The sequence below is a fragment of the Patella vulgata genome, chromosome 2 (genome assembly GCF_932274485.2).
Source record: "Patella vulgata chromosome 2, xgPatVulg1.2, whole genome shotgun sequence".
Lineage (NCBI taxonomy): Eukaryota > Metazoa > Mollusca > Gastropoda > Patellidae > Patella > Patella vulgata.
This window is the reverse complement of record NC_065880.2, coordinates 82,701,576-82,989,933: the sequence shown is the minus strand read 5'-3', so window position 1 is coordinate 82,989,933 and position 288,358 is coordinate 82,701,576. Positions and strand designations below refer to the sequence as shown.

General features: G+C 38.1%; 8 protein-coding genes, 1 non-coding gene and 1 pseudogene across 9 annotated transcripts in view; 3 read left to right on the top strand and 7 right to left on the bottom strand.

The window, feature by feature from the left end:
* The first annotated feature begins 22,721 nt into the window (after positions 1-22,721).
* LOC130010268 (uncharacterized) lies at positions 22,722-39,320 on the top strand. The gene is made up of 10 exons (XM_050534741.2): positions 22,722-22,755; positions 25,144-25,402; positions 26,779-27,076; positions 28,544-29,110; positions 29,895-30,046; positions 30,556-30,805; positions 31,294-31,386; positions 34,281-34,616; positions 35,631-35,723; positions 37,880-39,320. Exons 2-10 carry the CDS (start codon positions 25,154-25,156, stop codon positions 38,065-38,067), a joined length of 2,226 nt encoding a protein of 741 aa, XP_050390698.1. The 5' UTR covers positions 22,722-22,755; positions 25,144-25,153; the 3' UTR covers positions 38,068-39,320.
* A 40,573-nt stretch (positions 39,321-79,893) lies between these two features.
* LOC126811493 (pyrokinin-1 receptor) lies at positions 79,894-196,905 on the top strand. Its single transcript, XM_050537158.2, has 6 exons — positions 79,894-80,006; positions 93,256-93,840; positions 177,914-178,287; positions 179,263-179,464; positions 182,046-182,171; positions 193,299-196,905. The coding sequence occupies exons 2-6, from the start codon at positions 93,492-93,494 to the stop codon at positions 193,787-193,789; spliced, it is 1,542 nt and encodes a 513-aa protein (XP_050393115.1). The 5' UTR covers positions 79,894-80,006; positions 93,256-93,491; the 3' UTR covers positions 193,790-196,905.
* Positions 196,906-202,020: 5,115 nt separating this feature from the next.
* LOC126809958 (serine/threonine-protein phosphatase 6 regulatory ankyrin repeat subunit B-like) lies at positions 202,021-206,132 on the bottom strand. Its single transcript, XM_050534835.2, has one exon. It carries the CDS (start codon positions 206,061-206,063, stop codon positions 203,130-203,132), a length of 2,934 nt encoding a protein of 977 aa, XP_050390792.1. The 5' UTR covers positions 206,064-206,132; the 3' UTR covers positions 202,021-203,129.
* Positions 206,133-210,525: 4,393 nt separating this feature from the next.
* LOC130010641 (putative ankyrin repeat protein RF_0381) lies at positions 210,526-227,176 on the bottom strand. Its single transcript, XM_056098394.1, has 7 exons — positions 227,029-227,176; positions 226,234-226,905; positions 225,896-225,961; positions 218,885-218,974; positions 212,268-212,473; positions 211,217-211,997; positions 210,526-210,542 (listed from the first exon to the last, which is right to left on the bottom strand). The coding sequence occupies exons 1-7, from the start codon at positions 227,174-227,176 to the stop codon at positions 210,526-210,528; spliced, it is 1,980 nt and encodes a 659-aa protein (XP_055954369.1).
* Positions 227,177-232,278: 5,102 nt separating this feature from the next.
* Positions 232,279-236,038, bottom strand: LOC126809959 (putative ankyrin repeat protein RF_0381). Its single transcript, XM_056098699.1, has one exon. It carries the CDS (start codon positions 235,950-235,952, stop codon positions 233,109-233,111), a length of 2,844 nt encoding a protein of 947 aa, XP_055954674.1. The 5' UTR covers positions 235,953-236,038; the 3' UTR covers positions 232,279-233,108.
* An 11,316-nt stretch (positions 236,039-247,354) lies between these two features.
* Positions 247,355-251,126, bottom strand: LOC130010725 (putative ankyrin repeat protein RF_0381; annotated as a pseudogene).
* Positions 251,127-255,313: 4,187 nt separating this feature from the next.
* LOC126809960 (serine/threonine-protein phosphatase 6 regulatory ankyrin repeat subunit B-like) lies at positions 255,314-269,383 on the bottom strand. Its single transcript, XM_050534840.2, has 4 exons — positions 269,322-269,383; positions 266,638-268,317; positions 262,477-262,546; positions 255,314-258,557 (listed from the first exon to the last, which is right to left on the bottom strand). Exons 2-4 carry the CDS (start codon positions 268,222-268,224, stop codon positions 256,360-256,362), a joined length of 3,855 nt encoding a protein of 1,284 aa, XP_050390797.2. The 5' UTR covers positions 268,225-268,317; positions 269,322-269,383; the 3' UTR covers positions 255,314-256,359.
* A 6,829-nt stretch (positions 269,384-276,212) lies between these two features.
* Positions 276,213-279,681, bottom strand: LOC126809957 (serine/threonine-protein phosphatase 6 regulatory ankyrin repeat subunit C-like). The gene has a single exon (XM_050534834.2). It carries the CDS (start codon positions 279,668-279,670, stop codon positions 276,593-276,595), a length of 3,078 nt encoding a protein of 1,025 aa, XP_050390791.1. The 5' UTR covers positions 279,671-279,681; the 3' UTR covers positions 276,213-276,592.
* A 2,674-nt stretch (positions 279,682-282,355) lies between these two features.
* Positions 282,356-282,503, top strand: LOC126813699 (U12 minor spliceosomal RNA). The gene has a single exon (XR_007677025.1). It is a non-coding gene; the product is annotated as a U12 minor spliceosomal RNA (small nuclear RNA).
* A 783-nt stretch (positions 282,504-283,286) lies between these two features.
* LOC126812483 (alpha-mannosidase 2C1) overlaps positions 283,287-288,358 on the bottom strand; it is an 18,223-nt gene continuing 13,151 nt past the window's right edge. Inside the window, exons 13-16 of the mRNA XM_056098393.1 lie at positions 287,783-287,862; positions 286,853-286,995; positions 286,216-286,319; positions 283,287-285,442 (exon numbers count right to left, since the gene is read on the bottom strand). Of these exons, the coding sequence (XP_055954368.1) occupies positions 285,319-285,442; positions 286,216-286,319; positions 286,853-286,995; positions 287,783-287,862 (451 nt within the window). The 3' untranslated portion in view covers positions 283,287-285,318. The remainder of the gene's footprint in view (positions 285,443-286,215; positions 286,320-286,852; positions 286,996-287,782; positions 287,863-288,358) is intronic.

Below are 288,358 nucleotides of genomic sequence, written 5' to 3'. Positions count from 1 at the left end.
CGTCCCATCCGAACGACTAGACAGCTTTCCTTGTCAGACCCTCCGTCCTGCATCACTGACAAGGGAGAACCACGCCGGAAAATCTGGATGAACTTTCTCGGCCAATAGTTAGAAAGGTACGAACAATTAAGGTATTTAAACAAATGGTTACGAACGAACATAACACTATAGACTTCTATGATAAGACATATAATACATGTTTAATATATATATAAATGAAAATGTCCTACGCTAACAAATAATGAAATATGATAGTATCAGTAAATATAAAAAAACAAAGAAGTCGCGAACATCCTGGCTCTTGACTGCTTCAGTTGTTTGATCCTGGACTCTGTCTGTAATTAATAGTAAACTTTTACATGTTAGTGACGTCAAATCTTTAACGTGCACGAAACCAGAAAATTGGCGATATTTAACTTTTGAACCAGTTACATATTTCAGTAGCTGACATGAACGCGATTCCTAAGTCCCGCATACACATTGGTGTGACTGTAAAAGATCTTTTGGCAGTTGGAATTGTATATAAGAGTAGGCTAGCGCCGCTGTACGTTCAAAACATTCCTCATGGTCCATTCCGATCCGAATGGTGTTAAACTCCATTTCATTTTACATTGATATTAATATCTATTGCGACATTGCTTTTCGTCCATTTCGCGAAACTGTTCTTTTTCCATTTCGCGTAGATCAACTTTATTTTTCGATTTCCTTCTATCGTAATGTGCATGCAAAGAACATGTCAATATTTGAGTTATGCAAATGTGTGTTTTTATTTGGTGGGCGGGGAGGTGTGTGTTTGTTTAGGGGGTGAGAGGTGGGGATAGTCTTTTGTCATGGATCTGGCGATCGTGTGACGCCTTGGCACGATGAAAGCCTTCAGTCTTGCAAGCAAGTCTAGTAACTTTAATTGTTTTGTACAAGTTTGGTCCGTTTGTTAAAAGAGAAAGGACATTCATGATTTTTAACATAAATGATTTTCGCTGAATACTGTAAACCCGTGGAGCAATCTAGACACTTAACTTAGGAATGGTTTATATGTCAAAACATCTTCGCCTTTCAGAGGAGTAGTGCACAGGGCAGTGTCTATCCGCAAATGTGATGGCTGTAATAACTTAATACATATACATATCCAAATGCATTAGCACAACCGTAAAGCTGCACGATGAAACGATGAAAGGTATGCCGAAATATGTATACGTATATACATATGTGCATGTATATCCGATATCTGCGCATATTGTGATGGATGCAATAACGTGGTTTATATACAAATGTGCATGTGTATGTTTTTTGAAATAATCTAATCTATTTTACACAAAATTGCTTCGGTTATTTTCAGTTCAGACAAACATCAGTTTAGGGGCTTTTGCGTGGAATTTTGTCACCACAACCGTTCTACAATACATTACACATGATTTTCAACTTAGAATAATTTTGATATAATGTTGTGGTCTGTGGTGTCTGTACCACAAGGGTTACACAAGATATTAGACTCAGAAGATAGTTTTGGTCTGTGTTGTTTTTGCACCACAACAGTTCCACAAATTAAGGGACTTAGAAAAAATCAATTGTTGTGGAGGGGGTCTACAGGCTTCTGCCGATTCTCAAATCCAGTTTCTGGGAATAAATATTGTTTAGAAAAAAAGACCAGAGGTCAAAACATTCTATAATGATTACGTGAGCGGAAGAATTTAGCCCTAACAGCGGTGTTTCCGCGATGCTGTTTTTTGTTCTACCCAAACGACCAGCCATCTCTTCTATGAAATATGGACGTAGTTTTCAGTAGATATATAGTTAGGTGCACACACCACTGACTAAATATAAAAGGAAGTCATGGAACTCGAATGCTTATATTCTGTGAAATTATCAAGTATACTTTTCACTGGTTTCGTTTTAACATAACCCAACATAAGAACACAATGTTAATAATTAAACGCTGGACAGATTTTAACTAGAAAATTACTTTCAACGTTTTTAAATTGAGTTTACCGGATATTGACAATTTCCAAATTGTATTTTTCATACAAGCGACTTTCAATTTTAAGTAAAAACCGTTTCTTATAATTTGTGTTGAGAAAGGTTTATACAGAAGATTTGAGTCAAAAACTTTTCGGGCCATTAGCAATTTCAGCGACGGCCAAATTTGCAGATGCTAGTTTGCTCCTAATCATAGCCTGCGATTGGGGCAAGCAAATGGGACAGAGAGAGAAATTTTGAAAGATACATGGTCTCTAGCGTCAATTTGGCGCTTATCTAGGGTAACTGGAGGTCACTTTGCTAAAACACATTTGTCGGAAATAGGTCTGTCATCGGCTACAATATCGAAAAACATCTAGATTTTTAGCGCCTAACGAAGCGAAGACGATAGCAGTCGGCTTACCTAGAGCAATCGATATCCGCGTACATGATCACCAGCGGCAGAGCGCAACACCCTATCATCGTAGCGTTCTACAGGCCCGGGCTAGGATCCCGTTTACCTGCTGGGGCCCAAATACCCTGACGGTGATGAGAGCCTCAAACGGATCGAGGACAGGCAGCTTGCATATAGTTTTTAATTCACCAATTATTTTTAGACAAAAGTGGACTGACAGAATCAAATGCTAATCCTACCCACGTCACTACTACGTACCAACATTCAGAAAAGTCACTGTTTTTCTTCTAATTTACGACCAAGTAACAATGTATTTTTTAAAAAATTAATCTATATTTAGAAACATTACTTAGTATACCTCTAGGACCCTATAGACTGCGGGCAGCTGGGGCACTTGTCCAGGAGACCGGAGCCTACAGGGACCCGGAGGTATGCCGATTAAAGTTTTTTTAAAACACTGATATAAAATTAATAAAATAGTACACTGTTACTTGATCGTAAAGTAGAAGAAAAGCTTTGTCCCCGCCCACACCTGTAAAACGAGAGAGAGAGAGAGAGAGTATGGTACGTTTTATTTAAACAATTCGCTATTACAGTGGGGAGAAACCTGAGGACTCAGAGTAAATAAATCCACAAGGTTGGACAAGTGGCTTAATCCCTTGTTAAGTATGGGTTTGGAATCGAAGCCACGATATTTGAATGTATAACACATCTTGTAACCTAAAGCGCTCGCGTAAGTCCATTGAACTACACAACCCCTATATTGAATGACAACGGGTGCTTGTGCTCATTTTATTTAAATATTAATTAAATGGTTCTACTTGATTCAGCATCAAGTGTTCCGGGTACTAATTACAGGCGCTTTATAATTGCCATCTTTGAATTATTAAACTTCAGTTCAATAACATATATTGTTTTATGGTGTTGTCATCGGGGTTTATATATATGTATCTATTGTTGGAGAATAACGACATAACTTTGTAATAGTATTTTTTTTTTAATGCAACAGAACATGTCAGTTGAGAGCAAACAAGGTAAGTTTAGTATATTAGCATTCCGTTTATTTATTTATCAAAAAATTCAACTTTAAATATTTTGACTACATGCTTCATAAACCTTAAGGAAATACGATTTATTTTAAGTAATGTAACAATTTGTTAGTGATAACAGAGGTTAGTTTAATAAATATATAGTTTATTTACAACGGGAACAGTGTATCACACATCTACATAAATACATCAACTCAGACAAATTTTATAATCAGTTGATTGCAGTGTATGTAATAAGGCATAGTTGTAATTAAATTGGGGGGGGGGGGGGGGCTTATGTCGATTTTTCAACTCAGAGCAATTAGATCCAGTCATTTGCAAGTGTGCTTATGTCGATCATATCAGTAACTGAGGACAACTGAATTCGGAGCATACATGTCGACTCGCAACTGATAGCGATTACACTTAACACGTGACTATTCATTATTCACCACGTGATCAACAAAATGGCGAATACCTTAGAAATGAAATACGGTTTAACGTCCTAGTAGCATGTTTGGTCTTGCCACAATTCTATTAATTCAACATTTGAAAAGTGGGTGTCTTCGTTTTCTTCCATTTCACTTATTTATAAAGTCACATAAAATGATATTATTTCAATGGAAACAAGTTGACGCCAGTTGTAAGAACGCTCATGTCAATGGCAACAGATCCCACTACACAGTTAAAACAATAGTGTTACTTTACACCTGTACGAGTGGCAACTGAGCTGCCGTTAGTAATAGCGTATATAAGCACTTCATTGAGTGCAATTAATTACACTTATTTTAGGATATGGGAAATCATCTAAAAGTATAAATGTCCTCTTTATACCGTGAAATTATATCTAACGAAAGGGTGTACTTATATCCTCTTAAATTGTAAACCACCGGGTATAGATATATCTTCTGAAAGTGTAATTCAACCCTATTTAAGATATAGATATATCTTCTGAAAGTGTAATTCAACACTTTCTGGGATATTGGTATATCTTCTGAAAGTGAAATTCAACAGTATTTAGAATATAGCTATATCTTCTTAAAGTGTAATGAAAACCATATATAGAATGTAATTGAACACTAAATAAGGTATCAGTACATCTTCTAGAAGTGTAATGGAAACATAGCTCTGGCGTATAATATACACGTGTGTGGGTGGCAACTGAGTTGCCACTTGCTCTGATGTACATAAACACTTTCTTTGGTACCTGGTTTTAGTCCACAGAATTTTTAAAAGTGATCAATGGCTATAACCTCAAAAGTAATTATCGACTTCTTGATCTGATGAACATAAACATTGTATAAATTTAAAGGCACAAAGTGGTCAAAGGCAATAACACTGGAAGTTATTATTGAAATGTTGAAAATCAATATGCTGCCTTGATTAAACTGTTAATAACTGTCAAGTCATTTGGAAGTTAACTTTAGCCTTTAGATGTCCACAAAATCTTTCAAATTGATCATCAGTAACTATCAGAATAGTCGAAAATCAACCAGATTCTTCTTGTCATGAACATCAACACCATGTATAAATTTCAAGCCAATAAGATGATAACTTTAGCTTCTGATGGATGGACAGACGATGTCTGACAATATTATACAACCACATTTCAATGTGAGCGAAAAACAAAACCCATAAAATAACAATAATAGATTAAAGTAATTTACATAATACAAAACTTCAAATGGACATACTATTTCTCCACTTTTACATATTTCAGCCAGACGAAAAATCAACAAAAATAGAAATAGCAATCTCGTTTGTTTACATTATGATCAAATTAAAATTCAATGAGCATACCACTTGTCCACTTTTTTCAGCCAGGAGAAAAAAATCCTAAAAAAAAAAATAATAGCAATATTATGTTTTTTTTAGGTAATAATCAAATTAGAACTTAATGCTTTAAAACCTGTTCCTTTAAGACAACTTAAGGAACAAAAAATAGATGTGTTTTATTATAAGGTTACTCATCAAAAAATCAAGTTCCCATTTGGCGCCTGAAAGATTTACACCATAGCCATTTTAATTATATCATATGTAGCAATTCATAGGGATTATACCAATTTGTATTCTCCCCAACCAAAATTAACCTGTCCCCATATATTTTAGCCACATCTTCAACTGTTAAAGATCCACTTTGGGTTAGGCTTGGTGTAACCTTTAACGGCTTAAAGGTACCACATTTCAAAATATTAACAATGTCCTTAAGCTTTATTGGACTGTAAAAGCTTATATCAATAGAATCAATATTTTTTACGATTCTTAATTCATCTAAAAGCTCAGTTTCTCAAAAACTATAGCAATGTGACATTTGAAGAATTTTTAAGTTTACCATTTGGACAATTATCAATGTGAAAGAAAGCTCATTTGTGGCATATAAGTATGATTAATGATACAATATATTGATTGTAGGATAGTGTTACATGTCTTAGCCCTTCATGGGTTTTGACTACATATTCATCGATTTCATGCAATAACTGAGGTGTTCTACACTGAACCTTTCTACAAACAAATGACAAATTCTAAATTTCAGTCCTAAATTTCCAAATGTTTTGAATAATATTTCAGGTGGCAGACAAGACAAAAAAAAATGTTTTATGAAATTTCATCTCTATCGCATTTAACACATGTATACATGTGCAATGGGGGTAATTCATAGTCGAACCAACAGTGAAAAGTGCAATTAGTCATCATCAAAAAAGAGAAACTGATGTAATGCATAATTATTACAATACAAGATAAACATTTATGATTTAATCATGTACACATGCACATGCAAAAAGTTCAACAAAGAAACACAAAATAATAATATGCTTATTGGTTAGATATCTTTCAATTGGAAATAAAGGGAAATGATTCTAGGCAATGGGATAAGTAACTTTAGTTAATAACATTTCTTTTAATGTTCTTATTTCTCGATAACAATTGTAAAAAGGTGAATCATTGTGAAACAATTTCTTTGGATCCCGAAACCATATGCTGAACTTACACTGTCAAAGCTAGCCTACCACAGTTGTGCAAATAATATCGTAATCTGTGGTCATAGAAGACATTACACACAGTGCACATTTCACTCATATGTCACCGATTTCTTAATACTTTCAAAAACACTGATCAGCCTGGATGCTGGCTTGCGATTTGATTTCATTTCCAGTAGACAACACTCAATGTACTGGTAAAAGTTTGCCCCCTTTCTAGGATACTGAATGTTAAATACATAATATGAAGAAAGTAACTAATATACAGCATCAAGTAAATTGTCAAGGCAGAGTTACATTTATCTTTCCTACTGATGCTATCTATGTGTGTGGTTAGAATTGATTCCATCAAAATATCTTCCTTGGTTGAAATTACCTGAAATATATAAACATGAAATAATTATTGGAATTCTTAGATACCGGCACACATTTAGCAAACCTATTTGGGGAGAGAGGGACTTTTTTTTAGGGTGGGGGGGTATGGGGCATTACCATGTTATCATAGATAACATTGTGAGCACTGATGGTTTTGACTGCGAAATCAGCCTCGGTGGAAGCAGACACTAAGCTCTACGAACAAATTGATGAGTATTATTTAGTTTTCATTTTCTTCCTGCCACCCTTACAGGTTTGCTTTATGTTGACACAAGACAAATTATACACAGGCTTTAGTCATACTACATTAGGCATGTAAATGTACTAATATATACTTACTGGATATTCTGTGACATTGTTTTCACAATCTAATAAAGCTGGAAGAATGCTAGAAGAAGCATCAAGCATCCCCTTCTCTTTTTCTTTACTAGACATTACAATATCTGGAAACTTTTTTTTCATCTGGATAGCAGCATTTAATACACCTTGGGCATATTTCTTTACATTGGTAACAAACATTGTCTTATTGTTACAACTACTTCGAAATTCCATAATTTGTGCAAATTCACTTTCAAATACCTCAGGTAATTGCAAAGAGGGATATTTATCGATGACATCTTTCACGTTACAGGTAGAAGACAAGAAAGCATCTCTACGGGATTTGAATGATTTTTCATGAGACTTTCTATTCGATTTTAGTGTCGTCCATGGGTGTTGCTTCACAAAGGTAAACATCACTGTCAACTTCTATATTCCAGTGCTCTGCTTCGTTGTTTTTCTTTTTTTTTCTTGTTTTCAAAGTCAAGAGAGGAGAGAAATCTTGCATTTTTTAGTCTATTTATTATTGTTTGATGCCACCATCATGACCACTCCCAATTGATTCTGAAAGATGTGGATATTTCCTGATTATATTTATTGCGACTTCCGATATATTATTAAAATTGGATAATATGCATACTTCAAGATCATATCTTCAATGCAGCCCAAGAATTCGCATTTCAGTAACCAGGTCAATTTCTGCTTGTTGAGACACCCCTTTAGTTTTTTTAGAATATAAAGTTTCATCAAGAGTGAATGTACAGGGCCATGGTTCACTAATTCTTCTTGAACTGCTGACTGAATAATATGTGGTGCTACACACAGGAGTCATGCGTAATTGTTCATCTAATCTATGTGTGGTAATACACAGTTTTGAATCTTTTCTCAGGTCAGTGAGATTAGTATTAGCATCAATGTTATCATTCCACTTTGGATCAAGTATTTTATGTTTATTAAGTCGGACTTGGGCAAGTTGAACGCCTCTCTAAATTTCTCATCCAAATGGTCTTTAGAAGAGGACTGCGTAGTTATAACTATTGTAGAGTTTCCATAACTAACCAAAAATACTTTGTTAGGCCTACCTGCAAGCAGAAAAAATAACAGCAGGCTCATTCCGTGTCAATTCATCCCAAGGATTGGATCTGACCGTCTCAGATTTTGATGAAAATTGGTATACATTTTTGTTTAGCACCTTAAAGACGATATTTCAAATTTGAGCTTGATAGGAATTCTACTTTTAGAGATATGGTGCCTCAAAATTTGACATTTCCACAAAAGGGCGCATACAACCCCTTTTGTCTGAGGCTGGTATCAGCCTTGACAGTATTGCGAATACCCCTGTCTTTAGGACTCCACCGTGGGCTATATCTCCCCCAAAGATCGATTTCGATCTAACTCAACATAAAAAGAGAGATACTAGCTCTACGGTGTTCCAATCTCTCTTTAGAGAGTTAAGGTCTAAGTATGGTGATTATGCTCCTATTTACACAGATGGTTCTAAAGATGGTGATCGGGTAGCCTCGTCTACCGTGACGCCATCTGAGACCATTTCTGTGTGTCTTCCACCTGCTGCTTCAATATTTACAGCTGAGCTCCAGGCCTTGGAGTTCATACAATCCTCTTCATCTTTAAAGTATATCATCTTTACTGATTCTCTGTCCTCGCTTCAAGCAATTAACAACAAACAGCTTGAACACCCATTAGTAGCAGATGTTTATCATCTGCTATTATCATACGAGTTCAACAGTAAAGACGTCGTCTTTTGCTGGCTCCCCAGTCACGTAGATATAAGGGGGAATGATCAAGCAGATTTTGCTGCCAAAGCTGCTTTAGATCTTCCCCAATCACCCTTTTTAATACCATATAAAGATTTTAATTCGTGTATAAATCATTTTATTTATGACCGCTGGCAACGGTCTTGGGATTTTGCAGGCACAAATAAACGTCATCACATTAAGCCTCTCCTAGGAGATTGGCCCAACTCCTATAGAACCAACAGGAGGGATGAAGTTGTTTTGTGTCTCTCTCGCATTGGTCATACTTTTTTAACTCATATTTTCATTTTGAAGCGAGAGCCTCAACCGGAATGTGTTCACTGTCATGTTCCTTTGACAGTGAAACACATCTTGATTGAGTGCAAACATCTCAAGAACATTAGATCTAAATATTACCGTTGCCAGTCAGTACGTCAGCTATTTACTCAACCGGAGCTATATGACAAAGTGCTAACATTTTTAAAAGAGACAAACTTTTATAATCAATTTTAATTGTATATATTTAATCATGTATATCGTTTTAAATATTTATATATGTAAAAGATTTGTTATATTTATTTTTAATTAATATATTTTCTGTGATATTTGTTTTTATTTACATATATAAATTCATTTATGTGATATTGTTTTAATTTGTCTCAGATTCACCATATGTTTGGCGCAATATAGCCCGGTTGGAGCTGACGTGCCATAAAACCATATTTCATTCATTCATTCCACAAAAGGGGTGTGGCTACTACACTTCAGACCTATTGAATTCCCTTTCCAGCAGCCCTTCTAGCAGAATATGTTGGATTAAATCCATTGGGTGAATTGACACGAATGACCCACCACTATATGAAGCGGTCATATTTCCGGGCTTGCTACAAGACGCAAGTACAAATGTGCACACTACACTCATGCAAAAAACAATTTACACAAGTGGTTATTTACATAAATAAAGCCACCTAATGTGTGGAAAGCCATAATTCGAAGAAAACATTCCAGATTGTCACCTAACATGGAAATCGATAGGGTTAGTCCTTCCATGGTCCAAGGTGCGACAGCATAATTCCCACCACTTTATATGGGCTGTAAAAAAAGAGATATTTAAGAACTATTATGGGCATGTATCCTCAAATTCATGAACAAGTAAATGTGTGTAAGCAGTCATCTACGTTGCCATTATTCTGTCTGTGGTAAGCCCTGATTATTTGTTCCAAACGCTCAATTCAATGTCATTACACGCGATTGCTGTGAGCAAAGGGACATTGTTTTTTTGTAAAAGACATTTTAGGAAAACCTTACCCAAACTGTGTGAAATGCCCATATCGAAAGATCAAGCAAATAGGTGAGGTTAGTCCTACACACAATACCATGTTTTAACCACTTTTATAAAAATGGCAACTGGCTCATCAGATTGTTCGCAGTTATAGTTTGATTCATCATGCAAACAGATAGGCAGGAAATGTTTTAAATACTTTTTGGCAACCTTTTATACCACACTTCAAGTCAACGTTTCCCCCCCCCCCCCCGACATCATATGTGATTAATAATTAACAGGAGGTTTGGTGAATAAATATTGTTTAGAAAAAAAAAAAGCATTAGCCGCGTGATTTTTTTTGCCATTTGCGAGGGGCGCAAAAATTCAAAACCATGACGCAAATCTCGTCATTGCGTCCCTCTCACACAATCCCTGTGCTGTTCATCCTACAGATGTACAATACTGAATCATACATTTGCTTTACATTTTCCCAGATTTCGTGTTTTGTGAATTTAAGAAAATTATTGTTGTTTTACAAATTTCTAAACTCGCATCTGTCGGCGAAAGCTACCCACTCACTTTCATGTGTCGTTTGCCTTCTCTAAACGCTGGCTCCGCCACTACTTAAATATCATCCAATTATACAATTGTTCACATTAATATATAAAACTGATGTTCATTAATATATTATCATACATGTTGAACATCAACACAGAACAATACAGACGGCATTTTTCGGCGAATGCTACCCACTCACTTTCATGTGTTGTTTGCATTCTCTAAACGCTGGCTCCGCCACTGCTTAAATATCATCCAATTATATATTTGTTCACATTGTGTGCATTAATATTTAAATACTGATGTTCGTCGATATATTATCATACAGGTTGAACATCAACACAGAACAATACAGACAGACAGGGCGTCTCTGTGATTGCTTCATTGTTCTCCAAAAATTGGAATTGACTAATAAGTGTTCAATTAAATAGCTTTCTAGAGCTAATAGAAAACGAAACTTAGCCAAACATGGTCAATCTTCTAGCAGTGTTGATTTTAGTAGTGAGTATGGTCTGGATAGTTTCACCTAACTACATAAAGCTTTATACAGATAAGGTTGTAACATTTGCTGTAACTACCACGTCCCAGTCAAGAAGCACAATAGCGTGTGCTCTAGCATGCAAACTAAATCATCTTTGTATTTCATACGCTTTCCATCCAGGAAGGACTCAGTGCCTTCTTTACGACAGAGTTATTAACCGAGCAGACTCCACAAATGTTGATCTGGGCATCCAAACATTTACTTCTAAATTTGGTAAGTTCCATTTCCTCGTTCTTTAACAATTCTGGCCAATTTGACCACTGTTGCCACCGTACTTCCCAGTGTCATGTGGCTCTACCAATCAAAGATAACTCTAGATTTGTCACTAATTGTTCTGATGTCGCTCTGCTAACTGTTATTTTGTAAAGTTTGTTGTCACGCGGCTCTGATATTTGTTATGCTCTACGGTTTCTTGTTGTGTCGCTATGGTATGTTATACTGTTAGGTTCGTTCTCATGTCACACTGGTTGTTCTCGTGTCGTTATGTTATATTATAAGATTTGTTCTCGTGGTGCGATGGTATGTCATATTGTAAGGTTTGTTCTCATGTTGCTATGTTATACTGCAAGGTTTTTTTCCCAGCTCTAGTAGGTTATACTGTACAGTTTGTTCTCATGTCGCTATGGTATTTTACATTGTAAGGGTAATATTATATTATATAAAAATGCACAATCAACGTAAAACATATATTATAAATGAAATGATATGGGGTTTAACGTCCTACTGTTCTGCTCCTAAACTGGTGGGTGGGCTAATGAAGACGGGGCATATATTATATTATAAAGAAGGACAAAATAAAAAAGTATATTTGTTTATATACCCCCCCCCCCCTGGGGTGTAAGGGGTAATAAGAATATACCCTTCGTATGTCCTGCGTGTCGTAAAAGGCGACTAAAAGGATCCCTGTAATGGGGCAACGTGTTTGCCGTGTCGGTGGAGAGTAGAATCTTGGTAATTGAGTGGGGATTTGGCTTGCGAGCCTTTTCTCTGCAACACATTACTTTGGTCCATGGTTTACCTAGACGGGAGGTCAGAGTGGCCCACTCTGATCAATCGGCTATGGTCGTTTTAGCTCTGTAGAATGTGCCTTTTCCAATTTAATGCTCTGTTGTTTATTCACCTACCAAGCAATTACCTACCTTTGTGACCTTAGTGTCGTCTACAGAGCGGCAGGGAAGTAACCTGGGGGACGACGAGGGGTGAATTTAAATAAATAAGTTCATGGATTTCCCAATCCCCCCCCCCCCCACACCAACAAGTGAACGACAAAAACAGAAACGTCCTAATCCAGAGGACGTTTCTAATATATTTAAAAATAAAATGGCAAAGTCACAAGCACCTATATCCTCACTTTTAATCGTCCCGACATACCGAAGTCAATCAAGGCAGGTTATTTAAATATACCTGTTGATTCTTATATTTCCAACCCTCTTCACTGCTATAAATGTCAGAAATTTAGACACAGCAAGACCATCTGCAGGGGCATAGACATCTGCGCTCGTTGTGGTCATGATGGCCATGAGAGCGCTGTCTGCCAGGCTGAGGTTTGCTGCGTTAATTGCAAGGGGAAGCATTTTGCTCATTCTCGTGAATGTCCGACATGGCAGAAAGAGAAAATAATTTTGATGCTAGGAAGCAAGTAGAATTTACTTCACTCATTCCCATTGCACCACAAGGGAAATCCTTTTCGAGTGCAGTTAAAGTATCTACTAAATCCATATCTGTTCACACAGACATAACCTGGCCTTATAACCAGAAAAAAGCCTACACAATCAGATCATGTAAAAGGGGTCTCGAGCTCCACTAAGTGATCGAGTCGATGCACTAACGATTCCCAATACTCCAACCCAAAATGGCAAGAAGGTTCCTCCCTTGCGCTCCTCTAAAACTGACACGACTGATTCCAGTTCCATCTGCTAAGGAGACAATAGTGCATTCAAAAAAATATCAAAATCTTTTAAAATTTCGACAGAAAGATACAAAGGGTTCAAAAAACCCTATCACTCTCTTTAATAAATATGGGGATGATCTGATGGACGACATTACTGTAGTGGATGTCCATATGAACCCACTCAGTAAGCCGGCAATATTTAAATTTCCCTGACAATGCTTAATTCCATTATTCAATTATTCAATGGAATTGTCGTGGTTTAAAACCCAATTTTAATGAAATTCAATTATTAATTAAAAAGTACAATCCTTTAGCTATTTGTTTACAGGAAACGTTCTTAAAGAATTCTGACACCTTGTCTTTTAGACATTTTGTCGGTTACCATCATCACTCAGTTGGTGATGGTAGAGCTCATGGGGGTGTTTCTATTATTCTAAATGGAGATATCCCTCATGGCTAAGTCACCATCAAGTCGCCTTTACAGGCAGTTGCAGTTAGGGTGACTTTGCATATCCCTATAAAACTCTGCTCTGTATATCTTCCATCAAGTTTACATCCTAATCCCAGAGATCTTGATGACCTTGTTGCAAAACGTCCTCTCCCGTATATTAATACGGGAGACATCAATGGTCATCATTCACTCTGGGGTAGTCCAGATGATCACAACAGAGGTAAACAAATAGCGGACTTCATCGACATTAATAATTTGTGTTTATTAAATGATGACTCGCCTACTTATCAACATCCTGTCACAGCTTTTTTTTTCTTCTCTAGATCTCACCATTGGCTCTCCGGTCCGGTTTCAGGATTTTGCATGGAGAGTAAATGAAGATCTATGTGGTAATGACCACTTTCCTATCTTGATTAATAATAATGGTCCCTCTCCGGTCGAAAGACCCGAGAGGTGGAAGTTGCATAAAGCTGATTGGACTCTCTTTGAATCTCTTCTCTTTTGATACAGAGGAGTTAGAAGATGCAGATAAGCCCATGGCCTTATTCACTTCAATTCGTCAAAATGTAGCTGAGCAGGCGATTCAAAAAACCAGGACTGAACCAAACTGACGATTGCAAATCCGCTTTAAAAGAGCGTGATCGTATCCTAAGACGACTAAAGAACCATCCTTCCATGGAGAATATTGCGGCATACCAGATGGTCCGGGCGAAGGCCCGTAGAACCATAGGTCAAGTAAAGAAGTCTTCATGGCAAGGTTACGTCTCTAGGATCAATTCCCGTACAACATCCAAATCGGTATGGGATAGGATTCGTAGGATTAAAGGTAAAAGTGGTGCATTATCAGTTAATCATCTAAATGTTGATAATTCCACCTTAACAACATTTCCTGATATTGCTAATTCTCTGGCCAGTACATTTTCATTTAATTCATCATCCAATTTCTCCTTCAATGCCTTTCTAGGCATTCGAACAGCAGGAGAAAAGGCGACTTAATTTCAAGTCCTGCAATGATGAATGCTATAATGATACTTTTTCCATTGCAGAACTTCGGGATTCGCTAAAGCGAGCTCGGGACACTCCAACTGACCCAGATGAAATACACTACCAAATTCTAAAACATTTACCCTTTTCCACTCTCTTAATTTTATTGGAGCTTTTTAACCAGATTTGGGTTGATGGGAATTTTCCCCCTTCGTGGCATGAAGCCACAATAATTCCCATCCCTAAACCGGGTAAAGATCATACGAATCCTACCACCTATCGTCCGATCGCTTTAACTAGCTGTATTTGCAAAACCATGGAGAGATTGATCAATGGAAGGCTTGTTTGGTAACTCGAGTCCAACAACCTCATTACTGACCTCCAATGTGGATTTCAGTCCCAAAGGAGCACTCTTGATCATCTCGTTCGATTTGAAACGTTCGTCATGGACGCTTTCATCCAGAAGCAACGGTATCATTCGCGACCTCCATCACCTCGGCCTACCAGGTAGCTTACCTATCTTCATTACAAATTTCCTGGAAGATAGGTCATTTAAGGTACGACTGGGGTCAATATTCTCTGACCCATTTCCTCAGGAAATGGGGGTTCCACAGGGAAGTATTTTATCTCCAACTCTTTTTGCGATAAAAAATTAATACTATCCCAGCGTGGCTTAAACCAGGTACAAACGGTGCTCTTTAGGTTGATAACTTTCAGATGTGCTATGCGGATAATCGAACGTAAGTTGCAGCTTTGTTTGAATTCTCTTCAACAATGGGCAACCGAAAATGGATTTCGTTTTTCGAAATCCAAGACTGTCTGCATGCAGTTTGCATCCTTATCCAGATCTTCTCTTGGATGGCAACCGCCTTCTAGTTGTGGATGAAACCAAATTTCAAGGGCTGATATTTGATAAGAAATTGTCATTTATCCCCATTGAAAACCTAATAAAGAAATGTCTGAAAGCCCTCAACATATAGAGAGTCTTATCAAATACTGACTGGGGAGCAGACCGTTAGGTCTTCTTCGGATTATATCGAGCATTAATAAGATCAAAACTCGATTATGGGTGTATTGTGTATGGGTCTGCCCGCGAGTCTTATCTCAAAGAGCTCGACACTATACACAACCAGAGACTTAGAATCAGTTTAGGAGCATTTCGTACATATCCAGTGGACAGTTTATACGTCGAGGCGCACGAGCCTTCACTGCACAACAGACGTGATCAACTGGCCATGCAGTATGCTACGAAAATAGCATCTTTACCAAACCATATTTCATTTAATACCATATTTGGACCCTATCATGAGCATTTATATATGCTCAAGACTACAGTTATTCCACCATTCGGTATTCGCATACAACCCCTTTTGTCTGAGGCTGGTATCTTTAGGACTCCATCGTGGGCTATATCTCCCCCTAAGATTAATTTCCATCTTACACAACATAAAAAGAGAGATACTAGCTCCACGGTGTTTCAGTCTCTCTTTCGAGAGCTAAGGTCTAAATATGGTGATTATGCTCCTATTTACACAAGATGGTTCTAAGGATGGTGATAGAGTAGCTTCGGCTACAGTGACGCCATCTGAGACCATTTCCGTGCGTCTGCCACCTGCTGCTTCAATATTTACAGCTGAGCTCCATGCCATTCTTCGGGCTTTGGAGTTCATTCAATCATCACATTATTACAGCACATCATCTTTACCGATTCTCTGTCCTCGCTTCAAGTAATTAACAATAAACAGCTTGAACACCCATTAGTAGCAGATGTTTATCGTCTGCTACTATCTTACGAGTTGAGCAGAAAAGACGTTGAGTTTTGCTGGCTCCCCAGTCATGTTGATATAAGGGGGAATGATCAAGCAGATTTTGCTGCCAAAGCTGCTTTAGATCTTCCCCAATCACCCTTTTCAATACCATATAAAGATTTTAAATCATGTATAAATCATTTTATTTATGACCGCTGGCAACGGTCTTGGGATCTTGCAGGCACAAATAAACTTCATCACATTAAGCCTCTCTTAGGAGATTGGCCAAGTTCCTATAGAACCAACAGGAGGAATGAAGTTGTTTTGTATCGCTCTCGTATTGGTCATTCTTTTTGAGCTCACATTTTCATATTAAAGCAGGGGCACAGATTCGTGGTACAAATTCACGGTAAGGATTCGAGGGGAGGTAACACAGGTGACGAATTGGGGATTACTCAGCGCGTGTTACAATATTTTAAATAAAAACAAACTGTTCATATTAGACTCCACATCAAGACAAACTATGCCAGTAGCTAACACGTGGCGGTCAATTGAATACAAACATTCTATAGGGTAAGCTACGGATAAACCGGTAAAATGATTCAACAGACAAGGATTCCATAACAGCTAACCTCCAACTTAATAGATATTAGTCTATCATCATATTCAGTTGTTCAGAAAACAAAAAAGATATTCAGGTCCTGTAATAAATTTAAGACAAAACATACGTTTTGTATTTCAACAAGCGGTTTACATTAATATACTACAATTGATCTATAAGGTATGTAATCTGCCACTAAACAAATACGACGTCAATAGCCAACAGACCGTTTGACATGCTGTAACATGAAATAGACATTCCATTCATAATAATAGAAACAATGATCAACACGTGCCCACAACAGATCAATAAAAAAATAACCACTACAAAAAAACACTTATCATTCAGGACCCACATAAGATCAAAGACCCTTCCAACACTAGAAAACCACTTATCCGAAACTCCCCTCAATAGAAAAGTAAATAAACCCAAACTCCCCTCAATAGAAAAGTAAATAAACCCCTGCCCGGTGCCTTCTATACTACTCAGCTGGCTGTATGAAAAATAATCTTAAGTTTACATAACGAATAACAACCAGCTGGCTGTATGAATAACAATCTTAAGTTTAAACATGCGTTATTCAAGAGCTAAATCTGCCTATTGCAGGTCTTTCTTTAGGCCTGAAATGTTTTCTAAATAATTAGACATTAATTAACTTATCCAGGCCATAATCAACTCTCGATGACATCGGATTTCTCCGATATTAAATAGATTAGAGCAGTTCAGCCATATTTTGATTGAAGCAAAAAATGGAGGAGCGAGACGTAGCTTCGAACCTTCAAAGGCTTATATCTTCGCTCGAAATAGAGTAATTTGAATGAAATCTTCAAATTATTCATTATCGTTTTTCGAACTATTGTAGCACGAATGGCTAGCTCTTTATCTAAATCTTACATAATACATATTTAAATAACGAATAACAACCAGCTACCTGTATGAACAGTAATCTTAAGTTTACATAACGAATAACAACCAGTTAGCTGTATGAATAACAATCTTACGTTTACATAACGAATAACAACCAGCTGTATGAGTAACAATCTTAAGTTTAAATAACATCCTACTGGTTGTATGAATAACAATCTTAAGTTTAAATAACGAATAACAAACAGCTAGCTGTATGAATAACAATCTTAAGTTTAAATAACAAATAACAACCAGCTGGCTGTATGGATAACAATCTGATGGGGCATCCTGAATACCACAATTATGAAAAACACGGCAGTCTATTTTATTTAATACTAGCAGGATACCCGGCTTCGCTCGGGGTTCATAACTCCGAAACCGGAAGTGGTAGACTAACGCCACCTGGCCTATGTTACTCCCCGGTCCGAACTACCCCTATACCCCAAATTTCAGACTCGGGGCAGACCTAGTGTAGCCGCCAACCCCGAACAGACAGACAAACGACAGTCACAAATATTAGTATAGATGAATACCCGAATCTTTTTCTTAAGGTTGACATATTTTTTCATATACAGCCAGAATTTCATTTTACTAACTTTAGTTATTTGAATTGAATTATTAATTCACTGAAGAAGCAAACTGTAAAGATTTATAAAAGCTTTTAGCTAGTTTTTGTATGACACCATTAGTAATTAGTAATGCACCGAAGAAGTAAATTGTAAAAATTTATAAAAGCTTTTATATTTGATATTTATAAATACATGTTGTTTAGTTTGTTTTATTACCTCTAGAATGTTTTAAAATGTTATAAATACATATTGTGGTTAGCTTGTTTTTGTATCACACCAATATAATGTTATATTAATAAATACATATAAATAAATACTTATTATTTATCGTGTTTTGTATCACACCATTATGTATCATTATGTCATTGATTCAACTGGCGTGGTTCCGATTCCCCGGTTGTACGTGACCAGGAGAAGGGTCCTAGGTTTTCTCCGGGTCCTCCAGTTTCCGCCCATTGCTAAATACCTTTACGCTCAAGACAATTATTGAAATAAGATTGAACCATGTGTTAGTCCCTAAAAGACCTAGTTTGTTTCGAGTGAACGTTTTTACACCTCTCTCTCTCTCTCCCACACACCATTATAATGTTATATTTGATATTTCATAAATACATTATTGTTTAGCTTGATTTATTTGATATTTTATGAATACACTATGCTGGAATAATTATATTAGTAATAGCTAATTCACAAACGACTCAATACTAATTTTTAAAAAACGTGTTGAATGGACTGAGAGGCGTTACGACTGTCGTTCAATTTGGAATGTTCACCGAATATAATTGACTAGAGATTACATTGTATATAAATCATGTTATATACATTCCTGTTATATAATATTTTTTTAGACCCGTTTTAGTCTATATTAAGATTCCAAAGAACAGAATCATTCGCCATATAAGGCAATGCGAAATTGTCACTGATTAATATTTCATAATAAAAATTTATTCGTTCTAAGGACATTCTTATTTCCGACATTCCCGATAAAGAGATATAAGAAAAGAAAGAACCCTGAGCGGACCCAGTCAGAAAGTGCAGTTTGTCGCATGTTACATATAAATAGTAAGTTTCTCTTTAATAAAGGGCATGGTAATTGTGCCTTTTCCGATTTTATAACATTTATATATATATATAATATAATGGCATATCGGTAGTAATCTAATTGCATATTTGTTAAGCAAAGTTAGTATATTAAAGACACATGGTATGTTTATATGTATAAACGACCATTATTAAAATGTCAGCAATTTCCGTTAATTACGTCTAGAGTTATGGCGCATGTGGCACTGTGTTGAACCTTGTGAATGCTCTAACGACAACAGTTATAATCCATTCTGTATGGAATTTATAAGCATTATTTAAATGAGAGACACGTAGAAGTCTATTGAATTTCAGCAATTTCCGTAAATTGGTTCTAGAGTTATGGCTCTTATTTCACTTTGTCGGACATTGTGAACGCTCGAACAACAAAAGTCATCATCCGATCTGTACGAAATTTATATGCATTAAGGCCCTTGTTTCAGTTTGTAGCACCTTGTGTACCGTTAAAGAACCGCCAAAATGATTTACATATTGTGGGCGTATGTTTCCCTGCCTGGCAACCTATATTTATACTACATTATCACAACTGTTACATTAATAACAAATATCCAGTATAGTAATGTGTACTGTTGACCTTGTATTCATAAAATTAAAAATAAAAAAATAATAAATATATGTGAGAGTAAGGTACAACACCTTTAATGTATTTTCTAAAATGAAATGGGGTTTAACGTCCTACTGTTCTGCTCCGAACTGGGCTAATGAAGACGGGCATACGCCATACAGTGTGCTATGAGGGAAATTTTGCCCGGACAGCGGCACTACGGTCTACTCTTATATCGAATTCCAACTGTCAAGGGATATTTTACGTGCACGCCAATGTGTACACGGGACCGCGTTTTTTCGTATCATCCGAATGACTAGACAGCTGTCCTTGTCAGGCCCTCCATCCTGCATCACTGACAAGGGGGAACCATGCCGGAAAATCTGGATGAACTTTCTCGGCCAATGTTTAAGACATTCAACCTGTGCTATAAACCCACGATAATACGGGTAGAAGTAATTAGTAAAGGTTGATTCACAAAACTTATAGAATGCACTAAGCAGACGTAAACGACAGCCGTTGAATTAAAGCTGTTCACGTATTTCACCGAACATAATTGATTAGGAATTACAATATGTTTTTCAAAACTTTATATACATTCATATCACACGAGTATGTGCTTTTAAAACCATTTTTGTCTATTTCAAGGTCCCACCCTTTAATTCCGGATATATGGCCTTTAATCCTGTTATGATATCATTGCCAGTTTCCTGACAAAATTAGTACAACTAGATATCATCATGCACACTCAGGGGTGATACTTCCGTAATAAGTTATATAAATGATGAATAACTGTAACCAGGAAGACGGAAAAATACACATAATATACACGATGCACTATGATACATTTCCCTATTCTTCAAGTCCATTGGAGAAAGGGTGTCGATCATGTGACGTGGTTTCATTTCACCGCATCTACGTGACCAGGAGCATATCGCCCATTCAACCTCGTGAGTTTTCAGAAATTCGATCCCAACCACCACCAGGGTTTAACGATGATATATTTAAACGATTCTTAAATCGGATAAAAACTGTGACCTCTAGAGGGTTCACAAGCTAAAATGGCGATTTTTGGTACAATCATTGGCCATAATCCAAGAAGTTGCGTTCCGATATGAGCGAATATTGGAAGGAACTTTGGGATATAAACACACGTTTTAAGTTTCATCAAAATCGTATCGAAATTGTGACTTTTAGATGGTCCACAACCTTGATACTACATACTTTAACACTATCTGCAAACAGGGAGCGGTCATTTTGTCTGGTTATGTCACGGAATTCAAACTCAACTATCAGTATGTTGTAACGGTGATATATTTGAAGGTTTTTTTTTAATCGGATAACAATTGTGTCCGCTAGAGGGACCAAAAGCTAAAAAGGCACTTTCTCTAACAATCGTGGCCCATAATCTAGGGAGTTACGGTCCGATATTGAACGGAACCGAGATCGTTGGGTAATAAACAAAAATTTCAAATTTCATCAAAATCGGATAAAAATTTCGTACAATGCGGGGAAATAATCCATGAAATTACTGTCAGATGCAATCCACGACAATATACGTCCACATGGGACCGCGAACCATCCTTGTTCCGTTTGAGGCTCCCATGACTGTCAGGGTATCCGGGCCAAAGCAGGTGCTCAGTGCCTAGCTAGTCCGGGCCTGTAGAACGCTACAATGATGTCGAGCTTCCAAGTGTGCACAAAAAAAAAAAAAAAAAATAAACGAATAGTGATGAAAAAAATGTCTTTTTGATATTTTGCCGTATAATGGATAAGGGTCAGGATTTTTGTTTATCCATTTGTTTGCTTGCTTAAAATTTTCTGTCAAAATCGTATACATCTGATTATTATCATCAATAGAACTAAAACGTATTTGGTATGTCCTCGGTTTTCGTCCCATCCGAACGAGTAGACAGCTATCCTTGTCAGGTCCTCCGTTCTGCACCACTGACAAGGGGAAACCACGCCGGAAAAAAAACTCGATGAACTTTTCTCGGCCTATGCAGTGATCAAACATGTGAGCTAGCGTCTTACCCACTAAGCCACCGTTGATCCCTATACATAAAGCGATAAATATCAAGTTGAATTGTCTTTCACGATATATCTCATCACGACATGTGCAAGTTATGTTAAACACACCAAGCGTCTACATTTCACATCCTTTATAATAAACATGAAACGTATACTTCGTCTTTCTTATCTTACATTCCTTTGTCGGAAATATTCTGCCTTTGGGAGAAATCATTTTTACACCTATAAATGTGTAACATACAGTAAATTTCACTTTTTAGTGGAGTTTGTCGGGATTTTTTCTTCGGAGATTTATCGCTAGAAAAAATCGAAAAATTATTCAGATCGCTACGCCCGGCTTTGCGCCAAATTGGTCTCATTGAACCAAATACACGGGGTTTTGCATACTCACATACTTGATTTATACTTCAATGACCTGAACTTAATCACGGAATGCTAATTTCCTAAAATAGTACTACTTTAATATTTGTAACGACTAATATATTAGAAACATGAGTTTTCGGACATACATACATTTGCATGAAGTAGGTATAAGTGGCTATAATATGTCTGACAATTGACATGTAATTCATAGTAATATTATTTGTCCAATGGAATCGCTATATACCATTGATCAAACCCATAATGCTAGATTCGTCCAATGGGATCTTTGTACCATTCACCCCTCCCAAATGTTATAGTTTCCTTATAAAAGGGTTAATTGCAATTACGACCATTAATATATTGGTAACGACTGTGAGAATAGGTAAGAAAAAATCTATAATTATTTAAATGCTATGAATAGATCAATTAATTAGGCTAATAACTATAATTATTGAAATGGTTTATGTACAGATCAATTAATTAGACTAATAATTATACTGATTTCAATGTTATACATGATCAATTTATTAGACTAATAACTCGCTCGAGAACTAACTTGTGCTTTTCTAGAGCATATCCGTATTTTTTTAGTCTTACCAATTTATCAAAGACGATCTAAATTCAAGACTAAAAATGACCATTAAGCTATGTAAGCTATGTTTCTTGGGGTCCTCGAGCCTACCACACTCATTGGGTCGGATTAGCACGACGTATTAAACATTTGCTACAGTATTACTAAATTCAGTTAATTTTATTTTAATGGATCTTAATCCCCCTTAATTACCCCCATGTTTATCTACTTCATATTGTCTTATATATTTCATTAATCACCTAGCTGTCTCCGGTATTCTTTGTTTTACACTTTAAATTGAGCTTATAAATTATAATTAACCTCTACGGGCTATAGTGTTTAGTTACCCGGCATCTCCACCATTTGTAAAAGTGTACTTTTGGTGTGTTAGCTGGGGCACTCAGCGCTATACAAAATGATTATTATGATGATTATGTGGAGATGCCGGGTAACTAAACACTATAGCCCGTAGAGGTTAATTATAATTTATAAGCTCAATTTAAAGATACATTATGGGAGATAAGGTAACAAGATGGCAGTTCTCGCTATAATAGTTAAAAACTAGATTGTGTAAAGGTCATTTGCTGAAAATTTCAGTCAAATTGATCCACCATGAGCCGAGATAGAAGCTCGTGAAATTTTGGCATAGTCTCGGTCATCATTACTAAAATGATTAATATTAACAGCAAGTCCCGATTATCCGCTTTTCTTGATTTAATTATCAACGGCCGTTAGCGGCATATAGGAATTTAATCCAGCCAACATCGAAGGCTAGCCTTGACATCGAGAGTTTATTATGGTCTGGATAAGTTAATTGATGTCTAATTGATAATTTAGATAACATTTCAGGCCTAAAGAAAGACTTGTAATAAGCAGATTTTGCTCTTGCACAATGCATGTTTAAAGTTTAAAACAAAGACAGGTGATTAATGAAATATATAAGACAATATGAAGTAGATATAAATGGGGGCTAATTAAGGTGGATTAAGATCAATTAAAATATAATTTACTGAACTGAGTAATACTGTGTTGATTAGCTGGACGTATTAAACATTTACTATTGAGTCCAAATTCACCCTACTATAATACTCACAGATTCCTTCTCATTCCGCCCCTAGCCCCCGAGTCTACCATACTCGCAGGGCCCGTCTCAGTCCACCCCTGCCTATCCCACGCCAGGCCCATGCAGATATTACCGCGCGGAAACTTTAACTCCTATCTCAGCACCAGGATTCGAAATGAAGTTAGCAAACATATTCCTAGCGCCAAAAACAATCTGAGAGAGAGAGAGGAGGTCATTTTACCCCACCATATTCATCCAAATGCGTACTCAGTGGTATCATTATGCTTTCTGGATTGGCTATTAGTGGGTTCATTCGATGGTTTAATTGTTTCATAGGTTTTTCGATATACCCATGACAAATCATTCAATAAATGATATATTTGAATTTGGCAGTTAATTGATTGATTTATTGTAAATATCTCGGTATTAGTTTTATCTTAAATGAGGGCCCTTCAATAATATCATTACATGTAAAACAATCATTGCATTTTGTAACAGTGGGTGTTTGTTAATGAGGGGGAATATTGACGAAGAAAGTAATTTCCTAACATTTGATGGTTGTCTGAGCCTGTTTACAGATCATAATACTCTCAAGGCCATTAAAGAGGCAATGCTTAATTCGTGAAATATTTCTGGTAAAAGTTTTCTTGGCCTTTCCTATCTTATGGCACATAGGCGAAACTTGTGATGGATCTCTTTTTGTGGAGTTCTGGGGTTGAACCCAATATCAGTTCTCGGTAATGAACTTTGTTCGTGCAAACTCAACACTTATCTTTCACAATTTTAAGCAGTCCCATGTCACACGTTTTGCCCGTGCATTCCCTGTACTCTGGCCCTTTAAATACAGATCAAAATTTCAACATTCATCACTTCGGAAAAATGCCACGCCTTACACAAGAAAACAGGAACAGAGCTATTGGCATGCTGGATCAGTGTTTTCACAGGTTGCTGCCGCAAGACACTTTAATGTCCACCCATCGACCATTGCTCGCCTTATACAACGTTTTTTCGCCATTGGAAGAGTTGCCGATCGATCCCCCGACCTGGAGCGCCTAATAAAAAACAGCAGTGCATTTCCGCAGTGTTGTATTGTTTATGAATATTCCCTACTTTTTTAAGACTACAGTATATTTCAGGTGACCGAATATGAAGAAGTACGCGTTGTTTATCCTCATTTTACTGGCGAATGTTGAGGACACTCAGTCACAGGCAGATTTAACCATACAGGAAAATGCAAAGGGTGAACCTGTCGTTCAGGCTGTGGTTGACGCCATTAGAAGCCATTGTATATTTGCCTCGGATCGCTTGTTTTTAAGACGTTTAGCTCTGGTCCAATCAAACGATGGTGAAGATTCTAAAACTTATAGAGATGGTTATCATGGTGGAATCTGGCAGGTATGTTACCTGTATATAATTAAATGGGCACCTGCCTGGTAATTTACTTTGGAGGAAATTAGAGTTCCACACGATGACAGTTATCATTTTGATATTTTAAATGGTTTTTTTTAATTAAAAAGAATAGAACCCTCATAGTACAAACATCACTTCTTACTGGGTAAGAAACTGGGTAAAATGTAAATGTGCACATTCACAGGAAGTAGCAATATTTAGACTGAGTCTATACAATCTTTTTACTTGCGGTATACTCACTTAATTATTGATGCATTACGTAAGAGCTAAATCCACCTATTTTGGACTCGAATGTTATAATTATAAACTATTAATTTATTCACGACAAGCATATAATCATCTCTCTAGACCAACGGATGGCGGAGGTTTAGACTGATTTTAAAAACAATCGCAATTAAATCATTTTATTAAAAACTTCAAACAGTGATAAATTTGCTCAGAATAACGTACTTTGATCGATATTATCAATATGTTAATTTTGCATTACCTATTTCGTACCTTTTTATAACAAGATCGACCAACTCTTTATCTAAATCTTATATAATGCATCTTTAATGCGAAGGCAGGAATGAGCTTCGGTACTTATTTATTTCTACCCACCCCTGTGGTCCGTACTGGGACGGCTTCTTTTTATAATTTTTATTAGCGATATAACAAATGAAGATTATTCGCAGATGTGATTTCGTAGATAATTCCCCAACACCCTGAACGATATTACATGCATGTTTTAATTAACATAACCTCAATCATGTTCGACTGTCTGAGAAGTTTAAAATTTAATCTATCGCGTAAATCATTAAGTATTTTGTATAATTCTTTTATTCTGTCCATATTGGATTATGTTGATATAGTCTGAAATTAAATTCACAAAAGTTAGAAAAACTCAACCTAGACGCGTTCTGGACGATAACTGGCCTGCCTCGTGGAACCTCCCACGGTACAATTTATACAGAATCCGTATTCTTATCTTTATCAGTGCGATGTCAGGCTCATCATTTAATAATCTTTTATGAAATTGTAAATAATATAGCCCCCCTTTATCTTTGTGTTCCCTTGAAATCAAATATTTACGTGACTCAATCAAAGTACCGTGTGTGAAAATATTCGTTCTATTATCATTCCGAAATAATACCCCCTGTTGGAGGTTTTTCGGTTACTCTGGGCGCCTCTTTTATCACATATACAATTTATACCATTTTTTATATTTATACTTCCAAGGTATCTTCCAAACAAAGTTAAGCGTCCTGGACAGAGAATATGAATTTATTCAAGATCCTATTTTTAAAACTCATTTTAGATTGTTGGTTTTGGATACAAAAAAAATCAGTAGGCTTTCATGTATATTAATTTACTTCCTTTAGATTGACGAGGACAAGTACCACCAAACACAGACCTGTCCTGGTATTCTAGAAAATGTTTGTGAAAATATTGAAACCAGGCTGGAAATCAACTGGCAGAGTACCACGTGGAGAGATTTACGTAAACCGTTATATTCCGGCCTGGCTGCTTCACTGTACGTCATGTATAAAAATAACATATCATCGAACACCCCAGACGGAATATCAGGAAGTCGGACTCACCAGTCGCTGATCTGGAAGACTTTGTTTGCTCCGGATGAGGCCACGGCGTCCTTTCTAAATACTATTGAAGCAAATAATGGTAAGTAATGAATTATCTGACAAATAAACTAAAATGGGTTTTACCGCGTGACTTTTCTGCGCTGCAGAAACCGGGTTAATGAAGACGGGCATACGTCATGCAGAGTTCTGGAAAGTGAATGTTGCCTGTATGGAGGCGTTTCATCCTGAGCTGCACTGTCAACGGTTGGTTTTCGTGCATATGAGACATTGACCTTCTCGGCTACCACTGAGTTCTCCTGATTACGGAGTCTTGAGCCTGCGAATTATCTGGCAAAAGCAACAATTTAAACTCTGAACCTACGTGAATTCCGTTTCACACTATTCGGGGTGCTTTTTTTGGAACCCAGGCAGCATTGTCTGATTTAAAGATGATTTAACAACCAAAATTGATTTTAAAACCAATTTGTTTTTAAGCGTGAACCCTACAATAATATTTAACAGTTCTGGCAGGAGATTTTTATTCAAATATACCCAAACAATGAAAGGAAAGTCAGTTTAAAGTGCAATAGAACAGTCCGATCATTTATTGTGTAATAATGGAGATACACGCGGAAAGACAAATACTATTTATAGCAAACGAGAAGGTTCCCCTGACCTAGATCTTATCTTGAATAAATTATGACTTTGTACACACCGCCCACATCTTCCGCAATAAACAATCATGGCCGCCCCCAGCGGTAGTTTCACACAGAATCATTGTCGTCTATCTATATATGACGTCAGAAGGAATTCCCCCTAAGACGCGATTATCCACGTCTACTATCTATCGCGACTGGAACATGCTGAATTTCATTTTTTGATGGTCCAAAACTACCATTTTTGAATGTATAAAATGATTTTGAGAGGGGCAGGGTAGTGAACTGAAGTAAATATTTACCTTTTACACCCTTACTGTTGTATTTTAAAACTTCTTGTGGACGTATTCAAAGAATTTACCGGAAATTCACAAAATTTCGTTTGAAGGTAAATAGATTTTAAAATATTTTGAGTTAATGTTTTATAACGCTTAAAACCTCTACAATCGTTTTACAGAGGAGATAATCGATATCTCTGTGTAGCATGCACTAGTAGAATTTAAAAGAAAACTCGCCTTGTCCATGGATACCAGATAAACCACATTGTTCTGTGACTTGTTTGGAATTGGAATTAGCATTGTTCATGCCAAATTTGATGTAAATCCATGCAGGCATAACTGAGAAAATTCCACTTTTGTTAAACATCAGTACCCTTTATGATCATAGTTGGCAAATGAAATTGGCATATTTTTGGTGATTAATATGTAGTTTATCACCCCAAGTAACACAAATTGGTATATCTTATGAACAATAAATACAGTACTAGCTTTAAAATGTGCATTTTCGGCTGCTTAACAACCTTAAGGCAATACAAGTAGACAGGGCAAACAATATTTTATATTAAACTTTTTTATTTTCATATTAACATTAAAATATATTTTATATAAAGTATGGATTATTTTACCCTGTAGATGTTTGTCAGAAAGCGATAGATTTAGCGTTTCTTATTGATGGCTCCGGCAGCATTGGACCTCTCAACTTCGACATAACTCGGCAATTTATGATAGAAGTCACAAACCGTTTGTTTATCAGTCCGGAGGGAACCCAAGCAGCTGCCGTCCAGTTCAGTTCTAGTGCCCAGATAGAGTTCTATTTGAATGACCATTCTACTGAGGGAAGCTTAAAACGGGCTATTGGTGGAATAGCTTACGGAGGTGGTAGTACCAATACAGCTACCGGACTAAATCTGGCTGCAAATCAGGTATTTGTTGCCGAAAATGGAATGAGAAATCACTCTGCAAAGGTAGCGTTGGTACTAACTGATGGACATTCTAATGATCAAATGGCCACAGAAGAAGCCTCCCAATTATTAAAATCTAAAGGAGTAACAGTCTTCGCTATTGGTGTTGGGGATGGAATAAATGAAAACGAATTACAGGCCATCTCATCCGATCCTGATTGTACCCATGTTTTCATTTTGAAAGATTTTTCTGAAGTCGAGACCATAATTAACGCGATACAGAAACGTGCATGTCAAGGTAAGGTGTTATTAATTTATATAGATTATTAGGCCAGTCAATGATTCAAGTGGCGTGGTTTTTGGATTCCTAATTCGTACCTGACAAGGAGTAGGGTCAGTTGTACAACTTTGTTGGATCTTATCCAGGTTCGCAGACCCCCCCCCCCACTACTCCCAAGCGTTCTACGGGTTAGCGAATTATTTAAATAAAACTGAACATATTAATTGTTAGTTCTGACTAACTCAATTTTGATAAAAAAAAAAGTGAGTTACTAGGTTTTGCCTTTTGACGGGAGATATGGACCTGCATATCGATCCACGGACAGGGCCAACGAGTCCAAGAAAAAGCCATTGAGTCTCGGGAAAAGGACATCTAACTTCAATGCATTGGTCCTCTATCTAGTGCATAGGTAATTAACAGAGAGCATGTGCATACGTTGCAATCTGTTGCAAAGGGAATAATTTAGGAACAGTAGATGTGACACAATCTCGGGATAGATACAGAAAATTAATGGACCATTTTTACTTATTGACGTCGAGGAACGTATTTTTTAATAATATGGGTTTCCGTAATATTTCTCTTTGTTGTGTCATCGACTTTCATTTGATAAAACGGAAAATTTGAAATCTTATTAGTATATCTAAAGATGTGATTATTGACAAATATTGCACATTTTCGACGCTACAATCCCGTCGATGGTTACGTAATCTATCACGTCTCTCCGATTTACAAATATATCTATCATCAACCACATAGTAATATATCATCCCTACTGTATAATATGTAATAAATGTTTTCATAGCTCTACTAGTAGTTGAACGCGAACCTGGAGATGATTCTGGAGAAATAGAAAAGCATATACCTTTTACAGGGAATGAAACAACAGTAAACTTAATCATTCCAGCACCACCCACAAATTCTTCGGCTAATTCCACTAATACTACAACCCTTATTGTAAGTTACAGTCAGTATATTTTGCATCTGCCTTTGCTTGAAATATAAAGGAATAATATCGCCAACACAATATCTTTGGTCATTTTTAGACTAATATATGGTCATGTTTATTACGTGTCCAATGCCGGGAGAGGGTGGTGAACTCAACTTTAAATCCCAACTACCACGAGGTGTTTTACGTGCACCCGATTTGTCGTACTATTGTCCCAATTAAGCACACTTCCCTTGTCAACCGCACAGGCGCCACCCCTGCCATAGCAACCGATGTGGCGTTGTGCATCCATCGATGATGATGATGATGATGAAAGTTGTAGTTATATTGTCAACAATACACATTACTAGATATTAGAATTAATGTATAAGTGTGTGGTGGTTGTATAAAAACTAGCAAAGTTATTACTAGGACAACATTATATTATTATTACTGTTATTATTAAAACTATTATTATTAAAACTGTTAACTGTTATTATTAAAACTGTTATTATTATTATTATTATTATTATTACAGACAGACGTATCGTGTAGTGTGGTGTATATATATGCGTCCTATGACTCGACTCATCCAAGCGCTGCTCTCTATTCTTATAGTGATGTAGCGCTAGCAGGATCACCATCAGTGATGACGATAAAAGATGAAAGTGACCGACCTCTGTATATCACTTACGAGGGTAAAAAATATAACCCGACTGCCACCAAGACTGCTGTAGATTGTGATAATCCTGCTATAAACACAAAGATTATACAGGGTAAAAAACCTGGTAAGTACCAGTATCACAATATTAAAACAAAGGGAGGTAAATACTAGTATCACACTATTAAAACAAAGGGAGGTAAGTACCAGTATTGCACTATTAACACAAAGGCAGGTGTGTACGAATATAACACTATTAAAACAAAGAAAATAAATTGAATGGTTTTTGGCATCCTACTTTCCTGCATCAACAAGGGTAATGAAGACTTGTATATGCCATGCACTGTGCTGTTAGGGAAATGTTGCAGAAAATCCTTAGAAACTCTCTCGCCCAACAACGGGATCGAACCCGATTCCGCTAGAGCAACTGTATGGCTAACAACTTTTAGTATACCTTTTTGTTGCACTCTGTTTATTAAATGTTGTCTACTGGTCCAGGGTGAATATTTTGTCCAAACCAGTGATTGCTTTTCATATAATGGTGCTGTGGTTTTATTGTATTCAATCGCTAAATGCCTTTGCGTGTTGTTTGAAGCGTGTACTTTTCTCTTGTAGGTGCTGATGTAACTTGTAAAGACGGTGACATAGAAAGGGAGTGTACTCCTCTAGATTTCCAATCAAGTCAATTTAGCAAATACACTCCAAAGAGTATGTCAATATATGTTATTTTTAGTTGATTGGGTGGGGTATCTAGAGACTTTGTGCACAAATAAGAATCACAGCAAAAAGTACTGCTTAGTGCATGTTAGTGAGGCAACGACAGCGAGTTTTACGCCATATAGACGTTGCTAGGCTGCAATTCCCGAACTAATAGCTACGTTATATACCTTTAAGGCCGACACGTGCACAATAGCGTCTAATCAGAGGTTGTGACACAAGCATACTTAAATCTAACATGGCGACCACCACGGAAACCCTGACATTGAACGAACCTTGAACATTGCAACTCGTTTATCACGGGTACACATTTTAGCTGGAGATTTGGTATTCGCGATGATCGGATAGGTCACCAGCTGGGTTAATAGAAAGTAGTGCCCAAATGTGCAGGGTATTAAGTGGTCTTGATAAGATGTACAGTGTTAAAGCGAGATTAAGCCTTCTATTAAAGATGTGCTTAGGATTTTGTTGTTTTAGAATACACACACGATATCAAAGCTTATAAAATATTTAGGAATTTACACCAACCAACCTTGACCCTAACCCATGTGGATCCATACAGGTACAAGGAATTGTGTAATGTTGATTATGATTACTACTGTGCATAGAGGGAATGAAATGAAATAGGTTTTAACGTCGTACTGTTCTGCTCCGGTCTACTCTTATGTCGCATTCCACCTGCCAAGGGATCTTTTACGTGCATGCCAATGTGTACACGGGACCTCGGTTTTCCGTCCCATCCGAACGGCGAGACAGCTGTAGTTGTGTGCATAGGGGAAGGGGAGTCACGGTTTTTCAGTAAGTATGGATGTCACTGACTCACTAGCCTGGTGGTCTCGGTTTCCATTCCAGTTTTGGCGGAGACAATCCGGATTTTCCAAGACTAGTTTTCTCTTGTCAGTGCACGTTGGCGTGAACGTAAAATAACGCCGTTCGAGCAATATATCATCCTTGGATATTGCGTGCCGTTTGCTCTTTTAAGTTTGCTCAGTTTGGTTCATTTCTTATCAAACTGAGTAAGTTACTTGTTATATTCTGACCCCGGGACCCGAGGCACATTCATGGCCATTTGACGGCGATATTTTGGTGTTACAATTTGTGTTGATACGCTCCATTTAATTTGTTCCACTAGGTTAAGTAGTGAATGTTCTCTTTTTATCATCTATTTTTGAATTATACTATTCAAAAAAAGTAGGGGATATTTGATTTTTAAGTGTTATTAAAGTCACCTAATGAAACTGACGAAGAAACAAATGACAAAATGAAATGAAGTTCACATTCATCGATTTATTCCAAATGATCGTTAGACTAAGTAAGGCACAGACTGACCATTATAAGGGTAAAATGATACCCGGGGTCAAACAGCAAAGTTACCACAGCATCACAACCAAGTCAGTAACGGGTAAATCCTCCTCTGTTTGCCAAACAAGCATTGATCCGACGTGGCATACTCCTAATGAGACGTCTAAGGTCATTTTGGTCCAGATTGTCCCATTCCTGTTGCAACGCAGCAGCAAGTTCTTGGACATTGGCAGGACGTTGTTGACGTTGACGTAACCTCTGTCCAAGCATGTCCCAGACATGCTCGATGGGGGAGAGGTCGGGACTCAGTGCTGGCCAAGGTAATGTGGTGATGTTCTGTTGTTGGAGGTAACCTGTAACGATCCTGGCCCTGTGACATCTTGCGTTGTCATCCTGGAAGATGAAACGACGTCCATGACGTCGTGCGAACGGCACAACATGGACTGCCAAGATGTTGTCCCGGTAGTACTGGCCTGTAACACGCCCTGCAACAACATGTAAAGCCGTTCTTCCAGCAACAGTGATGCCTCCCCACACCATAACAGAACCACCCCCAAATCGATCATGTCTGATGACGTTAACGTCTTGGAAGCGCTCGTTTCGACGACGCCACACCCTCCTACGTCTGTCCAAAAAATCAACAGTGAACCTTGACTCATCTGAAAACATCACATTGCTCCAGCGTCGATTATCCCAGTGTTGACGATCCCTACACCAACGACGTCTTGCCTGAATGTGATGATCTCTCAAACAAGGGATCACGCGAGGACGTCGGGCGCGAAGGTGACCCCTATGCAGTCGATTCCGAATCGTCTGGCCACTCACTCTCACACCAGTGTCTGTTTGAAGACGAGCGCTGATCTGATTTGCTGTGATGACACGATTTCTCAAGGCCATGGTACGGATAAATCGATCCTGGGCTTGCGTTGTCGCCCTTGGTCGACCTGAGCGTGGTCTATCCTGTACAGATTGTGTATCGTGGTATCTGGACCATAGCCTGCTTATGACAGACTGAGAAACATTCATCGTCCGCGCCACAACCGCCTGTATTGTGCCGATCTGTAGCATGCCAAGGGCACGTAACCTTTCATTTTGGGTAAGCCGACGCATATCAAAATTTGTTTTCTGGTCACTAAAACAATTAAACTGATGTTTCCACCCTGGAATTCAATGCCACAATGACTGTAACATTCAAAGTCAGAGTCGTGCAAATCTTGGGTTGGACCCCCATGATGACCCCAAGCATCACCTGCATTCCATGCGGTAGCTATTGGTGCGTTTGGGCGTCACATGTAACTGGAAATGTTTCTTCTGTTAGGTTCTATAGTGACTTTTTTCGTAGTCATTTGCATATTTTAGTATTATGCCCCCAAAATCAAATATCCCCTACTTTTTTTGAATAGTATATTATAGTAATCATGATCAACTCATTATTAAACTCTTAACTAATGTATCTTTAACTTGTTCCACTAGGTTAAGTAGTGAATGTTCTTTTTTTATCATCTATTTTTGAATTATTATAGTAACCATGATCAACTCGTTATTAAACTCTTAACTAATGTATCTTTAACTTGTTCCACTAGGTGAAGTGGTGGATGTTGTGAATCCTTGTTACAGAGGAGTTGATGTTTCCGATCAGACCAAAGCTATTCATCCAAATCCTCGCGACTCTACCAAATTTCTCAAATGTGATGTTGATGGCAATATGTATGTCATACAATGTCCAAATGGAGAAGAATACCATCACGACAGGTCCACGTGTGGTGATAATAATGTGTTACCCACAGACCTTGGTGTACCTTTGGTATCTGGAACAATCGCCGCCCCTAGATCCAGCCCGCTACCTGAAGAGACGTTGGAGGCGGTCAATAGTTTATATAATGTAGCAAGAGCTTTCCAAAACGCAATGCAGGGCAAGGGTAAGTTGATGTTTGATGATACAAAATATCGAAGGCCATGCTGTCCACCATATGAACGAATTATTTTCATAACAGGAAATTAAATGTAAGCTACTGATCTTCACCGACTGGGCTAATGAAGACGGGCATACGCTATACAGTGTGCTATGGGGCCAATTTTGCCCGGAAAGTGGCACTATAACGACCTACTTTTATTTCGAATTTCAACTGTAAGTGGTCATTTTACATGCACGCTGATATGTTGACGGGACTTCGGTTTTTCATCCCTCCGAACGACTAGACTCAGTCCTTGTCAGGCCTTCCGTCTTGCACCACTGACAATTAGGAACGAACCTTAGACCACCTTGTTAGTGAACCAACATGTTACTCACTGAGCCTCCGTAACAGAAACTCTTTTGTGTTACGTTGTTTGTTGAGAGAGGGGGGTGTAGTGCATTAACACAGTCTGTAATTGAGTCAAGTGGCGTGGTTTCGATTCCCAACTGTTTCTTCCCACAGCTCAAGACCCATACGCGCTCAAGACCAAATATCATGCGATTATCTGCTGTTTCTTCTGCATAAAGAGGGATAACTCTGTTACCGATTATCTGCTGTTTCTTCTGCATAAAGGGGGATAACTCTGTTACCGTCTCACAAATCATTAATCTTCACCAAAACCTGGCAGATAACATAAATTAAAACACGCTCAGTCGTTCCTAGATCAGAATATGAACATACTTGGTCATACTGAAAAAAATGCAAAAAGAGACAATGACTATATTAATGTTACAAATTTACTCTTAGGGGGCTTCTATTACACCATTCTTCAGTTTTGTACTTGTGTTTTTTTAGGACTCGGTCTTATCTTGTATTTCATAGTCGTGTTTTCGTAGGACCCGGTCTTGTCTTGTATTTCGTACTTCTGTTTTTGTACGACCTGTGCTACTCTTGTATACCGTACGTGTGTATTTTCAGGACCGGGACTAGTCGTGTATTTTGTATTTTGTTTAATCACTACCTGGACTTCTATTTCAGGAGCTGAGCTGACTTGTAAAAAGGGCAACAAATTACAGAACTGTACTTTATTTGATGTCCAGACCAGTCAGTATAGCTCGTTCGTGTCAAAAGGTATTATCCTTTACATTATATACAGCACTGTTATCTCATTTCAAACATGGTATTGATGAACAATTCATAAGCTCCAATTGTTGTACAATTCACAGGCTGTTATCATTTAACCAAATGTTTATTTGCGATACGTATATGTATTTAAGACATAATTGATGAACAAGTCATAAGCTCCAATTATTGTACAATTCACAAACTCCAATTGTTGCACAATTCAAAAGTTCCGATTGTTGTACAGTTCCCAAGCTACAATTGTTGTACAATTCCCAAGCTACAATTGTTCCATAGTTCAAAAGCTCCAATTCCCAAGCTTCATTTGTTACACAATTCACACACTCCATTTAAGCAAATTGTATACAACACTACTATCATATTTCAAACATGGTATTGTTGTACAATTCACAAGCTCCAATTGTTGTACAATTTACAAGCTATTGTCATTTAACCAAATTCCGGTAGCAGAATATGAGAACACTATATATAAACCATGTAATATTATTTCTATGTTTATTTGCCATACGTATATTTATATATTAAACATACATTATGCAAGAGCAAAATCGGCCTATTGTAGGTCTTTCTTTAGGCCTGAAATGTTATAAAAACTATTAATTAGACATTAATTAACTTATCCAGACCATAATCAACTCTAGATGGTTATACTAGCCTGCGATATTTGTTGGATTACATTCCGATTTGCTGCAAAAATTTCCTTCGTGATTAACGATTAAATGGATAATCAAGACTATTAGATTTGTCTTATCGTCTTCAGTAATGATGATCGAGGCTAAGCGGAACTTTCATCCGCTCGGTTCTCGGTTCATAGTGGATCAATTTGACTGAAATTTTCAGCAAGTTGCCTTTACATTATGTAGTTTTTAACTATTATAGTGAGAACTGCCAACTCGTTATCTAATCTCCCATAATGTATCTTTAAGAAATAATTGAAATGGGGTTTGATGTCCTACATTTTTCTACCAACCGGGTCGGTGCAAGCGGGCATAAAAAATGGAGTAAACCAAATCGAGGGCCAGGCAGCGACGTTTGCGCCTACTCTTTTTCAAATTCAGGGTGGGGGCGGGTGTTGGATGGCCGAATGGTTAGCGCGTGCGCGTTGTATCACAAGATTTGAAATTGAATCAACTGGCGTGGTTTTGATTCCCTGGTTGTACGTGACAAAGAGATGGGTTGTCTGTCCAACCCTGTCCACTTACGCGCAAGTCTATTCTCTCTTCGAATTCTAATTGACAATGTTTCATTTACATGCAGACCAACGACTAGTGTACATGAAGAACGAAGTGCCTGTCACGTACATGAAGGACGGGATACTTGACACGAACATGAAGGATGGAGTGCCTGGCGCATACATGAAGTACGGACTGCCTGGCACGTACATGAAATACGGACTGCCTCGCACATACACGAAGGACGGAACGCCTGGCACGTACACGAAGGACGGAACGCCTGGCACGTACATGAAGGATGGAGTGCCTGGCACTTACAGCGTCTAGTCGTTCTAGTGGGATGAACAACCGAGGTCCCATCAACATATCGGCGTGCAGGTTAAATAACCATTGACAGCAGGAATTCAAACTAAGAGTTAAGCTCGGTTCATACTACATCCGTATCCATAAACGTATCCGTACCCGCATTCGTATCCGCATCCGTATGCGCGTTTTGCCGTTCAAATAGAAAACGCGAAAACGTCCGGCTTTCAAGGCTGAATTGTCTGTCAGAGATTGAGTTTCTATTTGGGGAGATGATGTAATAAGGGGAAAGTACTCGCTGATTGGCTAAAGCTCGGCTCACTAGCCGAAATGCCGGACGCACTTTATAAAAATACGCTCTGGGAGTAACCAATCCTTTCCCTAAAAATGACTAAAGTATACCAGTACGTATTCACGCACGTATTTACAGATACGGATACGGATGTAGTATGAACGGACCTTAAGCCGTAGCGCCGCAGTCCGTGCAAAATGTTCTTCATAGCACACCGCCATTAACCCGGTTGGGGCACTATAGTAGGGTGTCAAACACTATTCTATTTTGTTGGTTCTTATATCCTTATATCCATATATGTAAATTGTTTAAAACAGCAGTTCACATGTGTACATTAATGTCAGAGTGATACCTTAATATTTAATTCATCTCTTCAGATTCATGGTTGGGTGTTCCGAATCCGTGTGAACCGGGTGTTGATTTGACAGATAACAACAATCGTCTACACATAAACGACCTTGATCCCAAGAAGTTTATAATTTGTGTTGAACCCAATACAATGTATGTTACCCAATGTCCTGGTAACAGAACATACGTCCCTGAATCGTTCCTCTGTAGAGAATAAACTTTGAATCAAGATGGCGAAATATATATTTTACCGGTGGATCTGAATAACATGAGTAATGGACAAGCTTTACGACAACGTCAATCGTTTTGTCTACCCTTGGGTATGCTTAGATACATTAGCTACAATTTATTATTAATAATTTGAAGTCTATTCCTATACTTAGTTACACAAGCTACATTTTTTTTATAAATATTTCAAACTTTATTCCTACCCTAGGTTATGCTTAGTTACGTGAGCTACATTTTATTATTAATATTTTAAAGTTTATTCCTACTCTTGGTTGCCTATTTTCCTGTTCTAGGGTATCTATAGTTACACGGGCTAGGTTTTGTTATGTTCAAGTCACTGGATATAGGAACTTTAATTATACCCACACCATTTCTTGCGTACTTTTTATATACATTTTTGTTTTACCAGTTTTTCTAGTATTTTGTTTTAAATTGGTAACTATTTACGTATTTTATGTGTATTTAGTTTCGAAATGTATACTTATGGTTTTGTATTTAATTGTAAAGCGCTATTGAGCACTATAGTGAAAACAGCGCTATATAAGTGTTCTTATAATAATAATATAATAAATAATTTATATGCCCGTCTTCATTAGCCAGTTCGGAGCAAAACAGTAGGGGGAGAGAGAGAGAGAGAAATGGGATTTAACGTCCACTCGACACAAACTAGGTCATTTCGGGACTAACATGGTTTAATTTTATTTCAATAATTCGCTTGCGCATAGGAGTCTTTAGCAGTGGGAGGAAACCGGAGGACCCGGAGAAAACCCACGAGGTTGGACAAAACCAGTAGGACGTTAAACCCCATTTCATTTCATTTCGTTTACAGTTGTTAACAGTCCACATCTATGTAATTAATTACACTGTAATCTTTAAGATACATCCTGGGAGATATTATTAGATAAAAAAGGTGGCAGTTCTCACTATAATAATCAAAAACTAGATAATGTAAAGTAAATTTGCTGAACATTTCAGTCAAATTGATCCACTCTGAACCGAGAATTTAGCGATTGAATTTTTAGTCTAGCCTCTATCATCATTACTATCGGTACGATAAAAAACATTAATGGAAGTTGAGCAGCAAATCGGATCCTAATCCAATATATATCGCAGGCTAGCGATTATGATCAGGATAAGTTAATTAATATCTAATTAATAATTTAGATAACATTTCAGTTCTAAAGAAAGGCCTGCAATAGGCAGATTTAGTTCTTGCATAATGTATGTTTAATAAAGATATTATATATACTCTTAAAAGTAGGGGATATTCAGAAACAATACACAACTGCGGAAATGGACTGCTGATTTTATTAAAGGTAACCAGTATATGTTTCCCGATCAAATTAAAAGTAACACACTAAAGCAAACATACGCTAAACAGTAAATCTGGATAGGATAAACCAGCAAGCGGCAGTTTTCATCAACCCTTCCTTGAAGTGTCAAATTTGACAATGAACCCCTCCCACGTGTTTGGCCCTATTGCGTGTCGCCTGTGCAGCTCAGTGGTTCTGTTGGGGCGATAAGTTCTTCATCTGTGAACATACTCTCAAAGCATGTCAAGTGTCCATGACTATTTACAATATCACTGCAACCTGCATAGGTATTTGAATTTCAATATATAAAGAATGAGAGTCTACTCAAGACAAACCCGGTATTTCGCATGGCCATATTGGTTGTTGGCAGTTATAGAGGAAACTGGGGGAATCGTGGGCCTGGAGAAAACCAACGAGGTTAGCCAGGCGACCTACTCGTTGTAACGTACAAGTGTGGGATCGATGCCACACCACGTTACTCCTTGTCACGTACCAAGCCACAGGATAAACTGACGAAGTATTAAATCCCATTCGGTTCCTTTTCCTTTATTCCACTGTCCAAAATCGCTGACGTTGGCGTGACCTGTGTTGACGAGGCATTATATTTCATTCGCTGCCCTTTCCTTTATTACCCGTCCTGAGTGACTGATGGGGGGGGGGGGGGGTCTGGACTGGAAATTCCCTAGAAATTTTCTCAAACACCCCGGAGTCGACCCTACTAGTTATTGGACCAGCGCCATTATCACTGAGCAACCGTGGCTCCATGCCTTGCGAAGGATAGAATTCACAATAATTTATATACACAGTGAAGTATATATTTAGAATGCGCAACAGTAGCAGAATGACGATGTAAAAGTCGGATATACACCTGAAGACGGTTCAGTTAAGAGCAGTTAGCTAGCTTATGATTTGATGTCAGAATGAACAAGTAAAAGTGGTTGAATTTTTAACTTGACGTAGCTTTATTTATTTTTATGTAATATATATAGGTCATAAGGAGAGACGTAGGAGCAAGCCTGACGTAGTAGATCGTTTTATCCAGTGTAATGCGGAGCGAGCCTGACGTAGTATATCCCCCAGTGGTTATATTTACTGAACATTATTTTGAATTTAAAAAGAACAATAACGAGTAATATTATTTTACTGGTAGCCTACAGCATCTGAAAGCATAAAAAGAACCTATTAATTTGTTGTGAATTTGATAAAGGAGAAGAAGCGAGAGAAATGTCCGCTTGACACCATCCAGGTCATTTCGAGACTAACATAAGCTACACTTTTTCAACAATTTGCTCATTGGCGGGGATAACACAGAAGTACCCGGCCAACCCCACGTGGGTAGACAGTCAAATCTACTTGTGCGATGCCGGGGGCGAGAAAGGGAGAGGGGCACGACTTTTAGCCTCCTGTTTTGAGTTGTCCAGTTTCCTCTCATCGATTAAGTCATTTCCGGACTAACATATGCTACTCTTTTTTTCAATAATTTGTTATTTGCAGATATGAAATCCGAAAACCTTGCTACAACCCATATGATTGGTACAGAAAACCTTGCTACAACCCATATGATTGGTACAGAAAACCTTGCTACAACCCATATGATTGGTACAGAAAACCTTGCTACAACCCATATGATTGGTACAGATTAAGATGTTAAAACCCATTTCATTTCATTTCGTATCGTTTCGAAATATACTATAAAAGACAATATCTGGAGTAATGAAATAAAATGGAGTTTAACGTCCTACTGTTCTGCTCCGAACTGGGCTAATGAAGACGGGCATGCGCCATACTGTTTGCAATGAGGGAAAATTTGCCTCGACAGCGGCACTACGGCCTACTCTTATATCGAATTCCAACTGTCAAGGGATCTTTTACGTGCACGCCAATTTGTACACGGGACCTCGGTTTTTCGTCCCATCCCAACGCCTAGACACCTGTCCTTGTTAGGCTCACCGTCCTGCATCACTGACAGGGGGGGGGGGGGGCATTATCTGAAGTAAGTTAGTAGTTTCACTGCTGGAAGCCATGGTGGCACAGCAAGGTAAGACATTGGCTCTGTAACCGATCCTAATCTTGACCGAGAAAGTTTTCAGACGTTGTTCCCCCTTGTTAGCGGTGCAAGGCGGAGAGATTGGCAAGGTACAACGTATAATGGTTCGGGTGGGTCGAATCCCCGTTAAGATTTAACGATAAAATTAGTCTCATTTGCCTAGTACCGTTTCTGCGATAATAAACAATTCAACTAAATCTTCTAAAATTCATAACTCCGCTCAGAATAAAGTAATTTGAATAATAATTTTTAATACATTCGTTTTTCATTATCTATTTTTGAACTGTTAGGACTAGAACTGTCAGCTCTTTATCTAAATCTTACATAATAAAACATCTTTAAGAAAGTTAAATCAAGGTAACAACGCTGGATAATCACCGGCTCCGATTAAAACAGACCCGTCAATTTTGTTCACCGTAAGTAAAGATGGCGGTGTGTTTGTTATGTAAGGAGTAACATAGATCGATTGAATTTCCATGATATCTTTTTAAATACTGAACAGAACGGGGCCAATTTTGGATTGATATTCCTATTAAAGATTAGACTTTACAATAGTGTAGCCTGCAAAGGATTCATACAGCACTAAAAAGGCGCATCGGAACTTCAAATATACAATTCTGTAAAAGAGAATGGGTTTAATATCCCGCCTTTTCTCAGAGTCTTTAAGAAATATTTTTTAAATCAATACCTATGTAAGAATAATCCAGGCTAAATCCAGGAGAACACGAAATAACATTGTCGGAATGAAATTTGACAACACCTTTCTTTCCCATGGCCAATGTTATTGGCGGTGGTGCTATTCCACCACAGTACCTGAAAAAAAAAATTAATGATGAGAAAAACATTGCTAGATTATTTAAATGCCATTTACTATTTCTTAATTCGCGACGTATATAACCTTAATTGTCTCCGTAGAATGATAGGTATGATTTTACCTGAATATATATACATTGTAATGCTCAATAAAAATGTATAATGGATAATTGCTTGAAAAGATAGGACAAATCTGATACGTAAGGTAGTCTTTGTAAGGGCAGATGGCCTGGCAGGGGACAGCGTCTAATCGTTCGGAACGTCTAATCGTTGAAGTGCACGAAAAAGTCAAAACCTACAAAACCTATCAACTCACTTTTTTATACTAGGATATGTGCTTCCTGTTGTTGTACTAGATATTCAAATCTTTTGATTTTGTAAGCAGTTACACCCATGAAACAACCTAGCAACTTCCTTCATTTGCCTAGTATGCCACAGAAAATCCTAGTAATTCAATCGTCAAATCAATGGATAGGCTGGGTTTAATATTCATTGATTACGTTTTCCTTTGTTTTCTCAAAATAAGAAAAACGTGAGTTACTAGGTCTGGTGTTACCTTTTGACGGGAGAGTTGGAATTCGATTAAGAGTAGGCGGAAACGTATATGTCCGCGTAAGATTTCTCCCGTATTACACTGCATGACGTATGTTCATTTTCATTAGCCCAGTCGTTTTATTTTTGGAGAAATGATTTGTTTGCTAACCTTGTTCCAGCAACTTCCACATAATCATATCTACAAAAGTCTGTTCCGTTCCTGGACAGGGCTGATGTGCAAACGTCGGAAACGACGAAGTTTGGAGTTGTAGCAATTTCAACTCTAAATCTCGTGTCGAAGGTGAATTGGATGCGTTTGTTTGGAACACCAGGTACAATGAAAACTATAAATTGATTAATGCCAACACTACCCGGGAATCTGGGTGATTCTATACCGGTCGTTACTGAAATGGAAAAGTATATAAAGGATCAAAATAGCAATGAATTGAGTAGGGGGCTGAAGTCTAAGAGCATGCTTAGTGGCGTTTAGGGAGTAGTGCAGGTGTGGTGAGTGCGTCAGGGATGTGAAGGTGGGGGGGGGGCTTGGCAGTATCTTGTTTAAAGATGCCCAGAATAAAGAAATTTGACTGAAATTTTCAACTATTATAACAAGAACGGCCAGCTCGTTGTTATGTAAATCCTACATAATGTATCTTTAAGTCATCATATAGGCCTATTTAACCTACTATATTATAGTAGTTTGTAGGCTAGGATAGGTCCTCATGTACCTTACTACTCAACCACATCTTATAGTAGCCACGGAGAAATCCGGTTAACAGCAAATATTCTCATCACCACTAAGGGAGATTGGGTGGCAGAATGGTTAGCACGTGCGCGCTGTATCATAAGGTCTGTCATTGAACCAACTGGCGTGGTTTCGGATCCCTGGTTGTACGTAACAAGGACTAGGGTAGCCTGCCCAACCTCGTGGGTTTTCTCCGGTTTCCTCCCACTGCTAAAGACCCCTACACGCAAGCGAATTATTGAAATAAAAATAAATTGAACCATGTTAGTCCCGAAATGACCTAGTTTTTGTCGCGTGGACATTAAAACCCATTTCTCTCTCTCATTACCACTATGACTGTTACGCCCATTTGTACCCACCACTCCAATTGTGTTTTTTTAAATATTATATACTGAGAGCAGCTATATATATCTCCAGAAATATTAGCACAACCGTAAAGCTACACTACTTTGTTTCACGGTAAACGATGAAAAGATAAAAGGTATGCCGACACAAACTGATTTCAACACTGGTTTAATAATATTTTAACACTTTAAAGTACTTTTCATCCGTCTTGGGACTATTCATAAATAATGTCATTGTATAAAGATGGACAGTATAGTATATTGTAAACATACTAATAAAAAACATGTACACACGTGTGTTAATCGGTAGAATATGGGTTCAAGTTAGGAATAATGAGTGGGATAGATTTAAGAAAATTAATGAAGTTAAGTCGAGGAACGTATTTTTTAATAAAATGGTTTTCCATTAATTTCCTCTTCGTGGTGTTGGAATTTTACTTGTAGGTGTTGTGCATATCTAAAGATATGTCTATTTACAAATAAGGGCCCATTTTAAATATTACAATCCCGTCGATGGTTAAGTACTCTATCCCGCAGATGCGTGCCCGTCTTCCCTATGTAGAAATTTATACATCCATTGCAAGTCAGGACATATATGAGATTTTATGTGTCACAATTCATATTGCGTTGACACTAAATGTAAACTTATGAACACTATATTTGTTATTTGGCGTAATATGATCACAACATTTACATTGAAGATCCGGGCATTTAGATATATATATATATATATTAACAATTCATAAAAAACTAATAAATTTACCACATTGCGCTGAGTACCTTCGACCGTTGCGGTTTCTTCAGGGCAAATGATAATGGAAGTGACAATACGTCGTCATAGCGACGTCAAAAGTTACAAGGGATAGTAACTATACTCTTCAAAAAAAGTAGGGGATATTCAGAAACAATACAAAACTGCGGAAATGCACTGCTGTTTTTAGTAGAGGTAACCAGTGTATGTTAATTTAATAACAGGCCAATTGCCTACACAATGAACATAAACAGTTGATATTGGCGGCTTATCTGACGGCCCCATTTCACTCGCAAAGAATTACACTGTCAAAAATCAAAATGGACGTTTTTGATTTTTGTCTTACTAATGAGTAATTGCTTCACTAATCCTCAAACATTCAGCAATTCGTCGTAGCATGTTCCTAATTAACGACGTGCAGTGCCACGGCCAATTCTTGCAGTGTTGTCGGTTGACTTTGACGTCGACGAACACGTCTCCCGATCATGTCCCAGACATGCTCTATAGGGGAATGGTCGGGATTCATGGCTGGCAAAGGCATATGGACAATGTGGTGAAGCTGGAAGTAGTCATTTACGACATGAGCGCGGTGGGCACGGGCATTGTCATCTTGAAAGATGAAACATCGACCTGCACGTTAAGCAAAGGGCAGAACTGTCGGTGCCAGGATGCGGTCACGGTGACCCTTCCTTGAAAAATATACAAGTCCGTTCTGCCAGTCATGGTGATTCCTCCCCACACCATAACAGACCCACTCCCGAATCTGTCATGCTGTCTGACGTTAACGTTAGCATGATGCTCATTTACACGCCTCCAAACGCGAGCACGCCTATCGGTGAAATCTAGAGTAAATCTGGACTTATCTGGACTTACACGCGCCCATCGACGGTTACCCCAATTCCTATTCTGCCTACACCAATGACGCCTGTTTGTCATGTGCTGGCGAGTTAATGGAGGCACAACATGCAAATGGGCTGCGTGTAGCAGATTTCTAAACGTTTGGGGTGTAACTCGAATTCCTGTAACTTGGTACAAGTTTACAGAAAGCTGATTGGCCGTTTGACCTCGATTTCGCAGGACCTGTGTACGAATGTATCGACCCTGGGCGTGCGTAGTCGCTCTAGGACGACCTGGACGAGGTCTATCATCAATATTGTGTGTTTGTTGGTACCGTTTCCAGTCTGCTGATCACAGACTGTGGCACATTAAGCATGTTGGCTATTGCTCGCTGTGTAGAACCCATTTGAAGCATGCCAATAGCACGTAGACGTTCGTCATGTTGAAGACGTCTCATTGCAAATTAAACGTAACGCACTAAAGCAAAGATACGCTAAACAGTAAATCTTATGCAAGAACCGATAGGAAAGCAAACATGGATAGGATAAACCAGCACGCGGTAGTTTTCACCAACCCTTCCTTGAAGTGTCAAATTTGACAATGAAGCCCTCCCACGTGTATGGCGCTATTGCGTGTCGCACGTGCATCTCAGTGGTTCTGTTGGGTCGATAAGTTCTTCATCTGTGAACATATCCTCAAAGCATGTCAAGTGTCCCTGACTATTTATCATATCACAACCTGCATAGGTATTTGCATTTCAATATCCCCTAAATTGTTTTGAAGAGTATATTTTTTGCTTGTCAAAATTGTTCATTTTATAAATGGGGGACACTTTAAATTTTCCTTTCCCACATACATCAAAATGTCTACTGACAGGAACTGTACGGTTTTCTGGAATCCTAATGTGCGTGCGATGAAGGTTCATTCTCAGGCATAATATTTGGTTCGTTTTTCCTAAATACCGCCCATTGCAACCCCCACAAGTCATCATATACACAACACCATGTACGCTATATGACAATGTCTTTATACCAAACTACTAAACCAAATGGACTGACACGTAAAAGAATCCTTGGGAATTCTAAATAAAAGAAGGGCACGTCCGGTCAACATTGCCCTCATAGAACACACTATGGCGTATGCCCGTCTTTATTAGCCAAATTCACCCCTCATAATTTGTTCAGATATTATAATGAACAATACCTACCACTACATGTGCCGCTTTCTATTCTAGCGACACAACTGCATCTCGAGCCATCTTCCGCCATTACACACATGTTGCTATTGGCACAACCCGCGGCTGCACACATGTTAACTTAAACAAGAAGGTAATATAGCTTTAAATTTGATAATACTCAATACATTTAATTAAGTAATATCAATTTAAATTTGATAATTCTGAATACATCTAATACAGCTTAAATATGGATAATAAGGAATATATATTTTATGTGAGAAAAAATTCATCAAAAGATAAGTAGCTGTGATTACTGCTGCTCAATTCGCTAAACGGCACAATCTAGTGGCGTTTTTGTGAGTCGATTAGATTAGGTTTTTTTTTGCTAGTACGATTTGGTATGATTTCGATTTGATTAGCTATGGTCCACAAATGTGAAATTTGATAATTACGATTTGGTAAGATGGCTGCCATCACGGACACCGATCAGAAAAAAAAATTGTCTCTGCTAATTATTGATGACTTGTTAAAAACAAATGAAGGTTATCTACGCAAAAAAGGAAAAATGGTTGCCGTTAGAAACAATCTCCTATGTCCAACAAGTCCAAGTATTTTTTGGAAAACTGAAGTGACAAAACATGTAAAAAGTGTCCTGAGAAAACCTAGGATCGAGGAATATATTGAAAAAACTGTAAATGAATAAAATTGCTTAGAGGTGATCTAACATTCTTGTGGACTATAAAGTTAACACTAAACCCGTCACATGCGTTTTAAAAAAAAAACCATTTTTTATGGAGAAAAACAACAATAAGCATTAAAAATTACTTACGACGTTGAACATTCCGCCATTTTGAAAAAGTCAAATCTAATCGCCTAAACACCTCCTGGGACGATTAGGTCGATTTGCCTAATCAGTTGAGTTAAATCGTCTCACAAATGTAACGATTAGCATAATCAACTTGGTTCACAAATGCGTATAATAGCTAATCGGTCAAATCTAATCGGTTCACAAAAACGCCTTAAGTATTCGCTGACTTCACATTACGAGCATTCGTTGGCTGCACAATCTAGTCATTCGTTGACTGCACTATCTGGGAATTCTTTGGCTGAACAGTCTAGGCATTCGTTGACAGAACAATCTGGGAATTCTTTGGCTGCACAATCTAGGCATTTGTTTGCTGCACAATCTAGACATTCGTTGACCACACAGGGGTATACATTCTTTCATTTACGCGAATATTTATCCAGGAAAAAAGATGGTGGCTAAATTGAGACATCAGTTAGGAGAGCAAAGCGGAAGAAAACGACCTAAACACAAAAACCAAATAAATACGTGCTTATTAGCTAAGATTATTCACTCACCTTCACAATAATACCCGCTATACCCCACAGGACAGGTGCATGTCGCTACACCGTCTGTTACAGAACACGTACCATTATGAAAACAGGGGCCGCTGATAGCACACAGATCGACTAGATTTAATAAAACAAACATCACCAGTGAATTTCAAAAAACAATTATTATTATTATTATTAGAATAATGGAATATAAATATATTTATGCAGATAAAAGGGAATTTATTTCAAAATGTTTCGAGTCATGCATGATCCTTTTTTAAAAGATGCATTATGTAAGATTTTAATAAAGAGCTGACCGTTCGTGCTATAATAGTTAAATGGTTGAAAAGTTCTAATCTATTTAAATTCTCGAGAATCCGAGAGTTGATTATGGTCTTGTCATATTAATAAATGTCTAATTAAGATATATTCATAGCAAGGCTTTTGTGAGTTAACAGGTTTGCACAGAGGCTATAGGCCGAGGTGTTAAACCTGTTAACGAATGGAGCATGCTATAAATGACTTGTAACATTGTACCTGCTCAACATGCTTGTTGTTATTGCACAGAAAACCCTCCCCTCTTCTCTATATGATTTCTACTAAAACTAGTGTAACGAAAAGAACCAAGGAAGATTTTCCGTCCATGTTACAATAATCTATATAACATGTATGGCCTAAAACAGACCCACCATAGGCGAATTTAGCTCTTGAATAATGTATTTTTAACCATGTATTACAAATTCGAAACTTAAAAGAATTTAATCTCCCACTTTTATTTACATAGGTTTCTTGTGCTTGTTTCTGTTCAGCCTGGTCTAATTTCATCTTGTATTCGTGTCTACTCTCTCCGCCTTCATCAGACTTTGGTGCCAGTCTGATATTTCATGTAAACTATCAGCTGAGATAGATCTTTTGTGCGTGCATATGTACCTCTAATGTTGGGGAGCCCGGTGGGAATCAAGGGAAGGAAAGGTGAAATTCAAGGTGGTCGTCAATCCAAGTAACTGACCATATATTCACGTTCAAGGGAAATGTTGCTGTTCTTTATTAAAACAAGCCGCTAGATATGACGTCATCGTTAAAACCAAGATACACTGACATAATATGGTAAATGGTTGTAATGTACAGTGAATAGCTCAACCCCTGTTACCTATATATGGAACGTTATGGCAGTTTATACAGATCGGTGGCTATTTGGCGACCATCCTGGATTTCAAGATGACGTAATACGTTTTCTATCTAACGGTTAGTATTTATAGATTGCTTGACCCCTAAGACATAGTTCTTGCCTGCGATATCACCCTAGTAGAAGCAGACGTTACTCACCATCACAGTTTTCTCCGACCACACCTATAGGACAAGTACAATCATAACCATTGTCGGATAAACTACAGGTACCGTTATTTTTACACGGACCAGATTCACAGAGGTTCACTGAAATTATAGTGCAATTATGAGATACAACTAAATTATAATTATGGGTTACACTTATTAGTTACGATTATCAGTTACAAATATGAGAATTTCGAATTACAGTTATGATGCTAGATATTTTTACCGATCGGCTAGTCAGTGCACCTTTAAATCATGGGAAGGGTGAAATGCAAGATGCCGTCCAAGATGGCCGCCATTCCATGGAACTGACCATAATAACTCCAGTTCGGGGACAATTTTGCTGTCCATTAAAACAAACCACTAGATGGAATATGCATGATGGCATCGTTAAATCCAAGATGGCCATAGAACTATATTCACTGACATAATATGGTAAATGGTTGTAGTGAATAGCTCGACCCCTGTAACCTATGGATAGACACAAAAATCACACCTCCACCATATCTATGTGGAAATTTATGACAGTTGTTATAGCTCAGTTTCTATTTGACGTCTATCTTGGATTTCAAAGAGACGTCATAAGTTTTCTATCTAGCGGTTGTTATTTATAGAGGTTGTTATTTATAGATTACATGACCCCCAAGACATAGTTCTTGCCTTCGATATCGATTTAATGGAAGCAGACGTTACAAAACCAAGATAGTAGTTGTCCTAAGCTCTTGGTGTTCAAATGGATTGACTCACCATCACAATTGTCTCCAACCACACCTATAGGACAAGTACATTCATAACCATTATCAATTAAACTACAGGTACCGTTATTTTTACACGGACCAGATTCACAGAGGTTCACTGGAATTATAGTACAGTTATGAGATACAACTGAGTTACAATATTATAAGCCACAGCTATGAGGTTCCATATTATGAGTTACAAATATGAGAATTATGAGTTACAGATATGAGAATAATGAGTTACAGATATAAAATGAAATGAAATGAAATGGTGTTTAACGTCCTACTGTTCTGCTCCGACTTGGCTAATGAAGACGGGAAAAACTTTGGAATAATGAGTTACAAATATGATTATAATTATAATGCAATTATCAGTTACAGCTTTGGATAACGACTTTGGGTTACAATTATGAGAATTTAAGTTACAATAATAATTGTATCATGTGTTCAACCACTCCTCAGTGGATTGTCTTATAAATTTCACGTTACGTTCCTAAGATTTTTACCGATTAATCTGACAGCGCAACCGTAAGTGAAGAATTATTTTGATATCTACTCACCATCACAATTTTTACCCAGGATACCAAAAGGACAAATGCAGTTATAACCGAGTCCTCCGTCAGTGGTGTTACAGGTGCCATTATTTAGACACGGGTTGGTATTACACAGATCGGCTGGAATTAAAAATGGAAGTACACGTAGAAATATACACATACTACGATATTATTCAATCAAGGGGCATTAATGATGAGACAGGTCTCGCTATAATGCTTAAAAAAGATAATGAAAAGAAAATTTGTTGAAAATTTCAGTCAAATTGCTTCACCCTGAACCGATATATACTATTCAAAAAAAGTAGGGGATATTTGATTTTTAAGTGTTATTAAAGTCACCTAATGAAACTGACGAAGAAACAAATGACAAAATGAAATGAAGTTCACATTCATCGATTTATTCCAAATGATCGTTAGACTAAGTAAGGCACAGACTGACCATTATAAGGGTAAAATGATACCCGGGGTCAAACAGCAAAGTTACCACAGCATCACAACCAAGTCAGTAACGGGTAAATCCTCCTCTGTTTGCCAAACAAGCATTGATCCGACGTGGCATACTCCTAATGAGACGTCTAAGGTCATTTTGGTCCAGATTTTCCCATTCCTGTTGCAACGCAGCAGCAAGTTCTTGGACATTGGCAGGACGTTGTTGACGTTGACGTAACCTCTGTCCAAGCATGTCCCAGACATGCTCGATGGGGGAGAGGTCGGGACTCAGTGCTGGCCAAGGTAATGTGGTGATGTTCTGTTGTTGGAGGTAACCTGTAACGATCCTGGCCCTGTGACATCTTGCGTTGTCATCCTGGAAGATGAAACGGCGGTCATGACGTCGTGCGAACGGCACAACATGGACTGCCAAGATGTTGTCCCGGTAGTACTGGCCTGTAACACGCCCTGCAACAACATGTAAAGCCGTTCTTCCAGCAACAGTGATGCCTCCCCACACCATAACAGAACCACCCCCAAATCGATCATGTCTGATGACGTTAACGTCTTGGAAGCGCTCGTTTCGACGACGCCACACCCTCCTACGTCTGTCCAAAAAATCAACAGTGAACCTTGACTCATCTGAAAACATCACATTGCTCCAGCGTCGATTATCCCAGTGTTGACGATCCCTACACCAACGACGTCTTGCCTGAATGTGATGATCTCTCAAACAAGGGATCACGCGAGGACGTCGGGCGCGAAGGTGACCCCTATGCAGTCGATTCCGAATCGTCTGGCCACTCACTCTCACACCAGTGTCTGTTTGAAGACGAGCGCTGATCTGATTTGCTGTGATGACACGATTTCTCAAGGCCAAGGTACGGATAAATCGATCCTGGGCTTGAGTTGTCGCCCTTGGTCGACCTGAGCGTGGTCTGTCCTGTACAGATTGTGTATCACGGTATCTAGACCATAGCCTGCTTATGACAGACTGAGAAACATTCATCGTCCGCGCCACAACCGCCTGTGTTGTGCCGATCTGTAGCATGCCAAGGGCACGTAACCTTTCATTTTGGGTAAGTCGACGCATATCAAAATTTGTTTTCTGGTCACTAAAACAATTAAACTGATGTTTCCACCCTGGAATTCAATGCCACAATGACTGTAACATTCAAAGTCAGAGTCGTGCAAATCTTGGGTTGGACCCCCATGATGATCCCAAGCATCACCTGCATTCCATGCGGTAGCTATTGGTGCGTTTGGGCGTCACATGTAACTGGAAATGTTTCTTCTGTTAGGTGATTTCAATTCCAGAGTTTTAGAATCTTGCAGTAGCGAAAATCAGATTTATAATAAATACAAAGAAACATGAAAAAAACCCGATCAACCAAACATACATAAGTATAACTTACTTAAACAAGCATTAACAGTTTGAATTTCAGCTACCTGTTGAGGACTGTCCAAACTATTAGTAATAGTATTACGCCATCTGGAACTGGACTCATCGGAGCCATCATAGTCAGCGGCAACCACTGGCAGAACTAGAAGAACCAATATCGGAATTAACTCCATCTTGTGCATCAGTGAACAGAATAAGCGTCCCGTATTTAAATGATTTCAAAATACCAGTTGGAAGATCTATCAAAGTTCTGTATTCGTAAAGCAGGAGTAACGTCCGTTATATAAAAAGATACCAGTTGGCTTTGAAGAAACCAGTATTGACGGTCTATCAAAGCACGCCAGTTCTGTATTGGTAAAAGGGGGAGTAACACCCAATATATACAGGGTTTGGATAATACCAGATGGTAGGTCTATTAAACTGGACACCAATAGATATGAAACTTGAGCGATGTGTTTATTAGTCTAAACTGAATCTTCCCCTGGATGATGTCAGCGAGAGAGAGAGAGAGTCCACATGACACAAACCATGTTATTTCGGAAGTAATGTAAGGTTCAATTTTTATTTCAATAATTCGCATGCGCGTATGGTCATTAGCAGTGAGAGGAAACCGGAGGTCTCGGAAAACCCACGAGGTTGGGCAGGCGACCTACTCCTTGTCACGTACAAACGGAGAATCGAAACCACGCTACTATTGACACAATTCCATCTGTTAGGGTTTGATCACACCTGTAATCGAAATGTTGCTCGGGAATTTCCCCATATCAGTAGTGTAGGACAGATGATCTGGCAAGGTATAGCGTCTGGTCGTATACTACTGAACGTAAAAACCTTGACAGAAAAAGTTTTCTGTGGTGCGGCTGTCCCTCATGGCACACTGCCAGGTTCATTCGTTGAGAAAATTTGGACGTTAAACATTGAACCACATGTTAGTCCCTAAATGACCTAGGTTGTATCGAGTGGAAATTAAACCTAATCTCTCTCCACCTCTTAAATTACAGTCACATTAAAATATGGAGTTGAATTATGGCTCTTAAAAAGTTTTATTTGAAATATGATGACAATAAAGATGTATTTATGATACTGTATTACAGAATTAAAATTTATGTTGAGCATAAAAGTATTATTTGCAATCATTTACCAATGTGTTACTAACTATAAAAATTTGATAGGCTAGGTATTGACCGAGACAGTTCATTGGGATTTTTTCCTTTTCCAGAGAGAGATTGAAACTCCGTACCAGTCGGGACATAACGTGGGTCTGAAACCTTCCCTTTCGGGACATCGTGTAACCACGGAGACATTAACCCAGTCCCAATCAGTACTGCGGTCTAAAAATGAACATCATGTCTCAGATTATCGCTTCAAAACCCGGAACTAGTTAAAAATATTAATAAGGATTAAGTCGTGAAAATTTCATCGTCAGATCTATCTACACCAAGTAAATCATTCATCATGTAGGGCTGTCATTATGATGATTATGATAAGAGTTATTCTTATAAACCCAGTTGAACACAACGCAATACCTTTCAATCACCAATTTTAGGGTTGGCATTGTTGAATTACGACTGTATTTTTATGGGCTTGTCCGCCGACCCATTGTCAGTCTATCCCGGTTCAAATGTGACGGCCCACGACGTTAACGTTACGTCAGTGGAGGTCACGTGACCACAATACACTCTAGTCAATATTATTATACAATTAAAAGCTGATACAAATGTACACACTCAATGACAGGTTGCCAAGTGATTACTCGATTAGAACGATTCGGGTAAGGCTGTCAAGGACGTCACGTGAACCGAATTTATGGTGTTGCCTTCGTTTGTTCTTGTTCATCGTTATATATAGGCCTAGAGGCTAACGTAACCTTTGGTTTAACATCTACTCGGCACAGATTAGGTCATTTCGGGACTAACATGGATTAATTTTATTTCATTAATTCGCTATCGCGTAGGGGTCTTTAGCAGTGGGAGGAAACCGGAGAAAACCCATGAGGTTGGACAGGCAACCCTACTCATTGTCAGGTACAACAGGGGATTCGAAACCACGCCAGTTGACTCAATGACAGGCATTATGATAAAGCGCGCACGTGCTAACCATTCGGCCATTGAATCGATGTCGGCATGCCAAGGTCTAAATTGTAAAGTATAAGAATACTTTTTGATGGACCAGCGGCTGCCAGGCAGGATACGCCCACATTTTGCAAGAGATGGATAGAGAACAAACTAAATACAAAAATGATTATTTGTGCAATCAGGGGCCATAATCCAGAAAGTTATGGTCTGAAATGCGCAAATATCAAACCGGGCTGAGATATATTTTAAGTTTCATCAAAATCGGATAAAAATTGTGGCCTTTAGAGGGTCCATAACCTTTGTATTACATATTTATACACAATTTGCGTACAAAGAGTGGCCATTTTGTCGGGCAGTTTCATTCGATTTTCCCGAGATTCGAATTCAACCTTCATTATGGGGGAATGATGATATATCTAAACGGTTTTTAAAATCGGGAAAAAAATTGTAACCTCTAGAGAAACCACAAGCTAAAAATGCGTTTTTTTGGCCAACCGGGGGCCATAATCCACGAAGTTACGTTCGGTTATGTGTGAATATCAAAAGGAACCAAGAACATTATGATAAAAACATATATTTAAAGTTTCATCCAAATCGGATAAAAACTGTGACCTCTAGAGGGACAACAACCGTGATATAGGCCTACCATATTTCCACACTAGTTGCGTACAAGTTCCGTCCATTTTATCCGGCAGTGTTGGTCAACCATCATTAGGGTGTAACGGAGATTTACTAAATCGTTTTTTTTTTTTACATCGGATAAAATTGTGACCTCTAGAGGGACCACGAGCTAAAACGCGATTTTTCGTACAATCAGGGGACATAATTCAGAAAGTTGCGATCCGATATGCGCGAATATGTGGTTTTCTTTATTAAGTTCTTTTTTATAAATTGTAGCTATTTACACGAAAAAACAAACTCAATGATATCAGATGAATGAGAAAGCACACCAAATTCATGGAGTATAAAGGCTTTGCAAAAGTTTTGTGTTGAAAATTACAGTTTGTGTTGTGTTTACTGCACACACTCTTAGGTTTACCCAGAGCATAGGGAGAAGAAACAAGGTATCAATTTTACACAGCCTATATAAATTAAATGATACACGGGTTACAGTGATTAGTAACTGTAATATAATCAAACTTCTAATTAAACATACATTATGCAAGAGCTAAATCTGCCTATTTCAGGTCTTTCTTTAGGCCTGAAATGTTAACTAAATTATTAATTAGACATTAATTAACCTATCCAGGCCATAATCAACTCTTGATGGCAGCGCTAGCCTGCGATCTTTAGTGGATTGTAAGCCGATTTACTGCATAACTTTCCTTCTCGATTAAACGATTAAATGGATAATCGAGACTATGCTGTTTATCGTACTGACTTTAGTAATGATGACCGGGGCTTATGGGAAGTTCAGTCGCTTAATTCTCGGTTCATAGTGGATCAATTTGAATGAAATTTTCACCAAATTCCCTTTACATTATCTAGTTTTTAACTATTATAGTGAGAACTGCCAACTCGTTACCGAATCTCCCATAATGTATCTTTAATAATAATAATAATAATAATAAGGTTCTTATAAAGCGCTAGACTCCAAACAATATTATTTGCTCAAAGTGCAAACAAAGTTTACAGAAAACAGTTATAAAATATGAACACTGAAACAAGTAAGTTTTGAGTTTTTGTTAGAAGATGCTTAGAAATTTAGCGGTCCGTAGATGTAGATGTTGTGGCAGAGAGTTCCGTGTATTTATTGCATTATAGGCAAATGATCTGCAGCCAAAGAATACTTGTAAACGATGTATAGTTTACAGGTTATGAAACTAGCTTCTTGTCAGTGCCGAATATGGTATTAGACACTGAAGAAGAAGTACTATAAATCTAGAAAAGTTAAAACATAGATTCGGGTTTGAAGGACTTTTCACACCGTTCAAAATTTAGTTTCAATTTAGCACTTTTAGACTCCCTGTGTTTGAGTTTAAGGGTACGCTGAGGTTTCAAATTCATGCCCAATGATTTTACATACGTACAACGTGGCTGTAATCAAACAGAGGATAATAATGTGGAGTTTTAAGTGTGTTTTGCCTTCGAAATGTATTAAAGCGCCGCATTGCTTCATGTTTTAGTATTGATGCAACAGAAGATCCGTCTGACGTATGTAAAGCGAGAATGGTCAATGATAGTAGAAACACGCCCAGCTGCAAGATGAACTTAATATAAAGACGATACCCTCACCTCTGTTTATTTGCTGCCAGAAAAATAATGCTGGTGATGACATAAGGTACGACTGTGGAGTTGATGATCTTCCTTGGAGAACGGTGGGCCAATACACATTTTGTTTCTGATTTAACTTTAAGAAAAAGAAACTTTTAACATTGAATTCTTAAGGGGGGCTTATGTCGACCTTGCAACTGAAAGCAACTGACGTTTCGGCAACTTGGAGCAACTGAAAGCAACTGTATGCAACTGAAAAAAAGTCGACCTGAGCGCCTCTTACAAATCAAAGCAATTAGTTGCACATGTTCAACTTTCTCAAACTAGCGGCAACTAGTTGCAGTCGACATGAGCGTTCTTGCAACTGGCGTTAACTCGTTTCTATGGAAATAACATCACGTGATAAGAGACACGTGTCATGTGACTTTATAAATAAGCAAAAGGAAGCGAACGAAGACACCCACTTTTCAAGTTTTGATGATGTCGAAAATAATATACTAATAGAATTGTAGCAAGACCGACCATGCCTTTGCGTTGCTTCTTCTAAGTAATTCGCCATTTTGTTAATCACGTGCTCAGTGGGATTGCTATCAGTTCCGAGTCGACATAAGCGCTCCGAATTCAGTTGCTCTCAGTTGCTGATATGATCGACATAAGCACTCTTGCAACTGACAGTTGCTTTGGGTTGCAAAGTCGACATAAGCCCCGCTTTACAGAGGGCTGGTGAAGAAATTGGACAGCTTGACGACCGGACTCTTTAACTTAATTAAGGGCATTGATCAGTCTAAAATGTACATTTTAAAGCCAGCACTGTGATTTGTATTATGATATGACATTTTTTGTTGTTTTGGGTGATATGAATCACCAAAAATACTAATTTTATTTACCATTTATGTTCCAAACTGGGCCCAAAAGCATGATAGTAAAGGGTGGAGTTTTAAGTCTGTTTTGCCTTCGAAATGTACTTAGGCACTTTCCGCATGGCTTCATGTTTCAATATTGATGCAACAGAAAACCCGTTTGACGTATGCAAATTGAGAATGGTCAATGATAGAAACCCACCCAATTGCAAGATGAAATTAACACAAAGACAATATCCTCACCTGTGTTTATTTTCTGCCAGAAAAATAATGCTGGTGAAGAAATAAGGTATAACTATGGAGTTGATGATCTTTCATTTTGCTTCTGACTTTATCTTTCAGAAGAAGAAAAAAAAACCTTAAAAACTTTAACATTGATTACTTACAGATTGCTGGTGACGAAATTAGGTACGACTATGGAGTCGATGATTTTCCTTGGAGAAAGGTAGGCCAATACACATTTTGCTTCTGATTTTAACATAGAATACTTACAGATTGGATAGCTTGACGATCTGACTCTTAAAGGTAAAATAACACTCTGGCTGGCTTGACAGCTCCAGAAAATGAAAAAATAGCTTTATTCTAAGTACTAGATGTGTTAGTGTCTTACCTGTTGTGTAAATTATACATTAAATCCTATTTTACTTGTCCAAAGGGTTCAAAAATATTTTTGAATCCAAGTCACATTTGAAAAGCTTTCTCAGGCTTTTCAAATCATTTAGTTGAATTTTTCCAATGTTTTTAATTAGGTGTATTAAGATGAATTTTATATCACCAATTAATTGGAATATTGTAAAATAGTACAATTTGTTGACCAGAATAAAGATTGGGACATATTATTCAGTTACAACAAGAGTGGTATTGAGCCTTTAACCTAATGGCGTTGAGCAGTCTAAAATGCACATTTTAAAGCTAGCACTGTAATTTTGGTTATGATATGACATTTTTTGTTGTTTTGGGTGATTTTATTTATCATCTATGTTCCAAACTTGGCCCAAAAGCATGATAGTAAAAGGTGCTGCTGATAAAAACAAAAGTCGAATTTTCTCAAGTTATGCCTGCATGGATGTTCATCAAATTTGGCATGAACAGTGCTAATTGCTAGTCCAAAAAAGCCACAGAAAAATGTTTTGGCTGTGGTTGGTCTGGTATGAGTTTTCTTGGAAATTCCAATAGTATATCCTACAAAGAGATAACGATAATCCCCACAGTAGATCGAAAGTAGCAGTTATTAAGCGACACTTCGACACCAAAAACGTAAAATATCATCTCAAAGTATTTTAAAATCTTTGTTCATTATTTGCCTTCAAACGAGATTTTGTGATTTTCGGTAAATTCTTTGAATAAGTGGGTAAGACGCTAGCTCGCTAGCCTGGAGGTCGGGTGTTCGATCCCTGCATTGGCCGAGAAAGTTCATTCAGATTTTCCAGCGTGGTTCCCCCTTGTCAGTGATGCAGGATAGAGGGCCTTACAAGGACAGCTGTCTAGTCATTTGGATGGGACGAAAAACCGAGGTCCCGTGTACACATTGGCGTGCACGTAAAAGACCCCTTGCCAGTTGGAATTCGATATAAGAGTGCGCCGTAGCGCCGCTGCCCGGGCAAAATTTCCCTCATAGCACACTGTATGGCGTATGCCCGTCTTCATTAGCCCAGGTTATGAGCAGAACAGTAGGACGTTAAACCCCATTTTATTTCATTTCTTTGAATATGCCCACCACAAGTTTTAAAATACAACAATTCGGACGTAAAAAGTAAATATTTACTTTAGTGCACTATGAGCATTTTCTAGTCTTGATAAGCAGAGCGCTAAGCAATTTGATTGGTCGAGACTTTAGAACACAATAACTCTCCTTCTAATTGAGGTACAATGTTCAAACTTGGTGTCGGCGTTCAGTAGGTGAATGCCTTGATGGAATTCGAATGATAAAATGTAAGCAGAGGTAAGCCATCTGATTGGTTGATGCTTTGGGGCCCGATATCTTTGGTTTTAATTAAGTGAGAGTGATGAAACTCTGAGTATAGATTCATTACCTTGACTGAGTTCGATGTTGAGAATTTTCGGCTTAGGCCAAAGAGCAATAAGCAATCTGACCGGTCAAGACTTTGGAACATAACAACTCTGCTTTTAATTGAGGTAGAATGTTTAAACGTGATGTAGTAGATGTTCATTAGGTGAAAGTCTTGACTGAGTTCAATGATTAACATTTCGAACTAAAGCTAAGCAATTTCATTGGTGAGGAAACTTAGTGTATAGTTGATAATCAGTTTAAATGATTGATACTTTTGAAAAACATAAATGTGCGATTAATTAATATGTGTCATCTATTTATTTTGGGATTTCGGCGGGGGACATCAGCCTCACTGTTGGCTTGTTGAACTGGGCCTATATTGTAAGACACAAAACTATCTGAAAGAGATGAGTTTTTATTATCAAGGTGTGGAACACCCGGAGCAATTTCCATAATTTTTCTGTAAACGCAAGTGACAAAAGAGCGTATAATACCGACATCCAAACTCTCATTTCAACCACAACTATACATAATATCAAAGCCGTATATATCGAACTTTCAATCAAATCGACTGACATGCGGCCTCGCTCAACATCGGCCTCGCTTCGTACACTCTATCATTTAGCCTCGATCTAAAATTTCCGGGAGTATGACGTCAACGTAACGGTTAATCTCCGCTTACGACACCATTTAAAAATGTAATCAATCAGTGAAATCCTGTTTAAATCCAAGCCGAATCCAAGCTATCCGTGGGTCTACAGAGTTGATTGCTTGTTGTGTAAATAAAGATCTAATTTATAATTTCTATGACATCAGAAGCCTAAATAAAGACTTGCAATAATCAGATTTAGCTCTTACATAATGTATGTTTAAGTGAATCATGTATCATTACTGCACCGGGACTGTACAGCGCAGTGGACGGTTGCGGATGGGCCCGGTTTCCATTCACTTGATTTGATATTTTGTTATTTCTTCCTTGAAATGTTTGTCTTGGCCGTGGGGTTGTTTTGTCCATTTTCTTTGCATGAAGTGTCGTCATCCTGTAATTACTATTATGCAATACCAACAATTTGGGAAACGAACCTATACTAACAGAATGCATTTGAAAAAATTCATGTTAATAATAGTTCGCATCCAAACGAAAGCAGAGAATGGAGTTATTCCCCTTCCCCCGTCGGGTTGTGTATGAAACTAGCAATATTTTCCCAATTCTTAAGTATTAATTTAATGGTCTACAAATTGTATGTCCCAATTTGGGCGTGGGTGAGGCATCGAAGGTAATTGGCTTCTGAAGGAGCATCCCTACATAGTGATTTTTGTTTACTTTTCCAGTTATGTTTTCAAAATAAATATACTTTTAAGTCTATTCTGTACTTTTGGAAGGCCATTTCGTTACCACATCGAGAGCTTTGGGGATTAGAAATGGAAAATTGTAACCTATTACTATTTAGACACTTTTTGACTTAATTTCACATTTGATGACTTCCGGTGAGTTAAGGGGGCTGGAGTTTTTATCCTTTTGCTCATTCTTCAACAAACGCCATTATGCATAGTATTTAGAGCGAAGAGAAGAACGTACATTACTAAAAAACACACTATGAAATAAGGGACGAAACTTCAACAAACGCCATTATACAAAGACTAAACCTAATAATTTGGGACTAACATATGGTTCAATTTTATTTCAATAATTCACTTGCACGTAGTGGTCTTTAGCAGTGGCAGAAAACCGGTGGACCGGGAGAAAACCTACGCTGTTGAACAGGCGATATCACTCCTTGCCACGTACAAGCGGGGAATCGAAACCACGCCACTTGACTCATGGTTAAACCATTAGACCACCCAAGCCCTTTGCAAGGGAACAAGTTATTTCAATACAAGTGGTACAGTAATAAGGGGCCACTTTTTCATGATATCATTTTTAATTCAAAACGCCTGATTTGCTTTCTCCATTTGAAACGTTCACCTTCTTTTCAGTGGTTAGGATTGGGGCTAGCGCTGATCCCATCTCCAACCCTAACCCTGGACCTAGCCACAATGCTTACCCTAACCTACAATCTCGCTAACAATCACGCGCCTTAACATTATTTACATCTCAGTGACCTTGACAAAAATTCAGCTGCCCGTAACAAATAGATTTAGCCCATGGTTTCCAGCGAGCTTCGTCAAGTAGCTGTCATAAACGGCTGATTCCGGTCTTGAATGATTGATTCCGGTGACATCCGAACTGTACAAAAAGAAAAGAGAAGAGTTCGATTTATCGCTTCGAAAATCCTTAGACCCAGCTCTGAACAGCAAACCCATCTATCATTCTTTCTCTATCTCTTGACCGAATTGTAAGCGGGAATTACAGACATATTTTTGTTTTGAAGGTCTGTTATGTTGTTTTTCCCCACGGGAAATATTTTCTGGTTCACCGTATTTTACACGTCATTGAATTCCAACAAATCTCTTAATTATATCATTGATACACGACGCACGTGACTTGAATGACAAGCGCGAGACAGATTATTAATCAATTTCTTTTCCCTCTATATGTGTCAACCATCAAAGGCTATTACTTCTCAAAAACGTTTTATTAGTTTCGTTAACATCGAAAGTTTAGGATTTAGAAATTAGGTACGAAACAGTTCAAAGACGTTGTGACAATAAGTGATAAATTGTGGCTGGTGAGTTGAAGAATGAAAAATAATTCTAGCATGGATATCCTTTTGGAGGGGGGAACCAACAAATTTTTGTTTTGGACCCCCAGCCCCATTGGCTCTCCTTCACTTCAAAACGGAAATCTGTCACGTACGACTAGCTGTTCGAGTCTAATTGGTTTTGGTTCCCCCATCCCATCCCATCTCGACCACCCAACATTCACCGGAAAAGGGCCATTTGTCCATCACATTGTTAGTAAATATTTTGTTCGTTTGGTTAAGCGGGTACGACGCTGGCTCGCCAGCCTAGAGGTCGCCGGTTCGATCCCGGTGTTGGCCGAGAAAGTTCATTGTAATCTTCAGCGTGCGTTCCCCTTGTCAGTAGTGCAGCGCGGAGGGATTGACAAGGACAGCTGTATAGTCGATCGGATGGGTTGAAAAACCGAGGTCCCGTGTACACCTTGGCGTGCACGTAAAAGATCCCGCTGTCCGGGAAAAAGTTCCACCACAGCGCACTGTATGGTGTATGCCCGTCTTCATTATCCCAGTCGGAGCAGAACAGTAGGACGTCAAACCCCATTTCATTTGACAATTAGGTCCGATTGAGAACAAATAGGAAGCTGATTAGTCGACATTTTAATTCCTGCATGAACGATTTAAGTAAAAAAAACCCACTAACTGTGGAATAAGGGACAAAACTCCAACAAACGCCATTATACATGGTCGACCAAAGAACGTGAAATAAGGAAGAAAACTTACTCATTTCGAGACTAACATATGGTGGGCTATTTTTTTTATTTTCTAAAATAAATTTTATCTTTATATTTAAACTACAATTACATTAAACAAAAATGCAGTTTACAAATCTGATATGCTAAATGTCTGATTTGTAAAATAAATATTAATTTTAAGATACACAGTCATTTCGGGACTAACATGGTTTAATTTTATTTCAATAATTCGCTTCCGCGTAGGGGTCTTTAGCAGTGGGAAGAAACCGGAGGACCCGGAGAAAACCCACGAGGTTGGACAGGCGACCCTACTCCTTGTCACGTACAACTGGGGATTCGAAACCACGCCAGTTGACTCAATGACAGGCCTTATGATACAGGGTCTAAAACAGATACCACAATTAATGTTCTACTTTTACGACTAGTTTACACAGTCTCCGTTGACACGAGACTTATTTTTAGCACCTTTTTGTGGCTGGGCACGTGAAGTCAGCAACACTGGTTGGCAGTGGCGCTTGCAAATGGGCCGTAATTGCGATCCCGGCCAACAAGTTCGATTTTTTTATTTTTTTTTATCTTTTTTTCTGATTGTATGTGACATAAACAAGTTCCTTTGGATTTTCAAACATCGTCTCTTCTTGTTAGTGGTGTAGGAAGTTGGGTCTGGTAAAGAAAGTCGTCTTGTCGCTTGAGTGGGACGAAAAAGAGGTCCCGTGTACCCAGCGCGATCATGTAAAAGAACCCTTGGCAGTTGAAATTCGGTTACGTGGAAGTGGAAACTCCGTTGTCCAGCCACGATTTACCTCATAACACACTCTATGGCATATGTGAGGTGGGGTGGGACAAGTGAAACCATAAGGTCTGTCATTGAGTCTTGTGGCGTGGTTTCGACTCCCCACTTGAACGTGACAAGAAGCAGGATCACCTGTCCAATCTCGCGGGATTCCTCCCCTCACCCCCACCCCACTAAAGACCCCCACGCTAAATCCCATTCTCTCTTTCTCTCTCTCTCTCGTGGTAATAAGTAGACCTAAAGTGGCACCCCCTTCTCTCTCTCGCTCTCTGGCGTAATGTCCGTCTTTATTAACCCAGTCTGTGCAAAAACGTTGAACGCCAGACTTCATTTGATTTCACGAATTAAACCGTTGATTTATTACGAATCGCTGGATACAAGTGTCAAGGATATTGTGGAGGATTTAAGTCAATTAATAGACGGGTGAAGACAATAATAAGATATTCCGTGGCCTGTAACAGCACTTGACACAACCAGTTATTAAAGACTTGAACCACAAACTAGACGAGATTCTGACACTTTTATTTGACTTGACTGAAGAATTCAGCAAGCATCAAAGCGTGACTAACTCCGATTTGTTTTCTTGTTAGTTTTTGAAGTGACGATTCATGCGGATGGTTACAAAATAACATGTTATCGGAATAATTATAATAATTGTATTGAACTAAAAATCCCAATTAGTGTTACGACGGAGGACCTGACAAGGACAGGTGTCTAGTCGTTCGGATGGGGCGGAAAACCAAGGTCCCGTGTACACATTGGTATGCACGTAAAAGGTCACTTAAGTTAGAATTTGATTAGACCGTTGAGCCGCTATCCGGGCAAAATCTCTCTCATAGCACACTGTATGGCATATGTCCGTCTTTATTAGCCCAGTCGGAGCAGAACAGTAGGACGTTAAACCTCATTTCATTTCATTTTTTGGGGTTCAGTCGCGTCGGTTGCAAATCGCCACCTTTTAAACCTTTGGGCTATCTCGTGTTCTGTCAGGGCTCGGTACGGGTTCGTTCCCAGTGTTATCCGAGAAAGTTCCTCTTGAATTTTCGGACTGGGTTCCCCTTGCAAGGCAAGGAAATGAGCCTTGCCCTTTTTTTATCTCGACCATAAGAATATATAACCAACTTTTTGTCTACATTTCATGTCGCTGGATGACGTCCCCTTGTGCGCTCCCGCTGTTGACCGAGACATTTCCTGGGGACTTTTCAGATTGGTTTCCCCTTGCTAGTGGTGCATGACTGAGGGATAAGCAGGGAAATGCGTCTTGTGTGTTTATATCACTTCCACAATAATATCTAATCTACCTTTGTCCAGAGTTTGTGTCGCTGAACGAGGTCCCACCCGGGTCCGCTCCTGGTGTTGACCGATTTCTCCATGATAATCGTGCAGGACTGTGGGATGGGCAAGGGAATGCGTCTTCGCCGTTTATATCACCGCCCAAAAGAATATCTAACCTACCTTTTGTCTACAGTTACTCGAAATTTTTCAGACTGACTTCCCCTTGCTAGTAGTGCAGGACTGAGGGATAGGCAAATAAATGCGTAATGAACGTTTATATCACCACCAGAAGAATATCTTATCTACCCTTATCTTACATTTGATGTCGCTGGAAGAGGTCCCGGGTGCGCACCCAGGATTCCATTTCATTAGCACGATCGATACAAAAAACTGAGACGTTAAATTTAATTTCAATATTAAACTCCCTTCCATTTTCATTAGCAAGATTGGTTTGTGAAAAGTTAGACGTTAAACTTCATTTCATTAGCACGACTGGTTCTGAAATGTTAGACGTTAAACCCCATTTCATTTCATTTCATTAGCACAATTGGTTCTGAAAAATTAGACGTTAAACTCCAATTCCTTTCATTTCATAGGCACGAATAATACAGAAAAGTAAGACGACGTTAAACTCAATTTCAGTATTAAACTCCATTTCATGGGCACGATTGGTACACAAAAATTAGACGTTAAACTCAATTTCAGTATTAAACTCCAAAGTTAGACGTTAAACTCAATTTCAGTATTAAACTCTATTTCATGGGCACGATTGGTACACAAAAATTAGACGTTAAACTCAATTTCAGTATTAAACTCCATTTCATGAGCACGATTGGTACCCAAAAATGAGACGTTAAACTCAATTTCAATATTAAACTCTATTTCATGAGCACGATTGGTACCCAAAAGTAAGACGTTTAACTCAATTTCAACTTCCTTTCATGAGCACGATTAGTACCCAAAAATGAGACGTTAAACTCAATTTCAATATTAAACTTCATTTCATGAGCAAGATTGGTACCCAAAGGTAAGACGATAAATACAATTTCATTTCATTTTGTTTCATTTTGTTTCATTAGTACGATTGGTAAAGAACAGGAAGATATTAAACCAGGAATATCACTTGACGAGACAAGTTTAAGTTATATGCCAACTGAAGTGTTAAAGAGAGATCGGGAATATTGGTTGATAATTAGTTTGAATTATAGTAAGACACAATAAATTGTCTTGATATGAGAGTAGAGAGAGAGAGAGAGAGAAATGGGGTTTAACGCCCACTCGACACAAACTAGGTCATTTCGGGACTAACACATGGTTCAATGGTATTTCAATAATTCGCTCGCACGTAGGAGTCTTTAGCAGTGGGAGTACCCGGAGAAAACCCACGAGGTTGAACGGACGACCCTACTCCTTGTCACGTACAACCGGGGAATCGAAACCACGCCAGTTGACTCAATGACAGACCTGAGGATACAACGCCCACGCGCTAGCCATTCGACCATCCACCCCTACAACCACCACCCACCCCCTTAGCTACAAGGAACCGTTAAATATAATGAATTATATGCTGAAAAAATTACCCCACCAGAATAAAGCCGGAAGATATCTGATTTAGAGAAATGATTTATTATTAAAATCACCAGAAGTAATTACTTCTTATTTTTTATATTAAAAATGTATTTCCAGTTTTACTTGTCAAGAAAAGAGTGGATTACCCTAGAGTATCCCCCCCCCCCCTGCACTCCACCTTTTAAGATTAGGATAGATTGGCCCAGTTGGCTTAAAACCGGCCCGGGTCATCTATAGCTAACTCAAATGATACATCCAATAACCCCCAGCTTCACTAGCCCAGATACATCCAAAAAACCCCAGCTTCACTAGCCCAGTTGATTACAGAAAACTAGGATGTTAAACCCCACTTCAGTTCATTTCCAATAACCGATACATTCGACTAGCTAGACGGAATGGATTAACAGCTGACAAAATGTAACCTACAAGTACAGTTATGTACATGAACAGAATTGATCTCATCTACAAGAAAACATATTTACGAGTGTTCTGAGACAAGCTATATTAAACCTCTATTTTTTTGTTGGTAAATGTTTTTTGGTCTAAATTCGATAATGTATCTGAAGAAGCCAGAAATCAAACATAAGAAATAAAGTTTATACCATTTATCAATATTTTTATTGTTTGTGTTGCCATGACGACAATCGTTAATTCGATATATTTATAAATAATTCTTTCATAATAAAAAATTTAGATTGTAAGACATACGACTCAACAACATTAAGAATAAAAATCTTTAAAGGAGAACTGACATTCTGAGAGTTATCGACCTTATTATTTCTCTGGTGTATTTTAGTCTCGGTCACCCAGTGTGTTGCTGCCTGGGGTAAAAGACTGAATAACATGATTTAAATGACGCCAGTCTTGCAGTCTTGTTCGTACGTCACAGCACTATACTGAACTTCAAATACAGGAGCAATGTGTGTGTTTGTGCGAGGGGGGGGGGGTGAAACCCAGTCGTGAACCAGAAAGATACAAAATCAACTGAAATAAAATAGTGTTATATGACAGTATTGGTGTCAGCCATTATTACATATGGGACAGAACTGGTTAAACACATTCCAAATATAATTTTAACACAGAGATCATTGCTACGGTAGATGTGTAACAAACACTTGAAGAAACTGGAAGTGACGACAAAAATGACAAACACGAGTTATCCTTCTATATAACTGACTGAAGTAACGAGCGATAACAGACGCACGGTCAAATTTCATTTCACTGGTCATTCGGTTGAGAGGATATTTCACAATTCAAAAATATCACTAGAAAAGAGAAGACAGAAAAAAAAAATCAGAAAAGGCCCGTGCATTCCCTTGTTTTTATTTATTCTATGTACTTAATAAAAACATGGTAATGCAAAGACTTTTTCTAATTTGTTCGTTTTCTTTTATCTAGTGACAGCCAATATGGGTGTCAGCCAATGGCTGACATCAATAATGTGCTTTAAACGTCACTGCACCAATGGGGCGAATGACGTCGGACAAACGATGTAGTGTGCTGGGGGGGGGGGGGATTCCCTAAGACCTTTATCGCTCAACGCTATTATCTCTCAAATGAAGTGGGGTTTAACATCCTACTTTTTTACACCAACCGGGATAATGAAGACGGGTGTTCTTTAAAAGCATATGCAAAAAGCAAACTCGCACTTCATTCAGTATATTCTCCAAGCGTCTACCCCCTTTAAATGCAAAAATACAAATAAAGATGTGAACACCTCTTTAACCCAGTAATTATAATATTTATTACAGGCAGAAGTTATTGTTTTCTTTCTTTCTTCATATACAACCTGTAATTGAATCAAAGATCAGTTTATCAATTTATTGAATAAAAAATGAATCCTCAATTCTCTATATTATTTTTTCTTTTTTTTTCTTTTTTTTCTTTTTTTGTAGCTGTCATTGAGATAAAAACATTACACTGGAAAATAAAATAAATGATTTTCTATAAGAATACAGGGCGACTAAACAAGACATTTTAATCGTAAGTACATGTCTTTTTTCAAAGATTTCAACATGCTCCATATTTTTTTTCCTTGTGATTTTGAAAAAAAATATATATTTCTTGGCTAATTTCAATGTGTGGGTGGGTATTATGTTGTCGGTCTCTGTTCTTCGGCCTGTCAGTAATTGTTGTGTAACATCGAGCTCTATTGATTTTCAACATTCTGTGAGCTTTCGTTCTGGGGTTACGCCCCTTTTCCGAAAGCATTTTTATGTATCTAATGCTGGAGTTTTGAATGTTTTTTTTTTTTTTTTTTTTTTTTTTGTTTTTTTGAAATGTTGTGAAGCATTATAACTGTGAGATGACGAACGCTATTTGATGTACAAATTTGGTGTGAAGCATTGGGAATGGAGAGAATGAACCCTATTGATTTTCCGCATTCTAGGACTTTTTAAACCGCATTTGATTTCAAGCCCGGATGAGATTTCACCTGTGGGTATGACAAGAAAAGTGTGACAAGTCCTGCATATTTATATCCGAATATATTGTAAACGTATTCACCAAAATAATTCGCAACTTCTCAACATAAATGTACCAACCCTACTATAAAATACATTGATTAAGTTCATTCAGTCTTGCATCAAACATAATATCAATTTGATAGAAATTTAATCAACGCTGCATAGAAACAGAAGACAAAAAACCTATTATGTATTACATGAAGTACCGTGTTTACGCTGTTCTCTAATATCGATATTGTTAAAAAAAACGTGTTCTTGTTGGCTGTCAAGTATATTAGTTGAACACAAATGTAAATTGATCAACACTTGAAGGACATTTTGTGTTGATTTAAGACTTGTTGTTGGCGTGTTGTAGTAGTTCAGATCAAATGTTCTACTTACTATTTTTGTTATTTCTGTTAACGTTAAAGCTTGCTTTACGATAATCAATATATTCGTAGATTAACACTGTTAAAATTGAATTGTTAATATTAACACTTCCGAATGGAATGGGACTGAACATCCTACGCTGCTGCACCTACTGGGCTACTTTAGCACTGACAACGTTAAACCATGTTGAAAATTCGCAAAGAATTTTTAATGCCAATACCGGGACCCCTCCCTGTGAGCCAACGCCTTACTAAGTGGGTCACCGTGGCTCCCTTGAACCAAAATTGAAAGAAATATCCGCGATTAATCAAGGTGCGTACGTTTTATTTACAAACCATTGTTTTTTCCCTATCATAGTCACGTGAGAATTAGTATTGACTTACGTGGAGTTAAGTAGCGTTAACAAGTCTTTCATACAAAGTCATCTTCCATTTAAACACACAAATAATATAATCTTAGCTTAAAGGCCCTCTTAGACTAATATAATTATCCAATCAGGACCTTCTTTAGAAATTTAGCCCGGAGCTACATGGCTTACTTCCCGTGTAAACTGTCGTGCGTAAACCGTTAGTTTGTGTTATGGGTGAAGAGTTATATGTCATAATTATCTAATCAGCGTGTACACGGACAGTTGGCCCGGAGCTGAATGACACACTTCCTTTAGCTGAAGTAGAGTCTAATTTGTTTAATAATTGGATACCAATATAGGAGTGCGCACAGTTCCGTGTTGGACCAATCTGTAAATGGGCACAAGCCAGTTAATTGACCCTTGACCTTTATATAGAAGCGCATACTTGGGGGTAAATCAACGTTTCGGCCAGAGATGTTTCGGAAACAGGTGCTAACTGGTGCTACTATATAGGAACTAACTCGTTAGTGCGAAGAAGCTCTGGGGACGGAACGCCCGCGGGTGATACAATTTAATAGAATACAATTACTTTTAAGCTAGAGTGGAGTTTCGACTAATTAAAGTTCTCTAATCTTTATAAGTCAAAAGAGAATACTACTGAGGACATTCTATAATCTTTATCAATCAAATGAAATGAAATGAAACGGGGTTTAACGTCCTACTGTTCTGCTCCTAACCTGGGCTAATGAAGACGGGCATACGCCATACAGTGTGTTATATCGAATTCCAAATGTCAAGGGATCTTTTACGTTCACGCCAATGTGTACACGGGACCTCGGTTTTTCGTCCCATCCGAACGACTAGACAGCTGTCCTTGTCAGGCCCTCCGCCCTGCATCACTGACAAGGGGAAACCACGCCGGAAAATCGGGATGAACTTTCCCGGTCAATGCAGGGACAATCAAATGAGAATACCTATGGGGAGGTTGCTAGGTTCTATAGTCTATCAATCAAATGAGAATACCTATGGGGAGGTTGCTAGGTTCTATAGTCTATCAATCAAATGAGAATACCTATGGGGATGTTGCTAGGTTCTATATTCTATCAATCAAATGAGAATATACCGAGAACTTTCTTTAGTCTTCATTAATCAAATGAGAATACCGGGGGGGGGGGGGCTAGATTCTCTAGTCTTTATCAGTCAGTCAAATGAGAATACTACTGGAAACGTCACTCGGTTATCTAGTCTTTATCAAGAGAATACTACTGGAAATGGGGTTTAACGTCCACTCGACAAACCTAGGTCATTCGGGTATAGCACAAAGTTCAATTTTATTTCAATTATTCGCTTGCGCGTAAGGGTCTTTAGCAGTGGTAGGAAACCACGGGGATGGACAGGCGACCCTACTCCTTGTCACGTACATTCGGAGAATCGAAACCACGCCAGTATACTCAGTGACAGGCCTATTCATACAACGCGCACGCGCTAACCATTCGGCCATCCAACACCCCGATCAAGCAAATAACAATTTGTTGTATGGGATTAGGGTCTATAATCGATAATAAGATGCCTTCAGATTAAAAAACAATTGTTAAAATAAAATCGATTGTGTGCTTCTTTAGCGACACATCAAGCTAAAAATGAAACTAAAATTGGCAGGCAGGAGGCGGAATTCGGTGGAATCCATCGAAATAAAAACAAAGCTTTTCCAATCACTAATCGAAATAACACAATTCAATTCTTTCTTTCGTCTTTAATCAAACACGACTAGTTCTTTTAAAAAGAAGCGGTTGGGAGAGAGAGAGAGAGAGAGGGGGCGGGGGTTAACGTCCACTCGACACAAACCAGGTCATTTCGGGACCAACACATGGTTCTATTTATTTCAATAGTTCGCTTGCGCGTAGGGGTCTTTAGCAGTGGGACTGGACAGGCGACCCTACTCCTTATCACGTACAACCGGAGAATTGAAACCACGCCAGTTGACTCAATGACAGACCTTATGATGCAGCGTGCATTCGCTAACCATTCGGCCATCCACCCCCATATATCTCAAAGTGGTTTAGCATCTTAAAGTAAGAATATTGTTATTAATTTATGGCCGCGAACGTTCCTGAAGAGTGGTAGCGTCTTTAATGTATGTATCGTTATTAATAATACATATTCGAAACACACAGCAGTTTAACGCCTTTGAGGTGATGACGTCTTTATTCCAGTTCTTTCAACTAGCTTTTATATCTCCCGAAAAAGCATGATTTTATGGTCATTAAACAAAATCTGTGAAGTTTAGTACAAAACTTAGTCTGTTGTTTGTGATGCTGATAATTTAATTTTGGAAAATGTCTGCGAAGGCGAAGAAAACTGTCAGTGGCTGTTAGCGTATCTCGCTTTTCCTACGAAGTGTCCCGATAGCTTCTGGTGAATTGTTACACGGTCTGTTGGGTCTGACAGAAATCAAAGTGCTCGTATGACGGTTAACCTTTGATGAATCCGTTACGTTAAATTATTTATAAAATGACTGATTATTTTCTGCTCGGGGTGTTATTTACCGGTATATCAAAACGGGACTACAAAATAGAAATAGTGGGGGTGGGGGTGCGGAGATAAGTCTCAGATTCTGATTGCTCAATAAACCTCTAATTAATAACAAATTAATCGTAATTTTTAAAAGTTTACTTGTCATTGTGTATGAAAGCTTATTAATCCATGTTAAATATATTTTGTGAAATGAAATGAAATGGGGTTTAACATCCTACTGTTCTACTCCGACAGGGCTAATGATGACGAGCATGCACCATATAGTGGGCTTTGAGGGAAAGTTTGCCCGGACAGCGGCGCTGCGGCCTACTCTTATATCGAATTCCAACTGCCATGAGATATTTTACGTGCACATCAATGTGTACACGGGACCTCGGTTTTTCGTCCCATCCGAACGACTATACGTTGTCCCTTGCCAGGCCCTCGGTATGATTATGAACGGAGATCTAAAATGCATTGAAAACGCCAGGGCCATGTTTCTCGAAAGCTTAACTAAATATAAAATCCAAATTTTAGTAGATACAGTACTTCAATTTTGATTGGCTAAGCACTAAAATAAATCAAAGATTATCCAATCAAATTACTAAAATTTGGATTTTAGTTTAACTGAGAGGTGGTGCAAAAAGAGAGAGAAAAGGGATTTAACGTTCACTCGAAACAAACTATGTCATTTCGGGACTAACATATGGTTCAATTTTATTTCAATAATTCGCTTGCGCGTAGGGGTCTTTAGCAGTAGGTGGAAACCGGAGGACACGGGGAAATCCCACGAGGTTGGACAGGCGACCCTACTCCTTGTCACGTACAACCGGGGAATCGAAACCACGCCAGTTGGCTCAATGACTGACCTTATGATGCAACGCTCATGCGCTAACCATTTGGTCATCCAACCGCATGGGGTGCAAAATCTCTGATCTCATGGCGTAACGCCCCCGGGATATTATGTCCTGAATTATGGTCCATCGATTCAAAAACTAGCTGTAAGTAATGAATTGTATGAAATTCGTTAAACTTTTATAACACACTTAGATTTCTGTAAATAAACATAGGAAAGGGGTTCTTTATGTGATTACAATAACAAATGTTTAGACTAAGTCTATTAAGAGTAATTATTCTAGTGACTTCCATGAGAAATTTATCTAAATTGTTTCCGCCTCCATTGTGCGTCAATGGAGAAATATGTAGGCGACCGACCAGGTTATTTGTAGTAAATCATCTCGAAGTCCCGCTGATTTATGAGATGCGTGAACATACATGATAACATGCACACGTAGCCACGTGTAGCTGTCAATCAATGTCCAGTTTAAAGTATGCTGTTAACATGCACGCGCAGCCACGTGTTGCTGTCAATCAATTAATGCCCAGTTTAAAGTATATAGTTATTTCAGTAACTTCATGTCTTAGCAATAAAATCGTGTCTTAAAGCTTTCAGTGGGATGAAATCTACATTGATTTTTTCACAACCTACAGCTGCTAAGGCCACAAACAATTTAACTAATTTACCCTTTACATCTCGTCAACACGTACAATAAAAGTTAAAGTAACGACACGTTATTTGCATTTTTTGCCAATATTTTAATCCAGGCAAAATGTCGCCAGATTATTTAAAGGGACATTAGGTAAGATTAGATAAAGAGTTGACAGTTCTCGCTATAATAGTTACAAATAGATAATGAAAAGGAATATGCAGAGATAATTTCATTCAAATTACTTTACTCTGGGCCGTGAAATTCTGATTTAAAGGGCCATTACAGGTAAGATTAGATAAAGAGCTGACAGTTCTCCCTATAATAGTTAAACATTAGATAGTGAAAAGGGAATATGCTGATAATTTCATTCAAATTACTTTACTCTGAGCCGAGCAATTCCCATTTCAATAAAACTGTAGCCTCGATTGTCATTCGTGTCACGATAATGAACAAAATCTCGATTATCCACGTTTACGGTTAATCATCACCTGCCGTTGAACCGCAGATCGGATTCAAATCTGTTTAAAATCGGACCCATCAGATGACATCGAGAGTTGATTATGGTCAATAGTTTATATAACATTTAACGCATAAAGAAATAATTTGCAATAGGCTTATTTAGATCTTGCATAATGCATGTTAACATTTAATGAAGAAAACATAATAAACAGTATAAGTAAATAAGTGTATTGCATAAAAACGCCCACGGGGAGCAGCATACAATTACAAAATGAAAGAAAAATCACATAAGAACAAATATACATGAACATAGATAAACGTTGCTTTGTTCACTACTGAACAAGGGCGATGTGTAAAGATGCCTAAATCGAACATGATATCTAATTCAATCTTACAATGCTATTTAGAAAGTACGCTTACAACAAAAAGAAAGAAAATATACATGGGTACAGAACGATGGAATATCTGTGTAAATATCGAACAGAATTAAACCATTTTTGGACTAATATTCCTATTCCTATTAGAGATCCCTCTTTCCCTACACCGTAGTTTGCAAGGGATCCACATTGGTTATAATAATTATTTATCCAGACGTTAAATAGAACAGAAAATGAAATGAAATGGGGTTTAACGTCCTACTGTTCTGCTCCGAAAATGAAATGAAATGAAATGAAATGGAGATCTCTCAAATTTACCTGGATCTTTTACGTGCACGCCAAAATGTAGCTGTAGACAACAATTGGTTTTTCATTACCATCCGAACAACTATACTTTGTCCCTTGTCTGCTCCACTAACAAAGGAAATTATTGTAATTAAGAACAACTGCTATGTTTATTGTCAGCTGTTTTAGATAATAATTGTAGAATTATATCATTATATAATACAGCATCTCAAGTGTAAGTTACATAGTTGTTATTTTGTAGGTAAATCAGAGAGATCTAAATGTTATTTCATTGCACTTAAAATGATATTTTTTTTCATTACAGAAATTTAATAAACGCTGATTATCCAGGCCATCAGTTACTGGGGTTAAAGTCTCACTGTTCTGCTCCGACTGGGCTAATGAAGACGGGTATACACCATATAGTGTGCTATTGGGGAAAGTTTGCTTGGACAGCGACGCTACGGCCTACTATTATATCGCATTCCAACTGTCAAGGGATATTTTACGTGCATATCAGTGTATACACGGAACCTCGATTTGTTGCCATATCCCAACCACTAAACAGCTGACCTTATGCAGGCCTTTCGTCCTGCACTACTGACAAGGGGAAACCATACCGGAAAATCCCGAAGGGCGTGATTTGAGCGATATAGGATTCCCTCGCAAACAACAGTAAAGGTTGAATCTCAAATTGGAATATATCAGTCCAAAAATGATTCAATTCCGTTCAGTATTTACACAGATATAATGGACTGAAATGCCATCGATCTATGCATCCAATGTAAGAGGTACGCAGCCACCTTTATGCACAGATGATATGCAAATAAGAGCAGGACTTAGATGTGCATGAGAAACCTCACTGCGATTCAAACAGGTGCCCTTCCATCAAAATGAGTGTAAGTAAATAGGAAATTCTATTGAACTGTTGTGTAATTGTATTGAATTCCATGGTTAGCCACAATGATCATTTGACCAGACGCTAATGATCAGTTGCCAGACAGCCTGATAACAATCAAGGGTCTTTGGATGATTCGCCTAGTCTTCTGAAAATATAATAATTATCATTAACTGCGGCTATCAAATTCAACATAAAAATCTACAGCCAAAGAAATATAATTATTTTCCATAAATGTACCAATATTCAGTATTAAGAATAATTTAACGCCCAACAATGCAAGGGACCGCTGGCTATGGCTGGTGGTACCATGCCAAGTCGTCGACTGGTAAAATAATAATAATGGTAGTGAATATTTATTTTGCGCGCATTCCATCCAAACAATACGATTATGGGACGGGTTTGTTTAGCTCTTCAGTTTTATAGTTCACTCTTTATAATGGGGTTCAAGCAGAAGAGATTTTAGTTTTCATTCGAAAGTTGCCAAACATTGCGAAGTTTTGAGATACACAAGTAAAGAGTTCCATTGTTTTGGTACAATGAGGAAAAATCGTCAAAACCCAAAGGATTGAAGTCTATAACTTGACACTGTTAGAAGGCGATCATGTGGTGACCTCAGGGTGCGTTTGGGGTTACATTCAGATAGCATTGAGCCAATATAATCTGGGGCTGATCCAGTTAAACATCTATGGGCTATGCACAATAGTTTGAAATGGTTTCTGTGGGTAATTGGTAGCCAGTGCAACGCCTTGGAGACATGTGTTATCTGACAGTTTCTGCCTGACCTGCAGACGGTTCTTGCTGCAGTGTTTTGCATAATTTGAAGTTTGTTTATCAGGTTTTGATTTATACCACAGAGTAGACTATTACAGTAGTCGCGTGAAGACACTAATGATCAGACTAAAGTATGAGCAGCATCCTTTGTAATAAGATGTCGAATCTGTCGGATAAACTGGAGTAGCAGATTTTACACAACTGATTGACATGGTTTTCCATACTAAGCTTAGAATGAAGATGGACACCAAGATCCTTAACCGAGTCAACAATATTTATTTGGGGCTCAGCAATTTGGACGGTAGATGCTGTTTTATTTGACAGCTTTTGTTTGGTACCAAAACAATGAGCTGTGTGTTTTTCCTTGTTGAGTTTGAGCATATTATTAGTCATCCATGATTTGTGCATAATGTGATTCTGCTAAATGAACCCTCATAATCTGTAGAATATCAGCTATCAACAATTTCTTTATCATCAACGTAACAGTGGTACAGAAGCTTGTGCTTTTTAAGTATATTGGCGACACTGACTGTGTGAAGTACAAATAGCACTGGTCCCAGCACGGAACCCAGAAACTCCGAAAGATTAACAGAATCTGATTTAGTGTTTGTAATCTATACAGGATTACTACAAACAGAAGGTAAGATTCAAACCGAGCCAGGACATTTTCCAATGTCAAACTCAACGTGGAGTTTCTTAAGAAGCACCAATGGATCGATCGTGCCGAAAGATTCAAAATTAGTAAGGAACAGCAGTTACCCCTGCATGCGGCCTTGTCGGTAAGGTGACTGATGCTGATCTAACAGTAATTGCGGAGTCAAATGATCTTTCAACCGAATGCTTGCAACTTTTTCAATACCTTTTTTTCAGTTTCCAGCTTTTCTTGTTACGTGTACTTCGGGTTCATGTCCCTTAACGCATGACCAGGCCAATTTTGCCTTGTTAATTGAATCGAAAAGGAGTTTACGTCTTACCTTTCTGCACCAAGCAGGCAAATGAAAAAGGAAAACGAAATGAAAATACACGAGGTTAAAGGAGCTAAATCGCTAACAGTTGGCACCTAGAAATTGACAAAAGTGGGTCGCAACGCATATAATACTGTAATATGAATGTATATAAACTGATTTTCATTCAATGGTTTCCGTTTTTACTCCAATTTCAAATCAGTTATGTTCGGCGAAATAAGCCAGCAGTCTCAAGCGAGTGCAAATTTCTATTCCAGTGCACATACGCCGTTTGATTTGGTGCAATGTGTCTAGCCTCGTCCCTCGAGTCTCTTGATACATCTGTGGCTGAAGCGCATTATGGTACACGATTCGTGTACCAATGGTAAAATGTTTATTTTGTCTTAAATATTGGATATCAAAAGCCCCTCTTTTTCCGGTAAGATCACAACATGAATGTTGATTTAATTTGACAAATAAATCGTGTTTTCAATGTTGAAGATTTTGGCTGATAATGAGTTAGAGACTTAGCTACTTTAAAGTCTTACTTTTCTGCACCAGCTATTCGAATGGAAGAAATGGGGTTACAAATATCACTGCACCAAGCAGGCAAATGAAGACAAACGAAATGAAAATACACGAGGTTAAAGTCTTACTTTTCTGCACCAACTAGTCGAATGAACGGAATGGGGTTACAAATATCTCTGCACCAACCAAGCTAATAAAGACTGGGAAATTCAAACGAATTTACTGCATGATGATTACCAGATAATAATTTCTATGATTTAGGCGATACATTGCGAACATAAAGTAACATTGATACGGCGCAGATAATATGATTTTATGACAAATCACTGATTACAGGAGTTTCAGGAACTGTAGGCACCATGTGATTACCTTAAGTATAAGAGTATATTAACCATATAGTAATATAAGAATGGTGTACAATTACCACAGCAGGAAGAAATTCCCCTTATCATAGCGGATTAAGTCTAGTAATTATTTTCTTCAATGTCACGATAATAATTGGTCTATTTATAGCAACTATTTGGGTGTTTTCCGCACATTTTGTACGGTTATTTTTGTCGAGGTTTTGATTTAGAATCGAAGTGCTCGTATTTACATTGTCTGGTAGGTTTGAGGGAATATTCATGATTTGGATGGAATGGGGTCAGAAAGTACACAGACATGAATTTGGAAAATCCTGTACGAAAATGACGTCACAGCCTATAAGATTCCCTAGACCGGGTGTTGCAAAATATCGAAACAGTAAACCTCTTTTAATATTATTTATCAAATCAGGGATCTACTGAGAAGGAGCGTGCAGGGTGGGGGCTGAAGGTAGTTATTTTTTTCACATAGTTTGGGGCTCTTTTTTGGTTTAAGTGCTCTTTTTAGTCTTGAATTTACGTTGTTTTTTAAGAATTGGTCAGATTGGCACACGCTAAATTTATAGAACAGCTAAAACATCAAGATATACTCTAAGGAAACACGTTTACAGTCATTTTTAGAGTGGGGTCACCATTGGTGGACCAGACTCGGTCCGTCCGTGTGTCAGATGACTGTGACATTGGGAAATGAAATGGAGTTTTATGGCACGTCAGCTCCAACCTGGCTATATAGCACCAAACATATGGTGAATGGCATGAATTTATTGGGAAAAGTATTGGATGGTCAGGGTCCATTATTGAAATTAGACCCCCCCCCCATCCAACCACCCTTCTGAAAGTATTCGCTAATACGTGGCAAAATGGGTAAGACGCTGGCTGGCTAGCCCGGAGGTGACTTTATCGGGATTTTCCGGTGTGGGTTCACCTTGTCAGTGGTGCAGGATGGAGGGCCTCACAAGCACAACTGTCTAGTCGTTCGGGTGGGACGAAACACTGGGGATCCGTGTACACATTGGCGTGCACGTAAAAGATCCCTTGGCAGTTGGAATTCGATATAAGAGTAGGCCATAATGCCTCTGCCAGGGCAAAATTTCCCTCATAGCACACTGTATGATATATGTCCGTCTTGATTAGCCCAGTCAGAGCAGGGGCCTGTTTCACCAAATTTTAAGTAAGATAAAATCCAAATTTTAGTAATTTGATTGGATAATTTTAGATTGATTTTAGTGCTTAGCCAATCAAAATTGAAGTATCTACTAAAATTTGGATTTTATCTTAAGTTAAAATTTCGTGAAACAGGCCCGTGAACAGTAGGACGTTAAACTCCAATTCATTTCATTTACTAATACTTTCACTAATAGTAACGTCTATATACAATGTCACGTGACTAATATACCAATCAATGTGCGCGTGCCTCTCGCGTTCTGTTAGCTACCAATATACCGTTAGTTATCACTGATATTCAATGCACAAGAAGTCGTAGAGAAACAACTTTATAACTTTCTGTGTTCTAGTCTCTTAATCTGGATTTGTATTTTCAGTTTTAAATAATAATATATAAAATGGGAAATTATTCAGATTTAATATTAAGGTAAGAATTTATTTGCAATAATTTTAAAATGAAAGAAAAAGCTAAGATTTATACGAAATAATAAAAGTTGTAAGTGAATTAATAATGTGAAATAGTTATATCAACATGTGTATTAGTAAATATTTTTTAAGTAAAATGCTGTTGTTTAGATACCCCTCCAGCCATTCACGGTGGGTAAGACGCTGGTTTGCTAACCTGGAGGTCGGGTGTTCGATCCCTGCATTAGCCGAGAAAGTTCATCCAGTGATGCAGGACGGGAGGGCCTGACAAGGACAGCTGTCTAGTCGTTTGGATGTGACGAAAAATCGAGTTCCCGTGTACACATTGACGTGCACGTAAAATATCTCTTTACAGTTGGAATTCGATATAACAGTAGGCCGTAGTGTCCGGGCGTATGACCGTCTTCATTAGCCCAGTTCATTTAATTTCTCCACCCATTCCGAGAAAGTTCCACGGGCATTGTGGTGCAGGGCGGAGGTTTTAATAAGGAACAGCACCTAGTCGTTTGGAAGAGATTCTAATCCGAGGTCCCGTATGCAAATGGATGTGCACGTAAAAGACTCATAAACAGTTCGGAGCGTAGGCTGAAACCCCACTGTCTGGGAACAATTGTCGTCCTATGGAAAACGCGCCATGCGACTGTCGCAAATAAACTGCTAAGAAAAATATTAAATTTAGATTTCAAGAGATAAATAACTACATCTGCGTTCTATCATTTTTGAAATTTTTACCATGTCTGGATATATTCAAATATTCAAATGCAATCACTTCAACAACCTGATTTTAATATCATTTATTTTCTTATTCATCTTGCTTTTTTGATGGTTAGTTTTGATACTCCCGTGTATTATTCCCCGGTCATCTCAGTACTCACACAAAAGAACCCGCTCCCGATCGGTCTGCGACTGATTTCAAGACCCTGGGTGATTCGTCGCATGATCACTTAGGCCTACCTACGATATTCGAGTACCATACGGACCGGTTGTGATTTGTTAGGACTGGGTGTGCGAGGCGTTGGCCCACAGAAATGTGTTGTCTGCGTCCCTAAGTACAAGTAAAATGATGCCGACTAAACCCTTGCCGTGAAAGACAGTAAAAGAGTTCTTTGGGCCGTTACGGCGATGTGCTTCCTGTTAAACGGAACGCAAGCGGGTACAGAAATTCCACTTTGTGCCAAATCTGCCCTGGGTCTGTACTGTTTCCAGTGGCATCATATAATCCAGCCAGTGACGAAAACGACTAGCATCACGTCACGTCTTTATAGCAGAGTGTTTGGCGCATGTCCGCATTCTTTAGTCAGGTTCGTGTACAAAAGTAAGACGTTAATGATGCTATCCCGCGTACAAACTGTGTGATTCGATGATATATTTGGACTAGAAACATATTCAAACGAATTAATCTATCAAAATTTTGCTTCAAATCCCTCTCAAATCTTTTGTTTTCGCGGGGTGATAAACTGTTATTAGACGCCATGTCTGTCAGCTCAATTCATTGAGGGAGAGTTCGTTTTCCAGATTCTACTTACTGTCGATGTATCATACATATTGAGGCCTAAGTAAACTCTTGATTATTTTATGTCAACTTCTTTTCCCGCCGTTTAATTACAGAGTCTTTGTGCGTCGACACTCATCAATGTTCCCAAAACCGCCTAACCATTTCATCAAGACATAACAACCGCTCCCATGGTCAAGCTAGCACACACTAAGCTGACAGCCGTGTTGCCAGTTATTGATACCCTGACATTTACGTCTATTGCATGCCCCAGTATTATTTTTTGGTAAGATTGGGTGTCGATGCTTTCCATATATATCAAATTTGCCAAACTTTTATTGGGAATAACCACCCGAGACAATGTATCTTTAAACCCCATTTCATTTCATTTCCCATACAATTAACCTTCATATAAAAACACGTAACACTGTAAAAATTTATCTGTTTAAGCAATGACCTCAATCGAATATGTAGTCAGTCAGTCAGTTAGTCAAGAGGAATTGAAAGATATTTTGATTGAGGGTTTTGTTCAGATAAAAAAATGAAACAAGTTCGCAAATTGAAATGGAATCGTATCTAAAAGGAATCTTTGAGTAAAATTGATCGTAGTCCACCCACGGGTCGTGATAGAAATTGGTGCGAATCCATACATCTAAATATGCTATTATGAAGACCATGCGCCATGTTTTCTTTTTTCGTTTATACGGCTTTAGCAATAGAGAAATGTGAAATAAAGTCCACTCGACAAAAACTATGTCATTTTGGGACTTACATATGGGTTAATTTTACTTCAGTAGTGCGCTTGTGCGTAGGAGTCTTTAGCAGTAGGGGTAGCATCGCAGGATCCAGACAAAAGCCACGATTTTGTCACGTTCAAGCTTGACATCAAATCCACGGCACATGACTCAATGCCAGACCTTATGATCTAAAACACACGCCTTAGATCATTTCCTTACCCAACCCTGTTCGATTTTAGCATTGTTTGTTAATAATATTCATACAAGGACTAGAGGACTGTGAGCAAGGAATCAAGCATAAAGTCATCGCAGCCATCTTGGAATTCCGACGTCATGTCCGGACAAGAAAAGCAGCGATTGTTGGCCAGGTACATTTATTCCTAGGTTGATTAAACACAGACCCCATAAGCATACTTCCGGCTTTTTTAGGTGTCATCTTGTTTAGACACGGGTTGCAACTTGAGGATCTGGAGAAAACCCACGAGGTTAGACAAGCGATTGGGAATCTAAAGCACACGCGTTATATCAATCAAGCACCCGAATGCAGACTTCAATGAGGGTGCCTTATGTGCAGACACTATAGCTTGAAAATGATATCGAAAGTAAAAATAAAATCCATTTATGGAAAAACAAATAATCAGAATTATACAGGGAAATTTGCTATTTGTTATCCGTGACGTGTTGACATTGGCCCATTCTTCAAAGAAAATAAAGATAAATAAATAAAAAAACACACTAATGATGAATAGTTTGTAGAATTTAATTTCCTCTCGAACGTTAGAATCAAGTCCATTTAAATCCATTGAAAATTGCTTTTATTTTTGTCGTTTTTCGCTTTTTTTTCTATTCCATTACGCCTTTGAGACCGCCTATAATTATTTTGTTTTTTATATTTGAGTGTAATGTTCCTGTGTTTGTTTTTACGATAAGACTCAGCGGGAAAATAATCATAAGTCACTTAAGAGCAATTTCCCGTCGCTAAAACTCTAATTATGGAGTTTAGTGCTGTACTTTAATTGGATTTTCCTTCTCAAATATTTCTGCTTTTATCAGATGATTTTCAATTTTGTGACACGAAGAAATAAAGCTCACTCAAATAATAGAATCTCTCTCAAAAAATTGAAATGTGCTGTAAAGGTTCTATCAAATTATCTTCTGTAATACGGTGCTATAAATACATTAAAATGAAATGGGGTTTAATGTCCTACTTTTCTGCACGGACTTCCGGTTAGTGGCGGCTTCGGAGGTATCTGGTTACCACACATTTCCTGTGGCACGAATGCAGACCGAAATTATCAACCGATTTCAATGTAACCTACAGATTATGAAATCGGTTGACAATTTTGGTCTGCAGCCGTGCCTTGTGAAATGTGTGGTAACCTGCTATCTCCGAAACCCCCACCGGAAATGGCCGCAATTTTGCCTACTCTGAGATGTTATTAATATATAATCGTAATCTGTATGTTTCATTGAAATCAGTTGATAATTGCGGTCTGCAGTCGTGCCACATGAACTGTGTGGTAACCTGATAGCTCCGAACCCGCTGACCGGAAGTGGTTGACATTTTGCCTGGCTTGAGATATTAATAATGTTATCATAATCTGTACGTTTCATTAAAATCGGTTGATAAATGTGGTATGCAGACTTACTACATGTGGGAAATAGTCCCTGGAATTGACTTACCACATGTGACAAATAGCTCCAGCCGTCTACAAGAAAAAGAGTAGAGATCGCAATCGGCGACTAGACACCAAAGGTATAAGCACCTGTCGGACTCCGTGTGTCAGAGAATGAAGGGGAAAGGAAAATGAATTCTCGAAAAAAATTAAAATGAATTCTCTAAAGTTAGCAACTTGCTGCATATGATCAATCATGTCACCAATTACTAGTTGTTCACGTGTACAAATGAAACAAAAGACAAACAAACTTGAAGGCTTTCATCAATATCTGACTTAAAATGGCTGCTAACTAAAACACGATGTTTGCTTAATTGAACATCAAACACACATAATGTAATTATTTTGTTATTTTCATTCCGTATTACAGAGATTAAGAACCATGAAATTTTAACCAATCATGCGCGTAAAGATACAACAACTGCGGACCAGTTATTCACGGTTGTTTACTTCCGGGTTAATTCAGCGTTAAACTTGGTAATAGAAACCGTTATAAGTAAGACTTTTAGAAAATAACTTATATAAATAATGACTGTATCAAGGCTGAATTACGTAGTTGGACTATTAACGATGAATTGGGGATATTTTGTTTCACTTTTAATGAAATAATCATAATCTTTTTTTTCACCATAAAACTGAATATTCTAGACAAGTACACAATTTTTCGTGTTCTTTAGATACGCCTTAATATTTTTCACCATAAAACTGAATATTCTACACACAAGTACACAATTTTTCGGGTTTTTGAGATAAGCCTTAATGTCGCCGATCCCGTTCATACATTTCTTAGACAATATTTAACATTTAATTAATAAAGCAAAATGAGAATATCAATGCTATATAATCCCCCGGTTTGGATTCAATCGGGTTGAAAGAGAGCGAAGTAGTGTTTTAGCATCCACTCGACACAAACTAGGTCATTTCGAGATTATCATACGGTTCAAATTTATTTCAATAATTCGCTTGCCCGTAGGGGTCTTTAGCAGTGGGAGGAAACCGGAGGACCCGACGAAAACCCACGAGGTTGGACAGACGACCCTACTTCTTGTCACTTACAAGCGGGGAATCGAAACCACGCCACTTGACTCAATAACAGATTTTCTGATCCGACGCGCACGCGTTAACCATTCGGCAACCCAATATTCCAGACACACCAAATAAAAGAATACTTAAAAGAACATTTTTTAACATGACGAAAACCATGGGCTGATGAAATCCTTTATATGACTTTTAAAAAAAAAACACACAAAGACCTTAAATTGTCTCAAACTTCGTACACGGACAATCCATGTATAGTTATATAAACCTCACCAAATTTTCATATAGGGCATTGATCTAACGAAACCCATTTCCTTGGTAAATAGTTGCTGAAACGGTAGGGTCTGCGTCAAGGTCTTCATATTAGCTTTAAGAGATCTGAAGACTAAAATGATTATTTATTTTAGAGATTTTCTGAAATGAGGTTCCAATAATATAGTGTTGGGGATCTGAAGAGGAAAATGACTGTTTATTTTAGAGAGTTTCTGAGATGACCTTCCAGTAATATCGCAATATTACAAAGTTAGACATGAAATAGGTTTCCCATTCAAGGACGTCCCGTTTATTAAATCGAGATTCAGTTTTATAAATGTTTGCGTCATGTTGACACAGACCAGATTAATACATAAAATATTACGTTATCTTGGAAGCCGCGCTGGCTGGCTGACTTGCAAGGGGTCTAGAGTTAGGTTCCAGTGTTTGCAGAGAGAGAGAGTTCATCGGGATATTCCGATATTATGTTAGGATTCAATTGCTGTCCAAGCAAAATTTTCTTCATAGCACACTGTATGGCACGTGTCCGTCTTAGTTGTCCGAGTCGTTGCAGAAAAGTAGGACGGTAAACAGACCGGGGGGTGGGGTCGCGGTGCCTTAGTGGGCAAGACGCTGGCTCGCTAGCCTGGAGGACGACTGTTCGATCCCTGCATTTGCTGAGAAAGTTCATCCAGATTTTCCGGCGTGGTTCCCCTTGTCAGTGATGCAGGACGGAGGGCCTGACAAGGATAGCTGTCTAGTCGTTCAGATGGGACCAAAACCCGAGGTCCCGTGTACACATTGACGTGTACGTAAAAGATCCCCTGACAGTTGGAATTCGATGTAAGAGTAGGCCGTAGTGCCGTAGTCCGGGCAAAATGCCCGTCTTTATTAGCCCGGTTCGGAGCAGAACAGTAGGACGTTAAACTCTATTTCATTTCGGACCCCTTAGGACGTTTTATAAATCTCTTAGGATCCCTACCGCGTACACTGTTCAATCATATTTCTCGTATTAAGACTGTTAGGACTTTTCACATAAATCGTTAATCAAAAACGTGGAACAGCAACTCTTAGCAAGATGATCGGCATTTCTATTAAAGCAACTCTCATATCAATTGGGTGGCTGAATGGTTAGCACGTGCGCGCTGTAGCATCCGACCTGTCATTGAGTCAACTGGCGTGGTTTCGAATCCCCGGTTGTACGTGACAAGGAGTAGGGGCACCTGTCCAACCTCGTGGGGTTTTTCCGGGTCCTCCGGTTTCCTCCCACTGCTAAAGACCCCTACGCGCAAGCGAATTATTGAAATAAAATTAAACCATATGTTAGTCCCAGAATGACATAGTTTGTGTCGAGTGGACGTTAAACCCCATTGTTATCTCTCTCTCTCTCTCTCTCTCTCTATCTCTCTCTCTCAATTTGGTCGAAATGGCTGTAATTTGTTGGTTTTTTTATTCCTACATGATGAAGTACAAATCGCATTCAGATTATACAAACAAACTAATGCTTCATTTGATGATTAGGATTTGTAGATTTAGTTATCGAGGAGCCAGTCGGGTACCCATAAAAATACATCCACAACTCGGAATAGTAAGTCGAGCGCTGTGAGTAGAAATAAAAAGTGGTTTAAGTCGAGATTACTGTTAATTCGTAGTTCTCGTTCTTCCCGAGAAACCCTTTCATGTGTTGTTGTCGTGTCAACATGGCGTGTATTAGTATTAACGTCACTTCAGGGAAATGTTTATCATCACAAGGTAAACATGATTTGGATTGTCACATAAATATTTACCCTCTTCTTCATCGGGATTCCCGTAAGAGAACAGAAAAACAAGTGAACAGTATTTCGGTGGAGTGGAGGTGGGGGGGGGCGGAAACTCATCAAGACGCGTGGAAATGAAATGAACTGAAATGGGTTTAACGTCCGACTGTTTGCTTCTACCGGGCTAATGATGACGACATATATCTATAGTGTGCTATGATGGCATTTTCGCCCAGGCAGCGGCGCTATGGCCCACTCGAATTCCAACTGTCATGGGTTCTTTTACGTGCACGCCAATCTGTACATGGATCCTTAGTGTTTCGTCGCACCCGAACGACTATACGTTGTTACTTGCAAGGCCCTCCGTCCTACACCACTGACAAGGGGGACCCACACTCGAAGATTCCGATGAACTTTCTCAACCAACGCAGGGATCGAACACGGTACCTCAAAACGCAGACACGACGTAGACGTAAAACATCCCTTGGCAGTGGTAATTCGATATAAGAGTAAGCCGCCGGTCGTCGGGGTTAATTTCCTTCATAGCACACTGTATGGCGTAAGCCCGTCTTCATTAGCCCAGTCGGAACAGAACAGTAGGACGTTAAACCCCATTTCATTTCATTTCATTTTTCTTACAAACGGCGTATAGTACAATATGATTTTGCACTCTTTCCATTTGCAGCTTATGACCATTAATTAGTTTAGTGGGAATAATGAAATAAAATCATCGAACTTGCATATCAGTTTTAGCGGAATAGTGTGCGTCTAACCTTGGCGCTCGCACTTAGAAACAAGTCGACATTTTGCAATCAAGAAACAGCCTCAGTGGTTTCAATGGTATGTTATGTATATTTTATGTGAGTAGAGATTGTGACGTCAGTACTGATAGTCGATGGTTGACCCGTTACTAATTAAATGACCATACGATTAATAGACTGAACAGTAGCAAGTAGGTGGAATAATATCCCAGTGATTGATTTTGGGTACATTTAATGGTTGTAGCAACAGTTCGCAAACATTGTCTGAGAGCCACTGTGACTCAAGGTATATGGTGCTGACTGACGAGCCTAGGTACCCGTAGATAGATCACAGTTTTGACCGAGAAAAGAGAGAGAGAGAGAGAGAGAGAGAGAGAGAGAGGTTAAACGTCCACTCGACACAGACTGGGTCATTTCGGGAATAACATATGGTTTAATTTTATTTCAATAATTCGCTTGCGCGTAGTGGTCTATAGTAGTGGGGGGGGGGGAACCGGAGGACCCAGAGAAAACCCACGAGGCTGGTTGAGCGAGAAAGATATCGTGGTTTGAAATCTGATTTATTTGTTTCGATTCCACAGGATGTTTGGTCGCTTGTCTAACCTTAGTTTGTTGTCCATCAGTCCACCTCGAACTTCACCCCAATGCCCCCAAAGACCCATTGTGTATTTCGTTTCGTTTTTTTTATACTTTCGGTGGCCTACACTACATAAAGATCTGACAAGTTGTACTGGAATGTCGTGTCAGGGGTCGCACGAGCAGTTCCGTGCAGGGCATTCCAAAACCTCGCCGTAAAAGACCGTTTCATTGGCTAATCCCACTCTTCAACCAAAACGCCGGTGATATAACAAACTCCTCCAGATCCTAGTGTAGTAAAGACAAATAAAAAGGAAATTTTGAACTATAAAAAAAAGAAACGAAACAGTATCTGTGTTTTAATCCGATCGGATGTACTTGTTATTTAAGGAAATGAAATGAAATGAAATAGGGTTTAACGTCCTACTGTTCTGCTCCTAAACTGGGCTAATGAAGACGGGCATACGCCATACAGTGTGCTATGAGGGAAATTTTGCCTGGGCAGCGGCGCTACGGCCTACTCTTATATCGAATTCCAACTACCAAGGGATCTTTTACGTGCACACCAATATGTACACGGGACCTCGGGTTTTCGTCCCATCCGAACGACCAGACAGCTGTCCTTGTCAGGCCCTCCGTCCTGCATCACTGACAAGGGGAAACCACGCCAGCTATTTCTGGAACATTCGGTATAAATATTAAGGCATTCGTGGTGTCTTGGTCTCTTTTCCCAAAACACTAGATTCAACTTTTTTTTTACACAGTTTAATGTATTAGTTTTAAAAATGAAACCTAGGCGCCATCAATTTGTAATTTTTACTGGTTTCCGACAGTTTTATCCGATCGTCAAGAAATATACGCCCAAACTAAACAATTTCTATCACAATAATAATGTATTTGCCCTGCAGATCAAATAAAAATAGACGGATACTTTCCCGATCCTAAAAATAACTCACGGCGATATTTCACGGGTTTTAATTGTTCTTTTAAGCGGATCACTTCAGATAAAATAAATATACCCTGAAGCAACATCACACTTGGCGTTAACACTAAAAATAACTTCTATATGTTATCCATTCTGCACACAGAGATCCATCTACTTCATACTTCGAGAATAAATCTCTGTCCTGAATGGCCGCCATATCCAAAAATTAGTATACTGTTTTGTAATGGTGTTCTACATCTGGCATACACACAAGACTAAATAAACCTATTCAATTCCTTTAAATGGAAGCAGAATAAATACTTCTCAAAAGTTCCGAGTATACTTAGTGTATCCGACTAAAATCGTCGATTAAGGACTTAAAATGTCAGTCAACTCAAGACAACCTAAGGTTAGTATTATATGTTATCTGATAGGCAGATTTAGCTGTTGTATAATGTATGTTTAATAGAGAATGTTTATTAAGTTCCTGTTGATGTTCGTATGGAACTGAAAGCACTAGTCGCGTAATACTGTGTTTCTTTCCTCAACATTTTAATTTTAATTATATATAAATATTTTTGGGACTGTCTTTGTTTCTGTTTGTCTCTGTTCATGGTTTGTGTCTACACTAGGACTGCCCGGACCTGAAGGTTCTGGTATAAGAGAAGGTCAACCGCGTAGTGAGATGTGGCGTGGCACTATCAATTCCGACAAGGGCTCATAGAACAATGATTTGTTTTACCCCTTGATAACTAAAATTAACAAGCAGGGTCTAAAACAGTATATGCGCTATAGGTGCCAGGGCCTGTTTCTCGAAATCTTAAAAGATAAAATCCAAATTTTAGTAGATACTTCAATTTTGATTCCCTAAGCACTAAAATTAACCTGATATTATCCAATCAAATTACTAAAATTTGGATTTGTATCTTAGTTAAAATTTCGTGAAACAGGCCCCTGCCCAGTAAGAACAGAACAGTACCATCAACGTTAAACCCCCATCTATGTGTGCCACTCCCGCTCTCGGTGGTAGGGGGTTGGATGGTCGAATGGTTAGCACTTGCTTGCTGTATCATAAGACCTGTCATTGAGTCAACTGGCGTGGTTTCGAATCCCCGTTTGTACGTGACAAGGAGTAGGGTCGCCTGTCCAACTTCGAGGGTTTTCTCCGGGTCCCCCGGTTTCCTCTCACTGCTAAAGAACCCTACGCGCAAGCAAATTATTGAAATAAAATTAAACCATGTGTTAGTCCCGAAATTACCTAGTTTGTGTCGAGTGGACGTTAAACCCCATTTCTCTCTCTTTCTCTCTCTCTCTCTCTCTCGCTCGCGGTTGCGCTACTTACATAAAAACAAAACTACTTGGTTTGTCTACCTATTGAAGTTACATCTATTCAACAGTATTAAATATATATCTAGAGGCAGAATATGGTATACAAAGATAAAGCTATCCATTGTAGTAAATATAAAAAAAGTATATCCTCGTTTTATTATAATAAGTAGAAATAAGAAGGTGCCCTGGGCGTATATTGTTTCAAAGGTAAATATGTTAAATTATTGATCGTTTTAAGGATCCAGGTACTAGAGTAGGTCTTATTGACATTTAACTGGGTTATTCGAAGACAAATGAAATGAAATGGAGTTTAACGTCCTACTGTGCTATGAGGGAAATTTTGCCCGGACAGCGGCACTACGACCTACTCTTATATCGAATTCCAACTGCCAAGGGATCTTTTACGTGCACGCCAATGTGTACACGGGACCTCGGTTTTTCGTCCCATCCGAACGACTACACAGCTTTCCTTGTCAGCCCCTCCGTCCTACATCACTGACAAGGGAGAACCACGCCGGAAAATCTGGATGAACTTTCTCGGCCAATGCAGGGATCGAACACCCGAGCTAGCGTCTTACCCACTTAGCCACGTGATCCCCTATTCGAAGACAAACTCATTGTCATTTTGACCTTCTATATTTAAAAGTACGAAATATCTGAATGGGCTAATTCCGAAATTCTAGTTGACCTGTTAATTATATTAACAAGGTTCATTTATCACCGCGGTCTTGTTAACCGGGGCGCCTCTGTGAGTAAGGGACTGGCTCTCTAAGCTTCGCTCCCAGTGCTGACCGTGAAGGTCAGGTTACACGTTGACGTGCTTGTAAAATAACACTCGACAGTTGAAATTAAGAGCCATATCTAAAACTCAAGGCACATTGTATGGCGTATGATCGTCTTCATTAGCCCAGTCGGGGCAGAAAAGTAGGACGTTAAACCCTATTTCATTTCACTGTAGCAACCAACAAATTTACTGTGAATTTACACAATTCATATTCTGCATGATTTAAGTATGAATATTATATGTAAGACACAAGATGACCTACGTTCTGTTTTATGGATTTGATCTCTCTCTTGATATGTGTTGATGCTACCGACAACAGTATTATTTTGAACAAATCTGCTACGTCCCGCCTTTCTGTCGTAACAGCCTTTCCGTTCGTGTTGCCTGTGCAGGATTTGCGAATTTTGTATTAACGTGAGCCACCCTCAATAGTATTATTTTCATCAGAATGTGTGCGCCCTTAAAAGATATTAAAACAGGTATTATGTACGTAAATTAAACAATTATCTTAAGTGGAGCGCCACCACACAAACAGTACACCCCCCCTCCATCTCTTTCTCGTTTAAATTTATATTTGTCTTGTTGACTTCTAGTGCGCTATATGCAATTCGGTTCTCCTGCACTGAGAATCAATTAAATTAACAAGCCACGAAGAAGATAACAAGTAAACAGGTAATTGAAGAAGGCGATTTAAAAAGCTAAGCGTTCTGGGTAATTAAATACGATCTATTGATATAGTCATTATATGACGTCATCAAACAAAAACTTTACAAACATCATTATATCTAAAGAGGCATGTTGACGTTAACCCTCATTAATTTTGTTTGTATTGATTAAAAGAGAGAACCGTTTTCTGTTGATATTATTTTACGTGATTGAAAAACGACAAAACAAGTTTAAATTAGCGACACCTCTCCTGGAACGGTGAAATGTCTAGTAATTCAGATGGGATGAAGAAAAATTCGATGCCCCATGTACACTTGTACGTGTAAGTACAAGAACCTATGTCATGGGCATAAGGGGCCAATCTCAATTTGGGGGGCTGAGGCTATTTCAAGGGCGGCCGTTGATTTAAAAGCGGTTGTTAAGTTATTAAAATTATGTTGACTGGCCATAACAAATATGATATAAGAATTGTTTTGTTTGTTTGTTTGGTTGTTGTTTTGGTATCATTATTATTCATGTCTAAACATTGTTATTCTTGTCAAAGCATTGTTGTTAGTTCAGTCAATCATGCATTGATTTTCTACATGCGATAAGTAATGTTTAATGGTCGAGAGCGAGACGTTAAGTATATTGTTACAACAAAACGGCCGTAGGCCCGAGTGTTTTTACAATATAGTACGCAATGTCTTAAGCTCAAGATCATTAAACGACGTAATATACAAACACTCCGCATGTGCTTTTACAGTGAAATACGATATGCGACTCCAATATTTCACTAGTATAAATAATGTACGATTGACAAGTTGCCCGTACGAATATTTGGAAAAATGGTACGCCAACATCAACATACATTCATATGTATTTTAAATATTTATAATACACACGACGTTTGTACAGCTACAGAAGGGGTTGGGGGCCTTCCACTACCAAAATAGAATGGGGTTTAACGTCTTACCGTTCTGCTATAACTGGAACAATGAAACGGGACGTATACGCGGTACGCACTAAAATATCTATATTATACGGCGTGATTGCGTATTATAGGAGACGAAGCTACATACTACTGGAATTTCTATATTTAATGGAAGATATGGCCAACATAATATGGGCGCGTCCTAGACATTCGACTACTGACATACACTGATAATAAGCATGATGAATACTGAATGATCACCTGTGCGGCGCAAATACATGATCGAGTGAAATACTGTGTTCGTATCGTTTAAAGTAACTCACGATTTCATTTATCTTTTTTAGGTCGCATTTGATGAGAAGCTGAAGAGTTGTATCTTGATAAATTACAGATGTCATCTTGGAAAATTTGATACAATGAATACATAGATTTACCAATGGCGGTAGTAAACTACATAGTGACTAAAATATTAACAAACAAAACTTATAAAATGGTTTGAAATAGACATTTCGAGTTCGGTTCCCACGAAAGCTGTAATTTTTATCACCATATTTGTGGAAATTTAATATTCTACATCACCATGACAACATTCGCACCAGATCTCGTGAATGTCGTCACTGGTCTTCAGGGATTATCGCCCTTTCCTTTGGGATCACTACCCGGAAGTAAAGTAGGCGCAAGCGCGCCTGAAAGTAACAATGAGTCCAATTTAACAGTAGAAGAATTGGTGCTGCGAACATTGGGACCACAGCGGAAGGATTTATCATCCAGTGTTTTACTGACGTGTGTTTACAGCCTCGTTTTTCTCTCAGGATTCGTGGGCAATGTGTGCACGTGCGTTGTCATAGCGAAGAACCATTACATGCAGACAACCACCAACTACTATTTATTCAGTTTAGCCGTGTCGGATCTAATGCTTATCATATTCGGTAAGTTGTATTTCTTCTTCTTTGTAATCTTTCCAACTGGTGTAGTTTCGAATCCCCGGTCGTACGTGAGTAGGGTCGCCTGTCCAACCTCGTGAGTTTTCTGCGGGTCCTCCGGTTTCCTCCCACTGCTAAAGACCTCTACGCGCAAGATAATTAGCGAAATAAAATTTAACCATATGTTAGTCCAAAAATGACCTAGTTTGTGTCGAGTGGACGTTAAACCTCATCTCTCTCTCTCTCTCTCCCTTGTAATCTTTCTTTGTCTCTATCATTAATGGTGTATTGAGTAATTGGCTGACTCGCCATCCAAGACGTCCGGGGGTCGGATGTCCTGTTCTACACCAACCGGGATAATGAAGACGTACACACGCAACGCAATGTACAGCAAGAGAAATTTTGTCCGGAATTCCAACTGTCAAGGGTTCTTTTACGTGCACTCGAACATGTAAACGGCGTCCCTTGCTAGGCCACCCATCCTGCACCAATTACAAGGGGAAACCACGCAGGAAACTTCAATGGACTTTTCTCCGTTAAAACCGGTATTGCCCATGGTTAGCGAGCCAGTGCCATACTGAGCTACCGTGAGTCTCTGACAGCTGCGAGACGAAACTTATAATATTCAATAATGGTAAACACATATTAAAGATTATTTATACAAGAATATACCAGATGTTTCGTTTATTTAACGGTATTATTAGATTGTTTTAATAATTACACTTTATGATGGGTGTTGGCAGTGTTGATATACAAATATCGATAAAACAAATCAATGCCTTGCTGATGTCCTATTTTTGGTGGTGTATATCATGTGCACGTATATCAGTGATACCTTTAAGTACTGCAGATTTGTGCCTATACACCGCTTCCCATAATGTCCGTCTAAATGTTTAGCGCGCTTTCAGGGCCGTAACTAGCTCAGAGCAACAAGGGTGGGGGAGTGTTCTCAGGGGTGCTGTAATATTGACGGACAATGTATATCTATTTTTTATGGTCTAAATTTTTTTCACAGGGAAGGGCGAAACGGTTTTTTTGCAGCGCCCCCCCGCCCCAGTTACGGGCCTGCGTGCTTTAGAGATTTTTTTTTCGGATAAGGATTTCATTTCATTCGACCTAGAGTCATCATATTGTGCGGTTGACCCTAGGCGTGATGCTCGCGCAATCTGTGTCCACCACCTTAGAGATCGGTGAATACGCTACAGCAAAGCGACAGTGAATCAAGCGAGACACTATACATGGTGGACAGGGCATCACTCAGTTCTATGTTCCACGCATTTGGTTGGCATGCATCAAACTAAAACCGTGTCAAATCTAAATGAAATGTAAAGTGCTACATTGTTTTGTCAAACCTGGATTACTGTCATTTCCACCTATTCCACATCGCTGCGTCGGTCTAAATCAATTCCATCTGATCCAGAACAAATCAGCCAGAATTATAAGTAGAACAAAGCAAATAGATCAGCTAACTACCCGTCTGGCAAAGAACAGTGTCTAGTATTGTAGTTGGGACAATAAAAACAAGCTCCTGTGTACACATTGGTGTGCACATAAAAGAATCCTTCACAGTTGAAATTCGATTAAGAAATGCCACGGACCATTAAAACTTTCCGTCATAGCACTCTGCATAGCGTATGCCTATCTTCAATGGCCCGATTGGCACAGAAAAGTGGGAAAAATTAATGAAATGAAATGTGTTTAACGTCCTACTATTCTGCTCTGATTGGGCTAATGAAGACGGGCAACATTTAAAATGTAATATTATGTCGCGTAAAAATGTCATATTGCTACGGTAATAATTAAACAAAGTCTCGATTATCTATTTTTACGGTATCCAACACAAAACATACTTAATTCCACTAACTATCGCAGGCTAGCGATGGGATAGAGAGTTGAGTATGGTCTTGGTAGTTAATTAATGTCTAATTAATAATTTAGATAACATTTTATGGCTATAGAAAGACCTGCAATAGACAGATTTAGTTCTTGCATAATGCATGTGTTAAAACATTAATGAAACCCACTGTTAATGTAAGGCTATGATCCCTTGTCTAGTAATGTAAGACCAATATCCCATGACCCCCATAAGCCCCAGTGCTACAGGTGCCTTAAAAACCTTCCCAGGGAACAATTGGTATTGGTCAGCCATCTTGTTTAACTAGTGTGGTCGACTTGGTCGACAATTAATATACTCTGACATGGTCCGGCTAAACTGGGACCAAATGATCCACTGTCTTCCTTATATATAGGCTTAACTGGTTAATAGATAGTTTAATCTGCCAACATTGATAGACGTGAACAAGACTCAGAACATGTCTTGAGGATCAATTATATCGACTGCTAGACGTGACATCATCGACACCTGACAAAGCCCGCAATTTCACAAGACTCAGACCTTACCACTCCAACTTTTTACAAATAATTACACTGTCACTTAAAACATTCTTCGACTGGAGAAGCTATATTGATACACATCAGAGAGAGAGAGAGAAAGAGAGAGAGAGAGAGATGGGGTTTAACGTCCACTCGACACAAACTAGGTCATTTCGGGACTAACATATGGTTTAATTTTATTTACATAATTCGCTTGCGCCTAGGGGTCTTTAGCACTGTGAGGTAACCGGAGGACCCGGAGAAAACCCAGAAGGTTGAACAGGCGGCCCTACCTATTGTTACGTACAAGCGGGGAATAGAAACCACGGCACTTGACTCAATGACAGACCCTATTATCAAACGCGCACGCGTTAACCATTACTGTTTGTGCTGTCGCTCCATCTGATATCAATTTTTTGACCAGTTTATACCCCCTACACAGACAGAGGACATCCTGCATACGCTGTTGTTACGTACATAATACTTGTTTAAATATCTTTTTAGGGCACACAAATTCTGTCTACCTGCCTCTTCCGAATTAAAAGTCACCAGTATGGCTACCACCCTCTCATGTCCGAAAGTTTGTAAACACATTAGGAGTACCAAACGCTGTAGAAAAATATTGTTTTTGACAATTTCATTCATGTTAACACGTTTTTGAGTGTGTTATTGTGTACACATAAGTTTTGATGGCCGGATGGTTAGCACGTGCGCACTGTATCGTAAGGTCTGTCACTGAGTCAACTAGCGTGGTTTCGAATCCCCGGTTGTACGTGACAAGGAGTAGGGTCGCCTGTCCAACATCGTGGGTTTTCTCCGGAGCCCCCGGTTTCAACCCACTGCTAAAGACCTCTACGCGCAAGTCAATTATTGAAATAAAACTGAACCATGTGTTAGTCCCAAAATGACCAAGTTTGTGTCGAGTGGATGTTAAACCTAATTTCTACCTTTCTTTAATCGATGATAATTTTGTGAATATTTGCTTCTAGAACATCAAAGAGGTCTATAAAATGGGGAATCCCTTTCAAAATTAACTTTAAACTGATGCTAATGATTTCTGTCTGCACTCTAGTACGTTTCTTGTTTGTTCGTAAGCGAGAATATAAAACAAAAGTGGTCTGAATCCGATTATTTAATTCAGTGGCACATAACTCGTCTGAAACCCAACATGAACGTAATGGATTTTATACACAGTATTTAGCATCAATTTAATTTTATTTTTGAAAGAGATTCCCCATGTTACAGGCGTCTGTGGTTTCTGGTTCAAACAATGTGGTGAAATGAAATGAAATTGGGTTTAACATCCTACTGTTCTGCTGCAACAGGTGTAATGAAAACGGCCATATGCCATACAGTGTAATGTGGGGGATATGTTGCCGGGGCAGCGGAAATACACTTATATCGAATTTTACGTGCACGCCAATGTATACACGGGACCACGGTTTTTCGTAACATCCGAACGACTAGACAGCTGTCCTTGATCTGCCCCACTGATGACAAGGGGGGACCACGCTGGAAAATCCCGATAAGCTTTCTCGTCTAATGCAGGGATCGAACACACGACCACCATGTTAGCGACCCAGCGTCTTTTTTTTTTTTTTTTTAATTATTAAAATTCAGATTCATACATTAAAATACAATATGTGTCATACAATATAAAACTAAAACATTAAGAGATAATTATATCACAGACTGAAACTAAACAATATAACTATAAGTAAATAAATAATAAATATATCACAATATTTTATCAAGGTTATTGTCTAATGCAATAGAAGAGTTGAATAGTAAAAGTATTCATTTGCTCCACTTTATTTACGGCATCATCAACTGATAAAAATTAACATGATAGGTAATGGTCTAATAATAGAAGCTACCGGGGGTGGGGGGGGGGGCAGCTGTCTCAACTGGGCCCCGAATCGCTCCCTTTTCATTAGACGCAATACGAAGCCAACAACCAAGGGACCCATATCAGTATGGCGCCCCATAAAGCCGATTTACATTGTTTGGGATGCCCCCTTGCCCCCCCTCCCCCAACAGAGCTAATGAACAGACATACGCTGGTATGCCCACCGAAAAACCCTTGACAGTTTGGATGCGAAATAAAAGTAGAATCGCTTTACGGAATAGATGTCGCTAATAGCACACCGTGTGACGTACACCCGTCTACATAGTCCAGCTTGATACAGAGCAGTAGGACGCGAAACCCCACTTCATTTCATTTATTTTAATATACTAGCGCTTAATTAAAAGAAGTATTTGGTTTCTTCGTCAGATCATTTACAGAATTTAATTTAAACAGGAAGACATTTCTTACAGAATTGATTGAATTGGTTAAATTTTGTTGACACTTATCTGTGCGTTCGCGCTGGATTTTCATTAAATTCCACAGGATAAATTACCGAATTGTATTTATCTTTTGGGTCAGTTATAGTACTGCAGTCTAATCGGAAACCAAAAAACCTGTTCTCAAACATTATAATGAGTTAACAAAAACTATTTAAACATATTTTTGTATTTAATCCTTTTGGTGTTCCAATGAAATTTATTTTCACGTATTTGGAAAATTGACTTCAGTATGGGGTAACTGCCTGTGGGTTCGCCGAGTTTTCATTCATTTCAATTGGATAAATCTTGTGAATTAATAACAATATTGCTACTTCAAGTGATAAAACCCTAAACAAAGGGGGATCACTCGGCTAAGTGGGTAAAAGATCCCTTGGCAGTTGGAATTCGATATAGGATTAGGCCGTAGTGCCGCTGCCCGGGCAAAATTTCCCTCATACTATAGCACAACGCGGATAATGTTCATATAGACCACAGGAACTTAGGCGACCCTACTCCTTGGCATGTACAACCCATGTCACCCATAACCCTTTTGTTCACCAATATTATCTTTATTAATGCGAGTATTCAAACTATAGACTCGGATCTGACATAAAATACAGCCTCTTTACCAAATAGTCAATGTATCTTCCAGGTTCAATCATGGGGGAAGGTCCGCTGGTGAAAATAACCTTTAATATAAGTGGGACCGAATGCAAGCCATCTCCTAGCCTTGTTCTTTATCATTAGATGGATTTAAAAAAACAGACGTAACGTCATCGTTTGATGTTGGCGTTTCATTATTTCAAATAATGGTACGGGAAATGTGCCATGCGTACATTATTTATACTAGTTAAAATTTTGGACCCGTATGATGTATTTCATTGCAAAGCACGTGCGAGTGTCTGTATTTTAAGTTGTTAAATGGTCTCGAGCTTAATACATTTGCGTAATATATTGAAACAACTCGTGACTGTACGTCACTCATGTTGTTTCAATATAATATATTATTAGTACTTAATGTCTCGCTCTCGACCATTAAACCACACAGAAAAAACGAGGTCTGGACGTGTAAAGTTAGCATGCACGTAAAAAGGACAGAGACATTTGGAATTCGATGAAGATATACAAAAAAATGGGGTTGAACGTTCACTCGACACAAACTCTGCCCTTTCGGGACTTACACGTGGTTCGGTGTTATTTAAATAAATCGATTCCGCGTAGGGATCTGTAGCAGTGAGAGGAAACGGGGGGACATGTAGAAAACCAACGAGGTTGGACAGGTGTCCTAGAAGAATGAGATGGGGTTTAACGTCCACTAGACACAAACTAGGTCATTTCGGGCCTAATATATGGTTCAAATTTGTCTTGTCATGTACAAGCTTGGAATCAAAACCCCGCCATTTGACTGATATGCTCTAAAGCAAAAACATTGTATACATTCATCAAATGGCTATCTCCTGAAACGTAAAACGATGAGACTATCCACATATCGCCAGAATGATCCTTATCAACTTAGCTCCATTTTGTGTATTTTATTTATTTTTACAACAGGTGTCAAAAAGATTTAATTATATAACGTTGTTTCATTTTATGTCATTTTATACTATTATACAAACAAGGAAACAACAACAAACGACAACAACAACAAGCAACAACAACAAACAACAACAATAAACAAAATTAATATCTTCTATAGTTAAAAATAAAATGGTATCTAATAATTATAACAGAGTCAAACTTTTTCCCAAATCAACAAAAACAACTCTATCTAAAGTCTAATAACTGTGACAGAGTCAGACTTTTTTTCCAAGTCCACGTTATAAGAACTATACCTAGGCTTGGTTCCCATTACTTTGTGGTAGTTGGAATGGGAGTTCAGAATAACGGGGTTCAGAGGATGGGACCTCAACTTGATATCCTTGTTCTGTTTCGTTCGGTGGTTTTTCAGTGTCTGCTGTTTGTATCGTTCTACCGACCCAGACACCGATCCCAAATCCCCCTCCTACACCAAACATAATGCCACAAGCTATATATATACCATCATAAATGTCGATTTTCCAGGGATTTGCTTTCTTGGTCACACATGCCATCTGCCTTTTATCCACGCTTCCACTATTTCGATCCTGGACCATTCTCTCTCCACCAGTTGTGTCATCGTAATAATCATCATCGTAATTAGACGAGTAGTAGTAGGCCCCGTAGTCATTCTCGGTCAAATCCTCATCCCCGTGCAATTCGTCCGGATGCTCGACCGTCCCTTCATCTCCCGACGTCCCGTCATCATTCTTCACCTCATTTCCATCGTAATAATAGTTACCATTTCGATCCTGGACAGTTGTCTCTCCACCTGTTGTGTCATCGTAATAATATAAGGGGTAGTTATTGTAAAACCAGGCCCCGTAGTCAAACTCGGTCAAATCCTCATCCCCGTGCAATTCGTCCTGATGCTCGACCGTCTCTTCATCTCCCAATTTCCCATCATCGTTCTTCACGTCATTTCCATCGTAATAATAGTTACCATTTCGATCCTGGACAGTTGTCTCTCCACCCGTTGTGTCATCGTAATAATATGAGGGGTAGTTATTGTAAAACCAGGCCCCGTAGTCAAACTCGGTCAAATCCTCATCCCCGTGCAATTCGTCCTGATGCTCGACCGTCTCTTCATCTCCCAATTTCACATCATCATTCTTCACGTCATTTCCGTCGTAATAATAGTTACCATTTCGATCCTGGACAGTTGTCTCTCCACCCGTTGTGTCATCGTAATAATATAAGGGGTAGTTATTGTAAAACCAGGCCCCGTAGTCAAACTCGGTCAAATCCTCATCCCCGTACAATTCGTCCTGATGCTCGACCGTCTCGTCGTCTCCCGACTGTCCGTCCCCATACTCTGCAACATTTTGCATTTTGGAATCCAGAATTAAGCCAGCAGCCACACAAATCATAAAAGCATATAAGATCAACAGCGTGACTAGCTGCTTCGATACATTTGTTTCCATTGCGCTATTTACTATTTTCCAATTATAACGCTTGGGGTATTTCTGAACGTTACAGCCTTTTAGTATTTTCCTGATTTTACAACCTGTTAGTAATTTCCCGATTTTTCAGTCTTTCAACATTTTCCTTATTTACAACATTTTAGTCATTTCCGGACTTAGTAATTTCTAAAAATAGCGTTGTATGTTACAGCTGTTTCTTGACCCAATCTGGCTTTATAGTGATCCCTTGAAGACACAAAGTTTCCCTAACACAGTATTTAACGTCTTCCTACTTTCCATACACAGGGTTTTGGCCAATTCTTGACGTTTCACGGCGTTTTGACGTCACAACGTTTTACCAATGTCCTAATAGTGTTTTACTAATTTCGTGACGTTACAAAGGCTCTTAGTAATATCGTGGCTTTCTAAATTCCCTGATTTCACAACGTTTTAATAATTCCTTGAAAGTTACGCTGATTTAAAACAGTCTTTATTATTCAACTCTTTCCAGCAATATGATTGTAAGCCTTCTATCGACAACACCCAATATTACATGATATCACGTTTAAAATAAATTAAAATGGAATTAGTTTACTAATATTCTGTTACAATGAAAGACAATATTCGAAATAAAAGGATAAATGTCGTTCATAACACACTGCATGGCGTTTCATCGCCTGCATTAACCTGCTTGATGCAGAATAGTTGGGACGTTAAACCCCACTTTATTTCATTTATTTTATATACTAACGCTTAATTAAAAGAGGTATTTGATTTCTTCGTCAGATCATTTACAGAATTTAATTTAAACAGGGAGACATTTCTTACATAATTAATTGAATTGGTTAAATTTTGTTGACACTTATCTGTGCGTACCATAAATAACCGAATTTTATTTAAATCGAAAGACTTTCTGTACAGAGTTATTTTTTGAATCATTTACTTTAGTTCAGTACTGCCTTGTAGTACATGGGTTAGATGGCCTAAAGGTTAGCACGTGCGCGCTGTATATTAAAGTCTGTCATTGAGTCAACTGGCGTGGTTGTGATTCCCCGGTTGTACGTGACAAGGAGTAGGGTCTAGCTGCCCAACCTCGTGGGTTTTCTCGTCTTCATTAGCCCAGTCGGAGCAAAACAACAGGGCGTTAAAAACCATTTTATTTCATTTCGTTTCCTAAGAAACGAATAATGTTCATATAGACCACAGGAACTTGAGAAGGTGTATTAATTTCTGTTTCATTTGAAAAATATTGTATTTCATATACAAATCACTAACAGTATCGTACTGCGAGGAGCTGAGGTTACCAGAGGGTTCGAGCCCTCAAATTGCAGCCAAAAAAGGTATGCCCTTAGAGCACCGCACCTCTCATCGTCCCCAAGAGTACCAACACATCTAACACGAATATATGAATTATCCGATGCTAGATTCCGAATATCACAATTCGTGATACGATTAAAATCGTGGTTTTAATCATGGAGTAATCGTGTCATACCTCGTGGTCACCCGTAGCAATCGTGTTGATCGTATCGAAACGCATCCGAAGGTATCTGCACGTACCAAATCGTGGATTCAATAGGGGCCATCCTATCGTAACGCATCGTACGACAGTGGGGACCTAGCATGGAGAATGAGAGAAATGAGGTTTAACGTCCTCTCGATACAAGCTATGTCATTTTGGAACTAGTATTTTATTGAAATTTTATTTCAACAATTCGCTTATGCGTAGGGTTCTTTAACAGTGAGGGGTATCCGGATGACCAGGACGAAACCCAAGAGGTTGGACAGGCGACCATATTTCGTCTCACGTACAAACGGGGAATCCAAACCCCACCACTTGACTCAATGACAGTCCTTATGAACTAAAGCGCGCGAGTTAGACCGTTCATTCAACTCCACCCCCTCCCCGTACCCCCGTCTAAAAGGAATTGGAATATTTAAACAAGTTATGGATCCTCGCTTTTATTTAAAAAAATTCTGTTTTTCTAGTATATCATTTGACAAATATCATATTTAAAATATTGTACATATTGACTTTGTAACAGAATATTGACACTAATAAGGCAACTAGTTTCATTTTAATTTATTTTAAACGTGATTTCATTTGATACTGGGTGTTGTCGATCGAGGGCTTACAATCAAATCGCTGGAAAGAGTTGAATAATAAAGACTGTTTTAAATCAGCGTAACATCAAGGAATTATTAAAACGTTGTGAAATCAGGGAATTTAGAAAAACAACTGCAAAGCCACGATATTACTAAGAGTCTGTGTAACGTCACGAAATTAGTAAAACACTATTAGGACATTGGTAAAACGTTGTGACGTCAAAACGCCGTGAAACGTCAAGAATTGACCAAAACCCTGTGTATGGAAATTGGTAAGACGTTAAATACTGTGTTAGGGAAACTTTGTGTCTTCAAGGGATCACTATAAAGCCAGATTGGGTCAAGAAACAGCTGTAACGTACAACGCTATTTTTAGAAATTACTAAGTCCGGAAATGACTAAAATGTTGTAAATAAGGAAAATGTTGAAAGGCTGAAAAATCAGGAAATTACTAACAGGTTGTAAAATCAGGAAAATACTAAAAGGCTGTAACGTTCAGAAATACCCCAAGCGTTATAATTGGAAAATAGTAAATAGCGCAATGGAAACAAATGTATCGAAGCAGTTAGTCAGGCTGTTGATATTATATGCTTTTGTGATTTGTGTTGCTGATGGCATTTTTCAGTATGGTTACCGTAACTATTATTACGGTGGAAATGAGGTGAAGAATGATGACGGGACGTCGGGAGATGAAGGGACGGTCAAGCATCAGGACGAATTGCACGGGGATAAGGATTTGACCGAGCATGACTACGGGAACTGGCGGTACGACCCCTCTTATTACGATGATGATTATTACGATGCCACAACGGGTGGGGAGAGAATTGTCCAGGATCGAAATAGTGAAACCGTGGATAAAAAGCTGAACACATGTGTGACCCCAAAAGAAAATCCCTGGATAATCGACATTTATGATCTTATATATATAGCTTGTGGCGTTATGTTTGGTGTAGGAGGGGGATTTGGGATCAGTGTCTGGGTCGGTAGAACGATACAAACAGCAGACACTGAAAAACCACCGAACGAAACAGAACCAGGAAATCAAGTCGAGGCCCCATCCTCCGAACCCCGCTATTCTGAACTCCCATTCCCAATTCCACAAAGTAATGGGAACCAAGTCTAGGTATAGTTCTGATAACGTGGATTTGGAAAAAAAAGGTGGACAATTATTAGATTTTAGATAGAGTTGTTGTTTTTGATTTGGGAAAAGTTTGACTCTTGTCATTATTATTAGATATCATTTTATTTTTACTAAAGAAGCTAGATTGTTGACCATATATTTTTGTTTGTTGTTGTTGTTTGTTGTAAGTTGTTATTGTTGTTGCTATTGTTGTTGTTTGATGCTGTTGTTGTTGTTGTTTGATGCTGTTGTTAGTTGTTGTTGTTGTTGTGGAGGTTAGTGTTGTTATTGTTGTTGTTAGTTGTTGTTGTTGATGTTGTTTTTGCTGTTTGTTATTGTTTGCTTGTTTCCTTGTTGGTATAAAATGACATAAAATGAAATAGTGTTATATTAATCCACCTATAATATGACACCTGTTGTACACATCAATAAATTACACAAAATGGAGATTGGTTTGAAAAGGATCTTTCTGACGATATGAGGATAGTCTCATCGTTTTACATTTCAGGGGATAGCCATTTGATGAATGTAAACTTGTTGGTATACATTGTTCTTACTTTCGATTATATCAGTCAAGTGGCGTGGTTTTGATTCCATGCTTGTACGTGACAAACCAACCTCGAAGGGTTTTCTCTGCATCCTCCCACGCACAAGCCAATTAGTAATATAAAATTAAACCATATATTCGTCTTGAAATGAGTTGGTTATTGTCTAGTGGACGTTAAACCCCCATCTCACTCATCTAGGGCGCTTGTCCAATCACTTCTACAGACTCCTACGCAGACGCGATAGATTGAAATAACATTGAACCATTATGTAAGTCCCGAAATGGCAGAGTTCGTGTCGAGTGAACGTTGAACCCCATCTTTCTCTCTATATTCATCGAATTCCAAATGTCTCGGACTATTTTACACGTGTGGACCTCGGTTTTTCTATCCATCTAATGATAAAGAACAAGGCCAGGATATGTCTTGCATTCGGTCCTACTTTTATTAAAGGTTATTTTCACCAACGGACCTTCACCCATGATTGAACCTGGAAGATATATTGACTATTTGGTAAAGAGGCTGTATTTTATGTCAGATCCGAGTCTAAAGTTTGAATACTCGCATTAATAAGGATGATATTGGTGAACAGAAGGGTTATGAGTGACTTGGGTCGATCAAACACTAAAATATCATCTTTTATGGTTGTCAGCATCCTCAAGGTCGCGTCCTCCGACAAATAGAGCAAAGATCACTACGGAAAGGAATGGAGTTTATCGGTTCTTCAATACCACATGGCTGGGGAGGGGGTCTAGTGGTTTAACGCGCTGCGCGTGAAATCACTAGGTTTGTATTTGAGGCAAGTGGTGTGGTTTCGATTCGCCGCGTGTACGTGACAAGGAGTAAGGTCGCCTGTTCAACCACGTGGGTTTTCTCCGGGTCCACTACTTCGGTTTCCTCCCACTGCTTAAGACCCCTATGTGTAAGCGAATTATTGAAATATAATTGAACCAAATGTTAGTCCCGGGTAGTTTGTGTCGATCTCTCTCTCTCTCTCTCTCTCTCTCTCCGAATTCAACCTGTCAAGTGAACTTTATGTACGTCGTCGCTATGACCTGGATCCCTTTACTTTAGTTTTTAGTTCTTTAAGGCTTACAATATCCGTGTCCTTATCTTGTCCACGTGTTCAGCTGCTGGCTTTTAATTGTCATAGCCATATTTATCCAATTACGTGTTAAAACATCAAATCTGTCATTCGGATCTGGTAGCCCAAGTTGAACTGGCTTATGGCCCGCCCTAATGACAGACCTAAGAACTGTAGGCCACCGCTGTAAGGGTGCCGCGGTAGCTCAGTGAGTAAGACACTGGCTCGCAAGCCTGGAGATTTCGGGTTCGATCCAGGTGTTGGCTGAGTAATTTGGACGGTTTTCCGCCTGTTCAGTGGTGTGGGTCAGAGAACAGGTAAAAAGATCCTTTGGCAGTTGGAATTCGATGTAAGAGTAGACTGTAGCGCCACTGTCAGGGCAAAATGTCCCCAATAGCACACCGTATTTTGTCACTATCCGGAGTATATGCCGCCACGTGATTCACACTCAATGTAATGGTTAATCTAGGATAAAATACGATTAGAATTTTAAGATTTTTTTCCGCTAGTTCTCAAAAAGAATCACCAGTAGCCCAAAACGTTATCGCCAAAAGTATTGCCCAAATCAGATTTTAATCACCACTTTCATATTTTTATCGCCCTAGTATTGCGTATGCCCGTCTTCGTTAGATTTAATCAATATGAAATGAAATGAAATGGGTTTTAACGTCCTACTATTCTGCTCCTACTATGGCCTACTCTTATATCGAATTCCAACTGGCAAGGGATCTTTTACATGCAAGCCAATGTGTACATTGAAACAGTCGAAATGAAATGAAATGGGGTTTAACGTCCTACTGTTCTGCTCCTATACTGGGCTAATGAAGACGGGCATACGCCATACAGTGTGCTATGAGGGAAATTTTGCCCGGACAGCGGCACTATGTCCTACACTTATATCGAATTCCAACTGCCAAGGGATCTTTTACATGCAAGCCAATGTGTACACAGGTCCTCGGTTTTTCGTCCCATCCGAACAGCAAGACACCTTTCCTTGTCAGGCCCTCCGTTCTGCGCCACAGACGAGGAGAAAACACGCCGGAATGATCAATCTGATATACAATACTACGGTAATACGAGTATGTATTAAAGTCAGATACAGTTTTAGTTACAAACTCTCATATTATTTCATATTTTAATTACAATATGATTTATCATGTCTATAAATAGTACTTATTGAAATGAAATGAAATGAAATGGGGTTTAAAGGGGAAGACCAATGATTTCCAACAAGGTTTCCATAAATTTCAAATCTATATTCATACATAATCCCCTCTGTAAAACAACCAAAAATGTTTTTGTAAGCAAAAAATTAATTTTTATTAAAACCGGAAGTGACGTAGTTGGTTCAAAACGCTCACTGGTCTCTATAGTAAGCTTACAGATTTGGCTGTGTTTGCTGCTGTATTTTGTTCACGCGTCGTCGTATGGATAGCACGTGCGCGCTGTATCATACGGTCTGTCACTGAGTCAACTCGCGGGGTTTCGATTGCCCGGTTGTACGTGACAAGTAGTAAGGTCGCCTGTCCAACCTAGTGGGTTTTCTCCGGGTCCTCCGGTTTCCTCCCACTGCTAAAAGACCCCTACGCGAAAGCGAATCATTGACAAAAAATTGAACCATGTGTTAGTCCCGAAATGACCTAGTTTGTGTCGAGTGGAGGTTAAAACCCTCCCTCTCTCTCTCACTCTCTCTCTCTCTCTCCCTCTCTGTGTTCCATCTGGAAGTTGACAGAAGTTGACCAGTTAAACCTCATTCCATTCTTTTATATTCTAAACATCTGATATCAGTTACCCCACATTGTACATTAATCGATTTTCCAAATACGTGAAAGATAAATTTCACTGAACCACCAAATCTTGCAATTTTTTTTTCTGTCACTAAAAGGATTAAATGAAAAACCTTTTTAAATAGATTATTGACTCATTTTAGTGTTTGAGAACCGAGGTCATGGTTTCCGATTTGAACGATGTACTTTAGGGCATTACTAAAAATAAATGATTAAAAAATAACTCTATAAGGAGAGTCTTTGGATTTAAATACAATTCGGTAATTTATCCCGTTGAATTCAATGAAAATCCAACGAACCCACAGGGAAGTGTCACCAAAATTTAACCAATTCAATCAATTCTGTAAGAAATGACTTCCTGTTTAAATGAAATTCTGTACATGATCTAATGAAGAAACCAAATACATCTTTTTTAATTAAGAATCCACCTAGAGCTAGTATCCACTAAATTGGATCGATGTTAGCATCTACGTATTTGACAATACAGTAGAGACTTTTGGCAAGCGTAATTTCCTGGTATGTATCGCGTATCTGTATCGATTTTGCGTGTGACGTCATCAATGTTTGGGTATTTCCGGTTGCCAAAAGTCTCTAGTACCTAGGATTCGAAAGGAGATATTTCAGCGCGGTTTCCGCGTGTCAGTGGTGCAGGACCAAAGGTCTGCCAAAGACAGGGTCTAGTCGTTCGGATGGAACGAACACCTGAGTTTATTAACTGTAGTGATGGTTTCAATCATGTAACTATTACTTGTAGTGGGTAAAAAGTAACGTTCTCAAGCATACTAAACTTAGGCTGTCTGTCTACAGTTAGCTCCACTTGAGAACAGACTCTAAGCTAGTTGACCAACATTTTAAGTACTAAATCGATGATCCTAGTCGAAAACAGTTTATATATAATCAGATTACATTATTATATCTGTTGCGACCCGTTTGTGTCAATTTCTAGGTCCCAAGTATTAGCGATTTAGCTCCTTTAAATAAGTTTTACGGAATTATAGTGACGGTTTCAAAACGGAAATATTTCGTCTGACTTTTGATATAAAATAAACATTAATTAAGAAAACAAAATCAAAATATGAACGTTGTATAATCTCTCAGCTGGGATTAAAATGGATTACACTAACGAATATTATAGCTGGCACTGGCTTGTTTTTGCCGCTGGCAAAATATCCCGAATAGTACACTGTATGGCGTATGTCGGTCTTCATTAGCCAAATATAGGTGCAGAACAGTAGGACGTTAAACCCAATTTCATTTCATCCATTTATTACTGAGCGACATCGATTAGGCTTCTCTGGTCATTATCAAGACAATTATTATACATGTAAACAACCAATCTGTTTCACAGAGCTCTTCTAATATCTCTGTAACAGATAACTGTTTCGACACGTGACGTCACATCACGCGGCGTCAATCATTGGCTCAATAGCGCGTGCATTGTTTATATAAGACGTTACTGATTCGGGCTAAATGGTGAATTTTACTTATTTTAATACCCATTTACACTAGATAGGAAATAACTTTTACCTACATATAATTCAAACGTCTTTATTTATTTTTCTAATAAATGAAAAAAAAAAAAATGTTTTAGAATTTAATTTGACGAAAGAAAAAAGTTAATATTTGGGACTCATTTAAGTCGCATCGATGTCATCCTTATCAGTGATTGTAGCGGCCTAGCGAAAATTCACTGCTGATCAGTATGGTAAACAACAACACTTGGTTAATGCTGACCAACCAGAGACACCTTTCTAATTACCGTTCATCAAACTTGGATATAACAGAAAGTGGCGTGTGTATATCATCAACCTATTGATTTATTCATATCAAATGTAAATAAAGAGAAAAACTCCTTGAACCGGTATATTTGTTTGTATTAGGATTGTATTTATTAATTAATCAATTGATTAATCCACATGTTTATGTCAAGAATCGATATCTCTCTTTATTAATATCAAGAATAAAATAACATGCCATGTGTCTATAAATATCATAATGTTTATTAAAAATATCATTATTATTATTATCCTGATTAATGAGTCAGATGTGATCACCTGTAGTCAGGTACATACTTGGAGCCATGGCGGCATACAGTGTGCCATGGGGGAAATTTTTCCCGGAAAGCGGCACTACGGCCTACTGTTATATCGAATTCCAACTGTCAAGGGATCTTTTACGTGCACGCCGATGTGTACACGGGACCTCGGTTTTTCGTCCCATCCGAACGACTACGACAGCTGTCGTTGTCAGGCCCTCCGTCCTACATCACTGACAAGGGGGAACCACGCCGGAAAATCTGCATGAACTTTCTCGACTAATGCAGGGATCGAACACCCGACCTCCAGACTAGCGAGCCAGCGTCTTACCCACTTAGCCACCGTGACACCCTCCCCCACCCATATGCTAGAGAACAGAGCCTCAGTGAGTCAGAGTTTATAGTGTCAGGCGTGTAGCGTATGCCCATCTTTATTAACCTATTTTGGGGGATTTGATGGCCGAATGGTTCTCACGTGTGCGTTGTATCATAAGGCCTATCATTGATTCAACTGGCGTGATTTCGAATCGCCGGTTGTACGTGACAAGGAGCAGGGTCGCTTGTCCAACCTTGTGGGTTTTCTCCGGGTGCTCCATTTTCACCCTACTGCTAAAGAGCCCTACGCGCAAACGAAATATTGAAATAAAATTAAAACCATATGTTAGTCCCGAAATAACCTTGTTTGAGTCGAGTGGACGTTAAACCCCATCTCTCTCTCTCTCTCTCTCTCTCTCTCTATTAACTGATTGGGTGCAGAAAAGTGGAACGTTAAGCCCCACTTCCTGAACATTACACTTCTCTAATTAGTTTTGACAGAGACGTCGAGTTTTTGTTATTTTAGTATTAATTAGAAACCTATCTTTTTTCTTTCAAAAGTAATCAGTTAATTAGAAACCGTTATTATGACATTGTTCTTTGAAAGTTATATTTTTAAAATTCATATAATGGTTATTGGTGACATTCTGTTTTTTCCCTCGAATCAATACAGTTTCCTGTTATTCTTCAGTTATTATTTAAAAACAAAACAAAACAACACGTTTCTATGCCATGTTTTTTAAAAAATATATTAATAATTATAATTTCTTTGAAAATTGATATAAATGCTTAATTGTTTAGCTGATGTTTTGTTTATTGTTGGGCAATTATTATTATTCTATTTTTTTTTCACAATATCAGTGGGTTTTTTTTAAGAAATTGTTTTTGTAGTATATTAGTGGTTAACGTCAGCTTCCGTCTTGGGGTTTAACGCAGACACTTAGGGGGTATTGGATTGAACGTTCCGGAATTGAATTCTCTCAATCCCCAAAATAGTGACAACCGAGTGAAAAGGTGGATTTCGGGCTACAACGCATGCGTCGACTGAATAAGTAAATATCTCAACCAACCATGCAGCCGAAACATATTCATTTTGTTTAATTACGTCACGATTCTACTCACACCACCTCCGTTGTCCGTACGTAACTAACGTACGAAAATTAATTGGCTGCTAGCTTTTTTTTCGCACGTTTACAGTGAATGGCCATTATGCTCAGTAATCCCAGCCAGAATTTGGCTATTTTCTAAATTTGCGTTAAAGTTTAAAATATTTGTTTTAGAACTGAAACACATTAACTATTAGTCAATCCCAACGCTAAAAACATCAACAGAATTGATTGTGTATATCTGAAATAGACCCGACCGACGCACAAAATAGTGCAATATGGCGGCCTCTTTGAACAACCCTCGCAGACGCTGTCATTGAAGACAACGTCAATTCTATGAGTTGTAGATGTTATTTTTGTGAAAAATCACTGGAAGAAGAGAGAACATGTTGGGACTGTACGAATTATATAGTCTTTATGGGTGCAACGGACACGATGCTGAAGATAAACCTATTGTTTACAATGTTGACCTCATGACCCATTGACGCCAATGTCAGGACCATTGATGTGTAGATCACGTGATATGGATATCATGGCTACTGACTGGGTCTGAGATACTTCTCCGCAGGTAGCGTGTCTCAGATGTTCAGAATGCTCCGTTGTCGGGACTGACAGAACTGTGAAAGAACTCAATTCCGCGTTACTCGATTCCAATTCTGTCAATTCGGGACGTTCTGGACTGTGAATCGAGCATCCCCTAAATGTGGAAAAAATCTAGTTAAAACTACTTATAATATTTCGTGGTTTTGATGTTTTAATCAATCTGATTAAATGAAATGAAATTAAATGGGGGTTTAACGTCCTACTGTTCTGCTCCTAACCTGGGCTAATGAAGACGGGCATACGCCATACAGTGTGCTATAAGGGACATTTTGCCCGGGCAGTGGCTCTACGGCCTACTCTTATATCGAATTCCAACTGCCAAGGGATCTTTTACGTGCACGCCAATGTGTACACGGGACCTCGGTTTTTCGTCCCATTCGAACGACTAGACAGCTGTCCTTGTCAGGCCCTCCGTCCTGCATCACTGACACGGGGAAACCACGCCGGAAAATCTGGATGAACTTTCTCGGCCAATGCAGGGATCGAACACCCGACCTCCAGGCTAGCGAGCCAGCGTCTTACCCACTTAGCCACGTGATCCCCAATCTGATTAAAACACAGTTCCTATTTCGTTTCGTTTTTATAGTTCAAAATTTCGTTTTACATGTCTTTACTACACTAGGATCTGGAAGAGTTGTTATCATTGACGTGTTCTGAATAGTGTGAGGTATTAACGAATGAAACGGTATGTCCAGCGAGCTTTAGGCGTGTTTTGCACGGAACTTAGGGTAATCCACTAGCAACACTAATGCTGACTGGTTAATCAAATGTCTGACGTCATAGGCTCACTTTCCGCTCCTATGACCTCTGACGTGACCTATCGCAACAACCGGTCAGATCTTCATGTAGTGTAGGCCATCGAAAGTATAAACAAATTGAATTTTAATGGGAGGCTTGTCATAACATCATTATTTTTATTTACCAACATCTGTTAAAAACAACACGTTTCTACCCTATTTTTTTTTTAAATATTAACAATTATAATTTCTACAAGTATGTTTTAACTTTCTCTGAAAATTGATATAAATACTTATTTGGCTGATGTTTTGTTTATGTCTATAGGCTTTGTTTATTTTAGGGTAATTAATGTTTTTTTTCTCAGAATATCAATGTTTTTGGGTTTTTTTTTTAAGGTATTGTTTTGCTTGTATATTAGTGGTTAACGTCAGCTTCCGTCTTCAGGTTTAACGCAGACAATAAATGTTGAAAGAAATCCAGTTAAAACTACTTATAATGTTTTGTGGTTTTTATATATGGTTTTAATGTCTTAATGTTATATTTATTTATCAAGACGTTTTACTTGGTGGGGGATCACGTGGCTAAGTGGGGAAGGTGCTGGCTCGCTAGCCTGGAGGTCGGGTGTTCGATCCCTGCATTGGCCGAGAAAGTTCATCTCGATTTTCCGGCGTGGTTTCCCCTTGTCAGTGATGCAGAACGGAGGGCCTGACAAGGACAGCTGCCTAGTCGTTCGGATGGGACGAAAAACCGAGGTCCCGTGTACACATTGGCTTGCACGTAAAAGATCCCTTGGCAGTTGGAATTCGATATAAGATTAGGCCGTAGCGCCGCTGCCCGGGCAAAATTTCCCTCATAGCACACTGTATGGCGTATGCCCGTCTTGAATTAGCCCAGGTTAGGAGCAGAAGAGAAGGACGTTAAACCCCATTTCATTTCATTTCGTTTTACTTGGTCTATTACAATTATACCCGGGGGTGGGGGAATGGATGACCGAATGGTTAGCACACGCGCGCTGTATCATACGGTCTGTCATTGAGTCAACTGGCTTGGTTTTGATTCCACGGTTGTACGTGACAAGGAGTAGGCTCGCCTGTCCAGCCTCGTGGGTTTTCTCCGAGTCATGCGGTTTCACCCCACTGCTATAGATTCCTACGCGCAGGCGAATTATTGAAATAAAAAATTGAACCATGTGTCGAGTGGACGTTAATCCCCATTTCTCTCTGTCTCTCTCTCCATTAACATGATCTGATATTTGCGTTTGTTGTTAGAGGTGTCTATAGTGTGTCCTCCTATTCGTAGGTTTGCCTTGTTTAGATGTTTGTGTATTCGGTGCGATCCCTCTACACTTACTATATATTAAATCATAAGGCCTGTTATTGAGCCAAGTGCCATGGTTTCCATCTCACGGAATAGGTTCGTTCGTCCAATCTCGTGGGTTTTCTCCGTGTCATCCGGTTTCAACCTATTGCTAAAGTTCCCAACGTGCAATTGAATTACAGTAATGAAATAAAACTGTACCATAGCGTGTGTCGACTGGACCTAGGACCTTTTTGAAACATTAATATAGCTTTAAGTGAAAAGTAACCTTCTCTGCAAAATGTTTTTAATTCATGAAATAGATTTTCGAACAATTATTTTTCAAAATTTATTTTGTTTGATTTTAGTAAGTAATACTATTTCTGATATAGTTTAGTCATTAGCATTAACTTTTACCGTCTTTGAAAATTACGAAAGATGTTTAAAAGCGAACAGTCTTTACAGTGATTTGCGACATTTTTCATCTTTAAAACAGATTTTCACGTCCATTGAAATTGACAAACTAACGTTTTAAATTAAATTGTAATAACATTAGCAGAGTTAGATGACTTGATGAAGTGACGTCTGGGTTAAAGTTACAATTTCATATTTTCTAAGAAAGTCAAAACATAATTATTTCTATGTTTTTTGCTCAATAGGTTGTCAAATCACTATTATACGATCATAGATGTCATTCTCACACTTAAAACTCATTTACACCGGAAATAATAACACAATTACCTCCCAATTATCTCCCTTGTTTTTTATTCTCCACCATGGATTAGCTACCCTCAAACGTTTGAATTTGAAGAAGAAAATGATATTTTTGCATATTTCTCAACTGGCAATAATGAATTATAGGATTAATAGGATTATTCTTTAACAAGGTAGGACAGTTTATAGATACCATCTATTTTAAGGCTTTATTTTAATAAATTTTAAAAATATAACGTAAAAATATGAAATTGCAACTTTAACGTAGGTTCCATACCTAAATACTGTCTCAAAATAACCTGTGTAGTTTGATGGCTGATTGCTCTCCCTCTCTCTCTCTCTCTCTCACCATATGTTAGTCCCGAAACGACCTAGTTTTTTTTCAGTAGACGTTAAACTCTCTCTCGCGCGCTCTCTCTCTATCTCTCTCTCCCTCTCTCTCACACACACACCATATCACCATATGTTAGTCCAGAAATGACCGAGTGTGTATCCAGTGGACGTTAACCCTCTCTCTCTCTCTCTCTCTCTCCGAAGCCCAAGATGCTGATATGATAATGACGTTAAAACAAATAGACAACTGTTAAAGAGAAGCTTACGCTTTGTCTGATGATGAGCACTCATGTTCATGTATATTTTTCTTGTTCATTATTTGTTTATAAATATCTCAGCAGGATACTTGAGGCAAAGTTGGCACTTAGTAAATTTACCACCACTGACAGCTATAAACCAAAAAAGGCATTAATGGAGAAGTATTGGTTATAAAATTAAATGGAGTTTATGGTCTTACTGTTGTGAACCAACCAGGATAATGAATACGGGTTTTCACACAGCACTGTAGAATTACGGAAATGTTGCGAGGAGAGTTGCGTTTCCGCCTATACTCTTCATCTAACTCCAACTGTCACGGGATATTTCACGTGCGCACTAACGCACACACGGGATCTCGGTTTACGCGTCTCAACTGTATGATCATCTTTATTATCCCAGTTGTTGCAGAAAATTGGGACGTTAAACCCCATTTTATGTCATTTCAAAAATCGCCTTGCATATAATATGCTACAGTGAATCTTTATCTTCCAGCGAAGCTAAATATTCAGGGTTTATAACACTTATTTGAAAGTTATTCGTATATCTGTTAGCCCAAAATGGAAATTTCTTGGAATGTGATCGGTCGAATGCGTAGGACAGTCACGGGGCGACTGACTGCGAATCAATATTTCCTGCATGATCCTGACTCCTGGTGATTACACGATATCAAATGAACAATAACAGCCTTCTAAATTCTAATAATTTCAGAATAGCATGCAAATATTCCATTTAATCCTAACCCAAGCTTCGCAGACGCACGTATCCCTACTGACGTCATATTCATGAAACTGCAAATTGAAAACGAGAAAAGGGGAAATTTCAGACGTGATTGCAACAGAAACAATTCCCAAGTTTGGTTTGAGAGTTGCTGTTAACCATGACAAATGAACCCGGGTCAACTAATATAAAATATAATTATTATTTTGATAGTTTGATTATCCAGTCTTAATAAACATGTAAATATGCTTGGTAATCTAAATCAATGCCACGGTTAATATATTAATACATCTTAGGATATGCCTTAATTAAAATTACACATTAGCCAAACGATTTTAGTTTCTGGAGATTTGAGTTGGGGCTTTTGCCCTTTTGGCATTTTTCTGTTTTCTTAGTGCACATCTTAGCAATAACGTTCATGGGCCCTTTAAGTTATATCTTGGATAAACCAGGCCCGAATGACAATTTACCCATTTCTGACTCGACACTGACCCAACAATCCGCTATACCAACCCAGTGCCATCAAATACTAACCCCATACAACCATACCATATACAACCAACGAGGGTGATGTAGTGGGGCCTTCCTGTACAGCAGTTTGTGGGGGCGTCACGAAGACCATGCTTTTTATTCGACGGCTTAAGTATAATGGTGATGGAGTGGGTGGGAAATCAAAGAATCACTGGCATACAATAGGGATAATCTATGATCGGGCATAGACCAAACTAATCCCAAATTAACGAATATTATAAATAGACCAAAACATCATATTGATGTATAGTTTCATTCCGAAAGTCAAATAAGAATTTGATAAGAAAATTGAAGTTACCAAAAAAAGAACAAAATATCCACCTTTGCTAGGTTTATATAACAATGATTTCTGTGCAGCTACTGATTACATAGGGTTGAATATTTATTAAAGGACAATGCTGTTGTCAGTCATTATCACATATGTGATAGAACTGGTTAACCACGTTCCAAATATTATTTTATCACAGAGATCACTGCTACGATAGATGAGTAATTAAGGGTTCAACAAACGGAAGTGGCGTACACAAAAGGAAAACACAAGTTATCCTTCTATATAACTGACTGAAGTGACGAGTGGTGACAGATACACGACGGGCGAATTTCTGCCCACTAATAATTTCTTCGAAGACCAAAAGAGTTATATGAGACTGTAAGAGGATATCTGACATTTCAAAAAAGTAATTGAATGTCACTAGGTAAGAGAACACGAGAAAAATAGAAATAGTCCGTACATTCCCTTGTTTTTATTCATTCTATACTTAATAAAAACATGGTAATGCACGGACGTTTTCTATTTATTTATTTTTTTCGTAATCTCTTTATCTAGTGACAATCAATTTCTTATTGGAATTGTCAGATTTTCTCTCACAGTCTGACACAACAACATTTGGTCTTCGAAGAAATTATTAGTGAGCAGAAATTCGCCCGTGTATCTGTTACCACTCGTCACTTCAGTCAGTTATATAGAAGGATAACTCGTGTTTTCGTTTTGCGTTCGTCACTTCCGTTTGTTGAGATCTGTGTTAAAATTTTATCTGGAACGGATTTAACCAGTTCTATCACATATGTGATAATGATTGACACCAATATTGTCCTTTAACGGCCTATTTCCTACATCACTGATATACCTATCTTTATCTTCAATTGCTTCTCTTTTTTTTTATCCAACTTGAGAACATCATAAAGCTGATTTTCTATTTCATTAATCATGAGTTATCACAGCAACCGGTAACGTACATATTTTTTATGTAGCCTGTAATGCGGAGTTTATTTCGCAACATACCAGAGTACTAGATTATTTCAACAATTTATGTCTTTAATAACGGCACATTTATGATCTTGGAGGGTATTTAGTAGCTTAGCGGCCTCCGGGTCGTATACGTTATTTAAAGGGACAATAACACTCTTGCTAGGCTTGACAGCTCCAGAAAATAAAAAATAGCCTTATTCTAAGTATTAGATGTTTAATTGCCCTACCTGTTGTTTAAATTATCCATTAAATCCTATTTTACTTGTCCAGAGGGTTCGAAAAGATTTTAAAATCGAAGTCACAGTTGAAAAGGTTTACGTTAGGCTTTATCATTTAGTTGAATTTTTCCAATTTTTTAAATTAGGTGTGTTAAGATAAAATTTGTATCATCAATTAATTTGAATATTGTAAAATAGTACAATTTGTTGACCATAATATAGATTGGGGCATATTATTCAGTTGCAACAATAGTGGTATTGAGCCTTTAAAGATGTTATTCAGGGGCGAGTTTAACATCCACTTAACAGTTATTAGGAATAAACAATCTGATTAAAACACAGGGCCCTTATTCACGAAAACTTAAACTAAGTTACAACCGAAATTTTAAGAAATACTGCAACTTCATTGGATATATGCAAATTGATTTTACTGGTCAACCAATCGAATTGCAGTATTTCTTAAAATTTCGATTGTATCTTAGTTTAAGTTTTCGTGAATAAGCGCCCTGATCTTATTTCGTTTCGATTTTTATAGTTTAAAATTTCGTTTTACTTGACTTACTACACTAGGATCTTAACAGTTATTAGGAAGAAAAAAACTGATTAAACACAGATCTTATTTCGTTTCGATTTTTATAGTTTAAAATTTCGTTTTACTTGACTTTACTACACAAGGATCTGGAAGATTTGTTGTATTACCGGCGTTCTGGTTGAACTGAGGGATTAGCCAATGGAACAGTCTGTTACGGCGAGATATTGGCTTGCTATGCACGAAAATGTGGGTAGGCCACTAGATTGATTATGCCTGACGTCATAGGGTCAACAGCGGCTCGTACGACCCCTGTAGTGTAAGCTATCGAAAGTATAAAAAAACCGAAACGAAATATAGATCTGTATTTTAATCAGATTGAGGAAAAAACAACAGATAGCGGGCCATGTTGCATAGAATTGACGTTGCGCAGATAGCATGGTTTATATTGTACATAGCACGCGCTGGACCACCCGGCGACCCAGTATCCACCCCGCCCCACCTCTCCCTGAAAACGCAAGTCCAAACTATTAGCTATCGTAACAGGTGTAGTTGATAAATGCTCATAATTTTGACATCTGGCCTCACATATAATAATTTAGACATTTTGTTTCTAATTTGATGCTAAAATGCATCATGGTACATGCTATCAGTGGTATTTTATAAGCCTTTATGCTCTCAGGGTCGATCAATTTGTTTTTAATTTGACAATTGAATCATTTTTTTCAGTTTATTGATAAGTGAGAATTGCGCCCGAGAAGTAATTATAGAATCAGAGTTATTTACAGGTCACAATAATTATTCTACGGAATACCATTACTGCTTATTACAGAGCGATGTTTCCACTAGGCTTCTCTAGTCAAGTCATTAGGAGTTGATATTGAGGTATTACATATTACACGCCTCCGGGCTTATCCCCAGTAGCAACTATTGTCTTTTTTTTTTAACCACTAGGTTTTTTTCTGAACAAAAAAGTCGAATTATTGTGATAGTGGTAACCTAGCAATAGCAATATTGATAATATACAGGTGACAATTCTATGGAATGCAATTACTGCTTATTACTGAGCGACGTTTCCACGAGGATTCTCTAGTCACTATTAAGCAATAGTCGAAACGTCGCACAGAGTTATTTGTATTTGAAGCATCTTGTTTAACACTAGAAAAACAATTCTTGTCTTTGTTACTATATGATAACGCGGCGTGCTTCCCCCTCCTTTTCATTTGTGTAGGGAAATGAAATGGGGTTTAACGTCCTACTTTTCTGCCCTGAACTGGGCTAATGAAGGCGGGCATACGCCGTACAGTGTGCTATGAGGGAAAGTTTGCCCGGACAGCAGCACTACGGCCTACTCTTATATCGAATTCCAACTGTCAAGGGATCTTTTACGTGCACGCCAATGTGTACACGGGACCTCGGCTTTGTTTTTCGTCCCATCCGAACGACTAGACAGCTCTTCTTGTCAGGTCCTCCGCCCTGCATCACTCACAAAGGGGGAACCACGCCGGAAAATCTGGATGAACTTTCTCGGCCAAGAGATCGAACACCCGACCTTCAGGCGTGGTTTCCTTTTGTCAGTGGTGCAGGACGGAGGGCATGACAAGAACAGCTGTCTAGTCATATGGATGGGACAAAAACTGAGGCCCCGTGTACACATTGGTGTGTATGTAAAGGATCCATTTGTAGTTTAAATTCAATATAAGACTAGGCTGTAACGCCGCTGTCCGGATAAAATTTCCCTCATAGCACACTGCATGAGGTATGCTCGTCTTCATTAGCCCAGTAGGAGCAGAACAGTAGGATGTTAAACCCCATTTCATTTCTGTGTTGACGAGACCCAAGACCAAAACATAGACTTTTCCTTGCTTTAATCCTTTATTGTCACCTTGAAGGCTAAGTGGCCTGGGTGGTATTTTTTATTAGTTCAATAGCCTCGAACTATTCGGACAGTCAAAGAGAATTTATTTCTCCAACTGTGGTGTGCTACATGCTAATACTCTGATTTGAAATGAGAAGCCCAGTGATAACTCTACTCAAGTCCATGATCAATGGTTACAAGATGGCTATTTAGTTATGGTCAATCTGTAATATATTAAACTAATTACTATGGTTAGCTGGTATCATCATTATATTTACCAAGGTTTTATCGCTTCATTGAATAAATCAACAGTCTTTTACAGCTGTTGGCTTTCAAATTTCTAACTCTAAACGCAGTGGGCTAGCCAAAGAGTTTTAAAGCGAATCGCGGAGAAAGAAAAATTTTCGATAGCGATGTACATTGAAATATTACACGATGGCCGTCATTTTGACGTTGATTTTATTTTAACGTCATTTCGTCGGTGAAGTGTCAAAAGGGTGTATCTCGGGAAAGTAGTCAAATACACTTTTTTTGCATTGTTAAACTCTCCCAACTAATATGCACATTTCTATCTAAGCTGTGTATCCCTCCGCCACAACTGTTCTGGGTATCATGTGTCCAAATGTTGTATCTTGATTTGTGGAAATTTTGAAATGCAAAAAGTTCCATTTCTTAATCTTTAGAAATTCTTGGGTACACCCTTTTGACACTTCACCGACGATTTGCTGTGTGTTTACGACGCTGTGTCATTGACGTTGTGTGTTTAGTGTAATTTTTCCTGTTTTTTACGACTTTGTGTGTTTAACGTTATTTGTTCGTGTTTTAAGACGTTCGTGTTTTGTGTGTAACGTCTATTCTTGGTGTGTTTATATCGTTGTCTTTAACGTCATTGTTGGTGCAGTATTTTTTGTTTGGTTAACGTCATTGGCTGTCGTGTGTCTAACGTTGTGTGTTTAACATCATTTTTTGGTTGTTGTGTTTAACGTCATAATTTGATGGTCGTTTTTTTTAGTTAAACGTTACGTGTAACGTAATTTGTTATAATCGCCCCTCAATTTCTCTGCTTGTGAACAGTTCGTATGTGGCCGCAATCCCCCCTCCCCTCCCCACGCCCCCACTTATTGAAACTTGCTCGAAACCACGGGGTAGTTCTATACGAAATCAGATTTGATTTTCATGGAGCAAAAATCATATTTTTACTTCATTGTGTCCAATATTTAATTCCTTTTTGATGTGTAATGCCATTGCAACTATTGAATGCTAGTGTCTGGAATAATGGACAAAACTGCGGGAGTTCTCATTTTTCGGCTGAGTTCGCCTTGACCAATGTTTATGTTTATTTCCAGGTTAGATACATATAGACATCTGTTGGGAATTTATTTCATTCCATCAATGTTAGTTTTACGCCAGATTGAACGTATGATAAGTGATGAGAAACTGTCGGTCAGCTGTAGACGGATGGACTATAAATCATATACTACTTTTCTTCAGTCCGTGTTGATCATTATTAACTATAAACATTCCTATTCATAACAAAATATATTTACAGCTTTTGGGAGTTAGAAAATGAAATAAAATGAAATGAAATGGGGTTTAACGTCCTACCGTTCTGCTCCGAAATGGGCTAATGAATACCGGGGCATACGCCATACAGTGTGCTATGAGGGAAATGTTGCTCGGCCAGCGGCACTATGACCTACTCTTATATCGAAGCCCTACTGCCAAGAGATCTTTTACGTGCATGCCAATGTATACACGGGACCTCGGTTTTTCGTCCCATCCGAACGACTAGACAGCTGCCCTTGTTAGCCCCCCCCCCCCGTCCTGCAAGGGGAAACTACGTCTGAAAATCCCGATGAAATAAAACGAAATGGGGTTTAACGTCATACAGTGTGCTATGAGGGAAATTTTGCCCGGACAGCGGCCCTACGACCTCCTCTTATATCAAATGTACCTGCACACCAATATGCACCTGGGACCTGTTTTTTTTTTGCATCCCATCCGAACGCCTAACCAGTTGTCCTGCACCACTGACAAGAGGAAACTACGCCGGAAAATCCCGAAGAACTTTCATGGCCAACAACGGGGGCGAACCCGCGACCTCCAGACTAGCAAGCTACCGTGGCTCAAGAATAGTAGGAAATTAAACCCCTTTCCATTGCATTTCCATAGATGCAACCACATTTTCCGTATCTACAAAATCAATGGGCAATATACATGTCTGCCAACAGAAATCTGCTTTCTTTGTTTTGACGTGAAACGTTTATTTCTAATCACTGGTCGTAGGCTGATAATTGCCTTGCCAAATGGCGGTAAATACCAGTCACGGGCCAAGATACGAGCCAATGATTAGGATGTAGAGAAAATACAACACGGATTGTTTACATTTTATCTATCATAAATAAATGGAAGTAAATATCTGAGCGTGTTCAGGATTATCTACAATAGTTTTCAGATAAAGCAAAGAATGAGCTCGGCTGACATTTCTCGATTTTCTGGATAAGCTGTATTATAATTGACCCTGTCTGACCCTGAATCGTCATCTTGCAAGGTCAGCATTCTCTTTAAACCGCTGTATTACGCAGATAAGCAACTAATCTCAACACAGATGTCGCTTCTTGTTACATATCTAATTCAAGATGGCCGGGGTATTACAGCGGTCAAGGGAGTCTGGATTAAAAGAAAATGAAATGAAGTGAGATGTTTAGATGTTTACATTTCCGCACCAACCCGGCTAATTGAAATAGGAATTAGACACACGTAATACATTGTAATATGTGGGGACTTTCGCCCTAACAGCGGGGTTTCCGCCTAGTCTAATTCCAGCTGTCAGAGGTTCTTTTACTTGCATGCCAACGTACGCGGGGCCTCTGTTTTGAGTCTAACCCGGAACGACCAGGCGGAGGTCTTTGCCAGGTCCTACGTAAAGCAACACGTAAAACTTTCTCGACCAACACCGGAAGCTCCTGGTTAGTGAGACCGCGCATCAAACATTGAGCCACATGGATGATCGAATAATCAAACTTTGTCACTTCATATTTATGACGATGGACTTTAAATTTGAATATCTTTTGGGGTTGGTGGTACTAATACTACATCCGTTGTTTTCAATCTTTCTTGACCCGTTCCCCATTTTCGGCTATTTTGTCAACTACCTTTCCACATCCGCAACTCACCATCACCGTGTTCCGTGTTCCACAACTAAATAACCAAAACTATATTGATCCTTTTGAGTGGTTGGTATGTAGTATTGACTGAAGTACGTTTAGTACCGACAATTGACTGGCCACACTTTTGGAAATGCCCTTGAACTTTTCTAATTCTTTGATAGATCTCATTCCGCAGCTACAGATCATCAAATCCACCTCTGGAAGGACCCCCACCCCCCTCAGCCCTCAAAGTTTAAAACCACGGTACTATATCAAGGGTGATTAATTAGACGGTACTCAGTATCCTTGATACATTAATGTAATTATCACAATAATGACCGTCTACTACTTCTCTTGATGAAGTAGTTGGTCGTGCATCGCACTAGTTCGATAACAGTGAAGTCCAAGACCGTTCCTACCAATCCGGGCAACATTTTCCTCATAGCACACTGAGTGACGTATGTCTGATTTCATTATCCCAGTTGGTGCAGAACAGTTGGACGTTAAACCCCATATTATTTCCCTTTGATAAAAATGAAATGAAATAGGGTTTAACGTTCCACTGATCTGCTCCTACTGGGCCAATGAAGACGTACATATGCCATACAATGTGCTATGGCTGGAATTTTGCTCGGAAAGCGAAGCTATGGCCTACTCTTATATCGAACTGCAACTGCCAAGGGACCATTTACGTGCACACCAATGTGTACACGGGACTTCGGTTTTTCGTCCCATCCAAACGACTAGACAGCCGCCCTTCAGCCCCTCCGTCCTGCCCCTTTGATGAAACGTAAACACGCATTATATTGCATTGGTTACATTACGGATACATTAGAGAGTTATATTTCACGAATATAAACACTGTTATTTTTTTGATCATCGTGTTGTGCTGTTGGTTTTAGAAAATGACCTTAGGTCAGAGTTCAAGTGTTATAAGAGCGTTTATGGATCTAATCTCAAGATAATAAAATAGAGATAATTTACCATCTGAAGCTGAAGGAATTGTCAATGGCAGGCTTTGGTTAAACCTGACTAATGTATGGTTAAGACAGCTTCAGCAACTATATTCTATTAATATCATCATCATAATCGGTTTTCATGAGGTTGTCCAAATCGATTTGCTGATATGTGATGGCCGAGAAGATTCCGGATGTTTCAAGCTCCATTCGCACTTCCCAGGGGTACTGCACGCAGCGCTGAAATGAAATGAATTTAACGTCCTACTGTTCTGTACCAACTGGGATAATGACGACAGGGCATGCGGGGATTCCCTCGCCCCCTCCTTCTCAACAGAAGTTTGTATTAGCTCTCATTTGAATGGAATAGTTTCACCTAAATACTTGGGATTAGGTTCAAATATTAATTAAACGGCAGATCGCCCAGATCCAACATTCTGTTAGATACAAGGAAGTATCTAATATTTAATAATATGAACCATATGAATTTGTGGTCCCTAAATTGGGAGAGACGATCTGTCGGTGACCAGAAATGTATGTTCCAAAATCAGAGCTCTACCCAACCATTTACTCTTTCAAATAAAATAAAACCAAGTACGAACAATCCAAAACCTTTAGACAAAATTCCAAGTCCTACAAAAATGGTATTGACAAAATAATATAATCAGCAAATGGACTGTTTATCATGTACAAAATGCATGATAAACAGTGGTAACAGGTGTCCGGAAGAGTAATCTTACCCTGTCTGACATCACATCCGCCATAGCTGCATTCAAGCCATTAGACAAAACCTCGGTAAAATAGCATGCAATTAGTTATACCCTCATATCTTTCACTGTGTATAGCTTATTTAACTCTTACACTAATAACACATAAAGTTTAAAGTTTGTACATGGATTCGTAAGGTCGCGGCCTCGATCCCAGTGTTCCGGCGTGGTTTCTCCATGTCAGTGGTGCAGCACGGAGGGCCTGACAAGGACAGGAGTCTAGTCGTTAGGATGGGACGCAAGACCAATGTTCCGTGTACACATTGGCGTAGACGTAAAAGATCTCTTGGCAGTTGGAATTCTATATAATAGTAGGCCGTAGCACAGTGTATGGCGTATACCCGTCTTCATTAGCCCAGTCGGAACACAACAGAAGGACATTAAACCCCATTTCATTTCATTTCATTGTTTGTACATTTTGAAACTGATTAAGCATTGTTGACACGATGTGTTCATTTTGGTTTTCATGTCATTTGTTTTACTATCATGGGAATTATTCTGTAAAATGCCTTAATGAAACAACATGCTTTCTTTGTGGAAATCCACGACGGGATTCCATTGATTATTCACTTCTCAAATCGAGTGAACTGTCGAACAAATGCGTTGGAGTCTCTAAATGTCCCATTAGATTCATGGTATTTATCCTTGAAAAGGCCTTTAAATCGAATTTATTGTAACCTATGCTGCCTTAGCTTCCATTCATGTCGTATTCTCACAAGACACGTCTTAGCTACTTTCCAAATACCGAGCTGTAATTTGTATTTGTCTGGAAAACCGTAATACCATTCCTGGATTCCAGTTATCGTTTATTATAATTTCTTTAATTAATGACGTCATAATGTCTGGTAAATAGTAGTTTTTGATGGAATGAATTTAATTAGAGTCAAGTACCGTCTCAAGTTGATTTACGAGAAATTACCAGAATTGTGTATTCAAAACACCATGCGACAGCTACGACATCTTTTGTCAAGAATTTCCGTTTGAATAATCAGCCGGTTTATGCTTGTAAATAAACAACGCGATATACTGGTCAATTGGCTAATAATAGGGTCGTTTCGACCGGAAGTAATGATAAGTAATTCTATTAGTTTTATTTTATTGATAAACAGCCAATAGAAAAAAGGGGAAAATTGATAGCAAGTTGAAGAAATTGAAATCATTTTTATGTGATTGCCTCTTCCATACGATAGGGGCTGTGGTGGCTCAGTGAGTAAGACGCTGGATCGCTAACCAGGCGGTCTTGAGTTCGCTCCCGGTGTTGGTCGATCAGGTACCTAGCGATTTCCGTGTGCGGTTTTCCCTTGTCGCAGGACGGAGGGCCTGGCAACAACGGTTTTTCGTCGTTGAGATGGTACAAAAACCGTGAACCCGTGCACACATTAGCGTGTACGTATCAGAACACCTGACAGTTGGATTTCGAAATAAGGGTAAGCCGTAGCGCCGCTGCTCGGGCAAAATGTCCTCGTTGCGCACTGTTTATGAAGAAAAGTATGATGTTAAACCCCATTTTATTTCATTTCTCATATACAATAAGTTTGCCGTCCACTAATGTTTCATTAGATTGACTAGTCTTTGTCGTGGTTGATCCGTAACTAAAGATTTGCAGATTCCGGAAGTTATTGTTACCGGCTGATGTAAATCCACGCAGACGATTTTCAGCTCACTGATAATTCCAGTGAGGATGAAGGGTTCTTATATGAGATTGTGAGAAAAGAGAGAAAGAGAAATGGTGTATAATGTCCACACGGCACAAACTAGATCATCTCGGGACTAACACATGGTTGAATTTTGTAATAATTCGCTTGCGCGTAGGGGTCTTTAGCAGTGGGGGGAAACCAGAGGACCCGGGGAAACCACGAGGTTGGACAGGCGACCCCACAGGAGAATTGAAACCACGCTCCTTGTCACGTACAACAGGGGAATTGAAACCACGCCAGTTGATTCAATGACACACTTTATGATACAGCGCGCACGTGCTAACCATTCAGCCATCCAATCCCCCAATTCCAGTAAAGAGGAAGGGTTGTTATCAGATTGTGAGAGAATAGCAGTTCGTAAACAGCAATTCCTAAACAAAAAAGTGACTGTAATGAGACCAGAAAAAGGTTTGATTAATGCGCTACTTACGTTTTAAACGCCATCTTTTTTTCTACCAAAACATTATGTAATCGGCTTTTAACACGAACAACTCTGCAAAAAGCATATTGATTTTTGAATTTGGTTCCTGAATTAAGAACGTCACCAATCTCTCTGAAATTAGAAATCAATTGTGATTGTAATTACTAGAACTTAACCCGTCTAAGGATCAAGATTTGGTCCGGGTTGCGATCTATATAATACAAATTGTTTTTATTGACAGATTTATTTAGTGTAATTGTTTAGAGATATCGTTTTAAATGAATCCTTTAACTCTGTAAACCATGGCTAGACGAGGATATCCTTTAAAGGTCCATGGCCACACAAACAAACAAGATCACTGATTAAAAATAAAAGTACACATGGAGTTGGGTGGCTGTGTGCGCTTTAGATCATAGGGTCCCTTATTAAGTCAAGTCGCGGGGTTTTGATCTCAAGCTTTTTCGTGACTAGATGTAGGTTGGCCAGCCTAACTTCGTGGGTTTCCTCTGTGTCTACCGGTTTCTTCCCACGAAAGACCTTTATTAGAATTATATAATATACCATGTGTTAGTTTGTGTTCAGTGGACGTTAAATCCCAATCCCCTCTCTCCATCTCAAAATTTAATATGTACTATTTTCAACATCTGCTGGCTCAGTGGGTTAGGTGCTCAAAAACAAGAAAGTCTCGGGTTTGATCCCTGCGCAATCTGATTAAAACACAGATCCTATTTCGTTTCGTTTTTTATAGTTCAAAATTTCGTTTAACTTGTCTTTACTACACTAGGATCTGGAAGAGATATTATATAACCCGCGTTCTGGATGATGTGAGGGATTAGCAATGGAACGATCTGTGGCGGCGAGTTTTTGGCGTGAGGTGCGCGGAACTGTGGCTAACCTACTAGCAACATCAACGCTGATTGGTTAATCAAATGCCTGACGTCATAAGATCAAAAGCCGCTCTAATGACCTCTGACGCGACCTTCCACCACAACCGGTCACATCTTCATGTAGTGTAAGCCAACGAAACGAAATATAGATCTGTATTTTAATCAGATTGATCCGGATGTTGGCCGAGAAAGTTCTTCGGGATTTTTCCGTCTGGTTTTTCCTTGTCGTATACTCCTTGGTATGCACGTTAAAAGAATGTTTCAGACATAGCCAGAAGCATCCATATTGAGAACAAAAGGGAACACAATAATGTCATAGTACCTATTTAATTCTTATTTAAAATCGCCTCAATTAACTGTAGAGGTTTATATATTTTAAATGATTTTAATCAGACGATATGAGTATTAATTTTGTCTGTATCATTTTATTCCATGGTGCGATCATTGGTTTATAATAAACTGTATCTAGACATCCTGTCTCAATTGGTAGTTATACCAGATATTAACCCAGTGTCTTGTCTGCATTTACTCAATTTAACGTGTGCTTCCATTGTGATATCGTAGACACTTTTTGACCTTTCGATTATATCATAATCATATAATTTTATGATTTATTGACGTTCTTATAAAACACCCTAAAGTTCATAATAATAATAGTATCTCATGTATTGTCGTCATTCATGTCTGCCCGTCCGTGCCGAATAATGTTAGGCATGCGCTTGAGATCACAACATTTGTATTTTTTTGTATTTTGGCCGTGATGTGGTTTCCACGAATGTACGTGGCAACCTCGTGGGTCTTCTCTCACTAATGGAAGGTCTGATAAGTCTTATTTAGTAGATTCGAATCAAATATGTCCCAAAGCATCGTGGCTAAGTGGGTAAGACGCTGGCTCGCTAGTCGGGTGTTCGATCCCTGCATTGGCCGAGAAAGTTCATCCAGATTTTCCGGCGTGGTTCCCCCTTGTCAGTGATGCAGGACGGAGGGCCTGACAAGGACAGGTGTCTAGTCCTTCGGATGAGACGAAAAACCGAGGTCCCGTGTATATATTGGAATGCACGTAAAAGATCCCCTGGCAGTTGGAATTCGATATAAGAGTAGGCGATAGTGCCGCTGCCCGGGCAAAATTTCCCTCATAGCACACTGTATAGCATATGCCCGTCTTCATTAGCCCAGTATATGAGCAGAACCGTAGGACGTTAAACCCCATTTCATTTCATTTCCCAAAGCATCACCAAAACATACATTCAGCACACAGAGACCCATCTACTTCATTCCTCGAGAAGAGATCTCTGTCATAAATGGCCGCCATATCCAAAAATTAGTATACTGTTTTGTAATGCGTTTCTATCTGTCATACACACTGTAAATAAACTTTTTCTATTTTATTAAATGGAAACCGAATAAACACTCAACAAACATCTTGGAATATACTTGGTGTTTTCGACTAAAATCGTCGATTTAGGACTTACAATGAGAGCCTACATTCAATATGAAAAACATAAATATGGCGGCGTGGAATCAATAGAATCTAAGACAAACTTCGAATTCCAGGGTTCTTTTACGACCACACCCATGGGTACACGGGTAGACCTTGGTTTACCGTCCCATCCAAACGACGAATCCATGCCACAATCCAAAGCCCCCCCCCCCCCCGCCCCCAAACCCCTGCACCTGTCCTTAAAAATCCCACAGAACCTTCTATCCGCCAACAAGTGGATCGAACCGCTCTTAATTTAAATTACAATTTGATTGAGATAGAACTTAATATCCTTGCATTATATTACAGCCTATATCGGCTTTCGAGAGGCCCATGCAAAATTATTGTATCTGTTTGGGCAAATGATTGAATTTTAGATCATTAGTCGACACTATTGATATTCTGAATTTGTGTGGGGGTCATTTTATAATTTAATTAGCTGTTTAGTCGGCGTTGAAAGGATACAGCTCCCAACCACCACCACTCACTGCTTACGTATAAGAATTTCGTTGAACCGGAAGTGGTAGTGTTATTCCGGGACTCGAGCAGCGCTTATACCCCTAAGTTCATCATATAAATTGTTTCATCATGTATATCTTATATATTAACCTCGAGTTTACTAAATGTCATTGTGCTTGAACGCGATAGGAGGATACTTGTCGAAACCTCGTGCCTTTAGAATAAAACCTTTCATTTTTTTCTTTCCCCATAGAAATTTTGTTCTGTTAATGTTCCCAATCGCTAAATGTCACTTAAAGATCAAACTCTAGTGTAACCACTAATCCCGAACAGACAAGGGGGTGGGGGGTGTATGGTTTAGCGCTTGCGTGTAAGATCATAAAGTCTGTCATTGAGTCAAGTGGCGTCGTTTCGCATTCCCGCTTGTACATGGCAAGCTGCAGAGTCGCCTTTTCAATCTCGTGTGTTTTCGCCAGGTCCTCCGGTTTCCTCCCCCAGCTAAAGACCCCTATGTGCAAGCAAATTATAGAAATAAAATTGAACAATATGTTAGTCCCGAAATGGTGTAGGTTCGCCAGCCTAACCTTGTGGTTTTCCTCTTGGTTTTCCAGTTTCTTCCCATGAAAGACCCTAACTAAATCTATAATATACGATCTGTTAGTTTGTGTCTAGAGGACGTTAAACCACATTTTTCTCGCTTTCTCTTCCCGAACAAATAGCAGACAAACGATAGTCATAAATAGATAGATGCGTTATACTAAATCTGAAACCCCTACAAACCTTGTAAATAAAATAAAACCACTTGGCTATACTTAAGGACATTTTCTATATTCCACAGAATATACTGTAACCAGCAGATTCTGCATTCTCAAGATGAATTTAGATTATAAATTGCGACTTAAAAACATTCTAATAAATATCAAGTGTTTCTAAATTCATTCACTCGAATAATTATTTTGTTAAAGTATGTTTTACTTTTTTACCCGACGGCTTCTCTTTGAATTCACACAAGTCACAGTAAACTTGTGTACAAAGAGAACATAATATACGTTGAAGCTACAAAAACTATAAAATACAACTGAAATAGCCTTCAGGGTATTTATCGTGGCTGGATAAAATAGATACTATAATTGCAGAGAGAGAGAGAGAGAGAGAGAGAGAGAGATGGGTTTAACGTCTACTCGACACAAACTAGGTCATTTCGGGGCTAACATATGGTTTTAATTTTATTTCAATAATTCGCTTGCGCGTAGGGGTCTTTAGCTGTGGGAGGAAACCGGAGGAACTGGGGAAAACCCACGAGGTTGGACAGGCGACCCTACTCCTTGTCACGTACAACCGGGGATTCGAAACCACGCCAGTTGACTCAATGACAGGCCTTATGATACAGCACGCACGTGCTAACCATTCGTCCATCCAACCCACCAGAGAGAGAGAGAGAGAGAGAGAGAGAGAGAGAGAGAGAGAGATTAACGTCCAATCGACACAGACTAGAACATTTCGGAACTAACATAGTTCAATTTTATTGCAATTCGATAGCGCGAGTTTGGACAGACGACCTTACCCCTTGTCATGTACAAGTGGGGAATCCATACCACGCCACCTGAATCAATAACAGACCTTATGATCAAAGGCGCACGTTTACAAGAGACGTTGATTTTTTGTTAGAACCATTAGTCTGTATCTCCGTCATGAGAAACCAGGCTGGAATATCCCAGGCAACTTTTTTGGTCATCACCTGAATCGAACCGGGTCACGAGTTTTCAGATTTAAGTTAAGAATTTACTCAACTTTCAATCACTGTTTATAAGAAATATCTTTGATCCAGAAACACAAAAAGTTTCTTATTGATGTATTTGATACATTAAAACAACAAAAGTTTTATAAAGGGCTTCAATCTGAGAATGTTTGTGAAACCAAGACCGGGTCCCAAGTTCACAAAGCGAGAGAGAGAGAAATGGGGTTTAACGTCCACTCGACACAAACTAGGTCATTTCGGGACTAACATATGGTTCAATTTTATTTACATAAATCGCTTTCGCGTAGGGGTCTTTAGCAGTGGGAGGAAACCGGAGTACCCGGAGAAAACCCACGAGGTTGGACAGGCGACCCTATTCCTTGCCACGTACAACCGGGGATTCGAACAAGTTCACAAAGCAGTTTCCGACTTAAGTTAAGAATTTACTCAACTTTCTATCACTGTTTATGAGAAATATCGCCGATCCAGAAACAAAAAAACTTTACACGTAGTTTCTTGTTGATGTATTTAATACATTAAAACAACTAAAGTTTCATAGAGGGCTATATTTTAGTTAACATAGGCGATTCAACAATTATAAGTAAATTCTTAACTTAAATCTGAGAATATTTTTGTGAAACCAATGCCTTGTTTGAGAACCAGTGCCATAATCAAATCTTGTCAGAGAGAAATGGAACATAATTTGAACATTACTTTGAACATTACTGTGAGTAGTCGTAACGTTCCGTCAAAAAACAATCCGTGACGTCATTTTAGCCCTTCTGCTCATATTCTAGTCTATATTTCTATGAGCAGAAGGACAAAAATGACGTCACGGGTTGTTTATTGACGGAAAGTTACGACAACCCACGTAGAACGGTGGGAATTATACTAACGCTGCAATTTACCTGTTGTAGGTAATAGTGACATTCGAGTTCGTGTTATACTTATGGGAAGGATATGTTGACATAATTACTTACATTATTTTAAAACTTTATGAAGCTTTTCCGGTGACCTTTAAGGAGAAGAATCGGCCATGTTACGTGATGATAGTCTATCTATCATAGCCGTAGACAATATAATTATTACAAGGAAACAAGGGAATACAAGACTATTTAGCTTGATTTTATATTCTATTCTTAATGTCTTAAAATCATATAATATCTTCCGAATAAACGCGGTTATAAACCAGTTATTACGACATTTACATATATGTGTCGGAGTTATAATCCCTGTCTAGGTAGAGGGCGATCAAATTAATCCTTTGTTCTCACCTAGATGATTTATATTAAGCTGACTTAAAGCCTGACGTGGGTCGAGAGGACCAAGAATTTTTCAAAGTTGTTTTTCATTTGTCAAGGAAAGAGAGAGAGAGAGGCAGAGAGACCGAGACAGAGAGGGGCGGGGGTAACGTCCGCTCAACCCAAACTAGGTGATTTCGGGACTAACATATGGTTCAATTTCATTTTAATAATTCGCTTACGCGTAGAAGTCTTTAGTAACCAGTAAACATATCATTATTTTATTTTGTTATTTTGTCCTCTTAACCACATGAACATGGGTTGAAAGTAGAACGACATCTTTTAGAAAGCTTAAGCCATTATAAATAAGATGTTTTGAATATATTATCTATTTTAGCTTGACGGATCAACTTACAATCACTAGACAATAACTAACCCAGTCATATCCGATATTCCTGACATGCTGCTAAACTGGCTACACAATTCAATTTTCGTCATACCTCAATTGATAGACGGACATTATCTTTATCCCCAGGGGGAATTAACTCTCATTTAGTTTCTACAGACTTGATTTACAGGTCATAAATATCCCACTTCTACGTTGGAATAATCAAGATTTATATGGCGGAGTATGTTACACAGATTCTGGAATGTTGCCTTACGTAATGAGTATTTTACCACTTTAAACACGAATGTATCTGCTTTGTCCACCCCTTGGCTTTTCGTCAGGTCTTTTGCCCCCCCCCCCCCACTGCTAAAGACCCCTACGGGTAAGCAAAAGTATAAAATAAAAGTGTCCCATAATGTGGAAGTCTAAGAAATGACCTAGGTTGTGTTTAGTGGCGTTAAATCTCGAGCTTCTCTCTCTCGTTTAGTCGCTAGTCGATCGGATGATACGAACAACCGAGGCCTCGCACACCTTAGCTCGCACGAAAAAGAAGCGTTGATAGATAGTATTCGACGAAGAGTAGTCGGAAATTTTCCATAGGACATTACGTGACGTATATCCGTCTCAATAGCACATTACGTGGTGTATACCCATCTTCATAGCACATTACATGGTGTATACCCATCTTTATAGCACATTACGTGGTGTATACCCATCTTCATAGCACATTACGTGGCGTATACACGTCTTCATAGCACATTGTGTGGCATATACCCATCTTCATGGCTCATTACGTGGCGTATACCCATCTCCATCCATTAGATGGCGTATTCCCATCTTCATAGCACATTACGTGGCGTATACCCGTCTTCATAGCACATTACGTGGCGTATACCCGTCTTCAAAGCACATTACGTGTCGTATACCCGTCTTCATATCACATTACGTGGCGTATACCCGTATTCATATCACTTTACATGGTGTATACCAATTTTCATAGCACAATACATGGTGTATACCAATTTTCATAGCACAATACATGGTGTAAACACGCCTTTATAGCAGAATACGTGGTGTATACACGGCTTCATAGCACAATCGGTGCAGAAAAGTAAGACGTTAACCTCCAGTTCATATCATTCCATTTGACATTAGCTATAAGTGGAGCAGAATCAGTAACCTACTGGTAGGCCAATCATTTGCTGTATCAGCTGATCCCATACCTTTAAAATGCATTATCAATAAGAAAGGGTTTTATGCTTTAGAAAGTATGTTTGTCGAAAGTAAAACTAGAAACAAAGGTAAACGACTCTTAAATTGACAACTTAAACCTTTATATCCCATGATTGGGTTTCAAATATTTGATACAATCCGATCTGTACATTCACGGTGTGTCTGTACAGTCAAATCGAATACTAGAAAAGAACCTAAAATCGCTAATATATCTGAAATCGAATCTACTTTACGTTTCATAAGACAACAAAATTACAAAGTATGAAACATCAAATATAATTTGCTCTCATCATGTGACATTCTTGTAAAGATCGTGTCACTTTCATGCCAATTTAGAAATCGATGCCTGTCTTACGAGATGGTCCGAAGAATTAGCTTTCCATTTTCAATTTGTAATCGAAGAAAATTGTATTACAGACGATCTGTTCTCGGGGAAACATTAAGCAAAATAGATCGGTATAGATTTGTATTCCATGTTGACATCGAATAAAATGTCAAAAAAAGCGGTAGGATATATTATTCGCCCACGGGACGGCTGGAAGACATAATAAAAATATTGTGTTTTCCAGTCAGATACTGTGATTTTCTATCAAGTCTAATTACGACATCACAAGGGATTGCTACTCCATCGTAAACCATCAGTGACAAATTACTCTCTAATACAAATACATGATTGACATTTCTAGCCTCCAAACCAAATACATTCCAACAGATGACGTTTAGTGACCACCATGGTTGAGCACGTGCTGTGCTGTCTGCTCTTTGGATAATCGAACTCGAGGAAATATGTTTCTTTTTTAAATAGAATACTGAGCTGTAGAAGTGTTTATAGGAAGAATTATTTCACACTGATACAATTAGTCCACCACGACCACAATAGTAATGTGCGTCACTATAAAAATATCCCCAATCACGCCAATATCGATAATCATTCCAAAACATTCATATATTTAAACATACATTATGCAAGAGCTAAATCTGCCTATTTCAGGTCTTTCTTTAGGCCTGAAATGTTATCTAAATTATTAATTAGACATTAATTAACCTATCCAGGTTATAATCAACTCTAGGTGGCAGCGCTAGCCTGCGATCTTTAGTGGATTGTAAGCCGATTTACTGCATAACTTTCCTTCTCGATTAAACGATTAAATGGATAATCGAGACTATGCTGTTTATCGTACTGACTTTAGTAATGATGACCTAGGCGTATGGGAATTTCTGTCGCTTAGTTCTCGGTTCATAGTGGATCAATTTGAATGACCAAATTGCCTTTACATAATCTAGTTTTTAACTATTATTGTGGGAACTGCCAACTCGTTACCGAATCTCCCATAATGTATCTTTAACAAGCGATGCCTTAATTGCCCCCACCCCCGACCATTTTTCATTGCAACAATATATACACGGTCATGCACTAGATATAAGCGTTTAAACATACATTATGCAAGGGCTAAATTTACCTACTGCAAATTTTTCTTGGGGCCTGAAATGTTATATAAACTATTAATTAGACATTTATTAACATGAAAAGACCTTAATCAAATCTTATGTGTCGGGTTTTCACTGGATTTGAATCCGATCTGCTGCTCAAGGCCCATTGATGATTAAATCCAAAAATGGATAATCAAGAAATTTTCAACATATCCCCTTTACATTATATATAGTTTTTAACTATTATAGTTAGAACTGCCAGCTCTTATCTAATCTTCCATAATACCTCTTTCAGGTGCATTTGGAATAGACCTAAATCCTACACAACAATCGTGCACTGGATTATACCATTTTTAAGTGGAAAATATGTTGCGTGGCCTTGGATTTAAATTAGTCGTGCTCTACCAGTCTACAGACCGCTCCTGTGCTCATGTACAGGCCTGGATTATCAAGAATTTTATACAGGACAAAAGTCTAATTCAGAAACTCACCAGTTTGTAAATTCAACGAATGTTTTAAGAACCACGTAAAAGCAAAAGGAACAAACCGGCTGGTATATTGTTCTATACCGCGTGATCTTCAGAGATGTCAATTGTACGAAGCTTACTATATAGTTTTAAAAAAGTCAAATTAAAAAAAATATATCAATAATCAAATTATTACTACAACCCAGAAGCAATGTGGCCTCCCTGCATCTCGAATGATATAATGTTTCTGACACCAAATATATTTTTCCCCGTAGGTTGGATATTCTGTCGCTATCAATGGTTATGTATTTAAGAAAGACTGAAATGGGGTTTAACGTCCTACTGTATTGAATCGACTGGGCTAATGAAGATGTGCATATGTCCAGATAACTACTGAATTTCAACTGTCAAAAGTTCTGTTACGTGCACGCCAATGTGTACAAGATAGCTATTTTATCGCCCCATTCGAACGACTAGACACTGTTCCTTGCCAGGAATCCAGTAAAGAAGTAAACCTTGTTTTGAATAGACATACAATTCAATTTATAGTATAATAATAGTCCAGACATTTTGATTTGGTCGAACAATCCATGAGTCTATCTTCCTTTGTTGCGTCATTCTAAAAGCGTACTTGGTTCAATCTGATGATATTCCACTGACTTGACTACGGCCAAGTAATCGTTTAAGAGCACCATCATTAACCGATTTACAACGCCCATTAGTCTGATGACCATGTTGTTGCTATCGTTAAGTGACATTTCCACGGTAACAAAAATATCTGTGCGAGGGAGGGTAATGAGTGTTGTTCGCCAGGTAGCTACACATGTCCACACCCGCTGCGTCAATGTGGCACTCGTTTCGTTTTTTTAATATATTGATTTACACATTTGCCATCTTATGACAGAGAGAGACAACCATTTCGGGACTAACATAATCTTTAATTTTATTTCATATTTCAATAGTTCGCTTGCGCTTCGGGGTCTTTAGCTGTGGGAGGAAAACGGAGAAAACCTGTGAGGTTGGATAAAGCGATCCTACTCCTTGCCATGTGCAAGCTAGGATCGAAACCACGTCACTTGACTTAATGACAGTCCTCATGATCTAAAGCGCAGGCCTTAGACCATTTGGTCACCTAACATCCCTCTTCTGACAGTAATTATGAAAAGTTTTCGATATTTTGTTCAGCAACTTGTCCATTATCTAGCGACTGCGGTTCTCGATTAATTGTGGATATGAATGGGATGTATTGTTGGTCAGTTATAATGACAGACTAGATATCAATTAACACTGTGACGAGAAGTGGACGACAAGTCATCTTTAATCACTTCCTATTACCATAATATAACCCCCTCTCTTGTTCCTGGAGAGGCGAGTAACTATCGTCTTAATATAGACAGATGATTCTTTAATATCCAGCTACACCCACACACCTCCATTGTAAGCTGGCCATTTAGACTAGCTTGTATCTATTCGGACATGGCTCCAACATTTGCAATATGGTAGTTTGGGTTATAATGACTGAGCGATTGGTCTAACTATTGCGCGTTCTCTCTCTCTCTCTCGTTCTCTTTCTCTCTCTCTCTCTCTCCCTCGGGGTTGGTAGACGGATGATTCTTTAATATCCATCTACACCCACACAACTCCACTGTAGACTGGCCATTGTGACTTGTATCTATTCGGGCATGGCTCCAACAGTAGTATGGTAGTTTGGTGAATGGTTGAGCGATGGTCCAACTTTTACGCGCTCACTCTCTCTCGGGGTTGGTATGGTCTATTTTGATTCTTTGCTGTATAAAAACAAACTTTGAAGGTTCTTTGTTTTGACACTCTATAAAAAGATAGACAGAAAATTCTTTGATATCCACCTACACCCAGACTTGCATCTATTCGGACATGACTCCAACAGTTGCAATATGGTTAATAGGTTAACGATTGGTCTAACTTTTGTGCGCGCTCGCTCTCTCTCTCTCTCTCGGGGGAGCTACTGCAGCTAAGTGGGTAAGACGCTAGCTCGCTAGCCTGGAGGTTGCGTGTTCGATACCTGCATCGGGATTTTCCGACGTGGTTCCCTCTTGTCAGTGGTGCAGTCGTGGCTCCCCCTTGTCAATGGTGCAAGGACAGCTGTCTAGTCGTTCGGATGGGACGAACACCTGAGGTTCCCTTGGCAGTTGGAATTCGATATAAGATTAGGCCATGTTGTCGCTGCCCGGGCAGGATTTACCCCATAGCACACTGTATGGCGTATGCCCGTCTTCATTAGCCCAGTCGGAGCAGAACAGTAGCACGTTAAACCCCATTTAATTTTATTCTCTCTCCCCCTCTCTCTCTCTCTCTCTCTCTCTCTCTGGGTTGGTGTGGTCTTTTTTGATTATTTGTTTCACAAAAAAACAAACTTTGAAGGTCCTTTGCTTTGACACTCTATAAAAAGATGTACCATAGAGGGTATATTTTTATTTTATGTTTTTATTTGTCTTGCCTTACACGAGTTTTATTTCCGTGTGTCTATGATTGGTTTAGTTATTGCTAGAATAATGGAATACATACAATCTCCAGGACGTCGACAGGCAGCCATTTTGCCAATTAGTCCAAAGATATGGTTCTCTTACCGTCGTTTGATGAAGCCGAAAAGTTCAACTCCATTACCGTCAATAATAAGTTGTGTACAAATTTAGATTCTGTAATTGAATTACAATTATAAACGAAATAGTTATATCATATGGCTGATGTCGCAATACTTTATAGCACTTTAACAGAACACGAGAGAGAGAGAGAGAGAGAGAGAGAGAAAGAGAGAGAGATGGGGTTTACGTCCACTCGACACAAACTAGGTCATTTCAGGACTAACACATGGTTCAATTTTATTTCAATAATTCGCTTGCGCGTAGGGGTCTTTAGCAGTGGGAGGAAATCGGAGGACCCGGAGAAAACCCACGAGGTTGGATAAGCGACCCTACTCCTTGTCACGTACAACCGGGGAATCGAAACCATGCCATTTGACAGACCTTATGATACAGCGCGCTAACTATTCGGCCATCCATCCCACTCCCACCCCACCCCACCCCCAACAGAACACAATCACTGGTTTATATATATGAAATGAAATGAAATGGGGTTTAACGTCCTACTTTTGTGCACCGACTGGGATATTGAAGACAAGTGTACGCCATGCAGTATGCTATGAGAGAAATTGTGACCGGACAGTGGCGCTATGGCTGTTTTTTGGCCCCATCCGAACGACTGTTATTATGTACACCGTGAAGACCAGTTACGGGACTGACATAAAATGCTCTTAATTGTGGAACGATCTTAATACTGAGCTGGAGTTCCAGGATACTGGTTCCGATTTCACAAAACATTCTTAAAATTTACTCAAAATTGTTATGTTAATTAAAACAGAGCCTTTTATAAACCATTTGTTGTTTTAATGTATCAAATACATCAATAAAAACTATGTGCAAAGTTTTGTGTTTCTGGATCAAAGATATTTCTCATAAACAGTGATTGAAATTTGGATAAATTCTTAACTGAAGTCTGAAACTACTGAAAGCGCTTTGTGAACTCGGGGTCAGATCTATTATAAGACGTATACTCAATGCATTGTCCCGTGTAGCCCAGTAAACCGGGGCCTGTTTCACGAAATTTTAACTAAGATAAAATCCAAATTTTAGTCATTTGATTGGATAATATTAGATTGATTTTAGTGCTTAGCCAATCAAAATTGAAGTATCTACTAAAATTTGGATTTTATCTTTAGTTAAAATTTCGTGAAACAGGGCCCAGGCCTTAAACATACATTATGCAAGAGTTAAATCTGCCCATTACAGGTCTTTCTTTAGGCCTGTAATGTTATCTAAATTATCAATTAGACATTAATAAACTTATCCAGACCATAATCAATTCACGATGTCATCGCTAGCCTGCGATATTTTCTGCATAAGAATCCTATCTGCTGCTAAACGTTCATTGATAATTAAATAAAAAACAGGATAATCGAGACGATGTTTTTTTTCATATTACCGACTTTAGTAATGATGATCGAGGCTAGACCCAAAATTCAATCGCTAAAATCTCGGTTCAGAGTGGATCAATTTGACTGAAATTTTCAGCAAATACCCTTTACAGTACCCTTTAACTATTATAGTGAGAACTACCAGCTCTTTATCTAATCTCCCATAATGTATCGTTAAATAATAAATAGGCCATTTATCATGCTACATAAACGTAATTCAGATACATGTAAAACTTTTAAACAAGTTAATTTTCTAATATTTTAAAATTTATTTAAAGCAGTAATTAATCAATATGAAAATAAAAATGAATCGTAACGGTAATTTGTTCACGCATAGATGGCATTGCTGGTATTGCCGTTTAATTAAGAATATGGTTTCCTGTTGAAATTGTGCTCTGCTAACGTGTTTCTCGGTTATTAAATACTGCCACTAAACGTTTATCGTGTAATACGTGTTTGGATAATTCTTACATACACATGTGGGCGACTTCAAGAAATAATGTGTTATTTATTAGATATTGCGTAATTATTTGGGCTATAGGAAAAACAATTTGAATTTATTTTAATTCTCAATCTTAATAACACGGGTGTTTTAAAGTGCGAATATAAAACGAAAATGACAGACTGAGCGATTGTATAATTCTTCCCACGACACCGGAACCCAGACGTGACTACTATTTTTAAAAGTTTGTATATTATTTAATGTTTTTTTAAAGGAAAGGGGGGTTTGGTGTCCGAATGGTTAGGACGTGCGTGCTGTGTCATAAGGTCTGTCATTGAGTCAACTGGTGTGGTTTCGATTCCCCGGTTGTACGTGACAAGGATTACGGTCGCCTGTCCAACCTCGTGGGTTTTCTCCGGGTCCTCCGGTGTCCTCCCACTACTAAAGACCCCTATGCGCAAGCGAATTATTGAAATAAAATTGAACCACGTGTTAGTCCCGAAATGACATAGTTTGTGTCGAGTGGACGTTAAACCACTTCCCTTTGTTCAAACCTTCATTACGCATCTATGGTAGCAATGATCTATGTGTTAAAATTAAATTTGGAGTGGGTTAAACTAGTTCTATCACATATGTGATAATGACTGACACCAATATTGTCCTTTAACATAGGGGTCACTGCTACGGTTGATCTGTAACGCCGATTTAAAAAAAATCACGCAGTGACGCATATAATTAAATGACGCATACTAAACTTAGGCTGTCTGTCTACAGTTAGCTCCGCTTGAGAACAGACACTAACCTTGTTGATCGACATCGACGATTTTAGTCGAAAACACTTAGCATACTTCGAAAAGTTCGAGAAGTATTTATTCTGCTTCCATTTAATGGAATTGAATAGGTTTATTTAGGCTTTGCGTGTATGCCAGATATTAAACAGAGTAGAACCGCATTACAAAACAATATACTTATTTTTGGATATGGCTGCTATTTAGGACAGAGATTTCTTCTCGAAGTATGAAGTAGGTGGATCTATGTGCGCAGAATGATTAAAAGCGGTTCTCGTTACCGATTGAAGTAGAGGGTACGATTTCTAGCTCAGTGGTAATTTCCTTATTTTAACAAGTTCTATAACGAAATGAAATCAAATGGGGTTTAACGCCCAACTGGTCTGCACCAACTGGAATAATGAGAGAAATATTTTGCCCGGACAGCGGCCAACTCTAATTTCGTATGCCCGTCTTCATTAAGCTGGTTCGTAATGTAAGGCAGGACCCCAAACTCGATTTCATTTTATTTGCCTCGTCAAGTTGGTTTCAAATTCAGAAATGATTGAAAAAATATTTAATAAGAATCAATAACTCCATCAGCTTTTGGAAATATGTTCAACTTGCATGACCGAGGTTATCGGCATGTTACCTTTATTAACATACATTCAAAAATAGCTCTACGATCGGAAGGATGAAAACCAGATTTTGACGTGCTGTATATGGAAGATTGACTAAATTACTTCGTTAAATATAGCTGAGAGTATCCCTTTCAGTGCCTGATTAATGTAATAAAAATGTATTAGACATGGATAATAGTATCAATACAGTGACATTGCCGCACTGATCGGAAGTGAATATTCGCTAGGCCGCTACAATCACTGATAAGAATGACATCGATGCGACTTAATGAGCCCCAAATAATAACTTTTTGCCTCTGACCAATTAATTTCTAAAACATTTTTTTATATATTAAAAAATAAATAAAGACGTTTGAAATATTTGTAGGTACAAATTATTTCCTATTTAGTGTAAATTGGTATTAAAAATAAGTAAAAAAGCCAACATTTTGTCCGAACCAGTAACGTCTTGTGTAAACAATGCACGAGCCATTGAGCCATTGAGATGTGGCGTCACGTGTCGAAGGCAGTGATCTTTTACAAAGACTTCGTAATCCCCAGTAAAACAGATTGTGACATTGGATGTAAAGAAACACCTTTCAGCACAAGAATAATTAATTAACTGAACGGAATTAAACTATTTTTGGACAACTCATCCTTTTAGGAATTTTATAGTGGCGCATCGAGTCTGTCAGACATGCATATGATTTGAGCGAGGCTTATTATTTTGAACAATATGCACATAATTAAAATATGTTTATAATTTGAGTTTCTTTTTATCTTTTTTAACAAATTGGTTAACATTATTCAAGAATTCATTAGACACGAGAAAATTAATTGTCTGTCGTTATTAGCAATCTAAAAGTTAATCATGGTATAATTATAACGAGCATTAGTTATTAGTATTATTAGCTTAAGATAAAGATTTTATGGCGATATTATTATAGATAGGAACTGCCTGACCTCGTATATACAAAATTCACAGCATTTCATGCTTTCATATACATACAATATAACTGACTGAAATAGCCTTGTGTACTTCATAAAGGAAAGTGATGACGAGACGTGTTAATTAATTAGTATGGAAAGGAGTTCGTCGTATAAATAACGGCCATGCCATTCGCATATGTATAGATATCCAGAAATATTAGCACAGCCGTAAAGCTGAACTATTCTTTGTTTCACGGTAAACGATGAAAAGATAAACGGTATGCCGACACAAACTGATTTCAACACTGGTTTAATAACATTTTAAAGTACTTTTCGTCCGTCTTGGGACTATTCATAAATAACGTCATTGCATAAAGATGGGCAGTTTAGCGTATTCATACATATTTACATAGTAACACGGTCGTTTTAATTGGTTATATAATATAGGTAACTAATAGGAAACATGTACACACGTGTGTTAATCTGTTGTAGATAGGTACAATTTAGAAATAATGAGTGGAAGATAAACCTGGGTTAGATTTAAGAAAATTAAAGATACATTATGGGAGATTCGATAACAAGTTGGCAGTTCTCACTATAATAGTTAAAAACTAGATAATGTAAAGCCAATTTGCTGAAAATGTCATTCAAATTGATCCACTATGAACCAAAAACAAAGCGATTGAATTTCTGCCTAGCCTTGATCATCATTACTTAAGTCAGTACGATACACAGCATAGTCTCGATTATCCATTTAATCGTTAAATCGTGAAGGAAAATTATGCAGCAAATCGGCTTACAATCCACTAAAGGTCGCAGGCTAGCGATGCCATCTAGAGTTGATTATGGTCTGGATAAGTTAATTAATGTCTAATTAATAATTTAGATAACATTTCAGGCCTATAGAAAGACCTGCAATAGACAGATTTAGCTTTTGCATAATGTATGTTTAATGAAGTTAATGGCCAATTGTTACTTATTGACTATTAAGTTGGGGAACGTATTTTTTTAATAAAATGGTTTTCTATTAATTTCCTTTTCGTGATGTCATCGGCTTTCATTTTATAAAACGGGAAAATTTGCAATTTTACTTGTAGGTGTTGTGCACATCTAAAGATATGTCTATTTACAAATAAGGGTCCATTTTCAATATTGCAATCCCGTCGATGGTTGCGTACTCTATCCCGTAGATGCGTGCCCGTCTCCCCGATGTAGATATTGAGAAACCCATTGCAAGTCAAGACATATATGAGATTTTTTGTGTCACAATTCATATTGTCGCCCCGTCTTCATTAGCCCAGGTTAGGAGCAGAACAGTAGGACGTTAAACCCCATTTCATTTCATATTGTCGTTGACACTAAAAGTAAAGTTATGAAAATTATGTTTGTTATTTGGCGTAATATAGTCACAACATTTACATCGTGGATCCAGGCATTTATATACTTAAAAACCGGTCCTTGTGATAGATGAATTGAATTTTGCTTTGGTTAGGAGGCGTTTCACATTAGGTGGCTGTTTTTGTGACTTAATGAATTGAACATTATCATATTTCTTTCTGGGGTTGTTGTTTGATGCTAGGATATACAGATAACTGACTAAAATAGTTATATCTAGTGCACATTGTATATTTACAGTTATAAGTATAGTAAAAAATACAGTGTCGGATTTGTCAGATTAAATGGTTTGCTTAACTTACATTTAAAACGATGTAAATGAATATAAATACAAGGCATTATAAAAGATTAGATCAAACTATTGTAGAATTACAACCATAAGCCATTTTACAGAATGTGAGCTGTATACTAACAGAAATGTCATTTGAAATATCATTTTTTAATGTTGTTTTACATGTTCGACTGAAAGTTCCACAGAAATTCCTGTGTTCGTCAGGATAGAACCTAAAACCAATTAGCCAAGTCACATCCACTTTAGTAATTTTACTTCGGCACATAATATGTAAACTAGACTATAATTGTAAATGTACTTGCAGAAATATTGCTATTTGTAATGAGGTATAATTATAAAACCTCTGTCAAATTACACAGCATGATTTTTACACTGTTATTTTACCAATTTAAATAGATTATATTCATAGTAATACAGTTATAATATACGATCATTTCTGTCAGATAAAAAAGGTTGAAAAATACATAATAATAGTGTAATCTGAATATTGTTAACTTCGCTTTCTTAATATTTTTTTCTGGTTCTCGATAGCTTCATATTCTTCAGCTGCGTCCATATCATGTTGTTGGCACGGAATCGTATAATATTCGTGTGGCAGAGATAAATTAGAGAAATATAAATTTGACTCATCGTCACTTCCAGGAAGGAAACAATTTGCAGAAAAAGTTTAATAAAATTAAACAACCGGTCTGTAGATATTGTAGACAGGAATATACTCGTGCAGTTTGGAACCTCATAGTTCTGTAAAAATATGCGCTCGCATGCCATACAAGAATCTCGATAATTCAACGTAAATTGAATATGCGCTTGCATGTTATAAAAGCATATCGATGATTCAACATCAATTGAATATGCGCGCGCATGTCATAAAGCACGTTGATGATTCAACATAAATTGAAGGCGCTTGCATGCCATAAAGCACGCCGGCGATTCAACATAAACTGAACATCGGTTTGCATGATTCAACATAAACTGAACATCGGTTTGCATGATTCAACATAAACTGAATAAGCTTGCATGTCATAAAAGTATGCTGATGATTCAACATAAATTGAATGTGTGCTTGCGTGCCATGAAAGCATGTCGATGATTCAACATAAAGTTATATGGAATATGGTGTTGTCAATAGTATTGTCGTCTGAAGTTGTGATAATTTGGCGCTAAAAACCGAGTAGGACAGAATGCTTCATATGCAGAATGTTCTCGTAGTTGGGTTTTGCTCTGTTTGCTCACTACCTATATTTATTAATTTTTAGCATTTTCCAAAATTCTGTCCGAATTATCGCCCTTATTATTGTTAAATGTTCTGCTAACTTAACTGACAGAAGACGACCACCGCCATTTTTTTTTATTCATTTTGAATGAAGCCTGTATGAGTACATTGGACACTTACGACTGGACCAGGGATCCATTCACTTGAATTGATATTTGTTGTTTATTTCTTCTAATGTCTGTGTAGTCCGCAGGTTTGTCATATCGGTTTTGTATTGCGTGTCCGGTTCCCCTGAGAGGGGGGTGGGGGGTGGATAGCTGAATGGTTAGCACGTGCAAGCTGTACCATAAAGTGTCATTGAGTCAACTGGCGTGGTTTCGATTCCCCGGTTGTACGTGACAAGGAGTAGGGTCGCCTGTCCAACCGAATTGTTGAAATAAAAATTAAACCACGTTAGTCCCGAAATGACCTAGATTTTGTCGAGTGGACGTTAAACCCCATTTCCCTCTCTCTCTCTCCGGTTCCCCTGAACTCACTATTCAAGGCAAAAATAAAAGATTTAAAATCAGTGATCAAACATCGTATTCCAACACAGGCAGACATTAATAGATTTAAAAATAGAAAAGAAGAGATGTGAATAGATAATGCAAAATGAATTTATTGAAAATTTCATTCAAATTACTATTTTCTCGGCGAAGTTATCACTGTTTGTAGTTTTGACAAGATGTGTGGTGTGCATTGATTGTTTACTTTCGTAACCACGGTTTTGGTATATTCGAGGCTTAGCCTCGCTTCCCCATTTTTAAATTAAATCATTAAATGGTCGAACCGTTCTAACCTACTTAATATCGGGCCCGATGAACTAGAAAGTTGATTATGGTCTTGTCATGTCAATAAATGTTTAAATAATAGTTTGTATGACATATGAAGCCAAATAAAGACCAGTAATTAGCAGATGTGGCTCTTACATAATGCATCTTTAAATCTGTTGGCTGATCTCTGAAAATGGATCGATTTTCTATCATCTGGGATATGTTCGATATCCTTCCCCACTTTTCTAAGATATTGGTTGAGATGTTGTTGAAGTGTAAAATACAAGATTTGAGTTTACTAGTTAATGTGATTAGTAGGAGTATCCCACATGACACATCAGACAATTCTATATGATGAAATTAGACAAAGTGAAAATAGATCTGCGGGAGCGGTGGTCGAGTGGTCTAACACGTCCGCTTTAGATCACACGGTCTATAATTGTTTTAAGTAGCGTGGTTTCGATTCAAAGCTAGTACGTGAGTAGGATCGCCTGCCTGTCCATTATTTGACCCTTAGTACATTACATGGCGTTTGCCCGTTTCCATGGGCCCCGTTGGGGTAAAAAAGTAAAACGTTAAAACCTTTTTTATTTCATTGCAGTTTTAAAAGTATAATAGTGAGTGCAGGGGGACTGCACCACACACAATTACACAAAACAAATCTACGGACGAGATACAATACGCAGAAATCACAAACAAACGTAAATGGATCCGGGGGCTAGCCGTTATGTCCCCGTCAGACCATTGTGGCGTCCTTACTCCGTTGCTGCGACCGTACGGCGACCAGAATACGCACATGGTCGCCGGTAAACGTGAACACAACGCGAGAAAATATCCCCAAAAATTGCAAACTTGAAAAAGTCGCGTTCTCACAGCTTTCCAGGTCAGACCTTGGCGTTTGTTTCGAACATGCTCAAAACAAACGCCGTCACTCAGCGATCATTGTCGACCATTGAGACCACATCGCCACATCGGGCGTTTCCATCCCGCTTTTACCCTCTTATGGCGGCCTTGACGCGCTCTGAGACCATTTTCCGTCGCCGTATATAGCAGCGCAGTAAGTACGCCATCCTGGTTTGACTGGGGTATAAGCGTCTATTACGCTGTACAGTCCCGGGCCTGTAGTGATATAAACTTCACTCAAAAATGAAAACTAAGAATAAGTAGGAATATAACCCAGAAATCAATGATATAAAAGACAAGTTTATAAATACGGGAAGGCAAGCTTTTATAATTCTACGTGAACTTTATGATGAGAGCATGCCAAAGTAACTGAAAGACAAGTTTTTATAATTGTGCGTGGACTTTATAATGAGAGCATACAAAAGTAACTAGTCTGGGTTATCGTATTTGAATAAAATTATGCATCCAATAACCTATTCATGTCTGGGGTCTTAAGATTACAAGTTGTTGCCGACAAGGTCTGCCGAGCACGACTTTCGATCTAATCGTCATTCCAAGAGTTTGCAGCTTATGCTGATCGAGAGAGAGAGAGAGAGGGGGGGGGGGACACGCAATGGTCAGACCAATCGCCCAGACTTTAACCAAACTACCATATTGCAACTGTTGGAGCCATGTCCGATTAGATGCAATTCTAAATGGCCAGTTTACAGCGGAGGTGTGTGGGTCTTTATAATAAGAGCATATCAAAGTAACTGGTCTGGGTTATCTCACGTTCGTCTGGTTGGTGGTTATAAAGATATATATCTGGATTTTAGAATTAGAAAGGTATAAAACCAGGATTATAAATGTCGGGGGCGATACAGTAAATGATAAACGCCATAGATTATGGGCATGGGGGTGGTCAAAAAAGGTCTGTTATGATGGTCAAAAGACATAATTACATTAGACAGTGTTCGCAAAGTAACTCGCAAATAAATGGGTAGTGGAATCAGTTGTTCTAAAGAAGGTAGTGTAGCTGCTGGATTGTATATCGTTTACCTAAACAAGGCTGCAGTTGGATCAGTCATACTGACAAATGGCGACCCGCATGGAAGTTACTTGGTGCTCTGAATTGGAGGAAATTCCTGAATTAAAGAAACTAGGGATATTTACTGTCGGTCTCCATATCCAAATCAAATGAACTTTGGTCGTTATTTGGTGGTTTCTTATATTATGTTTCTGTTTATAATTTCTTAAATGTTTATGTGTAGTAGTATGCGGTTTCTATTTGTAATTGGAGCCACCGTGGCTAAGTGTGTAAGACGCTGGCTCGCTAGCCTGGAGGTCATGTGATCGATCCCTGCATTGGCCGAGAAAGTTCTTCGGGATTTTACGACGTGATTTCACGTTGTAAGGGTCTGGCAAGGACAGCTGTCTAGTCGTTTGGAAGGGACGGAAAACCGAGGTCCCGTGTATACATATGCGTGCACATGAAAGATCCCATTCAGGAGGAATTCGATATAACAGTAGGTCATAGTGCCGCTGCCCTGGCAAATTTCCCTCACACCACACTGTATGGCGTATGTCCGTCTTCATGAGCCCAGTAGGAGCAGAACAGTAGGACGTTAAACCCCGTTTCATTTCATTTAATTTCATGTCTGTTTCTAATTTACGAGTAGTACATAATAAACACGAAACGTTAGCTACACAAATCTGTTTTTAGTTTATTATTTATTTAAAGCGATGTGCACCGGGCTTTATATTCAAATGACAACCATGTGAACCAACGTGCACCCATGTAGCATAAGGTTCAATGACAACCATTTGAACCAATGTGCACCCATGTAGTATAAGATTCAATGACAATCATTTCAAACTAGTAACTTGGTATAATTGACAGATATCACATCGATTATGGCGCCGTAATGTACATGAAATTCACTCCATATTATGTCTGTTCTTGCGATGTGTCAAATTGTCGTAAATGCAAATTGTTTTGTGATTATATTTTGTAGAATTTGACAAATTGCTTTTAAGTGTCATTCACAACACCACCATTTCAGAATATCAATATGATTAAGACTGCTAGTTCTTATGTATCGGGAATTGATGATTTAGATGCAATATTTCTTAGACCTTGAGCTTATTTGCAGCGAACTAATGTTCTTGTATTTGCTGCAAGTTCAAATAAATTTACTAGATAGTAGAAGAGTGAAATGCTATTTACATTTTACTTTTCTGCTCTATCCGGGCTATTGAAGACGAGCATACGCCACGCGGTGTGCAATCTGATTAAAATGCAGATCTATATTTCGATTCGGTTTTTTTTATACTTTCGATGGGCGATGGCCTACAGTGGAAGGTCAGCTCTGAGGTCATACGAGCAGCTTTTGATCCTATGACGTCAGATATTTGATTAACCAATCAGCGTTGGTGTTTCTAGTGGGTTAACCACAGTTCCGTACACCTCACGCCAAGAACTCGCCGTAACACACCGTTTCATTGGCTAATCCCTCACATCATCCAGATCGCGGGTTATATAACAACTCTTCCAGATCCTAGTGTAGTAAAGACAATATTGAACTATAAATAAAACGAAATGAAATAGGATCTGTGTTTTAATAAGATTGATGCAATATGCGTTGGGATAAATTTCTTTACCGAATTCTAATTGTCTTGGGTTTTTAGTACCATGCGCTATGTCGCTATTTTGGCGTATGAATATCCCCAAGGATCCACCAGTAGGCCTACTATGGTTGCATGTAGTTTAAATGTTAACATCCCAATCTAGCTAAGTACGCGCTAATGCTGATCACCAGGGACTGTATTCTCTTATACTTTGTTCTCACTGTTACGTCTAAACTTGATAATAATATCTCTTATAGATCCTCCATATTTGTCAGTAAATGAGGAAAAAAAAGTCGCAACAGGAGAATGACTTTAACGTGAAAACCGGTACGTTAAGGTCGATAAATGTTAGGGTTGCCTCCCTCTCTCTCTCTCTCTCTCTCTCTCGTACTGTTTATTGATATAACCCTTAACAACAGCACTTTTGGTTCTTCGGGAACATGTCTTACTTTGTGTATCCTTATTTCATAATCAAAAAAAGTTCTTAGCTACTCGCCTAAATACCCCCTCTAATATCGCAACCACTTTACAGCTATTTTATCTATTAAATTTGGATAAGGGTTGTGCGCATTGACCTTGCGTGACGCACTGGGGCTTTAAAAAGAAAAAAAACGACTAAACAAAACAGCTTTTTAAAAGACTTGCTTTAGATATCTGCCTCATATTTTAGTCTGGTCATCGATTCCTGTGATCTGTTAATTTGTACTCATTGGACTGAGAAATGAAGCGCCCTGGTCCACTAATATTTAACCCAACTACAGAAGGGGTAATTACAAAAACCTGATTCAGTCAAGCTATACACGTGCTTTATTACATATAAACATCAAATGGTCTGTGTTAGCGAAGTAACCCGCTGACCTAAAGATCGCTTTCAGGGATATTAATGAATAGATTAGCTATTTTGGTACTCAAGAATTCGTAGAGTCGGAAGGTGGTCTGGTGAACTATATATGATAGTTTCGTGATATTAAAGCAATTATTCCTTTTGGTTATAATCTTTACTACCATCTCGGGGTGGGGTGGGGCGGTGCCGAATGTTTAGCACGTGCGCGCTGTATCATACGGTCTGCCATTGAGTCGACTGGCGGGGTTTGGATTTCCTGGTTGTACGTGACAAGGGGCAGGATCGCCTGTCCAACCTCGTGGGTTTTCTCCGGGTACTCCGGTTTCCTCCCATATGTTGGTCCTAAAATCTGTGTCAAGTCTCTCTCTCTCTCTCTCTCCATTTCATTTCACCAAATGTTAATTGATTCGTTATTTTTCATGAGTTACGCCATGGCGATAGATTAGTATATGTGAGAAAATGTCAAAGATTATATGAGTCTGATTTTAAATCATACATACTTCTGTATAAGACATAATAAAGATAATTCTCAGTCTATTAGTTTAACCCCTGGGTGGATACAAGGGGTATTTCGTGACCCCACGACCATAGCCTCATTATTTGTGGGGAACTGGTTGATTTTATACATTGTCAACTACATAATGTCGGGTATAATGCTGCAATCTTATATACCATACCGTTCAGACGTTTATTTTTTAAACTAGTTTAAAATCGCTTGTATTTTTAAGACAGTGTCGTGTTGCGTTCACACGTACTAATTTAAAGTAGCTAAGTCTCTAACTCAATATCATCCAAAATCTTCGATATTGAAAACACGAATTATTTGTCAATTTAAATCAACATTGATGTTGTGATCTTACCGGGAAAAGATGGAATTCTGATATCCAATATTTAAGGCAAAATAAACATTTTACCATTGGTACATAATGCGTTTCGGCGCCATTTGTAACAATGGACTAGAAGAATGATGCTAGACATAATCTCTACAAGTCATGTCAAACGGTGACATTATATTCTTATTTGAAGAGCATGCGCAATAAATATTATCGATGTAGACTGGAATAACCAGACGCTAGAGATTGCCATTCGATTGAGACTTCTGGTAATTTCGCCGAACATAACTGATTAGAAATTACAGCAAAACAGAAACGATTGAATGTAAATCAGTTGATATACATTCATATTACATTATTATATGCCTTGGCGACCCATTTGTGTCAATTTCTAGATTCCACATATTTGCGATTTAGCCCCTTTAACTATTTAACAATTTAACTATTCTGACCTCTTCGGTCGGGGGTTCTTAAGTCTTTATATAAAGTCCTAGTTTGATCCTATTTGAATAAAATTATGCATCCGAAAACCTATTCATATCTGGGGTCTTAGATTACCAGTTGTTTTCGACAAGGTCTGCCGAGCACGGCTTCCGGTCTAATCGTTATTCCAAGAGTTTGCAGCTTATGCTGAGAGAGAGAGGGGGAGAGAGAGAGAGAAAAAAAGAGAGAGAGAGAAATGAAATGGGGTTTAACGTCCTACTGTTTTGCTCATAAACTGGGCTAATGAAGACGGGCATACGCCATACAGTGCGCTATGAGAGAAAATTGCCCGGGCAGCGGCGCTACGGCCTACTCTTATATCGAATTCCAACTGCCAAGGGATCTTTTACGTGCACGCCAATTTGTACACGGGACCTCGGTTTTTCGTCCCATCCGAACGACTAGACAGCTGTCCTTGTCAGGTCCTCCGTCCTGCATTCACTGACAAGGGGAAACCATCCTGGAAAATCTGGATGAACTTTCTCGGCAAATGCAGGGATCGAACACCCGACCTCCAGGCTAGCGAGCCAGCGTCTTACCCACTTAGCGAGAGAGAGGGAGAGAGAGCGAGAGAGAGAGATGGGTTAAACGTCCACTCGACACAAACTAGGTCACCCTACTCCTTGTCACGCACAACCGAGGATTCGAAACCATGTCCGTTGATAGACCTTATGATGTAGTGAGCACGCGCTAACCATTCGACAATCCAACCCCGCAACTTATGTTATAAGAATAGTTATTATTCAGCAGGTGTTAAATAAACTCAATAGCAATCAGCATATAGTTAGATTGGGTTATGATTATTCAGAAGTTGGTCGACATATCGTTCCGGTCTAGTGAAGCTTGTTAATTTAAACCGTAGAAATATACACCGTTAATTTATATAATATTTTCTTTTTTGTAATATATATCGCATATTAATAATTTTATATTACCTTTATGTTTAGTCGGAGCCACTGGGGTCGGGGGGGGGGGCGAATAGTTAGCAGGTGCGTGCTTTATCATAAAGCCTGTCATTGAGTCAACTGGCGTGGTTTCGAATCCCCGGTTGTACGTGACAAGGAGTAGGGTCGTCTGTCCAACCTCGTGGGTTTTCTCCGGGTCCTCCGGTTTTCCTTCCACTGCTAAAGGCCCCTACGCGCAAGCGAATTATTGAAATAAAATTAAACCATATGTTAGTCCCGAAATGACCTAGTTTGTGTCGAGTGGACGTTAAACCCCATCTCTTGTCAGTGATGCAATAGGGAAGGCCTGACAAGGACAGCTGTCGAGTCATTCGGGTGGGACGTAAACCCGAGGTCCCGTGTATACATTGGCCGGCACGTGAACGATCCCTTGGCAGTTGGAATTCGTTATAAGAGTAGGCCATAGTACCTGCTGCTCGGGTCATAGTCGGCGCAGAACATTCGTAAGTTAAACCCCATTTCTAACCTTATCCCTTGCGATTTCCTTCAGCCTTTCTTGACGCGGGGTGGGGGGGGGTCTAGGAAGTTAGAAGGATAAAGCGTGGTGCCCTGTATACGTGGCGAAAGGGGTCCAATATCTCCTTAGCCGTCTGACAATAGCCCCGACCACCTACTATTTGATTACGACTGATTTTTGGTATAAAAATGGTGTAATATATCTGACTATAGCAAATCATAAAGACTAGTTTTGGTAAAAGAATGATGTGATATATGTGACTATTATAAATCACACAGACAGTAATATGAGTAATCGTGTTACGTTCAAGTGGAACAAATTTATTTATTAAAGAACAGAATAATCTGAAGAGACAAACACGTTCAATATTTGTGTTTTAATAACGAAATAAATCTTCACCAAAAGTACATTTATCTCGTTAATGTTACTTTTAAAGAAATCTCCGATTGATTACATAAATTATGTTTACTGAGATTTTTTAATACATCCAGCAACTTTCGCTGGTTAAACATATATTATGCAAGTGCTAAATCTGACCATTGCAGGCTTTTCTTTAGGTCTGAAATGTTATCCAAATTATTGATTAGACATTAATTAACTTATCCAGACCATAATCACCTCTCGATGTTATCGCTAGCCTGTGATATTTACTGGATCTGAATCCGATCTGCTGCTCAACGCTCATTGATGTTTAAATCCAAAAATAGATAATCGAGACTAAGATTTTTATCGTACCGACTTTAGTAATAATGATCGAGGCTAGGCTCCCATGTTGCCCCTTTAATGTTTTGGGTTGATCACATAGCAGATTGTTTCGAACAAAATGTTTTAAAAGATTTACTTATATACACTAAAATCAAAGAGTAACCTTCTCTTGAATGACAAACTTGTGTTTGAAAATAATTACCAATTTTGAGGATGGTTTTACCATTTTAAAACATACTGCTAACGCGAATTTTCGAAATGTATTACGTGTTAGTCCCCAATTAATGTTCCAAACTAGGTAATTCTACGATATTCTATATTAGTTAGCAACAAATGAGAAAAAAAGATGGAACAAGTGAAAACTGATGTGAATACCGATTCCTTAACCGCATCTCTCTCTCTCTCTCTCTCACTCTCTCTCACTCAATTTATAACTGATAAAATAAAGCAGTGGTTATTTTTTTATATTAGACTTTAATAAACAAGTTATTCAACGGATGCCATCGATTTTATTTCCATCAATAAACAAATTGGTATATACCGTTCCTTATTTCCGTTTTCTTTTTTTTTTCTATTTTATCAATTTTATTATTTTGATATAAATTTTGTTTTATTGCATTTATATTAAACATATACGTGTGTAGAAAACTTTATTTACTATCGATGATATACAAACACCTTATGCAGGATATATTCAAAAATCAAAACAATATCAGAAAATATAGACTAACATGGAATAAGGACAAACATGCCAATTAAGTCAATTTGGAATGATTAAACGAACTGCATTTTGAAATTAAGTGAATTACTCACTGAAATCAAGTTAAATATTCACTGAAATTAAGTTAATTGTATACTGAAATTGAGTTAATTGTATACTGAAATTAAGTTAATTGCATAATAAAATTAAGTTAATTGCATAATAATAATAAAATTAAGTTAATTGCATAATAAAATTAAGTTAATTACATAATGAACTTAAGTTAATTACACCAGGAAATTAAGTTAATTGCATAAGGAACTGTATACTGAAATTAAGTTAATTGCATAATGAAATTAAGTGAATTGCATAATATAATTAAGTTAACTGAACAATGAAATTAAGTCAATTGCATTAGGAAAGTAGGTCAACTGCATTAGGAAATCAAGTCAATTTGACACTTTGTCATTCATCCGTGGCTGTGGCATAATGTGCAGGGTGACGCGCTTATGGGCCGGGATAATTATTCGCCTATTGTCTCGACGCAGATGAAATGTGGGTTAACGTTCTAGTGTTCTGCTATGGCTGGGATAACGCAGACAGTCGGCGTAGATGATAAGAACTCTTAAAAGGTTTGGAGTTCAATTTACATCATAAACATATCTATTTTATTATTCCACCTATCTTGGAAATGTTTTTCAAAACAAGGTAATTGTAATTAGGTATGTTATTCCAATATTAATTGTGGTTTTGATGATGAAATACCTGTTGATAATGATCTGTAGCCTCGAGCAGAAAACTTGTTTTGTACTACCGACATTATTTCAGTTATTGGCAGAAATTCAACCCTGGGGAGTCTGTTTATAGTTCATAATGGTTGCGACAACCGAGATATTGGTTTCTTGCAGCTTTTTACGAACAATGACATTGTCTATGTTTGATATCTGGGCAACAATAGCCCTTAATTGGCAATCCTCGGTCAATTCCGGTAATTTCCGACATCTTCGGATTTATACTCGGAGACTTGTATCATGAACGTAGGAACATATATACATATTTTGTAAATATCGTTACACAATGTTATAATAGGTTAAAACAATTTTGTTGTTCATAACCCCCAAGCTAAATACCATTTCCCATCTTATATAAATATCTAGATAAATGGTAAACACAGCACACCTTAGTATCGATTCAAATTGTCTTATATCGACATTTAGCACTTAACGTTAAAATACATTGTCTTGTTATATTTTTCATCATGAACAGTATAACTATTCCTAGGGGGTGTATTAATCGGTGACCTTAGAGCTAACGACCACCTCGATATTAAAAACAGGAACTGGTTCATTACAATCGCTAACCTTATTCTTCTACCCCCCCACCCCACAAGAAAAATAAGAAAGAATAAGAAAGAATAAGAAAAATTAAAACATTTGAATACAATTGACATGACATGCTTGTTCTTTGGTCATTTATTCGTGGATCTTTTTGTATCGCCTAAAGATACATTGTCCCAAAAGTATTTATCGGGTGGTTATTTCGAATAACAGTATGGCAAATTTGGTATATATGGAAAGTATAGACCCCCAATCTTACTGGCAAAATACTGGATTACCCAAAAAACACCCATGGGGCAAGCACTGGGCAAACATGTCAGGGTATCACTAACTGGCAACCCGACTGTTGTCTGCCAGCTTATTGTGTGCTAGCTTGACTGGGGAGCGGTTGTTATTTCTTGATCAACTTGTTAGGCGGTTTTGGGAACATTGAGGGGTGTCAACGTACAAAAAGACTCTGCAATTAAACATCGGAAAAAGTAGTAGACAGACAATAATTAAGAATTTACTTAGGTCTCAATATGTATGGTAAATGGACATTAAGTAACGAAATATGCATTCTGAAAAATGGACACTCCCTCAATGAAATGAGCTGGCTGACATAGCGTCTAACAACAGTTTATTTATCGCTTGGGGCATCTCCCGACGAATACAAAGTTTGACAGGGATTTGAAGCAAATTTTTGATAGATTAAATAGTTTGAATATGTTTTTAGTCCAAATATATCATCAAATCACACAGTTTGTACGCGGGAAAATATCTTTAACAATTCTAAGATGGCTGCGATGACGGCATGGTACTTGTTCATAATTACTCATCGTCAATGTGTTAAAATGATTTTATTAATTGATTATTGTTTGACGGAGTATATAAACGAGTGAGAAATGGATTCATCGTTAGGTATGGAACTTCTTGGTAGGTCGTCGTTTTTCTATAGAAGTGGGTACAAACATTACTTCTATGTAATGCTAGGTGTTACGATGGGATTGCCTCTATGAGTCCACGATCTGGTACGTCCAGATACGTTTAGATACGTTTGGATACGATCAACACGATCGCTACGACTGACCACAATATAAAAAAAAGACCTGATAGATTCCACACGATGAAAACCACGATTTCAATCGTAGCGCAAATCGTGATAGTGGGAACTTAGCAAAAATCAAATTTCACTTTCCTGCACGTCATCGGCCAATACGAAATATTAAAGATCGAAATGAAATATAAAATCAAGTGGAATAGATGCGTATAAGTAGTAATGTGGGGTGAAGGTCTCGATAGGCATATTAAACATGAGCCGCACTCTGGGTGACGATTTCAGTAGACGCCCGTCGGGTACAGAATAAACGTGGTAAGCAAAAGGCATTGTTCGTAATTTTTGTCGAGTTTCAGTCAGCGTTTTATTTCTTTCCCACAGTTCATTGACCGATCAGCTCATTCGTCATCTTGTTAACTTAGTTCGGGGTTTTTCCGCCAAGGACAATGTAATATTTTTTAAGCTGTTCGAATTAAATGAAGTCATTCATCACATCATTTTTAAAGAACGTTTTGCCGAACTAAAAAACATTGAAGATTTTAAATTGCATTTTCAGCATGCATGGCGGCAACGCGGCCGCCATAATCTGACCTTTTTTGTGGATATTATGTCAACGGGGATTTGGTTGGGTTTTTTTTCTTTGCTAGTTGGTTTTTTTTCTGTGTTGTATTTTCTATTCAATGTCATGTGGTAATCTGTATTGAAGTGGGATTAGTGGATGTAAATGGAGAAATTGATTGTATTTTTACATGCAAATGTCAGTTAACTCCCGCAGGCTATCAATATCACTGGTTGTATTGCGATCAGCTGCACGAGTAATTCACGATATCACCGGTCCTAATAGCGACCAGGGACACGAGTAATTCACAATATTAACAATATTTACATTTTACTACTACTTTTATACTGCGAATATAATGAAATGAAATGAGGTTTAACGTCCTACTGTTTTTCACCAACCGGGGTAATGCAGACTGTGTGGTTTCTCCGTGTCAGTGGTGTAGGGCCTGCCAAGGAACAGAGTCTAGTCATTCTGATGCGACTAAAAAAAACATAGCCCCGTGTGTACGTCGGCCTGCATGTAAGAGAACCATTGGGAATGGGAGTTCGAAATTAAAGTATCCGCAGTGCCGCCCTCTTATAGCATACTGTATGGCACATTTCCGTCTTTATTAAACCGATTGGTGCACGAAAGTAGCCGTAGCACCACTCCCTTGTATAGCACATTATATGACGTAAGACAACCTTAATAAACCCGACTGGTGCGCAAAAGTAACTGTAGCGCCACTCCCTTGTATAGCACATTATATGACGTAAGGGCACCTTAATAAACCCGACTGGTGCGCAAAAGTAACCGTAGCGCCACTCCCTTGTATAGCCCATTGTGTGACGTAAAGACCACCTTAATAAACCAGACTGGTGCGCAAAAGTAACTGTAGAGCCACTCCCTTGTATAGAACATAGTATGACGTAATAAACCCGATTGGTGCGCAAAAATAGCCGTAGCGCCACTCCCTTGTATAGAACATTGTATGACGTGAGACAACCTTACTAAACCCGATTGGTGCACAAAAGTAGAACACTAAACCTCACTCCATTCCAATCCATTTATTTAAGAGTGCGCCTGTACAGGAAATTCACATTTTATATATAGAAGAGTACATATCCATTAATGTTCTTTATGATTATATAATCTTTTTACTGCACAGACCTATACAAAAAAAACTCATAATCTTATTGAGATCGATCTTCTGTTCACCGATGTGTAATATGCCTTGTCATACCGTCGCCGGAAATCATTCGGCTTTTAATGACTGGTCCAATTTGCCAGAGATGCCATATATAGAAAATTGCCATATTAGGTGACACTTAATCAAAAACGATCTCGATACGGTTTATCATAATGGACCTATCTAAGAATTGATGCCATAAAAGGCGGGAAATAACTTATGTTTTTTTAATTACCGATAAAACACTGTCATGATCTGATTTATTGTAATATAGGAACAGCAGACTTCTTTTCCCGCGCTTTATCGGAATTAGTACCGATACCAATAATGAGCTATCTATTCTGTTCTCAAAGAACGGTTGGTACCAGTGAATAGTCGCAAAGACACGGTTACTAAATGAACCGATGATGTATCTGTAATTCATCATTTACAGACAGTCCAGTTCCATAAATGGCGGGAATAAGAATAAAAAGATTTGGCAGACATCGTTATGGGAATTAGTTATATGTGGAATCAGTGACATTATAGGTGGAATAAATGGCGTTTTCTCTGTTCTCGCGGATGAATATATAATTAATATATCTAGTTCAATTACGTCATTTATTCCCAAGACGTGATAAAACGTCACAGTGGAAGACATTAGAGAATCCTTTATAACCAATCAAAGGTAGCGTTACAAGTATATTAGACAGTTATAGATCATGAAAATGGCTCCTTTATGCATGTCTTCTAACGGGAGATAATCGGTAGATTAGTGGGTATGATTGGTTCAGCCATTATGATGTTGCAGACTATATCTGTTATTTTTAGATTTATATATCGATAGCGACCTGTCTTATATTTCATGTAATTTGGGGTACAAACGATTATTGGTCTCCATCACCATGGTACCATGATCAAATTTCTAAACAAACGTTTTAGAAACAAAATAATTTGACCATATGTGGCTGTCTGATTAGATGTTATTGACCTTTATTAAACATATATTGGTTACCATCACTATAGCGGTGCCTTTATTGGACTTTACGATTTCTGTGTACTTTTGTCTTTAAGTAACTAAGCCAGTGCCCTGAGTCGACTATACCAAATTACTGTTCTATTTAGTCATAAATACCGATAGATGTGTTGCATGCGATAGATATATCTTAAGAAGGCTTGGTACCACTACAATGTAAATAAGCTCATGTTTAGTTTTCGATATGCTGTTGAATGTAGAGAGAGATAGCTACGGGGTTTAACGTCCACTCAACATAACCGAGGTCATTACGGGACTAACATATGGTAAACCGTTATCTCAATAATTTGTTTTCGTGTAGGAGTCTTTGCTATGCTTATACACTTGATATCACTTCACAAGCGATTTGAAGTAATTTTGAATTTTGGTTGAAGGTAATGCTCTCGAATTGTTTTTGGGTTTAATGATACAGCAACTGGGATCTGGAAAACAGACCGTGGCGGATTATCTTATAGACATTTATTGAGACCACGGCCTAGGTATTGCGCTTTAAGTGAATCTTAGGGTTTGTGAATGACGGTTTGTTTTACTGCTATTAACTATTTTAAGTGTAAATACTTACAATTTAGAGCCCCGCTTAGCTCGACAACGTATTTCAATGCCAATCTAAGGTTTGTCTCTTTACAAATTCCTTTCTGTTAAGCAGTTATGAGCCAAATGCGTCTTACACGTCACATAAATTTAAATGACACCCACATATATTTTGGCTGTTATTCCTGTGGTGCGTGTAGGGTTACATTGATTGTTATTCCTGGGGTGCGTGAGGGATTACGTTGATTAGAGACTTTTGGCAAGCGTTAATTTCTGGTACGTATCGTGTATCCGTATCGATTTTGCGTGTGACGTCATCAATGTGTGGGTATTTCTCATACGTGATACGGCACACGGATACGGCAGTACGTATCGAACAGCTTTCATACTTCATTGTCATTCTACAGTCTTTTATGCTACTTTTAGACTCTGAAATGTTGTACCATAGAGTTTTTATGAATCTAGTGAAACCAAAAATTGCTGTCGAGTCGAGGTCGAAGATTCTTAATTAGATTCGACATTAATTTTCTTTTAATAGCTCAGCGACTGTCGAGCGACTTTACTCCCTCCAGGAATTTGTAGGCTAGGCACTTGACTAGTACTGATGGTAATCTTGGTAAAAACTGCCATCTGTAATAGAACTAAGCTCAGTTCAGCTACTCATATGTACGCGTTATGAAAATCTGCCAAAACTCTACAACTACATTGACGCAACGTATCACGTATCCGTATCTAATACGTAATACGAATGGGAAAAATTCCGGTTGCCAAAAGTCTCTATTATTTATTCCTGGGGTGCGTGTGGTGTTACGTTGAAGGTTATTCCTGGGGTGCGTGTGGGGTTATGTTGAAGGTTATTCCTGGGGTGCGTGTGGGGTTGTTGGAATTCGATATAAGAGTAGGCCGTAGCGCCACTGTCCGGGCAAAATTTCCCCGTTAGAACACTGTATGGTGTATGTCCGTCTTCACTAGCCGAGCCGAAGCAGAAGTAGTTTACAATCTTTATTGAAAGAGTGAAGAGTTTCGATGATTTTCAGAATGTTTTCATGATACAAGCATGGCTGCGTATTCACTGCCAGTGTAAATGACCTCATTTGACCTTTGACCCGAATATCTCGAAAACGCACCAACAGTGGGTTGATTACCACTCGGCATCGTATTCTACGCAAAATTTTACTCTATAAAAGTTGGGTCTGGTTTTGTGCCCATTTGATGGACCCCCCGTCCCGCACTGAGCCTTCAGACTATGACGTTAACCCCATTTCATTTAATTTTTAAATTCGCCTCCAGGACACGAGGACATGTCTCATTAGAGAAAATTTTAAGCAAACGCATGGTATTCTATGGTCGTATAAAACCAATCCTCGTTTTGAACTCAGACCAGGGAAAACACAGATCAAGTTCTGATAAAAAGTCATTTAACGCTCATATCGGAAATTACCCGCTTATTGTATCACCTTATCGCTCAACCAATCACATGTCGTCTAACAAAGATAAAAGAGAATATGTCGGCTTTAAAGGCAGTGAATAGCTGACTTGAAGTAACACATTCTACGCGGCTTTTCCACCTCTTATTAGGACGAGAAATAGATCTGTATCACCAATCCCGAACCAATGTTTAGTTAACTATATTCTGCCGTGCAAAGGCAGTATCTACACTTTTGACCAAAATATGTTTTTGGTATCGTTGTGATCAACAGTATCTGCTCTATCACATGTAAAAATTTAATTCCTGTATCTCAGTTAGGTAAAGAGATATACAGTGTCGATTTTGGCGGTAAATGTAAATTGCTCGGGTATAACTAAGACGTAAAGCAGTAAGTGTAGGTAAGTGTAGATACTGCCGTTCTCCTTGATACATCTATGACGACTCAGAGCGAGATTTTGGAGGTAAATGCAAATTGCCCTGGTATAACTAAGTAGAAAAGCATACTGCTGTTCTCCTTGGTATATGTATGACAAGGTGTTGGCAGTAAATGTAAATTGCCCTGGTATAACTAAGGAGAAAAACAGTAATCATGTCAAGGGCTTGTACTCAACTGAATGTGGAAATGTCCAGAACAACATTTATGCTGAAATATGCAGTTTGTAAACTATCTGTCTATCACAGAAACAATTGGAGAGCATAATGAAGATATTGCTTTTCACCTTGGTTTTACAATGGACACCGGAAAGGTCCTGAGTCATAAAATCAACAGTATCTGCTTTATCTAAATCCCACAGAGAAATATATGAAAATCGACAAGTTATATCGAAAGAGAACCAAAATATCTCCTTACGTTCAAAAATGGCATTATTTTGTTGAAAACATTGAGTGCAGGAAAGTGACAAACTTTGAAGTCGATTTTCTCAAAATGACTATTTTGCAGATACTGCTTTCTCTTTTGCAGGACAGTATTATCCAACGCAATACAATATTATTTGAGAAATACTGAGACGGGCCCCGCTCGTCCACAGGTCCCGCTCTTGTTAATGGGGTATATCTCATAGAAGCAAATTTTGGTATTCTGAAATAGTAAGAAATGGGGTTTTACGTCCACTACACACTACCTAGGTTATTTCGGGACTAAACGTATTATTCAATTTTATATCAATAATTCGATTGCGCGTAGGCGACTTAAGCTGTGAGAGGAAACTGGAGCAACACCGGATAAATTCAACGAGGTTGGACATGCGACCCTACTCCTTGTGACGTAGCTACGCCACTTGACGACATACTTTATGTTAAACGTCAAACTATACGGCCATATACCCCCCCCCCACCTCTTTTGGTATGCAATGACTCGAATGAGATTGGCGCAAGATTCTTATTTCTGTACATCCACAATTAAATATTGTATTTGTACTTGGGTTTTCCCCAACTATCTTATTTAAATGTATTCTTATTTTACCCCGACCCCTGAAACACCCCCGCCCCTAACCCCTGCATCTGCCCACTGTCCATAAATCCTCGTTGTTTTCTTTTGTATAGGATTTCTCACAACTATTTTTGTTATTTACAAAAAAAAACATTTACATCAATTTGATAATGTTGGTTTAGATTTGAAAAAGTAGATAAATCCTTATACAATAGAATGTTATTTAAGAATACTTGTATTCTTTTTTTTAAGAAGTAAAAATAAGAAATACCTTTTAAAACCCTTATAAGTCATTGCTTTTGATATGACCCATTCATAAATTTGGTCGTCAACTTTTTCCCCGCTTAGTTATGCTACCTCGTATCTACCTTGCCTAGGTTTGAGGGAATATACATATTTATAAGGTTTGGTTCTAAGTGGGAGCTACGGTGGCTAAGTGGGTAAGACGCTGGCTTGCCTAGGTTTGAGGGAATATACATATTTATAAGGTTTGGTTCTAAGTGGGAGCTACGGTGGCTAAGTGGGTAAGACGCTGGCTCGCTAGCCTGGAGATCTCGTGTTCGATTCCTGCATTGGCCGAGAAAGTTCATTGGGATTTTCCGACGTGGTTTCACCTTGTCAGTCGTGCAGGACGGAGGGCCTGACAATGAAGGCTGTCTAGTCATTCGGATGGGACGGAAAACTGAGGTCTCGTGTATGCATTGGCGTGCACGTAAGAGATCCTTTGGCAATTGGAATTCGATATAAGAGTAAGCCAATGTGCTGCTGCCCTGTCAAATTATTTCCCATAACACAGTGTATAGCGTATAGCCCGTCCTCATTAGCCCAGTTCGGAGCAGAACAGTAAGACGTTAAACCCTATTTCAATTGATTTCATTTCAATCTAAGCGAATACTTTCAGAGCGATTGTTTTTTGCTCAGTTTCAATATTATGGACTTGAAACATTTTTTTATTTGTTCATAACACATTTAAATCTGTTGATTGTCAAAGAGTTCTGATATCTTCTTTTGCTGTACTTTTACGATTTTTGTGGTTGCTAACGAATTAACATGCGTGATCACCCAACAAGATATGTGATGTTAATGTCAATGACATGAAGAAACCTGTCATATTTTAATAATTTCCGGTAATTACTTAATGGCTTGTTGTCCTAGATCACTTCTAACTGTTTTATATAAATGATCTGATTACCTATATACATGGCGACAACTTTTATAAAGTGAGTGCTTGTTTCCTTTAGGGTCGGATTAAGCTTGCATGGGGGCCCCTGGGCGAAAATGTCACCTTGTCATCAGCAGTGAAAAGGGGGCATACTCTGGTCATTGCCCGTCACAAGCCTAATCCCGAACTGCCCCCCCCCCTCTCTCTCTCTCTCTCTCTCCTGCCGTAAATCCTTTCGTATGTTCGACTCGTCACAGATAACATCAACTCATCAACAACAAATACTGGAAAGTCATTCTACGGTCACTTCGTTCCAGTTTTAAACACTCGATGACGTCACAACTATGAATAACTCATTAATTCGTCCAATAATCAGGTTTAATTCGACACTAATGCCTTTATTAACTTTATATAATTTATCTCGCCATTATTATATTCTTTGATTACTGAACGACATTATCATCAATCGAATAATTATATAATGCAATAATGGCGATTACGCCGAACTTCAATAAAAGAGATAATGGATATTCATTACGAAAAGTTTCAAAGGGAAAATGCGCAGTTCAACTTTTATTGAATCATTTGGCAGGGGCGTGGTGACCGCTTATTTAAGGACACATAAACTCGTACAACGTTTTAGCGTTGATTTGCAACATTTGGTACGGGTTGATTATGGCGTAATAATGATCAGAATCTGCCAATTGTAGAAGCGTCCTTTTTTATATGAGATGGGCAACAAAAAAAGGGGGGGGGGGCGCAAAAATTCTAATAACCCCATAACGCAAAGCGTCATTGCGTCCCCTTTATAAAGGCCCCGATGATTCGCCGTCGACCTTTTCCAAAATAAAAATTGACATTATTTGCTAAGCTTAAAGTATAGCTTAGTCTGTAACTCAATATCATCCAAAGTCTTCTACATTGAAAACACGAATTATTTGTCAATTTAAATCAACATCTTACCTAGAAAAGATTGGCTTCTGATATCCAATATTTAAGACAAATAATGCGTTTCAGTGCCATTTGTAACAAGGGACTCGAAGAACAAGGTTGGACATATTTCACAATTTATGTCAAATGGTGACGTCATATTCTTATCTGGAGAGCATGCGCAATAAATATATAATCGATGTACACTGGAATAACCAGACGCTAGAGGTTGCCATTCCATTGAGACTTCTGTCGTATTTCACCGAACATAACTGATTAGAAATTACAGTAAATCCGTTTTTATATATTCATATTACATTACCATATGCGTTGCGACCCATTTGTGTCAATTTCTCTCATAGCATACTGCATGGCGTATGTCCGTTTTTATTATCCCGGTAGGAGCCGAACATTAAGACATTACACCCCATTCCATTTCTTTTCTCATTTACCCAGGAGGATTTACCCAATACTACCCAATACAACCCAATACCACCCCCACCCAATACAAAGAAATACTAACTGATTATTGTAAGAAAGTAACATAATACAAGACAATGAGTTAATTCGTGGAAAACTTGCAACAAAAGAAATGTTCAATGTCTCGCTATTCCAGTTGTAACCCTTGATTACCCAAATTTAAATATGAAAATGAAATGGCGTTTAAAGTCCTACTGTTCTGCTCCGAAGTTGGCTAATGAAGACGGGCATACCCCATACAGTGTGCTATAAGGAAAATTATGCCCGGGCAGTGGTACTACGACCTACTCTTATATCGAATTCCAACTGCCAAGGGGTATTTTACTTGCACGCCAATCTGTACACGGGACCTCGGGGTTTCGTCCCATCCGAACGACTAGACAGCTATCCATGTCAGACCCTCCGTCCTGCATTACTGACAAGGGAGAACCACGGGGGAAAATCAGGATGAACTTTATCGGCCAATGCAAGGATCCATTTCAGTAAATTCAACTTTGACAATATCGTAGTTTGCAAGAAATTCAAAAATATTTCAAATGACGACCAGAGACTCTAATAAGTTGACCTTTGACCTATTCTGACAATATCGTAATTTGTAAGGGGTTCAAAAATATATCAAAAGACGACCGCAGACTTTAATAATCTGACCTTTGAACTTATATATTTATATACGGACGTCACTGTTATTAGATGATTATGTAACATTATAATTAGTCATAAAATAATCATTAAAGTCCGCACATTATCCAAATTACATGGGAACCAGATTTAATGAGTATATAATACGCATAGCAGCCTGTAATTAAAACTCTTTATGTTATGGCTCCAATATTCTGTTCTTGTTCTGCTAAAGAGCAATTGTTTCTCTCGCAAATTTGGTTAATGGCCAAAATCCGAACACAAATATTAGTTTAAAGGACAATGTTGGTGTCAGCCAATATTACATATATGATAGAACTGGTTAAACACATTACGAATATAATATTAACAGGAGCATTGTCCTTTGAGATTTTATTTCAAACCACTGTAATCAATACTGGTCGATGTTGGTTGAAATGGTTCCGTAAAACTTCCAGCGTGGTTTTCTCCTTGCCAGTTATGGAGGACGAAGGACTTAACAAGGAACAGTATCTTGTCGTTCGGGTGGGACGAAACACCGAGGTCCACGCGTACACGGTGGCGTGCACGTAAAAGAACCACTTGTTTTGAGAATTTGATTAGTGGTAGGCGGAAACAATTTCTCTCACAGCTCCCTATACATGGCGTATAAGAGAAATGGGGTTTAACATCCACTCAACACAAACTAGTTCATTTCGGGACTAACATGTGGTTTTAATTTTATTTCAATAATTCGCTTGCGCGCGTAGGGGTCTTTCGCAGTGGGAGGAAACCGGAGGACCCGGCGAAAACCCACGAGGTTGGACAGGCGACCCTACTCCTTTTCACGTACAACCGAGGATTCGAAACCACGCCAACATGGCGTATAACCGGCTTCATAATCCCGGTTGGTGCAGAAAAGAAGGACGCTACCCCCCCCCCCCCTCCATTTCATTTAATTAATAGAGCCAGTGTCCAGAAAATACACCTATACATTGAAGAATACATGTCCATTAATGTTCTGTATGCTTAAAGCGGCATAAGTTAAGATTAGATAAAGAGCTGACAAGATAATGAAAACAGAATATGAGCCTAGATATCAGCGATATAATTATAGTTTAGCCTTGATTGTCATTACTACCGTTGTTACGATAGTAAACAAAGTCTCGATTGTCCATTTTTACGGCAACTGCATCGAAAACAAAACGTTTTTAAACCTACTTTTACCACTGCCATCCGATGACATTGAGAGTTGATCGTGGTCTTTGGTAAGTTAATTAATTTTTAATTAATAATTTATATAACATTTCAGGCCTAAAGAAAGACCTGCAATAGACATTTTTAGCTCGTGCATAATGCATCTTTAATAAAACTCTAATAAAGATATGTCTGTAATATCCCTTTAAGGATAAAACCACAAATACATTATGACTGTTTCTAGGAATATTATCCGAATTTATGAGATGACGGTAAATCTCCCAATAATCCTGGTATTATTCTATGACTATCCTTGAACCCGTGGTTATATCACTATATGATGGTCAGGTGGATTATTGCTGATTATTATATCAAAATATTCCATTACATCGTGTTATTAATAGATATCACGTGATATAAAATAGTATGGTAATCATAACTTGTATCCCTACTCATTATTCATGGGGGATTCGTTCTTCTACTTTTGCTGTTCCGGTATTATCGTTTAATCACTACACCCATTGCTAATGATCCAAACGTGCATGCGAATGAAGTTAGTCCCGAAGTGACCTAGATTGTGTCGTGAAGACGTTAAACCCTATTTGTCTCTCCCTGTATCTATTCTATGTTTGATGTCTTACTTTTTTAGACCGGAGGCTCAGTGCGTGGGACGGGGTGGGGTGGGGTCCATCAAATGGGCACAAAACCAGACCAAACTTTTCTATAGTATTTTTCTGCGTAAGATACGATGCCGACTGGTAACCAGTCCGCCATTGGGGCGTTTTCGAGATATTCGGGGTCAAAGGTCAAACGAGGTCATTTACACTGACATTGAATACAAAGCTATTCTTGTATCATGAAAGCTTGCTGAAAATGATCGAAACTAATCACTCTTTCGATAAAAATGTAAACTTGCTAAATTCACCTTTGTTATTTGTGACCTCGGAGGTCAAAAGGTCAAATTTTCTGTTTTTGCACTAGGAACGTTTAACGCAATACACGTCAGTGTACATGTAAAAACTGAAGAGAAAACCGTTCTAATTAATAAATGGTATCTTTAGGAAATCTTAGCACCATGCGTTTACTAAGGAGTGTCGAAAAAGATCTTACATAACAGGACCAAAACACTTCGAAACCCGTATCAAAATTACGTAAAAACTGACAAATCGAAATCTCTTCGATTTAGTTTGTATGGGGATTGCTACATTAATAATGAAACTAGGCGGCCGAGAAACAGTTGAATAGTTTCATGGTTGGACTCCAGTCTCTGATTAATTAAGTACAGCCCCCATAAGAGCGATATCAGAGTCATCAAAGGGAAACAACTCCCACGATATTGAATTTATTGAATTTCACTGTCACACATTGGCAACCAAAAACATCGCGATATTTTCAATTATGTCTGGCGATCGAGTTACTTATTTCACAGGGAGTATGTGGAGACTCCATATACCCTACTGCTCCGCCTTCCTATTGGGACATAATGAATCCACTGATTAAAATCTATGGCGATCATGTCCTCAAACTAATGTCTGCTTCTGTACATTCTTTTAATGAAAGAGTCGTAAAGGTTTCATTATAATTTTGATCAAAGAGTTAAGACAGACATTACCTTGATGAACAAGACTATATCATCTCGATTATCACCTAATGACCGTCTTTCGTCTGTAGAATAATGTCTACTTCAGACGTAAACGCCTCATAAAACACGAATAAAATATGTTGTTAGGTAAACAAGCAATTTGAGTCTGGTGATGACTTCATAAGATGCTTTAACGCACGTGGAGATTGAGATGACATTGTGGTAGACATCATCTATAGGTTAGAGATAAAGAAGATGGGAGATGATATTTATTGTAGGCCGGTTGGGGAAGTTCGTATGTGTCTCCGGAGTCCAAACTGGCCGCTTTATATAAAAGAAAATTTGGGGAAATACTAACGCCAACCCTAACCCTAACCCTTTTTAGAAGACTGGACTTGGATCCAATTTACCTTTTACCCCTCTTAAAAGGGTTAGAGTTAGGATCGGGTTAGTATTCCCCAAAATGCTCATTTATATAACGCGGCCATTTTGGAGTCCGGAAATAGCAGAACCTCCCCAACCGGCCTACAATAAGAATCTCACAAAAAAGATACCGTTGACATTTACGAACTGATATAATCGTAAATGGTATTACACAGGAGGAGTTGGCATGGTCTAGTGGTCTAGAGGGTTGCTCTACGAGCTCTGACTGACCACGCGTGGATTTCGGTTTCTGACGGATGGGATTTGGTACGCCTTCTCAACCTCTTTGGATTTACTGCGGGTACTACGGTTTCCCGCGGGAAACACTGGTCTATTTGATCTCCCCATCGCGGAAGTAGGTTTTAAACTTATGAACTACAAAGGTCGCTAACATATTTGCACCGTGGATGGTAAATCTCGTACTGATTCCACGGTTGTACATGTCCCAACTCCTGGGTTTTCTCCGCGTCCTCCGTTTTCCTCTGACTGCTAAAGCCCCCTACGCGCAAGCGAATTATTGAAATAAAATTGGACCGTATGTTAGTCCTGAAATCACCTAGTTTGGGTCAAGTGGACGTTAAGCCCCATTTCTCTCTCTCTCTCTCTCTCTCTCTCTCTCTAGGGGCAGCCATAGCCTAGGAATCGTAAATTTATTCTGAGTGTGGGTGACCACGTGTGGTAACGCTGGGTGTGTTTCGTGTACTAAGATAAGTCCCGCTTTCATAAACACCTTTGAGCCAGCGGGAAAATACACTGCTAAAAAAGTTGCTCATTGGGCAACGCTTACGTGGAAAAGGTCCTATGACATTTGCAATAAATCGACTTTTTCGCCAGCGGAAACAAGGAACGCGGGCCTTATATTAGGCTTTCCGTTACACAATAACCATGCGAGATGAAAAGTTCTGTAATAAAAGTTTAATTAAAGTAGCTAAGTCTCCAACTCAATATCGTCCAAAATCTTCGACATTGAAAACACGAATTATTTGTCAATTTAAATCAACATTGATGTTGTGATCTTACCGGGAAAAGATGGGCTTCTGATATTCAATATTTAAGTCAAAATAAACATGTTACCATTGGTACACGAATCGTGTACCATAATGCGTTTCAGGCCCATTCTAACAATGGACTTGAAGAACGAGGCTAGACATTCAACAAGTCATGTCAAACGGTGACGGCATATTCTTTTAAGGAGAGTATGCGCAATAAATACTATGTAGACTAGAATAACCAGACGCTAGAGATTTTCATTCGATTGAGACTTCTGACATATTTCGCCGAACGTAACTGATTTGAAACTAGAGTAAAAATGGAACCGATTGAATGTAAATCAGTTTATATATATTCCTATTACATTATTATATGCATTACGACCCATGGGTGTCAATTTCTAGGTCCCAAATATTAGCGATTTAGCTCCTTTAAAGTTTAGTGTGTCACATAGATCATATGATTGCTCGCCTATCGACCAGTCATTTTACCATGGTTCTGTTTTCACATGCTGTCATTTGTCACCTACGAAGACCATCTTTCTACGTCACAAAATGGACCACGCATATACATTAACATTGTAACTTTTAAGCGTACTAGGAACGGTTCCGAGAATAGAGCGGTTTAATTTTTAGCAGTGTAAATAGGCTAAATGTGAGCAATCCGCACTTAGAGCGGTTCCGGTCTGGACCACTGAAGTCAGATGTTCACAGAAACGCACCGTTACATGTTCGCTGTGTAAACGTTTACCGCTCTGAGAACGTACATCAATATTAACAATGGTAACTTGTCGACCGCGACAAAAGTCGATATCCGTTTACAAATGGCCTGAGAAAATCGCCCGTTAATTTAATTTCACATTTCAGGACAATCCTTTTTTCCTACAGTTGACATTTCCTATTATCTTGTAAAACTGTCGTATTTGGTGATCTTTGTTTGATTTTTTTTATTATTTAATGTAACACCATGCTGTTGATATACCCAAGACTTGTAAACATTTTCTCTACATCGTGTTTACTACACGGGACAATTATAAATGGCGGATCTAGACAACCGATTTCCTGCTGCGCTTCCTCGTTAATTCTATTTTCATCGTTTTACAAGAATAACACTAATAATACATCTTACTACGCCATGTCCATTAAAGAGGGGTTATCCCCAGAAATGTAACCATGGAAATTAATATTTCTGGGCTGATTTCGGAACCGTTTAACATTACTCCTCAGTTGCTGCAATCATACTCCGATCTGATTAAAACACAGATCATATTTCGTTTCGTTTTTATAGTTCAAAATTTCATTTTACTTGTCTTTACTACACTAGGATCTGGAAGAATTGTTATAATTGACGTGTTCTGAATTATGTGAGGGGTTAGTCAATGAAACGGTCGGTTACGGCGAGCTTTAGGCGTGTTTTGCACGGAACTGTGGGTAATCCACTAGTAACATCAATGCTGATTGGTTAATCGAATGTCTGACGTCATAGGTCAAAAGCCGCTCGTATGACCTCTGACACGACCCTTCGCTACAACCTGTCAGATCTTCATGTAGTGTAGGCCAGCGAAAGTATAAAAAAAAAACGGAACGAAATATAGATCTGTATTTTAATCAGATTGATCATACTCGGAACATTTTATGGTTTTAATGTTTCTGAACAATATTACCCGAAGATTACACTTTTGTGTGGAATATCTCAGATTATTCCTCGAAAATTCCACTTTACTCTCTCATATCTACATAAAACTGTAGATGTTCGGTTTTTCAATTTATTATATTTAATCTTATTATTATTATATCGTTTATTATTTTCTGTATCCCTGGGAAATAAAAGAATTTATACAGGCTTTGCCTGTTATTCAATCCTTTTTAAATGAATAATAATATATTGTTTAAACTAAACTATATCTCTGATTTTTACCCGAATATCCCACTTTCGGATAAATATCTCGAACTACCCCCCTACCCCCAGAAAATGTTTTCATGAGAAGACTGGATAAAACATACAGCATCTTACAGTACTTCTAAATTTCCTCTCTCGTATCTCAGTCTTTTTCCCGAATATCCCACTTTCGTCTAAATATCGCGAATCATCCCACGAAAATGTTTCCATGAGAAGACTGGGTAAAACGTGCAGAATTTCTCTCTCTCTCTCACTCTTTCTCTCTCTCTCTCACTCTCTCTCTCCCTCACTCTTTCTCTCTCTCCCTCACTCTCTCTCTCAATTACTTCTTTAAACGTATTTCTAAGTTAACATTGTTTGCCATTTCGACCGTTGAGAATCTCTCTCTCTCTCTCCCTCTCTCTCTCTTTCTCTCTCTCTCTCTCTCTCTCTCAATTACTTCTTTAAAAGTATTTCTAAATTAACATTGTTTGCCATTTCTCTCTCAATTACTTTTTAAAAAGAATTTCTAAATTAACATTGTTTGTCATGTCGACCGTTGAGAAGAATACCGACATTCGATCTATGACTTAACCATTGGTTCAGGAATTGTTAATACAAAAAGACGTCATTTGACATTTGGACCGTTATAGAATGTTCACCGATCAAAATTTACAATTTTGATTGACTTGTGTGAAATCTTATGGGAATCATGACAATATTTTTTATGAATAGTTTGCCTAAGAGAAGAAGAAAGCCATTATTGGTGCTAGACTTGTATTGTTCTTTAAACAAGTTAGCCAGTTTATAAATTGATTATGGTTGGCAGTAATTGGTTTCATCTGAATTCTGATTCCAGTAAGACTTCAGTTGAATTGCTTGAAATTTTTAACATAATTGACTACTTTTTAGATATGATATCAGTAGGGCTTCGTGTGTCTGCAACAAACAATTATCTTAAAGAGAAGCAGTACTAGATTATCTGAAATTGTTTTCTTGAAAATGAAATGGGGTTCAACGTTTTACTTTTCTGCACTGACTGGGCTAATGAAGAAATGCTTACGCCATACAGTGTGCTATGAGGGACATTGTGCCCGGACAGCCTACTCTTATATCGAATTCCATCTGTCAAGGGATATTTTATGTGCACGCTAATGTACATATGGGACCTTGGTTTTTCGTTCCATCAGTACAACTAGACAGCTGTCCTTGTCAGGCCCTCCTCCATCCCCTCGGAGAAGCGGAAACCACGCCGGAAAAATCCCGATGAACTTTCTCGGCCAACACCGGAAACGAACCCGCGGCCTCGTTTACTCGGACAAAGACTAGTAATTCTTTTACAAATGCCTTCATTGTTAAATTCGATATTTTAATCTTTTTAAAGCACAACATGGCGTAACCATCCGATATAAATATTGAGGGGTTGGCCATCTCGACATTTTATCTACGCCCTGACAAAGGAATCTATAGACGGTGACGTCATTCATATCCTTTCACTTCAAAATCACAAATATTTACTAAAACCCGATTCTACATGTAGATCAAAATGTCAAAAATTGTCATACAAAAGGCACAAAGTGGAGAAAAGAAAGAAACTACCAATCAAAAAAATGTATGCTGGATGGGAAATGGATTTAAATGGAGTTTTTGATACGTGGAGATTATAGATTTAAAGCTGAACTCCGAATACAAAACTACGGAAATAATTAATTAAAACAACATTTAACGCCCTAAACAGTCGCCAAATATGTTTTCAGTTTGTAGAACAAACATGGCGACTAAAGACGGCTATAAGAAGATAGACAGGCCACGCCCACATCCAAAGTCTACGATATCACCCTTGGTGGAAATGAACGTAAAACTCCAGGAACGCCCACATCCAGTATATGCCTTATTAAGCACAGTGTCCACATCCAGTATATGCATTGTCAAGCACAGTGTCCACATCCAGCTAGCTCTATTTCAACTATTACACTGGTTGAGATTTTTTTCACTGAAAATATTATTGCTACACAATTATTATGTCTGATCAGGTACATATTATTTTACTAATTACATGTAGATGAAATAAGCCAACCACGGTGTACTTTTGCACTAAAAATAAGAGAAAAACTGTATTACCCCAAACAATAACTATGCCAACGCCATTCAGTTCTTCTTATTTCGTGAAATGTTTTGCATAACAACGTAGAAACACCGAATAATTTTCTGCATCATAAAGTCTAGTATTTAAAATGTACCCAAACCAGCAATAAAACTGTTCGTCTCAGTCGAGCGTGCGTGGTAGTTCAAATATAGCTAGCCGGATGTGGATATTGTGCTTGACGAGACATATTATACTGGATGTGGGTGTTGTTGTTGTGGTTTATTACAGATTTAACGTCCAATACAATAAGATATTATGGACAGGTTGATTTAATTAAATTATTTATATCAAAATCAAAAGAAGGTCACCTTAAAACACACTTTTAAAATCTCTGTCTTGAAAATAAAAGGCGGACCATCTTCTCTCTTTGTCATAATAAAAAACAAGTTAAAACTGGAGGTCTAGCTGTGGGCGTGGCCTGCCTGTAAACGTTCGCCATGTTTGTTCAACAAATGGAAAACAAGTATGGCGACTGTTTAGGGCGTTAACTTTTTTTTATTTAATTATGTCTGTGTTTTTTAAGGTTGACACCTAGTGCTGGATTTACCTATAGACTTGACGGGCTGTATTCTGGAGCCTCACAATCTAGGGGTCTCCGATTCCAATTCAGATGAAACTTATTACATATATTAAAGATCACAAGATCTTGCAAGAGTTCAATTTTGATCTGCATCAGACCGCAACTTCGTAGGTTATGGCCCTGGCCTTTTACTCAAAATCTGAATTATGTACAAAATTTGTTTACCCTTCAGATGAAACTTGACATGTGTGTTATAGATCAAAATATATTGGGGGATTTCGATTTGGTCGGCATAAGACCACAACTTCTTAGGTTATGGCCCTTGACTTTTGGGCAAAATGTGAATTGTACAAAGCTTGTGTACCCTCTACAGTCTTCAATTCTTGTCTGATTTATATGAAACTTAAAATATATGTTAAGGATCAGTAAAATAGGACAATTTGGTGTGACTTTATCGCAAAAAAAAAAGACATTTCTAGCCAGAAAATCGCCACCATCGTTGGGCTGATGTGCTTTTTCAAAAGAACAGTCCCCAGGGAGTATTTGTGCCAGTTTTGATACTTGTATCCACATTTGAACGATTTCCCCTGCAATTAGTTGGTGCACAAAGACAGGAAACGAGTCAACGTAACCGTTAAATAAAATCAATAAATAGCCATATAACTAAGAGAAAGGGGATTCAAAGATGGCAGACTAGATTATTCGAGATATTTTCAAAGTTGGTATAAAACCTTCGTGCATTGAATACTTTACAGAAATCAGGAATGAACCAATCGTATCACACAATGTCTGATAAGAGAACGATTTAACAAGCTTGAATTAATTGACATTTATTAGCTGTCTGAATCCATGGCCTTCGTGTAAAGATATAGGAAAATACAAAAGCTTGTGCAAATCGTAGTTAATTCAGTCTCTGTAAATATTCAACGCAGAGTGAATAATTAAAATGTTTAACATTGAATGAAAAGATTTCTTTTATGACATTATGCTCTATTCGGCAGTAAAGTCTCCGGTAATTGTGAACTACCACCGTGCAAATCTAAAAAGTATTTTATTCTGATTGGCTGAAATATCACCAATGGCTGACAATCACCAACGTAAATTAACACCAAAATGTACAGCGGAGTACATAGGACACCCGTATATGCGCCTTTATCTATTGATAATCTGTTTACTTACGGCATGCATTGCGTAAACCCATGACGTGGTCTAGTGCAACGCCACCAGGTCCATGCTATTCGTGGGCTAGAGCTGCCCTTATACCACACATTTTAACCCCGGAGCAACCCGTCAGATGGCACGAAAACCCGAGGTCCCCTATACATATTGGCGTGCAATAAAATATCTCTTGGAACTTGGAGCAGAACAGTAGGACGATAAACCCCATTTCATTTCATTTTTTCTGGGCAGCCCTAGTGTAGTCACCAATGCCGAACAGACAACCATAAGAACAGACAAACGGAAGTCACAAATATGTATAGATTTAAAAACGCAGTAACTAATGTAAAATGTAATTCTACCCTGTAATATTTATAGTTTATTTTTTTTGTCATTTCAGGTCTACCACCTGAACTTTACACAATCTGGGAAGCGTATCCATGGAGATTCGGCGAGATTTTCTGTATATTTCGTCATACTGTGATGGAGATGACGTCTTACGCATCCGTGCTGACGATCACCGCATTTACTGTGGAACGTTATGTCGCCATCTGTCGACCGCTTTTATCTCACAAAATGGCGAGTTTGTCAAGAGCAGTGAAGATCATCATAGCTGTTTGGGTTGTAGCCATTCTAGCAGCCTTACCGTACGCCTTCCATACTCGACAATTTTACGAACTGAAGGACCCAAGCACGGCACTTCCGGTTCCAGAATCCTTAGTTTGTAATATTCCAGAAAAATGGCGACAAGATCCAATGAGTTATATATTTCAGGTAAAGAAAAACAGTTATTAAATTGTTTGACTTAAAGAAATGCATAATTAAAATGAAATGAAGTTTAACGCTTTACTTTGTAGTAACTGGGCAGATGAAGACGGAATATACCAGCGGACATCGCGCTACGGCCCACTTTTATTTCGAAATCTAACTGTTAAACATACATTATGCAAGAGCTAAATCTGTATATTGCAGATCTTTCTTTAGGCCGGAAATGTTATCTAAATTATTAATTAGACATTAATTAACTTATCCAGACCATAATCAACTCTGGTTGTGCAGAACTCTAGATTGGAGACCTTCTAGCATATTGCACGTGACAAGGAGTAGGGTCGCCTGTCCAACCTCGTGGGTTTTCTCCGGGTCCTCCGGTTTCCTCCCACTGCTAAAGACCCCTACGCGCAAGCGAATTATTGAAATAAAATTAAAACCATATGTTAGTCCCGAAATGACCTAGTTTGTGTCGAGTGGACGTTAAACCCCATTTCTCTCTCTCTCTCCTTCTAGCATACATGACGTCATATGTGGATTGTGTATTGGGGTTAAGGCTGCAGATTTTGTCAAGGTCTGGAGATCTAAAGCCTAGATCTAAACCAACCCCCAACCCACAATTCACTTATGACGTCATTTGTACTAGACCACCTTTGATCTAGCGTTCTTCTCATGTAGTTGTTGCCATCGAAAGTATCAACAAAACAAAAAAACGAAACGAAATATAGATCTTTATTTTAATCAGGTTTCACATGACATGACGAGAAAGAAATATAAATATATGATGTTGATATATCCATCTACTAACCGTGAGATATTGCATGTGTTTAATTTACTCATAAATTGTCATTTAATTTGATTTAGCAAATAAATGTTGACCGTATAATAAAATTTTGGATTTGATATCTCTCAGACAGTTTAGACGTTTACATCATTTTTGCCATTATTTTCAGATGTCTCAAAATATTTGTTTTATTGCAGGTGTCAACATTTGTATTTTTCTTGACGCCAGTTACTATTATTATTTGCTTGTATATATTGATCGGACTGGCGTTACGAAGATCGGACCTGACAAGAGCCTTGTCAGAGGAATCGCAGTACGGCAGCCGACACAAAGATAAAAATAAAAATAATTCGTCACACGTTCCAAAACAACCGAGGCGAGTTGTTATGAGAATTCTAGGTAAGTTTCAGAAAAAAAACTTTACGGTATACTTCTTTGAATTTTTGCCAGTCTTGGCGGCTCAGTACCAACGGGGTTGCTCACTAACCAGAACGGACCAGATTCGATCCCGGTGATGACTGAGCACTTTTCTTGGGATATGTCAAAGTAGTTTCCAATTTTCAGAGGTGCTCTGCGTCTATTCACCCGGGCTCCGAATTCACAAAGCATTCTCAAACTTAAGAATTGCTCGAATTTGTTCGCGTTATTGTAACTAAAATAGAGCCCTTTATAAAACGTTTGTTATTTTAATGTATCAAATATATCAATATAAGAAACTATGTGCAAAGTTTTGTGTTTCTGGATCATAAAATTAAGTCTGAGAATGCTATGTGAAACTGGGGCCTGATGGGGACCATACACCGAGGTCACGTTCACCTTGTCCTTGAGTATACCGTTAAACCCCACCCTCTCTCTCATCCCCCCCCCCCCAGTGTCATATGTCTAAAAGACACCCCCCCCCCTCGCTAAACCACTCTGAATCACATCCTTTGATCTCCAGAGCTTATTGGGGGATTGGATAGCCAAATGGTTAGCACGTGCGTGTGCTGTATCATAAGGTCTGCCATTGAGTCAACTGGCGTGGTTTCGATTCCCCAGTTGTACGTGACAAGGATTAGGGTCGCCTGTCCAACCTCGTGGGTTTTCTCCGGATCCTTCGGTTTCCTTCCACTGCTAAAGACCCCACGCGCAAGCGAATTATAGAAATAAAATTGAACCATGTGTTAGTCCCGAAATAACCTAGTTTATGTCGAGTCGACATTAAACCCCATCTCTCTCTCGCTCTCTCTCTCTCTCTCTCTCTCCCAGAGCTAATTGGTCAGACACTTGTTGCTGTAACCTGTCAGTCTGACAAACATAACCACAAGCTTATGTTATCTCTAAACGCCATGAAATTCAAAGCCAGGTTTCTAAAAACGGTCAAACGGCGTCACATGTCGAACATGTTGCTTTGAAGTGACATTCCTTTTATTTACTTTGGGAATTATAGATATGGCCTCTCTTTGATTACAAATTGATCCTTATATCAAAGACGGGAGGGCGCTGTAGATCAGAAATAGGATCTGCGTATGGAAATCAAATTGTTTTATGTCTTACTTTTCTGCACCAGCAAGGCCATTTAAGACTGGTAAAACGCCAACATATTTTCTTGAACACCGGCGCTACGGTCTACGCGTCATCGAATTCCATCTGCCAAAGTTTAGTTTATCGTCCCCATGCGTGCTTTAAGGAACTTTCTCTGTCCATACGCGGTATACGCCAACAGCGTCATCGAGTTCCATCTGCCAAGGTGAATGTGGCCTCGGTTTATCGTCCCCATACTTCCTTTAAGGAACTTTCTCTGTCAACACGCGGGGCTTCCTGCATATGCTAGTGCCTTATGCATTATGCATCCGAACGACTAGACAGCTGTCCTTGTCAGGCCCTTCATCCTGTACCACTGACAAGGGGAAACCATGCACGCCGGATAAAAACCCGATGATCTTTCTCGGCAAACATCGGAAGCGAACCCGCGACCTCCAGGCTAGCGACCCAGCGTCTTACTCAATAAGCCACCATGGCTTCCATTAGTCTAATAATTCGGTGTTTTTGTTGAACTGTACTTTATTTCTGTTCATGCATTGTGATTGCCATATTAGTTATTATTTAAGCTCGATGGGAGATTTTTTATCACCGAATAATGTATTCCACCAATTAATTTTAGTAGTACAGCGATATCTCCTAGGCGATTTCGATTTAACTTATCGTTGCTTGCATTGGTCACTCGGATTGCCTTTTGATCTTTCGATTCGTTTAAGGATAAAATTGGATGATAAATAAAATTTCATGCTCATGTTGTTTGATATATACACCATCCCTCCAGTCGTTGATAAGGTACGTTTACTTCATCGACGAGCTATTTATGTAAACAACAGACATTGTCATACGAAACTTCCGTTGTCTGTCTGCACAATTAGTTTCGCTTGAGAACAGAATCGAAACTGGCAGAGAGGGAGAGTGTGAGAGAGAGAGAGAGAGAGAGAGAGGGGAGAGCAGTGGTGTCAACTCGACACAAACTCGGTCATTTCATGACTAACATATATTTCAAATGTATTTCAAGAATCCGCTAGTGCGTCGGGGTCTTTAGCAGTAGGGGGGAAACTCTCGAAGTTGGACAAACAACCCTACACCTTGTCACGTGCAAGAGGGGAATCGAAACCGAGCAACATTCGACCAGCCACCCCCACCCCCACCCACCTCTTAAGGTAAAGAAAGCAGTACAAGTTGATACACCACACTATCTTTAGCGTTATTAAAGGACGTCTTTCATGACGGAGCTCTTTTCTCTAAGTAGATAGTTCCCCGTGTGCAGAATGTCACGTTGTATTTTGTGAAATATGGATTGTGGTTGTGATGGGGAAGTGGTATCAGATGGTCTAGAAAGCATAAGCATGTTCTGCACGAAGACTTATAGATAAGTTGGTCTTTATAATAATGTTCTGCCTCAAGAGCGACAATCGTAATGACTTTTAGCTAAATTGAGTTTTCTTTTCTATTTTAGTTGCTGTAGCTGTGGCCTTTATAATATGTTGGGCGCCATTTCACGCCCAGAGACTCATGGTGCTGTATGTACCTAAATGGACGGGAGAATTAATGGCGGTACAGAGTCATCTATTTTACATATCAGGTAACTATCTACACTTAGCATACGACAACATTCGGTCATCTTACATTACATTCCGCCCTCTTGTAATATGACAACATTCCGCCATCTTATAATACGACAACATTCCGCCATCTTGTAAGACGACAACATTCCGCCATCTTACAATACGACAATATTCCGCCATTTTATAATACGACAACATTCCGCCATCTTGTAACACGACAACATTCCGCCATCTTGTAACACGACAACATTCCGCCATCTTGTAATACGACAACATTCTACCATTTTCTCGCTATAACGTTCGCTACCCTGGTAATAATAATAATAATAATTATCGTTTTCTATAGCGCTGAACATTCAGTCAGTCTGACTGCTCTGTGGCGCTTTACAATGTAGATATGATTATAAAAAACAAAAACAAGCATACATGTATATACAAATAAACAAAAGAATACAAAGGAATAGTTACAATATACAAATGGAAAGTGAAGCATTTAAATTATTGTTTAAAAGTTTGGGTAAAAAACAGGGTTTTTAAACGTCGTTTAAATATAGCTACGTTTGGACTATTTTGGACTTCCAGAGGCAATTTGTTCCACTCTTTTGGTGCTGCGTACGCAAAAGCTCTCTCACCAAATTTTGACTTCTGTACTGGGCATACAAGTTGGTTTTTATGAGATGAACGTAAGGAACGAGAAGGTACATATTGTTTAATCAAATCGGATAAATAGGATGGTGCCAAAGGATCGTTTAAACAGTTGAAAGTGATTATGTTAATTTTGAAAATGATGCGTTGATTAACCGGTAGCCAATGTAACTGTTTTAGAACAGGTGTAATATGATCAGATGGTTTGGTGAGAGATACAATTCGAGCTGCTTTATTCTGGATTTTTTTGTAGCTGACTTACAAGAGTTTTAGGAAGAGAATACAATAATGAATTACAATAATCTAAAGATGACATAACAAAAGCGTTTATTAACATTTTAGTGGCATCAAGGTCAATATAGACAACATTTTACCATTTTGGCTGTCCCCTTGACTCGATATACCGTTCGCTACCTTGGGTAATGAAATAACATGGGGGTTTCACGTCCTACTGTTCTGCTCCGACCGAGCCAATAAAGACAGAACCGTGTCATCGAATTGTACTCAGGCAGCGGCCCTACGGCCTACACTTATCTCGAATTCAACTTCATTTTCGTGCACGCCAATGTGTACACGGAACGTCGTGTTTTCGTGCCATCCGTACGATTATGGGTTGTCCCTTGACATCTAACTTTCCAGTTCCTCGGTCTTGTATCACTGAAAAGGGGAAAACAATGGTGGAAAATCCCAACGAACAGTAACGGAAGAGTATACTAAGTGTAAATTAATTACGTCATGCTAAATAAATAAACGCGTGAACGTTAATCTTCACTTTTCCTTTATCACCTAAAACAAAGAATGGGATTAGGTTTAGATTCTTTGGGTCAATTTGACACGAACATAATATGGCGATTTTATTTCAGTTCAGTAACCTTTACGACCTCTCGAAATGATATTACAGTCACGCAACCATTCACATCCATCCCTCATAAAACAAAAGCCAAATTGTGACGCCAGTGAGAATCGCGGCTTAGTTTCCATCGTGCTGATTTTGTAGGAAACTGCAGACACTTGCATGATAACACTATGTTATTCTTTTGCTGGGCTATTGACATACGCCATACAATAATGTGCTACGAGGGGAATTTTGCCCACACCACAGTGGTGTTTCCACCTAATCCTCGTGGAATTCTAAATATACTAGAACTATCAAAGAGTTTGTAACGATGTTTTTACGGAATACCTCACGGTGTTTTTAATTAGATATATTCTGATTATTTTGTAGATTTCAGTGTTTTCAGTCTGGGAATGTAATAAACTGTGTTAGTATGTAATGTTATATAGATAACATACGTAACTAATTAATACATTAGCTGGTTGGAGGTCATGGTGGCTAAGTGAGTAAGACGCTTGCTCGCTAGCCTGGAGGTCGTGTGTTCGATCAAAGTTCATTAAGATTTCCCCTTGTCAGTGGTGCAGGAGGGGAGGGCCTGACAAGGACAACTGTCTAGTCGTTCGGATGGGACGAAAAACCGAGGCCCCGTGTATACATTGATGTGCACGTAAAAGGTCCCTTGGCAGATGGAATTCGATATACGAGTAGGAAATAGTGTCCCGCATAACACAGATGACGTATGCCCGTCTTCATTAGCCCAATCGGAGCAGAACAGTAGGACGTTAAATTCGTTCCCTTTCGTTAACTAGCTCTAACATCATATATACTGATAAAACCATGGTGTTAATTTCAATGTTCTCATCATCTACGTGCAAAGAAATACGAAAGCAACAAACAGATTTTTCTTTCTCAGATGCAATTTTGTGTTAAACTTTGACTCAAAAATCAAAATGTCTATTTCGTCAGATTTTGTTATTAGTTTGTTTTATCAAATTTTGTCTTCGTTGAAAATTGTACGTTTATTCGTTCAGCCAGTGTTGATATACAACAGATTTTGTCTTTCACTTTCAACACAGTAAGCTAAACATGAAACTTTTTAAGATAATTAATTACCCTAAATATTCTTTTGAAGATATAGAGAATCTCCTACCAGTCTTTTTTGATATAAAAAAAGACGAGTAGGAGATTTTATTTATCACCCAATCCCTTCTTACATGGACAAATAGATAAATATAATTCTTTGCTGTAGATTTCACTTTTACTGAACATTACGGCGTAGTGATGCATCATTTTTTGACAGCAATTCAACCATTGCAAAGTCCTTTATATTGGACCCAGTGTTTCCATCAAGGTCAATTGAATAACAATAGTTCATTTTTAATTTAAAAAAAAGTTACTTTTAATAAAATGAACCGGTCTTTGAAAATAAAAAAAAGTAGTTCCTTTTCAACTGACCAATCAACTGACTAAGGAGATATCGCGGTAGATTATGAAATATATCACACAAGCGATATCTACTGTAGAATGTATTATTGGGTGATAAAACTATTTACCCAGAATATTCTTTTTAAAATAATTGATTACCCTATATATTCTTTTTAAGATAATAAATTGCTTTAAAGACAGAAAAATATCATAAATTACACAGTGTATTCTATTGCCAAAGGACATGTAAAAACATCTACAATGTATTTTTCTTCGTTTTTGTTAAATATAAAGATAATTGAGTCTGTTTGTATTTTTGATAAAATACGTTCAGTTAACACTCAATGATTAACACGGTTTGTGTCCTAAGGACCATTTGTGAGCAATATTCTAATCCCCAGTAATTGGTGTTCTTATCGTATCGTGAATTTGTCTTTTATTGAACGGTATTTAGAACCGTTAATTAGTTAAAAGTACACCTCTATCGATTTTATATTCTACTTTAATTACAAGGCACAGTTTCATCCATGTTTATAATTCATTGTTTTTAAATGGTTGTTTAAAATTGCCAACTGTAATCAGTTTAAATGGATAACGAACTGAAATGAAATGGAGTTTAACGTCCTACTGTTCTGCTCCGACTGGGCTTACGAAGACGAGCATAAACCGTATAGTGTGCTATGAGCGAAATTTTGCCTGTACTGCGGCGCTACGACTTACTCTTATATCGAATTCCAACTTCTTTTACGTGCACGCCAATGTGTACATGGAGCCTAAGTTTTTCGTCCCTTGCCACGCCCTCTGTCTTGACACACTGACAAGATTGGATGAACAAGAGAAGGGGACATCCAGATGAACTTTCGCGGCCAACACAGGGGTTGAACAGGGGACCTCCAGGTTAGCGACTCCCTTAAACTGATACCATGATTGAGACGACACACCGCAATCCAAACTATTTGAAAACCATACAAATTAATTCTGTGCGATAAAAATCCTAAGTTATGTTAGAAATAGGGATGGTATTTTAGTCCCATCTGAACAATTAGGCATCTTGGACAATTCCGAAGAAATTACTCGGCCAACACCGGAGGCGAATCCGAGACCTGGCGGTGAATGAATCAGTGACTTCCTCACTGAGCCATCGTGACTCCCTCACTGAGCCATCGTGACTCCCTTGCCACTGGGGCGTGGTTTCGCTTGTTAATGATGCTGGACAGGTGATCTGATAAAACCCGGCGGTGAGTGAATCAGTGACTTACTCACTGAGTCATTGTGGCCTTCTTGCCACTGTGGTATGGTTTCATTTGTTTAGGGTGCAAGACAGGCGATCTTACAAGTAAAAACGTCTAGTCGTTTGGATGGGTCGAAAACGAGAACCCGTGTACACATCGAAGTGCATGTAAAAGGAGCCTTGATAGTGGCAATGAATGAGTAAAATGGTGTTTAACGCCCTACTTTTCTGCACTGAACGGGGAAATGGGGACGGGCATACGCTATGCAGTGTGATATCAGGTAAATTTTGACTGGGCAGCATTTTAATTCCAACTTCTAGGGGTTCTTCTACTTCCACGCCAAAGTGTACACAGGACTTCAGTACTTTTCCTCCCATCCGAACGACCGGGCCAGTGAGATCATAAATAATAATGTCTGTTACAATAATCTTTTGTTATTGTAAGATAAGAACAAATTTCACTTTAAAGCCGTTCCCCTGGAGGCGGGTGGGGACGGGGAATGATCGCCTCGTGGGATATCTCTTGTGTACTTCGGTTTCTTCACACTGCTAATTTGTGTCGAATGAACGTTACACCAACAGGTTTGTCATTGAGTCAACTGGCGTGGTTTCGAATCCCCAGTTGTACGTGACAAGGAGTAGGGTCGCCTGTCTAACCTCGTTAGTTTATTCTGGATCATCCGGTTTTCTCCCACTGCTAAAGACCCCTACGCGCAAGCGAATTATAGAAATAAAACTGAACCATGTGTTAGTCCTAGTTTGTGTCGAGTGGACGTTAAACTCCATCTCTCTCTCTCTCTCTCTCTCTCTCTCTCTCTCTCTCTTTAACACAGTAACGATCTACACGTAATTATTATCCCCAATAGCAGATGAAGATCACTATAGCAATATGGCAGCGAGTAGCTCTAGCAACCCCATCTTTCAAGATTAATAAAGCCGTGACAGATATTCTATTAAAGCAATCACAGAGTCGAATAATGGGTTAATTTGCTAAATGGTAGAAACAATATTAGTAGAAATAAATACTCGGTTTGTTAAGAGCCATCGATCATTTGACTGTCAGCTGGTAGCGTCGAGTCATAACCCAATTCTTTTAACTTAATTACCTCAAAAGCATTCTTTCATTATTATATGAGCAAAGTTTTCTTTACTTGTTCTGAAACATCAGAGAAACCGATCTGACAATAACGTCATCCACCAGGTTTTACTTAAAGATTCATTATGTAAGATTTAGATAAAGAGCTGGGGCCTGTTTCACAAAATTTTAACTAAGATAAAATCCAAATTTTTAGTAATTTGATTGGATAATATTAGACTGATTGTAGTGTTTAGCCAATCAAAATTGAAGTATCTACTAAAATTTGGATTTTATCTTTAGTTAAAATTTCGTGAAACAGGACCCAGGTCGTTCTTGCTTTAATAGTTCAAAAATAGATAATGCAAAATGAATATATTGAAAATTTCATTCAAATTACTTTATTCTGAGCCACGTTATCACTATTTGTAGTTTTGACAAGATGTGTGCTACCTTTGTTTATTATCGTAACCACGGTACTGGTATATTCGTGGCTTAGCCTCGCTACTCCAATTTTTAAGTTAAATTATTAAATGGCCGAACTGTTCCAATCTAATGTCTAGCATCCAATGGCACCGAGAGTTGATTATGGTTTTGTCATGTTAATAAATCTCTAATTAGTATTTATAGAAATGAAATATGAAATGGAGTTTAACGTTCTACTGTTCTGCTCTGAACTGGGCTAAAGAAGACGGGCATATGCCATACAATGTGCTATGAGGGACATTCTGCCCGGACAGCGTAATTTATAGAACATTTATCTTAAAGAAAGACCCGCATCTTTAAAGGGGCATATTCTCTTTTCTTCATTTAAAACAAACTCATCTACACACTCGATTATTAATCCCGGAAATGAAAGGAGTGCAGTCCATACAATATATTGGCCATTTTGATATATTCTTTCATTTCAATGATTATGAGCACAATGCGAATGTGGCGAATTCTGCTAGGACTTTCCGCTAATTCTCCGAACTGAGACCACTTGTGCACATGAAGACCTCGGTTTTTTGGCCGGTCTGAGTGACTAGACCAATTTAATTGTGGACCTAACATATTTCATGGGGGATTTCCCGTCTTCATTATCCCGGTTGGTGCAGAAAGGTGGGACGTTAACCTCATTTTATTTGCATCTTCTGTTTCACTGTCTATGTATGCTGACGTGCCTCATAATAGATCTAATCTATGGTGATCAAGTTAAAACAGGCTTGCGTAACCACCTTTGAAGTAGAACAATATTTTATACAGTATAGAACAATGGAAGGTTTTGGAATAGGCAAAGTTAAAACTCGTTATCGCTATATCATTCACTTCAAAGAATGAACCAATGACATATACCGTACAGCAACAGAAGGGATGGGATTTACAGTTTATAAACAAATCGCTTAAATTGTTTCTTGCGCTTCTCGACACAAACAATTTATGTTTAACTCTTTTAGTCTGCTTCAAGATACATTACTCCTAGAAAGCCGCATGTACACGTTGGTGTACACGTACTAAAAGAACCCACGAAAGTTGGAAATGAAAATGAAATGGGGTTTAACGTCCTACTGCTCTGTCCCGACTACGCTAATGAAGCCGGGCACACGCCATACAGTGTGTTATGTACTCTTATATCCAATTTCAACTGCCAAGCGTGCACGCCAATGTGTACATGGGATCTCGGTTTTTCGTCCCACCGGAACGACTAGACAGCTGTCCTTGTTAGGCCTTGCGTCCTGCATCACTGACAAGGAGGAACCACGTCGGAAAATCCAGATGAAATTTCTCGGTTAACACCCGTGAACTCCAGGCTAGCGAGCCAGCGTCTTATTTACTTAGTCCCTTGGCATTTGGAATTCGATATAAGAGTAGGCCGTAGCACCGCTATCTGTGCACATTGTATGGCTTATGCCCATCTTCAATAGTCCGCATGGTACAGACTTGTAGGACGTTAACCCCTATTTCATTTTATTTCCTTTGTTTGTCTTCCGGAAATAGGTGTACCGGAAATAGGTGTACCTATGTAAAAGAACGAAATGCTGTTGTTATTAGTTTTCTTTAAGTGGATATTTGCACAATATGCAATTGTATTGTTTGCTTTGTCAACATAATGAACTTGAAGCACTCAATGTATTTACGCAACAAATATTCCTGTATTGAATGAATATTTTCCTGGCACCATTCTTTATTTTTCTAACCAGAAAGAGGCGGATCTTGTTTATCGGAAATTTTCACATTGTGCGAAATATTCTTTTACTTTTTTTTTTCGCTTGAATTGCTTTATTTTCTTTTCTGAGCTTTCTTACCCATTTGAATTTTTTACACGTATGACCTATCGATTTCGCGCATTGTTCCATGGTTCTGCATCAGAATTATTTAGATTAGTCCGAGCGACAAGAAATGATTTATTGTACAATATTGTCTTTAGGGACGCGCGTTTAATTTAATTAAATTGTTTAAAATTCAGAACAAATGCAAAAACAATATATATTTGCCGAATTAGTTTGATTAAAATAACATGTCAAGCGGAAGGATTAGAAAGATGACTTTGTTAAAGATACATTATGGGAGATTAGATAAAGAGCTGGCAGTTCTCACTATAATAGTTAAAAACTAGTTAAAGTAGCTAAGTCTCTTAACTCAATATCATCCCAAATCTTCAACATTGAAAACACGATTTATTTGTCAAATTAAATCAACATTCATGTTGTGATCTTACCGGAAAAAGATGGGCTTTTGATATCCAATATTTAAGACAAAATAAACATTTTACCATTGGTACACGAATCGTGTACCATAATGCGCTCCAGCCCCAGTTGTATCAAGAGACTCGAGGGACGAGGCTAGACACATTGCACCAAATCAAACGGCTTATGTAGACTGGAATAACCAGACGCTAGAAATTTGCACTCGCTTGAGACTGCTGGCTTATTTCGCCGAACATAACTGATTTGAAATTGGAGTAAAAACGGAAACTATTGAATGTAAATCAGTTTTTATACATTCATATTACAGTATTATATGCGTTGCGACCCACTATTGTCAATTTCTAGGTCCCAAATGTTAGCGATTTAGCTCCTTTAATGTAAAGGGCGTGTGCTGAAAACGTTGGTTTGATTCGAACATCATATAAAAGGCATTAAAAAATACATATATCGTCTTGTATGGGCAATACACATTGTGTTGAAAAATAAACAGTATTAGCACACTATAGTCTAGTTAAAGATACATTATGGGAGATTAGATAAAAAGCTGGCAGTTCTCATTATAATAGTTAAAAACTAGTTAATGTAAAGGGAATTTGCTGAACATTTCAATCAAACTGATTCACTCTTAACCGAGAATTTAGCGATTGAATTTTGGGCTTAGTCTCAATCATAATTACTAAAGCCGGTACGATAAAATACATAGTCTCGATCATCATTACTAAAGTCGGTATGATAAAATACATAGTCTCGATTGTTCATTTCTTGATTAAATCATGAATGAGAGTAGAGCAGCAGATCGGATCCTAATCCAGTAAATATCGCAGCCTAGCGATGACATCGAGAGTTGATTATGGTCTGGATATGTTAATTAATGCCTAATTAATAATTTAGATAACATTTCAGGCCTAAAGAAAGACCTGCAATAGGCAGATTTAGCTTTTGCATAATGTGTGTTTAGGATATTGCAGTTTCGACAATTACTGAATTAAATAACTATTGTATATCCTAAGGAAGTGAAATGAAATGAAATGAAATGGGCTTTAACGTCCTACTGTTTTGCTCCGAACTGGGCATAATGAAGACGGGCATATGAGGGAAATTTTGACTGGACAGCGGCACTGCGGCCTTCTCTTATATCGAATTCCATCTGTTTTTCATCCGATCCGAACGACTAGACAGCTGTGCTTGTCAGGCCCTCCGCCCTGCATCACTGACAAGGAGGGACCACCCCAGAAAAATCTGGATGAACTTTCTCGGCCAATGCAGGGATCGAACTCCTGACCTCCAGGCTAGCGAGCCAGCGTCTTACCCACTTACCCACCGTGATCCCCCTATATCCTAAGGAAAGGATGTATGTCGATTAATTCATTCAGCCAAATCATACGTACTACAGTTTTCTGCCTTTGCCAAATTCGTAAGGAGAATAGTTCTTCTTCGTGTTTGTTTTAAGATAAGCTATAAAATAGCTTAGTCCAGGTTGTTAATGGGCTCTCTTAAAGGGACAATAACACTTTTGCTGGCTTGACAGCTCCAGAAAATAAATAATAGCTTTATTCTAAGTATTAGATGTTTAAGTGTCCTACCTGTTGCGTAAATTATCCATTACATCCTATTTTACTTGTCCAGATGGTTCGAAAATATTTTTAAATCCAAGTCACATTTGAAAAGGTTTACGTTAGGCTTTTCAAATCATTTAGTTGAACTTTTCCAATTTTTTAAATTATGTGTGTTAAGATGAAATTTGTATCATCAATTAATTGGAATATTGTAAAATAGTACAATTTCTTGACCAGAATAAAGATTGGGACATATTATTCAGTTACTACAAGAGTGGTATTGAGCCTTTAAACAGCGATGTTTTTGGAGCTCAGAAGCGAAGTCGATTTTAAAGACTTCCAATCAGATTTCACTTCCGTTTCATTTTATATTTAATTGTTGTAATTTTGAATAAATCAGAAAAGTAAAGAATGCGAAATTTTAATTTCACTGAAAGATTAAGGAACAGCTTTAAAGAACAGAGATGTCACTTTAATCGGGGCAGCTGATATTTTAATTACATTATACGTACTGTCAGACATATTTGTTTAAATCAGTCAAGAGGGATGGGGTGGGGGTGTTGGTGTAGCGTCCATTCAACACAAATTAGCAGTGTGAAGAAACCGGTGGACCCAAGAGAAAACCCACGAGGCGACCACCTCCACCACCTTCAGGGAAACGGCTTAAAAGTGAAATTTGTTATTTTCTTACAATAACAGAAGATCTCTAAACCTTCACCATGCCAGCGAACTGCTCTATCTATGCAAGTCATTGTTCGATCCCGGCTGTGTTCATGACAAATAGCTGCGTCTTCTGCATAAAACCGTAGGTCTTCTAAAGAAACACCCCCTGCGTGGAAGCGAATTATTGAATAATTATCGAGTCGGTTTAAATAATTGAAACATCAGTGCAACTTTTTTTAAGACCGGAAGTATACATCGGTTATCGTCGCATCTTTATATTTCATTGATGAAGATTGAAGAGTCAGTTTCGTGTGATCAATATGTGCTAATTAATCGGGACTATAATATAGGCCAATAGTCACTATTATCCTGATCAATGTCTGTTTATAGATAAATAGGAGAATTTGATATTCCGGATATTGACCCATGTCAATGAAAATTAATGTCCTCCACAGTGATAGCGTTTTCAATATAACATTATTTCAAAGAGCGACTGGACCACAGGGGATGAATCTTAGTCGACAGGTCACAAAGACTTGGTTTCTGCGTTGTCTAGGAGATAGTATATCAAATTAAAAGCACACACACACACACACACACACACACACACTTACGGTGGCGTGCAGATGTATGGTGATGCTTCGCGACAAAAAGATCTAAGGCGTGCGCTTTAGATCAAAGGGTTTGTAAATGGGGCAAGTGGTGTGGTTTCGATTACCAGCGTGCACATGTGCGTGACAAGGAATAAGCTCACCTATCTGTCCTGTTTGGTTTTCTCTGGGTCCTCCTATTTCCCCCCTCTGCTAAAGACCCCTACTCGCAAGCGAATTGTTGAATTCAAATTAAACCATATTAGTTCCGATTCCCGAAATGATCTAGATGTAGACGTTACCCCACCCCAACCTCTCTCTCTCTCTCTCTCTCTCTCTCTCTCTCTCTCTCTCTCTCTCTCTCTCCACCGTAATTTTGCAAATAAATATTCTTGAATTCTTGAGACTAACATGTGGTTATCTTTTGTGTATTTCAGGTGTGTTATATTTCATCAGTTCGACAGTAAATCCAATTCTCTACAACGTCATCTCTAAACGATATCGACTAGCATTCAAAGAAACCTTGTGCTGTTGTATAAAATCCACTCCTCTACATCCACGTGACAAATTCTCACCAGACAGGGACCGAATCGCTTCAAAAAAGTCGGTTGATGGCGTACAAAGAAATAAAACAGGAAGTCACGTGTCTTTTAACGATAGGATCGCGCGGAAGCAGAAGTCTGTATCTAGTGACGCTGAATCGCTACGTGTACAGTTACTCGATTCACCAGTTGCCCGAAAACCAATCTTAAGGAATACCTCTGTTGAAAGTCAGACCTGTGATTCACCACTTCTCAACGATACACCACGTGACAGTCACGTGACTAGAACTGCATCCAATGGATCTGCTTCCCACCACGCGTGCCTAGATCCTATGGAAGTTCAATCGTTTCCGGGACAAACAATTAACTCGGTTTCCGCTGTTTAATCAGTAAAATTGTTTAGATTTGTTTCTCAACTTAAAACAAAATTCAATGAGGATTCTATATAATGACGTCCAAAATTTTAACTGGGGATGCTGGCGTCCAAAATCGTGACTGGGGATGCTAACTTCCTCTCACAAGTCTTGGGAATGGCCTCATACCGAATTTACAACAAGAAAAGTTTACATTGTATTTAAGTCATTTCTCTCATTAGCAAAAGCTGAAATGAAAAAGTGGTTAGATAATTGGTCTAAACGCAACCAATGTAACAGACGAATTAACTCTTTTAAGCTTCGAGACACCTGGAAATGAAGTGGAGATTAACTTCCAACTTTTCTGCACCCACTGGGCCAAATGAAGACGGGGATGCACCGAGGACCTGTGTTGTGTGAACTATGCTATGGGCTTTACAGGGTTAAGGCTTGTGTCTCAATAGGTGTCTTTTGAACGTCAGTATATCGTTAAAAGAGGATCTGTGTTGTATAGACAATATTGTGGGCACTACAGGGTTAAAGCCTGTGTCTCAATATTCTCTCACTGCCTTAGTATAGGTGTTTTGATTATTAGTATGAAACGGGGCCTATGTTGTAGAACATTATGTGTTGTATGGACTATGTTGCAGAACATTGTGTGTTGTATGGACAATGTTGTGGACACTGTGTCTCAATATTCTCTTACAGTCTTAGTATAGGTCTTTTGATTATTAGTATGAAACGAAGCCTATGCTGTAGAACATTATGTTTTGTATGGACTATGTTGCAGAACATTGTGTGTTGTATGGAATATGTTGCAGAACATTGTTTGTTGTATGGACTATACTGTGGGCACTACAGGGTTAACGACTGTATCTCAATAGTCTCTCAAAGTCTTAATATAGGGGAATTTTAAATGTCAGTATGAAACGGAGGCCTATTTTGCAGAAGATTATGTGTTGTATGGACTATTTTATGGGCACTACAGGGTTAAAGCCTGTATGGACTATTTTGTGGGCACTACAGGGTTAAAGTCGGTATGGACTATGGTGTGGGCACGACAGGGTTAAAGCCTGTATGGAATATGTTGTGGGCACGACAGGGTTAAAGCCTGTATGGACTATGTTGTGGGCACGACGGGGTTAACGACTGTGTCTTAATATAGTCTCTAAGAGTCGTAGTATAAGAATTGTTAATGTCAGAATGCAACGGGTTGTAGAACATTATGTTCTTAACTAGTGTTAGCATGCGCGAGGAGATCTTTAAAATACATGTAATATATTGTTGGTCTACTGGTCGATCTTTCAGTACTATTGTATAAATAAATATCATTTACCATTGTAAATCGGATGAGACCGGGTGATCTAAAGTGTGCACTGGAAATCACAAGGTACGTCATATACAGGTCACAATTCTACGGAATACACTTACTGCTTATTCATATTGAGCGACGTTGCTCAGTAATAAGCAGTATTTGTATTCCATAGAATTGTTACCTGAATACTCCAGTTCAATTACTAAATGCCATTGTAGAGGGATGAGGTATGTCGTTGAGTCGTTGATTCAATACCAAGCTTGTACGTCACAAGGAGTAAGACTGTCCGCCTAACCTCGTGGGTTTTTCGTTTCCTTATATTGTTAAAGGCCTATACGTACCACACCCTGCTCTCTCTTATAGATTAGAATATGTTGTTGTTAGAATAGCTGGTAGGCGTAGAAATAGAATGGGGATGGCGGAACGGGGGGAGGGCAACGAATATACCGGGGTGTGGACAGTAAATATAACGGGACGGGGCAGTAGATAGGACGAGGGTACCGGGATAGGGAGTACAGTAAATATACCGGGGTGTGGACAGTAAATATACTGGGACAGGGGCAGTAAATAAGACGAGGGTGACGGGGGGACCATAAATAAAATGGATTAAGGACAGTAGATATCACGGGATGGTGAAGTAAGTAGAACGGGAGAGGGGAGGGCAGTAAATAGAACTGGACGGGTGCAGTAAAAATAACGGGACGCGGCCAGTAAAAAGAACCGGGGAGGGGGAAAGAGTAAATGGAGTGGTAAGAGAGAGCACTCACATCGGGGGTGTAAATAGAGATTGGAGCAGTAAATGGGACTGGACGGGTCAGTATGTATTAACAGGGTAGAAATATAACTCGGGGACCGGGGGGGGGGGCGGTGGCATAGGACTAGGATAAAGCCACTATTAGCAGTGCGTCTTTTGAATATCTAGGACCATACGTCCATGAATCGGATACGGTTTATTAATAAAGACGGTAGTTTATAAATATCCCCTAAAAACCTGAATATGCCTCAAACACTTGAAAGAAGACGGAACCCCCGCTCTCAGGGTCCAATGACCTCACCTTACCCCTTTGCATTCCACACTTAACCATAGAGAAAACTTTCTATTGTAAAAAAAAGCACTTTGGATTCACCTCGTGGGATTTCTCGGAATCCTCCGGTCCCCGCCCCCCACTGCTAAAGACCCCTACACACCAGCAAATTATTGAAATAAAATTTAACCATATGTTAGTCCCTAAATGACCTGGTTTCTGTCGAGTGAACGTTACCCCCCATCTCTCTCTCTCTCTCTCTCTCTCTCTCTCCCTCTCTCTCATCTCTCCACGGCCTCCTCTTATTTCGAATTTCAACTGTCAATATAGTTCTTTCACTTGCACGAAAACATATACACGAGACCCCTCTGGTTTCTCTAAAAGACAGCCATGGAATACACAGGTCAAAAGTCTATTGAATACAATAACTGTGTATTACTGGTTTACGTTTCGACATGATAAAGACCCGAGAAGCTTAGTCGCACCGTCACTCAGTAAAACAATAACTCATTGTATTTCATGGAATTGTGATACGGGGTAATTTACGATACGTTAAACCCAATACCTCTCCTGCTATTAATATGTAAATATTGTTGAATCACCGAGGTAATTTACGATACGTCAAACCAAATACCTCTTCAGGTGTTGATATGTAAATATTGTTGAATAACCGAGGATAAAATAAGTATATAACTCTTTTTAAAGTTTGTATAAATATATACATAAATGTTTGGACATCTACACGAATTATCAACATAATCAAATATATGTAAAAATAGAAATGTACTGAATATGTCTTTTATTATAATACAATTCATATTTAATGTTTACACCCGTGCATCGTGATCGTCCCGTCGTTCCACCACCCCGGTCTTCCCCACGTTAAACAGTCGGGACCACCCTCTTATTGCCTTATCTAGGCCCTTCCCATAATGGACCATCGAAATCGCCCTCCCATTCCCCTGTTCTGATCTTCACCAATATCAACATCATAACAATTCTCTTATTACACCATCCCGACCTTCGCCACGATAAACAACCGGGAAAGCCCTCTTATTACCCCATCCCGATCTTCCCCACGATAAACAACCAGGAAAGCCCCCTTATTACACCATCCCGACCTTCCCCATGATAAACAACCGGGAAAGCCCTCTTATTACACCATCCCGATCTTCCCCACGATAAACAACCGGGAAAGCCCTCTTATAAAACCATCCCGACCTTCCCCACGATAAACAACCAGGAAAGCCCTCTTATTACACCATCCCGATCTTCCTCACGATAAACAACCGGGAAAGCCCTCTTATTACACCATCCCGACCTTCCCCACGATAAACAACCGGGAAAGCCCTCTTATTACACCATCCCGATCTTCCTCACGATAAACAACCGGGAAAGCCCTCTTATTAAACCATCCAGATCTTCCCCACGATAAACTATCGGACCATCCTATTATTACACCATCCCGATCTTTCCCACGATAAACAACCGGGAAAGCCCTCTTATTACACCATCCCAACCTTCACCTCGATAAACATCAAGAAAACCCTGTTATTAAACCATCCAAATCTTCCCCACGATAAACAATCGGACCATCCTCTTATTACACTATTCTCAACTGGCGTGGTTCCGATTCCCCGGTTGTACATGACAAGGAGTAGGGTCGCCTGTCCGACCTCGTGGGTTTTCTCCCAAAGCGCAAGTCTATTTTTCAAGTAGAATTGAACCATGTTAGTCCCGAAATGACCTAGTTTTTGTGTCGAGTGGACATATTAGGCCCGAAATGATCTAGATTGTGTCGAGTAGACGTTACCCCACCCCAACCACCCTCTCTCTCTCTCCCTCCCTCTCTCTCTTTCTCTCTCTCTCTACGCTAAAATGTCCCTTTCATTGATTATATGTAAAAAGTACAATGTACAAAGTCTTAATGCCGGTAATGATAAAGTCAAAATACCTCTAAGACAAAAGTTAAATGTGAAACGTCAAATGCAATGTGCCAAATGTCAAATGATTTATTGGCAAATGCTGTTTTTGACGCGTTTACATTTTACACTTCCCTCATTATATTTTTTATTTGCGCTCTGCTGTATCACAGTTGTCCTTCACGCTTTCTACATATAGCATCTTCCGCAGAGCATTAATTTTTATACGCAAATAAAGGATATATTTTGTGCCTTATTAATATATACGGAAACGAGACCGAGGTCATCCGGGCACACTATAACCAGGCTTAAAAATCATATGTCAACGAGATACTAACAAACGATGAATCCCAACTGCCAAGGGTGCTTTCACCTGACAAAGGACCTCCGTTTTTCGCCCCAAACGAATAGATGCTGTTCAATGCAAGCCCCGCCCCCCCCCCTCCGTCTTGCACCACTGACAAGGAGAACCAGGCTTAGTTAAATGTCGACGAGATAATAATACAAGATGAGTTCGGTCCTTTGGTACTAAAAGTGTTGGGACGGGTCTTCATTATTTTCTTTGATTTAAAGTTTTAAAATAAAAATAGAATTACCCATTGTTCAGATGCTTAACGAATTGTGCCACGCAGCATCATTGCCACGCATTCAAATAAATACACAATAAGCAACCTAAACAGCTTAACAACGACCATTACAACACGGGTGTAAGGGGGGGGGGGCATGCGGCTTAAATTATAAGGTATAGCATTCAAATAAATAGACAATAGGCAACCCAAACAGCCTAACAACGACCATTACAAGGCGGTTGTAAGGGGCGCGAAAGGGGGGGGGGGGGTCAAGCGCTTTAGGTTATAAGGAACATCGATAAGCCAAATGTTTAGGTTTTGATCAAAGCCCCTAGTCATCCGTCTGTGTGTTTTGTGGTGTGGGTGTAACGATGAAATGGACTATGGTGGCTTTGGTTCAGCATCTCATATTTTCCCATCTGCGTGCAAGCGAATTATTGAATAAAGATTTCACATATTTCATAATGTTATGTTTCAACGGGCCGACAGAATGATTTAAAAAACATTCCTAGTGCATTGGAAATAATGTTTAGTGGTAATTAGCCTTCATAACCTCGAAAGAGTGATTTCCCTTGAGCATAACTCGACAGATTGCAATCTCTACACGAATGAAATCAGTTACATTTTTTTAACCTAACAATGACGCCAACCATAATTTTAACGTTGTTCTCCAGAGCTTGTATAAACTGGCCCTAGGTCTATTGGTAGTATTGTGTCTGTCTTGGTGGGTTTTTTTTGTGATGTCATGGGAACCAACTGTGCTCCATCGTTTGTTAATTTCATCCTCAACAAAATCCTTTTAATAATACACAAAAATTAATTTTTAGTTTTTTAATCCATGGTTTCGTTTGTTGGTCATTATGCTTGCGAAGTTTGGTAACAAATTGAAATGGGGTTTTAACGTCCTACTTTTCTGCATCACGACATAACGTAAATTATGAAGGACATTTTGCTAGGGCCTACACTTATTTCAAATACCAACTTCCAGGGGATATTTACGTGCACGCCAATGTGAACATGGATTTTCTTCCCATCCGAACGACTTGACACTGCCCTTGCCTGGACCTCCGTCTCAGTTCTATACCAGTGGCGAAGGGAAGCCGGGCCGATAAATCCCGAGCGAACCCAAGACCTCCTGGTTAGCTAGCCAGCGTCTTACTGATTGAGCCACCAAGGTTCCCAGTGTAAAGTTTGGGGTTTTCCGCATGGCTAATCAGTAGATCAAGTACAACTTGGTGTTAAGAGATATATTTTAATAGGTAAAATTTGGGCGAATTACTGAGGTAAAATTTTTTCCAGATACAGTTAACCTGGAAAGAGTTCAGATGGGGCCCTATGGACCAGGTTCCCCACCCTACCCCTCTCCCCCAAATAACAGTATATTAAATTCACTTGGTATTCCGTGTTTATGAAAGGTGTAAGTTTTAGCTATTGTGATTGGGCTGGTCGGGGGGGGGGGTATTGTAGCTTATGAAATTGAATGTTATATTTTGTTAAAAAAATGATATGATAAATAGTCATGGACACTTGATATTTTTTGAGAGTATGTTCACAGATGAAGAACTTATCGCCCCAACAGAACCACGGAGCTGCATGTGCGACACGCAATAGCGCCATACACGTGGGAGGAGTTCATTGTCAAATTTGACACTTCAAGGAAGGTTTGATGAAAACTGCCACGTGCTGGTTTATCCTATACATGTTTGCTTTTCTATCGGTTTTTGCATAAGATTTACTGTTTAGCGTATCTTTGCTTTAGTGTGTTACGTTTAATTTGCAATGATACGTCTTCAACATGAAGAACGTCTACGTGCTATTGACATGCTTCAAATGGGTTCTACACAGCGAGCAGTAGCCAACATGCTTAATGTGTCACAGTCTGTGATCAGCAGACTGTGGAACCGGTACCAACAAACACGATGTTGATGATAGACCTCGTTCAGGTCGTCCTATAGCCACTACACAAGTCCACGATCGACACATTCGTACACAGGTCCTGCGAAATCGAGGACAAACGGCCAATCAGCTTGTACCAAGTTACAGGAATTCGAGTTACACCCCAAACGATTAGAGATCGGCTACATGCAGGCTATTTGCACGCGCGAAGACTGGGTGTTGTGCCTCCATCACCTCGCCAGCACGTGGCAAACAGGCGTCAATGGCGTGGGCAGCGTAGAAATTGGGGTAATCGTCGATGGGCGCGTGTAATGTTCTCAGATGAGTCCAGATTTACTTTGGATTTCACCAATAGGTGTGCTCGCGTTTGGAGGCGAGTAAATGAGCGCCATGCTAACGTTAACGTCAGACAGCATGACAAAATCGGGCGTGGGTCTGTTATGGTGTGGGGATGAATCACCATGGCTGGCAGAACGGACTTGCATATTGTTCAAGGAAGGGTCACTGGTGTGTACTACCGTGACCACATACTGGCATCGATAGTTCTGCCCTTTGCTCACCGTGCAGGTCGACGTCGCATCGTTCAAGATGATAATGCCCGTGCCAACCGCGCTGGTGACGTGAATGGCTACCTCCAGCGTCACCATATTGTCCATATGCCTTGGCCAGCCATGAGTCCTGACCTTCCCCCTATAGAGCATATCTGAGACATGTTACGCATGATTGGTGGAGGAATTACTCATTATTAAGACAAAAATCAAAAACGCCCATTTTCACTTTTGACAGAGTTTCTCTTTGCGAGTGAATTAAGACAAAAATCAAAAACGTCCATTTTCACTTTTGACAGTGTATCTCTTTGCTAGTGAAATGGGGTCGTCAGATAAGCCGCCCATATGAACTGTTTATGTTCATGTGTAGTCAATACAGTGGTTACCCTTAATAAAAACAGCAGTGCATTTCCGCAGTTTTGTATTGTTTCTGAATATCCCCTACTTTTTTGAAGAGTATATTTGGGACCTAGAACTTGACACAAATGAGTTGCAACACATATAATAATGTAATATGAATGTATATAAACTGATTTACATTCAATCATTTCTGTTTTTATCGTAATTTCCAATCAGTTATGTTTGGCGATATACGCTAGAAGTCTTAATCGGATGGCAATCTCTGACATCTGGTTACTCCAGTCTACACCGATAGTATTTATTGTGCATGCTCTCCAGATAAGAATATGGGGTCACCGTATGACATGACTTGTGGTATATGTCTAGCCTCGTTCTTTGAGTCCCTTGTTACAAATGACGCTTAAACGCATAATGGTACACGATTCGTGTACCAATGGCAAAATGTTTAATTTATCTTAAACATTGGATATCAGCAGCCTATCTTTTCCAGGTAAGATCATAATATCAATGTTGATTTAAATTGACAATCATTGAGTTAGAGACCTAGCTACTTTAACTGTAAAATACGACTAATTAGATACTGGAACAATAATAACTAATCAATATCTAATGTTTATGCTATGCTATATTTTAATATTATATCTCGTTAATCAGTATCTAATTAGATACTGGAACAATAATAACTCATCAATACCTAATGTTTATACTATTCTATATTTTAACTCGTTAATCAGTATCTAATTAGATACTGGAACAATAATAACTCATCAATATCTAATGTTTATACTATTCTATATTTTATCTCGTTATTCAGTATCTAATTAGATATTGGAACAATAATAACTCATCAATATCCAATTTTTATACTATTCTATATTTTAACTCGTTAAATAGTTCTTTAATTTGTTGGGAGCCTCGGTAGCTCACTAAGTAAGGAGTTGGCTCGCTGACATGGGGGTCCTGTCTTCGACCCCGTTGTTGGCTGAGGAAGATCATGGATTAACCGAGGTGGTTTCCCTTTTCAGTGATGCAGGACTGAGACCTTGGCAAGGGATAACATATAGTTGTTCGGACGGGACGAAAAACTTGTTATATAGAAAGTCAACTTGCCCAATTTTATTGACGATTTGTCATTGTTTATACATACAGTATATAGAGTTACCTTTTTTTAAATATTTACAATGGGGTATAATATTATTTTGTCATTGTTTCATCACATACAGTACATATAGATACCGATTTCTAAATATTTACAATGGTGTACAATATTATTTTGATAATTTCCCACTTAGGAATCTACTTTTATAACCTTTTTGTCTATGATTTACTCAGTATTTTTATCCAACGCAAAAATATTAGACGATAATGAACCTTAGAACAAAAAGTCAAAATTGCTTACTGGTGATGCAGTAGACCTGCTATAAACTCTATAGTTATACTAATAATTCAGAAGTTGGCATAAAAGTAAATATTGATGACAACATCCGATGCCTTCATCCTAGATAAACAATAGTGTCTTGGTTAAATCTTGATTTTTAAACACAAATACTGAAAACATAACTGCCGAGGCTGAACAAGGAAGTTTAGATATCCATTAACGATATAGCAATATTGGTGATGCTGGTATAGATGCAGATCAGGATGCTGGTGAGGATCACTATGCTAATGGTGATCATGATATCGAGGAGTAGGAGGAACATAGCGATGACGGCGATGGTAGTGATGGTGAGGATTAGGATTAGGATGCTGGTGAAGAACACAGCGACGGTGGTGATGATGGTGACGACGAAAGCGAGGAGGTAGTGGAGGAGTTGCACAATGGTGTACATGTATCACAATCATGGAAGTCATAATATTCTTCTGAATCGTAAAGATCTATACAAAATTCATTTGTAGTATAATTTTCAACATCAAAATCGTAGTAATCATCCCCATCGTCCTCATTATCTTCAGTTTCTAAGTTGAAATATTCATCTTCTAATGAATATTTCAATAAGAGGAAATTCTGCACTGTTAATGGTAACTTGAGCTGGGTAACTTTGTCTTGTATGTTTGGTCCCAAACGTTGCCTTATAATTCTCCTACACAAGGACTTTAAGCAAATGTTATTACAAAATAAATGGAATTCTGATTCTTTTGACACTGGTCTAGTTGCCTGTGCGTCATTGTACCTGTACTCATCTTCCATGAAATGTAAAATGGAAACAATGTCGATCCTGTCCGCCCCACTTTCATACAACAATTTTCTATGATCGTTAAGTTGACAAGATAAGAGATACAACATCGAGACAAAGTACATCCTGTTTTGCCTATTCCGTCCAAGATTCTGAAAGCAATAGTTTGCAGCCATTAGGTAACTAATCAGCTTCAAAGCATCCGATAATTCACCAAGATGCATAAACTCCATGGCCACGTCAATCATCTTTTTCCCTGTTTTGTCTGTTATATCTACTCCAAAACCATGGATAATGTATTTACAGAAATTAACATCTGTTATCCGATCGAAGTCAAGATACTTTACCATCGACTTTCCAAACTTATCCAATATCTTACAATCAGCACCGGCTCTGGATAGTTGTTTTACGAGGCCATATTCTCCGAGTTTAGCAGCCAGCATTAAGGCAGTTTGTCCATCTTTGTCCTGTGCATTGACATCTATATCTGAAGACAATATAGCAGCTAACAACCCCGAGTCCCATTCAGTGTAGCAATCACGGTAAATACTTTTTACGAATCCAATAATACAGAGATGTAAGACAGTATGTCCATAAATATTGCTTATATTAGTAATGCATCCATGCTGTAACAAAGCTTGCATATACGATTTGTTGTATAAAATAGCTGCAACCATTAATGGTGTGTTACCCGTAGAATTTATACGGTTCATATCAATCCGCTTATCAGTCAAAACGACATTTAAAAAAGAAAGAACAGGGCAATTCATAGAGGCGAAAAAAAGAGAAAAGTTTGTGAAACGCCTGGCTAAATAATGTAAAATGTTGTCACCGTTTTTATCCAAACCATCAAAATCAACCATATTGGAATCTACCAAATGCTGGAAATAAGCATAAGAGTGTTTCATCACGTGTTTTATTAATTTATTGTCGCAGTCTTGTGTTCTAAATTCCGCACCAAAACATTCCAACAACTTCATTATTTCTATGCTATACTCACCACGTCTGCACATTTGATGCAAACAGTAATAAACAGCAGATCTACCGCGGCCATCTTGTTTGTTAATATCTGCACCATATTGATGAAGAAGTCCAATAAGTTCGGTGTTGCTGTTTTGTACAGCTAACATTAAGGGCGATTTGCCTTTGCTATCGGACAAATTCACGTCACAGTCATTCATTTTTAGCAAAACATCAACAGCATTTAAATCGTCATTTTGTACTGCCAGATACAGAGATGTTTTACCGCGATTATCTTGTTGGTTAATGTCTGCACCATATTGATGAAGAAGTTCCATAAGTTCTGTGTTGCCACTTTGTACAGCTAACATTAAAGGGGATTTTCCTTGGTTATCAGACAAATTCGCGTCACAGGCATCTGTTTTTAACAAAACATCAACAGTACTGTTATTGCCATTTCGTTTTGCAAAATTCAGAGATGTTCTACCGCGGCCATCTTGTTTGTTAACACTAGCACCGTCGCAGCCATTGATTTTTAACAAAATATCGACAGCATTTAAATAGTCGTTTTGTACTGCGAGATATAGAGATGTTCTACCTAGATCATCTTGTTTATTAACGTCAACATTGTGTTTATGAAGAAGCTCAATTAGTTCCAAATTGCCGTATTTTGAAGCTAACATTAAGGGCGATTTTCCTTTGTTATCACACAGATTAACATTACAGCCTTCCATCTTTAACAAAACCTCAACACTGCTGTTATTGCCATTTTTTACTGCGAGATATAGAGATGTTCTACCTCGATATTCTTGTTCATTGACACTAGCACCGTGTTTATGTAGAAGTTGTATAATTCTGATTTCATTTTCTATTGCAGCCAACATAAGTGGTGTGATCCCTTTTCTATCAGCTAAATCCACACAAGAGTCATTTGTTTGTAATAGCATATTTACAGCAAACTCGTTGTTGGATTCCGTAGCGAGATATAACGGGGTTTCACCAAACTTATTTTGTAAATTAATTTGTATTCCTGTGATAATTAATTTCTGTAAAATCACACACGCGTTGGGTTTCGTGACAATGTGGTGGAGAACTGTACATTCATGTTGATCTACTGCATGAACATCAGCACCATGATCTATCAAATATGCCAATACCGATACAAATCCCCTATTGGCAGACATTAACAAGGGGGTCATCATTTCTCTGGAACAAATATTTAAATCCGCCCCTGCTTCAACTAACGCCATTATTAATGGAAGACACGTGGTCTCAGACTGTCCCAATTGTATAGATAAATGTAAAGCTGAAAGACCTTCGACATGTGAAATTTTATTGATCATGTCCTTCACCTTTTGGTGTTTCAACAAAATAGAAACTGTTTCTAAGTTCTGTTTCCTGCAAGCTAACATAAGAATGGATTCACCCTGTTCCGAATTAACACAAAGACTTGGAAATGATACTAAGTATTCCAGTGTTGCTGTTTCATCATTACGAACGGCTTGGAACGATGCACACCAACATCCAGAATCCATCATAGTCTAACATGCAGTAGAAATCTTAACTCTAATGAAATATATGTACGTATTCAGCTCTGTTTAACTGGATTACCTCGGTAAATCTGAAAATAGTTTTATTTCTATTGACTAGACCCGTTTATTGTATCATGCCGAGAGTAGGGTGGGTTGGTGGGGTGATGGGTCATCAAGTATAACGTGAGTCTCCAGGTCATATATTATCTATGGGTTAGATCCCGCTAATGTACGTGACAAGAATTATGATTCATCTGTGATATGGAGGTTGGGTGGCGCAATGGTTAACGCGTGCACAGTGAGTCAAATCGCGTGGTTTCGATTCCCTGCATGTACGTGACAAGGAGAAGGGTCGCTCGTCCAACCTCCCGGGTCCCAGGCCTACGGTTTCCTCCCACTGCTAAAGACCCCCACGGACGAGCGAATTATTGAAATAAAATTGAAGCATATGTTAGTCCCGAAATTACCTATTTTATGTCGAGTGGACGTTCAACCCATCTGCTGTTTGATTTAGGTTGATATGTATGTCAAACTAAGCCACCGTATAAATAGGGAAGTAAATATACATATCCATATACCCCTATATAACGCGATTGTTATTTATACAGAGATCCTAATTGTATTTATATTACACCATTGACTGGCAACCAATGTTCGAGAAAAACTGATTCAATTAAGATATATAAAAAAGGATAAAAGTGTATATACCTTAATCTTAATAGAAGACAAGCCATTCTCGTCGATCATATAAGCAGAGTTTCACATCCAGTATTGTGTTTTTTTAGGTAAGTTACGTCAGTTCACTGGGAAAGCCCGATTATTTTGAAAGGCTTGTTGCGTGGGGTGTTTGTTCTTTTCTATATGGCTATCAATAAAACGTCCTTGACACTCGCTGTGTTTAACTGCATTTTTAAATTAGTGGTTGGGATAAAAAAAAACAATCTCAGTGAATTACGTTCGAAACGACGTATTTATAATATAAGTAATTCTAAGATATTTGGTGTGTGTATAATATCACACGGGCTGTGTGAATTACGTTCGAAACGACGTATTTATAATATAAGTAATTCTAAGATATTTGATGTGTATATAATATCACACGGGCTGTACACACTCTAAGGTTGTGTATATGATACAAAACAGTTAGGTTATTGTTGTGAGACTATTTATTGCAATGTTTAAAATACGAAAAACTAGGCCACTTTCTTTGTCAGTCTCGGAGGTGCTATTCGTGATAATTGAGATCCAGTGGCATTTGTAGTCGATAGGCTAGTCTCCTATCTCTCTGCCGATTATCATTCTCGCTTTGCACTCGTTAACACACCAATCTCTTAAAAAGCTGAAAAACGGCTGACGCTTCTACTTTTAAGTAGATTCAAAAATGGGATTATCCCCCTTTAACCGGCTTCCGGGTCACGTATACGAATGAGATGCGTCATGCATCAAAGATACATTCCCACGAATTTATCGGGTAGTTATTATTTCCAATTAGAAAATGGATTTTTTGGTATATCTGGAAATTAGAGACAACTAATGCTTTTAATAAAATACTGGCTTTCCTGAACCAAAAAGATCAGTGGGGCGTGTACAAGACATTAAAGTGAGACCCCCCCCCCCCCCACCATCAAAACAAAAACCAGTAGCAGTAAGTCACGGTTTTTATTTGTTGATCTTATATTATGTGTTGATCTAATGGAACACCTTATATGTTGATCTAATGGCTAATAATTTAAATTTACTTGCAATGTCCAATACTGTGGATGACATTCAATTAGCGACTTGATCGCTTTAAATTTAAGCACAAGTTCTCTTACGTTGTAAATAAATAACCCACTTGTATACATAACATGTCATTGTCTGCGATATCATATGGGTGGAAGTGGGCGTTAAATAACGCTACTTTACATAATCTCTTTCAGAAATCCTGGAAACGGCAGTTTTAACTCCTGAACTCTTTTGAAAAAGGCCATTAGCCAATCGAAATCCAAAGATGGCGGCTACTTTCAAGCAAGTCGAGTATCGAGCAACGAAATCACATGATTGCGTTACAGTCATTCCATCCTAAAATATAGAACTAAAATTCATTCATGATTGAAAATGAAAAACACCGAACCTATTTCGCTTTGTTTGTTTTGGGGTTTTTTTGTTTCTTTTTTCTTGTATATTTCAACATTTCGTTTCACTTGTCTTCGTTACTCCATGATCTAAAAGGGTTGTTTAAATGAAATGAAACGCCCTACTGTTCTGCTCCGAACTACGGCCTACTCTTATATCGAATTCCAACTGTCAAGGGATCTTTTACGTGCACGCCAATGTGTACACGGGTCCTCGGTTTTTCGTCCCATCCGAACGGCTAGCCAGCTGTCCTTTCCAGGCCCTCCGTCCTGCATCACTGACAAGGGGGAACCACGCCGGAAAATCTGGTTAAACTTTCTCGGCCAATGCAGGGATCGAACACCCGACCGATGTTAAATAATCTGATCTTGTCAAAACACTCACAATATTGCCCACAATAAAGCCATTTGACTGAGATTTTTCAATACATTGCCCAAAATAAAGTTATTTGAATGGGATTATTCAATACAGTTTTTATTATCTATCTTTCAACTTTTATAGCAAGAAGGGACAACTCTTCATCTAAATGTTACATAATATGAGAGAGACAAATGGGGTTTAATGTCCACTCGACACAAACTAGGTCATTTCGGGACAATGGTTTTTCGCTTGCGAGTAGGGGTCTTTATCAGTGGGAGGACCGGGAGAAAACCCACACTTGTCACGCACAACCTGGGATTCGAAGCCACGCCAGTTGACTCAATGACAGGCCGTATGATACAGCGTGCACTTGCTAACCATCCGGCCATCCAACCTCTCTATATAATATGTCTTTAATAAAGTTAAATAAAACATTTCTAAAATCTTGTTACATGTATTTCAATTTTATTTTTTTCAAATTCTTGTTAGAAACACAAAGGAAAAAAACGATAAAAAACATTTAATTTCACTAATTGGTTATACTGGTGACATATCATTGCAATTAATAAAGCAAATGGGGTTTAACGTCCTATTGTTCTGCTCCGACTGGGATAATGAATACGACAATTAATAAAGCAATATTAATAAAACAATTTAGTTTCATAAAATGGTAATGTCTGTTTTTCATGTATGCGTTTTTGCAACGTTTCCGAACGCGTTTTCGGTGGAGAAAAGGCGTTCATGGAAAACGGACCTAATGCTGAAAATATCACTAACTGACAATTTAAAACGGTAAAGGGAACACGGAGAAGAATCTGACCAGGTTGTATTAGGAGCACTGCTTAATAACACATTAACTTAAATATATATTCATGAGATGCTATGTTCTCTACATAAATCATTGAGATACAATATTCCTGTGAATATTGTCATTACAGTTGTGGAGATCTATTTGTTATCGTTTCTTATAATGGAAGTCAAGTCAACTTGCTCCATTCTATGGACGTTTTGTCATTGTTTTATCTCATACAGTACATATAATTACCTATTTCTAAATATTTACAATGGTGTAAAATTTTATTTTGAAAATTTCCCATTACGGATTCCACTTATTATGGATTTTATAAACATTTTGTCGGTGATTAACCTAGTATAATGGGCCTTTGGACAGAAGTGTTTACGGATGATACTGAGACCCAATAAACCCGTCTGTTAATTGCCTTCAATTCTTCTCGTAAGATGGTTGGTCTTAAGACCTCTACGTATGTTTAACAAATAAATCATCATGATGGTGGTGTTTGTTGTAATGTTGATAGCAATATTGGTGATGCTGGTATACATGCAGATGAGGATGCTGGTGAGGAACACTGTGATGATGGTGGTGATGATGATAGTGAGGCGGTGGGGGAAAATGATGTGCATGTATTATGATCATGGAAGTCATACTGATCTTCTGAATCGTAAAGATCTATACAAACTTCGACTGTATATCATATTCCAAATCCATATCATGGTCATAATCGTCATCGTCGTCAGTATCGATGCGGATCAGGGTGCTGGTAAGGAACACTGTGATGATGGTGATAATGGTGACGATGAGGGTGAGGAGGTGGAGGAGGAGTTGGACAATGATGTACATGTATCATAATCATGGAAGTCATAATAATCTTCTGAATCGTAAAGATCTATACAAAATTCGCCTGTATCATATTCCAAATCCATATCATAGTAATCATCGTCATCGTCCTCACTATCTTCCGTTTCTAGGTTGAAATATTTATCTTTTAATGAACAAAATGAATGAAATTCTGATTCTTTGGACATTAATCTAGCTATCTGTGTGTCAACATTGTATCTGTACTCATCTTCCCTAAAAGGTAACTTGGAAACAACCTCGATTCTATCCGCCCCACTTTCATACATCAATTTTCTACGATCGCTAATTCGATCCGATAATAGATCCCACATCGAGAAAAAGTACATCCTGTATTGTCTATTCTGTCCAAGATTCTGAAAGCAATAGTTTCCAGCTATTAGGTAACTAATCAGTTTCAAAGCATCCGATAATTCACCACGATGTATAAATTCCATGACCAAGTCCATCATCTTTTTCCCTGCTTTGTCTGTTATATCCACTCCAAAACCGTGGATAATGTATTTACAGAAATTGACATCTGTTATTCGATAGAAGTCAAGATACTTTACCATCGACTTTCCAAACTTATCCAATATCTTACAATCAGCACCGGCTCTTGATAGTTGTTTTACGAGCACATATTCTCCGAGTTTAGCAGCCAACATTAAGGCAGTTTGCCCGTCTTTGTCCTGTGCATTGACATCTATATCTGAAGATAATATAGCAGCTAACAACCCCGAACCTCACCCAGTGTAGTCGTAAATCAATTTTACGAATCCAATAATACAGAGATGTAAGACAGTATGTCCATAAATATTGCTTATATTGGTACTGCATCCATGTTGTAACAAGGCTTTCATATACGGTTTTTTGTATAAAATAGCTGCAACCATTAATGGTGTGTTACCCATAGAATTTATACGGTTCATATCTATCTGCTGATCAGTCAAAACGATATTTAAAAAAGAAAGATCTGAGCAAGTCATAGAAGCGGACAAAGAAGAAAAGGCCACGGAACATCTGGCTAAATAATGTAAAATATTTTCACCGTTTTTATCCAAACCATCAAAATCAACCATATTGGAATCTACTAAATGCTGGAAATAATCATAAAAGTGTTTCATCACGTGTTTTATTAATTTATTGCCGCGGTTTTGTGTTCTAAATTCCGCACCAAAACATTCCAACAACTTCATTATTTCTATGCCATCCTCTTCATCTCTGCACATTTGATGCAAACAGTAATAAACAGCAGATCTACCGCGGTCATCTTGTTTGTTAACGTCGGCGTTGTGTTGATGAAGAAGTTCCAAAAGTTCTGTGTTGTTGTTTTGTACAGCTAACATTAAGGGCGATTTTCCTTTGTTATCGGACAAATTCACACCACAGCCATTGATGTTTAGCAAAACACCAACAGCATTTAAATCGTCATTTTGTACTGCTAGATATAGAGATGTTCTACCGCGCTTATCTTGTTGGTTAATGTCTGCACCATATTCATGAAACAGTTTCATAAGTTCTGTGTTGCCATTTTGTACAGCTAATATTAAGGGTGGTTTTCCTTTGTTATCAGACAAATTCACGTCACAGCCATCCATGTTTAGCAAAACATCAACAGCCTTTAAATTGTTATTTTCTACTGCGAGATACAGAGATGTTCTACCGAGATCATCTTGTTGATTAACGTCAACTTTGTGTTTATGAAGAAATTCAATTAGTTCCAAATTGCCGTATTGTGAAGCTAACATTAAGGGCGATTTTCCATTGTTATCACACAGATTAACGTTACAGCCTTCTATCTTTAAGAAAACATCAACAGTACTGTTATTGCCATTTCTTACTGCGAGATATAGAGCTGTCCTACCGCGGCCATCTTGTTTGTTGACACTAGCACCTCGTTTGTGTAGAAGTTTTATTATTTTGATTTCATTTTGAACTGCTGCCAAAAGAAGTGGTGTGATTCCTTTTCTGTCAGCTAAATCCACACAAGCGCCATTTGTTTCTAATATCATATTTACAGCATACTCGTTGTTGGATTTCGTAGCTAGATATAACGGGGTTTCACCAAACTTATTTTGTAAATTAATTCGTATTCCTGCAATAATTAATTTGTGTAAAATCACACAGCCATTGGGTTTTGTGACCATGTGGTGGAGAACTGTACATTGATTTTGATCTACTGCATTAACATCCGCACCATGATCTAACAGGTATGCCAAAACTGACAGAAATCCTCTACATGCTGACATACACGAGGGGGGCATCATTGCTCTCGATGAAATATTTACATCAGCCCCTGCTTCCACTAACGCCATTACAAATGGAAGACACGTGATCTCCCATCGTGCAAATTGTATAGACAAATGTAAAGCCGAAAGACCTGCGACGTGTGAAATTTTATTGATGACGTCCTTAACTTTTTGGTGCTTCAATAAAATGGAAACTGTTTCCAAGTTCTGCTTCCTGCAAGCTAACATAAGAATGGTTTCGCCCCATTCCGAATTAACGCAAATATCTGAAAATGATACTAAGCGTCTCAGTTTTTCTGTTTCATCTTTACGAACGGCTTGGAACCATACGCATCGGCATCCAGAATCCATCATTTTCAAGGATAATCCAAATTGCAGAAGAAATCCGAATTCTAGTGAAATATCTGTACGTATTTGGTTCTATTTATGTGGAATACCTCATAAAATCTGAAAATAGTTTTATTTTTATATCTTAATCATGTATTGTAGCATGACGGGAGTGGAGTGGAGGGTCATCGATTCTTCGGATTAAAATAGGGATGTGACAATTACAACGTATTTTCCTGAATATAAATGTGCAGGGATTTTTCCTAGGCGAATTGCGGTCGGGGATCGGCCATTTTCCAAAAAACCAAAATACTACAAAATAATTTTTCATTTTTGAAAATCCAATATGATGGAAATCCAATATGGCGGCAATTTTCCTTCACAAAATGGTGGAAAACGTAATTTTTTTCATCGATTAAGTATAAAATTAGATTTCATATACCGTGTAATATGTCCTTTATAGGGTTACAATATGTTTTACCAATTCCAGTGATCCAATATGGCGGCCACTTGGCGGAAGATTAACCAAACGAATATAAATATATTGGATATACTTTCTAATATTGCCTTTATATAGGTTTGGGATTCAACAAACACGAATTTAATATAATTTTCCGATTCATTGATCCAATATCACTAACCCAGCACACCATTTCGATATGTTTTATCCCATCCCTAGTCATAATTTATCTTTGTATTTATGGGGTAAATCCAGGTACTGTACGTGACAAGAAGTATGGTCGCCAACAGTGATTCAGCCCTGATAAGGAGGGTTTGGTGGCTGAATGGTTAACACGTTGGATCATAAGGTCTGTCATTTAGTCAGGTGGTGTGGTTTCGATTCTCCGCGTGTACGTGACAAGGAGTGAGGTCGCATGTCCAACTTCGTGGGTTTTGTCGGGGTCTTTCCCACTGCTAAAGACACCTACGCGCAAACGAATTATTGAAATAAAATTGAACCATATGTTAGTCCCGAAATAACCTAGTTTGTTTCGAGTGTATGTTAAACCCATTTCTCTCTCCCATCTGTGATATATGTTAGTCTCGTAATGCCCTCCCCTAAACTTGATTCTCCACTAGTCCGTGACAACATTTAGGGTCGCCTGTCCGACCTCGGGGTTTTTCTCCGTTTTTCGTCCACTGCTAAAGACCTCCACGTACAAGCGAATTATTGAAATAAAATTGAACAATATCTTAGTCCGTTAATGACCTAGTTTTTGTCGAGTGGACTTTAAACCATATACTAAGCCACCGCATATACAGGGAAGTAAATGTACATAGGCATATACTACATATAACGTCATTGTTGTTTTACAGAGATCATAATCGTATTAACATTACATCGTTGACTGGCAACCAATGTTCGAGCAAGGCTGATTCAATAAAGATATATAAAAAAAAGGATAAAAGACTATATACCTTCATCTTGATAGAAGACAAGACATTCTGGTCGATTATATAAGCTGAGTTTCACATCCTGTATCGTGTTATTTTAGGTCAGTTACGTCAGTTCTCTTGGAAAGCCCGATTATTTTGAAAAGCTTCTTGTATGGGGTGTTTTTTCTTTTCTCTATGGCTATCAATAAAAAGTCTTTTATCACTCGCCGTGTTTAACTCAGTGAATAACTTTCAGTTTTCTGTGCATAAAGAAATACAAATAAAAATCGCGCGCGGAAATGCGGTGGCCGTCTGCTGGTGGAAAGATACATGGAAATCCGGCCTTATATTGTTGGTGTGTATATAATATTCCCCCTTATACCTCTATGTTTGTACGTGATTTACGTCAACACCATAATGTCTGAAATACGAACGACTAGCCCACAGCCCACTCCCCTTGTCAGTCGAAAAGGTGTTACCCATGACAATGAGACCCCGGAGGATTTGTAGTCGATAGGCTAATCCTTCATCTTTCGACTTTGCACTCGTAAACCCATCATCACAATAATCTCTGAAGAAATCTGGAAAACGGTTTAAACTTCTACTTAGCGTGGAAACGATGTCGACTCTGACAGCCCCATCTTTCGTACAACAGTAGTTTTCCTTGGTCCTTAATTTGGTTTGATATAAGTTCCTCTATCGGGATAAAATACATTCAGTCAAAATGTTCAAAATGAAACAAAATGGGGTTTAACGTCCTACTGTTCTGCTCCAAACTGGGCTAATGAAGACAGGCATACGCCATACAGTGTGTTATGGGAGAAATTTTCCCCGGATAGCGGCACTACGGCCTACTCTTATATCGAATTCCAACTTTCAAGGGATCTTTTACGTGCACGCCAATGTGAACGGGACCTCGGTTTTTCGTCACATCCGAACGACTAGACATCTTCCCTAGTCAGGCTTTCCGTACTGCATCACTGACAATAGGGAGCCACGCCGGAAAATCTGGATGAACTTTCTCGGTCAATGCAGGGATCGAAAACCCGACCTCCGGGCTAGCGAGCCAGCGTCTTACCCACTTAGCCACCGTGATCTCCCAAAATGTTCAAATCAATAGTTTGCAGTTATTAAGTAGTAACCAATCAACTCGAGAACATCCTGTAATGTATCACGCTGCATAAAGTTCATCACTAAGTTCGCCATACTTTAGCAAGTTTGTTCTGTTACATCCACTCCACAGCTACGGATATTGTGCTTACAGAAATTAACATTTGACATTTTACTGAATGAAAGATAAAACACACAGCCTTTCCAAAATTATCAACAATCGGCACCCGCTCTAAAAAGAAATCATGAATATGCCATTTTACAACAAATTCGACAGTAGGACGTTAAACCCCATTTCATTTCATTTCACAAATTCGACAATGGCGACCACTTTCAAGATGGTGAACTATCCGGCAACCAAATCACATGTTTTGCGATAAAATCAGACTAGCCTAAACTACGAAACTTCAAAAGTGATAACAATCTGATTAAAGTAAAACATCTTATTTCGTTTCGTTTTATGTTATATTTCAAAATTTCGTTTTACTACACTAAGATCTGAAAAAGTTGTTACATAAGCTCGTGTCCTGGGTGATGTGAGGAATTCGTCAATCATATGGTCCGTTGAGTCGAGACTGTCTTTTCAGAACACTCAAACATTCGCTCAAAACAAAGTAATATGACGGAGATTTTCAATATATTCATTTTTTATTATCCTTTTTTCAATTATTATAGCAAGAAAGGACAGCTCTTTGTCTAAATATTGCATAATAAATTAATATTGCATAATAAATTAATATTGCATAATAAATTAAAACTCACAAAAATAAAACAAACAAAACAAAATCACAAACATTCAAGCTACCTAACAGATATGTTGATACATTCATTCGATGTACGTAATTTAATAATTATTTGTTTTTCATCTACTCTGAATTGGAGATTAAAAAACTGCCGCTAATGACAACATAGTGTAGCTTTATCCGTTACTCAACAATAGTGCCAACCAGCATCGATGAGAATCTGATATGGCAGAGGTGGTCTTGGACTGGTCCCAAGTCTAGGGGTAATATTAGTTGATATGTTTTGGGTGTTGCTAAATTGTATATCTTATCGAGACCTTCACGTAATTCCCTGCATAATTCGGCACTAAATTCGATTGGCTACTGACCCAGCTGGGAACCTCTCAGATTCCCCGATAGAAAATATCATCGAGAATACCAACTCTCGCACTCTCCAGCGAAAATATTTACCTGTTATAATCGAATTGCAAAGTTCAAGGTTCGTTCAATGTTAAAGTTTACGTGGAGGTCATAATGTTTGATTTGAGTGTGTTTGTGTCACGACCTATAATTGGACAACGCTTTTGTTCACGTGTCTGAGGTAAGGGAGATAGCGTACCTATAAAGTTCGGGAATTTCAGAATAATCTAGCCACAGCTTAATGTTTTAAAACTAGCGGTCGTTACTTTAGGAACATGGTGGTCTTGGACTAGTCCCAAGTCTATGGGTAATTCAGAGGCGTAGCTATGAAATATATATTGGGGGGTCTGCAAATGAAATTATATAAAATGTTGGCAATCTGTGACGCCGGTCGTTGCTTTAGGAACATGGACTTGTACAGGTCACAAGTCTATGGGTAATATTAGTTGATATGTTTTTATTTTGTTCTGCTATAGGTACCAAGTGTGTTCCTCTGCTCATTGATATTTCTATATATCTTAATGTTACATGTATTTCGTTTTAGACAAGTACATGGACTTGTACAGGTCACAAGTCTATGGGTAATATTAGTTGATATGTTTTTATTTTGTTTTGCTATAGGTACCAAGTGTGTTCCTCTGCTCATTGATATTTCTATGTATCTTAATGTTACATGTATTTCGTTTTAGACAAACTGTCGTTAGACAAACAAAGGAAGAAACGACAAAAAACATTTAATTTCACAAACTGGTTATACTGGTGACATATCATTGCAATTAATAAAGCAAACGGGGTTTAAGGTCCCATTGTACTGCTCCGACTGTGATAATGAAGACGACAATTAATAAAGCAATATTAATAAAATAATTTCGTTTCATAAAATGGTAATGTCTGTTTTTCATGTATGCGTTTTTGCAACGTTTCCGAACGTGTTTTCGACCTAAAAAGGCGTACATGGAAAACGGACCTAATGTTGAAAATATCACTAGCTGACAATTTAGAAACGGTAAAGGAAACACAGAGAAGAATCTGAACAGGGTGTATAAGGAGTACTGCTTAACAACAACACCTTGACTTAAATATATATTCAATTGATGCTACGTTCCCTACCAAAATCATTGAGATGCAATATTCCTGCGAACATTGTCATTCTATAGACGTTTTGTCATTGTTTTATCACATACAGTACATATAATTACCTATTTCTAAATATTTACAATGGTGTACAATATTATTTTGATAATTTCCCACTACGGAATCCACTTATTTTGTCCGTGATTAACCCAGTATAATGAGCCTTTGGACAGACGTCTTTACGGGTGATACTGAGACCCAATAAACCCGTCTGTTAATTGCCTTCAATTCTTCTCGTAAGCTGGTTGACATAAAGACTGCTAAGTATGTATAACAGATAAATCATCATGATGGTGGGGATTGTTGTAATGTTGATAGCAATATTGGTGATGCTGGTATACACGCAGATCAGGATGCTGGTGAGGAACACTGTGATGATGGTAGTGGTGGTGATGATGATGATAGTGAGGCCGTGGGGGAAAATGATGTGCATGTATTATGGTCATGGAAGTCATAATGATCTTCTGAATCGTAAAGATCTTTACAAACTTCGTCTCTATATCATATTCCACATCCATATCATAGTCATAATCGTCATCACTATCGATGCGGATCAGGATGTTGGCAAGGTACACTGCAATGATGGTGATAATGGTGACGATGATAGCGAGAAGGTGGAGGAGGAGTTGGACAATGATGTACATGTATCATAGTCATGGAAGTCATAATAATGTTCTGAATCGTAAAGATCCATACAAAATACGTATGGATCATATTGCATGTACATATAACTGTTGTAATCGTCATCACTATCTTCCGTTTCTAAGTCAAAATATTTATCTTCTAATGAACATTTCAACAGAAGGAAATTTTGTACTGTTATTGGTACCTTGACCTGAGAAACTTTTGTCTTGTATGCTTGTTCCTAAATGTTGCCTAATAGTTCTAATACACATTGACTTTAAGCTTAAGCAAATGTTATTACAATATGATTGAAATTCTGATGCTTGGACATTAATCTAGCTGCCTGTGCGTCATTATCATCATTGTCCCCGTACTCACCTTCCATGAAAGGTAACATGGAAACAATGTCAATCTTGTCCGTCCCACTGCCATACAACAGTTTTCTATGATCGTTAATTCGACCAGACAAGAGATCCACCAACGTATCTCGTGTATTATGTCCAAGATTCTGAAAGCAATAGTTTGCATCTAATAGGTAACTAATCAGCTTCAAAGCATCCGATAATGCGCCACTCCGAGTAGACCCCATGGCCACGTTCATCATTGTTTCTCCTCGTTTGTCTGTTATATCCACTCCACAACCACGGATGATGTATTTATAGAACTTAACATCTGGTATTCCAGCGAAGTCAAGATAGTGTGCCATCGACTTTCCAAACTTATCCAAAATCTTACAATTTGCACCGGCTCTACATAGCTGTTTAACGATGTTATAATCTCCGAGTTTAGCAGCCAGCATTAAGGCAGTTTGCCCGTCTTTGTCCTGTGCATCGACATCTATATCTGAAGACAATATGGCAGCTAACAACCCCGAGTTCCATTTATGGTAGTAGTCGTGCTTCGATTTTACGAAACCAATAATACTGAGATGTAAGACAGTATGTCCTTAAATATTCCTTATATTGGTACTGCATCCATGTTGTAACAAAGCATGCATGTAGGGGATGTTGTATAAAATAGTTGCGACCATTAATGGCGTGTTGCCCGTAGAATTTATACGGTTCATATCAATCCGCTTATCAGTTAAAAAGTCCTTTAAAAACGAAAAAGGTGAGTCATCCCTAAAGCCGTAAAAAGAAGAAAAGGTTGTGAAACGCCTGGCTAAATAATGTAAAATGTTATCACCATTTTTATCCAAACCAACAAAATCAACCTTATTGTTAGAATCTACCAAATGCTGGAGATATTTATAAGCGTTTTTCAACACGTGTTTCAGTACTTTATAACCGCGGTTTTGAATTCCGCACCTTGTCTCTTAACGTCGGCGTTGTCTTGATGAAGACGTTCAATAACTTTTGTGTTGCAATTTAGTAAAGCTAAAATTAAGGGCGATTTTCCTTGGTTATCGGACAAATTCACGTCACAGCCTTTCATTTCTAACAAAACATCAACAGCCTTTAAATTATCATTTTGTACTGCGAGATACAGAGCTGTTCTACCGCGATTATTTTGTTTGTTAATATCCACACCATATTGAAGAAGAAATTCGACAGGTTCTGTGTTGCCACGTTGTACAGCTAACATTAAGGGCGATGTTCCATTGTTATCGGACAAATTCACGTCACAGCCACCCATTTTTAACAAAAGATTAACAGCATTTAAATTCTTATGTTGTACTTCGAGATACAGAGATGTTCTACCGCGATTATTTTGTTTGTTAATGTCCGCACCATATTGAAGAAGAAGTTTAATAAGTTCTGTCTTGCTGTTTTGTACAGCTAACATTAAGGGCGATGTCCCTTTGTTATCGGACAAATTCACGTCACGGCCACCCATTTTTAACAAAAGATTAACAGCATTTAAATTGCCATTTTGTACTGCAAGATACAGAGATGTTCTACCGTGATTATTTTTTTTGTTAATGTCTGCACCATATTGATAAACAAAGTCGACAAGTTCCTTCTTCCTCATTTGTAAAGCTAGCATTAAGGAAGATTGTCCTTTGTTATCGAACAAATTCACGTCACAGCCATGCATTTTTAACAAAACATTGACAGGGTTTTTATTGTCATTTTGGATTGCAAAAATCAGAGATGTTCTACCGCGGTCATCTTGTTTGTTGACATTAGCATCGTGTTTGTGTAGAAGTTTTATAACTTTGATTTCATTTTGTATTGCAGCCAACATAAGTGGTGTGATTCCATTTATGTCAGATAAATCCACACAAGAACCATTTGTTTCTAATAGCATATTTACTTCATACTCGTTGTTGGATTTCGTAGCTAGATATAACGTGGTTTCGCCAAACTTATTTTGTAAATCAATTTGCACTCCAGTGAAAATTAATTTCTGGAGAAACAAGTTGGCGTTTGGTTTTGTGAGAACGTGGTGGAGAACTGTAAAATGATTTTGATCTACTGCATAAACATCAGCACCATGATCTATCAACTATGCCAATACCGACATAAATCCTCTACTTGCGGACATTAACGAGGGGGTCATCATTTCTCTGGAAGAAATATTTACATCAGCTCCTGCTTCCACTAACGCCATTACTAATGGAATACACGTGGTTTCAGACTGTCCCAAATGTATCGATAAATGTAAAGCTGAAAAACCTTCGACGTGTGAAATTTTATTGATGATATCCTTGACTTTTTGGTGTTTCAATAAACTGGAAACTGTTTCCTGCAAGCCAACATAAGAATGGTTTCGCGCTGTTCCAGTTCCGAATTATCACAAAGATTTGGAAATGATACTAAGTGCTTCAGTTTTTCTGTTTCATCTTTATGAACGGCATGGAACACGGTACACCAACATCCAGAATCCATCATTCAAAGAATAGTCCAAATTGCAGTAGAACTCTGAACTGTAGTGAAATATGTAAATATTCAGTTCTGCTTGTAACCTCCGACAATCTGAAAATAGTTATATTTTCATATCTTATTGACTAGACTTCGTCATTTATTGTAGCATGGCGGGAGTGGTTTGGTGGGGTGGGTGATCGAGTTTAACGGGAACCTTCAGGTCATAGGTTATCCGTGTATTTATGGGTTAGATCTTCGAGTCATAGGTTTGATTTAGGTCCACATGTATGCCAAAATAAGCGATCGTATATACAGGAAAGTAAATATACACAGCAATACAGCCCATAAAACGCCATTGTTGTTTTACATACCTCCTAATCGTATAAACATTACATCGTTGACTGGCAACCAATGTTCTAGAACGGCTGAATCAATAAAGGTATATATGACATCAATAAAAAGGGATAAAAGATTATATACCTTGATCTTCATAGAAAACAAGTCATTCTGGTCGATCAAAGACCCTGAGTGTCACATCCTGTATCGTGTTATTTTAGGTCATTTACGTCAATTCACTGGGAAAGCCCAATTATTTTGAAAGGCGTGTTGCGCGTTGTATTTCATCTTTACATTCCGGACACCAATAAAAAGTAATGCTTAGGGAAAAAATGATCTCGGTGGATAAAGTTCGAATAGAAGTATTTATAATATACGTAATTGTAAGATAGTCGGCGTGCTAAGGTAGTTGGCTTGTGTAAATAACATACATAAGAGCTGTATACACTCTCAGGCTGTTGGCGTATATATGATATACATTATGGCTCTATTTACAGCCAAATGTTCCTGGCGTGTATATGATATACATAAGTGCTATATACACAATACATAAGGGCTGAATACACTACAGATAAGGGCTGAATACACACTAAGCTAGTCGGCGTGTATACAATATACATTAGGGCGGAATACACTCTAGGTAGTTGGCGTGTATATAATATACATAAGGGATGTTTACACTTTAGTCTAACCTGACCTGAATCCCAAACAATCAATCACTCAGTCGTCGCGGGGTATATGGGTTGGAATGCTATATAAATAATTAATTAGACAAGATCATTATCAACTTCCGGTACCATCGGATGGCTGCGATACAAGTAGATTTAATTAAGATTTTCGCACGATGCGGTTACCGTAAAAATGGATAAAACTGTTCATTATCGTAACAACGGTAGTGATGACAAACCAGGGTAGGTTATAATTGTATCCAATAACAGAACACAATTTTTATGGGAAACAATCACTGGTTTTATTCTAATAGCACGACGTTACGACAAGTATCCTCTTATCGTTATCCTCTTATCGCTTGATAACGATAAGAGGATACTTGTCGAAACGTCGTGCTATTAGAATAAAACTATTGATTGTTTCCAATAAAAATTGTGTTCTGTTATTGTGTACCCCAATCACTAAATGCCACTTAAAGATTATATAATTGTATCGTCGATGTAATTTGAATAACATTTCCAGCATATTCTTTCTTTATAATCTTTTTCTCAAATATTATAGCGAGAACAGTAAGCTCTTACCTAATACCGCTTTAAAGAAAATGTAAAATTGGTGTTTTATGTAATCTCGCGCTCTTTATTTTGCTAACTATATGAAAGAGGTTTCACTTTAATCCCTTCGAGTGCCTGTGATTATTATTTGTCAATGCAGCTGCAACAGTCTGATAGGATGGTTGGAATTCAGGTCGGCATAGAGTGCGATTTCGGGTGCAAAACGATTGGACAACTTTGAATGTGCTCAATTGACGGGCTACAATAGCAGAAAAAAGCATTTGCGGTGGTAACATTTTCAAAACATTTTCGGGAAGCGCGAGGGCCCCATAGCTACCTAACAGATATGTTGATACATTCATTCGATGTACGTAATTTAATAATTATTTGTTTTTCATCTACTCTGAATTGGAGATTAAAAAACTGCCGCTAATGACAACATAGTGTAGCTTTATCCGTTACTCAACAATAGTGCCAACCAGCATCGATGAGAATCTGATATGGCAGAGGTGGTCTTGGACTGGTCCCAAGTCTAGGGGTAATATTAGTTGATATGTTTTGGGTGTTGCTAAATTGTATATCTTATCGAGACCTTCACGTAATTCCCTGCATAATTCGGCACTAAATTCGATTGGCTACTGACCCAGCTGGGAACCTCTCAGATTCCCCGATAGAAAATATCATCGAGAATACCAACTCTCGCACTCTCCAGCGAAAATATTTACCTGTTATAATCGAATTGCAAAGTTCAAGGTTCGTTCAATGTTAAAGTTTACGTGGAGGTCATAATGTTTGATTTGAGTGTGTTTGTGTCACGACCTATAATTGGACAACGCTTTTGTTCACGTGTCTGAGGTAAGGGAGATAGCGTACCTATAAAGTTCGGGAATTTCAGAATAATCTAGCCACAGCTTAATGTTTTAAAACTAGCGGTCGTTACTTTAGGAACATGGTGGTCTTGGACTAGTCCCAAGTCTATGGGTAATTCAGAGGCGTAGCTATGAAATATATATTGGGGGGTCTGCAAATGAAATTATATAAAATGTTGGCAATCTGTGACGCCGGTCGTTGCTTTAGGAACATGGACTTGTACAGGTCACAAGTCTATGGGTAATATTAGTTGATATGTTTTTATTTTGTTCTGCTATAGGTACCAAGTGTGTTCCTCTGCTCATTGATATTTCTATATATCTTAATGTTACATGTATTTCGTTTTAGACAAGTACATGGACTTGTACAGGTCACAAGTCTATGGGTAATATTAGTTGATATGTTTTTATTTTGTTTTGCTATAGGTACCAAGTGTGTTCCTCTGCTCATTGATATTTCTATGTATCTTAATGTTACATGTATTTCGTTTTAGACAAACTGTCGTTAGACAAACAAAGGAAGAAACGACAAAAAACATTTAATTTCACAAACTGGTTATACTGGTGACATATCATTGCAATTAATAAAGCAAACGGGGTTTAAGGTCCCATTGTACTGCTCCGACTGTGATAATGAAGACGACAATTAATAAAGCAATATTAATAAAATAATTTCGTTTCATAAAATGGTAATGTCTGTTTTTCATGTATGCGTTTTTGCAACGTTTCCGAACGTGTTTTCGACCTAAAAAGGCGTACATGGAAAACGGACCTAATGTTGAAAATATCACTAGCTGACAATTTAGAAACGGTAAAGGAAACACAGAGAAGAATCTGAACAGGGTGTATAAGGAGTACTGCTTAACAACAACACCTTGACTTAAATATATATTCAATTGATGCTACGTTCCCTACCAAAATCATTGAGATGCAATATTCCTGCGAACATTGTCATTCTATAGACGTTTTGTCATTGTTTTATCACATACAGTACATATAATTACCTATTTCTAAATATTTACAATGGTGTACAATATTATTTTGATAATTTCCCACTACGGAATCCACTTATTTTGTCCGTGATTAACCCAGTATAATGAGCCTTTGGACAGACGTCTTTACGGGTGATACTGAGACCCAATAAACCCGTCTGTTAATTGCCTTCAATTCTTCTCGTAAGCTGGTTGACATAAAGACTGCTAAGTATGTATAACAGATAAATCATCATGATGGTGGGGATTGTTGTAATGTTGATAGCAATATTGGTGATGCTGGTATACACGCAGATCAGGATGCTGGTGAGGAACACTGTGATGATGGTAGTGGTGGTGATGATGATGATAGTGAGGCCGTGGGGGAAAATGATGTGCATGTATTATGGTCATGGAAGTCATAATGATCTTCTGAATCGTAAAGATCTTTACAAACTTCGTCTCTATATCATATTCCACATCCATATCATAGTCATAATCGTCATCACTATCGATGCGGATCAGGATGTTGGCAAGGTACACTGCAATGATGGTGATAATGGTGACGATGATAGCGAGAAGGTGGAGGAGGAGTTGGACAATGATGTACATGTATCATAGTCATGGAAGTCATAATAATGTTCTGAATCGTAAAGATCCATACAAAATACGTATGGATCATATTGCATGTACATATAACTGTTGTAATCGTCATCACTATCTTCCGTTTCTAAGTCAAAATATTTATCTTCTAATGAACATTTCAACAGAAGGAAATTTTGTACTGTTATTGGTACCTTGACCTGAGAAACTTTTGTCTTGTATGCTTGTTCCTAAATGTTGCCTAATAGTTCTAATACACATTGACTTTAAGCTTAAGCAAATGTTATTACAATATGATTGAAATTCTGATGCTTGGACATTAATCTAGCTGCCTGTGCGTCATTATCATCATTGTCCCCGTACTCACCTTCCATGAAAGGTAACATGGAAACAATGTCAATCTTGTCCGTCCCACTGCCATACAACAGTTTTCTATGATCGTTAATTCGACCAGACAAGAGATCCACCAACGTATCTCGTGTATTATGTCCAAGATTCTGAAAGCAATAGTTTGCATCTAATAGGTAACTAATCAGCTTCAAAGCATCCGATAATGCGCCACTCCGAGTAGACCCCATGGCCACGTTCATCATTGTTTCTCCTCGTTTGTCTGTTATATCCACTCCACAACCACGGATGATGTATTTATAGAACTTAACATCTGGTATTCCAGCGAAGTCAAGATAGTGTGCCATCGACTTTCCAAACTTATCCAAAATCTTACAATTTGCACCGGCTCTACATAGCTGTTTAACGATGTTATAATCTCCGAGTTTAGCAGCCAGCATTAAGGCAGTTTGCCCGTCTTTGTCCTGTGCATCGACATCTATATCTGAAGACAATATGGCAGCTAACAACCCCGAGTTCCATTTATGGTAGTAGTCGTGCTTCGATTTTACGAAACCAATAATACTGAGATGTAAGACAGTATGTCCTTAAATATTCCTTATATTGGTACTGCATCCATGTTGTAACAAAGCATGCATGTAGGGGATGTTGTATAAAATAGTTGCGACCATTAATGGCGTGTTGCCCGTAGAATTTATACGGTTCATATCAATCCGCTTATCAGTTAAAAAGTCCTTTAAAAACGAAAAAGGTGAGTCATCCCTAAAGCCGTAAAAAGAAGAAAAGGTTGTGAAACGCCTGGCTAAATAATGTAAAATGTTATCACCATTTTTATCCAAACCAACAAAATCAACCTTATTGTTAGAATCTACCAAATGCTGGAGATATTTATAAGCGTTTTTCAACACGTGTTTCAGTACTTTATAACCGCGGTTTTGAATTCCGCACCTTGTCTCTTAACGTCGGCGTTGTCTTGATGAAGACGTTCAATAACTTTTGTGTTGCAATTTAGTAAAGCTAAAATTAAGGGCGATTTTCCTTGGTTATCGGACAAATTCACGTCACAGCCTTTCATTTCTAACAAAACATCAACAGCCTTTAAATTATCATTTTGTACTGCGAGATACAGAGCTGTTCTACCGCGATTATTTTGTTTGTTAATATCCACACCATATTGAAGAAGAAATTCGACAGGTTCTGTGTTGCCACGTTGTACAGCTAACATTAAGGGCGATGTTCCATTGTTATCGGACAAATTCACGTCACAGCCACCCATTTTTAACAAAAGATTAACAGCATTTAAATTCTTATGTTGTACTTCGAGATACAGAGATGTTCTACCGCGATTATTTTGTTTGTTAATGTCCGCACCATATTGAAGAAGAAGTTTAATAAGTTCTGTCTTGCTGTTTTGTACAGCTAACATTAAGGGCGATGTCCCTTTGTTATCGGACAAATTCACGTCACGGCCACCCATTTTTAACAAAAGATTAACAGCATTTAAATTGCCATTTTGTACTGCAAGATACAGAGATGTTCTACCGTGATTATTTTTTTTGTTAATGTCTGCACCATATTGATAAACAAAGTCGACAAGTTCCTTCTTCCTCATTTGTAAAGCTAGCATTAAGGAAGATTGTCCTTTGTTATCGAACAAATTCACGTCACAGCCATGCATTTTTAACAAAACATTGACAGGGTTTTTATTGTCATTTTGGATTGCAAAAATCAGAGATGTTCTACCGCGGTCATCTTGTTTGTTGACATTAGCATCGTGTTTGTGTAGAAGTTTTATAACTTTGATTTCATTTTGTATTGCAGCCAACATAAGTGGTGTGATTCCATTTATGTCAGATAAATCCACACAAGAACCATTTGTTTCTAATAGCATATTTACTTCATACTCGTTGTTGGATTTCGTAGCTAGATATAACGTGGTTTCGCCAAACTTATTTTGTAAATCAATTTGCACTCCAGTGAAAATTAATTTCTGGAGAAACAAGTTGGCGTTTGGTTTTGTGAGAACGTGGTGGAGAACTGTAAAATGATTTTGATCTACTGCATAAACATCAGCACCATGATCTATCAACTATGCCAATACCGACATAAATCCTCTACTTGCGGACATTAACGAGGGGGTCATCATTTCTCTGGAAGAAATATTTACATCAGCTCCTGCTTCCACTAACGCCATTACTAATGGAATACACGTGGTTTCAGACTGTCCCAAATGTATCGATAAATGTAAAGCTGAAAAACCTTCGACGTGTGAAATTTTATTGATGATATCCTTGACTTTTTGGTGTTTCAATAAACTGGAAACTGTTTCCTGCAAGCCAACATAAGAATGGTTTCGCGCTGTTCCAGTTCCGAATTATCACAAAGATTTGGAAATGATACTAAGTGCTTCAGTTTTTCTGTTTCATCTTTATGAACGGCATGGAACACGGTACACCAACATCCAGAATCCATCATTCAAAGAATAGTCCAAATTGCAGTAGAACTCTGAACTGTAGTGAAATATGTAAATATTCAGTTCTGCTTGTAACCTCCGACAATCTGAAAATAGTTATATTTTCATATCTTATTGACTAGACTTCGTCATTTATTGTAGCATGGCGGGAGTGGTTTGGTGGGGTGGGTGATCGAGTTTAACGGGAACCTTCAGGTCATAGGTTATCCGTGTATTTATGGGTTAGATCTTCGAGTCATAGGTTTGATTTAGGTCCACATGTATGCCAAAATAAGCGATCGTATATACAGGAAAGTAAATATACACAGCAATACAGCCCATAAAACGCCATTGTTGTTTTACATACCTCCTAATCGTATAAACATTACATCGTTGACTGGCAACCAATGTTCTAGAACGGCTGAATCAATAAAGGTATATATGACATCAATAAAAAGGGATAAAAGATTATATACCTTGATCTTCATAGAAAACAAGTCATTCTGGTCGATCAAAGACCCTGAGTGTCACATCCTGTATCGTGTTATTTTAGGTCATTTACGTCAATTCACTGGGAAAGCCCAATTATTTTGAAAGGCGTGTTGCGCGTTGTATTTCATCTTTACATTCCGGACACCAATAAAAAGTAATGCTTAGGGAAAAAATGATCTCGGTGGATAAAGTTCGAATAGAAGTATTTATAATATACGTAATTGTAAGATAGTCGGCGTGCTAAGGTAGTTGGCTTGTGTAAATAACATACATAAGAGCTGTATACACTCTCAGGCTGTTGGCGTATATATGATATACATTATGGCTCTATTTACAGCCAAATGTTCCTGGCGTGTATATGATATACATAAGTGCTATATACACAATACATAAGGGCTGAATACACTACAGATAAGGGCTGAATACACACTAAGCTAGTCGGCGTGTATACAATATACATTAGGGCGGAATACACTCTAGGTAGTTGGCGTGTATATAATATACATAAGGGATGTTTACACTTTAGTCTAACCTGACCTGAATCCCAAACAATCAATCACTCAGTCGTCGCGGGGTATATGGGTTGGAATGCTATATAAATAATTAATTAGACAAGATCATTATCAACTTCCGGTACCATCGGATGGCTGCGATACAAGTAGATTTAATTAAGATTTTCGCACGATGCGGTTACCGTAAAAATGGATAAAACTGTTCATTATCGTAACAACGGTAGTGATGACAAACCAGGGTAGGTTATAATTGTATCCAATAACAGAACACAATTTTTATGGGAAACAATCACTGGTTTTATTCTAATAGCACGACGTTACGACAAGTATCCTCTTATCGTTATCCTCTTATCGCTTGATAACGATAAGAGGATACTTGTCGAAACGTCGTGCTATTAGAATAAAACTATTGATTGTTTCCAATAAAAATTGTGTTCTGTTATTGTGTACCCCAATCACTAAATGCCACTTAAAGATTATATAATTGTATCGTCGATGTAATTTGAATAACATTTCCAGCATATTCTTTCTTTATAATCTTTTTCTCAAATATTATAGCGAGAACAGTAAGCTCTTACCTAATACCGCTTTAAAGAAAATGTAAAATTGGTGTTTTATGTAATCTCGCGCTCTTTATTTTGCTAACTATATGAAAGAGGTTTCACTTTAATCCCTTCGAGTGCCTGTGATTATTATTTGTCAATGCAGCTGCAACAGTCTGATAGGATGGTTGGAATTCAGGTCGGCATAGAGTGCGATTTCGGGTGCAAAACGATTGGACAACTTTGAATGTGCTCAATTGACGGGCTACAATAGCAGAAAAAAGCATTTGCGGTGGTAACATTTTCAAAACATTTTCGGGAAGCGCGAGGGCCCCATACCCCGCAACCATTGATTGGTTGTTTGGGATTTGGAATTCAGGTAAGTAGCCTAAGGTAGACTATGTTGGACCACATTGAACTTGCTGTATTCAAGTTTGCGGCAGTTAAATTTTTAAAATTTTCCCCCAAAGGTCCATCTCCGGTGACTGTAAACGATTGATTGGTTGATTGGAATTCGAGTCAGTCACGTGAGTTAGGCTAGACCACTTTGAAGTTGCTGTATACACACTGCCTGGAAAAGCAGGACAACAATTTTGCGGCCGTCAAATTTTCATAAAATTTCTAGGGGGTGAGGGGGGTAGCGGTACTTTACTCGCCTGTCGCAGACGACCGGCACCGCCGTCTGTAATCCAGATTTTTTTCGGGCATTACAGGTTCTACACCCCCTCCTCCTCCCCATTCACCGAGCCCGTACGCCTCTGCATCACGGGACCATTTCATGTTATTACTTTATCTGATATCTCTAGATTATCTCTGTAAGAGGACACCGGTGAAACGTCCTTCATAAAAGGATTCTGTTCATTAAACAATTAAAAAAATCACGTCATAATCCAAATGTTTAATAATAATGAATAATACCATCCATATATTCATCGTTGATGTTATGCATACGTATACAATTTCACACCGTCTTCTTGATATTATACATTATTATTGCCATACTTATTCAACAAGGAAGTTACTCAAATAAAAGGTCTGACTATTAATTTTATTCGTGCAAACCAGTGAGGTGTTACGATAGACATAGAAGATATCCATACAACCGTCTAAATGCTAGGTTCCCACTATCAAGATTCGCGCCAGGAAAAAGCCTTTGCGCCCGTTAAATTTTCCAAATTTGCCTCTCGCAAATGACCAGCACCGCCGTCTGTAACTCGCAGTTTTTTCAGTCATTTCAGGTTACGCCCCTTACAATCATCGAGCCCGTACGCCTATGAATGGGACATACTTCAGCCAGTACTGTATTTATGGTGTGTCAAAACAAATTATAAAGTATATAGGTCGTAATTTAAGGCATTTTGAATCTCTTGCAAACTAAAATATTGTAAAAGTTGAATAGTCTTAAAGGAATATCATTTTAATATTGATTTAATATTGACAACATTTGGCATCGTGTGTAGATGATATAAACAAGTCAGTATCATCTATAATGTTAGGTAAATTTATTTGTTGGGCCTCTATTTAATCCGACTGAATCGATGTCGGTAAGCAATAATACTAACAATAATAATGTACATTTGTAGAGAGCCAAATCCATCCAAAAGTAGTTCTATACTCAGTAAACAGAACATATAATACTAATAGCATTCCAGAAATAAGTGAGTCTTCAGCTGTGATTTGAAAGTAGTCAAAGTTTCACTGTTTTTGGATCTTTAGCAGTAAATCATTCCACACTAAAACTTCTATCATCAAAATGTTTCAGTTTTGACTTTGGAACGACAAGAGTGTTCTGGTTATAAGATCTCATGGACCGATTTGGTTGCTTTAGTGTTAGTAGTTCGGGATATGATAATTTGTTCGTGGTTTAGTTTTCTTAATTAAATGAATAATCAATTCGAGTATATTTTAGCGTGAATTAAGTCGTAAAATGGTAAATTTTGTCCAAAAAATACACGATCTGAGTCTCGATTTAATTTTCAGCAGTGGCTCTCATCGGGGTTTTACGGTGTGGTTTCCCTTGTAAGTGGTGCATAACGGAAGACCTGAAAAGGAACAGTGTCTAGTCGTTTGGCTGGAACGAAGAATACGACCCATTGTACACATCGGCGTGACAGTTGGATTCTAAATAAAAGTATGTCATAGCGCCGCTGTCCGGGCAAAATTCCCCTTATAGTACACTGTATCGCGTATGTAACAACTTAAAATAAAATCTTCCTGTGGCTAAAAGTGGGTTTAAATGTACAGGGGCACAGGAAAGTCAGTGACGCATGGATTTTGAAACATTCGAAAGAACTTCTGGAAAATCTAAATACTCGACCACAATCTCGCTTTTCGTAAGTCAAAACATTTCCGCCCTAACCCCATAAACTCTTACCAGTTAGATTTTATACAAATTCTCGTTTAGATAATAAATAAATAACATCATTTAATAATACATAAAAAGTTGGGGCCTTGATTTCCTCGTGAGTCGAAAATGTGAGAACATAATGGATTTTGAAACATTCGAAAGAACTTCTGGAAAATCTAAATATTCGACCACATTCTCGCTTTTCGTAACTCAAAACATTTCCTCCCTAACCCCTTACATTCTTACTAGTTAGATTGTATACAAATTGTGAGACCCCCCCCCCCCCACGCCCGAGCCCAATATGCAGTCATTTGAATATATGTTACAAGTCCCTGTGAAAGTCCGATGCATAAGGGATGCGGGGATTTGTCTGAGAAAACGGTAATCGAGCAGCCGAGTGAAGCGCGCGAAATGGCGATGTAATGCTGGTGTGCCGGCGGTTAGCATATCGTTCTACTAGAATGTCAATTATGATGTAAGTATATTGTACTGTAGTTTACTGATTTTTACTGGTACGTACCTATGTCGAAGTCAAGCTTGGGTGCTAGCGGTTAGTTATTGCACACTGTCCTGAGATGTAGGCATATAAAACGTCGTGTGAAAGATGTGAATTCTACTATATATAGTTCAAAATCAATAGCAAGTGCATTGTAAAGGTGACATTTTATTATTAACCAAATAAACTTTATTATATACTTTATGTTATAGACTTAGCTTCAAGAAATAATAACATAGGTCACTGATAGATAGCGATAACTTAGACTGATCCCTTATTGACCACTCATTTTGGATTTAAAGAACTCTCTGTTTTTAGTTCTTGGCATGTCCAACTCCACGGCCAGGGGCGGGACACAAACTTTTGTTAAGATAATAAAAAAAATAACATCATTTATTAACATCACAATTAGTTATAGTAATAATACATAAAAAGTTGGGGCCTTGATTACCTCGTGAGTCGAAAATGTGAGAACATAATGAGCCTTTGGAAATAAGTGTGCTTAAGCACAAAGCCCCGTTGGCCCGGGAGGGGTAGGGACATCTTCCTTCCTAAAAATCCTACTAAAACGAGATAAATGGTGTACAACATTATTTTGATCATATCCCACAAAGGAATTCACTCTTTATGGATTTTATAAACGTTTTGTCTGTGATTAACCCAATATATTGGGCCTTTGGCCAGAAGTCTTTACGGGTGATACTGAGACCCAAAAAACCCGTCGGTACGATAAAAAAAAGTCTCGATTATCCATTTTTTGGTTTAATCATGAATTGGCGTTAGGCAGCAGATCGGATCCTAATCCAGTAAATGTCGCAGACTAGCGATGACATTGAGAGTTGATTATGGTTTGAATAAGTTAATTGATAATTTAGATAACATTTTAGGCCTAAAGAAAGACCTGCAATGGGCAGATTTACCTCTTGCATAATGTATGTTGTAATGTTGATAGCAATATTGGTGATGCTGGTATCGATGCGGATCAGGATGCTGGTGAGGAACACTGTGATGATGGTGATAATGGTAACGATGATAGTGAGGAAGTGGAGGAGGAGTTGGAAAATGATGTACATGTATCACAATCATTGAACTCATAATAATCTTCTGAGTCGTAAAGATCTATACAAAATTCGTCTACATCATAGTCCACATCCATATCATAGTCCTCATCGTCATCGTCGTCACTATCTTCCGTTTCTAGATTGAAATATTTATCTTCTAATGAACCTTTCAATAGAAGGAAATTCTGTACTGTTAATGGTACCTTGAGCTGGGTAACTTTGTCTTGTATGTTTGATCCTAAATGTTGCCTAATAATTCTCCTACACAATGACTTTAAGCAGATATTATTACAAAATGAATGCAATTCTGATTCTTGGGACATTAATCTAGTTATCTGTGCGTCCGTATCATCATTGTACTCGTACTCATCTTCCACGAAAGGTAACTTGTAAACAATGTCGATCTTGTCCGCCCCACTTTGATACAACAGATTTCTATAATCGTTAGTTCGACTAGATAAAACATCCTCGGTTGTGATAGAATCCATCCTGTTTCGTCTATTCTGTCCAAGATTCTGAAAGCTATAGTTGGCAGCTATTAGGTAACTAATCAAATTGAAAGCCCCCGATAAATACTCACGGTCAATAAACTTCATGGCCATGTCCATCATCGTTTTTCCTCTTTTGTCTGTTATATTAACTCCAAAATTATGAATAATGTATTTACAGAACTTAATATCTGTTATCCGATAGAAGTCAAGATAGTTTACCATCGACTTTCCAAACTTATCCAAAATCTTGCAATCGGCATGGGCTCTACACAGCTGTTTTACGAGTTTATACTCTCCAAGTTTCGCAGCCAGCATTAAGGCAGTTTGTCCATCATTGTCCTGTACATTGACATCGATATCTTTAGACAATATAGCAGCTGACCACCCAAAGTCCCATTCATGGTAGTTGTAGCTGTTGCAGTTCAATTTAACGAAGCCAATAATACTGAGATGTAAGACAGTATGCCCGTAAATATTCCTTATATTGGTACTACATCCATGTTGTAACAAGGCTTGCATATACGGGATGTGGTATAAAATAGCTGCAACCATTAATGGTGTGTTACTCGTAGAATTTATACGGTTCATATCAATCTGCGGATCAGTCAAAACGACATTTAAAAACAAAAGAGCTGAGCAAGTCATAGAAGCGGAAAAAGAAGAAAAGGCCATAAAACATCTGGCTAAATAATGTAAAATGTTATCACCATTTTTATCCAAACCATGAAAATCAAACATATTGGAACCTACCAAGTGTAAAAAATAATCATAAGAGTGTTTCAACACGTGTTTTATTAATTTATTGCCGCGGTTTTGTGTTCTAAATTCCGCACCAAAACATTCCAACAACTTCATTATTTCTATACAGTTTGTCATCCCTAAATGCCCACCTCTGCATACTGAATGCAAACAGTAATAAACAGCAGATCTACCGAGGCCATCTTGTTTGTTAACGTCCGCGTTGTGTTGATAAAGAAGCACCATAAGTTCTGTGTTGTTATTTTGTACAGCTAACATTAAGGGCGATTTGCCTTTGTTATCGGTCAGATTCACGTCACAGCCATCCATTTTTAACAAAACATCAACAGTTTTTAAATTGTCTTTTTGTACTGCCAGATACGTAGATGATCTACCACGGCCATCTTGTTTGTTAACGTCTGCACCATATTGATAAAGAAGTTCAATAAGTTCTATGTTGCTGTTTTGTACAGCTAACATTAAGGGCGATTTTCCTTTGTTATCGGAGAAATTCACATCACAGCCATCCATTTTTAGCAAAACATCAATAGCATTTAAACTGTCGTTTTGTACTGCCAGATATAGAGATGTTTTACCGCGATTATCTTGTTGGTTAATGTCTGCACCATATTGTTGAAGAAGTTTCATAAGTTCTGTGTTGCCATTCTTTACAGCTAACATTAAAGATGATTTTCCGTGGTTATCAGACAAATTCAAGTCACAGGCATTCGTTTTTAACAAAACATCAACAGTGCTGTTATTGCCATTGCGTATTGCAAAATTCAGAGATGTTTTACCGCGGCCATTTTGTTTGTTGACACTAGCACCGTGTTTGTGTAGAAGTTTAATAATTTTGATTTCATTTTGTATTGCAGCCAACATAAGTGGTGTGATCCCTTTTCTGTCAGTAAAATCCACACAAGAGTCATTTGTTTCTAATAGCATATTTACAGCACACTCGTTGTTGGATTTCGTAGCTAGATATAACGGGGTTTCACCAAACTTATTTTGTAAATTAATTTGCAGTCCAGCCAAAATTAATTTCTGGAGAAACAAATTGGCATTTGGTTTTGTGACGATGTGGTGGAGAACTGTACATTGATTTTGATCTACTGCATGAACATCAGCACCATGATCTATCAAGTATGCCAATACCGACATAAATCCTCTACTTGCGGACATTAACGAGGGAGTCATCATTTCTGTGGAAAAGATATTTACATCAGCCCCTGCTTCAACTAACGCCATTACAAATGGAAGACACGTGGTCTCAGACAATCCCAAATGTATACATAAATGTAAAGCTGAAAGACCTTTGCCACGTGAAATTTTATTGATGATGTCCTTCACTTTTTGGTGTTTCAACAAAATAGAAACTGTTTCTAAGTTCTGCTTCCTGCAAGCTAACATAAGAATGGTTTCACCCTGTTCCGAATTAACACAAAGACTTGGAAATGATACTAAGTATTTCAGTGTTGCTGTTTCATCATTACGAACGGCTTGGAACGAGGCACACCAACATCCAGAATCCATCATTTCCAAGGATAATCAAAAATGCAGTATAAGTATAAATCGGAACACTAGTGGAATATTTGTACGTAATGGGTTCTGTTTAACTGGATTACCTCCTACAACCTGAAAATAGTTTTAATTTCATATCTTATAATATTGACTAGACTTAGTCATTTATTGTAACATGGCGGGTGGGCGTGATGGGTCATTCGGTATATCGGGAACCTTTATATCATAGGTTATCTATGTATTTGTTGGTTCGATCCAAGCAGTATGGTCGCCAACAATGCCTCATATGTGATACATGTTAATCTCCTCTCTCTCTCTCTCTATCCCTCTCAAATTAAAGTTTGAATGACGCCACCTGTTTGAATCAGGTCGACATGTATGCTAAACTACGCCACTGTATATATAGGGAAGTATATATACATCGCCATTGTTGTTTTACATACATCCTAATGGTATTGAAATTGTACCGTTGACTGACAACCAATGTTCGAGAGAGGCTGAATCAATTAAGGTATATATAATACCAATAGAAAGGGATAAAATAGTATATACCTTGATTTTGCTAAAAGACAAGCCATTCTGTTCGATGAAAGAGGCTGACTGTCACATCCTGTATCATGTTATTTTAGTAAGTTCACTGGGAAAGCCCAATTATTTTGAAAGGCGTGTTGCGCGTTGTATTTCATCTTTTCATTCGGGACACCAATAAAAGATAATTTACAGCTCGTCGAGTTCAACTGCGCTTTTATACGCTCACATTTTCATGTGGAGGTATATTGGCGTCGCCCCTGTCCGTCCGCGCGTCAGTCCGTCCACAATTTGTTTGTGGACAATCTACAGGTCACACCTTTTTTCCGATTTTGACGAAACTTGAAATATAGGTCTATCTCTCAACGATCTCGGATCCTTTCGATATTGGCATGTATCGGACCATAACTTCATGGATAATGGCCTCTTTTTGTACGAACAATCGCGTTTTTAACTTGTGGACACACTAGAGGTCACAATTTTCATCTGATTTTGATGAAACGAAACTTGAAATGCATGTTTATAACCCAAAGGTCTTGGTTCCTTTCGATATTCACGCAATTCGGACTGTCACTTCCTGAATTATGGCCACTGATTGTACGAAAATCACGTTTTTAGCTTGTGGTCCCTCTAGAGGTCACAATTATTATCCGATTTACAAAAAATTTCCGAATATATCACCGTTACACCGGAATGTTGGTCAAGTTCGAATTTCGTGAACATCGGACTAAAACTGCCCGACAAAATGGTCGCCCCTCGTATGAAAATAGTGTAAACATAAGGTATATCAAGGTTGTGGGCCCTCTAGAGGTCACAATTTTGATCCGATGTTGATGAAACTTGATATACATGTTTACAACTCAACGATCTTGGTTCCTTTTGATATTCGCGCATATCGGATTGTACCTTCCTGAATTATGGCCCTTGATTGTACGAAATATCGCGTTTTTAGAGGTCACAATTTTTATCCGATTTAAAAAAAAAATGTGTGAATATATCACGAAGATCTTGGTGCCTTTTGATAATCGCGCATATCCGAACGTAAATTCCTGGATTATGGCCCCTGATTGTTCGAAAGTCGCATTTTTAGCTTGAGGATAGGTCACAATTTTTTTTCTTCAGATTTTGAAAACTGTTTAAATATATCACCATTTCATCATATTGAAGGTTGAATTTAAAGGGCCGCTCTCTGTACGCAAATTGTTTAAAAGTATGTAATACGGTACCAAGGTTGTGGACCCTCTAGAGGGAACAATTTTTATGAAACTTAAAACATATCTTTATATCCCAAAGATCTCAATCCCTTTTGATATTTGCGCATTTCAGACCGTAACGTTCTGGATTATGGCCCCTGATTGTACAAAAAATCGATTTTGTTTTAAGCTTGTTCTATAGCCATCACTTGCAAAATGTAGGCGTATCTTGCATGGTAACCGCTTGTAAATTAATGCTTAGGGAAAATTTATCTCGGTGGATAAATTAATTATAAGATAGTCGGCGTGCATATGATATACATAAAGGTTGTATACACTCTAGTATATGATATACGTAAATGAAATGAAATGTGGTTTTATGGCACGTCAGCTCCAACTTTCTTTTTATTTTTTTTCGGGCATTACAGGTTCTGCACACACACACACACACACCCTCCCCCAACATTCATCGAGCCCGTACGCCTATGCATCACGGGGCCATTTCATGTCATTACCTTATCTGATATCTCTAGATTTATCTTTGTAAGAAGACACCGGTGAAACATCCTTCATAAAAGGCTTCTGTTCATTAAACAATTTAAAAGTCACGTCATAATCCAAATGTTTAAAAATAATGAATAATACCAACCACATATTCATCGTTGATGTTATACATATGTATACAATTTTACACACCACCGTCTTCTCTATATTATACTCTTCAAAAAAAGTAGGGGATATTCAGAAACAATACAAAACTGCGGAAATGAACTGCTGTTTTTATTAGAGGTAACCAGTGTATGTTAATAACAGGCCAATTGCCTACACATAAACATAAACAGTTCTTATGGGCGGCTTATCTGACGGCCCCATTTCACAGAAATGAAATGAAATGAAATGGGGTTTAACGTCCTACTGTTTTGCTCCGAACTGGGCTAATGAAGACGGGCATACGCCATACAGTGTGCTATGAGGGAAATTTTGCCCGGACAGCGGCACTACGGCCTACTCTTATATCGAATTCCAACTGTCAAGGGATCTTTAACGTGCACGCCAATGTGTACACGGGACCTCGGTTTTTCGTCCCATCCGAACGACTAGACAGCTGTCCTTGTCAGCCCCTCCGCCCTGCATCACTGACAAGGGAGAACCACGCCGGAAAATCAGGATGAACTTTCTCGGCCAATGCAGGGATCGAAAACCCGACCTCCAGGCTAGCGAGCCAGCGCCTTACCCACTTAGCCACCGTGATCCCCGGCCCCATTTCACTCGCAAAGAGATACACTGTCAAAAGTGAAAATTGACGTTTTTGATTTTTGTCTTAATAATGAGTAATTGCTCCACCAATCCTCAGACATTCAGCAATTCGTCGTGGTATGCTCCTAATAAACCGTCCAATCGCGATTTGGGGCAATCTAACCCACTCCTCTTGCAGTGCCACGGCCAATTCTTAAAGGGTTGTCGGTTGACGTTGACGTTCGTCAACGAACACGGCTCCCAATCAAATTAAAAGTAATACACTAAAGCCAAGATACGCTAAACAGTAAATCTTATGCAAGAACCGATAGGAAAGCATAGCATGGATAGGATAATCCAGCAAGCGGCAGCTTTCATCAACCATTCCTTGAAGTGTCAAAATTGACAATGAACCCCTCCCACGTGTATGGCGCTACTGCGTGTCGCAGGTGCAGCTCAGTGGTTCTGTTAGGGCGATACGTTCATCATCTGTGAACATACCCTCAAAGCATGTCAAGTGTCCATGACTATTTATCATATCACAACCTCCATAGGTATTTGCATTTCCATATGCCCTACTTTTTTGTAGAGTATATATATTATTATTGGCATACTTATTCAACAAGGAAGTTACTCAAATATCTATTTTATTTTAGCATATGTGACGACGTTAAGGGGCATATTAATTTTATTCGTACAAATCAGTGAGGTGTTACGATAGACATAGAAGATGTCCATACAACCGTCTTAATGCTAGGTTCCCACTATCAAATCTATGTCATCGCGCCGCTGTCCAGGCAAAATTCCCGTCATAGTAAACTGTATCGCGTATGTAACAACTTAAAATAAAATCTACCTGTGCCTAAAGGTGGGTTCAAATGTATAGGGGCACAGGAAAGTCAGTGAGGCATGGATTTTGAAACATTCGAAAGAACTTCTGGAAAATCTAAATACTCGCCCTAACCCCATAAACTCTTACCAGTTAGATTTTATACAAATTCTCGTTTAGATAATAAATAAATAACATCATTTAATAATACATAAAAAGTTGGGGCCTTGATTTCCTCGTGAGTCGAAAATGTGAGAACATAATGAGCCTTTGGAAATAAGTGCAGGGGCCAAGTAAGCACAGTCGTATATAGATAAAGTTGCGACAACTGTGAAGCCAGAAATTCCATATGGCGTCATGAAAATATGTACAAAAACGCCATCTTGGGTCCCAAGTAATTCTACCTACTCACTATCTATTTTATGTCCTACCATACTGTTGTGTCGAAGTTGGCTGCCCTCGACAGGAATGTAGATAGATATGTTATAGAATTTCGCGAAAAAAAGATAAAACATACATTTTTTAAACAAAAAGTATAGCTGGACAAACTATTATTATTATTATTATTATTATTATTATTGTGCAACAAAAAGCGCTATTAAAGATATTTAACTTGCATGCGCTTTTAAAAATCAGGTTTTTTAAGCAGACAGGTAAAGTGAAAAATGAAAATTTAAATAGTATTTTGAGAGATAAAATCTTTTTGCCTTCTAGCCGGCAAAATAAATTCCTGAAATTCCATGATTTTTGGGTCTGGTGCCATTCCGGATTGTGTGTCAGTTTTCGGTCATCGATCATTAATTGTACCATCAATTTTTCGAAAATAGAAATTTCTTTAAATTGACTAATGGATAAAACATTAACAAGCCAACAGTGAGGCTGATGTCACCCGCCGAAATAAAAAGATGACACATATTAATTAATTGCACATTTATTTTGTTCAAAAGTATCGAGAAATCAAACCATACACTCAGTTTCACCAATCTCTATCAGATAGAATCAAGATTATGTTATCCCAAACCATCGACAAATAAAATCGATTAGCTCTGCTTATCGTCAGCTCGAAATGTTAATCATTGAACTCAGTCAAGACATTCACCTAATGAACATCTACATCAAGTTTAAACATTCACCTAATGAACATCTACATGAAGTTTAAACATTCACCTACACCAAGTTTGAACATTCTACCTCAATTTGAAGGAGAGTTAGTGTGTTCCAAAGTCTCAACCAATCAAATTGCTTATCACTCTAAATACACTCAGCAAAAAATGTTCATTATCGAACTTAGTCAAGGTATGGATGTAATAAAGCTATACACCAAGTGTCCTCACTCTCACTTAATTAGAACTAAAGTTATCATGTCCCAAAGCATCAACCAATCAAACTGCTTATCTCTGCTTACCCTAAGCAGAAAATTCTCATCTTCGAACTCCATCAAGGCATTCACCTAATAGACACCTATGCCAAGTGTGAACATTCTAACTCAATTAGAATAAGAGTTATTGTGTTCCAAAGTCTCGACCAATCAAATTGCTTATCACTCTGCTTACCCTGAACAAAAAATACTTATTATCGAACTTAGTCGAGGTATTGATGTAATCATAGGCGTACGAGCTGGGGGGGGGGGGGCGGCTGCCCCCCCCCCCATTTTGGGCACCAAATGCTGGGAAAATTTGGGCACACACACAATTGTACTTTGTAAAAGTTGTATAAAAAAATATTGTGTTCTTGAATGTGTTCTTGAATTTATTATTATTATGTAACATACTAAGAACCTAACTACATTTTTTGGGCCCATGTGTAAATAATAATATTAATCTAATATATCAACCGCACAAATTTAAAAGATAAAATAATGTACATGTTATTTTCACAGGTAGACAGACATTGAAAGGGCCAAATGAAATAACTATGCTGGTCTGATGCTCAGCTAGTATCAAACATATATCGTGTCTGAGATTTGTTAAAAATCGCCTCGAGCATGTTCCACACATCTCAACATTTATCAGCTTTTTGTTCAATCTATAAAAGCCTATATTCCTACAAAATGTTTTGTTTAGTCAAGTGAAACAAGAAAATTTATAGGCTAAATGGAACAAAAGAACAAGTACACCTTAATGGCGACAAATACGTAAAACTGTGAAATAAGATACTATTATGACATGATTCAACCGAAAGGTCCTATATATGCGTCATAGATAGATGATATCTACATTCAAGTTACGCGAACTGCATCTATTCAATAAATTATGAAATAAGATACTATTATGATATGATTCAACCGAAAGGTTCTATATATGCAACATAGATAAATGATATCTACTCAATTTAAGCGAACTGCATTTATTCATTTTAAGCCTTGCGTCGAGCTGAATAAAGAATATGAATTATTGTCATTAAAACATCTATTGGTGGTTAACAGTGTGTACCCAGAATTTTCTACACCAAGTCTCTTGCATCTAGATATTTTGAGCGCGTTAACAATATATTTATTTAAGAGAAACTATGTCATTTCGTAAAATTCATATTCATTTGACGTTCGACCTCCTAGTTACAAAACTATGGTTCATCTCAACTGTAGGGTACATCATGTTTTAGAGACTACAGGGATTAGAGACCCTATCTTAACTACATGGTACATCGAACTACAAGGTACTCCATGGTTCAGAGATTATATTACTATTCAAAAAAAGTAGGGGATATTTGATTTTTAAGTGTTATTAAAGTCACCTAATGAAACTGACGAAGAAACAAATGACAAAATGAAATGAAGTTCACATTTATCGATTTATTCCAAATGATCGTTAGACTAAGTAAGGCACAGACTGACCATTATAAGGGTAAAATGATACCCGGGGTCAAACAGCAAAGTTACCACAGCATCACAACCAAGTCAGTAATGGGTAGATCCTCCTCTGTTTGCCAAACAAGCATTGATCCGACGTGGCATACTCCTAATGAGACGTCTAAGGTCATTTTGGTCCAGATTGTCCCATTCCTGTTGCAACGCAGCAGCAAGTTCTTGGACATTGGCAGGACGTTGTTGACGTTGACGTAACCTCTGTCCAAGCATGTCCCAGACATGCTCGATGGGGGAGAGGTCGGGACTCAGTGCTGGCCAAGGTAATGTGGTGATGTTCTGTTGTTGGAGGTAACCTGTAACGATTATGGCCCTGTGACATCTTGCGTTGTCATCCTGGAAGATGAAACGGCGGCCATGACGTCGTGCGAACGGCACAACATGGACTGCCAAGATGTTGTCCCGGTAGTACTGGCCTGTAACACGCCCTGCAACAACATGTAAAGCCGTTCTTCCAGCAACAGTGATGCCTCCCCACACCATAACAGAACCACCCCCAAATCGATCATGTCTGATGACGTTAACGTCTTGGAAGCGCTCGTTTCGATGACGCCACACCCTCCTACGTCTGTCCAAAAAATCAACAGTGAACCTTGACTCATCTGAAAACATCACATTGCTCCAGCGTCGATTATCCCAGTGTTGACGATCCCTACACCAACGACGTCTTGCCTGAATGTGATGATCTCTCAAACAAGGGATCACGCGAGGACGTCGGGCGCGAAGGTGACCCCTATGCAGTCGATTCCGAATCGTCTGGCCACTCACTCTCACACCAGTGTCTGTTTGAAGACGAGCGCTGATCTGATTTGCTGTGATGACACGATTTCTCAAGGCCAAGATACGGATAAATCGATCCTGGGCTTGAGTTGTCGCCCTTGGTCGACCTGAGCGTGGTCTGTCCTGTACAGATTGTGTATCACGGTATCTGGACCATAGCCTGCTTATGACAGACTGAGAAACATTCATCGTCCGCGCCACAACCGCCTGTGTTGTGCCGATCTGTAGCATGCCAAGGGCACGTAACCTTTCATTTTGGGTAAGCCGACGCATATCAAAATTTGTTTTCTGGCCAATAAAACAATTAAACTGATGTTTCCACCCTGGAATTCAATGCCACAATGACTGTAACATTCAAAGTCAGAGTCGTGCAAATCTTGGGTTGGACCCCCATGATGATCCCAAGCATCACCTGCATTCCATGCGGTAGCTATTGGTGCGTTTGGGCGTCACATGTAACTGGAAATGTTTCTTCTGTTAGGTTCTATAGTGACTTTTTTCGTAGTCATTTGCATATTTTAGTATTATGCCCCCAAAATCAAATATCCCCTACTTTTTTTGAATAGTATATATGAACTACAGGGTATATGATTGTTTAGAGGGACTATATCCGAACTACATGATACATCATGGTTTAGAGACTATCCGAACCACAGGGTACATCATGGTTTAGATATCCTCAACCCCCGGTCTGTCTATGGTAGCATCAATGCCGATAATTACCTCGGGTTTATTTCTGTCTGTTATTCATTTCACGACGGGCTCTTGTGATTGCTTCAGTAGTACAGTTTTTTACAAGCAAGAGACACTATGGGACTGAGGGTCCCTGAACTACTGGGTTGTCCGGTGGGGTTCTCTCCCTGCTTTTATAAAACATCGTAAAAATGTTGCCTGTAGTTTGACCTGATGTTTCTAGCTCACTCAAAATTTTATGTGTGACAATCCTATCTGAAATTGAGTTTTGAACCAATTATTGAATTCAGTAACCGTAAAAACCTTATTACAAGTAATATCCACAAGGATAGACATCGCCATTTTGTTTTTTATATTTAAACCATCTGGACCATTCATAGTTAGTATTTTTTTTTTAAATAGAACCCAACAACTACCAAACCCACATATTACTATGGAAAAAAATGGCGATTAATTAAAATTCCACCATTTTAGATTTCACTTTGCCGGCCATTTTGAATTTCTACCATCAAGAATTCTCAAAATTAAATTTTTGAGATTATCGCTGCCCTTTCATTACCAAATTAATGTTGGTTTGTTTTGTTTTTTGGTGTTTTTTTTTCATTTTTATTTATTATTTTTTTTAAATGGTATTATATTACCAAATTTGGCAGTCATTTTGAAAGAAATGCCCGCCACCAAATGAAAAATACATTTTTTAATTGATGTTTTTCTACACATTTCGCTTGCATAACCACTCTATTTTTGAGGAATTTAAAAAGAAATAATTTATCCCCCCCCCCCCACCACCACTGAAAGGCACTGATTACGAGATATCGCTCTCCGATAATTCCTGAAGTACGCCAAATTGAATTCTGTTAATCGTGACATTTTGCCTTGGGCGATTTTGAGTATGATTTTTTCTGAGATATTAATCATTGAACCAAACTGCATTGCCTTCTTTTGCAATTTATTTAGAATAAATTGTAGCCCGTAAAATGTTATAGCAAGGAAAAAATAAAACGTTTTATTAAGTAAAGCTATATGACGCCATGACGTCATAGTTTTATGGAGATAGTTGGGACCCAAATAGCGCCCGTAAATGAGTTGTCGTAACTTTCCCTATACAGGGCTTTGCAAGTAAAGGGCCCCATAACTGAACTAGCACAGAGTATCATTTGTCCTAAATCCGACACTGCCTAATACTAAAACTCTGACTCAGATGATGACAAAATGCTTGTTTCAACGTGGTTCCAATCATAATAATCCGAATTGTAAAGATTGACACAAGATTTGTTGTATCAGTATCTGAATCATAATCATAAGCTTTGTAGTTATTTATCTACTAATTGACATTTCAATAGAAGGAAATTTTGCACTGTTAATCTTACCTTGAGCTGGGTAACTTTGTCTTGTATGTTTGTTCCTAAATGGTGCCTAATAAATCTTCCACACAATGACTTTCAGGATAAGTTATTTCAAAATGGATGGAATTCTGATTTTACGTAGCGCAGAATTTAAAGTGAAAACAATGTCGACTCTTGCAGCCCCACTTTCGTACAACAGTTTTTCGTAATCCAATTAAAATATTCAAAGCCATTAGTTGATCTGTTTTGGGTGTTGCTATGGGAACCAATTGTGTCCGTCTACTCACTGATATTTCTAAATATCTTACTGTTACATGTATTTTGATTTATACAAAATCTCAATTCAAAATAAAAGAAAAAAACGCATAAAACATTTAATTTTACTAAATGCTTATACTGGTGACATATCATTCATTGCAATTAATAAAGAAATATTAATAAAACAATTGTAATGGGGTCGCGTCAATGAAACTCCGGAAAAACACGTACATGGAAAACCGACTAAATGCTGAAAATATCACTAGCTGACAATTTAAAACGGTGGAGGACACACGGAGAAGAATGTCACCTGGATCTTTTAATAACACATAAACTTAAATATGCATTCAAGAGATGATATGTTCGCTACTAAAATTGAGATTCATGCCTGTGAATATTGTCATTACAGTTGTGGGGGTGTATAAATAAAATAAAACCAAGTACGAACAATCCAAACCATAAGACAGAATTCGAAGTCCTAAAAAACGTGCAAAATGCACGCGATGAACTGTGTTAACGATGTAGTAGACATTATCAGGGAGATAGTAATAGTATACATGTCAATTACATATATCTAGAATAATAGCCGAGAGAGACACGTTATATTTACCAATCAAATCAATATGACGGCCATAGGTTTTAATAAGTTTAGTGCGCAAGTATCCTTGTAGTTGAAGCTTAGATGACAAATGCCTCGATCTACTTAAAAAATCAGAATAAAAGGAACAAGCTCTCGTGTAACGAATTAGCTGAGACACAAACACTCCATAAGCTGGTGATATTGGAATGTTACTACTAATAAATGGAAAGTTAACAATCGGAAAGTCAAAGTCATCACGTTTATCGTAAAATTTAACACTCAGTTTATGGCAATTGTCAAAATCGAGACGCAGATCCAAGTAGGAAGCGTAATTGTCACTGTCGGTCGTGTTTTTAATTTCGAGCTCATCAGGATATATGAATTCTACATAATCACTAAATTTAGGATTATTAAGTGATAAAACGTCATCGATATATTGATAAGTGAAATTAAAAAGACTGATCGTTTATTAGTTTGTATGTTTTTTATTATGGAAGTCAAGTCAAGTTGCCCCATGTTATGGACGTTTTGTCATTGTTTTGTATAATGCCCTATTTCTAAATATTTACAATGGTGTACAATATTATTTTGATCATATACCACTAAAGAACCCACTTATTGTGGATTTTATAAACATTTAGTCTTTGATTAACCCAGTATTTTTATGGTGTACAATATTATTTTGATCATATACCACTAAGGAATCCACTTATTATGGATTTTATAAACATTTGTTGTTTTTGATTAACCCAGTATTTTTATGGTGTACAACTTTATTTTGATAATATACCACTAAGGAATTCACTTATTATGGATTTTATAAACATTTCGTCTGTGATTAACCCAGTATATGGGCCTTTGGCCTGAATTGTTTACGGGTGATATTGAGACCCAATAAACCTGTCTGTTAGCTGCCTTCAATTCTTCTCGAAAGTTAACTGGCATAAAGAATTCTTAGTATGTTTAAAGATACATTATGGGAGATTAGATAAAGAACTGCCAGTTTTCACTATAATAGTTAAAAACTAGATAATGTTAAGGGAATTTGCTGAAAACTCCAGTCAAATTGATCCATCATTATTACTAAAATCAGTACGATAACAAAACAGGGTCTCAATTATCGATTTTTTTTATTTAATCATGAATGGGCGGTGTTAAGCAGATCGGATCGTAATTCAGTAAATAACATTTTAGGCCTAATGGGCAGATTTACCTCTTGCATAATGTATGTTGTAATGTTGATAGCAATATTGGTGATGCTGGGATCGATGCAGATCAGGATGCTGGTGAGGAACACTGTGATCGTGGTGGTGATGGTGACGATGATAGTGAGGAGGTGGAGGAGGAGTTGGACAATGATGTACATGTATCATAAGCAAAAAAGTCAAAATAATCTTCTGAATCGTAAAGGTCTATACAAAATTCGTCTGTATCATAATCCACATCCATACCATAGTAATCATCGTCATCGTCGTCACTATCTTCCGTCTTTAGGTTGAAATATTTATCTTCTAATGAACATTTCAACAGAAGGAAATTTTGTACTGTTAATGGTACCTTGAGCTGGGTAACTTTGTCTTGTATGTTTGGTCCTAAATGTTGCCTAATAATTCTCCTACACATTGACTTTAAGCAGATATTATTACAAAATGAATGGAATTCTGATTCTTTGGACATTAATTTAGTTGTCTGTGCGTCAGTATCATCATTGTACTCATGCTCATCTTCCATAAAAGGTAACTTGTAAACAATGTCGATCTTCTCCGCCCCACTTTGATACAACAGATTTCTATAATCGTTAATTCGACTAGATAAAACATCCTCGGTTGGGATATCATCCATCCTGTTTCGTCTATTCTGTCCAAGATTCTGAAAGCTATAGTTGCCAGCTATTAGGTAACTAATCAGCTTAAGACCCTCCGATAAATACTCACGCTCAATAAACTTTATGGCCATGTCCATCATCGTTTTTTCTGCTTTGTCTGTTATATCCACTCCAAAATTATGGATAATGTATATACAGAACTCCAAATCTGTTATTCGATAGAAGTCAAGATACTTTACCATCGACTTTCCAAACTTATCCAAAATCTTACAATCGGTACAGGATCTACACAACTGTTTCACGAGTTTATACTCTCCGAGTTTAGCAGCCAGCATTAAGGCAGTTTGTCCATCTTTGTCCTGTGCATTGACATCTATATCCGAAGACAATATGGCAGCTGACCATCCTAAGTCCCATTCATGGTAGCTGTAGTTGTTGTAGGTCAATTTAACGAATCCAATAATACTGAGATGTAAGACAGTATGTCCATAAATATTCCTTATATTGGTACTGCATTCAAGTTGTAACAAGGCTTTCATATACTGGATGTTGTATAAAATAGCTGCAACCATTAATGGCGTGTTACCCGTAGAATTTATACGGTTTATATCAAACCGCTGATCAGTCAAAAAGTACTCAAAACAGGGAATAGTTATCAAACACCTAGCTAAATAATGTAAAATGTTGTCACCATTTTTATCCAAACCATGAAAATCAACCATATTGGAATCTACCAAATGCTGGAAATAATCATAAGAGTGTTTCATCACGTGTTTTATTAATATATTGCCGCGGTTTTGTGTTCTAAATTCCGCACCAAAACATTCCAACAACTTCATTATTTCTATGCAGTACTCCCCATCTCTGCCCGTGTGTTGCAAACAGTAATAAACAGCTGATCTACCGCGGCCATCTTGTTTGTTAACGTCGGCGTTGAGTTGATGAAGACGTTTCATAAGTAGTGTGTTGCTGTTTTGTACAGCTAACATTAATGGTGATTTTCCTTTGTTATCGGACAAATTCACGCCACAGCCATTCATTTTTAATAAAACATCAACAGCCTTTAAATTGTTCTTTTCTACTGCGAGATATAGGGATGTCCTACCGCGATTATCTTGTTGGTTAATGTCTGCACCATATTGATGAAGCAGTTCCATAAGTTCTGTGTTGCCATTTTGTACAGCTAATATTAAGGGTGGTTTTCCTTTGTTATCAGACAAATTCACGTCGCAGCCATTAATTTTTAACAAAACATCGACAGCATTTAAATTGTCATTTTGTACTGCGAAATATAGAGATGTTCTACCGCGATCTTCTTGTTTATTAACGTCAACTTTGTGTTTATGAAAAAGTTTAATTAGTTCCATATTGCCGTATTGTGAAGCTAACATTAAGGGCGATTTTCCTTTGTTATCACACAGATTAACATTACAGTCTTCCATCTTTAACAAAACCTCAACAGTGCTGTTATTGCCATTTCTTACTGCGAGATACAGAGATGTTCTACCGCGATAATCTTGTTCATTGACACTTGCCCCGTGTTTGTGTAGAAGTTTTATTATTTTGATTTAATTTTCAATTGCTGCCAAAATAAGTGGTGTGATTCCTTTTCTGTCGGCTAAATCCACACAAGTGGCATTTGTTTCCAATAGCATATTTACAGCACACTCGTTGATGGATTTCGTAGCTAGATATAACGGGGTTTCACCAAACTTATTTTGTAAATTAATTCGTATTCCTGCAATAATTAATTTGTGTAATATCACACAGGCGTTGGGTTTTGTGACAATGTGGTGGAGAACTGTACATTGATTTTGATCTACTGCATGAACATCCGCACCATGATCTAGTAGGTATGCCAAAACCGACACAAATCCCCTATACGCAGACATAAACAAGGGGGTCGTCATTTCCCTGGAACAAATATTTACATCAGCCCCTGCTTCCACTAACGCCATTACTAATGGAAGACACGTGGTCTCAGACTGTCCAAAATGTATGGATAAATGTAAAGCTGAAAGACCTTCGCCACATGAAATTTTATTGATGATGTCCTTCACTTTTTGGTGTTTCAACAAAATGGAAACTGTTTCTAAGTTCTGTTTCCTGCAAGCTAACATAAGAATGGTTTCGCCGAATTCCGAATCAACACAAAGATATGGAAATGATACTAAGCATTTCAGTTTGTCTATTTCATCTTTTCGAACTGCATTGCAGGAGGCACACCAACATCCAGAATCCATCATTTCCAAGGATAATCCAAAATGCAGCAGAAATCGGAACTCGTATTCAGTTCTGTTTAACTAGACTGCCTCGGCAAATCTGAAAATAATTTTATTTCCAAATATTATTGCCTAGACTTAGCCAGTTAGTTTATTATGACGGGAGTGGAGTAGGGGTGGTGTGTTATCGAGTGTAACGTAAACCTTCGGGTTATGGGTTAGATCCCGGTAATGTACATGGCAACAAGTATGGTCGCCAACAATGATTCATCTGTGATATGGGGTGGGGGGTGGCGAATAGTTAACGGGTTTGCGTTGGGTGATTAGGTCTGTCAGAGTCGAGTCGGGGGGTTTTCATTCCCAGTTTGTATGTGACAAATAGGGGTGCCTGTCCAATCTCGCGAGTCTTCTATTGGTCTTCCGGTTTCCTCCCACTGCTAAAGACCCCAACGCGCAAGAGAATTATTGAAATGAAATTGAACAAATTGTTAGTACCGATATGACCTCTCTCTCTCTCGTTAACTCTTTCCAATCAAAGTTAGTAAGACGCAATATGTTTAATTTAGGTCGACATGTATACCGTATATATAGTAGACATAGGCATATATATTACATATAACACCATTGTTGTTTTACATACATCCTAATCGTATTTACATACATCCTAATCGTATTTACATACATCCTAATCGTATTTGTATTACACCATTGACTGGCAACCAATGTTCGAGAAAGACTGGATCAATAAAGGTATATATAATATCAATAAAAAGGGATAAAAGATTATATACCTCTTGATAGAAGACAAACCATTCTGGTCGATCAAAGAAGCTGAGTTTCACATCCTATATCGTGTTATTTTAGGTAAGTTACGTCAGTTCACTGGGAAAGCCCGATTATTTTGAAAGGCTTCTTGTGTGGGATCTTTCTTCTTTTCATGGACACAAATTAAATACTCGCCGTGTTTAACTACAATTTTGGATTAATGGTTAGTGAATAAAGTTCGAAACGGCGTATTTATAACACAGGTTATATAATTCAAAGATAGTTGACGGTATATAATAAACGTATGAAGTAGACACAGTCTAAGGTAGTCGGTGTACATATAATATACATGTACATAAGGGCATGTATACAGTCTAAGTTAGTTGGTGCGTGGCATGTATATGATATACATAAGTGTTGTATACTGTAAGGTTGCTGGTGTGTATATAATATACATATGGGCTGTATGCATTCTAAGATAGTCGGCGTGTATATATACTCTTCAAAAAAATGTAGGGGATATTCAGAAACAATACAGTACAGAAAGCTGATAGGCCGTTTGTGCTCGATTTCGCAGGACCTGTGTACGATTGTATCGATCCTGGGCTTGTGTAGTGGCTCTAGGACGACCTGAAGACCATGTTGAAGACATCTAATTGCAAATTAAATGTAACACACTAAAGCGAAGATACACTAAACAGCAAATCTTATCCAAGAACCGATAAGAAAGCAAACATGGATAGGATAAACCAATGCGGCAGTTTTCATCAACCCTTCCTTGAAGTGTCAAATTTGACAACGAATCCCTCCGACGTGTATGGCGCTATTGCGTGTCGCACGTACAGCTGAGTGGTTCTGTTGGGGCTTTAAGTTCTTCATGTGAACATACTCTCAAAGCATGTCAAGTGTCCATGATTATTCATCATATCACAACCCGCATAGGTATTTGCATTTCAATATCCCCTATTTTTTTAATTTTTTTTTGAAGAGTACGCTGTATACACTCTAAGGTTGTTGGTGTGTGTATAATATACATAAGGGCTGTTTACACCCTAAGGTTGTTGGTGTGTGTATAATATACATAACGGCTGTTTACACTCTAAGGTTGCCGGTGGGTGTGTATATAATATACATATGAACAATCAATGAACTGTTTACAGTACAAGTCTAAACGTGTTGGTGTACATACGCCAATTTTCTGTCTGATTAAAATATTTTTGAGAGAGATTTGAAGCACACTTTTGTTGGTACGAATCCGTCAATATAATGGAAAGCCCCCGCCCCTCACTCACACACACACTAACTTTCGGGCAATCTGACTTTTCAGAGAGACAGGTAAATTATTATTTCATCTAGTTAGCAAAATAAAGTGCCCGAAATCTAATAAAACACTAATATTACTTTTCTTTTGAATCAAATGGACGAATTTGTACTGAATGGACAAAACATTTTGTCTGGAATCACTCTATTTTGTATGCCATTTTCGGGCATTTCCGGTTGTGCCCCAGCCCCTAACATTCTTCGATCCCGTACGCCTATGAATCACCGGGCCATTTCAGTTATTACTTTATCTGATATCTCTAGATTTATCTTTGTAAAAAAACACCGATGAAACATCCTTCATAAAAGGCTTCTGTTCATTAAACAATTTAAAAGTCACGCCATAATCTAATGTTGAAAAACATTTTATCGTTGATGTTATACATACGTATACAATTTCACACACCGTCTTCTTGATATTATATATTATTATTGGTATATGTATTCAACAAGGAAGTTACTCAAATATCTATCTTATTTTAGCATATGTGACGGCGTTAAGGAGCATAAAAGGTCTAACTATTAATTTTACTTACGCAAACCAGTGAGGTGTTACGATAGAAAATCAATGTTAATACACCCGTCTTAATGCTAGGTTCCCACTATCACAATTTGCGGCAAGAAAAGGCCTTTGCGGCCGTCAAATTTTCCAAATTTGCCTGTAACTCGCAATTTTGTCAGTCATTTCAGGTTCTGCCCCTAACATTCATCGAACCCGAACGCCTATAAATGAGACATCCCTCAGCCATTACTGTATTTATTGCGTGTCAAGACAATTTATAAAGTATATATGTCGTAATTTAAGGCATTTTGAATCTCTTGCAAATAGTCTTAAAGGAATATCATTTCAGTATTCACAACATTCGGCATCCTGTGTAGATGATATAAACAAGCCAGTGTCATGTATAATGTTAGGTAAATTTATTTGTTGGGCCTCTATTTAATCCTACTGAATCGATGTCGGTAAGCAATAATACTAACAATAATAATGTACATTTGTAGAGAGCCAAATCCATCAAAAAGTAGTTATACTGTATACTCAGTAAACAGACAATCTAATTCTAATAGCATTCCCGAAATAAGTCAGTCTTCAGCTGTGATTTGAAAGTAGTCAAAGTTTCACTGTTTTTGGATCTTCAGCAGTAAATCATTCCACACTAAAACCTTTGTCACCAAAATGTTTCAGTTTTGACTGTGAAACGTCAATAGTGTTCTGGTTATAAGATCTCATGGATCGATTTGGTTGCTTTAGTGTTAGTAGTTCGGGATATGATGTTTTGTTCGTGGTTTAGTTTCTTAAAGATACATTATGGGAGATTTTTATAGAGAGTTGGCCATTCTTGCTATAACAGTTCAAAAGTAGATGATGAAAGAAGAATATATTGAAAATTGCAGTCAAATTACTTTATTCTGAACATAGTTATCATCGTTGTAATATTTGACTAGAAATGGTAGCGAAATGCGTCTTCACCTTGGCCGATCGTTTGATTGACAGGCGTTAACTCCACCTACATATCTCGATTATCAAGTAAAGTTTTCAATGGCACACGGAAACGCTTTACAGCGGCCTCGCTAAGTACACTCTATCATTTAGCCTCGCTCTAACTGACGTATTTTCATCAGGTTGCCCCCTATTTGATTTAATCAATTAGTTAAATCCTATTTAAATCCGAGCTGTAGCCGAGCCATCCGTGGGTCTACAGAGTTGATTTTGGGCTTGTTGTTTAAATAAAGATCTAATTTATAATTTCTATAACATCTGAAGCCTAAATTAAGACTTGCAATAATCAGATTTAGCTCTTGCATAATGTATGTTTAATTAAATGAATAATCAATTCGAGTATATTTTAGCGTAAATTAAGTCGTAAAATGGTAAATTTTGTCCAAAAAATACACGATCTGAATCTCGATTTAATTTTCAGCACCGGCTCTCCTCGGGGTTTTACGGCGTGGTTTCCCTTGTAAGTGGTGCATAACGGAAGACCTGAAAAGGAACAGTGTCTAGTCGTTTGGCTGGAGCGAAGAATACGACCCATTGTACACATCGGCGTGACAGTTGGATTCTAAATAAAAGTATGTCATAGCGCCCCTGCCCGGGCAAAATTCCCCTTATAGTACAATGTATCGCGTATGTAACAACTTAAAATAAAATTTACCTGTGGCTAAAAGTGGGTTTAAATGTACAGGGGCACAGGAAAGTCAGTGACGCATGGATTTTGAAACATTCGAAAGAACTTCTGGAAAATCTAAATACTCGACCACAATCTCGCTTTTCGTAAGTCAAAACATTTCCGCCCTAACCCCATAAACTCTTACCAGTTAGATTTTATACAAATTCTCGTTTAGATAATAAATAAATAACATCATTTAATAATACATAAAAAGTTGGGGCCTTGATTTCCTCGTGAGTCGAAAATGTGAGAACATAATGGATTTTGAAACATTCGAAAGAACTTCTGGAAAATCTAAATACTCGACCACATTCTCGCTTTTCGTAACTCAAAACATTTCCTCCCTAACCCCTTACATTCTTACTAGTTAGATTGTATACAAATTGTGAGACCCCCCCCCCCCCCACGCCCGAGCCCAATATGCAGTCATTTGAATATATGTAACAAGTCCCTGTGAAAGTCCGATGCATAAGGGATGCGGGGATTTGTCTGAGAAAACGGTAATCGAGCAGCCGAGTGAGGCGCGCGAAATGGCGATGTAATGCTGGTGTGCCGGCGGTTAGCCCATCGTTCTACTAGAATGTCAATTATGATGTAAGTATATTGTACTGTAGTTTACTGATTTTTACTGGTACGTACCTATGTCGAAGTCAAGCTTGGGTGCTAGCGGTTAGTTATTCCACACTGTCCTGAGATGTAGGCATATAAAACGTCGTGTGAAAGATGTGAATTCTACTATATCTAGCTCATAATCAATAGCAAGTGCATTGTAAAGGTGACATTTTATTATTAACCAAATAAACTTTATTATATACTTTATGTTATAGACTTAGCTTCAAGAAATAATAACATAGGTCACTGATAGATAGCGATAACTTAGACTGATCCCTTATTGACCACTCATTTTGGATTTAAAGAACTCTCTGTTTTAAGTTCTTGGCATGTCCAACTCCACGGCCAGGGGCGGGACACAAACTTTTGTTAAGATAATAAAAAAAATAACATCATTTATTAACATCACAATTAGTTATAGTAATAATACATAAAAAGTTGGGGCCTTGATTACCTCGTGAGTCGAAAATGTGAGAACATAATGAGCCTTTGGAAATAAGTGTGCTTAAGCACAAAGCCCCGTTGGCCCGGGAGGGGTAGGGACATCTTCCTTCCTAAAAATCCTACTAAAACGAGATAAATGGTGTACAACATTATTTTGATCATATCCCACTAAGGAATTCACTCTTTATGGATTTTATAAACGTTTTGTCTGTGATTAACCCAATATATTGGGCCTTTGGCCAGAAGTCTTTACGGGTGATACTGAGACCCAAAAAACCCGTCGGTACGATAAAAAAAAGTCTCGATTATCCATTTTTTGGTTTAATCATGAATTGGCGTTAGGCAGCAGATCGGATCCTAATCCAGTAAATGTCGCAGACTAGCGATGACATTGAGAGTTGATTATGGTTTGAATAAGTTAATTAATAATTTAGATAACATTTTAGGCCTAAAGAAAGACCTGCAATGGGCAGATTTACCTCTTGCATAATGTATGTTGTAATGTTGATAGCAATATTGGTGATGCTGGTATCGATGCGGATCAGGATGCTGGTGAGGAACACTGTGATAATTGTTGATAATGGTAACGATGATAGTGAGGAAGTGGAGGAGGAGTTGGAAAATGATGTACATGTATCACAATCATTGAACTCATAATAATCTTCTGAATCGTAAAGGTCTATACAAAATACGTCGGTATCAAAGTCAACATCCACATCATAGTAATCATTGTCATCGTCGTCACTATCGATGCGGATCAAGATGCTGGTGAGGAACACTGCTGTGATGATGGCGATAATGGTGACGATGATAGTGAGGAGGTGGAGGAGGAGTTGGACAATGATGTACATGTATGATAAGCAAAGAAGTCAAAATAATCTTCTGAATCGTAAAGGTCTATACAAAATTCGTCTGTATCATAATCCACATCCATACCATAGTAATCATCGTCATCGTCGTCACTATCTTCCGTCTTTAGGTTGAAATATTTATCTTCTAATGAACATTTCAACAGAAGGAAATTTTGTACTGTTAATGGTACCTTGAGCTGGGTAACTTTGTCTTGTATGTTTGGTCCTAAATGTTGCCTAATAATTCTCCTACACATTGACTTTAAGCAGATATTATTACAAAATGAATGGAATTCTGATTCTTTGGACATTAATCTAGTTGTCTGTGCGTCAGTATCATCATTGTACTCATGCTCATCTTCCATAAAAGGTAACTTGTAAACAATGTCGATCTTCTCCGCCCCACTTTGATACAACAGATTTCTATAATCGTTAATTCGACTAGATAAAACATCCTCGGTTGGGATATCATCCATCCTGTTTCGTCTATTCTGTCCAAGATTCTGAAAGCTATAGTTGCCAGCTATTAGGTAACTAATCAGCTTAAGACCCTCCGATAAATACTCACGCTCAATAAACTTTATGGCCATGTCCATCATCGTTTTTTCTGCTTTGTCTGTTATATCCACTCCAAAATTATGGATAATGTATATACAGAACTCCAAATCTGTTATTCGATAGAAGTCAAGATACTTTACCATCGACTTTCCAAACTTATCCAAAATCTTACAATCGGTACAGGATCTACACAACTGTTTCACGAGTTTATACTCTCCGAGTTTAGCAGCCAGCATTAAGGCAGTTTGTCCATCTTTGTCCTGTGCATTGACATCTATATCCGAAGACAATATGGCAGCTGACCATCCTAAGTCCCATTCATGGTAGCTGTAGTTGTTGTAGGTCAATTTAACGAATCCAATAATACTGAGATGTAAGACAGTATGTCCATAAATATTCCTTATATTGGTACTGCATTCAAGTTGTAACAAGGCTTTCATATACTGGATGTTGTATAAAATAGCTGCAACCATTAATGGCGTGTTACCCGTAGAATTTATACGGTTTATATCAAACCGCTGATCAGTCAAAAGGTACTCAAAACAAGGAATAGTTATCAAACACCTAGCTAAATAATGTAAAATGTTGTCACCATTTTTATCCAAACCATCAAAATCAACCATATTGGAATCTACCAAATGCTGGAAATAATCATAAGAGTGTTTCATCACGTGTTTTATTAATATATTGCCGCGGTTTTGTGTTCTAAATTCCGCACCAAAACATTCCAACAACTTCATTATTTCTATGCCACATTCTTCATCTCTGCACATTTGATGCAAACAGTAATAAACAGCAGATCTACCGCGGCCATCTTGTTTGTTAACGTCGGCGTTGTGTTGATGAAGACGTTCTATCAGTTCTGTGTTGTTGTTTTGTACAGCTAACATTAAGGGTGATTTTCCGTTGTTATCGGACATATTCACGTCACAGCCATTCATTTTGAGCACAACATCAACAGCCCTTAAATTGTTACTTTCTACTGCGAGATACAGAGATGTTCTACCGCGATTATCTTGTTGGTTAATGTCTGCACGATATTGATGAAGAAGTTCCATAAGTTCTGTGTTGCCACTTTGTACAGCTAACATTAAAGGGGATTTTCCTTGGTTATCAGACAAATTCACACCACAGGAATCTATTTGTAACAAAAACTCAACAGCGCTTTTATTGCCATTTCGTATTGCGACAATCAGAGATGTTCTACCGCGGCCATCTTGTTTGTTAACACTAGCACCGTGTTTGTGTAGAAGTTTTATTATTTTGATTTCATTTTCAATTGCAGCCAAAATAAGTGGTGTGATTCCTTTTCTGTCAGCTAAATCCACACAAGAGGCATTTGTTTCTAATAACATATTTACAGCATATTCGTTGTTGGATATGGTTGCTAGATATAATGGGGTTTCACCAAACTTGTTTTGTAAATTAATTCGTATTCCCGCAATAATTAATTTGTATAAAATCACACAGGCGTTGGGTTTTGTGACGATGTGGTGGAGAACTGTACATTGATTTTGATCTACTGCATTAACATCCGCACCATGATCTATCAAATATGCCAGTACCGATACAAATCCCCTATACGCAGACATAAACAAGGGGGTCATCATTTCCCTGGAACAAATATTTACATCAGCCCCTGCTTCAACTAACGCCATTACAAATGGAAGACACGTGATTTCCGATCGTGGGAAGAGTACAGATAAGTGTAAAGCTGAAAGACCTTCGACATGTGAAATTTTATTGATGATGTCTTTAACTTTTTGGTGCTTCAATAAAATGGAAACTGTTTCCAAGTTCTGCTTCCTGCAAGCTAACATAAGAATGGTTTCGCCCCATTCCGAATTAACGCAAATATCTGGAAATGATAATAAGCGTTTCAGTCTTTCTGTTTCATCTTTACGAACGACTTGGAACCATATGCACCGGCATCCATAATCTACCATTTTCAAGGATAATCCAAAATGCAGAAGAAATCCAAATTGTAGTGAAGTATTTGTACGTATTAGATTCTGTTTATGTGGAATACCTCCTAAAATCTGAAAATAGTTTTATTTTAATATCTTAATCATGTATTGTAGCATGACAGGGGTAGAGTTGGGTTGGGATGGAGGGGCATCGGGTCTACTCTGGGTCTTCAGGTAAAAATAGGGATGTGACAATAACAACGTATTTTCCTGAATTAAAATGTGCAGGAATTTTTCCTTGGCCAATTGACCTGAAAATTCATTTTGTTGCAATTTTTTCGACCTACCACTATTTTTTCGGTCGGAGATCGGCCATTTTCCAAAAAAATGGCGAAAAACTTAATTTGTTTCATCGATTAGGTATTAAGTATAAAATTAGATTTCATATACCGTGTAATATATCCTTTATTGGGTTTTCGGGATTGACAAGTGCGTTACAATATGTTTTACCAATGTCAGATCCAATATGGCGGATATACTGTTCTTTCTAATATGTCCTTTATGTGGTTTTGTGAGTCAACAAACACGAATTTAATATAATTTTCCGATTCATTGATCCAATATCATTAATCCTGCACATCATTTCGATACATGTTATCCCATCCCTAGTCATAGGTTATTTTTGTACTTATGGGTTACATCCAGGTACTGTACGTGACAAGAAGTATGGTCGCCAACAGTGATTCAGTCCTGATTTGGAGGGTTTGGTGGCTGAATGGTTAACACGTTTGATCATAAAGTCTGTCATTTAATCAGGTTGTGTAGTTTCGATTCCCCGCTTGTACGTGACAAGGAGTAGGGTTGCATGTCCAACCTCGTGGTCCTTCCCACTGCTAAAGACACCTACGCGCAAACGAATTATTGAAATAAAATTGAACCATATGCTAGTCTCGAAATGGCCTAGTTTGTTGCGAGTGTATGTTAAACCCATTTCTCTCTCTCATCTGTGATATATGTTAGTCTCGTATTGCCCTTCTCTTAACCTGACTTCCCACTAGTCCGTGACAACATATAGGATCGCCTGTCCGACCTCGTGGTATTTCTCCGGTTTTCTTCCACTGCTAACACTTCCACGTACAAGCAAGCGAAATATTGAAATAAAATTGAACAATATGATAGTCCGTCAATGACCTAGTTTTTGCCACCGTATATACAGGGAAGTAAATGTACATAGGCATACTACATATAATGCCATTGTTGTTTTACAGAGATCCTAATCGTATTAACATTACATCTTTGACTGGCAACGCTGAATCAGAAAGGCTGAATCAATAAAGGTATATATAATATCAATAAACAAAAGACATTAAACATTATATACCTTGATCTTGATAAAAGACGAGTCGTTCTGGTCGATCATATAAGCTGAGTGTCACATCCTGTATCGTGTTATAATTTTAAGTAAGTTACGTAAGTGAGTTCACTGGGAAAGCCCAATTATTTTGAAAGGCTTCTTGTGTGGGGTGTTTGTTCTTTTCTTTATGGCTACCAATAAAAAGTCCTTTATCCCTCGCCGTGTTTAAATGAATTTTTAAATTATTGGTTGGGAATAACAATCTCAGTGAATAACTTTCAAAACGACGTATTTATAATAGAGGTAATTCAAGGTAGTTGGCCTAGCCTATATTGTAATATGCATACGGGTTGTATACTGTATGGTTGCTGGTGAGATAATACATATAAGGGCTGTTGTTACATAGTGGCAGATGTTATAGACGTTTTATGCAGTCTTGACAACATATCAACCTGTTCGCTTTCGACACCGCTGGCGGTCTTGGTAGCATTCCTTATGTCATTATGTAACCTTAACTTGTTGTTGGCATGTTTTATTTAACTGTCTTTGTCTGATAAGCAAACTATACTGAATTTTAAACCCGATATGATACATTAGCCAGATGTCTAATAAGATCCTTTTTCTTGAAGGGTTTATAAACCCAGAAGGTAAACGACATCGGAGTCAGGTCCGGGCAAGGACGTAGAAGACCGGAGGCTGCGGACGCCTTGGCACGAGACGAAACGGAACGAGGGAGAGCGTCTGGGAGTTGGCACACTCGTGCCTAGCCAAACTAGGACATGGCTCCCTCAATACAAGTTAGTCCTGGGTGTCTTTAACATTACGATGTTTGTACGTGATATGTAAGAAGCAGAGAATAAAAATATTATAAGATGTTAAACTAGTCTTGTCAACTGAACCTGATATAAATACCCAATACTGTCACACTGTTTACACTCTAAGGTAGTTGGCGTGTATATAATATACAGTCTAATTATAACGTTATGGGGCCATTTCGAAGCAAGAGACGTTTTCGCTGGCGTTTTGTTTCGCGTGAAGTGTGCGCATGTGGATTTTTACGACCAAGCGTACAAACACTGGTTCTCTGCCACTAAGTTATCAACCGCTCTTGTTTCTGATAATTCAGCTTGCAAATGGCAGACGTTTTTGACATGGTGTTTTTAAAAAGGCGGCGACTGAACGTAAACAATGTCGGTCCCAGGCTGTAAAGCGAAATCCTGACTTATGATGTAATTTAGATGGAATTATCTAAATTTTTTAGCGATTTTTCTGTGCATATGGAAATACAAATGAAAATCGCGCTCGGAAAAAACGGTGGCCGGTGGTTTTCTGCTGGCGGAAACGTACATGGAAATCCGGCCTTAGATTGTTGGTGTGTATATATAGTATTCCCCCCTATACCTCTATGTTTGTACGTGATTTACGAAAGACTAGCCCACAGCCCACTCCCCTTGTCAGTCGAATAGCTACCCATGACAATGAGACACCGGAGGATTTGTAGTCGAAAAACCTATCTCTCGACTTTGCACTCGTACACCCAAAGGCCCACCTGTCAGGTCATTAACCAAGGCCCACACAAGTACGCGCCGAGGGTGCGTGAACGTCCGGGGGGGGGTCTCCCCCTAGGAAAATTTTGGAAATTGACAACCGCAAATCCATTTTCCAAACATTTCAGACCAAAGCACAAGAAGGCAAATTTTTGATTCCTGATACAATTAGATAACAGAATGACCTAAGAGCACTATCATTAGACGAATTTGAGAATTCTCTTGAGTGTCAAAAAAAAACCCAACCTTTTATTCTCTGTGATGAAAATAATGTAAATTATAATATACATACAGTACACGTATTTGACAGTTCTATGGACGCACATCACAGAATATAACGAGAATCTTCGCACTCACAGAAGTAAACGAATATCATCATAAGCTCCTGAACCTCACGAGCTTATGATGATATTTATTTACTTCTGTGATGATAACTGATAATTAATTGTTCTCTAAGAAGTAACAACTTATTTCTTTAGCTTCAAGGATAGCCAAAGTAATCTTCAGGTCTTTTTCTTTTTTCTTTATAGGCTTAGGCCCACTTTTTTTAATGAGCTTAGGCCCACCTGTCACGGACAGGTGGACAGGTGGGCCCAGTCCGGCACTGCGTACACCCATCACAATAATGTCTGACGAAATCTGGAAAACGGTTCAAACTTCTACTTAACGTGGAAACGATGTCGACTCTGGCAGCCCCACTTTCGTACAACAGTAGTTTTCCTTGGTCCTTAATTTTGTTTGATATGAGTTCCTCTATCGGGATAAAATACACCCAGTTAAAATGTTCAAAGCAATAGTTTGCAGCTAGTATGTAACCAATCCACTCGAGAGCATCTGATAATTTATTTCGCTGCATAAAGTTCATCACCAAGTTCGCCATAGTTTCACAAGTTTGGTCTGTTACATCCACTCCACAGCTACGGGTAATATGTTTACAGAAATTAACATTTGACATTTTATTGAATGGATTGAATGGATACGCCATTTATAACAAATTCGACAATAGCGGTCATTTTCAAGATGGTGAACTATCCGACAACGAAATCACACGTTTTGCGGTAAAATCACACCAACCTAAAACATGGAACATCAAAAGTGATAACAATTTGATTAAAGTAAAACATCCTATTTCGTTTCGTTTTATGTTATATTTCAAAATTTCGTTTTACTACACCAAGATCTGAAAGAGTTGTTACATAAGTCTGTGTCCTGAGTGTTGTGAGGGATTCGCCAATCAAATGGTCTTTTGAGCCGAGACACTCAAACCTTCGCTCAGCACAAAGTAATTTGACTGAGATTTTCCATAAGTTCATTTTTTATTATCTTTTATTTTTCAACTATTATAGCAAGAAGGGACATCCCTTTGTCTACATTTTTCATAATGTGTCTTTTAAAAAAAATAGATTAAAACACACAAAAATAAAACAAAGAAAACAAAATCACAAAATTCACGCTACCTAACAGATATGTTGATACATTCATTCGATGTGCGTAATTTAGTAATTATTCGCTTTTCATCTACTCTGAATTGGAAATTTAAAAAAAACACCGCTAATGACAACATGGTTTAGCTTTATCCCTTACTCAACAATAACGCCAACCAGCATCGACGTGAATCTGATATGGCAGAGGTAGTCTTGGACTGGTCCCAAATCTATGGGTTCTGTTGATCTGTTTTGGGTGTTTCTATGGGAACCAATAGTGTCCGTTTACTCAGTGATATTTCTATGTATCTTAATGTTACATGCATTTCTGTACAACTTATCAAGACCTTCACGTAATTCCCTTCATATTTCGGCACTTATTTCGATTGGCTACTGACCCAGCTGGGGACCTCTCAGATTCCTGGATAGAAAATATCATGGCGAATACCAAGTCTCGTACTCTCCAGCTAAAATGTTTCCCTGTTATAATCGAATTGCAAAGTTCAAAGTTCGTTCAATGTTAAGGTTTACGTGGAGGTCGCCATGTTTGATTTGAGTGTGTTTGTGTCACGACCTATAATTGGACAACGCTATTGTTCACGTGTCTGAGGTAAAGGGAGATAGCGTACCTATAAAGTTCGGGAATTTCAGAATAACCTAGCAACAGCTTAATTTTGTAAAACTCGCGGTCGTTACTTTAGGAACATGGTCTTGCACAGGTTCCAAGTCTATGGGTAATTCAGAGGCGTAGCCGTGAAATATATATCTGGGGTCCGCAAATGAAATTATATAAAATGTTGGCAATCTGTGACGCCGGAGCGAGATAGGGAGAGTGTGGGAGGGCCACTCCACTGGAGAGAGGGGGGGGGGCACCATAAAACAATTAATTCTGATCGTATATAGATTGCCGTTGAATGTTAATCAAAACCATGTGGCTGATTATTATGTAAATTAATCGACAAGCGGGTGTATGTCATTGAGTAATAATAATTTTCTTTTTGAAGAGAATTTTCTTGAAAGCTGAATTCCGTTAACTGTCGCTTCTTCATGCGGCATGTAAAGTAAGGAATGCATATTGGATAATATTGTTTAAAATTATCTTATCACCATGGGTCGAATAAATGAGAACGACCAACGAGCCGAAATGCGACGATTCTCGAATCTGCCATTGTTTAACTACATCAAAGCCAAAATGCACGAGAGTGAACGTAAGCTTTTCTTGACTATGAAATTGACATCTCTATTGTGTAGGACCATGGGTCGTCTGTCAGACAGCCCATGATCGTCTAGTATTGTCTCTTGCCGCATTTGTTTCTTAGTTACACACAGTAACAACAATACCACATTTCGTTTCTACATTTTATATTAAGCACTGCTACATATAGGTAACAAAGTTACAAGCATAATAAATTCATTCTCTGTAACCCGATTTCATGCAAACGCGGCGAGTCTGCTGATGGAAATTCATTCATCTTCTCCCTACGTGAACTACATGGCTGTCTACCCTAGAACGCACATTCTATTAAATATATATTCTCAGATTCACACCCATTAATTATTCGATTGGCTAATTATGATGTAATTAATCATGTGATTGGTCACCCTTGCCAAATATGAAATGGTAACTTTCCTACCACGTGTATTTCAAAAAATAACAATTTATCTTTGAAAAATGCAAATGACCATTATGTTTACTAAAGCATACATTCTCTATTTTTGATTATGAACTTAGAATCAATAATTTGTAAAGATAATAATATTGTTTCGGCCATCATATTTCTCCATTCTTTGTCTTTAGACCCCATGTCTTGTTATTGTCACACTATTCATAAAGAATTTTAATTTGCGTTACAGAATTACCTTATACCATAGCTAATATTTTGACAATGGAGGTTAATTAATCAAAACCATAATATTATTTTACATAGATGTTTCTAAGCACAAATTCTTGCCCTCCATATTACTACAATAGGAGCTCATATTTTATTAACGTTACGGTACCTGAAAATAATAATAGAGCCATCGTACTATATAAATTTGTGGGGGTGAGGGGGGGGGGGTCCAAGTATATTCAGCCCCCCCCCCCCGCCCTCATGTGTGACGCCCATGGTAATATTAGTTGATATCATTGATATTTTTATGTATCTTAATGTTATATGCATTTCGATTTAGACATACTCTCGTTAGACAAACAAAGGTAATGTTGATAGCAATATTGGTGATGTTGATATACATGCTGGTGAGGAGCATTGTGATGATGGGTGGTGGTGGAGATGATGATAGTGATGCGGTGGGGGGGGGGAATAATGTGCATGTATTATAATCTTCTGAATCGTAAAGATCTATACAAACTTCGTCTGTATATCATATTCTACATCCATATCGATGCGGATCAGGATGCTGATAAGGAACACTGTGATGATGGTGATAATGGTGACGATGATAGTGAGGAGGTGGAGGAGGAGTTGGACACTTATGTACATGTATCATTATCTTGGAAGTCATAATAATCTTCTGAATCGTAAAGATCCATACAAAATACGTCTGGATCATATTGCATATACATATCATAACTGTCGTAATCGTCGTCACTATCTTCCGTTTCTAAGTCAAAATATTTATCTTCTAATGAACATTTCAACAGAAGGAAATTCTGTACTGTTATTGGTACTTTGGCCTGAGGAACTTTGTCTTGTATGCTTGGTCCTAAATGTTGCCTAGTAATTCTCCTACACATTGACTTTAAGCTTAAGCATATGCCATTACAAAATCGATGGAATTCTGATTCTTTGGTCATTGATCCAGTTGTCTGTGCGTCATCATCATCATTGTACTCATGCTCATCTTCCATGAAAGGTAACATGGAAACAATGTCGATCTTGTCCGCCCCACTTTCATACAACACTTTTCTAAGGTCGTTAATTCTAGCAAATAAGGGATCCGACATCGAGGAAATGTACATCCTGTTTTGTCTATTCTGCCATATACTCTGAAAGCAATAGTTTCCAGCTATTAGGTAACCAATCAGATTCAGGGCTTCCGATAAATCACCACGGTGCATAAACTGCATGGCCACGTCCATCATCGTTTTTCCTCCTCTGTCTGTTATATCCACTCCACAACCACGTATAATGTATTTACAGAACTTAACATCTGGTATTCGATTGAATTCAAGATAGTATGCCATCGAATTTCCAAACTTATCCAATATCTTACAATCAGCACCGGCTCTACATAGCTGTATTAAGAGTTTATAATTTCCGAGTTTAGCAGCTAGCATTAAGGCAGTTTTTCCATCTTTGTCCTGTGCATTGACATCTATATCTGAAGTCAATATAGTAGCTAACAACCCCGAGTCCCATTCATGGTAGCAGTCGTATTGGATCAATTTTACGATTCCAATAATACTGAGATGTAAGACAGTATGTCCATAAATATTCCTTATATTGGTACTGCATCCATGTTGTAACAAAGCTTGCATATACGGGATGTTGTATAAAATAGCTGCAACCATTAATGGCGTGTTACCCTTAGAATTTATACGGTTTATATAAATCCGCTGATCAGCAATTACCTTAACAAACGAAGAAAAAAATCTTCCCAAACAAATAGAGCCTATGAGACTTCTGGCTACATAATGTAAAATATTTTCACCGTTTTCATCCAAACCATGAAAATCAACCATATTGGAATCGACCAAATGCTGGAAATAATAATAAGAGTGTTTCAACGCGTCTTTTATTAATTTATTGCCGTGAATTTGTGTTCTAAATTCCGCACCAAAACATTCCAACAACTTCATTATTTCTATGGAATCCTCCTCACCTCTGCACATTTGTTGCAAACAGTAATACACAGCAGATCTACCGCGGCCATCTTGTTTGTCAACGTCGGCGTTATGTTGATGAAGAAGTTTCATAAGTTCTGTGTTGCTGTTTTGTACAGCTAACATTAGGGGTGATTTTCCTTTGATATCGGACAAATTCACGTCACAGCCATTCATTTTTAATAAAATATCAACAGCTTTTAAATTGTTACTTTCTACTGCGAGATATAGAGATGTTCTCTTGCAATTATCTTGTTGGTTAATGTCTGCACGATATTGATAAAGAAGTTCCATAAGTTCTGTGTTGCCACTTTGTGCAGCTAACATTAAAGGGGATTTTCCTTGGTTATCAGACAAATTCACATCACAGGAATCTATTTGTAACATACAATCAGTAGCGCTTTTATTGCCATTTTGTATTGCGACAATCAGAGATGTTCTACCGCGGCCATCTTGTTTGTTAACACTAGCACCGTGTTTATTTTGTATTGCAGCCAACATAAGTGGTGTGATTCCATTTCTGTCAGCTAAATCCACACAAGAGCCATTTGTTTCTAACAGCATATTTACAGCATATTCGTTGTTGGAGATGGTTGCTAGATATAACGGGGTTTCACCAAACTTATTTTGTAAATTAATTTGCACTCCAGCGAAAATTAATTTCTGCAAAAACAAATTGGCGTTTGGTTTTGTAACGATGTGGTGGAGAACTGTAAATTGATTTTGATCTGCTGCATTAACATCAGCACCATGATCTATCAAATATGCCAATACCGACATAAATCCTCTACATGCGGATATACATGAGGGGGTCGTCATTTCTCTGGAGGAAATATTTACATCAGCCCCTGCTTCCACTAACGCCATTACTAATGGAAGACACGTGGTCTCCGAGCGTCCCAATTGTATGGATAAATGTAAAGCTGAAAGACCTTCGACATGTGAAATTTTATTGATGATCTCCTTGACTTTTTGGTGTTTCAACAAAATGGAAACTGTTTTCAAGTTCTGTTTCCTGCAAGATAACATAAGAATGGTTTCGCCCTGCTCCGAATTTACACAAGGATTTGGAAATGATACTAAGTATTTCAGTTTGTATATTTCATCTCTTCGAACTGCATTCCACGAGGCACACCAACATCCAGAATCCATCATTTCCAAGGATAATCCCAAATACAGCAGAAATGTGAACTCTAGTGGAATATCTGTACTTATTCAGTTCTGTTTAACCAGACTGCCTCGGTAAATCTGAAAATAGTTTTATTTCCATATATTATTGCCCAGACTTAGTCATTTAGTTTATTATGACGGGAGTGGAGTGGGTGGGGTGTGTCATCGAGTCTAACGTAAACCTTCAGGTCATAGGTTATCTATGTACTTATGGGTGAGATCCAGGTAATGTACGTGTCAACAAGCATGGTCGCCCACAATGATTCATCAGTGATATGGGAGGAGTTAACGCGTTGCCGTTGGATGATTAGGTATGTCATAGATTCGAGTCGCGTGGTTTTCATTTCCAGCTTCTATGTGACAAATGCGGGCCCCTGTCCACTTTCGTGGGTCTTTTCCTGGTCATCCGGTTTCCTCCCACTGCTACAGACCCTACTCGCAAGATAATTATTGAAATGAAATCGAACCATATGTTAGTATCGAAATGACCCCCCCCCCCTCTCTCTCTCTCTCTCTCTCGTTAAATCTTTCAAATCAAAGTTAGTAAGACGCAATATGTTTAATTTAGGTCGACATGTATGCTAAACTGATCCACTATGAACCGAGAACTAAGCGGTTGAAATTTCCGGCTAGCCTTGATCATCATTACTAAAGTCAGTACGATAAATAGCATAGTCTCGATTATCCACTTAATCGTTAAATCGTGAAGGAAAGTTATGCAGTAAATCGGCTCATAATCCACTAAGGATCGCAGGCTAGCGAGGCCATCTAGAGTTAATTATGGTCTGGATAGGTTAATTGTCTAATTAATAATTTAGATAACATTCAGGCCTAAAGAAAGACCTGCAATAGACAGGTTTAGCTCTTATGTTTAATTTAGGTCGACATGTATGCTAAACTAAGCCATCGTATATATAGTGAAGTAGATAGACATAGGCATATACTACATATCACACCATTGTTGCTTTACATAGATCCTAATCGTATTTACATTAGACCATTAACTGGCAACCAATGTTCAAGAAAGACTGGATCAATAAAGGTATATATAATATCAATAAAAGGGATAAAAGATTATACACCTTGATCTTGATAGTCGACAGGCGATTCTGGTTGATCAAAGAAGCTGTGTGTCACATCCTGTATCGTGTTATTTTAGGTAAGTTACGTCAATTCACTGGGAAAGCCCGATTATTTTAAAAGGCTTCTTGTGTGGGGTCTTTCATTTTTTCATGGACACAAGTTAAAGGTCATTTGCTACTCATCGTGTTTAACTACATTTTTTGATTAATGGATTAAAATATCTGTAAATAAAGGTCGAAACGACGTATTTATAATACAGGTATATATTAAACGTATGAAGTAGTATAAGGTAGTCGGTCTGTATATAATATACATAGGGGCTGTATACACTCTAGGGTAGCTGGTAAGTGTATATAATATACATAAGGGCTGTATACACTCTAGGGTAGTTGGTACGTGCATATAATATACATAGGGGCTGTATACACTCTAGGGTTGTTGGTACGTGTATATAATATACATAAGGGCTGTATACACTCTAAGGTAGTTGGCAATTATATAATATACATAAGGGCTGTATACACTCTTAGATAGTCGAAGTGTGCTGTATACAGTTTATGAGTGTTGGTGTGTATTCGGCCTGTCACACTATAACGTTTTAGACAACTTACTCCGACGTATAAAATAATTATCTAACACGCTGGCATACGCTGAAGTTGAATTTAAAAATCAAGAGACGCTCATTTTGGGCGCATATATAACGTACTTCTAACGCGCTGAACGAATATATAACCTATGTTTAACGTATGAGTAACTTATTCATAACTTATCCCCAACGTAAACATAACTTATACAAGTATATGACAGCGTGTGGCCAGTGAGGTTTTAGCGTTCTTGGCTTATGCGGAACTCATGCACAACGTTAGTCTAACTTATACATAGCGTGTTAGAGCGTACTTCGACGACCACGTGACGTCAGATATAAAAGCGGAGCAAAGCCGTATATAAATATGCCCGGCGCCATACATATGAAAAATACATTTTCTAAAATTTTTGTCGAAATTCGGTTTTCGACACACTTCGCCTCTATAACCAGTTTGTGTTTGAAAATTTGAAAAAGAAATTATTTATTCCCCCACCACTAAAACACACTGATTACGAAATATCGCTCCCCGAAACTTAATGATTTCTTTTGCAATTTGTTTGGGGTAAGACGTTGTCACTCCCCGCCTATGTATAAATAATATCAATCTGTCTAATATATAAACCACACCAATTTAACAGATCCAAATGCATGTTATTCCACAGGTAGACAGGCAGGGCCCCCTTTGAAGGGGGCTTTGAAGGGGACGTAGTTGGTTTAGAGTTTGTCTGACCCCTTGTTGTTCTGATGATGTTCTCAACCAGTATCAACAAGCCAACAGTGAGGCTGATGTCCCCCGCCGAAATAGGAAAATAATTAGAGGACACATATAAATTTATCACAAATTATCTTTTACAAAGTATTGAACAATCAAACAGTATATCTTTACTTATAGTCTAAGCATACAATGTTTTTGATGGAATAATTATAGCATATTAAGGGGAAAACATGCTCTATGCCTACAGATCTAGAGTTTGGTTGTATCAACGGGTCTATTTTCCATCTTGCTGCAAGTTGTGCAAAGTTCACTGTTTTCTTTCTGTCATTAAATGTCAATTCATTATTGCATACTACATATTTAATTAATTTATAATAGTTTCTTTTTCAATTTGTTTTTTCCATTTATTTGTTTATTTACCTTGCCTATATTCATTGTATTGGATTGTATTGGAATTGCTCAATTGATGCTTTTATCAATACCTGGTTATAATATTATGACATGTAATGTGGCAAGTTGAGTCGGGACATGTAGGCTATAATGTAACCTAAATGTATACATAAGTGGATTTCGTTTCATTTTTTTCGAAAATATTGTACAGATAAAAGAGGAGGAATTACAGGGGTAATACATTGGAAAGCTTCTTCAAGAACTAAAGCATAAACTATATAAACGAGCTTATAAAAAGGAAAAGTTTGTATAAAGACGTTTCGTTTGCACAACTGGGTGATGATAAATCACGTTTTGTCTTTCTAGCAGACGACACCGTTTTACGGCGAAAGCACGCGCTCTATTTGTGACGCTTAATTTATTTTATTAAAAGTTATCGTGTCCCAAAGCATCAACCAATCAAATTGCTTATCTCTGCTTACCCTAAGCGGAAAATGCTCATCTTCGAACTCCATCAAGGCATTGACCTAATCAACACATACACCAAGTTTGAACATTCTAGCCCAATTAGGAAGAGAGTTATCGTGTCCCAAAGCATCAACCAATCAAATTGCTTATCTCTGCTTACCCTAAGCGGAAAATGCTCATCTTCGAACTCCATCAAGGCATTGACCTAATAAACACATACACCAAGTTTGAACATTCTAGCTCAATTAGGAAGAGAGTTATTGTGTCCCAAAAAGTGTGACGGACAGACAGACGGACAGACAGACAGACGGACGAACCCATTTTAATAGTCCCCTGCTTTCTTCGAAAGGCGGGGGACAAATATATATCGTACCTGAGATTTGTTACAAATCGCCTCTAGAATGTTCCATCGGGCATCGGGATTAAGGGTATATATCATTGTTTCTAACGCTTATTGGGAATACGTCACGGAAACAAACTACAATAAAAAAAACATTCTAAAGAGTGAAAACTGACATATTTCAAGCTTAAAGAAATAATTTAGATCCGCCGGCAGAAACCCTATCTCCCCTATTTGTTCATTCTTTTGGTATAGTGCACGTTTCCACCGAAAATGATATCGCAAACAAGTGTTCAATCTATAAAAGCATACATTCCTACAAAATCTTTCTTTAGTCAAGTGAAACAAGAAATTCATAACTATGCGAGGGTGGGGTGAGTATAGGCTAATGGGACAATAGAACAAGTTCGCCTTGATGTTGACAAATACGTAAGACCATATGAACACCGCCTAAAAAGATATATAATGTGATTCAGCTGCAAGGTGATATGCATATATGCAACATAGATAATTAAAATCTCTATTCAAGTTAAACCAACTGTATCTATTTATATTTAAGTCTTACGTCGAGCTGAATAAATTATATGATTTATTGCCATTAAAAAAATCTGGTTAACAGTGTGTAACTAAAAACTAAAATTGGATCTTTATTATTGCCAATGATTTAATGTACTTGAATTTTCTACACGAAGTCTATCTCATCCAGATATTTAAAGTGCGTTTACAATATATTCATTTAAGACAAAACTTTGCTATTTCGGGATTGATATATCGTAAATTCATCTTCATTTGAAGAACTACATCCAAACTACAATGTAAACACGGTTTAGAGACTGTATCTGAACTAGAAGGTGCATCGAACTACGGGGTACATCATGGTTTAGAGATTCTATCTGAAATACAGGGTACATCGAACTACAGGGTACATTATTGTTTAGAGACTCTATTCGAACTACAGTCTATGTGTTTATTTAGAGAGGCTTTATCCGAACTACAGGATACATCCCGGTTTAGAGACTCAATCTGAGTTACAGGGTACATCATGGTTTTGAGACACTATCTAATATCCAACCGGAAAAATGACGATTAATTTAATATCCGCCGATTTGTGTTGCTGCCATTTTGTATTTTCAAAATATATCTTCAAATTCAGAGACATCGAAAACCATATAAAAGACATAGCAAAAGTCATATCTTACTACGAGATGCCCTTTTATTACCAAATTTACCAAGCCTATCGCCAACAAAATAATTATGTTTTTGTGAGACTATTTATTTCCAATGAATGAAATACGAAAGACTAGTACACCTGTCTTTTCAGTCACCCATGTGCTACACATGAAAATTAAGATCCCAGTAACGTGTAATCGATAGGCCAAGTCCCCACACATATGTTCAACGTTACGCTTACGATTATTTAAATGGATTATTTTCCCTCGGGTTAATTTAACAATCAGGTTAACTCCACTGAACACAAACAGTTTATTTCTGGACTAACATATGGTACAGTTTTATTTCACGAATTCACTTGCACGTCGTGTAGGGGTCTTTATATGTTGAAGGAAATGAGAGGGGACTAAAACGACCCTACAACTTTTACAAGCATGGGATTGAAATTACTCTTACTTATTTAGAACTAAAGTTATCATGCCCCAAAGCATCAACCAATCAAATTGTTTATCTCTGCTTACCGTAAGCAGAACATGCTCATCTTCAACTCAGTCAAGGCATTCACTTAATAAACATCTTCACCAATTGAGAAACTATCTCAATTAGGAGAGTCATTATGTTGCAAAGTTTTAACCAATCGCATTGTTTATCGTTCTGCTTACCCTTAGCAGAAAATGCTCATTATCAAACTTAGTCAAGGTATTGATGCAATGAAACTATACATCAAGTTTCATCACTCTCACTTAAAACTAAAGTTATCACAATCCAATTGCTTATCTCTACTTACCCTAAGTCAAAAATGCTCATCTTCGAACTCCTAATAGGGGGGGGGGGGGGGTGGATGGCTGAATGGTTAGCGTGCGCGCGCTGTATCATAAAGTCTGTCATTGAGTCGACTGGCGTGGTTTCGAATCCCCGGTTGTGCGTGACAAGGAGTAGGGTCGCCTGTCCAACCTCGTGGGTTTTCTCCGGGTCCTCCGGTTTCCTCCCACTGCTAAAGACCCCTATGTTCAAGCGAATTATTGAAATAAAATTAAAAACCATATGTTAGTCCCGAAATGACCTAGTTGTGTCGAGTGGACGTTAAACCCCATTTCTCTCTCTCTCTCGAACTCCTAATAAGCACCTACAAACAGTTTGGACATTCTAGCTCAATTAGAAGGAAAGTTATTGTGTCCCAAAACGTATGAGGGACAGACCTAATTTAATAGTCCCCTGCTTTCCTCAAAATGCGGGTGACAATAGAGATATAAACACATAGTCTATAATAAAGACACAAACTAACACATAGGCTATAATAAAGATATAAACTAACACATAGGCTATAATGATATACTAAAGATACAAACTAGGCTGTAATAAAGATACAAACTAACACGTAGGCTATAATAAAGATACAAATTAACACATACAACATAATAAGGATACAAACTGTCAGTGATGCTGGACGGAGGGCCTGACAAGGACAGCTGTCTAGTCCTTCGGATTAAACGAAAAACCGAGGTCCCGTGTATACATTGGAATGCACGTAAAAAATCCTTTGGCAGTTGGAAATCGATATAAGAGTAGGCGATAGTACTGCTGCCCGGGCAAAATTTCTCTCATAGCACACTGTATGGCGTATGCCCGTCTTCATTAGCCCAGCATAGGAGCAGAACAGTAGGACGTTCATTTCATTTTCTTAGGTAATCTTGAGTCTAAAATTTAGCACATCGACGCGATAGATTGCTCATTAGGTATATTAATTTATTATTATCTTGCATTTGTGAGAATTGTATATCTGACACATAGGCTATAATTAAATTGAAAATTTTATTACAGTGTATCAGCCTGTAAGAATATATTAATGCATGTTATGTATCGATAAATGAAATGAAATTGGGTTCAAACGTCAAACTGTTCGGCGACGTGAAGTTAGCTTTATGGTGCGTTGTTCGTTTTTCCATATTCACGAATAACGAACAACGAGCCAGTTTGTTGTTCGGTATTCGCTAATAACGAACAAAAAACTGGCTCGTTGTTCATTATTCAATAGGTATGGAATTAGTAATATATTAAAGTAACGTTTGTAGGGGATACGGGGGGGGGGGGTATGAGTCTAATTGTATTATAAAACTTTAAGGTCTTGGGAAATAGATTCTAACAACCCCTCTTTCTATCTCAGCAACGAGTGGTTTCATTTTGGCGAATAACGTTATTCATCAGATATGGCATTAATATTATACTAAAAGAACTTTTGCACGGAATACGCCGGGAGTGGGTTTTTATGGGCTTAATTAAATTATAAAACTTCAAAGTCTTAGGAAAAAGATTCTAACATATTGTCTTTCTACCCTAATAACGAGCTGTTTCACGAATAACGAACAACGAGCCAATTTGTTGTTCGATATTGGCGAAAAATGAACAACAAGCTGGTTTGTTGATCGTTATTCACTAGATATGGAATTAGTAATATAATAAAGGCACTTTTTTAGGGAATACATCAGGAGTGGGTTTTTATTGGCCTAATTAGTTCATAAATCTTCAAAGTCGTGGGAAAATGATTCTAAGAACCTGTCTTTCTACCCGAAGAACGAGCAGTTTCAGATTGGCGAATAACGAACAACGAGCCTAATTGGATTATAAAACTTTAAAACTTTAATAGATTCGAACAACCTCTCTTTCTACCAGAACAACGGACTTTTTTATATTAGCGAATAACGAACAACGAGCTAGTTTGTTGTTTGGTATTCGCGAATAACGAGCAACGAGCTGGTTTGTTGATCGTTATTCACCAGATATTGAATTAATAATATAATAAAGACACTTTTGTAGGGATTACGCCGGTGTTGGTTTTTCTAGACTAATTAGTTTATAACACGTCAAAGTCTTGGGAAATAGATTCTAACAACCTCTCCTTCTAACCGAACAACGAGCTGTTTCATATTGGCGAATAACGAACAACGAACAACAAGCTAACTTCGCGTCGCTGAACTGTTCTACACCGACTGGGCTAATGAAGACGGGCATACAGGGTGCTATGAGTGAAATCTTGCGAGGACAGCGGCGCTACAGACATACTACTCTTATATTAAATCTCAACTACCAAGGGAAACCATTACGTGCAAACCAATGTGTACTTTAGACCTCTTTTGTTGTCCCATCCGAAGGACTATTCATTGTCCCTGACAAGGGGGAACTACTCAGGAGAATCCTGATGAACTTAGACAAACAAATTAAAAAATGACATAAAACATTTAATGTTACTAACTAGTTATACTGGTGACATCAAAGCAATTAATAGAGCAAATGAAATGAAATGAAATGGAGTTTATCGTCCTATTGTTCTTCTCTGACAGAGATACTAAGACGGAAATTAGTAAGCAATATTATAAAACCATTTAGTTTTATAAACGTGCAATGGCCGTTTCCATGTATGCTTTTTCGCAGCGTTTCCGAACGCGTTTGGGGGTTAGATGGCCGAATGGTTAGCACGTGCGCGCTGTATCATAAGGTCTATTGGCGTAAAGACTTCTAAGTATGTATAACAGATAAATCATCTTGGTGGTGGTGTTTGTTGTAATGTTGATAGCAATATTGGTGATGCTGGTATCGACGCAGATCAGGATGCTAGTGAGGAACATTGTGATGATGGTAATGATGATAGTGAGGCGGTGGGGGAACATTGAGATGACGTTGGTGGTGGTGATGATGGTGATGATAATGCGGCGGTTGTGGAACACTGAGATGACGGTGGTGGTGGTGATGATGGTGATGGTGATGATGATAATGAGGCGGTGGGGGAACACTGAGATGACGGTGGTGGTGGTGATGATGGTGATGATGATAATGATGATGATAGTGAGGAGATGGAGAAACATTGTGATGATGGTGATGATGATAATGAGGCGGTGGGGGAACATTGAGATGACGGTGGTGAGGATGGTGATGATGATATTGATGATGATAGTAAATAGATGGATGGGACGTATGGGGCTAATAATGTGCATGCATCACAATCTTGGTAGTCATAATAATCTTCTGAATCGTAAAGATCTATACAAAATTCGTCTGTATCATATTGCATATTCATATTACAGTAATAGTGGTCATCGTCATATTTATCTTCCGTTTCTAAAATGAAATATGTATCTTCTAATGAACATTTCAATAGAAGGAAATTTTGCACTGTTAATGGTACCTTGAGCTGGGTAACCTTGTCTTGTATGTTTGGTCCTAAATATTGCCTAATAATTCTCCTACACAATGACTTTAAGCAAATGTTATTACAAAATGAATGGTATTCTGATTCTTTAGACACTGGTCTAGTTGTCTGTACGTCATTATTATCTTTGTACCTGTACCCATCTTCCATGAAAGGTAAAATGGAAGCAATGTCGATCCTGGTCACTCCACTTTCATACAACAGTTTTCTATGGTCATTAATTCTACCAGATAAGAGATCCCACAACGGGAAAAGGAACATCCACGTTCGTCTATTATAGCCAAGATTCTGAAAGCAATAGTTTGCATCTATTAGGTACCTAATCAGATTCAGAGCATCCGATAATTGCTCCATATTTATTAATAGAATGGCCACGTCCATCATCGTTTTTCCTCTTCTGTCTGTTATATCCACTCCACAGCCACGGATAATGTATTTACAGAAATTAACATCTGTTGTTACAGCGAAGTCAAGATAGTGTGCCATCGACTTCCCAAACTTATCCAAAATCTTACAATCGGCACCGGCTCTATATAGCTGTTTTACGATGTTATAACCTCCGAGTTTAGCAGCCAACATTAAGGCAGTTTGTCCATCTTTATCCTGAGCATTGACATCTATATCTGAAGACAATATAGCAGCTAACAACACCGAGTCCACTTGACTTGTATTGTAGTACTTACATTTTACGAATCCAATAATACTGAGATGTAAGACAGTATGTCCGTACATGTTGCTTATATTAGTACTGCATCCATGTTGCAACAAGATTTGCATATACACGGTGTTGTCTAAAAGGGCTGCGACCATTAATGGCGTGTTACCTGTAGAATTTTTACGGTTTATATCAATCCGTTTATCAGTCAAAAAGTCCTTACGAAAAGAAGAAACTGAGCCATTTATTAACATTTCTGAATATGAAAGACTTTCCAAAGAAGGAGAGGCTATGTCACATCTGGCTAAATAATGTAAAATGTTATCCCCATTTCCATCCGATCCATCAAAATCAACCTTATTCGAATCCATCAAATGCTTGAGATAATCATAAGAGGTTTTCAGCAAGTGTTTAAGTAATTTATTGTCGCAGTTTTGTGATCTAAATTCCGCACCAAAACATTCCAACAACTTCATTATTTCTATGCTATACTCCCCGCGTCTGCACATTTGATACAAACAGTAATAAACAGCAGATCTACCGCGGCCATCTTGTTTGTTAATGTCTGCACCATATTGATATAGAAGTTCAATAAGTTCTGTGTTGCTGTTTTGTACAGCTAACATTAAGGGCGATTTTCCTTTGTTATCGGGTAAATTCACGTCACAACCATCCATTTTTAACAAAACATCAACAGCATTGAAAGTATTACTTTCTACTGCGAGATACAGAGATGTTCTACCGCAATTATCTTGTTGGTTAATGTCTGCACCATATTGATGAAGAAGTGCCATAAGTTCTGTGTTGCCACGTTGTACAGCTAACATTAAAGGGGATTTTCCTTGGTTATCAGACAAATTCACATCACATGCATCTTGTTTGTTAATGTCTGCACCATGTTGATGAAGAAGTCCAATAAGTTCTGTGTTGCTGTTTTGTACAGCTAACATTAAGGGCGATTGTTCTTTGTCATCGGATAAATTCACGTCGCAGCCATACATTTTTAGCAAAACATCAACTGTCTTTAAATTGTTCTTTTCTACTGCGAGATACAGAGATGTCCTACCGCGTTTATCTTTTTGATTAATGTCTGCACCATATGTTTTTAGCAACACATCACCATCGTATAAATCATCGTTTTGTGCTGCGGGATACAGGGATGTTCTACCGCGATTATCTTGTTTGGTAATGTCTGCACCATATTGATGAAGAAGTTCGATAAGTTCTGTATTACTATTTTGTACAGCTAACTTAAGGGGTGATTTTCCTTTGTTATCGGACAAATTCACATCACATGCATCTGTTTTTAACAGAACATCAATAGCGCTTTTATTGCCATTTCGTATTGCGAAAATCAGAGATGTTCTACCACGGCTATCTTGTTTGTTGATACTAGCACTGTGTTTGTGTAGAAGTTTTATAATTTTGATTTCATTTTTTATTGCAGCCAACATAAGTGGTGTGATTCCATTTCTGTCAGCTAAATCCACACAAGAGTCATTTGTTTCTAATATCATATTTACAGCATACTCGTTGTTGGATATGGTTGCTAGATATAACGGGGTTTCACCAAACTTATTTTGTAAATCAATTTGCAATCCAGCCAAAATAAATTCCTGGAGAAACAAATTGGCGTTTGGTTTTGTGACGATGTGGTGGAGCACGGTACATTGGTTTTGATCTACTGCATGAACATCAGCACCATGATCTACCAAGTATGTCAATACCGACATAAATCCTCTACTGGCGGTCATTAACGAGGGGGTCATCATTTCTGTGGAGGAAATATTTATATCAGCCCCTGCTTCAACTAACGCCATTACTAATGGAAGACACGTGGTCTCAGACTGTCCCAATTGTATAGATAAATGTAAAGCCGAAAGACCTTCGACATTTGAAATTTTATTGATGATGTCCTTCACCTTTTGGTGTTTCAACAAAATGGAAACTGTTTCCAAGTTCTGTTTCCTGCAAGCTAACATAAGAATAGATTCACCCCATTCCGAATTAACACAAAGATTTGGAAATGATACTAAGTATTTCAGTTTATCTATTTCATCTTTTCGAACTGCATTGCAGGAGGCACACCAACATCCAGAATCCATCATTTCCAAGGATAATCCAAAATGCAGCAGAAATCGGAACTCTAGTGAAATATCTGTACGTGTTCAGTTATGTTTAACTAGACTGCCTGGGCAAATCTGAAAATAGTTTTATTTCCATATATTATTGCCTAGACGTAGCCAGTTAGTTTATTATGACGGGAGTGGAGTAGGGGGTGGTGTGTTATCGAGTGTAACGTGAACCTTCAGGTTATGGGTTGGATCCTGGTAATGTACATGACAACAAGTATGGTCGCCAACAATGATTCATCTGTGATATGGGGTGGGGTGGCGAATAGTTAACGGGTTTGCGTTGGATGATTAGGTATGTCCGAGTCGAGTCGGGTGGTTTTCATTCCCAGTTTGTATGTGACAAATAGGGGCGCCTGTCCAATCATGCGAGTCTTCTGTTGTTCTTCCGGTTTCCTCCCACTGCTAAAGTCCCCAACGCGCAAGCAAATTATTGAAATGAAATTGAACCAATTGTTAGTACCGATATGACCTCTCTCTCTCTCTCTCTCTCTCTCTCTCCTGTGACCTCTTTCCAATCAAAGTTAGTAAGACGCAATATGTTTAATTTAGGTCGACATGTATACTAAACTAAACCACCGTATATATATAGTAGACATAGGCATATATATTACATATAACACCATTGTTGTTTTACATACATCCTAATGATATTTACATACATCCTAATCGTATTTATATACATCCTAATCGTATTTATATTACACCATTGACTGGCAACCAATGTTCGAGAAAGGCTGGATCAATAAAGTTATATATAATATCAATAAAAAGGGATAAAAGATTATATACCTTGATTTTGCTAGAAGACAAACCATTTTGGTCGATCAAGGAAGCTGAGTGTCACATCCTATATCGTGTTATTTTAGGTAAGTTACGTCAGTTCACTGGGAAAGCCCGATTATTTGCAAAGGCATCTTGTGTGGGATCTTTATTCGTTTCATGGACACAAATTAAAGGCCATTTGATACTCGTCGTGTTCAACTACAATTTTGAATTATTGGAGTGAATGATGTTCGAAACGGCTTATTTATAATACAGGTTATATAATTTAAAGATAGTTGACGGTATATTATAAACGTATGCAGTACACACAGTCTAGGGTAGTCGGTGTACATATAATATATATATGTAAATGAGGACATGTATACAGTCTAAGTTAGTTGGTGCGTGGCATGTATATAATATACATAAGTGCATGTATACTGTAAGGTTGCTGATGTGTATATAATATATATAAGGGCTGTATACACTGTAAGACAGTCGGCGTGTATATAGTATATATACTCTTCAAAAAAAAAGTAGGGGATATTCAGAAACAATACAAAACTGTGGAAATGCACTGCTGTTTTTATTAGAGATAACCAGTGTATGTTAATAACAGGCCAATTGCCCACACATGAACATAAAGATTTCATATGGGCGGCTTATCGGACGGCCCCATTTCACTTGCAAATAGATAATGGACGTTTTTGATTTTTGTCTTAAAAATGAGTAATATAGCTCCACCAATCCTCAGACATTCAGCAATTCGTCGTGGCATGCTACTACTCAACCGTCCAATCACGATTTGGGGCAATTTGACGCATTCCTCTTGCAGTGCCACGGCCAGTTTTTTGCAGTGTTGCCGGTTGACGTTGACTTCGACGAACACGTCTCCCGATCATGTCCCAGGACTTGCTCTAGGGGAAAGGTCGGGACTCATGGCTGGCTAAGGCATATGGACAATATGGTGACGCTGGGGGTACTCATTCACGAGACGAGCGCGGTGGGCCAAGACATATGGACAATATGGTGACGCTGGAGGTAATCATTCACGAGACGAGCGCGGCGGGCACGGGCATTATCATCTTAAAGGATAAAAGTACACACCAGTGACCCCTTCTTGAACAACATGCAAGTCTGTATATGTTCAACGTTCTGCTTACGATTACTTAAATGGGTTATCTCCCTTTCACCCTCTTTTAAACGCCCAGAAGTAAATTGAATACTTTTTTGTGGCATCAAATTATTGAAAATATATTTTACAAGTAATGAATATGTTTTTTTTATCTTAAAGCTAAGAACTTTAGCAAACTATAAAACGAATATATCAGGTACAAAACTAAGTTATACATAATAAGTCATAGTTCTTTCTATATAAAGAGATACCAAATGAGTGCAGAATAAGGCAAATACTGGCTTGTCAAATATTTTTTTTACAATCAAAATTTGTACTTTAGGATAATCTGTTATACTATCAAAACGGATATCAATCAAATTGTACTATTTAATTTATAATGATCATTCAGGGATTTCAAATTTATAGAATTTTGATCAGTATTTATTAAAGTGATTGTTAGAACTGGTGCCACTCTCTACCCAGATATCAGTATGCCTTAAACTAATGAGTAAGGAAAATAAAAAGCCTGGTTGGTTCCAGGCTTCTGATTCTCATATCAGATGAATTTCTACAGGGGTACAGGTCGCCCCTGGGTGACCCTCCTACTTTGAGGGATGCCCTCGTGTAGTGATCTGCCCCATAAATCTAATTGAAAAAAAATATTCTAGTCATTGATCTGATGGATGATATTCATGTAACACTAATCATTACTTGGATGTATTTTGTTGATAATGGGTGGGTGGGGATGTCCCTACTTTTCAGCACCAACCAGACTGATTTAGATGGAGATGCGCCACGCAATGTGGACACGCAGGAAGCCTACTTTTAGATCGGATTTCAACTGTCAAGGGTTCTTGCACATACTCACCAACCCATTCGTCATGTATCCCTGACAAGGGTAGCACCACACAGGAAATATTAATTTTATATGTGCTATCTAATAAGAATTGTTTTAACGTGAGTTTTAACGTGATAAAAATTGTAGTAATGTTTTCCAATCAGGTTAACTCAAATGAACCCGAACGAGTTTATTTCTGGACTAACATATGGTACAATTTTATTTCACTAATTCACTTGCACGTCGTGTAGGGGTCTTTATATGTGGAAGTAAACAGGAGACTAAAACAACCCTACAACTTTTACAAGCATGGGATTGAAATCACTCTCATTTATTTAGAACTAAAGTTATCATGCCCCAAAGCACCAACCAATCAAATTGCTTATATCTGCTTACCCTAAGCAAAAAATGCTCATCTTCAAACTCCTAATAAGCACCTACAAAAAGTTTGAACATTGTAGCTCAATTAGAAGGAAAGTTATTGTGTCACCCATTTTAATATTCCCTTGCTATCTTCAAAAGGCGGATGGCATTAACGACACAAACTAACACATAGGATATAATAAAGATACAAACTAAATATCAGCTATATAATGCAATTTATTACAATGTAAGAATATATATAGATAGAACTCAATGGCCATTGAAAACCGCAAGTATTCCACAAGCGCTATCGAGTGGAATGCGGCAGGTATACACACTCTTGAACCATTGAATAACCCAAGTGGTATTCAATAGTCATTGAGTTCTGTTTTTATTCCATAACTACATGTAAATCTCAAAATACACTGTACTATCCAGATTATCAAAAATAAATCATCACCAATAACGTTAAAATTCATCATAGGTCCCACCCTTTTTCTTTCTTTTTTACAAAATTGTGGTTGTTAGTGGTGACGTCATTACAGTTTGACGTAATTCTGAAAGTGATGTCTTTCTGGACAAAAGTTGTATGTGAACAAACCATTGAATTCAACCATAGGTTATTCAATGGCTGTATTCAATGATATTTGCTTGTATTCTTCAAAAATTTGCCATTTGATCAATGTTTGAAATAACAGTATTCTATTTACCACATATATCAGAAAGATATATTTTCCAAAGAATGACAATTTTAGTAACATCCAATTAAATAATTTTATCATGAAATATAACAAATTATTGAACATTCGGATCAGGAAAGTGTGTCTAGTTTTTCGGATAATATATAAAACCAAAGGACCCATGTACAAATTGTAAGTGCATGTTAAAGATCCCATGCCACGTAATTATAGAAGTAAAAATGCTAGTCTCAAAGTGACTTAAAATCTATGACAGAGAGAAAGAAATGGGGTTTAATGTCCACTCAACACAAACTAGGTCATTTCGGGACTAACACATGGTTCAATTTTATTTTAATAATTCGCTTGCGCGTATGGGTTTTTAAACAGTGGGAGGAAACCTGGAGGACCCGGAGAAAACCCATGAGTTTTGACAGGCGACCCTACTCCTCATCTCTGATAGTCATTTTAGGGGTTGAAGAATCACTACAATATTGTGAAACTTGATTCTTTAAAAGGAAATGAAATGAAATGGGGTTCAACATCCTACTGTTCTGCTCCTACGGGACTAAGGAACACAGAAATATGCCATATAATGAGGGAATTTTGTACATGCAGCTGCACTACGGCCTACTCTTATATCGAATTCCAGCTGCCAAGGGATCTTTTACATTCACGCCAATGTATACACAGGCCCTAGGTTTTTCATCTCATCCAACTAACTAGACAGCTGTCCTTGTCGGCCATCCGTTCTGCACCACTGACAAGGGGAATCTCTAAAAGGAATATCAGTTCATTTACAAAGACATCAATTGAAAATCTGCCAACATTTGCCATCCACTGCAGACGATGATATAGTTTACACAAGTCAAAGCTCAAATCTTTTTTCTTATTTAAATATTAAATAATCAATTTGGGTATATTTTAGCATGGATAAGCAGTAGAAAATTTGATACTTTCCAAAAGATACAAATGACGCACAGAGAAATGTAATGGCAGGTCTTTCTTTTGGCTTTAAAAATATTGCATGAATTATTTAGCCATTTATTAAAGATACATTATGGGAGATAAGATAAAGAGATGGCAGTTCTCGCTATAATAGTTAAAAACTAGATAGTGTAAAGGTAATTTGCTGAAAATTTCAGTCAAATTGATCCACTATGAGCCGAGAAAAAAGCGGTTGAAATTTTTGCATAGTCTCGGTCATCATTACTAAAATCATTAATATAAACAGCATAGTCTCGATTAACCACTTTTTCTGATTTAATTATCAACGGCCGTTAGTGGCATATAGGAATCTAATCCAGCCAGCATCGAAGGCTAGCCTTGACATCGAGAGTTTATTATGGTCTGGGTAAGTTAATTAATGTCTAATTGATAATTTAGATAACATTTCAGGCCTAAAGAAAGACTTGTAATAAGCAGATTTTGCTCTTGCATAATGTATGTTTAACATTAACAAGAATAGAATCAACTCTGTAGATCATTAGATGGCCTTGATTTAAATGGATTTGAACACCCACAAGATGTTGCTGAAATCAATATAATCTCTGACCATAAATCCAGCGATATTTGTTTAGAAAGTTACGAGTAGGGAAATTAATTCAAACGGTTTAAATTCTAGGGTTATCTGCGTCTGTTGACCACTAGTTACATTAAGACATCTTTCATCAGTAATCACCTCTTCCAAACAATTACATCTGGAAATATAGAAATTACCACAAAACATAAATCACAGAAAATAAGTGAATTGATATCAAGATTACTGGTAATTAACATCCTACTTATAACTAATACCATGTCTGACAGCAGCGCTACAGCTTACTCTTACTTCGAATTATAAGTGTCAGGGGTCCTTTTATGTGCACACCAATGTGAAAACTCCCATCCGAACGTCTAAACACTGTCCTTGTCAGGTCCTCAATCCTGCACCAAAGACGAGGGAAAACTGAACAGGAATATCCTTAGTAACTTTCTCTGGCGACACCAGGAGCAACTAAGGACCTTCTGTTTAGCACGCCAACATCTTACTCACTGATTCACAGTGGCTCCCTCACAGGGGAAAAAAGCTAAATAACTAACATAACTCCATGCACATACTGGACATGGTTTGTATTTATAAACGAATAACAATATTACTACTTTCATAAATTATGTACTTGGTTTTTGTTTTTCTTAAATTACCAATATTAACAGAACGGCTACTTTAACGATACCATCAAGACCCAAATTAGGAATTGTGACAATGCTGAGATGTATCCCTTCTTTCTATAAAGAGAGAGAAATGGGGTTTAACGTCCAATAGACTAAAACTAGATCATTTCAGGACTAACATAATTCACTTGCAAGGAGGGATCTTTAGTAAAGGGAGGAAACTGGAGGACCTGCAGCAAACCCCAGGGGTTGGACAAGGAATCGAAAGCCACACCACTTGACTCAATGACAGTCCTAATAATCCAAATAAATACCATACCTTTGTACTGTTATGTTCTTGAATACAGTTGATATTTCAGCTGTTGTTGATCCACCATAAGTTTCATATAATCTTAGCACTATTTTATTCCCACTATCTTCACTCTGTTAAATAAACATAGGTTGCCAGGCAATGAAACATACATCCATAGCATCTGAGTCATCCGTGGTATAAAGGGTGTTTCAATGGTATTTATAAAACAATAAAAACTGGTATCCATTCAGTAATTATCAGAAGTAATTATTTTCCAAAACATGTACTGGTAATCAGACGATAACTTTATCGGAAATTGGATCAAATCATATAAGCTTTTTTCATCTCATGATCATGAAATTTCGTATCAATCAATTTTGAGTCCATCAGATGATAACTTTAGCCTCTAGATCATTTGCAAAAAAATGAGGACGACAGACTGATGGTGGTGACAACAATCTACAATCACGTCTCATGATGATGATAACAGTCAACATTAATATTGGGATGGAGATGATGATTATGATCAACATTAAATGTTTCGTACATTATTACTAGCATAATATTACTAATATGATGATGATGATGATTTTTATTACATTATTACTAGCATAATATTACTAATATGATGACAATGATGATGATGATGATGATGATATATTACCAGTTTAACAGTATCGAGTATAACTTGTGTAGTATTGACTGTAAAGTAACTACTACTGGTAGTCAAACTGTTACCAGTTTTTATAATTAATGGTGAGTTTAGATTACAAGCTTGTTGTATAACTCCACTCTCTTGTAAACGTCCTGTAATATACAATAATAATAACCAATGGTGTGAGGTTGAATATCTTGTTTAAACAGCTGCCCCCCCCCCCCCCCCCCCACACCCAAACCACCCCAATATAAATTTAGGCAATCAGATTTTAAGGGCAGACGTATAAAGTGAAAAAATAATTAATATAATATTTTTGGGGGCAGAAATCACAACAGGCCCGTAACTGGGGGGGGGGGGGGAGGTAGGCCCTAAAATTAAGGGTTAGGGTTGGGTTAGGGTTAGGTTTCGCCCCCATTGTGAAAAAATTGTCGACCATGAAAACAAGATATATACATTGTTCGTCAATTTTACGGCAACCCAGAGAACACTTCCCGCCCCCCTCGTTGTTCTGAGCTAGTTACGACCCTGAAACACAATCAAACTAAAGTGCCCTAAAAAGTTTTTGCCTTCTAGACGACAAAATAAAGTGCCTGGAATTCCATTACTTTTCGGTCTGAAGCATTGTGCTGAAGACATTATTTGTGTCGTAAAATTTTTGGAAATATTTAAAATCCGTGTAATAAAAAGTGTGTGCAGCGCCGTTCAGAGTCTGATCAGCTATATTACGGAACCACTTTCCTAGTTGCTATATCCATGGGCAGAAATAGCCTCAAAACATTTTTGCAGCCGTCTAATTTTTATAAATTCACCCCACTCCACCCATTTTATTTCTGCCCCCTCTACCACCACATCTGGAATTCTGGTGGGGACAGAATCGGATTATGCGGTTTGTTTTGTTCTGATTATCCAGTGATATTCTGACTAAAGTATACTAACCTTGATGAGGCATGACAGCATACGTAAATTCATGGTCACCCATGTCAGCATCAGCATCTGGGGCTTTGGGTGATCGCAGTCTGTACAAAAATGAACACATAATGTTCAATATTAGTAATTTTCTCCCAATTGACTTCAGTGTTTAAACATATATTATGCAAGAGCTAAATCTGCCTTTCTTTAGGTCTGAAATGTTATCTAAATTATTAATTAGAAATTAATTAATTTATCCAGACCGTAATCAACTCTCCATGTGAAAGCTAGCCAGTGATGTTTATTGGATTAGGTTCCGATTTGCTGTTCAACTTCCATTCATAATTTAATCATGAAATGGATAATCAAGACTATATTTTTTATCCTACCGACTTCAGTAATGATGATCAAGGCTAGGTCGAAAATTCAATCGCTAAAATCTGGGTTGAGAGGATCAATTTGACTGAAATTTTCAGCAAATTCCCTTTACATTATCTAGTATTTAACTATAATAGTGAGAACTGCCAGCTCTTTATCTAATCTCCCATAATGTACCTTTAAATATAGCTCATAGCTTCAATCAGCATAAATAATAATAACCTG

Excerpts from the sequence above, each read along its gene's own strand:
- LOC130010641 (XM_056098394.1), bottom strand. The coding sequence starts at position 227,176 with ATGCTATTAGAAACAAATGGTTCTTGTGTGGATTTATCTGACATAAAT. Across the intron at positions 212,474-218,884 it reads TAACATCGTTAAACAGCTAT|TGGAAGCAGGGGCTGATGTA; the intron begins GTAGAGCCGGTG and ends TAATGGCGTTAG. Across the intron at positions 211,998-212,267 it reads TTTTACACAAATTAATTATT|AATAACAGTACTGTTGATGT; the intron begins GCAGGAATACGA and ends GTAAGAAATGGC.
- LOC126809960 (XM_050534840.2), bottom strand. The coding sequence starts at position 268,224 with ATGATGGATTCTGGATGTTGGTGTGCCTCGTGGAATGCAGTTCGAAGA. Across the intron at positions 262,547-266,637 it reads ATCTCAGTATTATTGGAATC|GACCAAGGAAAACTACTGTT; the intron begins GTAAAATTGATC and ends AACAAAATTAAG. Across the intron at positions 258,558-262,476 it reads CGTTTCCACGTTAAGTAGAA|ATCATGGTGCGGATGTTAAT; the intron begins GTTTGAACCGTT and ends CATATTTGATAG.
- LOC126809959 (XM_056098699.1), bottom strand. The coding sequence starts at position 235,952 with ATGATGGATTCTGGATGTTGGTGTGCCTCGTTCCAAGCCGTTCGTAAT.
- LOC130010268 (XM_050534741.2), top strand. The coding sequence starts at position 25,154 with ATGAAGAAGTACGCGTTGTTTATCCTCATTTTACTGGCGAATGTTGAG. Across the intron at positions 31,387-34,280 it reads TAGCAAATACACTCCAAAGA|GTGAAGTGGTGGATGTTGTG; the intron begins GTATGTCAATAT and ends TTGTTCCACTAG. Across the intron at positions 34,617-35,630 it reads AAACGCAATGCAGGGCAAGG|GAGCTGAGCTGACTTGTAAA; the intron begins GTAAGTTGATGT and ends CTTCTATTTCAG.
- LOC126809958 (XM_050534835.2), bottom strand. The coding sequence starts at position 206,063 with ATGATGGATTCTGGATGTTGGTGTGCATCGTTCCAAGCCGTTCGTAAT.
- LOC126809957 (XM_050534834.2), bottom strand. The coding sequence starts at position 279,670 with ATGGCGTTAGTTGAAGCAGGGGCTGATATAAATATTTCCTCCACAGAA.
- LOC126811493 (XM_050537158.2), top strand. The coding sequence starts at position 93,492 with ATGACAACATTCGCACCAGATCTCGTGAATGTCGTCACTGGTCTTCAG. Across the intron at positions 93,841-177,913 it reads TCTAATGCTTATCATATTCG|GTCTACCACCTGAACTTTAC; the intron begins GTAAGTTGTATT and ends TTGTCATTTCAG. Across the intron at positions 178,288-179,262 it reads CAATGAGTTATATATTTCAG|GTGTCAACATTTGTATTTTT; the intron begins GTAAAGAAAAAC and ends GTTTTATTGCAG.